This window comes from Bufo gargarizans, chromosome 9 (genome assembly GCF_014858855.1).
Source record: "Bufo gargarizans isolate SCDJY-AF-19 chromosome 9, ASM1485885v1, whole genome shotgun sequence".
NCBI lineage: Eukaryota > Metazoa > Chordata > Amphibia > Anura > Bufonidae > Bufo > Bufo gargarizans.
The window spans coordinates 182,631,651-182,920,008 of record NC_058088.1 but is presented as its reverse complement, the minus strand read 5'-3'; the positions used below and the strand labels follow the sequence as shown (position 1 = coordinate 182,920,008).

General features: G+C 46.0%; 3 protein-coding genes across 5 annotated transcripts in view; 1 reads left to right on the top strand and 2 right to left on the bottom strand.

Moving 5' to 3' along the window:
• Window positions 1-14,153, bottom strand: part of ADAMTS13 (ADAM metallopeptidase with thrombospondin type 1 motif 13) — a 24,364-nt gene extending 10,211 nt beyond the window's left edge. Inside the window, exons 1-23 of the mRNA XM_044306082.1 lie at window positions 13,970-14,153; window positions 13,129-13,192; window positions 12,626-12,891; window positions 12,401-12,539; window positions 12,055-12,203; window positions 11,418-11,501; window positions 11,014-11,138; window positions 10,102-10,248; window positions 9,657-9,791; window positions 9,369-9,519; window positions 8,921-9,025; window positions 7,916-8,067; window positions 7,182-7,245; window positions 6,898-7,024; window positions 5,033-5,178; window positions 4,469-4,589; window positions 4,024-4,104; window positions 3,400-3,581; window positions 3,179-3,314; window positions 2,945-3,074; window positions 2,681-2,860; window positions 363-552; window positions 172-274 (exon numbers count right to left, since the gene is read on the bottom strand). Of these exons, the coding sequence (XP_044162017.1) occupies window positions 172-274; window positions 363-552; window positions 2,681-2,860; window positions 2,945-3,074; window positions 3,179-3,314; window positions 3,400-3,581; window positions 4,024-4,104; window positions 4,469-4,589; window positions 5,033-5,178; window positions 6,898-7,024; window positions 7,182-7,245; window positions 7,916-8,067; window positions 8,921-9,025; window positions 9,369-9,519; window positions 9,657-9,791; window positions 10,102-10,248; window positions 11,014-11,138; window positions 11,418-11,501; window positions 12,055-12,203; window positions 12,401-12,539; window positions 12,626-12,891; window positions 13,129-13,192; window positions 13,970-14,116 (3,124 nt within the window). The 5' untranslated portion in view covers window positions 14,117-14,153. The remainder of the gene's footprint in view (window positions 1-171; window positions 275-362; window positions 553-2,680; window positions 2,861-2,944; window positions 3,075-3,178; window positions 3,315-3,399; window positions 3,582-4,023; window positions 4,105-4,468; window positions 4,590-5,032; window positions 5,179-6,897; window positions 7,025-7,181; window positions 7,246-7,915; window positions 8,068-8,920; window positions 9,026-9,368; window positions 9,520-9,656; window positions 9,792-10,101; window positions 10,249-11,013; window positions 11,139-11,417; window positions 11,502-12,054; window positions 12,204-12,400; window positions 12,540-12,625; window positions 12,892-13,128; window positions 13,193-13,969) is intronic.
• A 50,204-nt stretch (window positions 14,154-64,357) lies between these two features.
• KCNT1 (potassium sodium-activated channel subfamily T member 1) lies at window positions 64,358-256,364 on the top strand. 3 transcript variants are annotated; one of them, XM_044268511.1, is made up of 30 exons: window positions 64,358-64,457; window positions 181,119-181,198; window positions 187,492-187,591; window positions 190,590-190,646; window positions 190,795-190,843; window positions 192,704-192,763; window positions 193,252-193,326; window positions 195,564-195,647; window positions 196,518-196,612; window positions 203,072-203,252; window positions 207,317-207,481; window positions 207,953-208,089; window positions 209,418-209,481; window positions 209,862-209,970; window positions 211,742-211,850; window positions 213,069-213,218; window positions 213,541-213,770; window positions 221,969-222,185; window positions 222,976-223,081; window positions 224,435-224,607; window positions 224,871-224,942; window positions 226,249-226,383; window positions 228,335-228,446; window positions 228,652-228,753; window positions 229,673-229,756; window positions 230,910-231,038; window positions 231,914-231,934; window positions 232,644-232,944; window positions 251,178-251,262; window positions 252,035-256,364. In XM_044268511.1, exons 1-30 carry the CDS (start codon window positions 64,363-64,365, stop codon window positions 252,156-252,158), a joined length of 3,501 nt encoding a protein of 1,166 aa, XP_044124446.1. In that variant the 5' UTR covers window positions 64,358-64,362; the 3' UTR covers window positions 252,159-256,364. The 3 variants fall into 3 exon arrangements, with proteins under 3 accessions (XP_044124446.1, XP_044124445.1, XP_044124444.1); XM_044268510.1 differs by lacking the exon at window positions 64,358-64,457 and adding an exon at window positions 131,642-132,032 and having other exon boundaries at window positions 221,975-222,185; XM_044268509.1 differs by lacking the exon at window positions 64,358-64,457 and adding an exon at window positions 131,642-132,032.
• Window positions 256,365-261,312: 4,948 nt separating this feature from the next.
• Window positions 261,313-279,929, bottom strand: LOC122919906. The gene is made up of 7 exons (XM_044269094.1): window positions 279,853-279,929; window positions 277,961-278,065; window positions 276,840-277,362; window positions 275,388-275,566; window positions 268,448-269,029; window positions 267,329-268,003; window positions 261,313-264,796 (listed from the first exon to the last, which is right to left on the bottom strand). Exons 5-7 carry the CDS (start codon window positions 269,010-269,012, stop codon window positions 261,771-261,773), a joined length of 4,266 nt encoding a protein of 1,421 aa, XP_044125029.1. The 5' UTR covers window positions 269,013-269,029; window positions 275,388-275,566; window positions 276,840-277,362; window positions 277,961-278,065; window positions 279,853-279,929; the 3' UTR covers window positions 261,313-261,770.
• Between the last annotated feature and the right edge of the window lie 8,429 nt (window positions 279,930-288,358).

The window sequence follows — 288,358 nt, the reverse complement described above, 5'->3', positions numbered from 1 at the left end:
CTCAGATGTACTCCCTATAGCTACTGGATAGTCCTGAAGACCTTGTCACCCCAAGCAGATCTTGTCACCTTTGGACAGGTAGTTCCTAGTATTTAAGGCTGATCCTCAAGTATGTGGACATCCAAGGATATCCAAAGGTAGTGTCAAAGCATTCAAGAAATAATTACTGACCTGTACCACAAGTGACAGAGCATTCACTCTGGACAGGACTCCACACGTAGACATCTGTCCTGTTGCATGAGGTGCCGTTGAGATGGATCTCGTTATTTATAATCTATGGCAAGAAAACGACCAACATCCAAAATCTACTCGTCATTAAAAAAGCATTTCCCTCTTGAGCTTCAGCCAAAGGCGATACTCACTCTATCCCAGCCGACAGGACACACGCTGACCACACACTGGACCAGGGCTGTTGGCTGCTCTTGCTCTAAGCAGTTAGAGTCATCAACTATGGCTTCCTGGCCAGACTGTGACTGCACGCAAGAAATGTTACGCTTCGCCAGGCCTGATCCACAGACCGCTGAGCAAGGGCCCGGCTCTGACACTTCCCACCTGCAAGCAGAAAAGGTTTCATATCCCAAAGGAAGAACTGAATTCTGCATATACGGTATCTAGCAGCGGTATAAGAGTGCGAAGGAGCCCTCCTTCCATGTTGGAATTGTTCCTGTGTTTTTTCAGTGAAAAATGTATAATCTGGGTTATTCTTAAGGAACATGGCGGAGGTGGTGACAAACACAGAGCAGTCAGGCGCTGGGATAGTGGGGAGGTAAAGGACAGACGCCATGTTGGTAGAGAGAAGGCGCCCTGGCTCGCCAGCATGGGCACACAAGTTTACGATGAAGTGACCCTCCTGGGACTCTCGTGCTTAAAAGAAGACCCCCCTCATCCTGACAAAAGTCATTTGGGCGTGGTATAGTGTCTGGACCCAACGTCAACCTCAGAGGTTATCTAGGCGGCCAAGGTGAGTCCACTTGCTTGCACACGGAAGCTATAGGGAGATGTTCGTGTGAAATGAGAAGGTCAGCCACCCCATTACTGCTCCAATTGTGTTGCAAGAACTGAGCCTCTGCAAGGCACGGGGGCTATCATAATGAGTGGATTGACTGATATTCCCCATCCCTAAAGTCACCACCTGGTTCTCCACACTCAGTGTGCTCCATCCTCACCATGCCCCTGGGTCTACACCTGTATACATCAAGACGTACTTAAAGCTGTTATCTGATTAATCGATTTTATACCAAAAATCATGAAATTCTGTAAGCAGCTGTTTTAAAGAAATTTGCAATAAAAATGACCTTTTACATTATGTTTCACTCCCATGTGCCCCATTGGTGCTGCTGCTAATTTGTAATATGTGCAGACACAATCAGTCTTCTTCCCCCTCTGGCAACTGACAGTACAGTTCCTTCTTTGTCTTCCTGTAGCTATTCTGGCATCCTACTGCAGAGGCCGACAAGCAGGCAGAAAGCTGTTTTGTGAGGAGAATGACTGAGCATGTGTGTCCAACCATTAGTTGGACCTGCACATTGCTATACACCTTGAACACCAGGTGGTGCCATACTATGCAAATAAATGACATAGCCCTTCACTGGGCAGTTTTTGAACAGTATGTGAGTGGCAAATATTTTAATTTTTGTAATCTATAAGATTAATTTAATATTTAATGGTGGGACAACACTTTTAAATTAAAAGGATAATAGATGGCCTCCTACAACCCCCCATCACCATCTGCAGCCATTTTTTTTTATTAATAGCACTTAGGATAGAATGCAGCAGGAAGGCAAGTTTACCAAAGAGGCAAAATCAGATCCTTCACCATCTAAGCAACTCAACCACCTTGTCTTCACCATATTTGTGTTGCTGTCTACAGATATCATACTATTTGCTCCGACCATTGCAGGAGGAGGGGATTTGGAAGAAGTAATAGAGTACGTATACAGAGTGAGTCAAAAGTCTCAGGACACCCTTTTATTTCAGAAACAAAAGGGAAAATGAAATATCTGAATACCCCAGCAAGTAATGGGTGAGGGGGCCTAGTTTTTAAGGCTATGTCTGGAACATGGCCACCATCTTGAAAGCCACCATATTTAATCAAGGGCAACATTTTTTCAATGGGAAGGCGGGTCATGTAGCATATCAAAAAATTCCAGAATTTTCTCAGAAATCAATTGGTGCAATCAGATTTGCAATATCTCTTGTGGTTATCAACTACCCGGAATGTTCCCTGTTATGAACAGCTCTTTGACGTGTTCAATGTGTTGTCCCTGGTGCTGAACAGGAACTTTGACGTTTTGAACTTTCTGTGTTGTAAACTTTTGAACCACAAGAGATAATGCAAATCTGATTAAACCAATCAATTTCTGAAATAATTCTGGTCTTCTTTGATATGCTACATGACCCCCTTCCCATTGGAAAAATGCGCCCTTGTCCAATATGGTGGCTTTTAAGATGGCGACCATGTTCCGGACATAGCCTAAAAGATAGGCCCCCTCACCCATGGATTATTCAGTTATTAAATTTTCCCTTTTGCTTCTGAAATAAAGGGTCTCCTGAGACTTTTGACTCACCCTGTACTCTGGTTTCTGTAGACAAGGAAATCATGTAATATATAAACTATAGTATCAGGAAGCTGCCGCATAAAACCAGTCCTCTCGCAATCCCTTTTTATTTTAGGGTGTACCTTGCAGGACAGGCCTCTGGGTGACAGGTAGTGAAGGTTTCAAGTCTCGGTGTGTGGGCACAGTAGCGGTCAGATACAATGGTCTCCATATCCTTCTGCTTTTGGACACAGTGCACTGTCCTGAGCATGACTCCACCACCACAGGTCACTGTACATGGAGAAGACGCCTTCACATCCCACCTAGAGATGAAGAAAAAGTCAACGTGACTAATCCCTACCCAACAAAATATTCAAAACTCTCCAAACTACAGTTAAACTACATACCTTGGGGGGCAAGGATCATTTCCACAGGGCTCCTTGGTGGGCCTGATAAAATCTGAATCATTACATAACTTGGCTTCAACCATCTCTTGGAGCATATGGTCAAAGCATTCATGAAACACCATCTGGACACCTGGAGGGAAGAGGACATTCTCCTTACTGTCTCTGATCTGAACTGCGACTGAAAAATGCAGATATTTATAGGATTTCCTTATAAAATTGTCATATTATTCATACCTCCTCCACAAGTGGCTGAGCACGGTCCCTGCACCGATATCCATGCATAAGAATGGTCCTCCTTAGGAACATTGTAACTGTAAGCAATGTCTGGATTGGTGATCTCTCCATATTCTGGACCATATTTTCTGAAAACCTATAACCATAAACCAAACTTATGCCCATCTCAATAGTTATTGTTATTGTGCGTCCATTTGATCTCCGGTCATAACAAATCTCACCTGTAGTTCTATCTCAGATGTGGTTGGGCCATCAATGCTGATTCTTTCCTGATGAGGAAGCTTCTCAGGTGTAAGGAACAGTCTATACTCTATCCGATCATCTTCCAAGACTGAGGGATGGGTGACATTGGAAGAGATACTTTTCTTTCCATTTGCAATGTATTCGCCATTTTTCTTAACAGCTGTGCAAGAATCAAAAAGTGGCTGAAACTTACAATTTCTGCATTTGCAAAATCAGTTTTCAGGTATGTTATGGGTTCACGTGCACACTGAATGGTGGAATCCCTAATCAAAATGATTGCATGCTTCACTACCCCACCTCAAGCTGTGGAGCATGGACTACTGTAGTCTGCCTGATGGACTGTGGTTAGTATAGATATGATGCTGACTGCCTAAAGCTAGGAATATCCTTTGTAGGACCTTGTCAACTTTGGAATAGTTGACAGGACACTAAGTATCACAAGCCCTTCCAACACTAACATGTCCTTACTCTTACTCCATTGCTTGGTTGGCCCACAGATACAGACTGCATAGACCAACTAAAGTTCCAAAATATCTTGACCTGTTTAGTGCATCGAAGACTATAGGCTTGACACTAAGGGTTTGAAGGACTTCTTTGCTTACCCAAATGTGTGAAAAGAGGCTTCCGGTTGGTCACTTCGATCGTCATGGAACCCTCAGGAAGTGTTAGAAAAGTGACATACACTGCAACACAACAAATTGTAAAGTATAACATCCGAAAATTCTATGTATCTTTCTATAAAGATGTGACATTCAGAACATATCCAAAAGTCTTCCAAGGGTTTAGGTCCACAGAGGTAACCCAGAGGGGTCTGATCAGGGTATGCCCAGATCTATTACTGGTGACCTGCAAAGGGTCATTCCTTTGTCCAGTAATTAGTATTCCAGCAACTACAACTAGTGTTCGATATGGCGGTATGAATCAGAAAATGGAAGAGGGTGTCCCCTTCATCTACACAACCATGCAGTAGAACCTATACACACCACCATGAAAGCATTGTCATAAATAAAAGACAATGCGTCTTATTATGAGTTTCTGATCACTCACCACCAGCTGTCCCTTCGGTGAAGGCTCCGCTGACTCGTCTGCAGGTGCTGTTGTCTCCACCACATACCCTGCAGTGGTCCACCACCATCCCAGAATCCATGACTCCGTCACAGCCAAAGACCTGAGCAAGACACCTGCATTACACACAGGGTAATTTCATAAGAATCGCTTCCCACCTACGTACTCCTATAGTAACATTACATGGTGCATATCCTGCAGGCTTACTCAATCGAGCCCTGATTTTGCTTCTAAAGGTCATATTGTGCACGAATACAAATTTTCAATGTCCAGTTTGTAAGCAAGGATTGTACTGAGAGTCTTTTTGCAGGGACCCCACTTATCAATGATTTAGGATTTTAGATATTCCTGACTACCATGTCACAGGGCCATGAAAGTTGCTCCACCATCGTCACCATTGTTGCGCTGAATTAGCCCATGGGTTGATCACAATTTGTCATCTATCTCCAGTCCTATGCAATTTGAGCTACCAATGCATCAATACTGCATGACATGTGCCCAGCATACTTTATCCCGCAATATGTGATTTATTCTTCTGGTTCTCACCTTACATCTTCCCTCTATGCACAGCTTGAAAGCAGCATCTGTCTCAGCGCTTGGCTCACACCGAGTACCATCCGTAAAAGCGTCTCCTCGTTTCACCATGAAGTTCTGCCCCTGAGCACGGCACATGTGTTGGCACAATGTGTCTCCTGAGGAACAGTACAAGCAGAGTTTGATACCAAGGTGTGCTGAGAGCTGTATCCACGATGAACATTCAGTCAAACTGTTTTAGTCCCTGTACACCTAAAGGCTATGTACAGCTTCAGAGGCAATTTTCTTGTTATGATTGCATTTTATTCATTTTGGGCTTAAATTATTTTTCCAATTGGACTTTATTAAAAATATTGAGCCGTTCTGTCACAAAGGGTTAACTGCTGTGTGACTGGTACTTTTTACTTTCACTTTGTGCAGTCATCTAATAACCCTTATCTCTAATTTACTAAGAGGTCATACACACTTATTTAAGCCACATTCTTATCAGTAACATAACTGAGCTATAATGAGTGTCTATGAGGAGTTAAGGAGCCGTCAGGTGAGCTGGCTGACAGAGCAGAGAGAAAATTCAGATCCTGCTACTAGAGCATCTCAGCCCTGTACAGGAAAAAGGGGCTCCATATTTGTAACAAAGACCAAGTAAAAAAACTATTTTAGCTCAAAATGAGTACAATGCAATAATAAAAAAAAAGTATTGACCCCTAAAGGTGTACATAGCCTTTAGCATAGCTTCTTCGGCAGCGAAAATCAGCAGGTTTGTCCAACATTTAAATTGTTTGTATGCAAACCGTTAAAGGCTATGGGCACCTTTGCCCTTTTTCTTTTTGTTCATTTTTTTCTATATGCTAAAGCAACTTTCTAAATAGTTCCCATCACCATTTTGCTTGCTGTGAAGTCTGTGAAAATCCTTCACATAGATGGCTGCCCTGATGAAACTGATGTAAAACTGTCTGTCTCTGCGCTCTCTCTGTTCTCCCCTTCCCTTCTCTCAGTGTTGTAGAAAGCAGCAAAGAGTGGGAGGAGGTTGCACACAACACATCAGAGAGTGAAGAGAAGGAAAAGCATCCAAGGAGGGCAGCTCACACAGGTTGTAGGAAAGCACACAAAAGGCAGTTTTCAGGAGGAGAATCACAGAAGTGTGTAGAGAAAGCAGAGCACTTGTAGCAAACTCTACAGGGGGAGGAAAATGACATATTCCTCAACATCAGTGATTGTCAGTACTTGGGAGATCTTTCATAGGGAAATCAGTCCAAGAGAGAGCTGGTGAAGGCAGCAGCATCCTGGACACACACATCTCACAACTAACATGAATTATTGGGAGGGACATGCTACATGAGAAGTCTGCAACTAACAGCAGGCTGCAAAATGCATATAAGGTAGTCTGAAAATGAATGGAAGAATGAAACTTGCAGTCTAAGACATAGTGGAACTTTTATTTTTATTCAGGATAACCACTAACCACATATTTCCATATCAGAGGTGTCTATAGACTTGGTCATTGGTACCAAAGGTGAGGCGTAAGGTACAGGGCGATGGGCTTTAAACCTGGCTTGTGTGGCTATCCAGCAATAGGGCTATGCTACAATGCACCAGTGTAGCAGGTGGGCTGTGTCCTAGGGGGACTAGAGTTGTAAACATTTGAAGATGTGGTCCATGAGGATTACATAGCAATGTTTTGTTGACCTGGACATCAGTTATTTCCAGTTGTGCACCAATTGTGCTCTGAAAATGTATAAACCATTATAATGTGTGCAGCATTTTACATGATGACATCATCAGTCTTGTGAGATAAGGACTGTTACTGCTGGACATGGTAGAGACCATTACAGGTTCTCATGTGCTCAAATGAAGAGCTTAGAAGACATTTCCCTCACCGTGTGCAAACCCAGCCACCGATGTCCAGCGGTAGTAGGAGGCTTGACCTTGAGAGAGGAAAAGCGGTTTATCATTGGTGGCTGAACATTGCCGTGTCATGAACTCCAGTTGGGTTGTGTCACAGTCCTGAAAAAGAACATGCAATCGTTTGATACAGCAATGGTCTCCAACCGGAGGTCGCCCAGCATGACCTGACAGTATAAGGGCCACAGGCTGCAAACCTCTTCAATACAGTACATGGGGTATAAAATACACTAGATCAATTAGACATTCGGTGACCTACCTGGGTATTACACATTTCAGCCTGAAGACCCGGTCCTTCACAGTTGCGACCACCAAATGCAGGTCTGTGGGAAGGAGAGCAGAATAGGAATGAACCATATAGTACCATATCTCTGCCCAAAATTACATAGTTACTTAAAGGGGTTTTCTAGAAATAGATTTATGACTTTCCTTACTTATCAGATTGTCTCCCAGCACCTCCACCCCACGCTACCCAAGCTCGAGTGACGAATTCCTTTTACCAGGCGCAGCTCTATATTTCTGCTAGTGGCTGCGTCTGGTATTGCAGCTCAGTCCTATTGAAGTGAATGGAACCGAGACACAATACCAGGCACTGCCACTAGCAAAAGTACAGCGCCGTTCTCCTTCAGTAAGCCAGAAGTCGCCTCCTTATGAATATAATATTGATGGCCTATCTTAAGGATAGGCCGTCATTATTGTAGTCCTGGAAAAGACCAGGTCCAAGCAAAGTCCTGCAAATAGTCACCAGATGACATTGGTGGGTGTCTGATGGGAGACCTGCACCAGTTCTCCACATGAATATCCCCCCCAGAATTGATCTACAGAAGATTGGTGATGGAAATCTATCACCACCAGCATTGCATGTGCTATAGAGCAACACATTACCTTCAAGACTAGTATCATCTTCTCATATGTCTATAAAAAAAATGACTCCGCATAGACAAGAGAAAGTATGTTTTCCAAGGTGATCATCCCCTTTAACTAGTATATTACCTTGGGTTGTTGCACCGACGTTTCCTAAAGATTACTCCCCCTCCACAACTGCGTGAACAGGAAGTAAATCCGCTCCAGCTAGACCAGACTCCATGGACCACTGAAACTGGATTCAGTTCCTCAAGAGAAGTACAGCGACCCTTATGACACCACTGAGGAAAGAACATAAAGGAATCACTGGATGCAAGAACCACTCCTTGTACGTACTAGTTCCACACTTCTGTTCACCCTATAGACCAGTGGTCTCCAACCTGGGGTTCTCCAGCTGTTGCAAAAATACAACGCCGGACATACTTACCAATGTTTAGATGGTAAAATCAGGGCTTTGAAGCTTACCTTGGGAAAGCCCCGACCGTGACCCAGGAACACTTACTTATGGGCATTGTTTAAGTTAGCCCCTCACATTTTCATCTTGGGACTGTGCAACATATAGTGAATTCAAAGGATTTGAGAATGAATAAGCTTACGCAGGCTAAGTGAATAAATATATTTACTAAGTTTGTTAAATATAATTTAAAACTGAGAAATCACATACATTTTTTTAAAAAGTAAATGATCATCACTGGCCATGCAATATGGGGTGGGACTTCGGGCGCCACGTCGTAGCACTTGGATGGAACCCCAGGGTGTACAATAGATAGGGAAAATCAATACTTACAGCCTACCTAGAATGAAGTCTTCAATGGAGTGCCTCGAATGTATGTATGTCAGAGTTTAAACCAGTTAGCCCCTCCTCCAGTGTGCTGCACGCATGTCTCCGAGATCACTCAGGAATGTGGTCTTATCAGCACAATGGGGAATGGGTACTACTGTGTAAGGCAAGTCATTACACAGAATGGTAATAATAAATGGGAACAAAATTAAAGGGACAGAACCAATGAGTACTTAAAAAATACCCTTACAATACATATTTGGGACAGCTGGCTACTGTGCCCTGACGGCCGCAGTCTGGTTGGTATAGGGCTTAATGAGTAAAGCTCCGTCGGTCAAATTACTACATTTTACCTTGTTCTCTCCACATTCTGTGCCGTCCAGCAATGGGACAAGAAGACGATTGCAGCTGGTCCGGTCTTGTTGACTGATGTGACAGGAGAGGACGCTGCACATGTCCTACAAGAAACAGTGACACTACTAACGAGAACACCGAACAAGAAATTTCTGCACTCTGAAAACTAATAGGTAAATATAATATAAAGTAAAAATGAACATTGAGCCATATAAAAAAAAAAAGAGGCATATGGAGTGGAGCAACATTTGACTGCAGGATCTGACTACACAGGGTTTGTAGTCTGTAACTACGGAGACTCATAGACCAGCATAGGAGCTGTCTACACAAAACGGTGAGAGAATTTTAATCAAGACTGTTTGCAAAGTTTTTTCATTTCTTAATTTTAGATGCACCGGAACAATGAAAACAACCAATTACAAAAGTAAAAGTAAAATCTCTCCCTACCAGATCATTATGAGAAAAGGTGCAGGCCAGGGCTGAGCTACCGAATGCGATTTTACATTGTTCGTCTGCTCCGTAATACAGACCAGGCTTCCAGCCGGGGATACTGCTTTCTAATGCTGGGAGGTCATCAATACAGTTTGCTTGGTCACTGCTGCAAGGAAATAAAGACAGAGATTTTCAAGAGGGAATGAATCAAACTGAGATGTGGCAGAGCTAGGTGAAACCACTGATAACAAATCAGGATAATAGGAGTTGGGCCAAGAGATGTCAGGGTCGAGTGCTAGGTACCTGAGAAACTGAAGGAACTGCTCTCGACTACAATCCGACCATGTGAGATGGACACTGTTGTAACTTCCCTCAGCCGACATGATTTTCCCGCTGCCACTGCAGCTGTTCCCTGTGCCGTCATGATTTATTCCAAAGCTACGGGGCAAAAGGATAAAAAAATATCAAGAAGACCAAGACAAGCCCAAAAAAATCTGACTACTATATTTATAATCACATTTAGGGCTCATGCACACGGCCGTTCCGTGCATTCGGGACTGCAATTTGAGGTCCCTAATGCACGGGCGGATTTTGCAAGCGGAATGGGTCTGTGGTCCGTCCGCACTGCAAAAAAGTAGAGCATGCACTACTTTTTAGCGATGCGGAGGCACGGACAGAAACCCCACGGACCCCATTCGACTTGTCATTCCCATGTACTGATCTGCCTCCTGCGCGTAACATTTTTTACCTGTGTCCAATTTCGTGCGCTATGGTGATCCCCAAATCAAACCCTGTGTCTTCGGTAATGACACAACTCCAGGAGGGGGAGCAGGCGCCGCCTAACTGGGTGACACCACGTACTTGCTTGTTTCCATCCGGTAACTCAAGGTCAAACCTTCAAAAAGAGAATCTATATTCGTCAAATGAGTGGGGAGCGTTTCTTTCCAAATACAACGTGTTCAAAGGATTGCTAATCTTCTCTGCAATCTACACAGTGAGAGCCATTCACACATCATATGCCTACTTCTGCATCTGGGTCAATTAACTGATTTTAAAGGGGCTGTACAGAATTAGGAAAAACCGCCTCGTATAACAACCCATCTATTTACTTCAATTGAGCTCAATTGCAATTCAAGACACAACCCATGGACAACCACTGGTTGCCCTGATTCTACTGTATTCACTATCCCAATACAGTCATCTTAGCCTTAAAGGGATTATCAATGAGTATAAAAACCTTCCTGCTTTCTTTAATACTCAGCACCTCAGGTTACATGTGCTATTGCTGGTAAGCCTTATTTGCTTAAGTGGAGCCAAGTTGCAATACCAGACACAATCCATGGACTGATGTGGAGCTGTTTATGGTAAAATGTTTTTGTAATCATGGACAACCCTTTTAAGTCCAAGAGTGACTGCAGTGGGATGGTAGTACAGTCGGGAACCAGGGTTGGAACCAGATCCAACAACGACGTAGCTGAACTAGGACACCAGGCTCTTCTTTATCAATCATGGGAAGATTTCTGAAGACCAATACAAGATCTCCGCATGGCTTGGTGGTAGAGTCCGAAGTGCAACCTGATCGAACAGGGACATAGTAGCCCTTGGACTACATGCTCTTCCTTGTACCATCATGAGAAGATTTCCAAAGATATTTTTATACCTGGTGATATAGAGGACCAGATCTGCGTGTTGTGGGTCAGAGTCACTGAGAGGATTCAGGGTTCTGCTCCACTTACAGACACTCATCAGGGAGGACATAAGGTTGGCGCCAATCTGGATGCCAGCCTGATGAAAGAAAAGTTGGAACAAACATGGTGACACATCCTAATGGTTTTACCATTCTATGTATGGGGATTTGTGTCTGAGTAGCTTTCAGCTTGACCCTTGGCAGATTTGGCCAGGTAGGTCCTGCAGAAGACAACTAAGAATGGTACTCAAAAGCCACCTGCACATTATTCTGCAGCCCTTGAAAGACTGAATATTCCACCCAACATGAATAAATGATTGATGGATAAATAATAGCCACAGGAAACAGTTTTCACAATACAGACAAGACTTCATTACCTCCGGCTCAGTCAGAATGATCATTTTCACCAGGTGGACACGAAGTGTGGCTCCAAGTGAGACATCTCTCAGTAATTCTGACCCCTATAAAGCAACATACAAAGCCTAAGTATCTCAAAAACTTGGAAGAAGCACTCTTGAACTATAGAAGACGTAGTGTCTTCAGAAGAAATACCTTCACAAGTTGGCGTGTGGATCCCTAGGGCACAGACGCCATACAGTAACTTGATGCTCCAGGGCCTCAAAGCTAAATCTGTAACAGGGTCCAACCTACAACGTCTCATTTATAATACTGAAGTGTTAATACATGACTTTGGACTCCACAGACACCAGGGACTGCTACATCTGCACACCCAACATCTATGCTTCTTTTGGTCTAGGTAAGTCTAGGGTCATTTTTCTCACTAGCAGCCACTATGAAACATTCAATACATGATGGATTATATTCGTATATTGAGATTTGATAAGTGTAACTTAAGCCTTCTCTGCAGACTGAAGACATCTCAAAGATGATGTGATCGCACAGGTTCCTTGAAAGGCTTCTTTCTCGTGAGTACTAATTCAATCTACTAAGTCAAATGGTGCTTCAACCAAGTCAACAAAATTCTTAAACATCAAATACACATACTGTACGTACAATATTGAGGTTGGTAAGAATATATCTTTCCGTGTCCTCCTGGTGGAACTGGTAGACATCGTGACCTACGACAATGAGAAGCTCCAAATGTTTCACCCCAAGAACATCTCTCTTCTGTAGCTTATGGATATGAGGAACGTTCAGTGACTCTACAGGGGGAAGTAAAGAAGGGACAGAAAGTAAGGTTCTAGGGTCAAAGTAATGTTCTAGGTTCAGTCACATATGGTTTAACGCAGTATTCTCCAACTTGTGGCTCTCTAGTTGAAGCATGCTTGGAGTTTTTGTTCTGCAGCAGCTAGTTGGAGACCATTAGTCTAATTCATCCCCATTAGTCTAAATCTTGTACCTTTGTATTCCACAGCCACCTTCCCAACTCTAGAGACTATATGAGCGTTCCATGGTTCCTGCTCATGACTCAGTAGCAAATGTTTCTTCTTTATAGGCTGGATGAAAAATTGGTCCTTGTCCATGATGAAAAACCCACTCTGAAAGGAGAAGACAACAGGTGACCCTCATGAACTAATCTACATGGATACTTTATAGAGTAAGACATGGTAAGGATTGAACCCACTATTTCTTCTTCACAATACGTCATCACAGATCTCACTCCTTCTGGATGCACCATAGTTCCCACTGACCCACATGAGTTTTGACGCAGATGGTGTAGGGTGGCATTTACGAAACGTTCTGTAGTAAGACGTTTTTCGCCAACCGGAAAGGTGAAGAAGTATCTCTGCCGAGGTGTGTGTAGGGTACAAACACTGACAGAACATTGAGTAGACATCTTAGGAAGTTCTTTACAGGTACATGTCAAGTTTCCAAGATCCACAGAAGAGGCTGGATAAAATAAAATAAAAATAAAACAAAAAATATATAAAACTCTCATTAAAAAAAAAATCTCAATTTTTTTTTACCACAGGTGCAGAAAACTATATTATTTTGACAGGTGCTTTTACAACTGGAGATGACAACATGTTTGCTGCACACTATTTTATTACATTTATACTCAAAGCCAGATGTCTTACAAAATAAAGTAATAAAACAAATTAAATTTAGTCCTTTTTATAACGTTACCTGCAACATGTTCCTGGCCAAAATACAAAATCAGTTCTTCCGGCTGAAGGGTTTTCAAAAACATCTAAAAAGATTGAAGAGAGGACAAAAAGTGCAGCTTAACTTTACGACATTAGGGGTCATTTAGTGGTATGGATGATTTAATTTTATTTGCATCATTTAAAAAAATATATAAAAAAATATTGCTGGACATTTCCAATAAAAATTAGAAGGGGTTGAAAAAAAAGGTCTCCAGACTCCATCACACCAGGGATTTTTGAACCATAAAGAAATCTGAATGGATGGATGCATGAAGGCAATATTTCATGATCTGTCAGCAAATTAAAGGGACAGGTTCGGTAGACAAAAAGGCAAAAAAACATTTAGTGAACTCATGGGACATCCTTCCCTGTATCCCTCTGCTGCTCAGTGAGAAGTTGGTGCATGTCCTGCTGCTGGGACCCCCAGAGATCAGGTGGAAACTGTCAGCAAGTGTTTCCTGCAGCGCCACCACAGGGGAAATGAAGAATTACAAAGTTTGCATTATAATCAATGGGCGGTCCTGGTAATGCACATGTTACACGCTGTATATGCTCTCCAGCCAACAGGGTCTTTACATTTAGGCTTTACGGGAAATTTTTCTTAAGTAAATAATTAAAATATAATTTAATTTAAATATATTTTTGCATTTGATTATTTTTAATGATTTTACCAAGGCTGATAGATCCAATAAAATAGGATTTTCTAACACCTAAAACCGCTCTGATGCAGCTGAACATTCACAGCACAACATGATCTGAAGGCAAGGGTCATATTCCAAAAGCTTTCTGTACTAAGCTGAATGTAAACATAGAACAAGTACCTCTGATGTCCTCCATGGCACACAGAGCCCAGGGGAGGACAGGAGTAGTAGCAGCAATGGGAAAATAGGTTGGACCATAGTTGCCAAGAGAAGATATCTGTTGGATTGAAGATTTTTCAGCCAGCGGACCTGAACCGGACCAAACATAAAGTACACCTTGGTTGTTGATCAATCACAGAGCAGGAGGTCGGGAATTCCGGGGGAGTGAGGGATATGTGTGTGTAGGGGGCTGGGCGTAGCTGAACACTTAGGAGGACGGCTTGCAGGACAATTTGTATTGCAACTTTTGGCAGAGAAGAATATTCACCAAATGTTCACAAGTAAAATAAATTGTTATACAGTAAATATAGACATAACCATCCGTGTAACTTATCCTGAATTACATCCTGTGTTAACTCCAGAGCTGCACTCACTATTCTGCTGGTGCAGTCACTGTGTACATACATTTCTTATCCTGTACTGATCCTGAGTTACATCCTGTATTATACTTCAGAGCTGCTCTCACTATTCTGCTGGTGGAGTCAGTATGTCCATACATTACATTACTTATCCTGAACTGATTCTGAGTTACATCCTGTTTTATACTCCAGAGCTGCACTCGCTATTCTGCTGGTGGAATCATTGTGTACATACATTACTTATCCTGTACTGATCCTGAGTTACCTCCTGTATTATACTCCAGAGCTGCACTCGCTATTCTGCTGGTGCAGTCACTGTGTACATACATTACTTATCCTGTACTGATCCTGAGTTACATCCTGTATTATACTCCAGAGCTGCACTCACTATTCTGCTGGTGCAGTCACTGTGTACATACATTACTTATCCTGTACTGATCCTGAATTTCTTCCTAGGTTAACTCCAGTGCTGCACTCACTATTCTGCTGGTGGAGTCACTGTGTACATACATTACTGATCCTGTACTGATCCTGAGTTACATCCTGTATTATACTCCAGAGCTGCACTCACTATTCTGCTGGTGCAGTCACTGTGTACATACATTACTTATCCTGTACTGATCCGGAGTTACATCCTGTATTATACTCCAGAGCTGTACTCACTATTCTGCTGGTGGAGTCACTGTATACATACATTACTTATCCTGTGCTGATCCTGAGTTACATCCTGTATTATACTCCAGAGCTGCACTCACTATTCTGCTGGTGCAGTCACTGTATACATACATTACTTATCCTGTACTGATCCTGAGTTACATCCTGTATTATACACCAGAGCTGCACTCACTATTCTGCAGGTGCAGTCACTGTGTACATACATTACTTATCCTGTACTGACCCTGAGTTACATCCTGTATTATACTCCAGAGCTGCACTCACTATTCTGCTGGTGCAGTCACTGTGTACATACATTACTTATCCTGTACTGATCCTGAGTTACTTCCTGTATTATACTTCAGTCCTGTTAATATCAATTCTGAGTGGAGTTGCCCTTTAATTAAAGGGTACTGGAGTCATTCGGTTCATAGGGCATTTGCTGTTGGTGCAATCACAGCTTCTGCCGGGCTATGTACTAACAGAATGACGTAATGTTTGTGTAGGTAGATAGAAATGTTCAGTGAAGTGTTTCATTGTCTACAGGGAACAGACACTAGACTGCCATCAACAAGCACAGCTCTGCTACATCTGTATTGTAACCACAGAGGAATCCCTGGTACCATTTACTGCTTACTTCCCAAATACACCATGTAGCGCGAACACATTGATATTTAGCAGGGGCGGAATGTGAAAAGAGTTCCTAGTTTAGGAAACCCATTTTCATTCACCCTATTAGGGCACTGTGGGTTGACAGAGGGGTGGTCCACTTTTTAGGATCCTTATTTTTTGGCCATAGAGGAGAACAGCTACAAAGAGCGCCTCTCTCTGGAGGACCTGTCTCATCCTCCATTATACGGACATCACATTAATTTTAATGGGCAGTGTAATGCTTAATTTCCCCTGCGGTGGCGCTGTGGTGAAACTGAACACTTACTGCCAGGTTTACCCACAGTTGATCGCCATGGATCTCAGCGTGGGGGACACTTTGTGATCAGCTGATTGTCACAGGACCCTTCAAACAAGCAGGGATTGTCTGAAGTGGAGGACCCATTTAAATATAGAGCAGGAGGAGCTGAGCAGATTGATATATAGTTTTTGCCTACGCTAGACTTATGAGTTCAGTGGGCGGTCTCATTAAATCCTCCTGTCAATCACAGAGTGAGACCGCCCACTGGACTCTTGAGCACTGGGGAGCAAGTGACTGTCATGAATAAATGAAGAGTTGTCCCCATAAAACGACATATCAATCTGCTCAGCTCCTCCTGCTCTATAACCTGCAGCCCAAAGACAGGACGCAATGCTCCACAGGACAGGTTCCTTTTAAAGGTGTCGTGCCAGAAAACCAGCGCCTGGATCTGAATACTTTTCCAATTGCATGTAATTTAAAATTTAGTATAGCCACTTAGTTATTCAATAAAATGTATCTGTACAGCGCCACCTGCTGTTTGTTCTTTCCCTTATTTCATGTCCACTTCACTGAGGTGGTCGCACATGCTCAGTTTAAATCTTCAACTGTCACCAGCCATATATTCTGTTAGAAGCTGTAGCAGTTACAGGATTAGAGCTACAGCCAAAAGGACACACCTCCTGAGAAAGGACACACACCCTGAGCTGCAGCAGAAAGGACACACACCCTGAGCTGCGGCAGAAAGGACATACCTCTTGAGAAAGGACACACACCCTAAGCTGCGGCAGAAAGGACATACCTCCTGAGAAAGGACACACACCCTGAGCTGCAGCAGAAAGGACACACCTCCTGAGAAAGGACACACACCCTGAGCTGCAGCAGAAAGGACACACCTCCTGAGTAAGGACACACATATTGAGCTGCAGCAGAAAGGACACACCTCCTGAGTAAGGACACACATCCTGAGCTGCAGCAGAAAGGACACACCTCCTGAGTAAGGACACACATCCTGAGCTGCAGCAGAAAGGACACACATCCTGAGAAAGGACATACACCCTGAGCTGCAGCAGAAAGGACACACACCCTGAGCTGCAGCAGAAAGGGCACACACCCTGAGCTGCAGCAGAAAGGGCACACACCCTGAGCTGCAGCAGAAAGGACACACACCCTGAGCTGCAGCAGAAAGGGCACACATCCTGAGCTGCAGCAGAAAGGACACACATCCTGAGAAAAGACACACATTTTCTCAGGATGTGGGAGGGGAGAGGGCGGGGGGGAGAGGGCCCACTGGCCACCAATGAGTTATCTATAGCGGACGGAGGGGGGGCCCACTGGACACCAATTAGTTAACTACAGGGGAGGGAGGGGGGGCTGGCTACCAAGAAGTTAACTACAGGGGAGGGAGGGGGGGGGGGGGGCGGCCGCACTGGCCACAAATGAGTTAAAAACAGGGGGGGGGGGGGTCTGCCCCCTGCTGCCTGGCAGCACCTGCCAGGCAGCAGGGGGCAGTCATGTACACAGTTTTTCAGTATATTCTAACCTGAAGCGTCCCCATCACCATGGGAACGCCTCTGTGTTAGAATATACTGTCGGATCTGAGTTTTCGCGAAGTGAAAACTCACCTCTGAAAAAGCTTTTATGCAGACGGATCTTCGGATCCGTCTGTATGAAAGCAACCTACGGCCACGGATCACGGACACGGATGCCAATCTTGTGTGCATCCGTGTTCTTTCACGGACCCATTGACTTGAATGGGTACGTGAACCGTTGTCCGTCAAAAAAATAGGACAGGTCATATTTTTTTGACGGACAGGATACACGGATCACGGCCTCGGCTGCAAAACGGTGCATTTTCCGATTTTTCCACGGACCCATTGAAAGTCAATGGGTCCGTGAAGGAAAACGGCACAACGGCCACGGATGCACACAACGGTCGTGTGCATGAGGCCTAAGGCCTCATGCACATGGCCGTTGTTTGGGTCCGCATCCGAGCCGCCGTTTTGGCGGCTCGGGTGCGGACCCATTCATTTCAATGGAGCCGCAAAAGATGCGGACAGCACTCCGTGTGCAGTCCGCATCCGTGGCTCTGTTCCGCGGCAGCACAAAAAAAATATAACATGTCCTGTTCTTGCGGACCAGAATAGGGATTTAGGCCTCATGCACACGACAGTTTTTTTTCACGGCCCGCAAAAACAGGGTCCGTGGGTCCGTGATCCGTGACCGTTTTTTCGTCCGTGGGTCTTCCTTGATTTTTGGAGGATCCACGGACATGAAAAAAAAGTCGTTTTGGTGTCCGCCTGGCCGTGCGGAGCCAAACGGATCCGTCCTGAATTACAATGCAAGTCAATGGGGACGGATCCGTTTGATGTTGACACAATATGGTGCCATTTCAAACGGATCCGTCCCCATTGACTTTCAATGTAAAGTCTGGAGTTCTTTTATACCATCGGATTGGAGTTTTCTCCAATCCGATGGTATATTTTAACTTGAAGCGTCCCCATCACCATGGGAACGCCTCTATGTTAGAATATACTGTCGGATATGAGCTACTTCGTGAACCTCAAATCCGACAGTATATTCTAACACAGAGGCGTTCCCATGGTGATGGGGACGCTTCAGGTTAGAATACACTACAAACTTTGTACAAGACTGCCCCCTGCTGCCTGGCAGCACCCGATCTCTTACTGGGGGATATGATAGCACAATTAACCCCTTTAAGTGCGGCACCTAAAGGGGTTAATTGTACTATCATATTCCCCTGTAAGAGATAAGGGCTGCCAGGCAGCAGGGGGCAGCCCCCCCCCTCCCCAGTTTGAATATCGTTGGTGGCACAGTGTGCCCCCCCCTCCCTCCCTCTATTGTATTAAATCGTTGGTGGCACAGTGTGCCAACCACCATCGGCCCCCCTCCCTCCCTCTATTGTATTAAATCGTTGGTGGCACAGTGTGCCAACCACCATCGCCCCCCCCCCCCCCCCCTCCCTCCCTCTATAGCAGTAACATTGGTGGCAGTGCGCGGTCTCAACAGTAGAAGATTCATACTTACCTGCTTCTTGCTGCTGCGACGTCTGTGACCGGCCGGGAGCTCCTCCTACTGGTAAGTGAAAGGTCTGTGCGGCGCATTGCTAAAGAACTGTCACTTACCAGTAGGAGGAGCTCCCGGCCGGACACAGACATCGCAGCAGCAAGAAGCAGGTAAGTATGAATCTTCTACTGTTGAGACCGCACACTGCCACCAATGTTACTGCTATAGAGGGGGGGGGGGGCGATGGTGGTTGGCACACTGTGCCACCAACGATTTAATACAATAGAGGGAGGGAGGGGGGCCGATGGTGGTTGGCACACTATGCCACCAACGATATTCAAACTGGGGAGGGGGGGGGGGGGGTCTGCCCCCTGCTGCCTGGCAGCCCTGATCTCTTACAGGGGAATATGATAGTACAATTAACCCCTTTAGGTGCCGCACCTGAAGGGGTTAATTGTGCTATCATATCCCCCTGTAAGAGATCGGGTGCTGCCAGGCAGCAGGGGGCAGTCTTGTACCAAGTTTGCAGTGTATTCTAACTAGAAGCGTCCCCATCACCATGGGAACGCTTCTGTGTTAGAATATACTGTCGGAAATGAGTTTTCACGGAGTGAAAACTTAGATCAGAAAAAGCTTTTATGCAGACGGATCTTCGGATCCGTCTGTATGAAAGCAACCTACGGCCACGGATCACGGACACGGATGCCAATCTTGTGTGCATCCGTGTTCTTTCACGGACCCATTGACTTGAATGGGTCCGTGAACCGTTGTCCGTCAAAAAAATAGGACAGGTCATATTTTTTTGACGGACAGGATACACGGATCACGGCCTCGGCTGCAAAACGGTGCATTTTCCGATTTTTCCACGGACCCATTGAAAGTCAATGGGTCCGCGAAAAAAAACGGAAAACGGCACAACGGCCACGGATGCACACAACGGTCGTGTGCATGAGGCCAGAGATTGTCATGTATTTTATGATGTATAATACATGACAAGGGTGTATAAGGGTGTGTGTCCTTTCTGCTGCAGCTCAGGGTGTGTGTCCTTTCTCAGGAGGTGTGTCCTTTCTGCTGCAGCTCAGGGTGTGTGTCCTTTCTGCTGCAGCTCAGGGTGTGTGTCCATTCTCAGGAGGTGTGTCCTTTCTGCTGCAGCTCAGGGTGTGTGTCCTTTCTCAGGAGGTGTGTCCTTTTGGCTGTAGCTCTAATCCTGTAACTGCCACAGCTTCTAACAATATATGGCTGGTGACAGTTGAAGATTTAAACTGAGCATGTGCGACCACCTCAGTGAAGTGGACATGAAATAAGGAAAAGAACAAACAGCAGGTCTGATTTTCATTTTTTTACATCAGTCCTGGGATAAGTAAGGTTTTCGGCCATGTAATATGAGACCAGCTGCATTATGACATCTCTGCAGCCATAGATAAGACACCTGTTCTTTACCCAAACACCACAAAAGAGACAGGACGCAAATCAAACCCCGTAATAACCAGAAATCCACGAGTATAATTGGAGGAGGAATTTGGATTTGGCAGGAGTCCGACAAATTTATTAACGGGATTCTATACCAGCGCGTAGGGGACGTAATTAGAGGCCGCGGCAAGTTTTAGGTTAACACCTCAGTGTATTCGATAAGCGTGTTTTACAGGCGTTTTTATCGGGCGTTTTTGTATTTTGGAAACCAAATTTTGTGTGATTAACCACAGAGGCATCCAATGAAAAACTGCCACAATACGCGCGACAATACGCCCCAAAGAAGCTCCTGTACTTACGCGCTGTAAAACGCTCAGGTGAGAACCATGCCCGTAGGGAAACATTGGTTTTTGCCTGTTGAGCGTTTTACAGCACGCAGGAACCTAAAACGCTCAGGTGTGAACCCAGCCTAAATGTGATGTTTTCTTCAGACGAGGTACACGTTTCGGGCTGACCAGCCATTACATAACGCACCATTTTCACTCAAAAGCAAGGGGGAAAAATGTAATTATAAAGGATCCGTCAGCGAAGACAACACTTTTATTTAAAGGGATTGTGTTGGATTCGAAAAACTTGGCTGTTTTCCATCAGAAACAGCGCCACCTTTTGGACATGGGTGATGTCTGGTACTGCAGCTCAGACCTAAGTTGCAATGCCAGACACCAGCCATGGTGGAGAAGAAGAAAGCAGCCATGATTTCCTAATAGGTTTGAGCTGCACTACCAGACACCACCCATAGAGAAAAGGGGCGCTGTTTGCAGATGACAGGAGCCATGTTTTCCTAATACGACTGAGCCGCAATACCAGACACCACCCACAGACCAAAGTGGCGCTGCTTGCGGATGAGAGCAGCCACATTTTTGTTTCTTCAGCATAGAGATACTTCAGTGATTGGATCTTTAAGTCGCCCTCTGCTGTCCAGTTGCTAAAACTTCGGGGAAAGCTGGGTCATTACAGTTGCAGGAGTTATGAGCAGACTTTTTTAAAGGGGTTTGTCTAATCAAGACTAGAGGGAGAGCAACAGGTTAGTGCACATATTACTTTAGTAAAACAGTGATGTGATGCAGTATGATGGCCACTAGGTGGTGCTATAGCACAAGATTTCATTCTTTGCAGTGTCTACAATCAGCATAAATGACATAGTGGAAGGTAAATCAACTACATGGATTGTCTTAGCTGCGTTATTACCACTAGATACCTGTCCATATTAAATCAATACCAATATATCAACTAACACACTAGAAAGTCCATTACATGGATATGAAAGTCACTACAGATTTACTGTATGACCCCAGTACACAAAATGCATGCAGATTCCCTTATGAGCTGGTGGCACTGGTGCCATGTACCTCCATGCAATGCCAATGGAATGGTGAAGCATAATGTGGCAGCCACATGGGGGAGACTGCCAGCAGATGTTGGGAGATTTCAGCCCTGAAGCCTACAGAATTGTGAATTCAGCTCTGGAGTATAATACGAGCTTTAACTCTGTCATTCATTCCATGGTACTGTACATACATAATTCAAAACAATTGCAATTAGCATGAACAAGACGAGTTACAAACTGATACAAAAGGAGAAAGGACCCTGCCCACAAGGGCTTACCATCTAATTTTGATCTTACTGCAGCAAATCTAGACTTTCTTTTGGGCATTGTGCAGATTGCGGCCCAGCAGACGGGGTCGTGTGTCTCATCTGTGGTGGCAGTGACTCATCCAGTTGTATAATGGTAGTGACTCATTCAGTTGTGCTGTATGTGATGCATATCTGTGAGTGCAGTGACCCAATGGTTCACTGCTAAAGGGTTAATGCTATGGTTCACTGCTGAAGGGCTAATGTACAGTACTTCAGTAAGTGTAAGGGAACGTATGCAGCGATCTGCTGCGCTGAGCCCGCTTCATACATGGCGGGTGCCAGCTGTATAATACAACCAACACACGGCCACAATGACTGATATCGGCGATGACACCGACCCTGGTCATTTAACCCCTCAGATGCCAAGTTAAGTAGCGATCACGGCATCTGTGGGGTTAGACAGAGGGAGGGGACTCCCTCTACCTTCCGATCAGAGCCCCTGCAGCAAAATTGTGGGAGTCCGATCTGTTACCATGACAGCCAGGGATCTTCTGAAGGTTTCCAGTCCTGACATGGTTAACTGCCTGTAAAGACAGGCATGAGGCACAGCTCAGCAGGCAGAGTGTCAGAATCCCATGGACCACAATAGTATTTTATTATGGTCTATGGAACAAGCGATCAGAAGAACGCAGGTTCTATCCCCCTAAGGGGGCGAAAAGTTATTGTTGAAAAATGTAAATAATTTCCTTTCACCATTTTACATATAAAATAAAAAAAATAAACATATCAGTTATTGCTGTCCAAAAATGTCTGAACTATTAAAATATAAAAATATTTTTTCTGTACGGTGAACTTAAAAAAAGCTATGGCTCTTGGAATGTGAGGAGGAAAAAACAAAAATGCAAAAACAAAAAGGGGGCCCGATCTTTACGGGGTTAAAGGGACAGTGCATGGACTGAGTCAGTAAAGGTAATACATGCTTATGCTTTGGACTTTACTGCCCATGGTTAGGGTTAATTGCTTCTGGCACCCGTCATGCTTCTGAGACGGACTGGCCATCCGATCTAGGTCTGCACCCAGCAGTTTGGGCATTGCAGATATATGGAAAAAGGACTTGCCCGCTTGTGGTCAATAGGGAAGATTGTATTGTGTACCCAGATAGAGAATATATACTGCCTGTCTCGTGATATTCCTCAGAACTGTGCCTTCTACTTATGTTTATACTGTGCCACCCATCATCCTCTGTTATTGACCATAGTCAGGCTGACCTGGTTGCTGCCTCCATCATCCGCCAGCCCCTGCATCAATGCTCCTGCCTTACCAACCATGCACCACCAAGGGCACCCCAACCACTGCAGCCTAGTGGAGACCTGCAGTGGGACAAGCCACCGTGAGGACTATGATGCCCCCCTCATCGCTACTTCTGCCGCTCTCACCTCCCCCCTGCGGGCTGCGCTTGCTGCATGATTCATGTAGGGAGGGGTTAGGTCTAGGCAAGCAAATGAGGGGTAATTACAAGGGCAATTCTATCAGATGCCAGGTGCCCCCTCCCCATTCATAGCAAAAAATGATGCTGGGGGTTCTGACAGGACATTGCTACCCTGACCTTGACTTACTAATTCTCTAGTCTGTAATAAGTAGAGTCCTATGCAGGTTTACCCAACCTATTCCAAATGGGGACCCCGCCAATCTTCCTCTCCGTGGATGTTACAGTAATAACCCCCCCATCCTCCCCAAGCTGGCTGCAAAACTACAACTCCCAGCATTCTAATTCAGAATCATTTAGGTCTTTAAGGACTGATTCATGTCGCTCTTTTTCCCAACTCTCTGCTACTTCTGTATCCACATGGTAAAATAATGTGCAATACTCAGACTGACCAGCAGATGGAGCACTAGTATCGACTTTTCTTGAAAATTAAAACCCCCCAGTGTGAACTGGGCAATGAAATTCTAGGGAGAGAGAGAGAAAAAATCCCAGGATTTTAGCAAAAGAAGAAAGAGTGAATGGAGGAGGAATTCTCACCCTCACAGCTTTTCCAGGTGGAAGGATAATCTATTCCTGACTGTCCTTACTATCAACTGCATGAAAGTCACAGGACTAGTGACTGAGGTGGGTGGTACTGGAAACCGGGCACTTACCTTCACTGCCTGGACTGTGCCTTTAAAGGACCACATGGAAATGTCTCTGGTTGGTTTCTACTCCACCTGCAGGACATCAGCCCAGAGCCTGGAGAAGGGGCAGATGTTCTGACACCCACCGGGGGACAAGCGAAAGACCTAATACTAGGGGCTGCATGTTGTGTCCATCGCTACCAGTAGCAAGTCTTTGCTGGGATGCCATTTTCAGACAAGGACAGGAGCCTCCAAGGTGTCTACAAGTCAACATCCCACCAGCATCACCACCATCATCCAGGAGAGTGCGGCAGGACGATGTGCAGCGAGTGTTACACCAACCAGACCTTTCTCTATGATGATGGAAGCACCCACAAATATACCGCCAGGTAAGGCTTGGTAAATCCCCCCACCCCTGACCAGGACCCCATAGACCGTGAAAGGGTTAATGGGGAAACGGCTGGTTATTATGTCCTACGTATCACTGACCTGGCACATAGAGGAGCTACAGCCTCATTTAGTAAAAAATGATGGACCATGGGAGTAGAGGATCATGAGAGTTCATACTTTAGAATTATCTGGGGTGGACTACAAGCCCCATTTGGCATTGAGTTTGGCATGATAGGAGCAGTAGTTCTAGGATGACAAGGTGAGTTGCTGGTTACCTAAGACTGGTGGTCTGTGTATTTGTAGACACTTAAAGGAAGTGTAGAAGTTTATATATAATCTGCAGCAAAGTGGTAGGCAACAGAGAGCAATAGTCTGCATTGCCTAAGAGTCAACTGGATGGATGATCTGCAGAATATTTACAAGGAAGGTGGTAGATAACAGAGAGCAATAATCTGCAAGAGTCCACTGAATGAACGGTCTGCAGAATATGTACAAGGAAGTGGTAGATAACAGAGCAATAGTCTGCATCGCCAAAGAGTCCACTGGATGGATGATCTGCAGAATATATACAAGGAAGGTGGTAGATAACAGAGAGCAATAATCTGCAAGAGTCTACCGAATGAATTGTCTGCAGAATATGTACAAGGAAGGTGGTAGATAACATAGCAATAGTCTGCATGATTCCACCGAATAAATGATGGGCAGAATATATACAAGGAAGGTGGTAGATAACAGAGAGCAATAGTCTGCAACATTCCACCGAATGAATGGTCTGCAGAATATGTACAAGGAAGGTTGCAAATAACAGAGAGCAATAGTCTGCAAGAGTCTACCGAATGAATGGTCTGCAGAATATGCATAAGGAAGTGGTAGATAACATAGAGCAATAGTCTGCAAGAGTCCACTGAATGAATGATGGGCAGAATATGTACAAGGAAGATGGTAGATAACAGAGAGCAATAGTCTGCAGATTTCTTGTGAGGACAGACATGCGATAAGCACCTATCTATGTGGGGGGAGTAATGCTCTGCAGATCCCAATGAGGTCAGAACACTAATAATGAGAACCATATATCTGGAGACAAGGCAGTAATGATAATAATCCCGTCATATGCAGAAGTAGTATGTGTCTGACCCTGTGGAGCAGCAACAGAGCAATGCTCTGCAGGAATGTAACAATCTGTAATAACGTTATGTTTCTGTAAGGGCACAAATGAGGGACAAATATTCTGGAACTTTTCTGGGGCGGTCAGGCAGGCGGCCGGACACCGGAAGGGAATTCTGTCAGTCTCGGTTGGGATTCCAATCTCAGCGTCAATGTCAGTGGCTGAATAGCTTTTATATGACTACAACTCCCAGCATGGCTAAAGTGGCGAAGATGGTGATAAAAAAAAAATGTATGGGACAATAAATGTGATATGACGCTGTATAAATATAGATGCTGGTGAGAATCATCCGACATAAGTCCTTAAGGTAAAATGGCGCCTCTGATGTGATGTAGGCTGCCTCTGGTATTGCAGCTCAGCCCCATTCACTTAAAGGGATTGTCCCAGATTATGACATTGATCACCTCCCCTCAGGTCATCAATATCAGATTGGCAAGGGTCCCTCTCCCAGCACCTGTGTCAATCAGCTGAGCACTGCGGGGGTCCCGGGGGTGCGACCCCACCAATCACATATTAATGATCTATCCTGAAGGGTAGTCATCAATTTCAGAATTACCATCTACTTTATTTCCTTAGAAACAGTGCCACTCACAGGTTGTGTCCAGCACTGCAGCCCAGGGGATGAGTATAGGTATATCCCAGGGATCCGCACTCCAGCTGTTCTGAAACTACAACTCCCAGTATTCTCTTTTCACTTCTATGTGAGTTAAAAGAACAGACAATAAGGGCTCGTGGTCGTATTGTGGCCCGCATACGGCGGGTCCGCAATACATGGGCACCGACCGGGTGCATCCCGCATCACGGATCGCGGACCCATTCACTTCAATGGGTCCGCAATCCTGGAGATGCGGAACTGAGGCACGGATCGGAAACCCCACGGAAGCGCTACGGAGTGCTTCTGTCGTGTTTCTGGCCGTGCCTCCGCACCGCAAAAAAGTAGCGCATGCACTACTTTTTTGCGGTGCGGATCGCAGACCCCATTCAAGTAAATGGGTCCGCGATCAGCATGCGGCTGCTCCAGGATCTGTGCCCATGCACGGAGCCCTTACGTTCGTGGGCATGAGCCCTAAGTGTGCCTGCTGGGAGTTGTAGTTTCACAGCAGCTGGAGTGCTGAAGGTTGCTGATCCTGGGTGTGTCCTTTTTTTCTAATTTCAAACAGCCATCTTCTCTCCATTTGCTAGACAGATGAACCTCTACTATTCCCAGTTATCAGCCATTTCAGCGAGGCTCCAATAGGAAGTATAGAGGAATCCCTGCTAGTGCGTGTGACTGGGAATGCCCACTACCAACCCCAGAAGTGCCCAAGGTACCCCCATCCCTGTGCTGATAGTGCTACATAGTGACCATAGTCAGCTATTGGACCTAAGGGTCCTATTTCATTACAGAGCAGAACGCAGTGATTTAGTGAGTTATTCGCGTTCAGAAGACGTTCAATTACATGAATCAATAATCGCTGAATATTTTCCGCTGTTTGCTCGTTATTGTGATCGTTGCTTCTTCGCCCCGTGAGCATTTACTGTACTGCTAATGACGAGGGGACGTGGCGGCGACTAACGGTAATCTTTCAGTCGTTCAATCTCTGCGCGCTATTACACGCCATGATAGTTTCTTCACTTCTCATGAATATAGGACAAATTCTCACCATGTAATTGGCCTTAAGACTCCAGTAAATTGGGTTAATTAATGCATAGTGAAAAAATGCCACAAAATATTAATAACCGCTGCTAAATAGTGAGAACCAGTTCTAAATATATGATCAATTCTACAAAATAGTGATACCCACCACTAAATATATGATAAAAGCTGCAAAATAGTGCTAAATGCTAGGAAATAGTGCTAACCTCAGCTAAATGTATGATACACTGGCAGGATGACAGCCAAACTGGATGGACAAATGTCTTCTTTCGGCCTTATGTACTATGTTACTATGTAAGTGCCGCCAGACAGTGCCCTGCAGAATAGTGATAAATGTTGTCAAGGGGTGATACATTGTAACACTGCCCTGCTGCCATACATTAGATATCTGCCAGCCCCGGGCTCATCTGGCCGATAACTATTCCCCCCATACGAGCCGAGCGTGCATGTCGGTAGGAAGAGGGGCGCTCATCTCCACCGAGAACTAAATGATCAGACATGTTCTAATCCTTCAGCCCAATCCTTCTCTCCCGGTACCTGCCCTCAGGACACCTCCATACACATTAGATGGTTTGGTGGACCCACAGAAATTGGGGGGCGTTCGGACGACACTGATCTAATGTGCATGAGCAGCAGCTTAACCAAATGTCCCAAATGTAGAGCGTGATCCCCTCCGGAGGGTGCCTATATATATATGTATGTATAGGTAGGAGCTGATTGCTGCCATGTACATATATTGTGTGGGTGGAGATTTTCCCTCAGATTAGAGGCTCCTCTCCGGCTACGAGGAGAAGACTTCTTTCTTGGAGCCGGAGGAGATCCCGTTCCACCTGCAGTATGTCAGAGTCAGCAGATCCGCTGCGGTTCAGAGGGGAACAGCAGAGCCCACGGGACAGCATCAAACAAAATCTTCAGACCACCTACGGGTCCTCCGCGAAACAGAATAAGGCGACTCAGCACGCACGGGGACACGACTCCTCAATCTGCCCTGAAGGAAACGCTCCGTGTACTCAATAACTAGTAATATGTAAGATCCCTCGCAGAATGTGTCGTGCCAAAAGTGGCTGGTCAGCAAAAAAAATATATACCCGCGTCTCCGGGGAGAACGTGCAGGATTTGTCCTCGAGCTCTGGAAATAATGAGACATTAACAGCTGAATGTGGGCAGATGAGAGCGTGAAAGGACAGAGCCAATGCCAACATGTGCGAGTGATCCAAATCACTTCCCAGCCACCTACTATATAGTATCCAAGATGGGAAATTCTAAAAGGGTCTCATTTCTATAGGCTAAAGTCAAGCTCTTCTGTATTTCTCCATAGTTATTACTGTACTTTTACTGCTGGAACCAGGAAACCATCAGCAAGCAGGATTTTATCATAGCTTCATATATATTTCCTAATTGCATCTGTTCTCCTTCCTGACAGGCCTGTTTTAGTAGATACCTATATTCACCCACAGGAGTATCTTTAAAAACCAAAAACAAAAAAACAACAACTCTCTCCTGTCCTTCTGTAGTTCCTCCTGGAAATATATGATTACATTGACACCTGGGTGTTACCAGTTCCTTTGCCAGTAGGGTGTGCTCCCATTGACACGGTTCAATTACTGCTGACAGGAGGAAGGGCACGCCCTATTGTGAATGGTAGCACCGACGTGTCAATTTATTTACACATTTCCTGGAGGAATAACAGAGGAATGACACGGGGAATAGATGTATTTACTAAAGCAGACAGGTCCATGTTAATACACAGGGGAGCCCGGCTTATTAACACCTGAGTATACAAATAGTCTGGCATAACATAAATGACTCATCCTCGGATCTGAAGGGGGCGCCAACGTGTTAGGAGGACAATCAGACCTACAGCCTATCAATGTAGAACAGCTTTAGTGACTCATAATAAGGCCTCTTTCACACGACCATTTTTTTTTTCAGTTTATGGGCCGTTTTTTGCGTTCCGTATACGGAACCATTCATTTCAATGGTTCCGCAAAAAAAAAAACGGAATGTACTCCGAATGCATTCCAGTTTCCGTTTTTCCGTTCTGTTGAAAGATAGAACATGTCCTATTATTGCCCGCAAATCACGTTCTGTGGCTCTATTCAAGTCAATGGGTCCGCCAAAAAAACTGAGCACATACGGAAATACATTCATGTCTTCCGTATCCGTTCCGTTTTTTGCGGAACCATCTATTGAAAATGTTATACCCAGCCCAATTTTTGTCTATGTAATTACTGTATACTGTATATGCCATACGGAAAAACGGAACCGAAACGGAACAAAAGCAGATAAAAAATAAATAAAACAAAACATATAATAAAAAAAAACAAGTAAAGGGAAAACCAGTGCGGGGATTACATGGAATTTTTTTTCCTATGGCAATGGCATAGCTGCCAGGTGAGCGGCCATGGCGGCTGTCTCCACTCAGGAGTTCAGGAGGAGGAAGGGGGGGGGATAGTGGACGGACAAAGGGGAAAGAGTAACAACCAAAATAATCATATAATATCATGGCTTGAACGAACTTGTTGCTGAATGTGGACATGGCAGAGTGGGACCCCGTTCAAGCCTTGCCATGGGGCCCCCGTGGTCATTTGCTATGGGCCCTGCCCTGGAATAAGAGGTGAAACAAGCTCTAAGATTTCCTTCCAAGATTTGGGATCAGAAGCCTCTTTTAGAATTTTGCAAATGCCCGCTAAGGGGTTCTGCAGCATCTTAGGCTCCCTGGGGGTCATTTCTATTACATTTCACAGCCAGCTCGATGCTAATAGCCTGGCACTCCGGCGGTTTCTGTATCCCAGGCCCGTTGTCGGCTTTGGCCGCACACTTGTTTACGATGCTACGCTTCTGCTTTCCCCGCTGAACGACACATCTTCCAATTCACGGTCGTCACAGGAGGCAGCAAATATCCCTGACAGTTGCACATTCTCGTAGCTTGGCAGGTCTCCTTCAGTAAACAGACCCCCCTCATCGGACCCGGGCCCACGCTGGGCCTCATCTTGTCGCGCAGATGGACAGAACCAGTCAGGAGCAGGACATCACAAGTCCAATACCCGCCTTTGATCCTTAGAAAAACAACAGATAATCAGCCCCTGTTCCCGGCCTCCGAAAATATTTGTCTATGACTGGTGGCCCTTTTTTTTTTTTTTGTAACGTAAAAACATTGAAAACAATATACAATAGAGCGATCCAGATATTACTGGAATACGAGCCGGAAAAACATTGACCCCAAAGGAAATTGGGTTTATTATTGTTTTTTCTTTTTTTTTTCTTAAGTGTCCTGGAAGTCACACTTTTCTGGATCTATCAGGATAGGTTTCCTATAGACCGGGCACCAGGTGACCTCTGACCGACCAGGGGCCCAATACCCCAATCAGGGAGTCACCTCTAAATAGGACTCCTCCTATTTTAAGGTGCCATGGCCCCTGATAAGTGCGTCCCATAGGGTCGATCAGCTGTAAGGCCGGCCACACACATTAGATAGCCATTGGCCCAGCTTTCTTTCTTGACCCCATGCTCGCTTTTAGAAAGCCGCTGACAGACTTCTCCAGCAGGGGCTTATCACCCCCAAGGACAAAGGGATTGGGCATGTTGAGATCCAACAGCTCCATCCTTCTCTCCTATGACATCTGAGAGTTGGGAGCAAAGTCTATACGTTGAATGGTTGGACAGTCCCACCAAAATCTTCAGGTTCCACCAACTTTTATCTAGCCAGCTTTAAGGGGTTGTCCCATCTAACATCCCCTAAATATCAGATGGATGTGGGTCCCACCTCTGGGACCCACAAGTGAAGGGAGAGCAAGCCACACATGCACGGCCACCCTCCATTCACTGCTTTAGGAGTTCTGAAAACAGTGACTGGAGAGGGGGCGCCGCGCAGGCGCAGCTTGCTATCCCTTCACTTCGGGAGTTTTGCTCGTCCCTATCTGACATTCATACGGTATCGATATGCCTTCAATGAGGGAGAACGCAGAAAGAGGAAAGTGTATGTGGGCAACTTACAGAAGGATCAAGCATGTTGAATTTCAACTGCCCAGTCCTTCATTTCACGGACCTCTGAGTCAGGACACTCCGCAGACATCCATCTAATATATATGACCATCAAGATGCTATGGCGGATATGAACGACAAGTCGCGGAGCAATGTCACATGACCAGCGCCCCGTGCAGTAGTTTACACGCCCCCTATAATCACCCTAAATACTATCACAGCGTACAAGTAACCAAGCCACACAGTGCGCATATAATGCTGCCCCATCAATAAACTAGAGAGCGGCGTCCTTCTGCGGTTTGGGGGCAGTAAGCGTCGGATCCGGGGTGCAAGCATCACTGGCCTGTAGTGATCAGTGAGGTATCCTGCTCGATGCGTGAACGCCACGAGTTCCGTGTTTTTGTATGTAGCGCAGCATGAAGGTGTTAGCCCCCCTGTGTTTGCCGCTTGTGTACTTGCCTGTGTGGGATTATCTTTTTACAACGTTCCCCTTTGGAATAATTAATAATAGAGACATTTTTTCCATTCAGCTCCTGCCAATATCTGCGCCGGCCGGGATCCAGAGGATTGACTCACATTTACAAACCATTTATGGGATGAGAAATAGATTAACGCTCGTGGCTGAAGTCATATTGGATTCCAATAACGTGCGTCTCGGGGTCTGTGGGCTCTAAGGTGCGCAGAGATAACTACAGCTGGAGAAGGCGTCTGGGCGGGCACCGGGGAAAAGGGGGTAATTCTTTGTTGATCTGGTACTACCCCATATAGGGCGCCATTCAACTCTAGGCGAGGCGATCTTAACTCCCATTATCCGTGTCAAGCGAAATAGTTTTGCCTTGGTATTGAGGGACATAACACTGATAGTGGGACTATCAGTTTAAGGGCTCATGCACACGACCGTATGTATTTTGAGGTCCGCAAAAATGCGGATGACATCCATGTACATTCCGTATTTTGTGGAAGGGAACAGCTGGCCCTTCATAGAAGTTTACTATCCTACTATAATAGGACATGTTCTAGTTTTTTGCAGAATACGGAAACGGAATGCACACGGAGTAACTTCCGTTTTTTTGCGGCCCCATTGAACTGAATGGTTCCGCATACGGTCCGCAATAAAAAAAAACGGAACGGACGCGGAAATAAAATACGTTCGTGTGCATGAGCCCTAAAGGGAATGTCTACATTTGCATCCATTTTTCTTGTCTCAGTGCATCGGAAATGGTCAGAAGAATGTCAGAGTGATTACAGGATCTGACTACACGCAGGGTTTGTTGTCTGTTACCATGGAAACACGTGTCTAGAAGAGCTGTAGACACAAAATAATAAGGCCTCTTGAACACGAACGTTTTTTGCATTCATTTCAATGGATCCGCAATAAAAACGGAAGGTACTCCGTATGCCTTCCGTTTTCGTATTTCCGTTCAAAGATAGAACATGTCCTATTATTGTCCGCATAACGGACAAGGATAGGACTGTTCTATTAGGGGCCGGATGTTCCGTTCACACAGACGTCATCCGTATTTTATGCAGATCTGTTTTTTGCTGACCGCAAAATACTGAAAAAGCCATACAGTCGTGTGCAAGAGGCCTAAGAGTTTGTGAGGGGCCCAAGGTAGATATAATGTCTTTGAGTGCAAGCTACCAAAATGTCTTGATTATAGGAGGCTGGATCTAAGGGGTCGTCTCCAGAATAGGACCCTCGAAGTGAATGGAGGGCAGCCTCCATTCATTTATATGGAAGTTCTGAAAATAGCCAAGAGAGCTCGCTTGGCTATTTTTGGAACTCCCATAGAAATAAATTGAGAACACTCCTGGTACGCACAGCGCGCTCTCGTTCACTTTTAGGAGATAAGGAGTGGGTCTCAGAGGTGGGATCCGCACCTATATGACATTGGTGGCATCTCAGCATCTCCCTAGCGATATGCCACCAATGTCGAAGATGAGACAACCCCTTTACAAGCTGGTCATATACGTTTGCCCCCTCAAACCAAAAAGTTCCACTTGAAAAAACAAACAAAAACAAAACCTGGATTTGAGTGTAGCATCTTCTTCTTTGTGTTTTGGGCTCCACTAGAAATGGAAGCAGACGGAGCAGAAGAATAACGAGGCATTCTGGTGGCGTCATGCTAGCAATCACAGATGCAAAGCATGCATTAGGAATTAAAATGCTTCCAGATGGACTAATCCGCTGCCATTTTATTGCATTTCTAGCTCAATAAAGTTATGATTTCTGTCAAACACATGGCATACCGGTGGAACTGGGGTAAGAGGAGTATATTTGGAGGGGATTCAAGATGAGCGAATATTTAAAGGGGTTGTCCACTTTACACAATATGTTTTTTACAAGGCTTCCTGAACAATTAGCACATCACAGGTCTGCAGAGGGAACAAATCCTATATAGCGCCACCACAGGAGAAATAAGGCATTACACAGTGCCCAATTTGAAATCAGTGGGCTGTCTGTGTAAAGCATGGGTATGCCCGGTCCTCCAGAGCAATGGACACTTTTTGCAGCTGCTCTACTTTACTAATGCAAAATTACCAAATTCATTTCTCCATTTTTATTTCTCTCAGCTCCTTTGCCGATAATTAAAGGGAAACGTTCCATTAACTTATGAGCAGTGCTGGCAGATGATCATCAAACCCCCCAAAAACTCAGAAAAGATTACATACACGCCTGTTTCATGGGCAGAGAATGGCTTCAGATAAATGAGTCAAATTACTATACCGTGTATTTTAACACCACTGTGCTATCATAGAGATAAATTATAAAGTAATGTTTTCCTGTAACCACCACTAGGGGGAGCTTAGAGCATACGGTATACAGATTTAATATTGAATTCAATATAAAAACAGTATGCAGTAAGCTTCTAAGCTCCCCCTAGTGGTGGCTGCAGGAAAACATTATAATCGTATCAGAAACACTGAGTCATGAACACTATAAGGCCCCCTACACACACACGATATTGCTCTGGTGTTTTTTTTATTCACTCATGGGGTTTTTTCTATACCACATGTCGCTTTTATGGCCTTTTTTTCTGTGAGACAAATTTTTCCCTACATTTTTTCCCTACAGAGAAAATGTCAAAATTAGGAATGAGCGAATTGACTTTGGATGTTTAATCCGAAGTCGATTCGCTCGTCCCTAGTCAAAATGAAAACCAAAGAGGAAAGAAAATAACTGCCAAAATCTTCTGCATGCTATATGTTTATAGCAAGAAATCCCAAAACATCTGGAGCTGGTGTTTTACTAGAAGAAAAAAAAAAAAGCCATTAAAAATGTGCAGAAAAACGCCATTAAAAACATACGTGTGAACCCGCCAAGATGGTTTACCGAGAAATTAAACAATATAGAATTTTTGATCTGCTTAAAAGAAAAATGGCGATCACTCTCATTAACCCTTTCAGCCTTACACATGTGAATGTGTTCTTATAATGCCGCTATACCATGTGTCCAGGCCCCCTGGTGGTGAGACAAGGTTGCAGCTTTAACCTCTGCATCTCTTATAGCGATACCTATTCCTCAGTGTAAAGCCTCATGCACACGACAGTTTTTTTTCACGGTCCGCAAAAACGGGGTCCGTGGGTCCGTGATCCGTGACCGTTTTTTCGTCCGTGGGTCTTCCTTGATTTTTGGAGGATCCACGGACATGAAAAAAAAGTCGTTTTGGTGTCCGCCTGGCCGTGCGGAGCCAAACGGATCCGTCCTGAATTACAATGCAAGTCAATGGGGACGGATCCGTTTGATGTTGACACAATATGGTGCCATTTCAAACGGATCCGTCCCCATTGACTTTCAATGTAAAGTCTGGAGTTCTTTTATACCATCGGATTGGAGTTTTCTCCAATCCGATGGTATATTTTAACTTGAAGCGTCCCCATCACCATGGGAACGCCTCTATGTTAGAATATACTGTCGGATATGAGCTACTTCGTGAACCTCAGATCCGACAGTATATTCTAACACAGAGGCGTTCCCATGGTGATGGGGACGCTTCAGGTTAGAATACACTACAAACTTTGTACAAGACTGCCCCCTGCTGCCTGGCAGCACCCGATCTCTTACAGGGGGATATGATAGCACAATTAACCCCTTCAGGTGCGGCACCTAAAGGGGTTAATTGTACTATCATATCCCCCTGTAAGAGATCAGGGCTGCCAGGCAGCAGGGGGCAGACCCCCCCCCTCCCCAGTTTGAATATCGTTGGTGGCACAGTGTGCGCCCACCATCGCCCCCCCCCTCCCTCCCTCTATTGTAATAAATCGTTGGTGGCACAGTGTGCGCCCACCATCGCCCCCCCTCCCTCCCTCTATTGTAATAAATCGTTGGTGGCACAGTGTGCGCCCACCATCGGCCCCCCCTCCCTCTATAGCAGTAACAACATTGGTGGCAGTGTGCGGCCTCCCATTCCCCCCCCCCCCTCATTGGTGGCAGCGGAGTTCCGATCGGAGTCCCAGTTTAATCGCTGGGGCTCCGATCGGTAACCATGGCAACCAGGACGCTACTGCAGTCCTGGTTGCCATGGTTACTTAGCAATAGTACAACAGTAGAAGATTCATACTTACCTGCTGGCTGCTGCGATGTCTGTGTCCGGCCGGGAGCTCCACCTACTGGTAAGTGAAAGGTCTGTGCGGCACATTGCTAAAGAACTGTCACTTACCAGTAGGAGGAGCTCCCGGCCGGTCACAGACATCGCAGCAGCAAGCAGGTAAGTATGAATCTTCTACTGTTGTACTATTGCTAAGTAACCATGGCAACCAGGGCTGCAGTAGCTTCCTGGTTGCCATGGTTACCGATCGGAGCCCCAGCGATTAAACTGGGACTCCGATCGGAACTCCGCTGCCACCAATGATGGGGGGGGGGGGAATGGGAGGCCGCACACTGCCACCAATGTTGTTACTGCTATAGAGGGAGGGGGGGGGGCCGATGGTGGTTGGCACACTGTGCCACCAACGATTTATTACAATAGAGGGAGGGAGGGGGGGCGATGGTGGGCGCACACTGTGCCACCAACGATTTCTAACATTAGAGGGAGGAAGGGGGGGCCCGATGGGGGGCGCACACTGTGCCACCAACGATATTCAAACTGGTGAGGGAGGGGGGGGGGGGTCTGCCCCCTGCTGCCTGGCAGCCCTGATCTCTTACAGGGGAATATGATAGTACAATTAACCCCTTTAGGTGCCGCACCTGAAGGGGTTAATTGTGCTATCTTATCCCCCTGTAAGAGATCAGGGTGCTGCCAGGCAGCAGGGGGCAGTCTTGTACAAAGTTTGCAGTGTATTCTAACTAGAAGCGTCCCCATCACCATGGGAACGCTTCTGTGTTAGAATATACTGTCGGATATGAGTTTTCACGAAGTGAAAACTTAGATCAGAAAAAGCTTTTATGCAAACGGATCTTCGGATCCGTCTGTATGAAAGCAACCTACGGCCACGGATCACGGACACGGATGCCAATCTTGTGTGCATCCGTTTTCTTTCACGGACCCATTGACTTGAATGGGTCCGTGAACCGTTGTCCGTCAAAAAAATAGGACAGGTATTTTTTTGACGGACAGGATACACGGATCACGGCCTCGGCTGCAAAACGGTGCATTTTCCGATTTTTCCACGGACCCAATGGGTCCGCGAAAAAAAACGGTAAAACGGCACAACGGCCACGGATGCACACAACGGTCGTGTGCATGAGGCCTGAGGGTCCATTCACACGTCCGCAAAAGGGTCCGCACCCGTTCCGCAATTTTGCAGAACGGGTGCGGACCCATTCATTCTCTATGGGCCCGGACGTGAAGCGGAGAGCACACTATGTGCTCTCCGCATTTGCAGAGCACACTATGTGCTCTCCGCATTTGCAGAGCGCAGCCCCGAACTTCCGGCTTTCGGCCCCGAACTTCCGGTCCGCAGCTCCGCAAAAGATAGAACATGTCCTATTCTTGTCCACAGCTGCGGACAAGAATAGGCATTTCTATAGGGGGTGCCGGCTAGGTGTGTTGCGGATTCGCAATTTACAGGTCCGCAACACACCACGGACGTGTGAATGGACCCTAAGGCCTCTCTGGCTTTTTAAGTGTTTTGCAGTCCGTTTTTCACAGATCCGTTGTTCCGTTTTTTTTGTTTCCGCTGTTTTTCCGTTCCCTTTTTCCGTATGGCATATACAGTATACAGTAAGCACATAGAAAAAAATTGGCCTGGGCATAACATTTTCAATAGATGGTTCCGCAAAAACGGAACAGATATGGAAGACATACGGATGCATTTCCGTATGTGTTCCGTTTTTTTTTGCGGACCCATTGACTTGAATGGAGCCACTGAACGTGATTTGCGGGCAATAATAGGACATGTTCTATCTTTCAACGGAACGGAAATACGGAAACGGAATGCCTACGGAGTACATTCCGTTTTTTTTTGCGGAACCATTGAAATGAATAATTCCGCCAATGTAATGTGTACAGGCGTGAAAACATAATAATATTCTAATGCAGTGAAAATAAAAAGCTTAAGGTCCTGATCTTGGCTGACAGTTAGAGTGCTGTAAAATTAGAGCCCAAACTGCCTGTGATCATTGATGCCTGAGCCATCGGCGTGCAATTAGGCGCCTTCAGACACGGAGCGTAGCCGCTATCTGCCAGCTACAGAGGGCGATATTTAATTACTCAACCTCGAAAGGATTGCTGATGGGTTTATGCGTGGGGAGATATTACAGCTCGGCTTTACCAGATATTAATAATTTAAACTGCTATTGCTTAACGGTTAGGAAAGGAATGAGACGTTCAATGTAAAGCCGCTGTCAGAACCTGGTAAGGCTAAGATGGGAAGCTGCAAGTTCCTCAAAGGCAGAAATCAGGGTATTGTAGGACGTCCATCCTTCCCATGAATACTGAAGATCACTGAGATGTTCTACCCTTTTATCTGGATCTATGGCATGGCTGGCACAGATGTAGCAGGGCTAAGTTTGTCAGATATGTGGGTTTACATTTTTTCAGATGTAGTGGAGTTATTAGAAACTAAGCCAGATTCTGCTTATTAAAAATTCTGACTGTGGGAAATTAGGTGTCAATCATGTTTGTAGTCACACAGCTTCCTTTCACATATCGCTATGGGGAAAAGAGGACGACTCAAGGGCCTGTATGCAGGGAGGGAAACATCTAACCCTAACTACTGCAATACTGTCTATGGTCAAGTCTATAACTACTATAATACTGCCTCCTATGTACAAGAATATAACTACTGTAATACTGCCTCCTATGTACAAGAATATAACTACTGTAATACTGCTCCTATGTACAAGAATATAACTACTGTAATACTGCCTCCTATGTACAAGAATATAACTACTATAATACTGCCTCCTATGTACAAGAATATAACTACTATAATACTGCTCCTATGTACAAGAATATAACTACTATAATACTGCCTCCTATGTACAAGGATATAACTACAGTGATCCCTCAAGATACAATGGCCTCAGGATACAATATTTTCAACATACAATGGTCTTTTCTGGGCCATCTTAAGTTGAAATCAGACTCAACTTACAATGCATCAGACTCAGATCCAACTAATCAAGGCCACTTCTCTGGTATAATAACTGTATTAGTTGCTGGTTAGCAGCTATTCCTGACTGTAATATGTAGGGAATTGATTTATATGTATTATTTATCTGCTTATTTGTCTTCATTTTCTCTTATCTTGGATGACATTTTGGGGCTTTGGAACCGATTACTCAACATACAATGGTTTTAACATACAATGGTCGTCCTGGAACCAATTAATATTGTAATCTGAGGGACCACTGTATTATAATACTGCCTCCTATGTACAAGGATATATCTACTATAATACTGCCTCCTATGTACAAGAATATAACTACTATAATACTGCTCCTATGTATAAGAATATAACTACTATAATACTGCTCCTATGTACAAGAATATAACTGCTATAATACTGCTCCTATGTACAAGAATATAACTACTATAATACTGCCCCTATGTACAAGAATATAACTACTATAATACTGCTCCTATGTACAAGAATATAACTACTATAATACTGCCCCTATGTACAAGAATATAACTACTATAATACTGCCTCCTATGTACAAGGATATATCTACTATAATACTGCCTCCTATGTACAAGATTATAACTACTATAATACTGTTCCTATGTACAAGAATATAACTACTATAATACTGCTCCTATGTACAAGAATCTAACTACTATAATACTGTTCCTATGTACAAGAATATAACTACTATAATACTGCTCCTATGTATAAGAATATAACTACTATAATACTGCTCCTATGTACAAGAATATAACTGCTATAATACTGCTCCTATGTACAAGAATATAACTACTATAATACTGCTCCTATGTACAAGAATATAACTACTATAATACTGCTCCTATGTACAAGAATATAACTACTATAATACTGCTCCTATGTACAAGAATATAACTACTATAATACTGCCCCTATGTACAAGAATATAACTACTATAATACTGCCTCCTATGTACAAGGATATAACTACTATAATACTGCTCCTATGTACAAGAATATAACTACTATAATACTGCCCCTATGTACAAGAATATAACTACTATAATACTGCCTCCTATGTACAAGGATATATCTACTATAATACTGCCTCCTATGTACAAGATTATAACTACTATAATACTGTTCCTATGTACAAGAATATAACTACTATAATACTGCTCCTATGTACAAGAATACAACTACTATAATACTGTTCCTATGTACAAGAATATAACTACTATAATACTGCTAATATGTACAAGAATATAACTACTATAATACTGCCTCCTATGTACAAGAATATAACTATTATAATACTGCTCCTGTGTACAAGAATATAACTACTATAATACTGCCTCCTATGTACAAGAATATAACTACTATAATACTGCCTTCTATGTACAAGAATATAACTACTATAATACTGCTCCTATGCACAAGAATATAACTACTATAATACTGCTCCTATGTACAAGAATATAACTACTATAATACTGCCTCCTATGTACAAGAATATAACTACTATAATACTGCCTCCTATGTACAAGAATATAACTACTATAATACTTCCTCCTATGTACAAGAATATAACTACTATAATACTTCCTCCTATGTACAAGAATATAACTACTATAATACTGCTCCTATGTACAAGAATATAACTACTATAATACTGCTCCTATGTACAAGAATATAACTACTATAATACTGCTCCTATGTACAAGAATATAACTACTATAATACTGCCTCCTATGTACAAGAATATAACTACTATAATACTGCTCCTATGTACAAGAATATAACTACTATATTACTGCTCCTATGTACAAGAATATAACTACTATAATACTGCCTCCTATGTACAAGAATATAACTACTATGATACTGCTCCTATGTACAAGAATATAACTACTATAATACTGCTCCTATGTACAAGAATATAACTACTATAATACTGCTCCTATGTACAAGAATATAACTACTATAATACTGCTCCTATGTACAAGAATATAACTACTATAATACTGTCTCCTATGTACAAGAATATAACTACTATAATACTGCTCCTATGTACAAGAATATAACTACTATAATACTGCTCCTATGTACAAGAATATAACTGCTATAATACTGCTCCTATGTACAAGAATATAACTACTATAATACTGCCCCTATGTACAAGAATATAACTACTATAATACTGCTCCTATGTACAAGAATATAACTACTATAATACTGCCCCTATGTACAAGAATATAACTACTATAATACTGCCTCCTATGTACAAGGATATATCTACTATAATACTGCCTCCTATGTACAAGATTATAACTACTATAATACTGTTCCTATGTACAAGAATATAACTACTATAATACTGCCCCTATGTACAAGAATATAACTACTATAATACTGCTCCTATGCACAAGAATATAACTACTATAATACTGCTCCTATGTACAAGAATATAACTACTATAATACTGCCTCCTATGTACAAGAATATAACTACTATAATACTGCCTCCTATGTACAAGAATATAACTACTATAATACTTCCTCCTATGTACAAGAATATAACTACTATAATACTTCCTCCTATGTACAAGAATATAACTACTATAATACTGCTCCTATGTACAAGAATATAACTACTATATTACTGCTCCTATGTACAAGAATATAACTACTATGATACTGCTCCTATGTACAAGAATATAACTACTATAATACTGCTCCTATGTACAAGAATATAACTACTATAATACTGCTCCTATGTACAAGAATATAACTACTATAATACTGCTCCTATGTACAAGAATATAACTACTATAATACTGTCTCCTATGTACAAGAATATAACTACTATAATACTGCTCCTATGTACAAGAATATAACTACTATAATACTGCTCCTATGTACAAGAATATAACTACTATAATACTGCTCCTATGTACAAGAATATAACTACTATAATACTGCTCCTATGTACAAGAATATAACTACTATAATACTGTCTCCTATGTACAAGAATATAACTACTATAATACTGTCTCCTATGTACAAGAATATAACTACTATAATACTGCTCCTATGTACAAGAATATAACTACTATAATACTGTCTCCTATGTACAAGAATATAACTACTATAATACTGTCTCCTATGTACAAGAATATAACTACTATAATACTGCTCCTATGTACAAGAATATAACTACTATAATACTGCTCCTATGTACAAGAATATAACTACTATAATACTGTCTCCTATGTACAGGAATATAACTACTATAATACTGCTCCTATGTACAAGAATATAACTACTATAATACTGCTCCTATGTACAAGAATATAACTACTATAATACTGCCCCTATGTACAAGAATATAACTACTATAATACTGCTCCTATGTACAAGAATATAACTACTATAATACTGCTCCTATGTACAGGAATATAACTACTATAATACTGCTCCTATGTACAAGAATATAACTACTATAATACTGCTCCTATGTACAAGAATATAACTACTATAATACTGCTCCTATGTACAGGAATATAACTACTATAATACTGCTCCTATGTACAGGAATATAACTACTATAATACTGCTCCTATGTACAGGAATATAACTGCTATAATACTGCTCCTATGTACAGGAATATAACTACTATAATACTGCTCCTATGTACAAGAATATAGCTACTATAATACTGCTCTGATGTATAAGAGTATAGATGTGAACAGTGGTAGTATTGTCTGACTGCTCTTGTGCATACATCTTCTGCAGCCTAGGATTGTTTCTCCAAGTTTCTTCCCGTGAGAATCTGCTTCGTGCATTCCTTCCGTCTCTGTGACACGAGAGAGCTTATTTTTTATTTGCACCAATCTCCCAGTTATCACTGGGATTATTGAGAGATTACAGCAGCACTGGTCGCTCTCCTACTTATATGAAACAGACATGGACTGAGGTTGGCATATGTCAGGCTGAGTAGTCTTTGGGGCGGTAGTAATGTCGTCATTGTAAGAGTCAGAATAGATGGCACGGTACAGCTCCGGTGGGGGGGGGATGTGCGTGTACAGTACAAGGACCCGGGAAGATGTCTTAGACCCTCCCGCAACCTGCAATGAAAAGTGCAAAGTCTTGTTCCTATGGATCTAGAACTGGAAAAAAATCCAGGTATGTCTCCAAAAATATGTCATCTGCTGCTACAATGTGCTATATATATATATATATCCTATACTGTATATGGCGGTGGTTTTTACTTCTCATAGTCGTACTATGATGTGGTCTTTGCTCCAATCTGCAGAGAAGCGCCAGATTTATCACAGTGACTGATGCCTGATGTCAGATTTGGTGCATCTTTCGGGCTCACGCACACGACCGTATGTATTTTGCAGGCCGCAAAACACGGATCCTCAAGAAAAACGGATGACATCCGACTGACGTACGTGTTACATCCGTATTTTAGTCGGATCCATTGTAACAATCCCTGTCCTTGTCCGCAAAACAGACAAGAAGAGGAGATGTTCTCCTTTTTTTTGTGGAACGGAATTGCGGACATACGGATGCGGAATGCACACAGAGTCCTTTCCTTATTTTTTTTGCAGCCCCATTGAAATTAATGTTTCCGCATACTGGCCACAAAAAAACCCGGAATGGACCTGGACAAAAAATACTTTTGTGTGCATGAGCCCTTAGACTGTTTAGTATAAGGGGATAATAAATTGAGATGCAACTTTTTGGTCTTTTTTTTGGAGACCGTTTTTTTGCAACAAATTTACTAAATTGTTTGCGCCCTTTGTTACATATTTTGCACAAATACTTATGGATTTTCCAGCCTAAAGTCAAACCATATTATAGGGTTTTTCTAAGTGTTAGGCTAGGTTTACACTACAGCATTTGTCGCGCGACAATTTTTATAATGATAGTCTATGGCAGGGATGGCCAACCTGAGGCTCTCCAGCTGTTGCAAAACTACAACTCCCACCATGCTCAGACTGCCTACAGCTATCAGCCTACAGCAGGGCATGCTGGGAGTTGTAGTTTTACAACAGCTGGAGAGCCACAGGTTGGCCATGCCTGGTCTATAGTGTCGCAATACGACATGCTGCGACTGCGATTTGACAGTCGCAGAAAAATCCATCTTCTATCGCATGTAGACCTAGCCTTATACTGATGAGCTATCCTCCTTTGCAATTGAATGTTTTTTCCGAGATTTTAATTCTGATGGCCCATCCTGTGGATAGGTCATCAGTATGTGATCGGTCCCGACACCAGGGCCCCCCGCTGATCAGCTGTAGCGCCGCGGCCAGTGACATCACGTTCACCGATCACGTAGCCTAGGAGCAGCTCAGCCCCATTAAAGTGAATGGGCCTGGGCTGCAATACTAAGTACAGCCCACCCTTAAAAAAGCTACCAAAAATTAGAAAAAAAGATAAAAATGCATGCAGTTTTTTACTACTAAAAATCTATGATGGAAGCCTTAAAGGGCCATTCCAGTTTCAGCAAATAAATGAATAAATAAACTTCTACAATTTTTCAATATACATTTTTGTAGCTATTCCACATCATTTTTCAAGATCTCTGCTTGCTGTCATTCACTAGGAATCTTTACTGAGTCCTGGTCATGTGATGGAAGCACTGGTGCACGGCTCGTTACAGTATATGGGGTATGTCCAGACGGATTATTTTGGACATGGGTTTCATCGCGGATACTGTGGCGAAAACCAGGCCAAATCTGCTCTGAAACCTCCCATTGTTTTCGATGGTAGGCCGCATCGCAGCTCATGCCCTGTCCATTGTAGAGTGGCTGTGCTTGGTATTACATTCACTTGAATGGAACCGCAGGCCTAAGGCCTCATGCACACGACAGTTTTTTTTCACGGTCCGCAAAAACGGGGTCCGTGGGTCCGTGATCCGTGACCGTTTTTTCGTCCGTGGGTCTTCCTTGATTTTTGGAGGATCCACGGACATGAAAAAAAAGTCGTTTTGGTGTCCGCCTGGCCGTGCGGAGCCAAACGGATCCGTCCTGAATTACAATGCAAGTCAATGGGGACGGATCCGTTTGATGTTGACACAATATGGTGCCATTTCAAACGGATCCGTCCCGATTGACTTTCAATGTAAAGTCTGGAGTTCTTTTATACCATCGGATTGGAGTTTTCTCCAATCCGATGGTATATTTTAACTTGAAGCGTCCCCATCACCATGGGAACGCCTCTATGTTAGAATATACTGTCGGATATGAGCTACTTCGTGAACCTCAGATCCGACAGTATATTCTAACACAGAGGCGTTCCCATGGTGATGGGGACGCTTCAGGTTAGAATACACTACAGATTTTGTACAAGACTGCCCCCTGCTGCCTGGCAGCACCCGATCTCTTACAGGGGGATATGATAGCACAATTAACCCCTTCAGGTGCGGCACCTAAAGGGGTTAATTGTACTATCATATTCCCCTGTAAGAGATCAGGGCTGCCAGGCAGCAGGGGGCAGCCCCCCCCCTCCCCAGTTTGAATATCGTTGGTGGCACAGTGTGCACCCACCATCGCCCCCCCTCCCTCCCTCTATTGTAATAAATCGTTGGTGGCACAGTGTGCCAACCACCATCGCCCCCCCCCCCTCCCTCTATAGCAGTAACATTGGTGGCAGTGTGCGGTCTCCCATTCCCCCCCCCCCCCATCATTGGTGGCAGCGGAGTTCCGATCGGAGTCCCAGTTTAATCGCTGGGGCTCCGATCGGTTACCATGGCAACCAGGACGCTACTGCAGCCCTGGTTGCCATGGTTACTTAGCAATAGTACAACAGTAGAAGATTCATACTTACCTGCTTGCTGCTGCGATGTCTGTGTCCGGCCGGGAGCTCCTCCTACTGGCAAGTGAAAGGTCTGTGCGGCGCATTGCTAAAGAACTGTCACTTACCAGTAGGAGGAGCTCCCGGCCGTTCACAGACATCGCAGCAGCAAGCAGGTAAGTATGAATCTTCTACTGTTGTACTATTGCTAAGTAACCATGGCAACCAGGGCTGCAGTAGCTTCCTGGTTGCCATGGTTACCGATCGGAGCCCCAGCGATTAAACTGGGACTCCGATCGGAACTCCGCTGCCACCAATGATGGGGGGGGGGGGGGAATGGGAGACCGCACACTGCCACCAATGTTACTGCTATAGAGGGAGGGGGGGGGGCGATGGTGGTTGGCACACTGTGCCACCAACGATTTAATACAATAGAGGGAGGGAGGGGGGGGCGATGGTGGGGGCACACTGTGCCACCAACGATTTAATACAATAGAGAGAGGGAGGGGGGGCGATGGTGGGGGCACACTGTGCCACCAACGATATTCAAACTGGGGAGGGGGGGGGGTCTGCCCCCTGCTGCCTGGCAGCCCTGATCTCTTACAGGGGAATATGATAGTACAATTAACCCCTTTAGGTGCCGCACCTGAAGGGGTTAATTGTGCTATCATATCCCCCTGTAAGAGATCGGGTGCTGCCAGGCAGCAGGGGGCAGTCTTGTACAAAGTTTGCAGGGTATTCTAACTAGAAGCGTCCCCATCACCATGGGAACGCTTCTGTGTTAGAATATACTGTCGGAAATGAGTTTTCACGAAGTGAAAACTTAGATCAGAAAAAGCTTTTATGCAGACGGATCTTCGGATCCGTCTGTATGAAAGCAACCTACGGCCACGGATCACGGACACGGATGCCAATCTTGTGTGCATCCGTGTTCTTTCACGGACCCATTGACTTGAATGGGTCCGTGAACCGTTGTCCGTCAAAAAAATAGGACAGGTCATATTTTTTTGACGGACAGGATACACGGATCACGGCCTCGGCTGCAAAACGGTGCATTTTCCGATTTTTCCACGGACCCATTGAAAGTCAATGGGTCCGCGAAAAAAAATGGAAAACGGCACAACGGCCACGGATGCACACAACGGTCGTGTGCATGAGGCCTAAAGCGAATGGGTCCGCACCCGAGCCGCAAAAAATGCGGCTCAGATGCGGAACCAAACCACGGTCTTGTGAATGAGCCCTAAGGCTCAGGACGATTTCTCGTGAATGACAGCAAGCAGAGTTCTTGAAATACTCTGTGGTTACAGAGAAATATTGTAGAATTTTTCATTTATTGGGTGAAATTGGAATATCCCTTTAAGGCCTCTTTCACACGACGGTATGGCTTTTTCAGTGTTTGCGGTCCGTTTTTCCGGATCCTTTGTCCTGTTTTTCGTTTCCGTTGTGTTTCCGTATGGCATATACAGTATACAGTAATTACATAGAAAAAATTGGGCTGGGCATAACATTTACAATAGATGGTTCCGCAAAAACGGAACGGATACAGAAGACATACGGAGGCATTTCTGCATGTGTTCCATTTTTTTTGCGGACCCATTGACTTGAATGGAGCCACGGAACGTGATTTGCGGGCAATAATAGGACATGTTCTATCTTTCAACGGAACAAAAAAACAGAAATATGGAAACGGAATGCATACGGAGTACATTCAGTTTTTTTTGCGGAACCATTGAAATGAATGTTACCATATACGGAACGCAAAAAACGGCCCATAAACGGAAAAAAAAATGGTTGTGTGAAAGAGGCCTAAGGCTTCCCTCACACATTTGATTTGTGTGTATTTTTATCTTTTTTTGTAGCTTTTTTAAGGGTTTTCTTAATTGTTACATTTTATACAGTTTTTATTTTTTCAGGTCTAAGACCTCCTGCACACTACCGCATCCGTTTTGCGGTCCGAAAATTGTGGTTCCATTAAATACGAATGCAGTCTATGTGCATCCCGCAGGACTCATTGTAAAGAAGCTTATTCATGTCTGCAAAACGGACAAGAATAGGAGAGGTCCTATAATTTGTGGCCCAGCACGGATGACATCGGTGTGATGTCCGTGTATTTTGTGGACCCATAGAAATGAATGGGCCCGTGTGTGATCCACAAAAAATGCAGCTCAGACACGGACCAAAAATACGGTCGTGTGCATGAGACCTTAGGGCTCATTCAGACAGCCGTATGTACGGGTCCGCATCCGTTCCTCAAGTTTGTGGAACGGGTGTGGACCCATTCATTTCATCCGTAGTCCCGTCGCGTGAGCATGTCCTATTCTTGTCCGCAGTTGCATTGTGCGGAACGCACACGGCTGGTATCCGTGTTTTTGACGATCCACAATTTGCAGACTGCAAAACACATACGGTCGTCTGAATGAGCCCTTAGAGAAAACTGCCTGAAACAACTCCCCAGAGCAGACTGCGTGTTGACAAGAAGGAGAAGAAGCACAAGAGCATGAAAAGGATTTGCTATAGATTTTTAAGTATAAATAATAAAAATAAAAAAATGGAAACTTAACAAAGAAATGCCATGAAAAAAAAGCTAAAAATGCAAAAAAAAAAGACTTCAGCTACCATTTACTAATGGGACGTGTACATTCTTTACGCGGTTTTCGGCCGCATGAACTCGAACACAATGAGCGGGTTTCAGCGCATTTTCAGTGTGTTTTTGGCACTGAATCCGCGCTTAAACCCATGACAGAAAACTGCTGTGTGAACCTACCCCTAGACCCTATTTCTTTGGGAAAATGGTGGTGGGGGCTCTTTAAACTACTAGATAAGGCAACCTGAGCTCGTCCAGTCCTCTTTCCTCGTTAACCTCATTAGCTATGACGCCTTGTAAGCCCTATCGTGCCTTTTAATGTAAAAACATAATTGTTTCCCTAGTAGCCATTTTCTACAGTTACCATGGAAACACCTTTTTTTTACGCTTGGCTCTCAGACTACGTCCATTTTGACTTCCCTGTCCTGTAGGTCTGTCATTTCATTTATCTCCTTACCAGTTCACCATTAGCACAAAAAATGTAGTCATTTGCAGTTATTTCATGTTTTCTTCTCTGTTTACAACCAAAGCTGCTTTCAAAAATGTGCCAGTCACCCTCAGAAACAGACAGCAGTTTAGCGCCACCTTTTTGTCAGACAGCTTAGCCCGAATTGTATAACTGCACACAGGCCAACACGCCTCATTTTGGTGGTAAAAAGCTGCAAGCCGAAACGTGAGCGGGTGAGGTTTATGCAAATCTGCCCCAAAAGTGTCAGTTTTTCGGGGACATTCCATGGGGTGGAGCCTGAAGGTCCTGATTTGGGGGATTTTAAATGTAGACAAACTCATTCCAGCACCAAACTGGTCTCTGGTAACAGTACGCCTGCAAAATTCTGCTTTGGATGTTACCAGAGAAGAAAACATGAAGCTTGAAATAAAATTCAAGATAATAAATCGACACCAAAGATGGATGTCAGCACCAAATTTACCACTGGATGACTAATTTGGACGTGCTATTTATTATTTTTAGGGGTTCAGGGGTACAATTTTCCCAGTGGTCCCTTGACCCCTCTCAGCCCCTCTGACATGAGCATCAGAGCATTTTACACTTTTTCTAGAGATCCGGCGGCGTACTGTGCTCTCCATGGGTAAGATAGGCGGAGGCTTCCGCCTGGCAGTGAGCCTGGTGACGTCACGGCCTCTTATGGGCAGGCTTTAGGACTGCCCTAGTGTGTAAAACAGCTTGGGCAGTACTAAAGCCCACTCATCAGAGACGCTGACGTCACTGGGAACACTGCTAGGCGGAAGCCTCCACCTAGCAGTCTAAAAATGTAAAAAAAAAAGCCCTTGCCCAGAGTAATATAGCGCAGGGCAAGGAAGAGCATTAGAGCATGAAATGCTCTGATGCTCATGTCAGAGGGACTTAGTGGGGGAAGAAGGGGATATGTCCCTTTTAACACCATCTTTCTCCTAGACCACCAGGCAATTTACCATTAGCCCCATCACTATCCCAGCCCACCGGGGATTGCAGAATTATGAGAAATAGAAAGGCTGTGTTCACACTGCATTCGGAATATTTTGACTGTAGTCACAGGCCCTCATTCACCTGACAGAGGCCCCCTGTACTCTGATACCCCTAAATAAAATCCTGTGTGACCAATTGCCTTAGTCATCTAAATTGAGTCTGGTAAATTGAGTCCACCTGTGTGTGATGTATTCTCAGTATAACTAAAGCTTTTCTGTGAAGAGAGAACATTAGTGATCAAACAGCATCATGAAAACCAAGGAACACACCAGACAGGTCAGGGATAAAGTTGTGGAGAAGTGTAAATCAGGGTTAGGTTATAAAAAAAATATCCCAAACTCTGAATATCTCACGGAGCATTGTTCAATCCATCATCCAAAAATGGAAGAATTATGGCACAATTGCAAACCTACCAAGATATGGCCGTCCACCTAAACTGACAGGAGAGCACTAATTAGAGAAGCAGTCAAGAGACCCATGGTCACTCTGGAGGATCTTAGTTTTCCACCATACATGCTGTGTGTAGTGAAAAACTAACACTGCACATCACCCTGAACACACCCGCCCCACAGTGACACAAGGTGGTGGCAGCATCACGCTGTGGGGATGCTTTTCTTTAGCAGGGACAGGGAAGCTGGTCAGAGTGATGGAGCTAAACATGGGGCAATCCTGGAGGAAAACCTGGTAGAGGCTGCAAAAGACTTGAGACTGGGACGGAGGTTCACCTTCCAGCAGGACAATGAACCCTTAACATCCAGCCAGAGCTATAAGGGTATGGTTTAGATCAAAGCATCTTTGCATCTTTTCTGGTCCCATTGAAATAAATGGGTCCGCCAAAATTTTTTGGGGTGGGTGTAACGTAAAAAAAAAGGGGTATGAATACTTTTTCAAGGCACTATATACATTGGGGTAACCTATTCACAACCTATACATTCGACAATACCTCCATCATATAGAACAGACATGGAATATTCCCTAAAAATGGTGTAGGGGAGGCTAGGCTGTGTTTAGTACTTTTATCTTCTAAGCTGGCCCTTCGAGGGGTTAATAATCTAACGTTCCCCCTTGAAGCCATGTAGCAGCGTTTTTCCCATGGGTAAACAACGTCAGTCCGAGTTAATTCCCATCGAGCGATGTTTACATTCCACCTTGGTGGTTTTCGGCGGTCCCGGCGGCAGCTGGTTCGTGTCACATTGATATGGATGGAGTCATTTCCCATTTTCTGCCACCTTATAGATGCTCGGCTCCCTCAGCTAGACCCCTCAGCCGTCCCTTCTACTGTGTATTCATGAGGCTGATCTACAGCGTTTCCCTTTATAAGACGACTACTAGGATGTACTGGCAATTTAAAGGGGATCTCCACCTTTTTGGTTAGAAGAGTTCCCATAAGCTGACCACAGTCATAGTTCAGGGACCCTCAGCAGTCAGCTACAGTCTGCGGTGTCCCCTGGGAGCAGGTGTTCAGGTTTCCTGCAGCGCCTCCGCAGGAGAAATAAGGCATTGCACAGTACCCATTATAATCAACGGTTTGTCCTTGAATGTACGGACGCACCTGGTCCTCCAGAGCAAGAAATGATCTTTGTAGTTGTTCTACGGCCTAATTACATGGGTTGTCTGGGAATTCAGTATTAATGACCTCAGGACAGGTCATCAGTATCACATTGGTCGTGGGTCAGCTGTTGGAAAGGGGCCGCAGAGCTCGGGTGAGCGCTGCAGCCGCTTCCTCAGCCAGTGACATGACGTCCAATGGTCACTTTGCCTTTGTGCAGCACAGAACTGCAATACCAAGCACAGCCACTATACAATGTATGGCGCTGTGCTTGATGAACTCTGAATAGGCTGCAGCGCTGCAGCCCCTTCAAACAGCTCATCATCAGGGGTGCCAGGAGTCAGACCCCCACTGCTCTGATATCGATGACCTAACATGAGCGCATCCTCCACCAGAGCAAAGGGGAAACAAAGAATGGAGTAAGAAGCCGGTCTTTGTAAATGACCCCCATTGGCTGCATCTATATTTCTTGCATCATTGGCAGATATAGGTTCTTCATAAAAAATATAAAAAATTGCTGACTTTTGAAAATGCTATGATTTTTTACATACCTATGGTCACCACCTGGTGGCGCTGCTGCAATTGAAAATCTTATTTCAGAATTTGCCCCGCTTTCATCACGTCCATTTTTGGTATCTAGGAATCTTTTCCTAGAGAAAGCTTAGCAGAATGCAAGGCGGTGAATGAAATTACATAGGGGGCTATTCTGGGGGGCTCATGGCAGCACCTTGTGTGAGCAGAAAGGGTGAGTGGTTGTCCGGAGGGAACAATCTGAGCGGATTGTGGATTCTGTAGGAAGAAGAAGGCAAATAACATGTACATGGTTCTATACCCGCCCCATAGGTTAGTACCGTATTGATCATGCTAACCAGGGATGTGTTATATGGCTGTGGGCCTGCCAGATGGTCTTTAATACGACCCTCTAGTTGTCTGCAGAGGAACTGCAGATTGCACTTAAAAAGAGCATCTGTCAGCAGTTTTGTACCTATGACACTGGCGGACCTGTTACATGTGAAGGCATCTGTGTTGGCCCCATGTTCATATGTGCGCGCATTGCTGAGAAAAACAATGTTTTACTATATGCAAATGAGCCTCTAGGAGCAACGGGGGCGTTACCATTACTCTTTGAGGCTCAGCTCTCTCTGCACTCAGTAAAAACATCATCAGGCTTGCCCTGTCACTCAAAGTGCAGAGGCAGTTGCAGAGAGAGCAGAGCCTCTAGGTGTAACGGTAACGCCCCCGTTGCTCCTAGAGGCTCATTTGCATATATTAAAACATTATCTTTCTGGCGTAACGGTAACGCCCCCATTGCTCCTAGAGGCTCATTTGCATATATTAAAACATAATCTTTCTCAGCACATATGAACATGTGACCAACACGGATGTCTTCAGCTGCCGAGCGCACATGTAACAGGTGAGCCAGTGTCCTAGGTACAAAACTGCTGACAGATGCCCTTTAATCATGTGCGTCACCTGCAATTACGCTGCAAGTCACTTTTGAAAGTCGCGGCAAAAAAAGTGAATTCCCCCCCCCCAGCCATAGAAGTGAGTGGTCGGAGCCTGGACCATGTCAGTGATTAGCTGTCGCAGGTGGAGTAGAACTCTTTCCAAATTACTGGAAGTGCAGCTGTCAGGTGGGACAGTCCTCCCTCCCCCGTGCACAGACCCAGAGCAGACTGCGCAGGCCCGGCTGCACCATGTTCCCCACCATCTGGATGTCACAGCCGCCAGCAGCCAAGACCGGTCATTTGTCACACGGGCCATACTGGTGAGTGCAGGCAGAGTCGCTCTTCTAGGGTATATTCATGTAGCTGATGAGATGTGGTTCAGGCCATATGTTTTATCTGTGTCTGATCCATGGTTTTTGCAACTTTTACATGGATCTGTTCATTTCTACGAGTCCACAAAAAAACGGACCGCGCACAGATGACGTTCCGTTGATTACAGAACATGTCCAATTCTTGGCCGTATTGCAGACCAGAATAGTCATTTCTATGGATGGGAGCGAGTAAAATGCAGCTTGCACACGGAAGGTGTCTGTGTTTTGCGAATCCATGATTTGCAGACCGCAATACGGACACGGACATGTGCATGAGGCCTTTTCATGTCCATGAGTCTTTCAGTGCAGCTGCATTATTTTTTACAGGTGACTGTGTTAAATGTTTCACCTGAAAAAACTGCAACTTGCATTGAATGTGGTTTGGATGCGGTATTATACTGTATACCAGCGTCAATATACCGTTATTATGTTTTCTTAAGGGCTCATGCACACGACCGTATGTATTTTGCGGTCCGCAAAAAAAAACGGATGACATCTGTGTTACATCAGTTTTTTTTTTTTTGCAGATCAATTGTAACAAAATGAACAAGAATAGGACATGTTCTATTTTTTTTGCGGAACGGACTTGTGGACATGCGGAATGCATTTCCGTTTTTTTTTTTCCGGCCCCATTGAAATGAATGGTTCCAGCATTTGACTGAAACATGGTCGCTAACGAGCGTTCGTGATTATCGTCTGAAATATCAGCAGGTGTAATACAGCCTTTAGGTTCAGATAGCGACTCTTCCCTTTGAACCCCTGCACGTAACGCTGAGCCCCTCCTGTGTTTCGCATGTCCCCGCGCCTTTTTGCATCCCTGCCGCTTTATCACGTATTCTGTTTGAAAAGTCTTCACGTCATGAAGAAACTGCCACAAAGGAATGGACAGCATGCAAATCTAACATGAAAAACGTTCAGATCAGATGCAAATATTGTACCGCAGCAACCGGAGACTTCCCGAGCGCCAGTGACTAAAATGCTGCAGTTAATTACAGTGTATGGGGGAGGGGGTGCCCGCAACGGATACGGACACCACACCTTGGCGGAGGTCCCAATGGCTTGGTCTGGCTCGTTTTCTCACTGGTGGTTTAGTTGCCTTTTAATCGTTCTGTCCTTGTATTGGAAACTTAAGAAGGCTGCGCTGCAGTGTAAAGCATGACCAAGAGCAGTATTTCTTTAGCTAACGTAGGGTTGCACTTTATATTTCCTTCGGTTTGATCTATAGAGGCTTAATACAATGAGACGTTCTCCAGATTTCCTAGGAGTGCCCATGTCATCTGCAACTTGAACCCGGCAGCTGGGACTCTCCGCTCTCAATCACTGCAATTACCGCCATTAAGATAATTGACGCATTATGAGCAGAATAATTTCTGGAGGTCTAAGCGTCCATTTACCGTGAGGCAGGGGAAGTGCATGACGGGTCCCACTTAAAGGGGCACAGATATCGATCGTGCACTGGATAGAAAGATACATCTAAGGCCCCATGCACACAACCATACGTATTCTGCATATACCGTCCATGCTGCATCCGCATTTTTGTGGACCTATTGGGGTAGATTGATCAAAACTGCCATAGCAGCCAATCGGACTCCACCTTTCATTTTTCAGAGCTCCTTTGCAATATTAAAGGTAGAATCTGGTTGCTGTGGGCAACGAAGACAAGTTTTGATAAATCTCCCCCATTGACTTCAATGGATCCGTGGACATGCATTTTTGCAGAACAGACGTACAGATGGAAAAAGCCCACGGATCATCTGTTTGCTTTCTGCATCCGTGTGTCCATTCAAAAAGATTATATAATATGTCTACAAAAGGCAGACCACAGAACTGCCGAAGTCAAAGGTCGGCAAATAAAATGCGGACGACACATGGACCACATCCGTATTTTGCGGATCCGTGATTTGCAGACTGCAAAACGGATACGGTCATGTGCATGGAGCCTAAGGCTACTTACACACTTGCGTCAGTGAGATCCGGCAGGCAGTTCCGTCGCCGGAACTGCCTGCCGGATCAGGCAAAACGTACGCCAACTGATGGCATTAGTAAGACTGATCAGTCTTAAAAATGCATTGAAATGCTGGATCCGTCCTTCCAGTGTCATCTGGCAAAACGGATCCGGCATTTACTTTTTTTCACCTTTTTTTTTTTTTTTTTTTTGGTCTGTGCATGCCCAGGCCGGAAGGCCGGATCCGGCACGAATACATTCCTATGGGAAAAAATGCCGGCAAGTCTTCAGTTTTTTTCGCCGGAGATAAAACCGTAGCATGCTGCGGTTTTCTCTTTTGCCTGATCAGTCAAAATGACTGAACTGAAGACGTCCTGATGCAAACTGAACAGATTGCTCTCCATTCAGAATGCATGGGGATATGCCTGATCAGTTCTTTTCCGGTATAGAGCCCCTAGGACGGAACTCAGTGCTGGAAAAGAAAAACGCAAGTGTGAAAGTACCCTAAATCCTCTTTGACGCAAACATTTCAATGGGTCTGTGCACATAAACGTAGTTTTTCACACATCATTTCTGCGTTCGGGAAAAATCACTGAATGTTCTATATTAAGCGTTTTTCATGCAGCTCTGGTTCCATAGAAGTGAATCGGGCTTCAGTGAAAAACGGATTGCAATGCGTTTTTCACCAATAGTTGCTAGGAGACGTAGATTGTTATTCTTCAGGTTTTTTTTTTCCACCTGCGTGAAAAACGCATCAAAAACTGATTGCACTCGCGCGGAAAAAAAAATGAAACCCTGACCACAATCGCAGACACAAATGACTGAACCTGCGTGCTAAACCATCAGTTTTTTCCTGAACAGACCCTGAATCCGTATCGCTTGTGTGAAAGTGGCCTAGGGTCTCATGCACACGAACATGCTGTGGTCCGCAATGCACGGGCACCCACCGCGTCCGCCGCGGCTTTCACTCAGCTCACCAAGCACAGCGCCATCCATTGTATAGTGGCCGTGCTTGGTATCGCAGCTCACCCCTATTCACTTCAATGAGCTGCACCTAGGCCACGTAACCGATGAATGGGACGTCACATGACCTAGGCTGAGCTGTGAGAAGGCCTCGGCACTTCTGCAAAATGGGAGTTGTAGTACAGCCAATGGTATCAAAGCAAAGTTCCAGGCCACAGCGTAAATATTCCCCACTAGCAATTTATAGATAGTATCAATGATGGGGGTGATGGTACTCCTTCCCTCTATCGTTCTGTCTCTCTCTGCAGAATCTAAGGTTCTTGCAAAATTTGGATTCAAATTTGGATACAGGATTAAGATACGACTGGCCAGACAGTGTCATAATGTGGACGGGCGTATTAGCCATGTCCTCTTTTACAGCAGTCTTAAATGAGCACAATACCTTATTAACTGACTCCAGCGCACGGCCTGCCAGACTCTGGACCTCTAATCCCCTCTCTCTTCTCTTTGTGGAGCACTTTGATGTAGCAATTGCTTTTTGTCAGTAAGGATACAGCGACGCTGGGCGCGGTCAGGTTCGCAGAGTAGCGGTAATCCCATAGAAATTAATGGGATTGCCACGTCAGTCTCAAGAAATCCAGCAGTGTTTGACTTCTTTTGGCGGGTGCGGCAATGCCATTCATTTCTATGGGATCACCACTACTCTGCGAGTCTGGCCGCAACGGCTGTCTCGCGACCAGTGTCGCCATGTAGCCGTAAAATTCTCAGAGACGGTGATTCTCTAGGACTCGGGCCTGTTTTTCTGAGGAGTGAGCACTTGTAGCTCCTCTCTCTTCTTCAGCAAGCTAGCACACACACACTCACTAAACAAGGGGCGGACCTAAGTCCATCTCCTAGCCTCCTAAAAGGGCCGAAGTCAGGATTGTTAACCTTGACCTATCCATGCAAAACTATCAAGTGCACAATAACGCTTGTCTAGCGTATTGCATCAAGAGTGAGAGTGCTGCCACGTGTTTTTAAGCCAAAATCGGGAGTGGATCCTAAAAAGGGAGAAAATATTAAGGACAGATACAACTTGGCAAAAAAAATAATAATGCATCAGAAAACCTGAGCGTGTGACCGTACCCGGAGAGGGATCCAAGATGTTAAGTGAAGAGCCATATCCCTTATTATGGAGTTTCTCCTTGACTTCTCTCCAGAGATGAACATGACGCGAGCGCGTCTTAAGCACAAACATTTCCCCTTCTTCCTCTGCCGAGGGATGAGATGTGCTTCTTTAATCCACACACAATGGGAGCACCGTGCAGTAGTTGTGCTAGGATGAAAGATAAGTGGTAGTTGTAGAGCTGGGGGAGGCTCCTGTACAAGGACCCACATTGTCTTCTGGAAGACTTGTGAAGACAGCTTGGTCCTTGGAGATTCTTAAAGCCTATAGACATGGAGAAATGATTTGTGCATACAGTATTTTATATTAGTGGCTACCTTGAGTTAAAGAAAAGGTTGCATTAGGTTTCAGTCTTCATTCCTTCACTAATTTTAAGGGCTGCAACCTGCTCCCGGTTTCAGATTTTTCTCCTATTATTATTTCCCTCACAACAATACATGCCGGCTGTGGGGACAGTGGGGCACATTTAGGCTTAAAATAGTCGCAAATCCCCTTCAAAAGCTTCGTCATAAATGAGACAAATCTAACAGCAGCACATAGGTGTAAAAAGCAGGTCTTAGTAAAGGTGCCCCAGTGTGTCCAGGTTGCTGCTGCCTTTATTTGTCCTCATGTATTAAGTAGAAGGTTACAGTCTCTCAGTGAGGCCACACAGTCTTAGGCCCCCTGCACACTAACGTGTGCTTCCTGTTGCCGTATTGCGGACCGCATTTGCAGATCCGCAATACACGGGTGCCGTTCCGTGGGCATTCCGCATCACAGACACAGACCCATTCACTTGAATGGGTTCGCAAATCCGGAGATGCGGAAGGGAACCCTACGGAAGCACTACGGAGTGCTTACGTGGGGTTTCGCCCCGTACTTACGTTCCGCAAAAAGATAGGATATGTTCTATCTTTTTGCGGAACGGCCGGATTGCGGATCCATTTAAGTGAATGGGTCCGCGATCCGCTGCGGCTGCCCCATGGACTGTGTTCTTGCATTGCGGGCCGCAGCACGACCACGGGGTGCACACGTTCGTGTGCAGGGCGCCTTAGACTGTGTTCACAGTTACGTTTGTTATTCCTGCAGGCTATTGCGGCATAAATGGCGGCCAGATAAAAACTGCTGCATGCAATGGTATTTGTCTGTCTCAAACCTGGCATTTATCCCAAAAACCAGCCGGATCCTATTATAGTCAATGAAGATTCGGCGGTAAGCGGTCGTGTCCGTAAATGGTGAACTCCGGTAGTCTGATATTCTGTCAGTTCAGGCTACTGGAGTCTTAACGCAACTGTGAATGCAGCCTTTGTCAATGGCGCAAGGTAAAAGAAAGCACTTTTACGCTGCGCTCCTGGACGATGCCCCTAATGTACGGCTGGGTGCACATCTTGTCATGGATTGGGCACATCCTCCACTAGTCCATATTCCTAGATTGGACTCTACTTCAGAGCCTGACTGGAGTAGCTTTTTTATTCATCATAGAAATACGTTTACATGTTAATTTGCCGTGTCCAATGGGCCCCAGTGGCGAGGACAGCGTAAATATGTTGCGTACACCTAAATTCGGGTGCACGGACGTTTCCGGCGTTGTGCTCTTTGATAAATAGCCACCATTGTCTCGCATGTTCACTCTCCCTAACCTTCCTGGGCTACAGCACTCTTTTGTCTGAGTCTTTCTCTGCTTCACAGCAATGCCGATAACTGAGCGGCTTAATAGGCCATGGCAACGCTCCTCATTGCTCACGCTGCGCTGGTGTCTCTTCAGGTCACAATATCTCTCTCTCCTCTCATCGGTATCTCTACAAATTGCTGTATCTGTCTGCTCGCAGCGCATGAATACATACTCTGCAAAGGCATCTCTTCAGGTTGTGGTATCTTTCATCACAGTGCATTGTGAGCACACAGTCTACATGCAAAAATTTACACAAGCATTAGGGCTAGGTCTACACGGTGACATGTGTCGCGCAACAATTTTTATAATGATAGTCTATGGTGTCGCACTGCGACGCGACAGTCGCAGAAAAATCCATTTAGAATTTTTTGTGTCCCATTATAAAAATGGTGTGACAAATGTCGTTGTGTAGACCTAGCCTAAAGCTGGCTGGCCCTGAGGTGGCGCACCAATTAACGAGCACCCCTCACCTCCACTTGCTAGCTGACTACCATGCAGTATTCATCTGACTCGCTCTTCCCAGCTGCAGTACCTCCCAGCTTTCTCCCACTGTTCCGCACTGCATTTCCACATGAGGTCTGCAGGGCACTGCTATTTATCATCTCTTGTGCAGCACTTGCGCCTGAGTGTGGACTTGTCGTGTCGGGCACTGCTACATCTGGCCTCAACTCCAGCGTGATGAAGGCTACCTGGCTCTAGTGACAGAAGTCTGCCGGTGCACATTACAGAGATAAATGCCTTGGCACAAACAGAGACGAGACAGACTTCTAGAACGGACGCTGAATTGGGGGCACTGGGGTGACTACATGAGCCGTGTCTTGTCCCTATCAACTGATGGCACGGCGCTCCACCCTGCAGACCCGCAGCTTTAAATCTTCATGTGTCTGTGACATACTGTAGCTGGCGCTTGGCAGGGTGACAAGATAACAGGCGACTCGAGGAAGGAGGGGGGATGAAATCACATTGTCATTTATCTCCAGCAGAACAAAATAAAATGTCTTGAGGAGCTGAAAATCTTGATTGCAGCCTGAGAGTTTGACCCATAGCTATGGGGGGGGTGCAGAGGTAGCTGCCAGGCCCGGGTCCTGATGCATGAGGGAGGGGGCCACATCGGAAGATTATAATTGGCGCAAGGTAGGTGGAGGACAATAAAACTTTAAAAAAAAAATTCAGTTCCATCTCTGGCCTAGCCCTAAAAAATACAAGATTGGGGCAGATTTATGCAAAACCCCTTTAATGTTAATAAATCCGGATATTTGTTTTTGGTCGTACCGACTTTTTCTCAGACACGGCGCCGCTCTTGTCCATGGGCTGTGTCTGGTATTGCAGAATAACTTAGAGGGGAATTCTGGTTGTTAGAAGTTATCCCTTATCCTGTGGATAGAAGATAACTATTAGATTGCTGGGACCCCCACCGATCACGAGAACAGGGGCCCCGTACCGCCTAAAATGAGCAGAGCAGCTGGTCGCCATTGTGTACAGCCGCTCAATTCATTTATATGGGAAATCCGGAGATGGACCGTGCGATGGGCCTCTCGGTTCGTTTCAGGGAGACTTCAGATGAGACGGGGCCCACGTTCTCGTGATTGGTGGGGGTCCCAGCAGTAGGATAGGGAAAAACTTCTAACAACCGGAATACCCTGTTAACCTGTGGCAGATGGGGTTTTCTCCTTTTATATCAGAGATATACAGGGGGTCCTGTAGGCAAGGGAGACCATCATCGGCGCTTCCTACAGTGTCCATATGGGACTGTAATAACGATTCCCAGTCCTTAGTAACCTCCAGCTATTGTGACTCCACTCCCAGTAGTTGTAGTCTGACATCGGCCGGAGCGCCACGGTTAGGTGCCCACTGCTGTGCCTAAAAGCTTGCAAGAGTTTATTGACTTTTAAAGGGCCAGAACTGCAAATTGCCTACAGGCTGGTGCCCTATTACAAGACCCTGCAAGTAACACCTCTTCCCTCAGACGCCATGTATGTCTCTTTAAGAATGGCTACTGCAATGTCCCCTTAGGCATCATTCAGTTGAGAAGATTAGGAGAAGGAAGGGGATACGCCGCTATACAACAAACCTATAGCTTTAAAGCTGCAGAGGTTTTTAATGGCCAATTAGGAGACTTCTCCGATTGAATGGAAAATGTCACCGCTTTGCCATCTCCGAACAGTTTACCGTTAATTGTACCCTGGGGTCTCGTGTTTTGCTGCTTTAGGAATGTCACTGTGACGATTGCGACAATGTCATTGAGTGTGTGGGGGCATTTATCATAAACTTCCGCCATGGCTATGTTCGATTCCCTGCTACAGTGGGCGACTATGCAATATGTAATCTATAAAACGCCCTGTAACGGGCCCTGTAACGGGGGCACACAACCTGCGGCCTGAAGCCCACAGGTGGCCCGCGACGCCATCTGGTCATAGACATGGTGACGTGTTTTCTCATGTCAGAGAAGCAGCACATAATATGGGAGTTGAAACGCGTTAGCCTTAATGGTGCACGTGTGGGGCGATCTCTGAGACCTCCATATATTGGCAGAATTGGGGTCTCCTGTCCACTATGTGGCACTCCAGAAAGGTGTAGATGAGGTTGCCATGCTGACTGTATCCGTTTTTTGGTCCACATTGAGTTAGGGCTCATGCACATGACCCCATGTATTTTGCAGTCTGCAAATTGCAGATCTACAAAATACAGATATCGTCCGTGTTGCATCCGCACTTATTGTGGACCCGCTGACTTGAATGGGTCCATGGTCCGCGTTTTGCAGACATGTTCTATCTTGCAGAATAGACATAAGGATGCAGAAAGCACGCGGATATTCTGTGTCCGTATGTCCATTCCGCAAAGGGTTAGAACAGGTCCACAAAAAGTGTAGATGCAGCACAGACAGTGTATTTATTCGCGTACTGCAAAATTCATATGGTCGTGTTTCGGGGCCTGACTGCGATGGAGGGATCGGTATGCATAGTCTCAGTGCAAATATGGGAAGAGTGGGCCCCCGATTCTCCAAGAGGTGGACGTCTTAGGACCTATACTTTCGACATGCCGTGGTGATGCGTCTTCGCAGTTTATCACGGCCCTTGGAATTAGTTAAATCTGACAGAAAGGATCTGTGCGTCTCTGCCCTGTAATCACCTCGGATGCCCTTATTATCTCCAGATCATGGTACATTACCAGACACGGATGTGATGATCTGTCCTGGAAGTGCTGCGAGGATTTGGATAGTTTATGATTTTCTGGAAGCCTCTTCCATTAACCAGTATCCGAGGAAGAGCCATGCTCCAGCAATGTTTATTCATCACACTCTTCTCTCCAGTAAATTGCTTTCTCAGACTCTCTCAGCAGCGGCGGGTGACAACCCGAATGCCGGGGAATTACATTGTTTGTACAACTTTATTGCTATGACACTGAGCGTTGTCCAATGGATTAGCAGCAATGCATTGTTGAAGTTACATCCTGTATTATACTCCAGAGCTGCACTCACTATTCTGCTGGTGCAGTCACTGTGTACATACATTACTTATCCTGTACTGATCCTGAGTTACATCCTGTATTATACTCCAGAGCTGCACTCACTATTCTGCTGGTGCAGTCACTGTGTACATACATGACATTACTTATCCTGTACTGATCCTGAGTTACATCCTGTACTATACTCCAGAGCTGCACTCACTATTCTGCTGGTGCAGTCACTGTGTACATTACTTATCCTGTACTGATCCTGAGTTACATCCTGTATTATACTCCAGAGCTGCACTCACTATTCTGCTGGTGCAGTCACTGTGTACATTACATTACTTATCCTGTGCTGATCCTGAGTTACATCCTGTATTATACTCCAGAGCTGCACTCACTATTCTGCTGGTGCAGTCACTGTGTACATTACTTATCCTGTACTGATCCTGAGTTACATCCTGTATTATACTCTAGAGCTGCACTCACTGTTCTGCTGGTGGAGTCACTGTGTACATACATTACTTATCCTGTACTGATCCTGAGTTACATCCTGTATTATACTCCAGAGCTGCACTCACTATTCTGCTGGTGCAGTCACAGTGTACATACATTACTTATCCTGTACTGATCCTGAGTTACATCCTGTATTATACTCCAGAGCTGCACTCACTATTCTGCTGGTGCAGTCACAGTGTACATGCATTACTTATCCTGTGCTGATCCTGAGTTACATCCTGTATTATACTCCAGAGCTGCACTCACTAGTGGAGTCACCGTATACGTATATTACAGGCTTCAAAACTGAAATCTCCTAACACTCCCTGCTTGTTCAGTGTCTGCCTAGTGCTCAGTCTTTACATCGGACATTGTGCATTCACCTGTTGTAGGAACTACTTGCCTCTCGGCATTAAAGGACCTCAACAAGTGGTGTGGCAGGCTTACTAACTGTTTCCAACAACATCCAGCAGAATTGTGTATTCAGCTCTGCAGTAGAATTCAGACTGTAATTGGGATCCTTGGTAGCAGGGGTGGACTAGGAAAAAATACGAAAAGTGGCCTCATTTTGTAGTTGGGTCCAAATTGATGGAAGGCAGGGCCAGCAATACCATATTGTGGCACATTATACCGCCCCAACAGAGCCAAACACCACAGTCTGTCACAAAATACCGCCAGCAAGACAAAATACATCCCCACAAATTTCCACTGGCTGGCCCCCTGGACATCGGCCCACCGGGAAATTTCCCTGTAAGGTCTATGGCCAATCCACCCCTGCTTGGTAGTTTCAAACATGATGGCACCATTATCTAAGAATATGTAGACTTCTCCCGCCAACTTTCTGAAATCTTTGCGCATTTTGGCACCGGACCCTGCAGGGAGACATTACACACTCCTTGCCCTCAGATTTCCATCTGCATAACTTGATTACATTTAGGCACCTCCTAAGAGTGCCGTCATTGGCTTGTCTTCTCAGTCTTGTGTGATGTTTGGCTCTGGGAAAGTTGGGTGACAACCAGTTTAGGCTCCATTATTCAGGTTGTCACCCGGCTTCCTGTGGTTCCTGGATCTGCCTCTTTATGACGCCGTGCCTCCCCCTGCTGCTGCTGCTGCTGCTGCTTCAGTTCAGGTGCAGCTGGATCTGCCCACAAGATACTACAGAATAAACATCAGCTTCCACATAGGACAGTGCAGCCTGCTCAAGCATTAGGCTGGGCTCGGTCATCCGATGGGTACTGTAATACCGCGCTGGGTATTTATATGCTGCTCTTTAACCCTTTCTGCCAAGACGGTCTTGCATAGTACAGCCCATGCACAGCCCCCACCCTCTCCAGAGGTTGCAATGCTTCTCCAGCTCACAGCTCAGGCTGTCGTGACATATCTGCGTTGGAGGCTGCAGCAGCACTGTCTGCAAAGGGGGGATTCCCTGGTCGCGTAACATGCCTGGCACCATCTCACCCTAATGTAAGGATCTGCAGCAGGAAGGGTGCCAGATGCCTACTCCCTGATGGCACCGTTCGTGTTTTTTATTTTTGTTCATCTCCAAGAAAACTTCCAGTCACCACCTCCCTCTTTCCTTGTTTGTAGGCTTGCACCTGACAAGAGCGGGGTCATCCTAGACATCAGCAACCTGAAAATGAACGAGCTGGAGACGGAGGTCCCTCCGCTGCCTCCAAGATACAGGTTCCGAGATCTACTGCTTGGCGATCAGACCTTCCAGAACGATGACAGGTAAGGGTAAAATACTGGAGATGGAATGACTGTAGATGCTGCTGGAGCTGTCCAGGGTGTGGACCTCCTAGAAGAGGGGTGAAAGGTAAGGTTGGTCCTGTGTGTGACGATTGGAGCTGTCCATGGTACTGAACGTCGACCGAGCCTTTCAGCCCTAGAAGAGGGGTGAAAGTTAAGGGTGGTCCTGTGTGTGACTGTTTTGGAGCTATACATGGTGCTGGACCTTCTAGAAGAGGGGTGAAAGGTAAGGGTGGTCCTGTGTGTGACTCTATTGGAGCGGTCCATGGTGGTGAACGTCAACCGAGCCTTTCAGCCCTTCTAGAAGAGGGGTGAAAGGTAAGGGTGGTCCTGTGTGTGACTCTTTTGGAGCTATACATGGTGCTGGACCTTCTAGAAGAGGGGTGAAAGGTAAGGGTGGTCCTGTGTGTGACTCTTTTGGAGCTATACATGGTGCTGGACCTTCTAGAAGAGGGGTGAAAGGTAAGGGTGGTCCTGTGTGTGACTCTTTTGGAGCTATACATGGTGCTGGACCTTCTAGAAGAGGGGTGAAAGGTAAGGGTGGTCCTGTGTGTTACTCCATTGGAGCTGTCCATGGTGCTGAACGTCAACCGAGCCTTTCAGTCCTTCTAGAAGAGGGGTGAAAGGTAAGGGTGGTCCTGTGTCACTATTTTGGAGCTGTCCATGGTACTGAACTTCCACCGAGCCTTTCAGTCCTTTGAGAAGAGGGGTGAAAGATAAGGGCGGTCCTGTGTGCCACTATTTTGGAGCTATCCATGGTGCTAAACTTGTGCCGAACCTTTGTCCTCATAGAAGATGGGTGAAAGGTAAGGGTGGTCCAGCGTGTGACTATTGGAGCTATGCATGGTGCTGGACCTCCACCGTGCCCTTCAGCCTGGCACAGAGCATTCTTGAATACATCCTGGTTTAACATTTGTCTCAGGGCACCTCTGGTTTACCGAGCAGAACTTTATTCTGTTACGCATTGTACACAATCCCTCAAGTTGGTCTGGTAACATTGCTAGTGCTCACAATGAGTCTTAGGACTGCCGTCTTGGTTTTAGGTTTGATTGTTAAAGTTGTGTGGTGGCGCTGATGATTAATTCATAGGATGGTTTGAGATGAGGTTTGATTTATTGCTCTATTTTGTTCTTGTTGATTTGTATTGTTTGTGATTTTTGCCATGACTATTTAGTAACTCTTCCAGTCCCGCATTATATATATTCCTTCCAATTGGGCTTGCATGGCCTCGTATACACACCTGTAACATTGTCAGCGCTTATAAGGAGTCATTTGAGTTAAAGTTGTTTGGTGGCGCTAATGATTTATTCATTTTTCACTTAATGAGGTTTCTTCACTGCTTTATCCTGAATGTGACAAAGCGTGGCACTGGTCTGTGTGATTGCACTGTCGGGGTTTTTAGGGTTTATGTCTTCTTGTTGGGTTGTATTGTTTACGTGATTTTAGCCATGACTTGTATGTAACGCTTCGTGCCCTTCTTTCTATACAATTCCGCTATCTGGTCTGACTTTATCTCCTATACACACGTGTAACATTTTCAATGCCCATAATGAGTCATATGATTTCTTTTCTGATTTTACGTGCAAATGTTAAAGTTGTATGTTGGCGCAGATGATTTAATTTAAAGTATGATTTGATATGAGGTCATTCTATTGATCTATCCTGAACACTACCATTCTCCACAGTGCAGTCATATACACCGCTGCCACTCGATGGCGAATTGACTGGCGGTGGCCTGTATGACCGTATCGTGGAGATTCCTAGTGTTGGGTTGTATTAATATGTAAAAACATAGACTAGAAGAATTCCTTGCAGATTGAGTCAGATGGAGCAAGATCATAGTCCACTAACATCTGTAGAGTGCAATAGTTCTCGTTAATGTTGTCAGATGACGCAAATGTTGCCGTCTGCACGTTGCAGAAGTGAAAAGGCCACACTTAATGGTCCAGATTTACTAATGTCTCGCCTAGAATCTGTCTAAAAAGTCAGGTTTTCTTTTTATATTTTTTTTCAACGTGCTTAAAAAGGAGGCAGTGCCTAGCAGAAAGAGAGTGTGGCTTAAGATGCCCACCAAAATTGCACTACAATTCTGGCATAAAATTTATTTTCAAAATAGAATCGTGTGTTCCCCTGCACCAGGGGCTTTGCTAGGGTCTCAAAAGATCCGGGGCCCAAGCCCCAATAAATATGGCCCAGTTCTCTAAGTTGTCCCCCACACACAGCATTTTGCTGTACTTGCTATACAGCAGCACATACCTCTGACATCCAGGGCCTCCAGGTGACGTCTCCCCCGATGTAGATCTTCTCTGTCATCATCTTCTCCATTCGGTCCGTACAACTTCTCTCAGCCGCTTCGTCTCTACAGAGTGTGACACACAGACATCTTAGCTTCCTCACATTTCTATCATCATCTCTGAACCTGGAGTCCCCACAGTGTTATCCTGCTGCTCGCTGTGCCACCCAATACCCCCAGATACTATCCTGAAGAAAAATTTGTGCCCCCATAGTAATACTGGCCCCTACAGTGTCCCCAACCGTGATAATGCTCCCCAAGAGTGCCCCCATTAGTAGAATAGCCCTCCAGTATTAATAATGCCCTCACAGAGCCCCCAGTAGAAATAAGGCCCCCCTATTGTTACCCCAGTGGTAATAAAGCTCTCTACAGACCCCTCAGTAGTAATAAGGCCCCCATAGTGCTCTTAGTAGAAATAATGCAGATCTAGAAGTCCCTCCAATAGAGCCCCCAGTAGTAATAAGAACGCCTATAATGTCCCCTGGATTTGCAGTGCCCCCTGTAGTTATATTCCTCCCTCCACCATACAGTCCCATGTAAATAACATCACACGATCTCTCCTGCTCCCTCCAAAATACAGTCCTATGTAAATGACATCACTCCCTTCAGCCCCTCCAACATACAGTCCCATGTAAATAACACTATTTCCCTCCACCATAGAGTCCATGTAAATAACATCACATCATCTCTCCAGCCCCCTCCAATATACAGTCCCATGTAAATAACATCACATTCTCCCCAGCCGCCTTTAACATACAGTCCCAAGTAAATATCACTCCCTCCCTAGACCCCTCCAACATGCATTCCCATGTAAACATCACCCCCACAACGTTCAGTCCCATGTAAATAACATAATTCCCCCCCACCAGCCACCTTCAACATACAGTCCCACGTAAATAACATCGCCCCCTAAACATTCAGTCCCATGTAAATATTATCACTACCTCCCTCAGACCCCTGTAACATTCAGTCCCATGTAAATAACATCACTCCCTCCCAAGGGCCACCGTCAACAAACAGTCCCACGTAAATAACATCACTGCCTCCCCCAGACCCCTCCGACATGCAGTCCCATGTAAAGAACATGCCCCAGCCCACTCCAACATACAGTCCCATGTAAATAACATCCCCCAGCCCACTCCAACATACAGTCCCATGTAAATAACATCACTCTCTCCTACAGCCACTATCAACATACGCCCTCTCCTACACTGGTCACATGATGGTGACATCATCACAGGTCCTTCTCAACCACTGACTGTTTTACTGGTCACATGATCTGTGATGTCACCACAGGTCCTTCAGCTCTTGCAGTGCATTAGATTCAATTGTATTGCCTTCCTGAGGACAGTAATACAGTTGTATCTAGCAGGCAGGACATTCGGGGCCTGGGACAAAACATCAGGGGCCCAGGCCCCGAATGTTTTAACCTAGCAACGCCCCTACCCTGCATCACATCTATCATCCAGCCTGAGCCCCTGGTATAAATCTGGTGGTGGTCTAAGCTGACGCGATCTACAGGCTTAGTAAATCTGCCCCACTGTGTCAGTCAATGCATTCCTATTAAAAGCACACAACTTCTACCGGCTTTGTCACAAAATTTGCGTCGCTATCAAGATTTTTTTCCACGTGACTAAATTCCCAGTGCATGCCAGATGTATGGTTGAATTATATTGTCTTGCAATATTTGTCATTGTATATTACTGCACCGAATATACGCCGTCCTCTCCCAAGAAACTGGGACCCGCACCTATCCTACATTTGTGGCATAACCTAGCCATATACCACCAATGTTTGAGATGACACAACCCCTTTAAGTAAATAGGGCTGAGCTGCAATACCAGGCATGGCCAGTAGACGAGAGGGGCTCTGTTTCTGGAATAACTTTTTATTTTTTTCTCTCCCATTTTATTCTACCTCTTTAACATACCTCTATATCCTTTCTCACTCGGTTAGTAATGCTTTGGTGGTTAAAGGGTTAATCTCAATGCAGTGAACAGATTCGGCGCTGTTATCGTGTCATTCATATTTATAAGCGGTGACGCAGCCGTTGGCATTTCCCTTTAAGCGCGGAGGCTGAGGTGTAAGTTAATGCATCAGGGTAATAATGGGAGCAGCAATTTTCTTATTTTTCAGATGCAAACCTTTAAAATCAAGGTAATTATTGGAAAGTATAAAACCTGTATAATGTACAGGGCGCGAACAGAAAGGCTTAAAGCCGGCACCGCACCTCACTGTGGATTGTTAGCGTCTTAAAGGGTCTGTACATGTAAAGTACCTTTTTTATATGTACATTTTTTGTACAGAATAATTGCAATACAATTCTTCTCCGTTATCAGCCAAGGGAGGTGTTCACCTAACGGACAGCACTGGACTCAATAAGACATACGCAAAGTGTGAACCGTGAGCTAATTGCTATACCATAGAGCTATTCTTCTCAACTACCCTATGTATATGCATGCTCGGCTTGGCTGAGCATGCATGTGTTCTGAATAGGGTGAGGGGAGTGAGCCACTGGCAGCGGCTTGTATCCCTTCAGAACAAAGGACTGGGCATGTGGAAATCCAATGTCAAGGTGTATATATTAACCCCTTAGTGACAGCATATTGGCCATAGGCTAGGCCGCCACCTGTTTGCCGTGGCCTGGTCCAAGTGCTGCATATGTCTTCCGTGCAGTGATGAGGGATCCTGCTCTAACAACCAGAAGTGCCGATCCGGGCCGTTTAACCCAATTGATGCCGTGGTCAATAGCAGCTGCGGCATCTAAGTGGTTTAGGGGGAGGCATCTCCCTCTTTCGTGCATTGGCACACCCACGAATGAGACCTAATGAAGGCCCAAATGCCTACCTGCAGTGTATGCCTTGTCAGGCTGAAAGTGGCTGTCAGTATAGTACTGACAGTATAATACACTGTACTACATAAACAGTACAGTGTATTATAGAAGCGATCAGAAGATCGCCTGTCAAAGTCCCCTTGTGGGACTAATAAATTGTAAACTAGAGATGTAATAAAGTTTTTCAATGAAAACTGTTGCAAACAAAATCCCCACTGCATATTTGGTATTGTCGCGTCCGTAACGACCCGCACTATATAATTATCTTGAAATTTATTCTGCACGGTGAACACTTATTTACTGCAAAAAAATAAAAAGCAATGAAAAAGTGTTATTTGTTCCAAAATGATGCTAATGAAAACTACAAGTCATTCTGCAAAAATTCACCAATCAGATACTGATGACCTACTATACCTTGTGGACAGGTCCTCAATATCAAACTCCCAGAAAACCCCTTTAAACGAAGGTAGTAAATGGTCTTCGACCTTAGGAGTTGGTGTGATATGTCTTTACTTCTGAGACACTAGGTTATTGCTGCTTACGTGAAGTATAATCTTGGGGACAGAATCAGAATATTTTGCCTGCGGCGTCTGTTATGATGGAGACAATTCCCTGGGCACGCTGCTATAGCGATCAATTAGAGTGTAAATGAATAGTGCAGATCTCCGGTGAGGTGCTGGATTGCTGCCTCTGCAGGCTCTCGATGGCTGGCGTATCTGGGATCTATTTCAAGAGACAATCAATAACGTTCTCATCTCCAAGCAGTCAACACATGTCTATAAGCTGAACCCCCCCCCCCCCCCCGAGATAATACAACTTGATCGGCTCAGTAGTTGACTTGTTAGAGAAAAAGTTGAACTACCCAAGAGCTGTTCTTCCTGTTGGGACCATATCAAGCTATTTGGAGGTAAAGTGTTTTTGGTCTCTTACCGTAAATCAAGTGTAGGGGATGTGGGGACAGGTCATGTGGGCCTTCCTGTGCCCCAACTTTTTCAACTCTTATGACAATCTTACAATCTGATGGACTTTGTAGCGTCTTACAGTGGTTCTTTATATGTTCTATTGGTCATCCACGTCTTCCTTCATCAACCACCATTCTGAGCATCATGGTCTGTCCTAGTGATCTGTCTTGTGTCCTAGCGATACGTCCAAAATGAAATAAAGTCCCTTCAGTATGGTGGGTGGCGGGTTGGGCAGGTGCGTGAGTGAATGGGTAGATTAAGGGGTGAGTGGTTGTATAGGTTGGCTGATGGATAAATGGGATGGGTGAATATGTTGGTAAGTGAATAGGTTGGGTGGGTCAATGGTCGGATGAATGGGTCAGTGGTTGGATGAATGGTTTGGGTGGTTTGATGGGTGACTGAATGGGTTGGGTAGGTAGATGTATGGCTGAATAGGTTTGCGGATGAATAAGTGGTGGAGGGGGGTGGGTGAAAAGGCTGATGGGCAGCTAGGTTAATACACTGTACTGTTTATGTAGTACAGTGTATTATACTGTCAGTGCTATACTGACAGCCACTTTCAGCCTGACAAGGCATACACTACAGGTGGATGGGTGGGATAATAGGAGAGCGATGGGTAAGTGGCTGAATAGGTTGATAAGTGTATCTGTGGGTCAATAGGTTTTGGGGCAGATGGGTCAATAGGTTTTGGGGCAGATGGGTCAATAGGTTTTGGGGCAGATGGGTCAATAGGTTTGGGGGTAGATGGGTCAATAGGTTTGGGGGCAGATGGGTCAATAGGTTTTGGGGCAGATGGGTCAATAGGTTGGTGGACAGATCTGTGGATGAATAAGTTAGTGGGTAGATGGGTGCGTAGATCTGAGTGGGCAGTTGAATAGGTTGGTAGATACATGGGTGAGTTGGTTCAGCTGGGTGAGTGATAAGGGTTGGTGGCTATATGATAACCTCTCCTCCAGGATCTGGATCACTGCGTAGCTCCTTTTGAGCACAACATCATGGAAGAGTTTTGCCAGAAGTCTCCTCGGACGTCGGTGGCTTTTGAATAAACACAATTTCTTGTCTGATCGATCTGGAGGATACGTCTCTGGAGATGCCTCCTAAACTTCCATAGTTCTTACCACAGAAAGTGGGATTACATCACTGCGCATCCGCTGCAGCCGCCATCACAGCTCCAGTTATCTGGATCCATTAGTAATTCTGCTTGTAAGAGGAAGGTACAGTAATTAGTGTTTTTAGATATTCATGTGTCTTCCTTCCCCATTTCTGCCGATTTGAACCTGGATCATTAAAGGGTTCTGGTTATCAAATTCAGTACCGTGGAGCTGCAGGAGTCTTGGCGTTGGGACTGTAATACAGACCCCAAAATGCACCCACATTACAGATATGGGAAGCTTTACTTGCCTTTCAGGGTCTGTGAAAAGCGACAACTCTCTAGGTGTTGCAATGGCCGCTCCGAGCTTTTTTTTACATCATGAGTCTGAGGAAACTGACTGAAAACCCCCCGTGTGAGCTGTCATATTAGCTGTCACCCAGCTTTCCCAGAAACAGATATTCTACAGGTGACTTGTATCAGGGGCGACAGATAAGCGGGTTATGGATCCATTACATTGCCATTAGCTTCACTGCTCCTTGTATCACTTCCTGTGCTTGTAATTGCTGATTATGGCGCTTGTGCAGGTAACGGCGGTCATGTTTTCTCAGGCGCACAGTGGCAGCACAATTTATGGCTACAGAGTAAATACTGGGACGCAGGCAATTATCTCTGCAGACAGATGTTTGATAATCCGTTCTGTTATATTCAGACCATTACCTGCCAACAGAAACCAGGAGGGGAAGTTGTGAAATATCACTTTATTATGGGATGTGTTATTTCAGTCAGCTGATCGGTCACATCGGCCATAGCATTAAAGGTGAAGAGAACAGCCTTGATTATCTGGGTACAATGGCTCCCGGGGGGATATATTGGGCAGCAAGGTGAACCATCCGTTCCTGACATGGATGCTGGAAGCAATGAGCAAGCGGAAGGATCTGTGCGACGTTGAGGAGGAACAAAGTGGGACCGTTTGGTCAGATCAGCTCCAAAACGACAGGTATGGTGGGGTGGTCCTGGTACCTACCAAAAGTGGAAGGTCAACTGGTGATTTGCTTGTGGTTGACGTGGTCCTGGGTGCCAAAGCGGAAGAAGTTGGTTTGGGCAATGTTCTGCTGCAAATCATGTGGATGTGACACCTACCGCCTACCGAAACTGTTGTACAGGCAAGTATCCCTCTTCATGGCGGTGCCCTCTTTTAGCAGGATAATGCCCTGGCCACATTGCAGATACAGTGCAGACAAGGGCGGATGGACCATACACCCTTCAGGAAAATCTAATGGTGGGCTGATGCCCATGTAAGCCGTGTACCGGGTTGGGCTCCCCAGGATACAGCGAAGTCACGAACAAGGAAAACAACTTCACCACCAGCTTTTGCCAAAACAGAATTTTACTTAAACGTGGTAATGAACACAATAAATTTACATACACGGGCTAGTCTGTGGTGCAGCACAACGGCTTACAATCTTACAAAGCTCTACAGTATTCCCCCTCCCATAACTGGTCTTGTAGCACGTGCCTGAGTATTCCTCCTGAGCAAAACGTCAGCCTGGCTTGAGTTTGTGGGAAGTTTATCAGCTTTCCAGTGTGAAATGTCACTTTAAATTATGAGTCCTTGCAATGAACAATAGCAACACTTGTGGCCTGACGCAAACAGAGCCCCTATCTAACTAACTACAGGCCTGGTCTCAGTCTCTAGGCGTCAACACTGTAATGAGGTGCGTGCACGATCTTACCGACCCGGGTCTGCTCTGCATCCGCTGGTGACTCTAAACAGAATAACTGCCTCTCCAACAAGCATGCGGTCCCGCAGTTTATGTAGCGTTGCTCCTTAGCTCTCATCAGCATTCCTGGAAGCAATTCTCGTTCCTCTGGACAGGATCGGCGTCTTGGACACGATCGGCTTCACTTAGCTGCAGCTCTGGTCACTGAGGGATGCTCTCACACCTGGATGCCGTTGGACCCTATGCTGACACAGTTCCTCAGTCTCTGCTCCCTCTAAGATGGCTGCTCCCTCTCTCTTCCTCTTCACGCTGGGTTCAGACCTGAGCGTTCGCGATTGTACGGGCGTTTGCAATCGCGCATACAGAGACAAGCGAACGCCCATTGTCGCGCGTTCCCGCTGAAGTCTATGTACGGGAACGTGCGACAAGACGCCCCAAAGAAGCTCATGTACTTCTTGGGGCGTCGGGCGTTTTACAGCGCGTAGGAACGCGCTGTAAAACACTCAGGTCTGAACCCAGCCTCAGTCTCTGTGTAACTCCATCTCTCATGAATATGGACATGTATGCAGTCTGTAGCTGTGTTTAGGAAACAGCGGCATCTTGTGGTCAAACAGCAGAATGTCAGTCCACATCATTTAATTTAAAGGGCTTCTGTCACCCCACTAAACTCTTCTTTTTTTTGGGGGGGGGGGGGTACTTATAATCCCTATACTGCGGTATATCTATTCATTGTGTTATTAATAATTTTCGTTCTGTAGATAAGGCAAAAAATGTACTTTTATAATATGCTAATTACCTGTCTACCAGCAAGTAGGGCGTCTACTTGCTGGTAGCAGCCGCAAAAAACCGCCCCCTCCTCCTGTTCATTGACAGGGCCAGCCGCGATCTCCTCCTCCTCCTGTCTGCATTTCAAAAATCGCGCGCCTGTCTTGATTCGGCGCAGGCGCTCTGAGAGAAGGAGGCTCGCCTCCTCGGCACTCCCTCAGTGCGCCTGCGCCGATGACGTCACCGAAAGGATGCATCTAGATTTTCTGCGACTGTCGCGTCGCAGCATGTCGCATGTTGCAGTGCGACACCATAGACTTCCATTATAAAAATTGTCGCGCGACATTGGTGCAACAAAATGTTGCGCAACAAATGTCGTCGTGTAGACCTAGCCTTAATCTACACAAGGTGTGTTCAGACAAGGAGAGCTGTTTCCCAATCTCACACCCACTAGGCTGAGTGAGCGTCTCTCACGGCCATCGGCCAGGTACACAACGATCTGATGCTCTCAGCATTAATGAATGTAGGAGCCTCAGGTTCTTATGCACCTGGCCGGCGGCAGCAGGTGCTCTCCTGAATTCAACTGCATCGCCGTCCTCAGGAGAGTGATACACTTGAATACTGCAGTGAGGGTGGCTGTATTTTGTGCTGCACTTTGATATTTGGTTCTGGAGGGGCAGTGTTTTGTGCTGCCCTCTGATATTGCTGGCCATGCCTACTTGTGTTGTCCCTGTTTATTTGTGTTGCCCCCGCCACCTCTTTTTGGACACGCCTACGACACGGGGCCACTTTTAGGTTTCCACCACCACTTTAAGTTTCCAGTCCGCCCCTGAGTCAAGGAATGATCTCAATCTGATCATCATCTGTGAGATGAGCTGGAAAACAAGTCTGAGTCACGGAGGCCGCACCGAGATGCCCCGGGATTTGCTGCATTATGAATACATCTATATGTATGACAGCCACGTTGGGCACATGAGGGCCCCTATGGTGGCCGCATAGGTTTACACCCAAACCATAAAAATGCTCATTCACAGCCTGTACTATGTGAGCGTACAACGTAATACACGGACAGGCCGGCTCCTGCAGGGTGGGAGCCTCTTGGGTTTTCTGCTCTACTTTCTAGAGGGGGTCTTGGACAGAGGACTCTGCCCCCCCATGATGCCCATATACCCTAATCAGAGATTACAGGGTTGTCTTCATAAAATATTCCATTTAAATGCCTGCAGGAGTCTCCCAAGAAGCTCGGCGCAGATGGAGTGAACTGTTGTGCGTCCTTCATATGCAAATTATTGATCTGTCAAAATAAATTTACAAGTAAAAAATGTCATTGTAGTTGTATAGAGGCAGCTGGAAGGAGCCGTCAACAAGGAGATATGTAATACAGAATCATATAGCCGGTTACATTCTCCTTTCTCTGTGCCAGCGGTGATGGTTGGCAGCTGAGCAGGCGGTGGAAGGTGCGGGCGCAGCGCTTGTCCTCCTGTGTGCAGATAAGGGGGAGTCGGTGACTTGTTTGCTGGAGTTTATGAGGTAATTTACTGTAATCAGCGGCTAATGGCAGAAACTAATCAACCACAGCCGCCTCTCCTGGGGTGAGAAACCAGAGATGAGGATTAGTGGCTGATAATGGAGTCCGCACAGCTCCCGAGTAATGACATCAGCGCGGCCCACCACAGTCACCCGCCATTAATATACAACTGCTATGTAATGTCGCATGGATGGATGGGTGCGTGGATGGATGGGTGCGTGGATGGATGGATGCGTGGATGGATGGATGCGTGGATGGATGGATGCGTGGATGGATGGGTGCGTGGATGGATGGATAGATGCGTGGATGGATGGATAGATGCGTGGATGGATGGATAGATGCGTGGATGGATGGATAGATGCGTGGATGGATGGATAGATGCGTGGATGGATGGATAGATGCGTGGATGGATGGATAGATGCGTGGATGGATGGATAGATGCGTGGATGGATGGATGCATAAATGGATGGATGCGTGGATGGATGGATGGATAGATAGATGCGTGGATGGATAGATAGATGCGTGGATGGATGGATGGATAGATGCGTGGATGGATGGATGCATAAATGGATGGATGTGTGGATGGATGTTTTGGATCTGCGGTTGTTTGCATAGACGGCTAGATAGATGTTTGGATAGATGGAAGCATAGATGCAGTGGGTATGTATATTCCTTTCTTTTCACAGTAGTACATGTAGTAGTGGGGCCCCTCAGGGCCCTGGAGCCTCTAATCTCCCCATACAGTTACATCTCTGACCTGAGAAGATGATAGCAGAGCAATAAAAATAACTGAAGAAGAAAATGAAGGTATTAATGTGAATAGATCTTCTCGGCCCCTGGAGCAATCTATTGGAACGTCTTATCTGATCACACGTCATAGGGAGAACAGCAGAGAAAGTGATCAAAGAGCCGATGGGAAGTCATTACATGAGCATTCGCCACCATCACAGCGCTCAGAAATAGAACCTGGTTTGGAAGTGTTGCTGACCTAAGCTTCCGTACCTCTGTTTTACTACTGTACATGCATTATATGGAGAGAAGTATTGGGCCCTACATCTTGATCGTTGAAATCAGGTGTTTCATTCAGTCCCTTTGCCACAGGTGTAGAAACTCCAGCCCTGGCCATGCAGTTGCCATTAACACAGATGTATAAAATCCTGCCCCAGCCATGCAGTCTGCCATTACCACAGGTGTATAAACTCCAGCCTGGCCATGCAGTCATCATTACCAGACATTTGTGAACAGTTCATTGTAAAAGGCTGACTGAATTCCAGCGTGGTTCCGTAATAGGATGTCACCGCTGCCACAAGTCGCTTCCTGAATAGTCTTCCCTTTTTAGATCATCCACCAGCACCTGTGATTGGTATTATTGTAAAGTGGTAGGAACCACAGCAACTTACCAACTCTCTGCTGACTCCATAACTGCAGAGTCCGGATCTCTTCTGCCATTAACATGGTTTTCCATGGCCGAGCAGCTGCATGCCGGCCTTACATTACAGAGCACAATGCCAAGCATCAGATGGGGCGGTGTAAAGCACGCTGCCACTGGACTCCGGAGCGGTGGAAACATGCTGTGTAGTGTGATAAATCCTCTAGCCGGACAAGTTTGGCGAAGTACCTGCCTAGCTGCCTTGTGCCAGCTGTAACGTCTGGTGGAGGAGGCATAATGCTGTGGGACTTTCTCAGGGGTTAGCCTCAGCCCCCTAGTTCCGGTATAGGGAAATCTTACAGGTTATCCAAATCCCAGCGCCCCCTGCCAATCAGCTGTCTGAATTGTGTCTGAACACAATGGAAGTCAATCGGAGAACCCGAGCATTAAACCAGGCACCCCCTGCTCTGAAGAGGGGAGGGTGTCGGGACTCTAGTTTGGCTTAGGAGTCCCTGCTCTGACTCCATATATAGCTATGTCCATATATGGAGTCAGTGCTTGGGGACACCCAGTGTATTTAAATCCTAATTTAGCCTCTATTTCTGAAAAGTTTCTGGTGGGATTTGAACTCGCAACCTTCTACATTACAGCCAAGAATCTTTTCCACTGCACTATAGAGCTGCATGGCCAGTTACTTAAAAAAATTATTAGACTTTTGCTGTATAGGATTACATACTACTAAGTATTCCTATACAGCAGTAGTTAAGATTCTTGGCTGTAATGTAGAAGGTTGTGAGTTTTAATCCCATTATAAACTTTTCTGAAATAGAGGCTAAATTTAATTTTAACATATATATGTTTTTAGCCATAATATATTTACATATATTATTATATAGAATAGATTATAATATATGTAAATATATTATGGCTAAAACATCAGTAGTAGTTTCCCACATATTATGTGTGTATGTATGTGTATATATGTATGTGTGTGTGTGTATGTATATATGTGTGTGTGTGTGTGTGTGTGTGTGTGTATATATATATATATATATATATATATATATGTATATATATGTGTATGTGTGTATATATATATATATATATATATATATATATATATACAGAAAAAAGATTCAGTGGCAGCACCGTCAATGGAAAATGTGGGTGCAGCTGGCCCAATGCGGATAAAAGCCAATCCAAATAGATAAAATAACAAAAAAAGGGCAGCACTCCATCAAGTAAAAAATGAAAAAATTCCTTTAATTACCCATATGGGACAAGCGACGTTTCGGCTCAATGTGTGAGCCTTTCTCAAGCCTTGAGAAAGGCTCACACATTGAGCCGAAACGTCGCTTGTCCCATATGGGTAATTAAAGGAATTTTTTACTTGATGGAGTGCTGCCCTTTTTTTGTTATTATATATATATATATATATATATATATATATATATATATATATATATATATATATATATATATATATATATATATATATATATATATATAATTTCAGAAGTATGATTATATAAAATAAATTTAATTTAGCCTCTATTTCTAAAATGTTTCTGGCGGGATTGGAACTCACAACCTTCTACGTTACAGCCATGAACCTTTAACCGCTACTGCATGGCCAGTTACTAAAATTACGAAAAAAAAAATAATAATATATATATATATATATATATATATATATATATATATAATCTCTTCTGCTGTATAGGAATACTTTCTACTAGTAAGTATTCCTTATATAGCAGAAATCTCTTTTTTTATTTTAATTTTTTTGGTAACTGGCCATGCAGCTCTATAGTGTAGTGGTTAACATTCTTGGCTGTAATGTAGACAGTTGTGATTTCAAATCCCGCCAGAAACTTTTCAGAAATAGAGGCTAAATTAGATTTTATTTGTAGTAGTATTAATTTTAGTAGTAGTAGTAATAAATAATACTACTACTACTAAAATTTATATTACTACAAATAAAATCTAATTTAGCCTCTATTTCTGAAAAGTTTCTGGCGGGATTTGAAATCACAACCGTCTACATTACATTATTTATTGGTATTATTATTTATTTGTCTTATGTATTGGTATTATTATTTATTTGTCTTATGTATTGGTATTATTATTAGCATTTTGTAGCATTGTTATTATTATTTATTGGTATTATTTGTAGTATTGTTTATTGGTAATATTATTTGTATAAGATTTGTTATTTTTTGTAGTATTTATTGGTATTATTATTTGTAGTATTATTTATTTTATTTGCACTCTTGTACTAGTTTGAGTTATTACTATAGTTGTTTCATTTCTATGTGTTTATTTTCTATTCTATTATTATTATTCCCGCTGGTGCTATCATTTCTCCTGTACTTTGGCCTCCTCCTCGTGTCCCCTGGCCGAGCTCCCCTCCTTTATTCATGGTCGTTGCCCAGGGTCAGCCTATAGCTGAGGGATTTGGGAGATTCTGAATAAAGTGTAAATAAGCTGCGTCCCGGACCCCAAGGGAATTTGTCATCTGCCCCTGAAATGTTCCTGCTGTCACTTCTCATTTCTGTACAACCCCAGGATACACACAGCACCAACTCCCACGCACAGTAACACGTGATCTCCTGTAGCTAAAATATAGGCATTTATAACGATCCGAGCAGAAGGAGTTTATGAGATAAGAAAAACATGGCTGCTTTCTTCCCAAACAGCGCCACTCCTTTCTTCAGGCTGTGTCGCATTGCAGGTTGGACCCATTGCTTCTATTGTTGCACCATTGCGATGACAAGATGGCAGCTGACGCCCAGTGATGGGGCAACCAGATTTCCACACCAGTTAAGGAGTCCTTGAGTTGTTGTCACGGCGCAGTGAGGTAAATACACTCCACACTGAACACCGAAGGTAAGGGAAAAGGTATTAGGCCTGGAACCTAGGGAAAGGGAAATGGTCACACCTAGTGAGTCCCTACGCCAAGCCCTGACTGCTATCAGTATGAACAGACCTTGATGGTAGGAATGTTCATACGCAAGAAACCTAAGCCCAATTTCACCCTAACAGGGCCCTGTAGATAGTGTCAGGACACGGATGGCCTATTCCTTCCCAGATGAAGGAATAAGAGACCCCCTTAGGCCTAATATAGCAGGTAGGGGAAAACAACAAAGAAGATAAACTTAACTTCCAGTAGTATGTGGACGAGCAGGAATCTTCTAGTCCCTGTCACAGGCGGGACCGCGACATTCGTCTTCTGTCACGTAGTCAAAAATGTAATCTCACTGTTCATTGACTATATCTGTTTCTGGAAAAGCGGGTTGGTATTTAATATGGCTTCCAGCATGGCTTATATAGACTCCCAAATGTACGGTAGCAATCGGGAACAAGGAGACTGGGAAAGCTGAGTGACAACCATGTAATGACAGCATGACTCGTTGTCTACAAGTTTTCCCAGCAAGCCGGCACCCCCACTGATCAGCTGTTTCAGAACCTGACACTATACAGTGGATGTGTTGGAAGCACAGGGATCCATCCACCATGTAGTGGGCCGTGCCTTACACCCACTGTATGGTTTCCGACACCAAAAGCTGCCCAAAACAGCTGCTCGTGGGGGTGGCAGGTGTCGATCGGACAATGATGACCTGTCCTCACGGTAGATCATCACTATCTAAGTACCGCAAAACCCCTCTAAGGTCTCTTAATACATTTGGCACATATTCTAGCAGTCTGTTCGCCAGAAAAGCAAATGTACATCAGCTATGAGCCAGCGTAGCTTATAGTAAATCTATTGGGCTGCGGTTTGTCTCGCTCCCTCACATTAAGGGAAAAGCATACATTCTGCCGCCACTAGAGGGAGCTTATTACATGCATGAAATACTTATGTACCTAACCCGTGGTTGCAGGTGCCCTCCAAACTCCTGAATTCAACTGTATTGCCCTCCTGAGGCAACTGGAGAAGGACAGAACGTGGCAGCTGGCTCCGGCCACCACAGAGGGGCAGCTTCTGGGCGGGCATTGTGTGCTTCTTGGGCATTATTTTGTGATGCACTGTGGTATCTGGCTCTGCTAGAACAGAATTTTGTGCCACCATATGGTATTCTTGACCCTACTTGTGCTGGCCCTGCCTTCTGTCAATTTGGACTCTCCTACAACATGGGGCCACTTTTTTTCTTTCCAGGGCCACTTTCGTTTACCTCCCAACCCCCTTAAGTTGCAAATTATAGTACAAATATGGCATGCACCTTAATTTGCAAATGTTTACGCCGTAAAAAAAACTATGCAATATGCAAATGGTAGTCATCGTCATGGTCTCCTTGATGTACCAAAGATGGTGTGACGTCAGCAGGAGCCCTCCTAAAATTTTGTGTATGCACCATTGATTCCTGCCCCCCAAAAATCAGGTGTACTAGCTCCACCTTCGATGCGGCGGTAGAGGAGGTGCATGATGGCGCTTCCCGCTGAGCGGACAACCCAGGGAGCAGGAATCGCAGGTGGCCTGACACCAGCATGCACTGATGATACGGTATGTCAGTCATTCCTCAGTGGGCCTGATTCCAGCAAGAAGACCATGAATATTCACATGACGGCCCGCCCAGATGACATTTGCGGGTAAAAAGTAGATTTTTTTTTTACACTATGCGTTTTCACAAAGCATATATGAAGACGTGTCTGTAGCGCTATAAGGGAGGTGTAACGTGGGGCTGGTGCAAAATCCAAGGACAGGCTCCCTTTAACTCTATGGTTATGCAGAGGATTTGGAACTCTGTATCTCTCTGATTACTCTGCACCAACACTGGACCTATTCACATAAAAAATGGTGTTTATGGTGGACATAATGCGCATCCTCAGCCAAGATCCAATGGTTGCAATTTCTGCTAATTATGCCTCTGGGTGGCATTACAATGGCGTCTGTTCCTGGCATCAGCGAGCAGCAGAAAGCCCAGCCTGCGTCACAGTGTAGGGGGGCTTCCAGGTGACATTTGCTGTGTTTTTATAGATAATTATCAGCGTTTCCAGCCAGGGATGATAATCTCCATCATCTGCTCGAACAATCTGCGCTTCTAAGGATTTCCCAGATCCCGTGTAATAAAATGACAAGCCGCCAGGAAGCTCACGAGCTAGGACACTGCGCTGCCAGTGCCAGACTGCCGCTCCGTGTCGTGTGCAAGGCAGCGTGGAGCACAAACCTTAACTCCTTAATGCGTGAGTCGGCGAGGTGTTAAAGGGGTATTCCCATTTCAGACGACGTCAGTCAGTGTCTGCTCCTATCTAAAGAACGGGGCCCCCGAACTGAAGGAGAGCACTCCGCACAAGCGCTGCCACCGTCCATTCACCGCTATGGGACTTCTGCAAACATCTGAGCACGCTTAGTGTTTTGCGGAATTCCAATAGCAATGGATGGAGAGCGCACTGTGCATGCGCTGTGCGCTCTTCTACACTTTGGGAGCCCCGTTCTGGACCCGCACCTATCGGACATTGATGGTCTATCCCTCCAATATGTGAGATGTGCATACCCCTTTAAATACTCTCCTTATTAAACGTTTTTGGAAAAAGCTGGGTGAGCAGCACTGGTGCCTTAAAGCCCTGGGGTCCTGGATTCAACCAAGGGCAACATCTGCATTAGGGCTCATGCACACGACCGTTGGCTGTTTTGCGATCCACAAATTGCGGATCCGCAAAACACGTATACCAGCCGTGTGCATTCTGCATTTTAAAGAATGTCCGGCCCCTAATAGAACAGTCCTATCCTTGTCCGTAATGCGGACCGCAAAAAAAAAAAAAAAAAAACAACGGACACGTATAAACATACATTTGTGTGCATGAGTTTGTGTGTTTTCCCTGTGTTTTGATGTAGAACATGCTGATAGATTAAAGGGGTTTTCTGAGACTTTTTTTTTTTTCTACTTTCAGTATCTGGTGGGGGTTCGACACCTGGGACCCCCACTAATCAGCTGGTTGAGAAGTCACCGGTGTTCCTGTAAGCACTGCGGCCTTCTCTCAGCTCACAAAGTACAGCGCCGTCCATTGTATAGTGGCTGTAATTGGTATCGCGCTCAGCCATGTGACTGATGAACGTGACATCACATGACATAGGAAAAGCTGAGAGAAGGCCACAGCACTACTGGGACAGCCGCTGCCTTTTCAAACAGCTGATCAGTGGGGGTCCCGGTTGTCGGACCCCCACAATCAGATACTGATGACCTATCCAGGGAATAGGTCATCAGTATAAAGGTCTCTGAAAATGGCCACTTTCAGACTAGCGAGTTCCACACATTGGACTTGCAGTGTGAGTATGTGGCAGCTCCCGTCCTGACCTCCCAGCACTGATTGGGTCACATAGCATTATATTGATTAGTGGTCTGGAATGTACTGGATAACACTGACCTAATGCTGTCAGTGTTATACAATACATGCAAGACCTTTTAAGGGTTACATAGCATCATAAATGAATATAATGGTATGTGATCCATCAGTGCTGGGAGGTCAGGACGGGTGCTCTCACTGTCACGTTGTTAGTCTGATGCGTGGAAGTCGCTCATCTGGAAAGGGCCAACCCCTTTAATTCAAAAATTATATTGTGAGCCCAAAAAGGATTGGGGGGTGATAAACCCTCGACCCCATAATTTATAAAAATATAAGGCAGATTTTTTTCATATATGAAAAGCAGGGTGATAATTAGTAAGGCCTCCCTTTACAGTGTCTCTTCCTTCTTGAACACTTATTTTTAATTTTTTTTCTAAATAGGTTCTGAATGGATAAAAAAAAATTTAAATATGCTTTGTGTGCTTGATACAGAGCTCCAAATCCTCTACATAGATTTAAAAAAAAAAAAAAAAAGCTTCCCGCAGCTGCCACTAGGGGGAGCTCAAAAACGTACTGCATACTGTTTGTACTTTAAACTAATATAGGTAGTTAGCTCCCTCTAGTGGTGACTGTGGGAAGCCATAATGTTATCATTTGCTTTTGTCTACACAGGGGATTTGGAGCTTTGTATTAGAAAGTTGGAACTAAGACCGCTATAAAGATACAGTGCCTTGCAAAATAATTCATCCCCCTTGACTTTTTTTGTTTTGGTGCCTCACAACCTGGAATTAACATGGATTTTTTGAGGATTTGCATAATTTAATTTACAGAACATGCCGACAACTTTGAAGATTTTATTTTTTTCTTGTGAAGCAAACAACAAATAGGACAAAATAACAGAAAAAGTCAATGTGCAGAACTATTCACCCCCCTAACGTCAATACTTTGTAGAGGCACCCTTTGCGGCAATCACAGCTCCAAGTCGCTTTGGATAAGTCTCTAGGAGCAGTCGCCACATCTTACCGCTGGGATTTTTGCCCATTCCTCCTTGCAGAACTGCTCCGGCTCCTTCAGGTTGGATGGTTTGCGCTTGTGAACATCAATCTCTAAGTCTGACCACAGATCTTCTATTGGATTGAGATCTGGGCTGTGACTCGGCCATTCCAACACATTTACATGTTTCCCCTTAAACCACCCAAGTGTTGCTTTAGCCGTGTGTTTGGGGTCATTGTCCGGCTGGAAGGTGAACCTCCGTCCTAGCCTCTACAGAGCACCCGAGCACAATGGAAGTCAATGGGAGAACCAGAGCATTAAACCAGGCGCCCCCTGCTCTGAAGAGGGGAGGGTGTCTGGTTCATAGGAAAAGGTCAGAAATTTATGGAAACACCACCGAAATGGTTCGGGAACAGCATGGGGAGGATGTCTGGATGCATCTTGGACTCCCAGGTCGCTGCTGGGAACCATGTTGTCCGAGTAGTACGCCACTTTTACAGACTGACAATAATACGCACCAAACCAAAGATAAAAATCGATTTTAGAGGAAAAATTGTTAGGAAACATTCTTTCCTGTATATTAACTTGTATATAAAGTGCAAGTGCTGCCAAAAATTACACGGAAGCGGCACTCCGATACAACCTGTATATCACATAAAGGAGGGCCTCATTCACATTGTGGTACAATAGTTCAGGTAGTGGGACTCTTACAATCATAAAGCCTATGCACTAAGTGGGCTGCCAAAAATTAAAGGAACCGGCACTGCAATACACCCTTTATTACACATAAAGGAGGGCATCATACACACCCTTGAAAAATTATGATTGATGGCCTGCTGGTGACCCTCTAAAACATTATGGGTGAGGGCCTGCTGCTGATCTGACCATCTAATAGAGGCATCCTCCAACTGTTGTAAAACTACAACTCCCACAATGCCCTGCTGTAGGCTGATAGCTGTAGGCTGTTCGGGCATGCTGGGAGTTGTAGTTTTGCAACAGCTGGAGGGCCGCAGTTTGAGGATGCCTGATCTAAAACATTAGGGGCTGATCTGACCATCTAAAACTAGGGGTGAGGGTCTGCTGCTGAGCTGACCCTCTAAAACATTAGGGGTGAGGGCCTGCTGCTGATCTGACCCTCTAAAACATTAGGGGAGAGGGCCTGCTGCTGATCTGACCCTCTAAAACATTAGGGGCGAGGGCCTGCTGCTGAGCTGACCCTCTAAAACTTTAGGGGAGAGGGCCTGCTGCTGAGCTGACCATCTAAAACATTAGGGGAGAGGGCCTGCTGCTGAGCTGACACTCTAAAACATTAGGGGAGAGGGCCTGCTGCTGAGCTGACCCTCTAAAACATTAGGGGAGAGGGCCTGCTGCTGAGCTGACCATCTAAAACATTAGGGGTGAGGGCCTGCTGCTGAGCTGACCATCTAAAACATTAGGGGAGAGGGCCTGCTGCTGAGCTGACCCTCTAAAACATTAGGGGAGAGGGCCTGCTGCTGAGCTGACCATCTAAAACATTAGGGGTGAGGGCCTGCTGCTGATCTGACCCTCTAAAACATTAGGGGCGAGGGCCTGCTGCTGAGCTGACCCTCTAAAACATTAGGGGAGAGGGCCTGCTGCTGAGCTGACCATCTAAAACATTAGGGGAGAGGGCCTGCTGCTGAGCTGACCCTCTAAAACATTAGGGGAGAGGGCCTGCTGCTGAGCTGACCATCTAAAACATTAGGGGAGAGGGCCTGCTGCTGAGCTGACACTCTAAAACAGCGGTCCCCCCGGGCCCTGGAAGATGGTTTGCCGGGCCGCGGCAATCAGGGCAGTCTTTAACTATGTACTAATGAAGCGCTTCCATGAAAGACCAGGAAGCGGTGAAGGATCTGTACTCGCCACTTCCTGGTCCACGGCTCAGCTATCGGCAGTGCAGGGCTGTACACAGCGTGAGGTCGCTCTGACCTCACACTGTGCGCCGCTATACACAGCCGATAGCCAACAGCAGAATGAAGAGGATCGCGATGGTGACCAGGAGCAGGAGAGATAAGTGTTTTTTTTTATTTTATTTGCACTAGGGGCTGATGGCTGACCTGGGGGACATATGGCTGGCATGAGGGGCAGACATATGGCTGGCATGAGGGGCAGACATATGGCTGACATGAGGGGCAGACTTATGGCTGACATGAGGGGCAGACTTATGGCTGGCATAGGGGGGGCTTATGGCTGACATTGGGGGGCTGATGGCTAAAGGTTTGGGGGTTGATCTGAGCCATTGGGGGTCTGATCTGAGGTCTGATTAACATTGGGGGTCTGATTGCTGGTCTGACCTGAGGTATAATGAAAAATATTTTTTTCTTTATTCTTCTCCTCTAAAACCTAGGTGCATCTTATAGGGCGAAAAATACGGTACAGTGCAGCAGAGTCAGTTTATATAGTTGTTATATATTTTAATATGCACCTTTGTGATTTGTTATGCGCGTGAATCAGTCAGCCCCGACTAGCACCCCCTAAGCCCCCCCTTATGTTCAGCCGCTTTCCTCTGGTGGAGTAGAGAAATCAGGGGCAATCCAGGCCTTGTTCATTTTGATAAGAGTCAACCTGTCAGCATTTTCAGTTGACAGGCGGATGCGCTTATCAGTTATAATGCCCCCAGAAGCACTAAATACCCGCCCTGACAAAATGCTAACGACAAGGCACGCCAGCACCTCCAAGGCGTAGAGCGCCAGTTTGTGCCACGAGTCCAGCTTGGACACCCAATAGTTATAAGGCACAGAGGGATCACTGAGTACGCTGACACGGTCTGCTACGTACTCCTTCACCATCTTCCAAAACTTTTCTCTCCTTGTGACACTAGGCCGCGCATCAGGGTGAGGGTGCTGGCGGGGTGTCATGAAACTGTCCCAGGCCTTGGAGAGTGTTGCCTTGTCTCTGTTGGAACTGCTGTGTGTTCCCCTCGTCTCCCCTCCTCGGTTGCCCAAGGAACTACATGCTCTGCCACCAGCGTTGTCAGCTGGAAATTTTTGGAGCAATTTTTCCGCAAGGACCTTCTGGTATTGCACCATTTTTCTAGTCTTCTCCACCACAGGAATGAGCGATAAGAAGTTCTCTTGGGTCGAGAGAGGTGAACACCAGTAAATCGGTGTTGGCCAAAATGCGTATAACGCGAGGATCACGCGAAAGGCAGCATAACATAAAGTCAGCCATGTGTGCCAGAGTCCCAACAGACAAGACTTCACTGTCCTCATCAGGAGGATGACTCTCAATCTCCTCATCTTCTTCTTCGGCCCATCCACGCTGAACAGATGGAATAAACCTGCTGTGGGTACTACCCTCTGTAGCGGAGGCAACCGTCTCCTGCGCCTCCATCAGGGGAGGGGACTCTAGCACAAGTGGTGTTCGGCATGCTCGCCCAACACTAGTTCTGATCCATCATAACAAAACATTGAACTTAAGGCTCTAATGTAACAAAACGCGAAAAAAAAGTCAAGGGGGCTGAATACTTTTGCAAGGCGCTGTATATTAACAAATAAATCGGCGCTGGACCTAAAAGTGGAACGCGTTATATAGAGAGCCCTTGCATAATGCTTCCCCCAAGTCATTGTCAGCCCTTAAGGGCATATTAGGACAGTTATTAATATTGCAGCCGGATCTTCTGATTTGTGTTTTTATTAACGTGATATTGAAACATTGGTTTAATTGAGGTCAGAGAACTTGTGCCTTCTCTCCTTTCCCTCCTTTCTCTCCCCGCTCATTCATGCAATAATATAAAAGTTATTATATCCGGCTGGAGGGCTGCAGGTTGGGCATCCCTGTTCTAGATAATGATCTGGAACTCCTAAATCCAGATAGGTCATTAGTATCTGATTGGCTGGGGTCCAGGGTTTCGGACCGTCACCAATCAGCAGTTTTAGGGTCCATTCACACATCCGTATGAATGGTCCGCAACGTTGCGGAACGGATACGGACCCATTCATTTTCAGTGGGGCCGGAAAAGGTGCAGACAGCACACTATGTGCTGTCCGCATCCTCATTTCCAGATCCGCAATTCCGTTCCCCAAAAAATAGAACATGTCCTGTTCTTGTCCGCAACTGCGGACAAGAAAAGGCATTTTCTATTTTAGTGCCGGCGATGTGTGGCCCACGAAATGCAGAACACACATTGCCGGTGTCCATGTTTTGTGGATCGCAAAACTCCTACGGACGTAGGCAGCAGTGCTCTCAGTAGCCACCACTAGAGGGAGCTCACTGCATACTACTTATACATTGAACTCCATCATAAACCTGTATGCACCATGCTCCTAAGCTCCCCTTAGCGGTGGCTCCAGCATGTTGGCAGGGCAGAACTTTTGATTGAAAAGCGGCCTGGTGTTTAAAGTGGATCTGCCAGCAGTTTTTATCATGCTAAACTGCTGACAGCATTAAGTTGGAACTGGGAAGAGCAGTACAAAAATACCTTTTGTGGATCTTTTCTCATCAGGAGACTGGAGTAATGAAATTATGACCTTTTTCATTTGCTAAATTGTGCTCTCAAGTGTCCAGGGGGCGGAGCTGCATTGAGCTGCGTAACAACCCCTCTGCTCTGGGTGGTGGCTGCAGGGGTCTCCTGGTTGGATGCTACAGCTGTCGCTCAGAGCAGAGGGGAGGAGCTCTGGGGTCACCCAGTGCAGAGAACAGAGGGCACTTCACAGTGAAGCCCCGCCTCCTGGGCACTTGAGAACACATGTGTGAACCTGTTGATTATGAACCCATTTGGGCAGATTTACTGATAGTAGTATATAATAGCATACTAACAATACAGTCCTTTATTCCCTCCATTCACTTCTATGGGACTGATGGCGTGCTGTCTACCTCAGATCCATAGAAGCGAATGGACCGGCATTGCCCGCTACTCCTCCGTTATTGAGATCGCTGGATGTCCCAGTGGTTGGACCCCCAGCGACCCAACATTTATCACTCATCTTCATGGGATAACCTCTTTTTAAAGGGATTGTACCACTAATAGCACTTATCCCCTATCCATAGGACAGGGAAGATATGTATTTGATCGATTGGGGTCCGAACGCCAGGACCACGAGAATCGTTGTCTGTAAGTGCCGCCAGACTGCCCCATGAGCGGTGTTGCGTCTGTGCATCCTCCGCAGTGCCATAGACGTGAATGGAGCGGAGGATGTACATGGGGCATTTCGGCGGCACTTGCAGACCCCCCTGTTCTCGTGGTCGCTGGGGGTCAGACCCTGTGCGATCAAACCCTAATCCCTTGTCCTGTGGATAGGGAATGGGTTATTAGTGGCACAGCCCCTTTAAGTATGCAAATGCCGTAATAAAATCACCCTCTTGCGCCTCGTCAGGCAGTGGTCATGCGATGTGCGGCTCGTCGAGCGGCCCAGGTGTAATTGCATTTCACGGTTCCAATATCTAGTCGGGTGATAAAAGTGCAGAGACTCGGCAGAAAGCGGATTCCCCTGCAGTCATGTATGTGAGCGCAGCTGCGACCTGCCAGGCAGCAGAAGCTTCTCCTCCACCTCCAGACTGATCCTACATCACATGTCTTCATGCAGAGCGAGAGGCTGGAGGCTGGGAAGGGTTAGAAATAAAGGTCTGCTTACAGCGCCACCCCTGTCCACAGACTGTGTCTGGTATTGCAGCTCACGGCTATGAATTAAATGGTTAATGGGTTATTATTTTCAATAGGGTCAGAGGCGTACGTTCAGTGGAGGCAGGAGCGAGGGCCCAGCGCTGAACTTCTCTTCCCGAATATAAAAAACACTGCAGTTACCACAAGGGGGCGCTCAGTGCAAACACCTACTTACAGTAACTCTACAAATTCCTATGCACTGAGCTCCCCCTAGTGGTGGCAGCCAGCTTTGTAATAGATGGGAAGTCTGAGATTTATGCCAGTCCTCTGTTCAGAATGAGCGCCATATTTATAAGGCACGCGTTCCACTTTACTGCCATGGAAGTTAAGGCCAGATGTGACTTTTTTTTGCATTTTTTTTTATTTTAAATTTCTTCCTATTAATAAAAAAAATATCTAAATTCTTTAGAAATCTCAGGTGTTGCACTTTGCATTCTGCATTGCCAGGGAGTCATTGAACTGATACTTCTCACAGCTGAAGTTTTGCCACAGTCGTGTCTAAGCCAATCAGTCTGATCGCAGAAGGACAGGCTCACAGAAGATTATCTAGACTGGGTCCAATTGTGACAAAGCCACTGCTGTGTGAAGTATTACATCTGGACCTTTTTTCAGCTTATTTTACAATGGTCCCATTCACTGACAGCAAGCAGAGATCTTAAAAATGGTGAGGAAATGCAACAGAAATCATTATGCATTTATTTTATATTTTTTTTATCTGAGGCTGGAGAATCCTGAAATATGTATATGCATTCACGTTTTGGGCACGATGTTCTGTCGCAGGTCGCCGAAATAAGTTCCTCCTTAGTGCCCCTCCCCCTAAAAAATCCTTATGATTTGGATTTCCACGAATCATGATGGAAACCCCCATGTAGACCGCGCCATTGGTGCCATAGAAGTGAATGGAGCAGTGGCCGACATCCGCAGTATCGGAGAGGGGACCCAGGAACCCACCATTCTCTGGATGCGGGACCCATACAATTTAAAGCAAAAATTTAAATCACCCTTGAGGCTCATGCACACAACCATTGGATATTTTTGCGGATCCGCAAAACATGGATACCGGCTGTGTGCATTCCGTATTTTGCTCCTAAAAGAACAGTCCTATCCTTGTCCGTAATGCGGACAATAATAGGACATGGTCTATTATTTTTGCAGAGCGGACATACGGAAACGGAATGCACACGAGTCATTTGCGTTTTTTGCGGCCCCGTTGAAGTGACAGGTTCTGCATAGGGGCGAGAAATTAAAACGTAACGGTAGAAAAATACGTTTGTGTGCATGAGCCCTTACTGCTTTACAGTGCAATGGAATGTCCTGCAGTGCAACTATCCCCCAGCAGAGGGAGACATTGCTCTCAATCCTGATCCAGTCCCGCAGTGCATTATATTAACGCGTTTCAAGTACTTTCTGCTTATCATTTGCTCTAAATTTCCTTGTTTTATTTTCAAGGTGCGACATAGATACAGTGTACGAGGAAGTGCAAACTATCGAATATGCCATATTTTTTATCACGTGACTGTTTCAGCTTGTCTTGTATGAAAAGGGGAAAAAAAATAGAAAACTTTTTGAAATGGTGGAAATGCATCTCGACATAATTTGAATCCGTTCTCTCTCTCTGTGGGCGTTGGGATGTCAGTGTTGGAGTGTCTTCTGCTCCACATGGGCCTGACTGCACATGACCGTAACTAGGGATTGGGGAGGGATAACACAGATTAAGGCCCCTTTCACACGGTGCAATGCCGTGACGTGAACGCTTGGCACCTGCACTGAATCCTGACCCATTCATTTCAATGGATCTGTGCACATGAGCGGTTTTTCATGCATCAGTTCTGCGTTGTGTGAAAATCTCAGCCTGTTCTATATTCTGCGTTTTTCACGCAGCCCTGGTCCCATAGAAGTGAATTGGGCTTCAGTGAAAAACGCATTGCATCCGGAAACAAGTGCGCATGCAATGCGTTTTTCACTGATGGTTGCTAGGAGATGTTGTTTGTAAACCCTCAGTTTTTTATCACGCGCGTGAAAAACACATCAAAACACATCGCACCCGCGCGGAAAAAAATTAACAGCTGAACGTTTATTTATGTTTACTATGCAAAGAATTTTGTGCTAATTTTTTGGTGATAGTTTGGTCTCCTTGTGGGTCGGCAATCTTTTGCGATATTTTTTTTCTGTCCGGTAATATTTGGTAGCCCTGAACGCAATCACAGACAAGACTGGTGCGAGTTTCACTGAACTCATCCGGACCTGATCCGTCAGCATCGTGTGAAAAGGGCCTAACATTTCTCTTGGCCATAACTCCAATAAGACTATAGTTAGAACTTCCTTTCCTCGACTACAGTTGGAAGTGCAGCTCTGGAGCACACAATGCAGCCTAAGGCCCCCTGCACACTGACGTGTGCAGCCCGTTGCCTTATTGCTGACCTCATTTGCGGGTGCCGTTCCGTTGGCATTCCGCATGACGGATGCGGACCCATTCACTTGAATGGGTCCGCAAATCCGGTGATGCGGAATGGTGCGGAACGGAAGCATGGAACGTACTTCCGTTCCGCAAAAAAAAGATAGAACATGTCCTATCTTTTTGCGGAACGGCTGGATCGCGAACCCATTCAAGTGAATGGGTCCGCGATCCGATGCGCCTGACCTACGGCCGGCAATCGTGTGCAGGGGGCCTAAGGGTGAAGGGCTGAGAAGAGGGTCATTAGACTAAACAAAAGGGGGTGGCTTATGGATAACAATTTGGGGTCATCCATGTTTTTGGCTCAGTGTTGACCTGTCATGGTGGCCGACTGCAGAAGTGGTTTGCCGTCTGTATAGGGTCCGGCCGGGGGTGCAGCAGGTATGGAGTTCCCCGGCCACCCCACCCTTTGCCTTTGATGTAAAAATGTAGGACATTAAACCTCTCGGCGGAGAACAGTTGGCCTTATCTAAGTAAAGAAAGTCTCTCAATCTCATGAGAATAATCTCATATTTAATCCCGCCGCCGTCTCGCTGCCTCGTGTGAGCGATCTTGCTGTCGAGGGTCTTGAGATCTTAAAGCCTGTTGTGATGGCATAGCCCATGTTCCCACAGCTACCTCTCTGAGCAGAGTTCCTGGTGCAGATGTAGCAGAGCTAAATTGACATTTAAAGGGCATCTGTCAGCAGATTTGTATCTATGGAACTGGCTGACCTGTTGGCGGCTGAAGGCGTCTGTGTTGGTCCCATGTTCATATGTGCCCGCATTGCTGAGAAAAATGATGTTTTTATATATGCAAAGGAGCCTCTAGGAGCAACGGGGGCGTGACCATTACACCGAGAGGCTCTGCTCTCTCTGCAACTCTGCACTTTAATTTAGGCAATGTAAACGTGATCACGCCTGGTCCTGTCAATCAATGTGCAGAATGCGCGTCAGTTGCAGAGAAAGTGGAGCCTCTAGGTGTAATGGCAACGCCCCCGTTGCTCCTAGAGGCTCATTTGCATATAATAAAACATAGTTTTTCTCAGCAATGCGGGCACATATGAACATAGGACCAACACAGATGCCTTCAGCAGCCGAGTGCACATGGAACAGATCAGACAGTGTCATAGGGACAAAGCTGCTGATCTTTAACAGCTTTGTCTCGCAATCTATCACCTATCCGCACGGCTGCTGGGATCCTCACCGATCAGAAGAATGGGGGTCCCTGAGTCCCCCATGTGAAATGAGCGACAGTCGCACATGTCCGCTGTCTGTATGGGAGCCGCGAAGTCGACTTCTCTTCGGCAGGAACATAGAGTTGAATGGAGCAGCAGAACGTATGTGTGACTAGGACTCGCGCTGTAATGATCAGTGGGGGGTCTCAACAGTCGGACCCCCACTGAGCAGATACTTACCACTTATGCTCTGGTTCCCCTGTCTTAGGCCTCATGCACACGACAGTATTTTTTCACGGTCCGCAAAACGGGGGTTCCGTTGTTCCGCGTCCGTTTTTTCTTCCGTGTGTCTTTCTTCATTTTTGGAAGATCACCAGACCAGAAAAGTGAAAAAAAAATATCTAAGTCAAGTTTGCGGACGCGCATGACAATCTTGTGTGCCTCCGTGTTTTTTCACGGACCCATTGACTTGAATGGATCCGCGAACCGTTGTCCGTCGAAAAAATAGGACAGGTCATATTTTTTTGACAGACAGGAAACACGGATCACGGACGCGGATGACCAACGGTGCATTTTCCCAGTTTTCAACGGACCCATTGAAAGTCAATAGGTCTTATAGGTTATTTCAAAAATCAGGATTTAATTTTTCAGGTGGTCTTGCATTCTGGGATGCGTACTAATGTAGCGATTACGGTGTATGATGGGAGTTGTAATGCTCTGTACCAGGCGGGGCCGGGTGCACCTCTGTAGCTGATTGTCCTATGCATGTATATTGTCAGATTAGCAGCGAGGCACATCTGCGCCCTCGCCCCGCCGGCGTGCATGTGGAGGCACCTTCTCGTTTAGATAAAGTGGGTCATTAAGCATTTACTACGCTCCGCGCATGTAAACAATTACTCAGTCTGCCTGGCGTTCCGGATTCCAGGCCACGGGCCCCTGACAGCTCGTCGCCATATTTGCCTATTCCACTTTCTAATGAAGGCAATGCAAATTACACTGTGGAGATTTAAAAGCCAAAACGGCGAAAAGTAGCAAATTAGACAGAGAAATGGTGGATTTTATATCGCATCTCCGTATGGATCACTCGTTTCTATGGGTGCAACTCAGATTACAGAGTGCAACTTTTATAGTTACAGCAGATTTCCAGGATCGATTTCTAAAAAAAAAGCAACTGCAGTGTAAAGTATAGAGGAGGCTTAACAATATATTTTAAAGGCTTTTTTTTTTATTTGTTAACCTCTAAATGCAAAATAATGCACACGTAAGTCATTTGTGTTCATGGGAAGTCCATGAGCAATTGGGTGATGGCTGTGTAAAGTATCGGCAGCAATGACCGGGATTGGTGATGGCTCCGATCCAGGACGTTTAACCCCTCAGATGCCCAGTGACTGCGGCACCTCAGCACTTAGATATAGGGAGGGGGTTCCCTCTGTTCTCCACTGTGAAATCGTGGGGATCCGATCATAAGGCCTCAGTCTGCCATAGCAACTGAAGACTCCCAGTCCTGCCACAGCAAACTGCCTGTGAAGCCCTGCCTGAGGCAGGGTTTAATAGGAGGTGAGAAAATCTCCCATAGACTGCAATAGAAAACTCTCCTGCAAAAACTCTGCTTTTAAGGGCATACACAGATCTTAAAGGGCCCCATATCAAAACTTAGTATGGCCGCCCTGCCCCACCTAGTTTTTCAGTACTTGTATGTCAATGTATGATTTCTGACGCATTTATATATATTTTTTTAATAATCAAGTGGAAGAAATGATAATTATATACAAACTGTAATTTAAAAAAAAAAACATTTCCTTTGGCCTCTTTATCTGAGTTTTATGTCGTAAAAAGAACGGGCGCTTCACAAAATATGGCGCCGAATCTTAACACGACTCAATGTATTTACACCTCACAGCTGGCATAAATATATTGATTGATCTTCTGCAGCCACCACTAGGGGGAGCTCAGTGCATAGGAAGCTGTAATAATCTGTTTGCATTGAGCTCCTCCTAGTGGCGGCTGACCTTCTTCTAGTAAACTCTGCAGCCGTCACCAGAACATAAGAGTTAGGAATGTCGACGTAAAAAAAATTAGTTTCACAGTAGTAAAGCATAATATAAACACTATATAAATGTGGTATCCCTGTAATCGTACTGACCCACAAAATAAGGTCGTCATCTCATTTTGTGCACACGGTGACCCAGTTAAAAAGGGCCAGCTACCCCCAAATAAATGGCAGAATTGCCTTTCCCCAATTTCACCCTGCAAAGATTTTTCTTTTCAATTAATTTCATGTTTTTTTTTTTAATTTCAATTTCATTTTTCAATATGATATAATAAATGAAAATGATCAACCCTGTTAGACCAAGCATAGTGCCTGTTAGCGTTGATCATATAGAGCCCCTCGCTTGTTAAATTCTGTGACCCCCTTCTAGAGAAGTCTACAGTCTGTTTCATATGCTAATGAGGTGTTCGGTGCACCACGCGGGGGTGGGTCCAGCCCTCAGAGCACAACTCCACCACCACCTTTTCCTGTTGGCCTCCCCACCCTTTTTAGGGAGAATTCACACGACCGTGTTGGTTTTGCGGTCCGCAAATCACAGATCCGTGTGTTCCGTATGTCTTCAGTTATCGTTCCGTAAGTCCGTATAATACGGACGTGGTTCTTCCGTGTGTCATCCGTTTTTCACGATCCGCAAAAAACTGAAATGGGGTTTCCTAGTATGTTTTCAGTCCAGGGGTCCACCAAAAAACGGATGACATATGGATGCATTTCCGTGTGCTATCCGTTTTTTTTACAGACCCAATGACTTTGGCCTCATGCACACGACCGTTGTTTCATTCAGTGTCCGTTGTTCCGTGATTTTCTGTGGACCCATTGACTTTCAATAGGTCCGTTGAAAACTCGGCTAATGCACCGTTTGTCATCCGCGTCCGTGGTTCCAGTCCGTCAAAAAAATATAACCTGTCCTATTTTTTTCACGGAAAACTGTTCGCGGACCCATTCAAGTCAATGGGCCCGTGAAAAAACGCGGAGGCACACAAGATTGTCTTCCGCGTCAGTTTTTTTTCCTGTCATTTGCATGGCAAACTTGACTTGGACTTTTTTTTTACTTTCCTTCATGTCTGGAGATCCTCCAAAAATAAAGGACGACACACGGAAACGGAAACGGAAACGGATCACGGAACAACGGAACCCCATTTTGCGGAACGGAGCACAACAACGGTCATGTGCATGAGGCCTTTCTATGGGGCCACGGACCGCAATTTGCAGCCAAGTATAGGACATGTTCTAAAATAAAAGGAACGGACACACGGAACGGACAGCACACGGATGACAATGAAAGGCATTCCGCAATTTTTGCGGACCCATAGAAATGAAAGGGGTCTGTGCATTGTCTGCAAAAATTGCGGAACCGTTGCGGAAGAAAAACACGGTCGTGTGAATGCTCCCTTAGTGACAGGTGCCTGTCGAGATCTGTAATCATTCACATTAGGGTCCATTCACACGTCCGTATGCATTTTGCGGACCGCACATCGCCGGCACGCTCATAGAAAATGCCTTTTGTTGTCCGCAATTGAGGACAGCAATAGGACATGTTCTATTTTTTTGCAGATACGGACAGCACATTCCGGCCCCATTGAAAATAAATGGGTCCACACCTGTTCTGCAAAATTGCGGAACGGATGCGGACGGGTGAAAGGACCCTTATTCGTAGTCACATTATCCTCAATGCATTGCTCTGCACACACTTTACAAGAGGGGAAAAGGAGTTGCGTGCAGAAAGGGCCCCTTAAAGGAACATTTACGACAAAATGTTGCGCACTAAGAAAGTAAAGCAGATCAAATGCTCGTATTCAGACTATAAGGATTTTCTGCCTGAGAGATTTGTGTTCCTGGAAAGTTTGTCTTTACAAGACTAGACAGTTTTGTATTTTAATTTTTTTTAATAGTCACTAGGTGGCGCTGTTCCATTAAAGTTCTGTGGATGATGCCATACATCCCAGAACTGATAAGCATACATACTGTTAATGGCCATGTTCGCCGCTGCTCTGGGGGGTGCAGATTGTGAGGGGGACTGCAATATGATCCAAAAGCCTTTCTGTAAAACAGACACCTTTTATTTAAAGGGTGTGTACATTTTTGCAACCACTTTTGTATTGGCTTAATTGCATTTAAACTGTGCAGATCGTGTTGATTAACATTCTCCTGATCTACCAGTCATGTTACGTCCTTCCGTCTGCCCCCTCTACATACAGTACCTACCTACAGATAAGTTGGAAGGGAGAGACACCACAGGATCAGTCTACACACAGGCTGCGAGCATGAAGACACACAGGTCTGTATTCACACAACACTTAAATTTTTTTTTATTAAATTGGAAAATGAACCTAGCTTTCAGGACATGTTGGGAGTTATAGTTGTGCAGCAGCCGGAGAGCTAGCACTTCTTCAGAAGCAGTAGATCTGACTGCTGCATATGTGAGTCATGATTGCAGACGCCGGCTGAGCAGCAGAGGTGGGGGGCTGTGTGCGGGGGAGCATGCGCCATCTAGGAAATGGGGAGCAGCGCCTGCACATAGAGCAAACCTGTCCCGTCAGCTGAGGATATGTCTAACATATCAATCTAATGTGGCAGTATGGGTTTAAACACAGTGGTGTCACAGTACTGGGACCATAAAACACAGTGGTGTCGCAGTACTGGGACCATAAAACACAGTGGTGTCGCAGTACTGGGACCATAAAACACAGTGATGTCACAGTACTGGGACCATAAAACACAGTGGTGTCACAGTACTGGGACCATAAAACACAGTAATGTCACAGTACTCGGACCATAAAACACGGTGATGTCACAGTACTTGGACCATAAAACACGGTGATGTCACAGTACTTGGACCATAAAACACGGTGATGTCACAGTACTTGGACCATAAAACACGGTGATGTCACAGTACTGGGACCATAAAACACGGTGATGTCACAGTACTTGGACCATAAAACACAGTGATGTCACAGTACTTGGGCCATAAAACACGGTGATGTCACAGTACTTGGGCCATAAAACACGGTGATGTCACAGTACTTGGACCATAAAACACGGTGATGTCGAAGTACTGGGACCAAAAAACACAGTGATGTCGAAGTACTGGGACCATAAAACACGGTGATGTCACAGTACTGGGACCATAAAACACGGTGATGTCACAGTACTGGGACCATAAAACACGGTGATGTCACAGTACTGGGACCATAAAACACGGTGATGTCACAGTACTGGGACCATAAAACACGGTGATGTCACAGTACTGGGGCCATAAAACACGGTGATGTCACAGTACTGGGGCCATAAAACACAGTGATGTCACAGTACTGGGGCCATAAAACACAGTGATGTCACAGTACTGGGGCCATAAAACACAGTGATGTCACAGTACTGGGGCCATAAAACACAGTGATGTCACAGTACTGGGACCATAAAACACAGTGGTGTCACAGTCCCGGTGCAGCGACCAGGACACGCAGAGGAAAACACGGCTCACGGTGGGCCAATGGGGGCAGTAGTTGTTTGTACTCTCGGTTAGCAGATGCCTCCCTGGGCCGGCGTACAGTGATGAGGAAGACAGCACGATATCCTCCGGGGCACTCTCCGTTACAGGGAACACCAGACAGATAGAAGTTGAGGTGCCCTTGATGGTAATTGGTGTAAGGTGCTTTTGCGGCTGGGCCCCTGGTTCGTGACGCCAGCAGCGTAAGGTGCAAATGTTGAGAGTAGCAGTAGTAAGAATGAGGAGTCGTTTGTTGTAAACCAGTTGAACATTTACTGAAAATCAATAGTCTCTGGATAGTACAGATCATCAATGTAAACCATTTTTGTATAGCATAAGTAATAATAAGTTCAATAGTAATCCTATTATCAGGTAGTAAATAATGGCCACGGGGAGATAAAGGCGCTCATAGGGTGAGTATGTCAACGCCTGAACAAGCATCGATGGAATATTACACGGGGAAAGCACAGCGTATCGTGACATTTTTCCGCTACCCACGATAATGATCTCACTAGGATGTCCATTATACCTATTGAATAGATCTCTGACAGTTGCTCTGTCCAACGGAGAGAAATGTTCTGGATTTTCAAATTACAAACGCTCAAACCATATGGTCTGAATGAGAGCCTCGAGAACAAGTGCATTTGACCGGTGCACCCAATAGATCCCTTTCACTCTATCGAGGCCATTTCACTTGGTCAGTCCTGGTTCTCCATAATTATTTCCGTTTTTAAAGCATTATGAAGCCATGCTTATTTATTTATATTTCATATAATATAGTATCTGCTTTATATCTCCTCTCCATAGCACAGCACACTCATTCATCCCGTCACTCTCAGTCTATAATCAGGCATGCTCAACCTGCGGCCCTCCAGCTGTTGCAAAACTACAACTCCCAGCATGCCCGAACAGCCTACAGCTATCAGTCTACAGCAGGGCATTGTGGGAGTTGTAGTTTTACAACAGCCGGAGGGCCGCAGGTTGAGCATGTCTAGTCTATATTATACCTAAAAGCCCTAGTTCAATCATCCCAGCACACATCCAGCAGTCGTCTTTATTCTTGCATTTATATTTATTTTATTTTTATTTAAAAAAAGTTTTTCGTATTTATATTTATTTTTATTTATTATTTTTTCATAGATTTTTTCATCTTACCTTCACACATTGTTTCCCCCCTCCTGTGAGGGATACATAGTATAACCCTCATCAATCTACTGTATTTTTATATAGGCACTTATTCCAGTTCCCCCTGTCACTGTCTGTTTGTTGTTCATACTCCCCCCTTCTAGCTACCAGCTGTATCGCTCCATTCAGCCAGCGCTGCAGTCAGCATCTCGCTATCTCCGCCCTGCCAGAGACGCCGTCCATTCAGCGAGCGCTGCAGTCAGCATCTCACTATCTCCGCCCTGCCAGAGACGCCGTCCATTCAGCGAGCGCTGCAGTCAGCATCTCACTATCTCCGTCCTCCTAGAGACTCCGTCCATTCAGCGAGCGCTGCAGTCAGCATCTCACTATCTCCGCCCTGCCAGAGATGCCGTCCGTTCAGCGAGCGCTGCAGTCAGCATCTGACTATCTCCGCCCTGCCAGAGACTCCGTCCATTCAGCAAGCGCTGCAGTCAGCATCTCACTATCTCCGCCCTGCCAGAGACGCCGTCCGTTCAGTGAGCGCTGCAGTCAGCATCTCACTATCTCCGCCCTGCCAGAGACTCCGTCCATTCAGCAAGCGCTGCAGTCAGCATCTCACTATCTCCGCCCTGCCAGAGACGCCGTCCATTCAGTGAGCGCTGCAGTCAGCATCTCACTATCTCCGTCCTCCCAGAGACTCCGTCCGTTCAGCGAGCGCTGCAGTCAGCATCTCACTATCTCCGCCCTGCCAGATACTCCGTCCATTCAGCAAGCGCTGCAGTCAGCATCTCACTATCTCCGCCCTGCCAGAGACGCCGTCCGTTCAGCGAGCGCTGCAGTCAGCATCTCACTATCTCCGCCCTCCCAGAGACGCCGTCCGTTCAGCGAGCGCTGCAGTCAGCATCTCGCTATCTCCGCCCTGCCAGAGACACCGTCCATTCAGCAAGCGCTGCAGTCAGCATCTTGCTATCTCCGCCCTGCCAGAGACGCCGTCCATTCAGCAAGCGCTGCAGTCAGCATCTCACTATCTCCGCCCTGCCAGAGACGCCGTCCGTTCAGCGCTCTTAGGGCTCTTTAACACTTGCGTTCTTTTCTTCCGGCATAGAGTTCCGTCGTCGGGGCTCTATGCTGGAAGAATCCTAATCAGGATTATCCCAATGCATTCTGAATGGAGAGAAATCCGTTCAGGATGCATCAGGATGTCTTCAGTTCAGGACCGGAACGTTTTTTGGCCGGAGAAAATACCGCAGCATGCTGCGCTTTTTGCTCCGGCCAAAAATCCTGAACACTTGCCGCAAGGCCGGATCCGGAATTAATGCCCATTGAAAGGCATTAATCTGGCCTTAAGCTAAACGTCGTTTCGGCGCATTGCCGGATCCAACGTTTAGCTTTTTCTGAATGGTTACCATGGCTGCCGGGATGCTAAAGTCCTGGCAGCCATGGTAAAGTGTAGTGGGGAGCAGTATACTTACCGTCCGTGCGGCTCCCGGGGCGCTCCAGAGTGACGTCAGGGCGCCCCACGCCCATGGATGACGTGATCGCATGGCACGTCATCCATGCGCATGGGGCGCTCTGAAGTCATTCTGGAGCGCCCCGGGAGCCGCGCGGACTGTAAGTATACCGCTCCCCCGCTCCCCCGCTCCCCACTACTACTATGGCAACCAGGACTTTAATAGCGCCCTGGCTGCCATAGTAACACTGAACGCATTTTGAAGACGGATCCGTCTTCAAATGCTTTCAGTTCACTTGCGTTTTTCCAGATCCGGCGTGTAATTCCGGCAAATGGAGTACACGACTGATCCGGACAACGCCAGTGTGAAAGAGGCCTCAGTCCCCGGCCATCCCACGCCTTTAAACCTCTGCTGACAGCGCGCGCTCTGAGCGCCTAGCGAAGCAGACGCCCCACGTGCCGGCAGTGAACGGCCGTGCTTCTTGCCCCTTCCTCTGCAGCCTCACAGGTATTCTCTCTGTTTTTTTTTTCTTTTGTTTCCCTCCACACCATGAGCTTTTTATTATTTATTAATCATTTTTGCTCCACATCACCTGTGTTTGGGTCAATTGTCAATCCTCCCAACTACTCCCTCTTTTTAGCTTGTCCAACCAGTCCAGAACATCCCCATTCACCTCTCATTTATATATAGGGATATACGCATACACATTTCTTCAATCTACCAAGTCCCCAATATTTTCAGTACTTATATTGAAACTAGCATTATTATTACTAGCACATCCATTGCTTGTAACTATTTATTTATAATTTTATCCTCAAGCTTTTTTGAATCGAGCATCAATCTATTTAATTTTTTTATTTTTATATTCTGATCTTTAAGCTTTTTGAATTATGCATCAATTTATTTATTCATTTAAGTACTGTCTACCTATATTCGGATTTTACCCCCTAATTTCTCATATTTATTATGCATCACCTTTTTCTCATCTCAATTATATGTTTATCCTCGCTAGGCTCTCTGCATCTTTGTACATAGACTCACTGTCTGGTGCTTGGTTTCTGTAGTTATCTTCTCCAGGCTTGATCAGGGCCCAGAGGAAAGGAAAACGTTACATGGTGACTTTAGCCTGTATCTCTCCTCCATGAACTTGTTTCTCCTCCTCTCACACTCCAACTTCAACTAACTCTGACCTATTAACTTCCTGTCTAGACACTCCCAAGCTATATGTATTATATGGTGCCAGCACCACCTAGGGGCGAATGGGTGCAAATGACATTGCCAGTCTGATAAAAGGAAATACCATACAATGCAAATAAACATGTGTATTATATTTACACACCTATGTGGGACGCTGCACTGGGACCATAAAGACAGTGATGTTACTTTCTTGGGACCATAAGCAGTGTAATGTCATTGTGCTGTGACCGTAGGCGCGGCGGTGGCGCTGTCCTGGGACCGCAGGCACGGCGGTGGCGCTGTCCTGGGAGCACAAACTCAGTGTAGTCACTCTTCTGGGACCACAAGCCCAGTGATGATGTCGTGGTACAGAGATAATAAGCTTATTTCTGAGCACTGCAGAGGGATTAGAAAAATAGTATTCGTAACCCCAGGACAATGCACACAGTGGTGTCACCGTCAGTCCATGGCTCATCCGTGCCTTCACTTGAATGGGGCTGAGCTGCAATACCAGGCACAGTCTATAGACCAGAGGGGTGCTGCTTCTGGAAATAAAAATATTCTTGAATTGCTAGCATCAAACAACCTCTTTAAATGAGGGAACCCCAATAAAGGGGGCTTCCTAGTGGTAGCCCTTATTTATCATGACTTGGATTAGGGTTGCATTCAGACTGGAGCCTCCCATAGATCCGTCTATGCAGACACTGTATATGGGAGCTGCCTGGAGCCCTAGTAAACCACAGGCCGTACACATCATGTGTGAATGGCTTTCAGGAGATATTGATTGTATTAAGTCCTGATCGTGAATTATTAACGGGCCGTGCAGTCAGTTTTCTGCTCAGTAAAATGGAGAGAGATAGAATTTTCCTCCTCTTATGTAGTAATCTGTAGGTTTGTTTTATATTTAAAGGAGCACTCCAAGCAAAGCTGGGCTTGTGGAGGCGGAGTCTGACTCATGGATTCTCTGATGTTTTTTTGAATCTGTGTCAAGCCCCACCTACTCGAGCCCTACTTAAGTGTACCAAAAATACAGGAAATGTGTTTGCAATGGAAGTCCAGATGGGTGTTACCAGTTTGGATAGTGTCCAATCCCCCCTCCCCCCTATCAGTGCTGCCAGTATCAGACTGTACAGGGACAACCCCCAACTGGTAACACCCAGCTGGACCTTCATTGCAAACTGCTAGCAATTCATTCATAAATTCTAGTAGGAATAATAAAGGCATGGCACAAGACGGCGGCATAAGAATAGATTACAAGGGGGATGCAAGTAGTTGTCAGGAGAGGTGACCGCTCCTCTGACCCCCAACTCCATTCAAGTTGAGCTACGATTTCGGATACAGCCCATGACCAAGCAACCCGAATGTCTTAAAGCACTCCTCCTCTCAAAAGTAAAATTGAAAGAGTTAAATTAAAGGGGTTGTCCAGGTCTTATTTTGAATGCCCCTAAAATACAGCAATCGTGATAAAATAAAAACAGAATGCAAACTCAAACTATCGCCCCCCCCCCCCCCCCCCTCCAACCTCAACCCATCCAGCATCGCCGCTCCAATTTTTCCCGGTTTGCTTTGTTTGTTTGACATGACCGTATATGCCATATGTCCATTCACTGAAGTTTAAAGATGGCTGCTTAAAGGGGTTCTCCAGACCTGTATCTAAAAAGTCTTTTGGCTAACCCCATGGATGGAAGACACTTTGAGCATTACTTGCCCTTCCCTCATTCCGCCGATTCCATGCTCCCGGCTGGGGGTCACATGACCGACCGGCTGCCATGATGGCACAGCGGCAGAAGCAAGTTGGTTCATGAAATTTTCAAAGCAAAAGAAGAATACGTACCGCTCAACATGTCTTTTGTCTGCAGGATAGTGGAGAGAGGCTTTTTTTTTTTTGGGGGGGGGGGGGATACAGACCTGGAGAACCCCTTTAAGGAATTGTTAGAACCCCCAAAAGGGAGTTTTTTTTTTTACTGGTATTGCCTGACCCCGTTGCCAGGCTCTGATCCTGTAAGTCTTCTGAACCACAAGCCATTAACAATGTTGCATTTCCTCACCGCACAAGAAGTCATGTGTAATAAAGGGTTACTCCCTGGTATGTGACTCCGGCACATCAGAGCCGCCAGCGGCCACCATGAACCAATCCCTGTACTCATCAGGAATGAAACCGCAGGCTACCGGGGGGCACGGAGTGTTCAGCGCCCCCCGCCGCCTGCACAGATGACCCCTGAGATGGCAGAGAAGAAAAAAAAAATCTGAAACCATTACACGTGGCAGATGAGGTGACCTGGAAAGTCGTCTTTCTGCGGGGGAAATGGCCTCTGGAGGGTCTGGTATTCCAGGCGGAGCAGAGTTCAAGAGCTTTAAATGGTTTACGGGAAATATTACATTTATTTTTTAAGGAAGTAATTGCATAAAAGTATGCATCCTTAAAGGGGGTGATTTGCAAACCCCCACTTCCCCCAAAAACGCAACTTTGCAAATTGTCCTACTGAAAAAAAATCTTCTACCGTTTTGTTTCTACAGCTCCGCTGCAGACCATTGTGTCTCCATGACTGAAGACTAAGCTACAGTCACGTGTTGGGGCCATTTTACATGTGTGGTCACATGCTTTACACGGCCCTAAAAATCATCGTCGTTGTCCCATATTGCCTGGTGTAAATATGGATGGAAGGGCTCACGCACACAAACGTATTTTCTTTCCATGTCCGTTCCATTTTTTTTTTTGTGTGGACCGTATACGGAACCATTCATTTCAATGGGTCTGCAAAAAAAAAAAAAAAAAAATTACTCTGTTTGCATTCAGTTTCCGTATGTCCGTATTTCTGCTCTGCAAAAAAAATAGTCCTATTTATGTCCACATTACGGACAAGGATAGGACTGTTCTATTAGGGGCCAGCTGTTCCTTTCCGCAAAATACAGAATGCACATGGACGTCATCCGCATTTTTTTGCGGATCCATTTTTTGTGGACCTCCAAAATACATACGGTCGCATGCATGAGCCCTAATGCTGACAATATGTAAAATGTATGGGGACCAAATAATTGGTCTGTAGGATCAGACTACATGGGGTTTGTTTGTAGTCTGTAACCTTGGTGACACATTTATTTTTATTTATTTTCTGCACTTCTATAGCGCTGACATATTCCGCAGCGCTTTACAGACATTACCATCACGCTGTCACCAATGAGGCTCACAATCTAAGTTCCCCATCAGTATGTCTCTAGGAAAAAAAACACACAAACACGGGGAGAAGATACAAACTCCATGCAGCTGTCGTCCTTGGTTGGATTCGAACCCAGGACCCCAGCGCTGCAAGGCACCAAAGCTAACCACTGAGCCACCACTTTTTATTTTACATGCAATGGAGAAAAGAAAAAACAAAAATTCTGTCTACAGCATCTGTACAGACCTATGCATCTCCATGGCAACAGACAGCAAACATGCTCTATGTAGTCTGATCCTGTAATTACACTCCTTTCTATCTGTCGCATATGTAACTAATATAATTGAGGGAGCTTCTACGCGTTAAATTCAGGCACTTTTTACAAGCTTTTTTTTAGAGTTTATTTTTTTTATTCACACAGCGTTTTACTTGCATGGGGAAAAAAATGCAAGGAGCGAGGTCATACAGTCAGCTGTAGCATCACTGAATAGTAGTATAGTAATATGCTGCGATGGATAGAAGTATTACCCCGGCCCCGAATGCACCGTCCCCTAAGAAGCAGCCAGACAGTCCTGGAGCAGAACGCAGCACTTCGGGGAGTTACTTTTTATGACCGCCCTGTGTGTCCGGGAGTATCTGCTGCTGCTGGATGATGTCTGAATTTGGGCACCTTCCAGGAAATTGCCAACACTAATGCACATCACACTGCACCCCCCTCATCACATTAGTGAAGAGCTGCTGAATAACCAAGCATTAAATACACCCCGGCCGTATCCGCGGGTCCTGGGGGGGCTCGTAATGGAAGCTGAAAGCGGTGATGTATTTGTGTTCCTATAAATGTGTCATAATCCTATAGAGTAATCCAAGATGAACAGGCACATGTTCTGTTTGTAATATCTATCTATCTCCTATCTATTTATCTCATATCTATCTATCTTCTATCTATCTATCTATCTCATATCTATTTATCTCATATCTATCCTATAGAGTAATCCAAGATGAACAGGTGCATGTGGAAGCAAGTTCTGTGTAATATCTCATATCTATCTAATATCTATCTCCTATCTAAAAAAAAACTAAAAGCAACAGCAGTTGTGGGAAATGGGTGCAATCCCTCATGAACTGTAGGCAACAAGTCCATAGATAATCTCCAAAAAGCGAATGATGAGGCAGCCCTCCAACATGGATAAAGGGCGTCAGACCCGTTTATTTCCCCATAGCAACGTTTCAGCCCAACTCAATGGGGCCTTTGTCAAGCAAACAAATGATGTCCAGTACAAGTTTAAATACCCACAGGGATTAAGAAAAACAGAATTGTAGAATTGATTACCAGTGCTATCAATTGTAAAGTGTAAATTTATACAAATCACAGAAAAAAATGCACCAAACGGATATGCCACTGACTATACTAGCTAGTCATACAAGCAGATATTAAAAGCTGAGACTTTTGCCAATATATTTGTCACCACCAGACATCTGAGAAGCTCTGACAGACGTTCTTCAGAACCTCCTACTTGAGGTTCCTTTTTGTTTTTGCTTTCGTTTTCTCATCTCGTTTCCCTCTCTCAGCTGTCATGTAGTTGCACTGATTGCATCCCTTTAAATCCCTAGCCATACTGCATCACTTTGCGGTTTATACAACTTCCTGGAGTGTGTGCATGCTGGATGCTACTACTGAGTCGTCTACAGATAAGTTTGTTCATTCATTTGTGTTTTCCTGTTTGCTGGATCCCAGGTGACCCTGACTCCCTCCGTATCTAGTGTAGGGAGCCGGTGGTCGTGTCCCCTCACTATTATAGGGTGTTCAGGTGTCATACAGTCGAGGAACGAGGATATGCAATCATCTACCATAGAGATTTTTGCATAGGCTGAGCAGTAAGGGAGAGAGCCAGGTCTGTTACAGGGCTTACCCTCTGGTTCCTTAGTTTTGGATCCAGTCAGTCGGATCTTCATTTTGTGTCTTCTAGTTTTCTGTACACCTTCCGTGACATTAATGTGAGTCCGGCCCCGTCCGGGGGAGGGAGGAGAGAAACGCACACAAATCACCTGACTGGTAAAGTCACATGATCGGTGCGCGCATACATATGGATACAAAATAAAAAAAGGACAAATGTATACTTAAAGCTGGTGTGGCACCAATAGGACACAAAAAGATAAAGCAAGAGCTGGATATAAAAGATAAAATAAATAAAAATAAAGTGTTTTAAGTAGATCCTATAATATAGGTTACTTAAGTATATAACCATAAGGGTTCCATTATATGTGCAGAATAAATCCCCCAAAAGGAGGAACAGATAACTTTGGAAAGCGAGAGGTGCTGACCATCATCTACGGCCAAGCCAATCCCACTAGTAAAGTAAATGGGAGATACTGGGATTGGGCGCGATAATTCGCCACTATCAACGGCCAAATCATCAGCACCAATTATGGTCTCGTGAAGGACACTGGTTCATGTCCATCAACATGAGACAAAGTTCTCATCCCAAACTCCCCAAGTAAACACACCATGACACCATGACATTCGTTATTTTTTAACCTTTGACCGTACATTTGTGGTTTATCTCCTTCAATGCCCATGTGGTCTATTCTGTCGGAGAGACGACCTGGGACTTAAAGACGAGATTAAATCAACATAGATATACTATTCATCATAAAAGAAAGGATTTACCGGTTCCTAAACATTTTGTTGAATTTGGACACAAGGAAAAGGTCACAAAAACTCCTTAGAATAAAGACCTAGGCTGAATATATATATAAGCTGAGCACATATAAAACATAGCTTTTACCAGTAATAATTAAAAGATTTAATCCACAAAGTGCTCAAATAATAAATGGTGAGAAAAAGTATCAAAAATATGACACAAATGGACGTAAAAAACTACAAACAGACTCAAGCCATAAAATATGGAAAGGTCTTACCAGTTAGTTGAGAAAATGCTCAGGTCAATGTCTACTTTACAATCGTCCTAAGTAGCCAAATAGCCTGGGACGGGGTCCGTATGTGGCTGTAATTCTTCCGGGGACATAAAGCTACATAGCCCCTAAGTAAATGCCCTAACCATTGGTTGGGATAGGGGCTATGATGTCCCTACCTAGCAATACGGAGCACCCGCCATGAGAGGGACGACCCCGTCCGGAACCTTTCCCTTATAAGGGCCTAGTCCCTAAACATATCCCTCAATCTCATGTCCCAATATGACATGTTTCGTCCCTCCCTGGGACTCATTGGCGGATGGTTATACAAGTGGAGGGTAAACTATCAAAAAATAGGACAAAATATAAACATGAACCTTACTGTCCCAATATAGATCAATTGGTTCACATGGCGATTCATACACAAGTGAAACTGACCAGTTTGAAGATCAGAGGCGTCTTGGTGAAAAGATCGTTCCTCAACTGACGTGCATAAAAGACGACTGTGGTCGCTGCCTGTGTGGGATGGGGGCAGTGTCACCCAGCCCGCGTCTTCCCGCCGTCTATCAGAGGGGGAGCAGCATTATGCTGTAAACCCCCCATATTTAAAGGCCCCGTCTCCTTCACTCATGCCGTGGCTCCACCCTAACTGTGCGCGCCAACTGGAATGCACGCCAGGCCGGCGCGCCAGGAAGCAAACGCTGCGGAGTGCACGTGATTGGTAGGAGTAGCCACGTGACAATGGAGTACTTCGGGGAGGCGTATAGCGGCCCGCTGCCAAGCAACAGAGTCCCGTACATCTCCGTACTTACTGCGGCCACATTGATATACCAGTGGCACATTTCTACCTTTGGCCAAATTGCCAAAAATCAGATTATAGGCGAATGCCTTAAAACTGAATCTGAGGGGCTGATAAAACATCCAAAGAAAGATTGGTAGGTTGCGCCCCTAAAAATCGAGGTAAATGGGTTAGTAGTTATATATATCCAGGTGGATAATTTAATAAATATATGTATATAGATAATGGGAACACCCATGATGAACATTAGTGGGGGGGATACACAACTGATGAACTCCTCGGGCACTTGATTAAGTTATTGGACCACATAGTGCCCCAATCTGTACCCTGGTATGTGATGAAACACATAACCATGGAGTCAGGGATATTTGGGGGAAAACTTGGTATCGAGCAAAGCTGCTGAAAGCCCCAGGTTAGAGGGACAGCAGATTACACAAAGCAGCTAAAACTGAGCGGCTCATTTAGGCCACCAGGATACTCCGTTTCTAGATAGTATATCCATTTGGCCTCACATTGTAAGAGTTTTTGGTCCCAATTACCTCTTCTTCCTGTTGGTTTAATAAGATCTATGTCCATGAACTCCACATAGTCCATGTCCCCATTATGTTCACATCTGATGTGATAACTGTTTTTCTTTATTGGCGAACTCAGATTCTGAGGAAAAAGACTGGGTAACGTTAATCTGTTCTCTTAATTTGGTATTAAGGTCATCAAGTGTAATGCGCTCTTGTTCCAATAAGATATTCATAAACCGCAGTGAACTACTAGTCGCCTCCTGCTCCCGTTTTGTCATGAGAGACGCATTCCTGCCTCTTACTGCTGGTGTGAGGGTAATGTTGTGTTTCAGATAGTTCTCAAGACTTTGTACTTCCCACCAGGATACTATTTGCTCTTTATAAATCTTAGTCAGCTCTTTGAAAGCTGTTCCAAAAGATGGGGTATACCTCTTCTGAGAAAAGGATTTATCTGAAAACACAACTTTTGCTTCTACCACCAGCTCGGGGGCACCGCGATGGGGAGTTCTTGTGCCCCATCGTATGCTAATCTGCTCCTGGGCTGGTGGGAGACCACGGTAGTGTTTGGTGATGACACCATGCCAGGGAACGAGAACATACAACTGTGGCATGGTCTTCGTGATATGGAGGGGGACCAAGGAGTCGTTTACCTCTTGGGCCAGTAGTATGAACAATAACTTGATGGACCTCCGTTTTACGTCAGAATGCCACCCTACTAGGCTGCCCTTCCTAGACATCTGTATAGGTAAAAATCTGAATGGTTCATTAGAAACGAGTATCTTCAGGAAACCCACTTCCACAAATTCCTTCCTGGGAGAGCAGTCACCCTTACCCACTTAAGAAAGTAATCCCACGTGGCCAATACTTGCGCCTAAGAAGAAATTGTTCAACAGACCTTGAATTCCTGACAGACAGATTTCGGGATCAAGGTTATTCCCTTCATGTCTTAAAACCAGCGTTCCAATTGGCGTGCTCGCAGGACCGCACCTCCCTCCTTAGTACAAAAAAAGAGAGGACACAGGGGGAACCTACTAGACAAGGAAAGGAAAGGGAGATACGTCTGATAAGTACCTATAATGAGGAAGCCCCCAGTGTCAAAAAGATCATCTCTAAGTACTGGCATATTTTGCATATGGACCCAGACATTAGCACAGTGGTCAAGAACCATCCGAGTATCACACATAGGATGGGGAGAAGTATTCGTGATACGTTGGTTAACAGACATTATGTGCCCCCTCCCTTGGCGAGGACCTGGTTAAATAAACCGGTCACTGGTTGCTATAGATGTGGAGGTTGTGTTTCCTGCAAATATGTACGTTGTGGGAAGACCTTCATGAGTAATGTCACTAAAAAACTTATACCGTCAAGAACATGATTACTTGTAAATGAAAGGGGGTTATCTATAAAATAACATGTAAACGTGGCAAGGAATACATTGGTAAGACCGCTAGGGAATGTAGACGCAGAATTGGTGAACATATTGGAGATCTCACCAACGAGGGACAAATCAGGGTCTCATCACATCAGACGTGAACATAATGGGGACATGGACTATGTGGAGTTCATGGACATAGATCTTATTAAACCAACAGGAAGAAGAGGTAATTGGGACCAAAAACTCTTACAATGTGAGGCCAAATGGATATACTATCTAGAAACGGTGTATCCTAGTGGCCTAAATGAGCAGTTTTAGCTGCTTTGTGTAATCTGCTGTCCCTCTAACCTGGGTCTTTCAGCAGCTTTGCTCGATACCAAGTTGTTCCCCAAATATCCCTGACTCCATGGTTATGGGTTTCATCACATACCAGGGTACAGATTGGGGCACTATGTGGTCCAATAACTTATTCAAGTGCCCCAGGAGTTCATCAGTTCATTAGTTGTGTATCCCCCCACTAATGTTCATCATGGGTGTTCCCATTATCTATATACATATATTTATTAAATTATCCACCTGGATATATATAACTACTAATGCATTTACCTCTGTTTTTAGGGACGCAACCTACCAATCTTTGGATGTTTTATCAGCCCCTATTCAGATTCAGTTTTAAGGCATTCGCCTAAAATCCAATTAATGGCAATTTGGCCAAATGTAGAAATGTGCCACTGGTATATCAATGTGGCCGCAGTAAGTACGGAGGTGTACGGGACTCTGTTCCTTGGCAGCGGGCCGCGCTGCGCCTCCCGGAACTACTCCATTGTCACGTGGCTACTCCTCCTGATAACGTGCACTCCGCAGCGCTTGCTTCCTGCCGTGCGTTCCATTTGCGTTCCAGTTGGCGCGCGCAGGTAGGGTGGACATGAGTGAAGGAGCCGGGACTTTTAAATATGGGGGGTTTACAGCATATGGCTGCTCCACCTCTGATAGACGGCGGTGACACTGCCCCCATCCCACACAGGCATCGACCACAGTCGTCTTTTATGCCCGTCAGTTGAGGAACGATCTTTTCACCGATCTTTCGCCTCTGATCTTCACACTTTCACTTGTGTATGAATCGCCATGTGAACCAATTGATATATTTTGGGACAGTAAGGTTCATGTTTATATTTTGTCCTATTTTTTGATAGTTTACCCTCCACTTGTATACCCATCCTCCGATGAGTCCTGGGAAGGGACGAAACATGTCATGTTGGGACATGAGATTGAGGGATATGTTTAGGGACTAGGCCCTTATAAGGGAAAGGTTCAGGACGGGGTCGTCCCTATCGGGGCGGGTGCTCCGTATTGCTAGGTAGGGACATCATATCCCCTATCTCAACCAATGGTTAGGGCATTTACTTTGGGGCTATGTAGCTTTATGTCCCCGGAAGAATTACATATACGGACCCCGTCTCAGGCTATGTGGCTACTTAGGATGATTGTAAAGTAGACATTGACCTGAGCATTTTCTCAACTAACTGGTAAGACCTTTCCATATTTTATGGCTTGAGTCTGTTTGTAGTTTTATACGTCCATTTGTGTCATATTTTTGATACTTTTTCTCACCGTTTATTTGAGCACTTTGTGGATTTAATCTTTTAATTATTACTGGTAAAAGCTACCGTATGTTTTACATGTGCTCAACTTATATATATTCAGCCTAGGTCTTTATTCGAAGGAGTTTTTGTGACGTTTGGGGGCTAGACCTTCCGTTTTATACGCAATTATCATGTAAGAAGATTTACTACACAAGGAAAAGGATCTGAAATTTAGAATCCTTGATCACGTTCCACCTTTGAGAAGAGGTGGGGATAGGGAATTCATTCTCAAACAAAGAGCTTTAATGGATTCGCTGATTACACACCCTTAGACCCAGGGGCCCGAATACGGAGCCCAAGTGGAGCCTCTTCGATGGATGGTGTCGGGTTTTCTACAGTTCATTGTGGTTGAAATCTCTCATCGTGATGATCTGTAGGTTATTATGAATGATGTCGTTACCATTTTGATTCATCTGTATTATGCAGTAAACTTGCACCTTTCTTTTTATCTAGAATGACATCATCTTTGTCACTTTTATCACCACTACAGTTTGATGGTTCCGTCTTGTGATCTAACGTTATGACATCTACATCTTCGCTGGTCTGGCCTTCTTACATCATTAGGATATGTTCCAGCATTTTTGAGTCATATTTGTTATACATTATACATTTTTTTACAATTGGGTTCTATTTTGTGCTAATATTCGATGCCGGTGATGAGCCCATGAGGTTTTACTTCGGGAGTTTGGGACGAGAACTTGGTCTCATGTTGCTGGACATGAACCTGTGTCCTTCTTCAGGAGACCATAATTGGTGCTGATGATTTGGCCATTGATGGTTGCGAATTATCGCGCCCAATCCCAGTATCTCCCATTTACTTTACTAGTGGGATTGGCTTGGCCGTAGATGATGGTCAGAACCTCTCACTTTTCAAAGTTATCTGTTCCTCCTTTTTGGGGATTTATACTGCACATATAATGGAACCCTTTATGGTTATAGACTTAAGAAGTATTAACCTATATTATAGGATCTACTTAAAACACGTGTGTTGGATAGTAAAAAACGTTTTATTTTTTATTTTATATCCAGCTCTTGCTTTATCTTTTTGTGTCCTATTGGTGCCACACCAGCTTTAAGTATACATTTGTCCTAATTTTTATTTTGTGTCCATATGTATGCGCGCCCTGATCATGTGACTTTGCCAGTCAGGTGATCTTGTGTGGGTTTCTCTCCCTCCCCCGGACGCGTTACCTTGGGAGTGCTCACGTGATTTGCGCTTCTGGTTCACGTGACGCGCGTCCCGGCGAGTGTAGTATTGCTACAACACTAACGCCATGACATGCGCAGTAGCGGGTCGGGGACGCTATGACTCACAGTAACTATTACAGCTGTTTTTTATAGATGCACTTTTCACAGGAGGTATAAATTTACGATTAACGCACTTGGCACTTTCTTTTATACATTTTTATTAATGTACACATTAGAGGCAACCATGGATGACACGTGTGATAAAACAATCATGTTATAACACTGCAGAAACATTTTTATGAATTTAGAATCGTGCTTTTGTATAAATTTACACTTTACAATTTATAGCTCCGGTAATCAGTTCTACAATTCAGTTTTTCTTAATCCCTGTGGGTATTTAAACTTGTCCTGGACATCATTTGTTTGCTTGACAAAGGCCCCATTGAGTTGGGCTGAAACGTTGCTAATGGGGAAATAAACGGGTCTGACGCCCTTTATCCACGTATCTGTCCTATAGCGTAATCCAAGATGAACAGGTACATGTGGAGGCAAGTTCTGAGATCTCTCTCTTTCTCTCTTTTTTTTTTTTTGGCTTTCCGTTTCTGAGATCCGTCATGGGTTCTCCAAATTTAATGCATTCTGAATGGAAAAGGATCCGCTCAGAAGGCATCAGTTTGCCTCCGTTCTGTCTCCAATCTGCTCTGGAGGCCGCCTGCAGCGTTTTGCTGTCCGCTTGTTGAAACTTAGCCAAATGGATCCGTCCTGGCACACAATGCAAGTCAATGGGGACGGATCTGTTTTCTCTGGCACAATAGAAAACGGATCCGTCCCCCATTGACTTTCAATAGTGTTCAAGACGGATCTGTCATGGCTGTAGAAGACATCATACCACCGGATCCGTTGATGATGGATGCATGCGGTTGTATTATTGTAATGGAAGCGTTTTCGCGGATTCATCACGGATCAGCAAAAAGCAATAGTGTGAAAGTAACCTTAACAGCCATAACTTTTTTTGTGTCGGGCTGGACCCATTCATTTCAATGGAGCTGCAAAAAATGCAGACAGCACACTGTGCATCAGTATGTCCGCTATGCAGCCCCACAGAAAAAATACTGAATGTTCTATTCTTGTCTGTTTTTCGGACAAGAATAGGACCTTTCTATACAAAGGAAAAAGAAAATGGTGGCATGCACGCGGCCGGTATCTGTGTTTAGCGGATCCACGGATTACAGAGCACACAACACACTTGGTCGTGTGCACGAGGCCTAAGTAAGATTTTAATTGCTATCATCTTTTATGATGTGTTAAATGAAGGGAAAAAAACAACTGCGCTATTTTTTTTCCCACTGTTTACCGATCACCATAAATAATGTGTTCACTATATCGTACGGGTTATTATAATTACAGGAATACCAAATTCGGATTTGTGATATTTAATAGTAAGTATGTTACAAAATGCATTTACTATAAATGTAACGTTTACATCCCGACTTTTGTTTTACTGTAAAAGAAAAGCAGGAAAGTAAAATTGCCTAAAAACGATATTAAACAATATTTGCATTTATTTAATTGCTAGTGTGCCCGCTCCTCTATGTAGGGTGTGCCGGCTCCTCTATGTAGGGTGTGCCGGCTCCTCTATGTAGGGTGTGCCGGCTCCTCTATGTGGGGTGTGCCGGCTCCTCTATGTGGGGTGTGCCGGCTCCTCTATGTAGGGTGTGCCTGCTCCTCTATGTAGGGTGTGCCGGCTCCTCTATGTAGGGTGTGCCGGCTCCTCTATGTAGGGTGTGCCGGCTCCTCTATGTAGGGTGTGCCGGCTCCTCTATGTAGGGTGTGCCGGCTCCTCTATGTAGGGTGTGCCGGCTCCTCTATGTAGGGTGTGCCGGCTCCTCTATGTAGGGTGTGCCGGCTCCTCTATGTACTATTAGCCCTGCTCGTTCATGGTGTATGAAGGTGAAAATATGGCCCACTGTATATATAAATAATTTTGGAAACCGTTTTTTACTGCAGCTTTGCAGTCTAATTTATTTTTTCTTAGAGTCCCCCAGGGATAATTTAATCAAGAGATATTGTGATCCCCAACGATTTGTACTCTATGGTGGAACTTGACTGCAGGTATTCAGTTTCCCTACAGCACCACCTCAGGTGGAAATAATAATTGCACAGTTCCCTAAGAACCCAATATCCATGTACTTCACTGGTGTGTGGGGGCCTCCAGACCAAGACATGCATTCAGTTTGTAGTCCTTCTCATCACTAATAGATGAAGGTCCAGAAAAGGAAACCCCACCCTAAATTCTGTGGAACTATAAAGGCTTTGGGCTTGAAATAGGACACGATGAGAGGCGTATGTGGGACCTATCTGGATTTTAACGCCCATAGGGGAAGTATTTTAGGTTTTATAAGGTAGGTCATTTAGGTTTCATGCCTAGAAGAGAGTCCCTACAATTCTGTATTACCGAGCCATAGGACATTCTCCCTTATAAACAATGCAGTGGAACCTCCTGGTGCCTCCACATGACCTCTGAGGCACACAGGGAGAGGCAGTAAGGGCCCATAAATTTCTATGGACGCTGCATAGTATAATGAATCCATACGATCCATGATATGGCCGTGGTCATGAGCCCCTTATTAGGATAAGCATTGTCTTCTGCCATAGACTTGTCGTGGTTTACACTTCTGTGAAGTTCTGCTTTCGAAGCGCTTCTGTTGAATTGGGAAAGAAATACAAACTTTTCTTGCGCCACACTTCCGTGCTGGAATACTAATCCGTGTGTAATACTGGATAATAGGCTGCGGGTCCCAAGAGCTTCATAATGGCTTTCACAAATGATTAGAGTGAAAAGTTCTTAACAAGTGCAGCGTTCCTGCTGAGAAGGACGTATCTGGAGCTGGAAGAAGGGGCTGGTTGGGGGCGAAGACATTTCATAACCTCACGTTTCCAGTCATCGCTGGCTCCGCAAGGCATTAAAGTGAATTTTCCCCATAGGCTCCTAGAGGAGGGGTTACCAGAACTCCTGCAGGACGAATACCATAAGCTTCTGATGAGCGAGACCCTATGTCGCTGCTTTACTTAAAGGGCAAGTTCATCTTTAGCTGCATCTGTCTACAAGAGCAAGGGTGTGACTACCTGGTCATCCAAGGCTCTTGACTACTCAGATCACCGCCGATTTGTACTTAGATAAGATACGTTGCAACCTTTGGATTGATCGAAGTCTGTCCTATGGGACCACTGCCAACCCAGATATCAAAGGGATCGGTTACAAATGTAGTTTTTGCAGGAAAACATTGTAATTGAGCAGAGCCCTTAAAGGGGTTGTCTAAAATTTTGAAATTGATGGCCTATCCTCATCAATATCTGATCGGTGGGGTCCAACTCCCGATCGCTGCATTACTTAAAGGGGAAGTTCACCGTTGGCCACATCTGTCCACGTGAGCAAAAGTAGTCATCCACGGCTATTGACTACTCAGATCACCGCCGATGGTACTTTACAAAGCAGTACATGGATGGGATACGTCACCACCTTAAGATTGGTCGAAGTCTGTCCTATTGGACCCCTTTGATATTGAGGGCCTGTCTTCTTCAGGATTGGACATCAATATCTGATTGGTGGAGGTCCGACTCCTGGCGCCCTCGCCGATCAGCTGTTTGAAAAGGGTGGTGCGCTCTGGTGAGCACCACGGACTCTTCTTAGGCCAGTGACGTCACGTTCATCAGTCATAAGACCTAGGCACAGCTCGGTGAATGGGCATGAGCTGCAATACCAAGCGCGGCCACTGTACAATGAACGGTGCTGTGCTTGGTGGCCTTCTCAAACAGCTGATCGGTGGGTGGGTGTCGGACCCCCACTGATCTGATATTGATGACCTATTCTAAGGACAGCCTCTTTAACTAGCACTGCAGTCCCTCCATTCTAAGGATTGTGGGGGTCCCAGAAGTCGGACCCCCACAATCTGTAAATTACATTATCTCCATTACACACTATGGTGGTACATTAAGGCAGTGTTTCCCAACCGGCGTGCCTCCAGCTGTTGCAAAACTACAACTCCCACCATGCCCGGACACCCTGTGCGGGCATGCTGGGAGTTGTAGTTTTGCAACAGCTGGAGGCACACTGGTTGAGAAACACTGAATTAAGGCATGAGGACATTATAAAGTGGGATCCCTCTGCTAACGAAGAAAACTTCTGGATTACGTCATTAACGACCTCACTGAGAGAAGAGGTTTTAATGGTTCTCCAGGATTAGAAAAACATGGCCACTTTCTACCAAAGAAAACAGCGCCATAGCTGTCCGCAGGTCGTGTGTGGTATTGCAGCTCAGCCCCATTCAGTACAATGGCGTTAAGCTGCAATACAGGACACAACCTATGAACAGTGGTGGCGCTGTTTCTGTAAGGGCATGTGGATGTTATAGAGGAGAGGTCCCCACTTGGGATCCCCTCCATGAACAAGAGCATAGTCATTTTGAAAGACCTGCTTTTGCATTGCTTTAAAGGGGTTCTGCCATGATTAATGTGAAACATGAAAATCAGACATCATACAGTACAAGACAATCTCTTTCTAACAAAGCTGGAACCAGCCCTGGACCTCACATGGATCCAGAGATCTCCCCATTCATTGCTCCAATTGTTCTGCTAACTTTATTTTAGGCTGGCAGCTCAGGGGGCGTGTCTTTTCTCAGGGGGCGTGTCCTTTCTCAGGGGGCGTGTCCTTTCTGCTGTAGCTCTTTCCCTGTAACTGTCAGAGCTTCTAACAGTAGATACGGCTGGTGACAGTTGAAGGATGGAACTGAGCATGTGCGACCACTTCCCCTAGATCTGGACAGAGAAATAAGGAAATGAACAAACAGCAGGTGGGGCTATACGGATACATTTTATTGAATAACTCAGTGGCTATAGTAAATGTTTAATGACATGCAATTTCAAAAATATTTAGATCCAGGTGCTGATTTGAGAAATGTAGTAAATTTTTCGTGCCGTAACCCCTTTTAGGCTCCATTCACACGTCCGCAAATGGGTCTGCATCCGTTCCGCAATATCGGGAACGGGTGCGGACCCATTCATTCTCAATGGGGCAGAACGGGATGCGGAGAGCACACTGTGTGCTCTCCGCATTTTCGGAGCGCGGCCCGGAACTTCCGGGACGCAGATCCGCAAAAAAATAGAACATATCCTATTCTTGTCCGCAGTTCTATGGGGGGTGCTGGCCGGGTGTAGTGCGGATCCGCAATACACTACGGACGTGTGAATTGACCCTTGACGGGATTTTCCACATTCTGGATATTTATTCCATCAACGTCGGATTGTGGGGGTCTGACTCTTGGCCTTCCCTCTGTTCAGGGTCCATCGCTGCTACTAGATGGCGTTCAGGTGGATGACGCCACGTAAGAAACGAAGAGGCCGCACTATTCGCACGTGCCCCGCAGCTTCTGGCAGGTGCAAGGATGGCTGATAACCTGAATTATTAGCGACATTTCACTGGTGAATTTGATACCGGTGAGTCATGTCTGATTACAAGAGCCTGTATGTGATCGAATCATGTTCACAGCAGCACAGAGTATTTTTACCATGACATTGCGCCAATGCTGGAAGTAATTCACCCTTTTGAGCCTGTAGAGGGTGGCAGGTCAGGGCATGGCGGTTTTATTCCGGTTGTTCCTCTGTGGTCAGATGCTGATTGTTTCGCCCCGATATATGATTAGATCCTGGAACTGGAAGGCATCTGCAGGGACCTCTTCTCAAATGACCTCATCTTCTGCTGCACTTGGCAGAGAGATACCGACCTGCCAGAACTGTCAGTGCAATACGTGCCAGCAATCCAGGGCCGCGGAAGGACATAAACCACTAATGACCACCGCACCTCACTGTATAGTCAGCCGAGCGTATGTGTACTGACCGTACGGTAACTAAACATAAGCCCAGGCCTATGTATATGCAGACATTTCTTAAAGGGGTTGTGCCCTGAAACGCTTTGTACATTTTAATAAAATAACAAAAAGTAAATTCTTTAGAAATCTGGGGCGTTGCACTTTGCGTTCTGTGTTGCCCGGAAGTGACTGATACATGTACACCGGGGGGGGCCTGTACTACGTTTTGTTACGGGGCCCTATGAGATCTGTGGACGCCTCTGACTGACATATCTCATCTGCAAGACCCAGACCCCATCGTGATCCAAACTTGGTTCTGTTAAATCCCAAGGTCACAGTTCTCCGTCCATAAGGGCTCGTGCACACGAGCGTATTTTCTTTCCGCGTCTGTTCTGTTTCTTTTGCGGGCCGTTATGCGGAATCATTCATTTTAATTGGTCCGCAAAAAAACAGGAAGTTTTTACTCTGTGTGCATTCCATTTCCGTATGACCGCATGTCCGTTCCGCAAAAAAACAAAAACATGTCCTATTGTTGTCTGAATTACGGACAAGGATAGGACTGTTCTATTAGGGGCCAGCTCTTCCGCAAAATACAGAATGCACACTGACGTCATCTGTATTTTTTGCGGATCCGTGATTTGCAGACCCGTCATGTGCATGAGGCCTAATACAGATGTTGAATTACAGTCTTCTTCATATATTCCTCTATAAGACTGAGTAATGGAGGAGGCGGAAGGACATGGGAACCATATTTATAACACATTAGGACTAAAACCGTGTGAACAGCCCCATAGAAAGCTCCCGCCCTAGTGTTAATGTGCGTCCTGTGTATTAAATAATGCAGCGCATGTACATTAGGCGCAGGCTGACCGCTATGTATCAAAGGCGTCTGCTGACTGTCAGCCATTAGTCATATACACAGCCACAGCACTAATGTCTTTCAACTTCTAGTCATCCAGAGCTTGGATGTTACTGTACAGTGCCGCCATACCGTGTATAAAGCTAATACTACTATATAGTGCGCATGGTGCTGCCATACTGTGTATAGAATACTACTTTATGCTGCCATACTGTGCCCATGCTTCTGTAAGAATGCCCTCATCAGTAGCAGAATCCTAGCCAGCAGAGTATAGCGGTATAATCTGGGTGGTGTAGGACAGAGTATAGCGGTATAATCTGGGTGGTGTAGGACAGAGTATAGCGGTATAATCTGGGTGGTGTAGGAGAGAGTATAGCGGTATAATCTGGGAGGTGTAGGAGAGAGTATAGCGGTATAATCTGGGTGGTGTAGGACAGAGTATAGAGGTATAATCTGGGTGGTGTAGGAGAGAGTATAGCGGTATAATCTGGGAGGTGTAGGAGAGAGTATAGCGGTATAATCTGTGAGGTGTAGGAGAGAGTATAGCGGTATAATCTGGGAGGTGTAGGAGAGAGTATAGCGGTATAATCTGGGAGGTGTAGGAGAGAGTATAGCGGTATAATCTGGGAGGTGTAGGAGAGAGTATAGCGGTATAATCTGGGAGGTGTAGGAGAGAGTATAGCGGTATAATCTGGGAGGTGTAGGAGAGAGTATAGCGGTATAATCTGGAGGTGTAGGACAGAGTATAGCGGTATAATCTGGGAGGTGTAGGAGAGAGTATAGCGGTATAATCTGGAGGTGTAGGACAGAGTATAGCGGTATAATCTGGGAGGTGTAGGAGAGAGTATAGCGGTATAATCTGGGAGGTGTAGGAGAGAGTATAGCGGTATAATCTGGGAGGTGTAGGAGAGAGTATAGCGGTATAATCTGGGAGGTGTAGGAGAGTAAAGTGATTAATAGGTACATCCCGGGTGCTTAGTGTCGCCGTCATTATGTGTTATTTTTCTAACTGATCCAAATCCTGTAGTGATTTATTTCTATAATATAATATAATATAATATAATATATATATATATATATATATATATATATATATATATATATATATAAAAATATATATATATATATAGATCTCATCTCATCCCGAATCCCCGCATTCCCTTCACACGACTATATTAATTCTAATTTAAAGGGGTTGTCCAGGGAGCAACATGTATGGATCATTCATCGTAATTTGTATAGACCTTCCAGTTTGTAATTATTTACAGTATCTCAGAAAGGTCAGCGCACCCCTCACATTTTTGTAAATATCTTCTTCTGTCTTTTCCTGGGACAGCGCTGAAGATCTGACGCTGTGATACAATGTATAGCGGTCAGTGCACGGCCTGTATAACTGTGTAAATTGGGCTGCCCTCAAAATAACTCAACACACCGCCATTAATGTCTAAACAGCTGGCAACAAAAGTGAGTGAAAATGGCCAAATTGTACCCAAAGTGTCAATATTTTTTGTGTGGCCGCCATTATTTTCGGGCACTGCCTTAACCCTCTTGGGTATAGAGGTCACTAGAGCTTCACCGGTTACCACTGGAATCCTCTTCCATCCTCCATGACGACATCACGGAGCTGCTGGATGTTAGAGACCTTGTGCTCCTCCACCTTCTGTTTGAGGAGGCCCCACAGATGCTCTATAGGGGTTAGGTCTGGAGACATGCTTGGCCAGTCCGGCACCTTAACCCTTCAGTTTCTTTAGAAAGCCAGTGGTCATATTGGAGGTCTTTGGGGTCGTTATCGTGCTGTGGCCCAGTTTCCAGAGGGAGGGGATCATGCTCTGCTTCTAGTATGTCACAGGACATGTTGGCATTCATGGTTCCCTCAATGACCTGTAGCTCCCCACAGCCGGCAGCACTCATGCATCCCCCAAACCATGACACCCCCACCACAATGCTTGACTGTAGGCAGGACACACTTGTCTTTGTGCTCCTCACCTGGTTGCCGCCACACACACTTGACACCATCTGAACCAAATAAGTTTATCTTGGTCTCATCAGACCACAGGACCTGGATCCAGTAATCCACGTCCTTAGGGCTTGTTCACACGAACGTTTTTTGCGTTCCGTATACGGAACCATTCATTTCAATGGTTCCGCAAAAAAAAAATGGAATGTACTCTGTATGCATTCAGTTTCTGTATTTCCGTTGAAAGATAGAACATGTCCTATTATTGCCCTCAAATCACGGTCCGTGGCTCCATTCAAGTCAATGGGTGCGCAAAAAAAACATCAGTTTTTGCGGAACCATCTATTGAACATTTTATGCCCAGCCCAATTTTTTATATGTAATTACTGTATACTGTATATGCCATACCCTGAAATTTGTAGGCTTGGGTAAGTCCAAGAGAGGCGGCATATTAGTGCTAGGTGCCCATCTGCGGAAGCCACCTTGACGCCTGGTAGATGGGCCCGACACACGTTTGATCATAAATGCGCGCAAAGAGCTTCTATTTTTTCTTTTATAGTAGGTATAATACTAGAATGACCCCCATTTCTCAGTTCTATTGTTTGCATGTGAAATGTTGTGCAGCCGTTTTTTTTTCCAACCATGTTTGCTTGATGGATATGCACCTGTGATTAGGATTATGAATGTGCTAGTCTAAATTTTATTATAGTATATGGTGAGCACTGACAGGCTGACCCCCCCCACCCCTGTAACCTCTGCAGCAATGCTGGCAGCACTCGTACAACCTCTGGATATGACGCTGAGCACAGACAGGCTGACCCCCCACTCCTGTAACCTCTGCAGCAATGCTGGCAGCACTCGTACAACCTCTGGATATGACGCTGAGCACTGACAGGCGGACCCCCCCACCCCTGTAACCCCTGCAGCAATGCTGGCAGCACTCGTACAACCTCTGGATATGACGCTGAGCACAGACAGGCTGACCCCCCCCACCCCTGTAACCCCTGCAGCAATGCTGGCAGCACTCATACAACCTCTGGATATGACGCTGAGCACTGACAGGCTGACCCCCCACCCCTGTAACCCCTGCAGCAATGCTGGCAGCACTCGTACAACCTCTGGATATGACGCTGAGCACAGACAGGCTGACCCCCCCCACCCCTGTAACCCCTGCAGCAATGCTGGCAGCACTCATACAACCTCTGGATATGACCCTGAGCACTGACAGGCTGACCCCCACCCCTGTAACCTCTGCAGCAATGCTGGCAGCACTCGTACAACCTCTGGATATGACGCTGAGCACTGACAGGCAGACCCCCACCCCTGTAACCTCTGCAGCAATGCTGGCAGCACTCGTACAACCTCTGGATATGACGCTGAGCACTGACAGGCTGACCCCCCCCCCCCCCCCCCCCCCTGTAACCTCTGCAGCAATGCTGGCAGCACTCGTACAACCTCTGGATATGACGCTGAGCACTGACAGGCTGACCCCCCCCCCCCCTGTAACCTCTGCAGCAATGCTGGCAGCACTCGTACAACCTCTGGATATGACGCTGAGCACTGACAGGCTGACCCCCCCCCCCCCCTGTAACCCCTGCAGCAATGCTGGCAGCACTCGTACAACCTCTGGATATAATGCTGAGCACTGACAGGCTGACCCCCCACCTCTGTAACCTCTGCAGTAATGCTGGCAGCACTCGTACAACCTCTGGATATGACGCTGAGCACTGACAGGCGGACCCCCCCACCCCTGTGACCTCTGCAGTAATGCTGGCAGCACTCATACAGCCTCTGGATATGACGCTGAGCACTGACAGGCTGACCCCCCCACCCCTGTAACCCCTGCAGCAATGCTGGCAGCACTCGTACAACCTCTGGATATGACGCTGAGCACTGACAGGCTGACCCCCCACCCCTGTAACCTCTGCAGTAATGCTGGCAGCACTCGTACAACCTCTGGATATGACGCTGAGTACTGACAGGCTGACCCCCCCCCCCCCCCCCACCCCTGTAACCCCTGCAGCAATGCTGGCAGCACTCGTACAACCTCTGGATATGACGCTGAGCACTGACAGGCTGACCCCCCCACCCCTGTAACCTCTGCAGTAATGCTGGCAGCACTCGTACAACCTCTTCTTTTTTCAGTTCCTCAGAGGGTTTTTACCATGAGGAGCCATGTTGAACTTCCAGTGACCAGTATGAGAGAGCGTGAGAGCGATAACACCAAATATAACACACCTGTCCCCCAATTCACACCTGAGTCCTTGTAACACTAACGAGTCACATGACACCGGGGAGGGAAAATGGCTAATTGGGCCCAATTTGACCATTTTCACTTAGGGGTGCACTCACTTTTGTTGCCGGCGGTATAGACATTAATGGCGGTGTGTTGAGTTATTTTGAGGGCACGCCCAATGTACAGTGTTATGCGAGCCGCACAGCGACTACTGTACATTGTATCACAGCGTCAGATCTTCAGCGCTGTCCCAGGAAAAGACACAAGAAGATATTTACAAAAATATGAGGGGTGCGCTGACTTTTGTGAGATACTGTATTGTACTTTTTTTTTTTTTTTTATGGTCTGTATCGCTAGACTCTGGTTCACACCTTAAATCGTTCTTTCCGCTGATGTCACATCCACTGCTCTTCTCATGTCTTCTAGTTTCGGGGCGTATCATCACCTTACCGATTTGCGTAGGCGGTGCCCGGATCCTTTCCCCCCCAGTCGTGGCACATGACATGCATACTTTACAGAGGGTCCATAGCCAGGACCTAGTTGGAAGGGTACTGCCACCACCACCTGCCTACCCATACAAATTAGTGAGGAGCTCTGACACCCTCTGGACTGGAACGCAAGAGAGCAGCGGACAGGACGTTGGCAGAAGTGCGAGGACGAGGTCATGTGACCAGAGTAGAGAGAGCGCTATAGACCACAATGGTAAATAAGGTCTATTAAAAATTGAAACATCTATACAAACAAAAAACTTATTGTTGCCCCTTTAAATACAAAAAAATACTGGTTACCTCCAGCCACCACTAGGGGGAGCTCACTGTCTAAGGATTTATAAAGCTTTCATTGATGTCATTGGATAGAGGCAAATACTTGCTGCTCTTAACTGCACCTAGAGTCAGTGCAGGTAGACTGAGGGGTGCACCCCACCCTCACTATCAATGGCATTTAGTGTTGGGGGGGGGGGGATGTGGAAGAAAGGAAACGACTAATGTAGCGAATTCATTGACTAGTTTTAAAGGATAAAAAATTAGTACTAAGAAATGTCAATGATGGCGCGCAGTCACCTTGGCAACTCCGGGGCTGACTGTCGGCTGCACTCATCACATTAGATTGCACAGACGAGATATGGCACCGGAGGGAAGATCACCGCGCACGCCTCGTCGCTTAACCCTTCAGCAATGGCCATGGTTGCTAAGCAGATTGTGTGTATATATAGTAAACGCTAATTAAAGGGGAATTCTTCTCTTACATGAGCAGTGCCAGCGTGAGAGGCGGATTCACAAGAGCCTCACATAATTACGTCAGGGCGATCTGATGCATCTGTAAGGCCTCATGCACACAACCGTTGTTGTGGTCCGCATCCACAACATTCACTTCAATGGGGCCTCAAAAGATGTGGGCAGCACTCCGTGTGCTGTCCCCATCCGTTGCTCCGTTCCGTGGCCCCGCAAAAAAAATATAGCCGTTTTGCGGACAAGAATAGGCATTTATACAATAGGCCGCCTATTCCGTTCCGCAAATTGCGAAAGGCACACGGGCGGCTTCTGTTTTTTGCGGATCCCCGGTTTGCGGACCGCAAAAAACGGAACGGTCCCAGATTGTGGACATATGGACACGGCGCCACAGACTGACTGACTGCTGTGCGTCCTATTCACTCCTATAAGAGGGGCTGTCCACTTCGGGTTCACTGATCCAGTGATCGGCTGTAGAACCAAGCAGTAGGTGTTCAGTTTCCCTACAGCGCCACCGCAGGGGAAATGAGGCATTACACAGCCCATGCAATGCACAGACATGCTAGGTCCTCCAAAGTCAGACTTCTACCCTAGCTAAATGATGGGTGTCTCAGAACGCCCACATACAGTCTATTAAAATGACAACGCCCCATTAAAGGGGTCTTACCCTTTAAATGTAAGTGCAAGCTTTGCAACTTTCTAATATACTTAATTTCATGTCTTAATTTCAAGATCTCTGATTGCTGTTGGTGTATTTAGACACCCTCCCTGCAGAAACAGTTGAGAAGTGGTGAATATGATTGTATCAGGACTGTGAGCGTAATATCTCATGAGCAGATGACATGTTGTTACAATCTGGGGTGCACCTCCAATGAGGCCAGGTGAGGCGACTGCCTCAGGCGGCAAAACCTGGAGACAACTGGGGCCAGCGGCAGGGCCATGGAAAATGAGCGCTTCCATCGTGGGCAATGCTCATCTCTCTATCGTCAACTGTATCATAGTATGCCTTTAACAGTAGGGCTGGAGGGGGCGTCCTTTCAGTTTTCGCCTCAGGCAGCAGAACGACTAGGTGCACCGCTGGTTACAATGTATCAGTGTGAAGCAGAGGAACGTGTAGACTGGATACAACTGTAGCAAACCGACAGCTGTGAAACGTATTGCTGCAGGTTTTCAGTCTGCGGATGTAAATGCCTCTGTTCACCGACAGCAAGCGGAGATCTTGAAAATGATAAGGAATCGATGCACAAAGTATTTTAGGAAGTTACAGATCTTTTCTCTGCACAATGAATAAGCTTTATGTACAGAAGATGGAAAATCCCTCTAAGGCATAGAGTCCATTAGGAATATTTTTGCCACTTACTGCTTGACCGCAGGTAGCGATGTCCTGCGCTGATTCTACGAGACCTACTGATGGGGGGGTGGGGGATCCTCTTTTTAAATTGCCATTTTAAGGGGTGGTCTTCAGAACAAAGCTTGCAATACCCTGTCAGTATCAGCTGATGATGGAGGAGTACTGTGTGAACATGCCTTTACACCCACCTTCTCGCCTACTCTACTTTTTCTTCCCCATACTTTATCCTGCAGCACCGCACTCGCACTGTTTTGGTAGATCCATTCTAATTTGCAAGAAACTAAACTAAAAGTTGGGAGAACATTGAATTCGGTGACCGAGGCCTCAGCAATGGGCGTCCTGAACAGATGTCGCTACTCCCTCTGATTTTCTGATCGATGGGTTCATTACAATTCATCAACCCTGATATTCCCTTCTGGAATTGTCTTACTGCTTGGGGTCCGGCCCTATGAGCTGGATTTTCTGCTGTGGATGTTTGATAATGTATTATAAAAGGGGTATTCTGGTTGTTAAAGGGGCATTCCAGTTACATTACAAGGGTTTTCCAAGATTTTAATACTGATGAACTATCCCCAGGATAGGTCATCAGTATCTAATGGGTGGGGGTCGGACTCCCGGCATCCCCGCCAATCAGTTGTTTTGAGAAGGCATCGGGGCCCCTGTGAGCGCCGCGATTTTCTCTCAGCTTACTCAGCACAGCGCCATCCATTGTATAGTGGCCGTGCTTGGTATTGCAGCTTAGCTCCATTCACTTCTAGACTACATGACTGATGAATGTGTCGTCACTCAGCCTAGGTAAAGCAGTGAGAAGGCCGTGGCGCTACTGCGAGTGCTGCTGCCTTCTCAAACAGCTGATGGGTGGGGGCCCCAGGTGTCGGACCCCGACCGATCAGATACTGATGACCGATCCAGAGGGTAGGTCACAAGCATTAACATATCGGAAAACCCCTTTAAAGGGGTATTCCTATCTTGGACAATGGGGGCATATCGCTAGGATATGCCCCCATTGTCTGATAGGTGCGGGTGCCACCACTGGGACCCGCACCTATATCGAGAACAGAGCGGGGAGCGCTGTGGCTGGAGGACCCCATGCTCCCATTCATTTCTATGGGGCCGACGGCAATAGCCGAGCCAGTGCTCGGCTATTTTCGACGGCCCCATAGAAATGAATGGAGGGCGGCTGCGCATGCGCAGTGCACTCTTGTTCACTTGCGGGGCTCCGTTCTCGATATAGGTGCAGGTCCCAGCGGTGGGACCCGCACCTATAAGACAACGGGGGCATATCCTAGCGATATGCCCCGATTGTCTGAGATGAGAAAACCCCTTTAAGTTATCCTCTATCCTGTGGATAGGGGATAACTATTAAATCCTACTGCTGGGACTAGCACCAATCACAAGAAGTGTGCCCTGCAGCCCCCTGAAATGACAGGTTGGGCATGCGTGCCGTCGTTCCATTAATCTCTGTGGGAGTTGCGGAGACCGCCACTATTTCCGGTACTCCCATAGAGATTAATGGAGCGGCAGTGCGCTTGTCGGACCTGCCGCTCTGTTCATTTCTGGGGGCTCCAAGAGTTATGGGGTACCCGTTATCATAATCTGTGGGGGTCCCAGTAGTAGGACAACCACCAATCTAATACATTTTAAAAACCGGAATACCCCTTTAATGATCTATACATATGTAGGGAAGACTCAATTCGAGAAAGAACCCTTAGAGAGTAAAAGTCAAAGAACCTCGCACAGGGTACTAGTGTAACTCTATCTATCACAGGACCCGACTATGAAGCATCTATGGACCTTTCGGACCCCCTTAGGCTCCATCTGCTGCCCCCCTACTGTTACGCCCCTGCAGTCATGACAGATGATCCTATCCAAAAGTTGCTTCAAAGACTATGAGGTCCAGATGAGGGGTTACAAAGGGCCCAGCTGCCCAAATATACCCAACGTGTATAAGGGAAAGTGACGTCGGTGGGCCTTTTAATTGGGTGTGATGATGAGATAAGAGACGTATTTACCGGCGATCCCTCAGGATCTGATGTGTCTGACTAAAGAATGTATATCGGTGGTATATTATAATATACTGGCAGTGATAAAATACCAAAAAGAGGTCTTATACACCCATTACAGAGGTAATCGATCCACTGCATGGCAAGTAGTTGCTGCTGTAGGTTCTTACCTTTTCTAACATAACTTGCGTATCAATTCTTCATGGATTTCAAGATCTCTGCTTGCTGTCACCCAACAGGAACCCTGACTGTGTACTTCCACGGGATTAAAACATGTCCTGGCAACGTGGCGCTCACACAGCCGCAGGGCGCATTACAGTAAAGTTGTGTTTCGAAATGTTCCGTGCACCTGTGTGTTCAATGACAGCAAGCAGAGATCTTATAAAACAGAGAATTGATGAACGCAACATAGTGGCAAATGGTGTTTTCTGCTTTTGATCATAAGCTGATCACAGATCGTCCCACTGCTGGGACCTGTGTTCTCTCTACCGCAGTGCCCCCACAGGGGAAATAAAGCATTACACCTTGCCTAGTCACCGCAGTGGGTTCTCTGTGTAATGCAGGACAGGACAGGTCCTCCAGAGCCAGAGACACTCTTTTGATGACGCTTTGTGTAGCCAAGTGATGAGGATCCTTCACTCTTAACTTGAAAATGGATTTTATAACCTGGACACCCCCTTTAAGGGGCTCTTGTATAGACTGCGCCACTCTCGCCCATGGCCTGTTTCTGGTTCTGCCGCTCAGCCTCCTTCAGTTCATTGGGCATGAGCTGCAATACCAGGCGCCACCTATGGACAGGAATGGCGCTGTTTCTGGAAAAAGGGGTCATTTGCTTGAGTGCAAATGACCCACTAAAAAAAATCATAGGGTTAAGGCCTCACGCACACGACCGTATCTGTTAAGTGGTCCGCAAATCGTGGATCTGCATAATACGGATGCGGTTCACGTGGTCTGCATTTTGTAGACATATTCTATCTTTTTTGCGGAACGGACATACGGATGATCTGAGTGCTTTCTGCATCCGTATGTCCTATAACATGTCCTATATTTGGCCATTAAAATGCGGCCCACTGACCCATTGAAGTCAATGGGTCCGCACAAAATCCGATTGCGATTTTCAGATTGTAAAATACATATGGTCGTGTGCATGATGCCTTAAATTTGGATAACCCCTGTCCATATCCCCTAGGGCACATGGACATCATATGGGCGGAGTGCTTCTATAAAGAGCAAATTTTGCTCTCCTGGTTATTTATTTGATTTGGCGACAGTTAATACAACATTGCATCTGGATATCGCCAGTAGCCGAGCTCGCGTCCACCAGCGTGTCATCTGGCTAGCTGCTTCCTAAAACGGGGCTGTCGACCCCTTTAAATCCAGCTCCTTAATGCATCGGGTCCAGAGCAAGGGGAGAGTCAAAATCTAGTGCAATCCCCCCAATTTATCCTGCGGTTATGTAATCGGCACCCCCCCCCCCCCCAACATCAGCATGCTGAAGGTATGAGCTAGTTGCAGTCTTCTCCCCCCTATTTCTAAAATTTCGGAGTGCCCCTTTAAATTGTAACGAGTTGCCGTAAGGCGGCAGGTGCAAGAATTTGCATGAGGACAGAGACCTGTTTACAGGGGAGGGGTAGGAAGCAGCGGATGTGACTGAGGAGGCTTCTTGTAGTCATAACTAGAATTCGGAGCAGCGTCTTGGAGGATGTGAGAATCTGCAGCAGCCCCTTACAGCATCCCTGCGTGCAGGACGCCTCTGCCCCCGGTGCCACCAAGCGAATGCGTTTCCTCACTCAAACGTCTTGTGCTGAAATCCATTGGGAGAGAAGGAATGTACCATTTCCAGGCGGGGAGCGGGGAAGAAGTATAAAATAAGGTGGTACTTGCCTGCAGTAACAGAACTGCATGCATTATGCTCAGTGTGCATGCGAGTTGAAGGGAGGAAGTGCAGCCCCAGCCGATAAGATGGCAAGAGCCAAGATGAAGAATTCTCCATCGGAGATCAGCACAGGTTCCAAAATCGTCCCACCAATTACCAGGGAAGACCTGAATGGAGTCAGCCCCCTGCTACCGGCTCAAATCATGGGGTCCCTGACGAGCGATGCAGGGCAGAGGTACCTATCCGATCGCGTATTGCAGTGACGCATGGAATGGATGCATGTTGGTATGTGGGCACACGTTTGGGGTTTGCTCTGCATGAAGCGTCTCGGGATTGATGGATGATGGGGAAGGTAGTAGATAAGTGCACCCTACATCATGTGCATGATTGACGCTGCAGTGTTGACATGGCTCAGGTCACGTGGCGGAGCCTGAGGAAGTTTTACACCGTATGTCAGCTCCCCATCCTGGAGCCCCGTACACACTGGGGGCCAATGTCGTAGGAAATTAACCGCATCAACAGAAGTAGTGAATTGGTTGTAGTGGTGCTTAAAGGGTTAATCCACGTCCAGTCGGATGGGCTTCCATTCATTTAACCCCCACGCTCTTAGCTGCTTTTTATTTAGTGTAAACCCAACAAATGCAAAGCGTTTCGTGGTACCTGGCGTTGTGCGCCTCATCCATCATTTGCATGGACAGTCACGGTCATTAACTCCTTCCACTAGAGAACACCTGCAAGATCCCGGGTAATTTGGGGATTGGGTCCCGTTGTGCTTTAAAAATAAGAAATAAAAAAAAATCCGCCAAAATTTGGGCAGCAGGACAAAACTCAAAGTTTTTAACTTTTTTATTTTTTATTATTATTTTTCATTTAATTTTTTATTTTAATTTTGTTTTTCCGGATTTGGATGGAAATAGTGATGATGAAGTCTTCAGTGTTTATACTTCTCTTGACCACCTGCGGGAGGTTTTGGCCCGGAGTGAGGATTTCTTATAAAGCAGCAGGCAGGCGCCGATCCGATGATCACGTTGTACCCGATGCCCCGCTGCTTCCTTTGTAATCTTACCGCCAATCGTGGCGGGACAACAAGATTGCATAATCTGTGTGGTTTCCGGACTTGTTGCATATGCGAGGATTTTTAGATTTATTTTTTTTCGTTATCGTGGATTTAAAAGTTCTCGAGCCATGGCTTGTTTGGCAATGCTGGGGGTTGTAGTGTCTCCACCGCTGGAGAGCCAGTATACCGCATTATGTACTCATGGTATCGGGGACTTGTAGCTTTAGCTCTTGGGTTTGGAAACCCATGTCCAGTCCATCCCTGAGCAATGTAGGACTACAACTCCCATCATAGCATACAGTGGACATCCATATATTTGGATGTACTTGTTGACACGCGTTGATGGAGGCTGCCATCGGAGGCGTCCCTAATTGCTAGACCTCCCCAGTGGGAAGCTCTACAAACAGAACTTGGCACAATGGGAGTTGTAGTGTCACCAGATGAGCGCGACCAGTATATATTATAATGTACTCGGCGTAGCAAGCATTCGATTTTTACCAGGGCCGTGTCCAATACAGTTTTGGGCACAACTCTCACCATTGTAAGCAATGGGCATCCATACATTTGAATGGACTATGCGAGGCTATGAGCTCTGTGGTCAAATTGAATGGGTGTCCCTAAGATCTAATAGTTATAGTCCCAGATCCCAGATGGCCACGCCGCTCTCTACAAAGCAAATGCGGCAAAGAACCTGATAACATAAGACCCTATGGGTAGTCACCAATGTCAGTAGAGGTTCCAGTATTGGCAATCTTAAAGGGATTGTCCGATAGAAAACACGCCACTCTATTAGGGAGTAAGGCCTCATGCACACGGCTGTATCCACAAGCTGCAGATCAGGCAAATACGGATGCAGTTCGTGCACCGTTCGTTTTTTTTCATTTTTTTTGTGAACCCATTAACTGCAGTAGTTCCGTGGTCCATATTTTGCAGAACGGACATCGGGTGCGGAAAGCACATGAATGATCTGTGTGCTGTCCGCATCCATATGTCCATTCTGCAAAAAGATAGAACATGTCCTGTATTTGGCCGCAAAATACAGACCCATTGGAGTCAATGGGTCAGCAAAAAATGCGGACAGTGTCCGTATTTTGTGGATCTGCAGTTTGCAGAGTGTTTTAAAGGGGTTCTCTCACTTCAGTAAGTGGCATTTATCATGTAGAGAAAGTTAATATAAGCCACTTACTTATATATTGTTGTTATCCATATTGCTTCCTTTGCTGGCTGGATTCATTTTTCTAGAACATCATATAGTGCTCTTTTCCATGGTTACGACCACCCTGCAATCCATCAGTGGTGGTCGTGCTTGCACACTATAGGAAAAAGCACTAACCTATGTGCGCCCCCATGGTCCCGGCCACCAGAGAGGCTGACGCTTTTTCCTACAGTGTACAAGCACGACCACCACTGATGGATTGCAGGGTGGTCGTAACCATGGAAATGAGCAGTGTATAATTTGATGGAAAAATGAATCCAGCCAGCAAAGGAGGCAATATGGACAATCACAATACATTAGTAAGTGGCTTGTATTAACTTCCTGTACATGATGAATGCAACTTGCTGAAGTGAGAGAACCCCTTTAAAGGGATTATCCAGTAAATCATATTGATGCTCTATCTTTAGGATAGGTCATCCATATCAGATCGGCAGAATCTGACACCCAGGATCCGCGCCGATCAGCTGTTAGGAGAGGCAGGGTGCTCCGTGACCTCTTCCTAGGCCATGTGACGTCACCGTACGTCGGTCACATGGCCTAGGCACAGCTCAGCCTCATGGAAATGAATGGTGCTGAACTGCAATACAAAGCACAGCCACTATACAATGTACGGCGCTGTGCTTGGTAAGCTGCTGGGAGTCAGCAGCGCTCACCAAAGTTCCAGTGAGCATGGCGGCTCCCTAAAGTAACTGATCGGCGGGGATCCCGGGACTCGGACCACACCGATGTGATAATGATAACCTATTCTGAGGATAGGTTATCATTTCACGGATAACCACTTTAAGTGCACACTGGCCAGAACCCTTAGCTGTTAGCCAGAGGGGCTACAAAGAACATTTCCTCCTCTGAAGGACCCGATACATCTGGGCATTATTTTAATTCTCTGTCTAATTGAAAGTGTTGTAATTCTTCCTGTCTCCTGTGGTGGCACTGCAGAGAAACTGAACACTTTCTGATAGGCAGATTACCCTCGATCACTAAAGGTTCCCAGCTGTTTGGCAAGAGGGTCCTTCTAAGAAAAAGGGTTTGTCCAAAGTAAAGAACCCTTTCAAGGGAAGCTTTTTGTTGGTATTGATGGACTGAGTTACCGCAAATCATCATGTCACCTATAAAGCTGTAATTTGGTAGATGTAAGGTTTTAGAGGTTTGTATAGCATTAAAAAAACATGGTCTATCTAATTTCAAGAAACAGCGCCACTCTTGCCCATGGGCTAAGTCTGGTATTGCAGCTCATCTCCATTCAAATTAATGGAGCTTAGCTGCAATACCAGACCCAGACCCTGGAGTAAAGTGGCGCTGTTTCTGGGGGAAAAAAAGATCTCTTTTCTATTCCTGTACAACCCCTTTGATATCTAGGTGGACAAAAGAGACATAGGAAGCCCATATATCATTCATGAGCTGTTAGCACCTGGAGCAGGCTGTTGCTTTGTACTCCGCCACTGTCTTTATCAAATATTAATGAAGTGTAAATAACACTGTTTGAGCTGTTAATGTGTCTGGCTTTATAGGGAATGATAAGAAAAACTGACTGTTCTATTAGCGCCACACCTATCCGCAGGTTGTATGTGGTATTGCAGCTCAGCCTCAGTCACTGTAGTGGATCTGATACCAGTCACAACTCATGGACGACTGTATTCCACTATGTTTTCTAATCCTGTGCAACCTCTTTAAGGATTTTACTGGCGCTGAGCACAATTTTTACCTAAAAGCCATGACTTTTACAATATCCGAAGTCAATTTCCTGAAGACCAAATTATCAACAATCACCATCCACATAAAATGGAGGAAAAATTCTTAAGGTTCTGGTCTGAGAGCTACATCCCCATGTCCCATTCAGATGGACTTTCTTGTATCGTACTTTTCTGCACTCCAATCCAGCCTGGGGGTACAATTTCTCTTAAAAAATATGCCTACAATTCCCACTGCAGGGTGTAGACCCAAAGACAGAAACGCAATATGTCACACTGGAATGACTAGGGGCCTGAGGTCTTTTTCCCCAGCCAAAGGCTGTGAAGTCCAGGAGCCATAAACGTGTTTTGCCTTCACAGACTACTTCAACGCACCTTCCTTTTTGGCTGTTCAACCTTCTCTCTAGTTTTTTTTTCTACTCTTTCTCATGAGTTCTGTGAAGTCTTCCTGGATCTTAAAGGGAACCTGTCACGGGGATTTTGGGTACAGAGCTGAGGACATGGGTTGCTAGATGGCCGCTAGCACATCCGCAATATCCAGTCCCCATAGCTCTGTGTGCTTTTATTGTGTCGAAAAAACGATTTGATACATATGCAAATTAACCTGAGATGAGTCCTGTCCCTGACTCATCTCACATACAGGACTCATCTCAGGTTAATTTGCATATGTATCAAATCGTTTTTTCGACACAATAAAAGCACACAGAGCTACGGGGACTGGGTATTGCGGATATGCTAGCGGCCATCTAGCAACCCATGTCCTCAGATCTATACACAAAATCCCCGTGACAGGTTCCCTTTAAAGTGATGACTGTGTATGCCACAGGGCTGCAGTTTCTGTAGGCTGCTCACACTGCCAACATCTACCTCAGATCAACTCACTGCACAGGAGAGCCAAGCCCAGGGACCCATTCCTGGAGATCATCTTCAAAGGATGGAAATTAACCCTGTAATTTAGTCTTAAAGGCTTTGTACACCTTCTGGGCCAATTTTTGTTTGATTTGTATTTTATTAATTTTTGGCTAAAAATAATATTTTCATTTGGCCTTTATTAAAAATATTGAGCCATTCTGTCACAAAGGGTTAACTGTTTTTCTAACTGTGTGACTGGTATATTCACTTTGCTGGTCATCTAATAACCCTTATCTCTAAACTACTAAGAGGTCATAAACACTTATTTAAGCCACATTCTTATCAGTAAAGAGAAGAACTGAGCTATAATGAGCGTTTATAATGTCAGAGAGCAGAGATAAGGAGCCCGTCAGCTCCCTAACTGACGGAAAAGACAGAAAATCCACAGGCAGCTAGTAGAGCATCTCAGCTCTGTACACAAAAAAGGATCCCATATTATTAATAGCGACCAATTGAAAAAATGATTTCTAGCTCAAAATAAGTACAATGCAATAATTAAAAAAAAAAATTGCCCCCAAAGGTGTACATAGCTTTTAAGTACATTCATTTAACACATTACAGTATAATACCCAAAGCAACATTAGAAAAAAATGTAACATATAAAAACTCTGGGACCTGCGCCTCTCTCTAGAACAGGGCCGCAAAGTAAAGGAGGGTGCACCACACAAGCGTGGCCTCCCTCCATTCACTCCAAGCACTCACTTGGCTCTTTTCGGAACTCCTATAGAAGTGGATGGAGCGCACCTTGAAGGGTATTCTAGAGATAGGTGCGGGTCCCTATAAACAACAGATGGTCGATTGGTCTTGCCGCAGTGGGCTGGTTAGGCAGCTATGAATCTAACTTTCATGGTCAGCTTAAACAGGTTATGTTATGCCCCTGCATTTTCTCCTTGCACGGATGAAAACATCCGGTGATGGGGGGAGCAGCCAATAGCAGGCCGTGACAGGAAAGAGCCTCCCTAGCATCACGGGTGACTCTAGGGAGGCTTGTTTCCGTCAAGGCCTGCTAATAGCTACCCCTGACGCCAGATGTTTTCATCTGCACAACGGGGAGATGCAGCGGTGGCCGTGCGTGCTGGGGAGCGTGCTAAGTACACGGTGGTGTTACCACTACTGCGCCCTGCTACTATCTCTAATGGGCTAATATAATGTCATCTTATGTATGTCTTTCCAGGTCCTCCACAATGTGCAATCATAATCTTATGTAACGGTTTATTACATGTAATGTGACTGGTTCACCAGCAGGTGGCAGCGTAAATGGCAGAGCTATCCTTAGAGAGAATGGAACTTACCATTCCATTCTCCCCCCTTTGGGCAGAAGTGGGCCAGTCCTTCTTGCTACCAGAAGGAGGTGGGGCCGTTCTGGTTTGTGCTGATTGAGACTCCATGTTGGAGCTGCCAGGATTCTAACCTACTTTTTGGCTGTCCAACTACAAGAGTGAAGTGCAGCATAAAGAGGAAACAAAGACCCCAAGTTAGCTTGTCAGTACAGCAGAGTGAGAGTTTTCCTGCCAGTTTAATGCTAAAGCCTGCTGGAACCAAGACAAAGCCAGAAACTGTTTGGAGAAATGTTTATTCAAGTAAAGCCGCCATTGAACTTCATCTCAAGGTCTGGACTCAAGTTATTTCTTCAAATCCCTCAATTATTCCCCCTATTTATTGCTTCGGAGCCAAAGCCTGGTGTCCAGCCGTATCCAAGTAGGAGCACCGTGACACACACAAAGAGACATTTAGGCCGCGCTACACCACTCAACATTCCTACCAAACCTGGGACGCAATATAGAGGGCCCTGGGGGGAGGCTGCCCGTTGCACAATCTGTGTGAGGGCCCGGGCATTTTCCGGCATTATAGGTCTTGGATTACCCCTATAACTCCACACGTCCCCTGTTTCCCCTATACCTTTCCTTAAAGGGCCAACCACATAACGTATATATTGAATCTGGGTTCTTAAAGCTGCACACACGCCTTTCTAAGAATAATCTTGCTTCTTTTCCCATATTAGACCCCAATCTACTAAAACAAGAGATCTGTAATCTATTACTGTAGTGTATTTCCATGAGACAGGCAGTGGCCGCTCGGTGATCATATATCACCCGTATCTCCAGTACTCACAACCTCTAGTAACAGTGTACTTTTCTTTCTTATTGCAACGGTGTCAGTCTTCACTGAATTTCTTGCATTCTAATCAGAGTCCAGCGATATCTGGATGAATAGAACCTTAAAGTATAGGAGGCTAATAGAACGGTGTGAGGATAGACGCATGGTGTTGGGGGTGACAAGATAAATCTACAGTGTTGCATTGATGGACTTCTATTTAACCTATAATGCGAAATGGTGGGTGCCCTGTGAGGGGTCGTATTCCCCCCTAGAAGCAATTGTCCAATGGCACGACATGTGCCATGGCACCTCCAAATTTGGAGGTACAGTATGGACCCATACCTTAGGGGAGTAGGCAGAACCACTATGTGCATGTGCCCTAATTTGGGGGCTAATGAAGGTTTACAAGTAAGGCCAGTAGCAGAAGACCTCTTTAGGGTTCAGGTCACACATTGCGGATTTTTTTTTTGAAAACTGCTCCTTTTCTTCCATGGTTTTACAGAAAATTGCAGGAAAACTGCTACTTGTGGCCTCACCATATTGGTTTCCCGTCTCGGCACACATGGACCTTGCGGCCTGATCCTTGTCCTGTAATGTAGGCCACAGGAAGGATATGGTTTTGTTACACAATCTTATTGATTGTTACCGTGGCGACCTGAATTCTTAATTGGCTCCAATTGGCTTTTCTTTCTTTTTTTTTTTTTTTTTTTTGGGGAGGAAGTACTGAGAACATTTTATATGGCAGCTCCTTTATATGAATGAGACAGGAACTGTGCTTTTATCAGGAGGGTAATAGAAGGGATGATGTACAGCTAACATGTATACCATTTACCACCAGGTCATTTTTTGGGTTCCAACACTCTTTGCCTATTCATTTTCCAATAGCGGTCGCAGCTCGGTTTTTCTAATAAAATTATGGCATATGCCGCGGCCACTGGCTGAATGATCTTGAAGCTAATACTTGGTTTTACTCACAAAATGATGCAGCCATTAGCCACTGCACGTTGCCAGGGCTTTGGATGCAGATGGACACTGCAATGTCTGCCACTACACTAATAATTTGTATTACACAAGTGGTTAGTGTGTATTGACCAACTGATATCTCAAGATTTATTTCATAGTCACTGCTCCCCATGACTGACCCTTGATGGAGCTGCCTCTCATACCTGACGGTTGCTGGAAGCGCTGCCTCAAACCCTGATGTTAATTGGAGGTGTCCCCCATCCCTAATCAATGCTGGAGGTGCTCTCCCATCCCTGATGATAGTTGAGGCATCCCCCATCCTTAACAATTGTTGGAAGAATCCCCTATCTTTAAAAATTGTTGGAGGCACTCTCTGATCCCTGATGCTTGTTGGAGGCGCTCTCCCATCCCTGATGCTTGTCGGAGGCGCTCTCCCATCCCTGATGCTTGTCGGAGGCGCTCTCTTATCCCTGATGCTTGTTGGAGGCACTCTCCCATCCCTGATGCTTGTTGGAGGGGCTCTCCCATTCCTGATGTTTGTTGGAGGCGCTCTCCTATTCCTGATGTTTGTCGGAGGCGCTCTCCCATTCCTGATGCTTGTCGGAGGCGCTCTCTCATCCCTGATGCTTGTCGGAGGCGCTCTCTCATCCCTGATGCTTGTCGGAGGCGCTCTCTTATCCCTGATGCTTGTTGACGGCACTTTCTCATCCCTGATGCTTGTTGGAGGGGCTCTCCCATTCCTGATGTTTGTTGGAGGCGCTCTCTCATCCCTGATGCTTGTCGGAGGCGCTCTCCCATTCCTGATACTTGTTGGAGGCGCTCTCTCATCCCTGATGCTTGTCGGAGGCGCTCTCCCATTCCTGATGTTTGTTGGAGGCGCTCTCCCATTCCTGATGTTTGTTGGAGGCGCTCTCCCATCCCTGATGCTTGTCGGAGGCGCTCTCTCATCCCTGATGCTTGTCGGAGGCGCTCTCTCATCCCTGATGTTTGTTGGAGGCGCTCTCCCATTCCTGATGTTTGTTGGAGGCGCTCTCCCATTCCTGATGTTTGTTGGAGGCGCTCTCCCATTCCTGATGTTTGTTGGAGGCGCTCTCCCATCCCTGATGCTTGTCGGAGGCGCTCTCTCATCCCTGATGCTTGTCGGAGGCGCTCTCTCATCCCTGATGCTTGTCGGAGGCGCTCTCCCATTCCTGATGTTTGTTGGAGGCGCTCTCCCATTCCTGATGTTTGTTGGAGGCGCTCTCCCATTCCTGATGCTTGTCGGAGGCGCTCTCCCATCCCTGATGCTTGTCGGAGGCGCTCTCTTATCCCTGATGCTTGTTGACGGCACTTTCTCATCCCTGATGCTTGTTGGAGGGGCTCTCCCATTCCTGATGTTTGTTGGAGGGGCTCTCCCATTCCTGATGTTTGTCGGAGGCGCTCTCCTATTCCTGATGTTTGTCGGAGGCGCTCTCCCATTCCTGATACTTGTTGGAGGCGCTCTCCCATCCCTGATGCTTGTCGGAGGCGCTCTCTCATCCCTGATGCTTGTCAGAGGCGCTCTCTTATCCCTGATGCTTGTTGACGGCACTTTCTCATCCCTGATGCTTGTTGGAGGGGCTCTCCCATTCCTGATGTTTGTTGGAGGCGCTCTCTCATCCCTGATGCTTGTCGGAGGCGCTCTCCCATTCCTGATACTTGTTGGAGGCGCTCTCTCATCCCTGATGCTTGTCGGAGGCGCTCTCCCATTCCTGATGTTTGTTGGAGGCGCTCTCCCATTCCTGATGTTTGTTGGAGGCGCTCTCCCATCCCTGATGCTTGTCGGAGGCGCTCTCTCATCCCTGATGCTTGTCGGAGGCGCTCTCTCATCCCTGATGCTTGTCGGAGGCGCTCTCCCATTCCTGATGTTTGTTGGAGGCGCTCTCCCATTCCTGATGTTTGTTGGAGGCGCTCTCCCATTCCTGATGTTTGTTGGAGGCGCTCTCCCATCCCTGATGCTTGTCGGAGGCGCTCTCTCATCCCTGATGCTTGTCGGAGGCGCTCTCTCATCCCTGATGCTTGTCGGAGGCGCTCTCTCATCCCTGATGCTTGTCGGAGGCGCTCTCTCATCCCTGATGCTTGTCGGAGGCGCTCTCCCATTCCTGATGTTTGTTGGAGGCGCTCTCCCATTCCTGATGCTTGTCGGAGGCGCTCTCCCATCCCTGATGCTTGTCGGAGGCGCTCTCTCATCCCTGGCGTTTGGCGGAGGCGCTGCTGAGTGCACATGTAACAGGTCAGTCAGTGTCCTAGATACAAAACTGCTGACAGATGCCCTTTAAAGGGGTAGTACTTGGGGTAAAACATGTAGCGCCACACCATCCAAAGGTTGTATGGGGTATTGCAACTCAGCTTCATTCACTTCAATGGAGCCAAGCTGGAAGAGACAGGTGATGTAAAGCAGATCAGTATGAGTGGAGGAGTGAACAGCTGCGGCAGTAAATTGTTCCAGCAGTTACAGATAAGGAGTGCGAAAGTTCTGTTGTCCCCAGATATATTCTGTAGATGCCTGAAGAAGAGACCTGAGTAGTCTCAAAAGTGTGCAATTTTGTCATCAACTTTTAAGTTAAAAGTTACTAACCACTAAGGAATCGGATTTTGATATCTTTCATTTGCTGACGGACACGGTACAGAGATATTTTAATCTCCGGTAGTCGGTGACTACAACACAAATGTCATAGCTCGGTCAGTTGTCCAGAAGGAAAATGTTCCTCTGCATTTGGGGGTGGTTTAACCACAGGAGGGTCTCCAGCTGATGCCATAAGTCACGAAGCGATAATTCACAACAGACCCCATAGTCCCAGGATCTGAGCAGCTTTATCTCGATAACCCGCAGTCTGTAATAGACGCATAATACAGATTGCGGCTCGACGCAGCGGGTCAGGGGGCTTTGGCCAGGCATCGTGTCTGGTATATCAGATCGTGGACTAAACCCTTTATTGATCAGATATTGATTTTGTCATTATATCTCATGATCCCTGGAATTCACCCCAGAACTGTTGACATGACCACCGCAGCGCAGAGGAAGCCAATTTGTCAGGAGCTTCCATGTCAGAGCGAAACACTAAAAGTAGCATCTATCCATATTAACCCTGTGCAGACCATCTCTGAGGGATTTTATTAATCTAGGACTGAGTATCTCTCAAAAGGTTTCCCCAGAATTTATACCCTATTGAGCGTTTGCCTCACCCACAAAGAAAATAGTGGGTACCCACTGCAACGTTTACGGCTGCAACGCGACACCCATGTTCTGAATCTCTTCAAATTTTACATGAGTCGTTATTTTTTACCATGTAATGGCAGGTGAGTGCACTGCTCCCCCCTCTAAAGTAATAGAGGATGTACGATTTTGGAAAAACATGGCTCCTTTCTTCCTACAACAGCACCACACCTATCTGCAGGTTGTGTTTGGTATTGCAGCTCAGCTCCATTCACTTCGAAAGAGCCAAAGTGCAATACCAGTGTAAGCCTGTGTAACCCAGAACAACCCCTTTAACTAAAGTGTTTCTGTGAGATGACAGCTGTTCCTTCTAATGTTGTAGGGCTCCAACAAATGTCTCCCACTGGGATTGGAGCTGCAACCAAGTGGCTCCCACTGTCAATGGAGCTGCAAACCATTGGCATACATTGGAGCTGGGACTCGGAAACAATGGGTTCAAAAGAGGCTTGGGCTCCAGAGCAATAGCTGCACATGGAGCTTCAAACCAGTGGCTTCTACAGAAGCTGTAGCTCCAAACTAATGACTTTAACTTAGGCTAGGGTCCCCAAACCAATGACTCCCACTGGAGATGCAAACCAATGGCTCCCACTGGAGATGCAAACCAATGGCTCCCACTGGAGATGCAAACCAATGGCTCCCACTGGAGATGCAAACCAATGGCTCCCACTGGAGATGCAAACCAATGGCTCCCACTGGAGGTGCAAACCAATGGCTCCCACTGTAGGTGCAAACCAATGGCTCCCACTGTAGGTGCAAACCAATGGCTCCCACTGTAGCGGCAAACCAATGGCTCCCACTGTAGCTGCAAACCAATGGCTCCCAGTGGAGCGGCAAACCAATGGCTCCCAGTGGAGCGGCAAACCAATGGCTCCCAGTGGAGCGGCAAACCAATGGCTCCCAGTGGAGCGGCAAACCAATGGCTCCCAGTGGAGCGGCAAACCAATGGCTCCCAGTGGAGGGGCAAACCAATGGCTCCCAGTGGAGGTGCAAACCAATGGCTCCCAGTGGAGGTGCAAACCAATGGCTCCCACTGGAGGTGCAAACCAATGGCTCCCACTGGAGGTGCAAACCAATGGCTCCCACTGGAGGTGCAAACCAATGGCTCCCACTGGAGGTGCAAACCAATGGCTCCCACTGGAGGTGCAAACCAATGGCTCCCACTGGAGGTGCAAACCAATGGCTCCCACTGGAGGTGCAAACCAATGGCTCCCACTGGAGGTGCAAACCAATGGCTCCCACTGGAGGTGCAAACCAATGGCTCCCACTGGAGGTGCAAACCAATGGCTCCCACTGGAGGTGCAAACCAATGGCTCCCAAAGGGACTGGGGCTCAAACGATGGCTTGGGTTGGAGCTTCAAACCAATGGCTCCCACAGAGGCTCAGGCTCCAAAGTAATGGCTGCCAATGGGACTTCATACCAATGGCTCCTACACAGGCTTCCACATAGGCTGGGGTCTCCAAACCAATGGGTTCCATAGAGGCTGTGGCTCCCAACCAATGGTTTCTACGGGTTTCGAGGAGCCAAACCAATGACTTCTAATGGGACAAGGCATCAACCCCCTGGGAAATTGCAATACCATTTTGCAATAACTGCAGAGACAAAGGCTACATGACATTAATATCAAAAGTAAGATGAGTGCACATAGTAACATAAAATCTACACCGACATTATCACACATAGCCGCATGCATCTGACATAATAACAACCCAGAGCTGCTGCCCCCTCATACAGCTACCCTGTTTTCCTGACACCCTGTTACATTATATTATCTCTGATTGTTCTTTCCTTGGTTCACAGTTTGTGGGCGGCTTCTAAATTCAGGTTTTAGGCCTTTACTACAAATAGACGACGCATAAGAGGAACTTCTGCATAAATATTTTATGATGCGGAAGGCAAGATATAGAGAAGTTAAAGGAGGACAGCATCCGAGTGTGAGTGCTCCCCTGAGATTAAAAGAATTTACAAAATTCAGGGGGGTGGGGGTCCGCTGTTGAGAATAATTATCACTTGGCCAGAATTGAGCGTCTCTGGCGGACTCATTTTGACCATGCCTTACATGGACAGCTCATTGATTTCAACTGGAACCATGTAATGCTTCTTTTCCCCTGTGGTGGCGCTGCAGGGAAACTAAACACTTGCTGCAGGACTCCTTGTAACTGATCGCTGGTGATCAGGTATATTTTTAATTTTTGCAACATCCAGATTACCTACGCTTCTACTCACTCGAACTTAGATCAACACAGTTGAGTCGAACTGGGGAGGGGTGGTGCCAAGGTGCTAAAATATAGACCGTAAAATGCTCTAAGTTTTTATCTCTGCCTCTAATACGCCAAAAAATCTCCTAATCCAACATGACGTGGGTCTTGCTCATACCATCTACTTTTAGTATTGAGAGTCTAGGCTTCTGCCTCATCAGTATTCAGCCTGTGCAGAGATCGCTGATTAATCTCTCTTGAAACTTTAAGAGGCAGAAATATTTAGAAGGAATTGATTTCCTCCTGGAAAGCACATTACAACATCTGATCTATAAATCGGATCAGTCCTGTGGCTGAAACTTTGCTTATGGATGTGCCCCATGGTTTGGGAGAACCTCCTCCTACACTGCAGATTCCCAGCCGGATCAGATATTTGGCCCCTCCAGACCTTCATATGGGTTAGTAGCTTGAGTCATCTTCTAAGGCGTCCATCAGTTGCTTCGGAGAATTGTGTTTTAAGTGGCATTGACTTGTGGTTTCCAGGTTTCTTACCCACCTGAAGCGTATTCTGGCTTTCTAGGTGCCAAGGATGGCTGTCAATGAATGTTCCACTTTGCAGTTCTCCCCAATGATCATCCTTGATCGGTGGAGGAACTCAGCAGCAGGTGATCAATTTGTCTGCAGCACCACCTCAGGGGAAATGAAGTATTGCATGTTACCCATTTATATTAATGGGCTGTCCGTGAGATGCATAGACGGGTCAGGTCCTCCAGAGAGGGAGAGGCGCTGTTTGTAGTTTCTCTCTGCTCTGGCTAATTGATGGAGAGGAGACCCCCCCCCCCCCCCCCCCCCCTTTCCTTTCTTCACTCAAAATTCTCTAAGGGATTTAACCCCTTAATACTGTATGGCATCTTACAGGGTGTTTTATATCTTCTCACAAAAGCCAACCACATCAGGATAAGAGGCGACGGAGAAGAGTATTCCCCCAGATCTGAGTCACTTCAGCTCTGTATGGCGAAGGTGACATCCTGACGGTAGTGACGGCCATTTATAGTGACTTGCAGTCTACTGTAAAGAGGTGATGAAAAATGTATGCTGCCAAGTGGTGTCCTATTTATTTTGCATCATCTGCACATTGCACAAGCTGGGATTCTCCAGGCGGGGAAGAACGTAGCAGTAACACACTGTGCTATGGTGGCCAATGGGGTGAGGAGCATAAGCCGCTGCCAGACACCTCACCTTAAAGGGAACCTGTCACCGGGATTTTGCATATAGAGCTGAGGACATGTGTTGCTAGATGGCCGCTAGCACATCAGCAATATCCAGTCCCCACAGCTCTGTGTGCTTTTATTGTGTAAAAAGACCGATTTGATACATATGCAAATTAACATAAGAGTCATATCTTACTTGTGTGACCAGAGAAGAGTCATATTTTCAAGCTCTGACTCATCTCAGGTTAATTTGCATATGTATCAAATCGTTTTTTTACACAATAAAAGCACACAGAGCTATGGGGACTGGGTATTGCGGATGTGCTAGCGGCCATCTAGCATCCCATGTCCTTAGCTCTATACTCAAAATCCCGGTGACAGGTTCCCTTTAAGTCAGGGATCTGCATTTCCAGATATTTCTTTCTAAAACTTCCTAAAGGGAATGTCTGGTTTATTAAACACATTTTCATACACCCTATTGGGGAATGATGAGTTAATAGAGGGTGGGGGTCTCCTCTCCAGGACTATCTATCACCTGGATCAGAGTGCGTCTTTCTCTGGAGGACACAACATGTCCGTGCATTATATGGACAGCCCATTGATTTCAATGGGAACTATGTAATGCTTCATTTCCCCTGTGGTGGCGCTGCAGGGAAACTGAGCACTTGCTGATAGGTTCTCCTGTAGATTACAGCTGATCTCTGGAGGTCTAGAGAGTGGGGCACCCTATTGTCGAGGAGTGGATTGTGGAGAACTCTTTTAAATGGGTTGTCCGGGTGGTTAATATTGATGACCTATCCGCAGGACAGGTCATCAATACCACCTGGGACCCCCCGCTGATCAGCTGTTTGAAGAGGTCACGGCGCTTTGGTGAGCGCTTCAGCCTCCTCGAAGCTTCCCAAGCACAGCGCCATCCATTGGATGGTGGCTGTGCTTGGTATTGCAGCTCAGCCCCATTCACTTCAATGGGACTGAGCTGCGTCTAGGTCATGTGACTTCAAACAGGTGATCAGCGGGGTGCCAGGAGTCGGGCCCCCACTGATCAGATATTGATGACCTATCCTGAGCATAGGCCATAATATTAATCCCCTTTAATGTACACTAGTATAATCCCCCGCCATTGTATTTCTGTATACATTTATAACCAGCATCGAACTGAAGTCCCTTGGGCCCACCAGAGGAAATTATTCTGAGGGCCCAACCCCTGTATATAGAGGACCTTAAGGACCCTTATTGTCGGAGCTTGGACCCACCATAAGATCCTCTGATGCTCCAACCCTGTTTATAACTATTCCATCAAGGATCCTCTTAAGTTTTCTGTAACTTTTAAGCAAAACATGAATCAGGTTAAAATTTTGCATTTTAGCATATGTACTATTGCCTTTTACCTGTTTTCACTTGTTTTATTGAAGATGGAAACAATCAGCAAGCTGTAATTGACACATCTTTTTTTTTTTCTTAGCGTTATCTGTTATCTGTAAGCCGTAAGTAGAATAAAATGAAAGCCATGATGTGATTCTTCAGCAGAAGCAGCAGTCCTGCTTGTTGATGGTTTCCAGGAAAACCCAGATGGCGTTTTCAATTGACAAAAACAGACAACATTACTGAGGATGTGTTACAAATACGGCAGCTTTTTTACATTTGGACAGATAAGCCTGTGACCGCCAGTAGATTTACATGGCTGATGGAGCATCGCTTCAGGACGGGCAGAAAAGGAGCCTATTATTGAATTACTTCTGCTTTTATTAAATATGTCGCTCCGTCCCTGTGATTTCCATTGTAAAGTGTTGCCGGAGGCCTTTCTTCTTCCTGCAGATGTCCTTATAGACATAGTGTGAGACCATAGTGCAGCTCTAAACAGAGGTTTGTTTTTTTAAATCCTCTTCCAATATGCCGCCATATAGAGACTTCTGCCATAAGGGCTGGAAGATTGGAAACGTTAGGCGGCCTGTACTCTGCAATCCTCATAGACGGCATATAACATATCAGAAGTGGATTTTAGAGTGGGGTTTCCCTTTTAAGATTTACTATCTAAAAGTGCAGCGAGCCCCCGAGGAGCCGGTCCAGAGGATGGGAGTGGTAATTGCCCTGATGAGATGTTGTTCTGTCACGATGTCCAACCTCAATCTGTCATTCCCTGGGGTGCAGTGCAGTAATAGAAAGGTGATGATGAAGGAAACAGACAGATTATGAATGAAGAACGTCTTTCTTTACTGAGTGCAAAAAACAAATGGCAGCAGTTCATACAAAGTGCAATCTCTCCTCCCAGATGATGGGGTATGGTGGCGGGCAATGAGGCAGAAGATAACTCTGGATTCCCTTCCCTATGGCTGTACTCTGGCTCATGTGGCTGAAGATGTCCCCTGTACGATGCAGGCTTCTAGCTACAGTATGCCTGTCCTGAACTGCGGTGATGGTGTCTTAGCATGTTACCCACCACCTTGCAGCAGAGTCTTGATTGCTTGATCACTCTGCTGACACACATACACTGTAGTTTACAAATCTTCCACAGCCTAGGACCCTGCAGTCTCGGTGGGGCAATGATGTTCTCTTTGATGAGCCGCCTCTGTGGTCCACATGGCCTGGAGGAGCAGGAGATGGATCGCATGCTCCCTCACTTTTCTCTCTAAACTGACTAACTCATTCAGCCCTTTCTTAGGCAGAAAATTGGACCAGCCCATGCCTACCAAGAGGGGAGGACTTTGATGGAAAGTCCCATTCCTGTTGCCAAATACTGCCAACCGTAGCGCATCTGCTGGTGAACAAGTGTATAGCATGACATTACATTACATTGCATTACAAAACATTTACCATAGTAGTACCCCCAGGTCCTGCTTTAAAACTTGACTAGGAACCCCCCGTTTTTTATTTAAATGGGTCCACCACTACATCATGTCATTCATCCAATGTTGCCTTAAATTTTCCAAATGTACCCCCAACTTGGACATTTATGGCTTCTGCCTAGAAGCGGACCCCATCCCCCACCCGCATCTTCAACTGTGTGGAGTCCCCTGACCCACATGGTAAGGTGGAGAATAAATAGAGAGGTGGCCACACTTAGAGAACTCCCATAGAGCCAAACCAAAGGCGAGACCCCATCTATCAGACTTTATTAGGAATACCATTTTAACAGTAACTAAATTAATCCTATTCACTGACAGGATGCAGAGGTCCTGAAAATGTGAAGCACAAAGTATAAACTGCCAAACTATTTCATTATACAAACTGGAAAGCCCCTTTAAAGCAGAGGCCTTCTCTTCCTAATGAACATGGGGTCCTGGGTATTCTATGGAATTTTACTTTTTTTCTCTCTATTTTTTTTTTTTCTGGGGCGTGTGGTATAAGCGGGGGTGGAACATTATATCTTGGTGTTATTTCAAAATTCTGCTCCCCCTTGATCCCTGAAGACAGCTGTCGGATGGACAATCATGTAATTGCCCCCTTGTCCCCACCAATCCTTAGTGTTACTCCCCCACCCCATTTCCTTCCATCTCCAATGGTGCTCAAGGCAGCTGCCTACTCTGCCTACCCCTTGCCCCAGTCCTAGAAATAAGATCTAAGAAAACCCTTTAAGGGGGTCCTTCTACATATTTTTTAGCTATGTACCTGATAAGGAGATAAATGTCTGAGCGTTGAGGGCCCCACTTTGACAGAACTGGGTCCATTGAGTATTAAAGGGCCTCTCTTCAGTAGAACGGGGTCCTGTCTGCTTCATAGACTTTGAATGGAGTGGTGGTCACACATGTGCCCAGCTGCCCCATTCACTTACCTCACATGGAGTGATGAGCAGTGGAGAGCACAAGACTTTCATTCTTGTGATTGTCAGGGGGCCCCCAATGATGAGACATACCCCATGGGCAAGTATTAAACATCCATTGTGTGATAGCCCATTGCCAACCAATAAAATTACTGTTGGCATTTTAAATAAAGCTGGTTGAAGAAGTGCAGCTTAATTTCTTGCTAGTGCAGTGTCCCTGGGAGCCACTGAAAAGGGTTAATATTTGCTTTTTGAGTTAGGCCTCTTTCACACGGGCGTCATATTTTTGGATAAAAGGCGGGTGCGTTGTGGGAAAATGCACGATTTTTCCGCGTGAGTGCAAAACATTGTAATGCGTTTTGCACGCGCGTGAGAAAAATCGGCATGTTTGGTACCCAAACCCGAACTTCATTACAGAAGTTCGGGTTTGGGATCGGGGTTGTGTAGATTGTATTCTTTTCCGTTATAACATGGTTATAAGGGAAAATAATAGCATTCTGAATACAGAATGCATAGTACAATAGCGCTTAAGGGGTTAAAAAAAATAATTTAACTCCCTTTAATCCACTTGCTCGCGCAGCCGGCATCTCTTCTGTGCTCATTGTAGGAAAAGGACCTGTGGTGACGTCACTCCGGTCATCACATGGTCCATCACATGATCTTTTACTATGGTGATGGATCATGGGATGACCGGAGTGACGTCACCACAGGTCCTTTTCCTGCAATCAGCAAAGAAGAAGACAGAAGAGATGCCGGCTGCGCAAGCAAGTGGATTAAGGTGAGTTAAAAAAAAATATATATTTTTTTTAACCCCTTTAGCACTATTGTACTATGCATTCTGTATTCAGAATGCTATTATTTTCCCTTTATAACCATGTTCTAAGGGAAAATAATAAATGATCGGGTCCCTATCCCGATCGTCTCCTAGCAACCGTGCGTGAAAATCGCACCGCATCTGCACTTGCTTGCGGATGCTTGCGATTTTCACGCAGCCCCATTCACTTCTATGGGGCCTGCGTTGCGTGGAAATCTCACAATATAGAACATGCTGAGATTTACACGCAACGCAGAAGTGATGCGTGAAAATCAACGCTCATGTGCACAGCCCCATAGAAATAAATGGGTCCGGATTCAGCGCGGGTGCAATGCGTTCACCTCACACATTGCACCCGCGCTGAATACTCGCCCGTGTTAAAGGGGCCTAACTGTACAGGATTTCCTGTGCTTTGATGTGATTCCAAGAACTGAACATGGTAGAACTTCAGGTCCTTCTAAAAAAAATTAGCATATTGTGATAAAGTTCATTATTTTCTGTAATGTACTGATAAACATTAGACTTTCATATATTTTAGATTCATTACACACAACTGAAGTAGTTCAAGCCTTTTATTGTTTAATATTGATGATTTTGGCATACAGCTCATGAAAACCCCAAATTTCCTATCTAAAAAAATTTGCATATTTCATCCGACCAATAAAAGAAAAGTGTTTTTAATACAAAAAAAGTCAACCTTCAAATAATTATGTTCAGTTCTGCACTCAATACTTGGTCGGGAATCCTTTTGCAGAAATGACTGCTTCAATGCGGCGTGGCATGGAGGCAATCAGCCTGTGGCACTGCTGAGGTGTTATGGAGGCCCAGGAGGCTTCAATGCAGCGTGGCATGGAGGCAATCAGCCTGTGGCACTGCTGAGGTGTTATGGAGGCCCAGGATGCTTCAATGCGGCGTGGCATGGAGGCAATCAGCCTGTGGCACTGCTGAGGTGTTATGGAGGCCCAGGAGGCTTCAATGCGGCGTGGCATGGAGGCAATCAGCCTGTGGCACTGCTGAGGTGTTATGGAGGCCCAGGAGGCTTCAATGCGGCGTGGCATGGAGGCAATCAGCCTGTGGCACTGCGGAGGTGTTATGGAGGCCCAGGATGCTTCAATGCGGCGTGGCATGGAGGCAATCAGCCTGTGGCACTGCTGAGGTGTTATGGAGGCCCAGGAGGCTTCGATAGCGGCCTTAAGCTCATCCAGAGTGTTGGGTCTTGCGTCTCTCAACTTTCTCTTCCCAATATCCCACAGATTCTCTATGGGGTTCAGGTCAGGAGAGTTGGCAGGCCAATTGAGCCCAGTAATACCATGGTCAGTAAACCATTTACCAGTGGTTTTGGCACTGTGAGCCGGTGCCAGGTCGTGCTGAAAAATGAAATCTTCATCTCCATAAAGCTTTTCAGCAGATGGAAGCATGAAGTGCTCCAAAATCTCCTGATAGCTAGCTGCATTGACCCTGCCCTTGATAAAACACAGTGGACCAACACCAGCAGCTGACATGGCACCCCAGACCATCACTGACTGTGGGTACTTGACACTGGACTTCAGGCATTTTGGCATTTCCCTCTCCCCAGTCTTCCTCCAGACTCTGGCACCTTGATTTCCGAATGACATGCAACAGTCCAGTGCTGCTTCTCTGTAGCCCAGGTCAGGCGCTTCTGCCGCTGTTTCTGGGGAATGTGGCACCTGTAGCCCATTTCCTGCACACGCCTGTACACGGTGGCTCTGGATGTTTCTACTCCAGACTCAGTCCACTGCTTCCGCAGGTCCCCCAAGGTCTGGAATCGGTCCTTCTCCACAATCTTCCTCAGGGTCCGGTCACCTCTTCTCGTTGTGCAGCGTTTTCTGCCACACTTTTTCCTTCCCACAGACTTCCCACTGAGGTGCCTTGATACAGCATTCTGGGAACAGCCTATTCGCTCAGACATTTCTTTCTGTGTCTTACCCTCTTGCTTGAGGGTGTCAATGATGGCCTTCTGGACAGCAGTCAGGTCGGCAGTCTTACCCATGATTGCCGTTTTGGAGTAATGAACCAGGCTGGGAGTTTTTAAAAGCCTCAGGAATCTTTTGCAGGTGTTTAGAGTTAATTAGTTGATTCAGATGATTAGGTTAATAGCTCGTTTAGAGAACCTTTTAATGATATGCTAATTTTTTTAGATAGGAATTTGGGGTTTTCATGAGCTGTATGCCAAAATCATCCATATTAAAACAATAAAAGGCTTGAACTACTTCAGTTGGTGTGTAATGAATCTAAAATATATGAAAGTCTAATGTTTATCAGTACATGAACTTTATCACAATATGCTAATTTTTTTAGAAGGACCTGTATTTAGTTTATTGTGCCCTACTCAGAAGGAGGAAGCCTGGACCTGCCCCAGCTGAGGGAAAAGCTGAGAGCGAGTGGCCTGTGCAGTGTGAGGCCTTCTCCAAAGAGCCTCCATCCATGCATGCTTAGGACAAGTCACCATCGTCTGAGAGAGAGAGAAGAACAGGTAGTCACAGACTGTTGGGGACCAGAAGTAGAGTGCATGGACATCACTGCATATGGATTGGGTTGTAGCCTCTGGCGCCCATCATATTTCTGAGAGCCTTGCACGCCTTTGGTTAACATGGGACATTTGCTAGGATCTTAATAGAGACTCTATACACCCCCTCCCCCCATCTCCCAAGAAAAAAGTCACGACTGCCCTATAGTCCATAATTATTACTTAGGTCCAGGTAAATGCACAGAAATGGCAGTAAAGTTGTGCGCGGCGGCAGCTGCTGCCATCTATAGCGCTTCCGCTGACGCACGTTGCCCTTGCTGAGCTCTTATCACCAGACCTCTTATTTTCTTCTATCAGATGTAGAATTATGATATTTCTTGTCCGGTATAATAAGAGTCAGGCAGCAGCCATTATCGGCACACAAAGGCCTCACAGTCACAGTGCGGGGGCAGATACCAGGTGCTTGGTGCCACACAGCGCCATTTTACCCCGCCGCCACCGCCGCTTATCCCTCATGTTTGACAGCAAAGGATTACAACAATCAAGCAGATGCAGAGCTGCAGTGACACGCTGTGCAGAGTGACGCACTATAGTGACACCGGGTCTATACACTGCGAGAGTCAATCTATATGTACATCTACTATAATAACCAACGTATCTATGTATCTATATTTCTCATATCTATCTATTGCAGTGGCCGGGTTTGGGGTGGCCCCAATGCTCCACTGGGTCCCCCGGACACCAGTGAGGTGTCACCAAGTGTTGCAGCTCTCCGGAAGGGATGGTAAGGCGTGGTGCACCCCAATGGGAAATAAGTCCAGAGTCAGGGTCTGCAGTAAACCAGGGTGCTACTTTATTGGAGGAATTCAGATACAAAACAATACAGGCGAGGCATTGGGCTGACTTCTCCAGTCTCCTCCCTGGCAGAAGAAGGGTTTGATGCTGAGGAAAGGCCTGAGCTAGCCTAGTTGTCCCTCTCTCTCAGAAGGCTGACATCCTGGTCAAAGGCCCACGTTCTTTAGCTCAGTAGTCCGGGTGGCTCCTTGGTCACAGGGCTAGCGACTCATGGTCTGTGCCTCAGCGTCCCCATGTCAGCATCTTCTCCTGGTCACTCATGCAGGCTGGCATGAGTCTCCCCCTCCTGCAGCACACTAGGGCAGTGTTTTCCAACCAGTGTGCCTGCAGCTGTTGCAAAACTACAACTCCCAGCATGCCTGCACAGCCAAAGGCTGTCTGGGCATGCTGGGAGTTGTAGTTTTGCAACAGCTGGAGGCACGCTGGTTGGGAAACACTGCACTAGGGGCTCTGACTGCTCTCCTTTTATACAGTTTTTGCTAGACTAGAACCTTCTAGTGGGAGGGCTGGAGTGGAGAAGCTCAGCACAAACAAATACAATGTTTCAGCTCCCGTCTGGTATAGACTTACATTAGAGCTTCAATGATACTCAATGACAATGACACAGCAGGATTTCCTGACAAAAACAAGTTTCCAGACATAACAACAGAGCTAAAACCAGACATTTAAAAGGTCAGGATGTCTGCTTTTTGGTGGTAAACAAGTCTGGGTTTTTCCCTCCAAAACATGGTCTTCTTTAAACCCTATGGCAGCTTTGGAAAATTACCAGCTTCTCAATCAAAGCCCTAAGGCCCCTTTCACACGGGCGAGTATTCCGCGCGGATTGAACGCATTGCACCCGCACTGAATCCCGACCCATTCATTTCTCAGGGGCTGTGAACACGAGCAGTGATTTTCACGCATCACTTATGCGTTGCGTGAAAATCGCAGCATGCTCTATTTTGTGCATTTTTCATGTAACGCAGGCCCCATAGAAATGAATGGGGTTGCGTGAAAATTGCAAGCATCCGCAAGCAAGTGCGGATGCGGTGGGATTTTCACGCACGGTTGCTAGGAAACTATCGGGATGGAGACCCGATCATTATTATTTTCCCTTTATAACTTGGTTATAAGGGAAAATAATAGCATTCTGAATACAGAATGCATAGTACAGTAGCGCTGGAGGGGTTAAAAAAAAATAAAAAATGTACTCACCTTAATACACTTGATCGCGCAGCCAGCATCTCTTCTGTGCTGTGTGGAGGAACAGGACCTGTGGTGACGTCACTCCGGTCATCACATGATCCATCACCATGGTAAAAGATCAGGTGATGGACCATGTGATGACCGGAGTGACGTCACCACAGGTCCTGTTCCTCCACACAGCTAAGATGAAGACAGAAGGAGATGCCGGCTTCGTGATCAAGTGGACTAAGGTGAGTTAAAAAAAAATATATATTTATTTATTTATTTTTTACCCCTCCAGCGCTATTGTACTATGCATTCTGTATTCAGAATGCTATTATTTTCTCTTGTAACCATGTTATAAGGGAAAATAATACAATCTACAGAACACCGATCCCGAACTTCTGTGAAGAAGTTCGGGTTTGGGTACCAAACATGCGCGATTTTTCTCACGCGAGTGCAAAACGCATTACAATGTTTTGCACTTGCGCGGAAAAATCGCGCGTGTTCCCGCAACGCACCCGCACATTTTCCCGCAACGCCCGTGTGAAAGAGGCCTAACAGTCTCTCAGTATTCTTTAACCCTTTCCACAGAGCCATGTAAATGCAGTGATATATATCAAAACATGTAAATACAGTGATAATGAACAGGATATATATCAAAACATATAAAATGCAGGTACACAGTATTAAACTGTATAAGTTTCAAGAGAAGTAAAGTAAGAAGTTTTAACTTTGCATAGGGGATATAGGCAAATGTCAAAGTACTCCCTGCTCTAGGTCACTACTCCTAGCTATCTATCTCATATCTATCTATCTCCAGTTCCTTAGAATCCAATAGCACAATATTGAGCGAATGACACCACACATTTTACTTTTTACGTCTGAGAGCTTCTATGGATAAAATTTATATAGGTTCCAACAAAGCAGTAAAATGTAGTTTTGTAATGCTTATTCTTTATTAAAGTAGCTCAATCCTCTGCATTAGTACTTACTATCTAATTACGGTAGCGGGCCAGCCGGCAGCGTAACGTCACTCGCCCGTCACGCGCCTGCTTCATTAATAAAGTGGGAAGAAGCAAGAGTGCACAGAGAGGCAGTGGCCCACCCTCAATGCACTTAACAGCTGATTTGCATATGGATTTCAAATGCTTTTTCTCCAGAATGACGCGGACGATCTCTAAGTGAAAGCTATCATTCCATTCAGCTGTGCTAGAGCCACGAGGCAGTGTGCCTGGTCTATCTGCAGACACGCTCCCTTTAAAGGCGCCATATTGGATGATCCATCATTGTCTGGCTGCTTCCTATTGACGACGCTCTGATGACGGCTGCATTGCATGCTCTACCGCTCATGCGGACCCCGCTCTGCATGCTGGCCCAGTGAACCATTTATGTCGGCCTGTGCGCAGACCGCCACATACCGGCGATGATGACTTGTCACCCAGCTTTCCCGGAGCTCTGACTGGTGCCCGGGTACGCAGTGATGCTCCTTTGCTCTCATATCATGTCATATGACAGATTTTCTTTTCAGGTATCTGGGAAAGCTGGGTGACCCCATAAGCACGGAGCCCTGCACGCCGTTAACAGGAGGCCGCTGTGCTGACGTCTGTGTGATGGTTTTGCTGTTTTTTTCTCTCCCTGCTCTGTGCTGTAGGAATTATACCGAAGAATTCAGCCTCGACCGGTCCTATTCACAGTGAGTTGTCTGCATGGCATGACTTAAGAATGAGAATTCACCGGAGGGGGGGATGTATTAATACTGGACGTGGCTGCTTTCTGCAACAAACAGCGCCACTCCTGTCCAGAGGCCATATCTGGTATTGCAGCTTGGCTCCATTCCAATGCCGCATTACCAGACGCAGCTCATAGACAAAAGCAGCCATGTTTGGCTAATCTTATACAAGTAGCGCGGCATCACTTTCACCTCTCCCCCACTCTCCTGGCACCCTGATAGCCTTTAGTCTGGAGTTCATTGATAGGCTACAGACCGCCACAAACAGCAGCCTATAGTCTAGAGCAGCGATCGGCAACCTCCGGCACTACTGCTGTTCCTACACGGCAACTCCCAGAATCCTCCTTTCACTTTTATGCAAGTTACAAGAGCAGATGAGTAAGAGTGCATGCTGGGAGTTGTAGTTTCACAACAACAGGAGTGCCGGAGTTTGTTGACTCCTGGTCTAGAGCCTGCACAGTACCACTTCACTTGCAGGATCCTCACAAAATTATCTAAGGGCACAGCACGACCTCCTTTCTATTGCACGTTGGGTTCACAAGAATTCTTAATATGCCCTCAAATTCACTTTGTTTGGACCGTACCTCCCAACTTTTGAAAAGAAGAAAGAGCGACACTATGTGCGGCGTGCTTTGTGCGCATTGGAAATTTTTTATCCGCACTAGGCCACGCCTCTAACTCAGCCCAAAACATGACTATCTACACCTAATCCCACCCAGTCCCCTAAATGCCCCCACATAGTAATTATTCCCCTTTTGTGCCACCACACAGTATTTAAGTCCTCATTGTGCCCCCTTTACAGGTTATGCCCAGATATGTGCCCCCTCACAGTAATATGCCCAGTTATGTGCCCAGATATGTGCCCCCTCACAGTAATATGCCCAGTTATGTGCCCTGATATATGCCCCCTCACAGTAATATGCCCAGTTACACACATAAGATAAGATACCTTTATTGTCACTGTACAATACAATGTTGTACATTGTATTACATTGTATTGTACAGTGACAATAAAGGCATCTTATCTTATGTGCCCTGATATATGCCCCCTCACAGTAATATGCCAGGATTGTGCCCACTCAGAGTAATATGCCCAGCTGTGCCCCTCCTCACAGTAATATGGCCAGGACTGTGCCTCCTTCACAGAAATTAAAAAAATAATAAACTTCACATACTCACCTCGTTCCCCAGCAGCAGCATCAGGATACACATCGGCTGCTCTGGTCTGTGTAGGAGGAGAAGGCGCACAGCTGACTGCCGGCCGGCCCCGCCCCCTGCACAGACCTGCAGGGGGAGGAATGATGAAGCAGGGAGCCAATGGCTCTCTCCTTCATCATTACAGGCAGCTGTCTCTGCTTCCTATGGAAGTGGGGACAGCTGCCAAAAAGCGGGACATATTTCCCCCGTACCGGGACCGCGGGACAGCCACTGAAATCCAGGACTGTACCACCGGGTCCGGGACAGTTGGGAGGTTTGATTTGGACCTCCGCTCAGTACTACGTCTAGTGCTCTGTATGTCATCCTGTACAAATGAGTGCACTGTGCACAGCCCAACGTCTTGTATCACATATGGCCTCTGCCTGTGATCAGGGGGTGCAGTGCTAGCAGTTGCACTCGGCTCCTGTTCTCCAAGGGGGCCCTAAGGTACTTCTGCTACATATGAAGACTCCAGGCCCTGTTATACATGCATATATGCATTGCACCCCTGAAAGTGTTAGAGGGGTATTCTCCTGGTAGTGCACACAGGACACGCCGTAAATGTCTAATCTAGGTGCAGGACCCGCATCTGTCTCCAGAATGAGGGTCTCCTGACCCCTGGTCCTGCCTGGTGCCGTGGCCACTGTGGATGGAGAGGAGGTCGCACATGTGCAGTTATGTCCATTAATTTGCTCACGGAGCCGCATGAGCACAGCCGCGTCTCCAGATCAGTTTAGACCGAGCCATATGCAGAAGCTTTAGGTCCTCAGTAGACAAAGCTTTAACTGGGCGCGTAACCGCAGAGGGTGCAGAAGATTTGGTTCACCCAGGCCTTGAGCCTAAGGAAGACCAAAAGGACCATCTGCCCATAGGATAGGACGAGACCAGTGCTATCAATAATACATAATTGCTGAGGGGCCCAGGTACAGATTTTACATTTGAGCCCACCCCTGACCTAGCCCCTAACACATGGGACCTTTGCTTTACCGCCATATTTGATCATATGACGGGATCAGCAACCTTCGGCACTCCAGCTGTGAAACTACAACTCCCAATATGCACACTTTCTTGGCTGTTATTGTAACTCCCATAAAAATGAAAGGAGGATTCTGGGAGTTGTAGTTTCAGAACAGCTGGATTACTGATCCCTGCTGAATACAATATAGCGAGCGTAGGATGGGAGTGGTAGTGGCTCTGGCTGCAACATTCAGTCACAGTGGCAGTCCTCGCACTAATGTCTCCTAGGGCCAGGGCACTGATAGAAGGGCACACCCTTTCTTCCCTTGGGGCACACTACATTGTGCCAGCTACCTATAGTGATGCCGTTCTTATGTAATATTCAAGTACTATGGGCCCTAGAAGCAGGGACCCGGCTGTAACGAGCGCCCAGCTTCATCCCTCTATAAACAGCCAATGGTTAGGGGCGGCCGTGCCCATGTGTCTGTGCGTCCTGCCGCTCTGGCTACGTTCTCCGTGGGCTGATCCGTAAAGAGCTGATTATAACATGGAGACGCAGCAGGGAACTCAACCAGGCTGTGTACAAAGCTGCTCTGACTCAGTGTGTGGGAGGCCCCAGCCCCGAAGAGGGCCCCCACCCCATATATAATTACACGGGATCCTCCGATATGGGGTTCATTAGCGGAGCAGAGTGCTGGCACCGTACAGGAAATAACTAGAGCTGGTTATATATAGAGGCAGAGGTTTGCTTCATTTACTGCACTGCTGCGAATCACCTGTGCTATTATAACGTCCACTTATAATCCCCCAGAAATCTGCCGAAAAAGTTCTGTTTTAGAAATGGTTTCTCAAAACTTAGTACCCTAGAGGAGGACCATGTGACTGATAGAAGGGCCCCTGGAGGGAGGGCCCAGCCCGAATTGGCTGCATTCCTAATGGGCGGAGAGAACAGGTGCTGCAAACAGGGTGAGGGGCAGCATTTGGTGCCAGAAGGAGGTCCTGTTTTGATATTTGCTTTGGGGCGGCTTTACCTCTGTGTACCCCCTATACATGGGAAGCAGGGGGTTACCTTATGAACCAACTTTATTAAAGGGTTTGTCCCATAAAAACCACTTATTCCCAATCCCTTAACCCTGGGACCTCTACTAATCACAGAAATGGGGGTCCCTCCCTTTGTATGGATCAGGGTCACACCTGTCCACTTTCACTCCATGGAACCCTATGGGATTTTGGAAGAGAAGCCGATAACGGTCCTAGGCTAGCCTTGACAGTCCCATAGACTGAATGGAAAGGAGAGATATGGGGTCTCCTGTTCAAAATAACAGAATGTAGAGTTCTTCAAGATCCAGGAGGGCACATTTAAAGGTCATGGACACCTTTGGGGGCAATTTTTTTTTTTATTGCACTGTACACATTTTGAGCTAAAAATCACTTTTTCAAATGGTCTTTATTTAAAAAAATATAATAAATTGAGCCCCTTCCTCTGTACAGCCTTGAGATTCTCTAGTAGCAGGTGATGGGGTATAAGTAACTCCATTTTGTCTTTTTTAAGCAACGTGTATTACGATTACATCTGGCCAGTACACTGTTCCAAGATCCCCCTTTGTGGAATTTGAGAAACCTCCTGTCCAGTCTAGAAGAGGCCCATGTATCTCATAGTTTAGCAGTCTTACCTTATAGGGTCATCTTCACTCAACGTATACTAGCCCATGTGTTTTTGGTTAATGCTGTTACTATGAGTCATCTAGTATGTTAATGCAGAGCTCATGTGTATTCATACTATAGGTTAAAACAAATGCTAACATATGATTGGATGTAAAGAAAGTTCAACCCCCCTTTATCAACTGTTCCCCCACTGCAAATAAACCAGAGTGAATTGGAACAAAGCACGTGTCTAGTCTTCATTCGGATTCACCCTCCTGGTACCAGAAAAGGCTTAATCAAAGCTGATCACCGAGGTCTGATGTCAGGGACATCATAGGCAAAGAGTCCAAATTGCCTTACAGCAGGATCTGTATTTTCGCCCTGTTCCGTCAGGCAGCTCAGCTGACGGCTCCTTCTCTCCGATCTCCTGATAGCTCAGTTCTTATCTCACTGATAAACACTTATTTAAGCCACATTCTTATGATCTTTTAGGAATTTAGAGATAAGGGTTATTAGAGGTCCAAAGTGAAAGTACGATTAACACAGCTAAACAGTAACCCCTTGTGAATATTTTTAATAAAGACCAGTTAAAAACATTTTTTTTTAACCCAAAATGCGTAAAACTCTTTGTAGGTGTCCATAGCCTTTAAGGGTTCTCTGTTTTGGACAATCTCTTTTTGTTAGATAGGTCTCCTTATGATGAGCAGATTGCAGGACCCCAGTGATCGGCTGTAACCTGAACCTAGCAGCAGGTCTTCAGTTTTCCTGCAGCGCCCCCACAGGAGAAATAAAGCATTACACTGTTCACTTTGAATTTAATGAGCTGTCTGTGTAATGCGTGGACGTAACGAGTCCTCCAGAGCAAGAGTTTCCCTTTGTAGCCGCTCCTTTCTCTGGAAAACTGATAAGTCCTGAACAGGGCGTTCCCCCTTAATAACTCAGAAGCCCCCCAAGAGGTTTTCTAAAGCAGACATCACATTGGGCTGGTAATAGGGCCATTTACTTATGTGGTACCAGTAGGGAGCACTTTAATAGGGACACGTCAGAGCAAGCAATGGGGCTTCATCGTGCGGTCTTGTGTGCAGGTATGAGAAAGAGGACGATGTACCTGCAGTATAAAATACCAGCACTCACAGCGGGGTATTACAGCGGAGGAGCGGTACATTAAGTAGTACATCTCCGTAAGGCACGACGCGGAGGCGCACTGCTCGTTTGCTTACGGACAATGGTTCCTGATTTGTCTCCGCTGCGTCTCCTTAGCGTTAACGCAAATGAGCAGCACATATATAATTTCATATTCTTCTGCACAAAATTAAAGGGCCACTACCCTCAAAGTACAGAGCAGGAGATTACAATCTACAGTACCTTGCAGAGTGAGGCCACACGCAGCCACCGAGGGGCGCTACGATGTGAGGTTTGTTTTGCCACAAAACACAATTCGAATTAAAACCACATCTCATTACCCGTAGGGAAAATTTTGCTTTGTATTATCGGCTGGAGATCGAAACTTGTTTAATTAAAGGGGTGATCCGGTGATTAATGTAAAAATAAAATCATGTAATGTAAATAAAAATCATGCAGTACATGACAATCTCTAACTAACAAAGCTAGAACCAGCCCCGGACCTCACATGGATCCAGAGATCTCCCCATTCATTTCTCTGCTAGATTTATATCAAGCTGACAGCTCAGGGGAGTGTCCTTTCTGCTGCAGTTTAGGGGAGTGTCCTTTCTGCTGCAGCTCAGAAAACGAGTCCTTTCTGCAGCAGCTCTCTCCCGATCACAGCTCAGGTGGCAGGTGAAGAATGAAACTAAATTTGTGCGCCCATCTCAGTGAGTTGGACAAAGAAATGAGAAGAACAAACAGCAGGTGGCGCTATATAGATACATTTTTATTGAATAACTCAGTTGCTATTCTTAATTTTTTATTACATGCAATTACAAAAGTATTCAGATTTAGGTGCTGGTTTTAAAGCTGTAGAATATTTTTCGTGGCCCTTTAAATATCTGATAGAGTACAAGAGCCCTGTTCATCCTGAGCCTCCTGGTTCACTAACAAAATGACAAAGGTACAGTAGTATAAGATGTGAGAAGGTGCAGAGTCTGCAGACGTGCGTTATATAAATGTTCAGTACCTGCATTTACCTGTCTGTATTCCAGAGGTAAGCCCAGATTACCCCCCACCTGTGTGATTCTGCAGGGAGCAGGGAACATGCTTGTTTGAAAGAAGCCTCACATGTCATATATGGTGTGTAGAAAGCTGTGTGAGAGCCCTATGGGCCTTGTTGTGTCCAGGGCTGGCCTTGGGGCGTGCCCTGCCTGAGCATTCTCACAGTTTGCATCAGCCACCCATGCTAAACCAATGAGGCTTATGGCAATCCTAAATTCTACACCTGGATCTGAATATTTTTTTAATATCCTGTACCATAATTAAAAAATTTAGTATAGCCAATGAGCTATTCAAAATGTATCTGTATAGCGCCACCTGCTGTTTCTTTCTTTCCTTATTTCTCTGTCCACTTTGCTGAGGTGGTCGCACATGCTCAGTTCTATCCTATGCTAGAAGCTGTGAGAGTTACAATAAGAGAGCTTCCGCGGAGAGGACACCCGCTGAGCTAAATAAATAGATGGAGACATCACATCCCTCTGCGTTGGTTTTTATTCTAGAAGTAATATTTCGGCTAAAAATCCTTCATCAAGCACTTAGTCGAAACGTTGCATCTGGAATAAAAACGTAGAGGGACAGAGGGAGGTGCTGTCTCCATCTATTTATTTTGTTTGGATTATCCAGATTAATTTTGGAGATATAACCCATTTCCCATGGGGGGGGGGGGGGGGTCGCAATAGGAGTGCCGTTCTTTTCAAAAAAAATTCTACACTCACTGATCTTTGATAAGAAGGGAGCTGTAGCAGAAAGGACACACCCCTGAGCTGTGATGGGGAGAGAGCTGCAGAAAAAAGGATACACCCCTGAGCTGTGATGGGGAAAAAGCTGCAGCTGAAGGGACATGCCCCTGAAAAAGGCAAACACCTCACCCCCAGCTGTGATGGAGAGTAGCAGCAGAAAGGACACACTCCCTGATGAATATGGAGAGGTCTGCACCCACAAGTTGCAGAGCTGGTTCTAGCATTTCTTAGAGACTGTCATGTACTCTCTGGGTTTATTTTTTTTTTCATCAATCATGGAAGAACCCCTCTACCAGCACTTACATCGCAGTATCACTTAGACCTTGTACAGCACTGGTATTAGATTATGGAGCTGCTATTTAGTCATTGTATGTTGGTATTATTTAAGCACTGTAGGGCGGGATTATTTGCATACAGTATGGCGGGATTATTTGAGCACTGTATGGTGGTATTTACGTTGGTGGGATTATTTGTTCACTGTATAAAAATATTATTTGAGCACTGTAAAGTGGGATTATGTGAGCACTGTATGATGGGATTAATTGAGCACTGTATAGGAGGGTTAGTTGAACACTGTATAGAACAGCCATCCTCAAACTGTGGCCCTCCAGCTGTTGTAAAACTACAACTCCCACAATGCCCTGCTGTAGGCTGATGCCTGTAGGCTGTTTGGGCATGCTGGGAGTTGTAGTTTTGCAACAGCTGGAGGTCCGCAGTTTGAGAATGCCTGGTATAGAAGGATTATACGATCTCTGTATAGAAGGATTTTTTGAGCACTGTGTAAGAGGATTAATTGAGCACTGTATGGTGGGATTATTTGAGCACTGCATAATAGGACTATTTCAGCACTGTATAGGAGGATTATTTCAGCACTGTATAGGAGGATTATTTCAGCACTGTATAGGAGGATTATTTCAGCACTGTATAGGAGGATTATTTCAGCACTGTATAGGAGGATTATTTCAGCACTGTATAGGAGGATTATTTCAGCACTGTATAGGAGGATTATTTCAGCACTGTATAGGAGGATTATTTCAGTACTAGCACTGTGTAGGATTATTATTTGAGCACTGTATAGGAGGATTATTTCAGCACTGTGTAGGAGGATTATTTCAGCACTGTGTAGGAGGATTATTTCAGTACTAGCACTGTGTAGGATTATTATTTGAGCACTGTATAGGAGGATTATTTCAGCACTGTATAGGAGGATTATTTCAGCACTGTATAGGAGGATTATTTCAGTACTAGCACTGTGTAGGATTATTATTTAAGCACTGTATAGGAGGATTATTTCAGCACTGTGTAGGAGGATTATTTCAGCACTGTGTAGGAGGATTATTTCAGTACTAGCACTGTGTAGGATTATTATTTGAGCACTGTATAGGAGGATTATTTCAGCACTGTATAGGAGGATTATTTCAGCACTGTATAGGAGGATTATTTCAGCACTGTATAGGAGGATTATTTCAGCACTGTGTAGGATTGTTTCAGCACTGTATAGGATTATTTCAGCACTGTATAGGAGGATTATGTCAGCACTGTATAGGAGGATTATTTCAGCACTGTATAGGATTATTTCAGCACTGTATAGGAGGATTATTTCAGCACTGTATAGGAGGATTATTTCAGCACTGTGTAGGACGATTATGTCAGCACTGTGTAGGATTGTTTCAGCACTGTATAGGAGGATTATGTCAGCACTGTATAGGATTATTTCAGCACTGTATAGGAGGATTATTTCAGCACTGTGTAGGATTGTTTCAGCACTGTATAGGATTATTTCAGCACTGTATAGGAGGATTATGTCAGCACTGTATAGGAGGATTATGTCAGCACTGTATAGGAGGATTATTTCAGCACTGTATAGGAGGATTATTTCAGCACTGTGTAGGACGATTATGTCAGCACTGTGTAGGATTGTTTCAGCACTGTATAGGAGGATTATGTCAGCACTGTATAGGATTATTTCAGCACTGTATAGGAGGATTATTTCAGCACTGTGTAGGATTGTTTCAGCACTGTATAGGATTATTTCAGCACTGTATAGGAGGATTATTTGAGCACTGTATAGGAGGATTATGTCAGCACTGTGTGGTGGCGTTTACATTTACATTGCACGGCTCTGCTACATCTCAGATTGTAGAGGAAATCGTTCTGTGACTCCTATTTCTGCCGATACATGCACGTATGAAAGTACATGAGCATGTGACGTCCCCGAGACATCAGGCCGGGTTACTTAGAATTGCGGTAATTACGGTATTTCCTGGGCTCCTTTGTCATTATAACTCATTACCATCAGGCAGAATTTGTTATAATTGAGGACAGGATTATAAAACTGAATGGAGGGGGCAAGTAAAGGAGGGGAAGAGCGATTTTACATTATACCTTGTGTGCACAATTCTCATGCTGCTTCACGATTCCTGCTTGCTGTCATTGAATAGTAACCTTCATTGTTGACATTTTTAGAGGGTGGAAATCTCCCCTGGCGATGCAAACGTTGTGTTACGATATAGAGGTCTGATACCTGGACAAATTTGCATCCTCTAAAGGTAACCTAGGAAAGTTTCCATTCAATGACTGCAAGCAGAAAATCTTTTCCTCTACATTATAGATGCACCTTAGAGCACCTTCTTTGCTGCCTACCCATCCACAGACCAAGACACGGCGGAATGGAGAATTAAAGGGGCTGCACTAAATAAATATCCAGGGTCGTGGTCAAAAGTAGTAATTTGATTTCTGTCGGCTTTTGGCATCCGTGTCGTGGGCGGCTGAGGAGCGGCGTCCGCTCTCCTATGCGTCCCCCTCGTTATACTGTGTGCTCTCGTTTCTCGGCAGCCGTTATCTGTAATGCAGCCAAGTCTTAATCGCCTTTTAATTTACCGCTTCCAGCATAGGAAATTACTATATACCTGACGGGTCACAGTCCCCGACGCGTTCTTCAGAGACCTCCCCGGGGAAAACGATGACTAATTAATTATATCGGGCAATTTACAAATAAACTTCAAATGGATCAATTTATGCAGGCAGTCAGCAAGCAGCGGAAGAAATCTGCCCATTCCAGAAGGAGTCAGTGGGCAGCCATGGTCACTTTATCAGAGGACAGGCAGGCCATAGACGCAGGTGCACACATGCACTGTCCGGCCAGAAGAGGTTCCCCCATAACATTGCCACCCAGAGTCAGGTCTCCCATCACATTGCTAGCCATAGGTGTTCTCCTTCATAGTACTGGCAGTCAGGTCCCTATAACACTGTCGGCCGTAGTCTCTTCCTCCGTAGCACTGTCGGCCGTAGTCTCTTCCTCCGTAGCACTGTCGGCCGTAGTCTCTTCCTCCGTAGCACTGTCGGCCGTAGTCTCTTCCTCCGTAGCACTGTCGGCCGTAGTCTCTTCCTCCGTAGCACTGTCGGCCGTAGTCTCTTCCTCCGTAGCACTGTCGGCCGTAGTCTCTTCCTCCGTAGCACTGTCGGCCGTAGTCTCTTCCTCCATAACACTGTCGGCCGTAGTCTCATCCTCCATAACACTGTCGGCCGTAGTCTCTTCCTCCATAACACTGTCGGCCGTAGTCTCTTCCTCCATAACACTGTCGGCCGTAGTCTCTTCCTCCATAACACTGTCGGCCGTAGTCTCTTCCTCCATAACACTGTCGGCCGTAGTCTCTTCCTCCATAACACTGTCGGCCGTAGTCTCTTCCTCCATAACACTGTCGGCCGTAGTCTCTTCCTCCATAACACTGTCGGCCGTAGTCTCTTCCTCCATAACACTGTCGGCCGTAGTCTCTTCCTCCATAACACTGTCGGCCGTAGTCTCTTCCTCCATAACACTGTCGGCCGTAGTCTCTTCCTCCATAACACTGTCGGCCGTAGTCTCTTCCTCCATAACACTGTCGGCCGTAGTCTCTTCCTCCATAACACTGTCGGCCGTAGTCTCTTCCTCCATAACACTGTCGGCCGTAGTCTCTTCCTCCATAACACTGTCGGCCGTAGTCTCTTCCTCCATAACACTGTCGGCCGTAGTCTCTTCCTCCATAACACTGTCGGCCGTAGTCTCTTCCTCCATAACACTGTCGGCCGTAGTCTCTTCCTCCATAACACTGTCGGCCGTAGTCTCTTCCTCCATAACACTGTCGGCCGTAGTCTCTTCCTCCATAACACTGTCGGCCGTAGTCTCTTCCTCCATAACACTATCATAGTGAGTCATTTACTAAAGACTAATGTCTTAGTAAAAACACTGCCAGAATAAGATGCGACCAATTTATGCTTCCCGTTCAATACGGCCCCTAATAGAACAGTCCTATGTTGTCCGTAATACGGACAATAATAGGACTTTTTTTGTGCAACGGCCATATGGACACAGAATGCACACAGAGTAATTTCCGTTTTTTTGCGGCCCCATTGAAGTGAATGGTTCCACATATGGACAAAAAATATGTTCGTGTGCATGAGCCCTAAAACGCACACCCCCTTCTGCCAAGTCCTGGCCACCATTTTTAGGAAGTGGTTTGCTATGTCTGTCCATTCTTTGGATACATCAATAACCGTTTTCTGCCGGGAGGATTGCGTGACACGTCAGCCAGCCCTCTGAAGAAAATGGCGCATTTATCTCCCTTCTGATTGATAGGACGCCGCCATGTGTTATCTCACTGGTGACACTATGCATTGATCGGTTTGTATTGTAGTTGCAGGAAACATTTTTCTCTGTCCCCCCGGAGGATCAAAGCCGAATGCCACAAACTTCATCTGCCTTTTTATATGGTGATTATGGTCGCGGTGCACGGGAAGGACCTCGCTGCTCAATCAGCACCATCAGGGGAGCTTCAAGGGCATCTGTCAGCAGTTTTGTACCTAGGACACTGGCCTGTTATATGTGCGCTTGGCAGCTGAAGACATCTGTGTTGGTCCCATATTCATATGTGTCCGCACTGATGAGAAAAATTATGTTTTATTATATGCAAATTACCCTCTAGGAGCAACGGGGGCGTCACCATTACACCTAGAGGCTCTGCTCTCTCTGCAACTGCCGCATCTTCTCCATTTTGATAGACAGGGCCAGGCAGGTGTGATCACATTTACACTGCCTGGTCCTGTCAATCAAAGTGCAGAGGGGGCGGCGGCAGTTGCAGAAAGAGCAGAGCCTCTAGGTGTAATGGTAACGCCCCCGTTGCTCCTAGAGGCTAATTTGCATATAATAAAACATAATTTTTCTCATCAGTGCGGACACATATGAACATGGGACCAACACAGATGCCTTCAGCTGCCAAACGCACATGTAACAGGTCAGCCAGTGTCATAGAAACAAAACTGCTGACAGATGCCCCTTAAAGGGGTAGTAGTTGGGGTAAAACATGACTATTTCTTACATCTGTCCAAAGGTTGTATAGGTTATTGCAACTCAGCCTCATTCGCTTCAATGGAGCTAAGCTGTAGTACCAGCCACTATCCATAGACAGGGGTGGCGCTGTGTCAAAGAATCAGCCATGTTTTTCTAATCCTGCACTAGGTGATTCCTTGTTTAGAAAAATGTATATTATTGAGTTATATAAGCTGGGATTATGATCAGTCCTCTAAATAATGGAGGCTGTGGGACTCACTACAGCGCTCAAAATACTTTGCCGCTTCTTAGGACTAGATGAGAAAGCTGCGCCCCTGCCAAAATACTTCTAATGGATCTTCCATGCTGCCTTTTTACCGGAATAGATAATTGGACAGAATCAATACTTTGCCTTTAAGTGCAGCTCCAAGCAAAAGGCAGCAAGCAGCACCCTCCTATAAATGCAGCGTTATCCCAGAAACTCACCAGTGACCATCACTGCCATCTGTGTCCTTTCTACAGATGCTTTACAGTGGAAGGAGCCTGCAAACAGCATCCCATATCTCAGCTTACAGGACCCTTGTGAGGGCTGCAATATAGAATAGCAGAGACAGAGCTAAATGGGGGGAAAAAAACAAAAAACTGGCTGCCTGCAGCCGCCACTAGGGGGAGCTGACGGCCTTATTATGGAGTTTTCTCATTTCTCTGTCCCGCTCACTGCTCTGTTCTATCCTTTAACTGCCAGTAGCTGCAGCAGCAAGGGCACCCCCCTCCCTGCCTCCCGGAGCAATGAATAGGGGAGATCTCTGGATCCCTGTGAGGTGCAGGACTGGTTATGCATAGGATGACCCCCTTAAGTAGGGAGAGATCTACTTATGTTCATGAGTGTGGGCCATAGCTCTCTGTAATAAGAGACCCTGTCCGGAATTCATTCTGCCTGTAGGTAGCATTAAACTGTCGACGCGTTCCCTTTAACTCTTGGCTGGGGCTTTGGTGCTTTGTATCAGGTAAAAATGTTGCTCCGACCATTGTAAAGATATTAAGAAAGGGATCGTCAAGGGGTGCAAGACCTAAAAACAACACAGGGTTGCAGGGCGTGCATTCGCTGTCAGATGACGAGCTGCAGAATGCCACGTGACTGGCTGCCCGGTATACAGCTGTCGTCGGTGAATGCGAACACAGTCCCAGAGACCATCCTCCAGCTGCAGGATTTATTATTTATTTTTTATTTTTTGGGATTTCTATTGCCGTTTCTGCAAGCGCTCTGCTTGACGATGGGGAATATGTAAGTCTATATGACGGTGTGAAGGGTCTCCCGTAAAATCTCCCACCATTGTCCTCTCCAAAGTGAGGAAGCCAAGGTTGATGCGTTGTTTGCAGGGCCCGTTCACTAGGGTTGTCCATGTGAAGGGGCCACTACTATATTTTTAGTATTTGCTGCATGTCAATCTGCAGGGAAAAGCTCCACTAGATGAGGATGCTGCAGAATGAGTGGAGATATATATATATACTGTATTTTTTTGTGATTTATTATTTTATGTCCTCTTTACAGGGTCAAAGCTCACTTTTTCTCATACATTTTCTCCAAATCCTCTGCATTGACATAAATAATAAAATTCAGTCAGGTTGCAGCCACCACTAGAGGGAGCTTACTGCATACAGATTCATTATTAAGGTCTATGTATAATCAGTATGCAGTAAGCTCCCCCTAGTGGTGGCTGCCGGCAACAAGAGTGGTACAATAAGTCTATGCAGGTGTTTTGGAGTTCTGTCTGCTTTGTATGTAGGACAGGTCAGGAGTCCATTACCTAATTCCCAGAAGAAGAGCCCTCCAACCTCACAACCATAAATATAACTCCACCTTCACCTTATGATTTGGTGTTTGTTTTAAAGGAGTATTCCGGTTATGTTAACTTACCCCTATCCACAGTATAGAGGATAACTATTAGTTCGGTGGTGACCCTACCGCAGGGGGTCCTACCTCTAGGACCCCGACTGGCAGAGTACAGCACTCCTCTATCCCCAGAACTCCCATCGAAGTGAATAGAGCAGCTGTGCGCATGCCCAACCGCACACCCCATTTATTTCAAGGGGCATCACAGGGTCCCTATTCGTGTGATCTAATAGTTATCCCCTAGTCTGTGAATAGGTGATAACTTTCTATAACCGGCATACCCCTTTAAGGTAAAGGGGTTGTTCCATGACAGACAATGGAAGCATATCGCTAGGATATGCCCCCTTTGACTTAAAGGTGCGGGTCCCACCGCTGGGACCCGCACTTATATCGAGAACGGAGCCCCAAAAGTAAAGGAGGGCGCACTGCGCATGCGCAGCTGCCCTCATTTAATTTTCTATGGGGCTCGCCTATTTGCGTCTAGCCTATAGAAGTGAATGGGAGCGGTGGCCGGTCATGCACGGTACGCTTTCATTCACTTCTATGGGGAGACGGCTTAATGGTGGCTGGATTGGAGTCCTCCAGCCACCACCTTGCAGGGCTCTGTTCTCGATATAGGTGCGGGTCTAGTCTAGTGATATGCCCCCATTGTCTATAATGAGACAACCCCTTTAATGGTTTTAGGATTAGAGCCCTATTTTTCTGACACAGAGCTCCAAATCCTCTGCATAGACACAAATCATAAAATTCTTCAGCCACCACTAGAGGGAGCTTTCTTCATACAGATTTATTAGTCAGTTCTATGTATAATCCGTACTCAGTAAGCTCCCCCTAGTGGTGGCTGCAGGCAGCAAGAATTTTATCATATCGCAGGGGATTTGGTTCTCTGTATCAGAAAAATAGAGTTCTGTCTGCTTTTATAGGTAAGACAGGTCAGAAGTCTAATCCCCAGAAGAGCTCTACAACCGTGATCTCCCAACATGACAACACCCTTACAGAAATACCATTGATTTCAATGGCACCCCTCTGGTCAGAATGTATTGAGGCGGCACGGGGTTGGGTAATATGACTATAGATGGCTGCTGGTTTCCGAGGTGATCATAGAAATCCGAGAAGATTTCTATGGATTCTGTAGATTTTCCTTACCCAAGACGAGCTCAGTCTGAGAATTGCTGAGGCCGTTCTTCCCAGAGCTGCCGCTGCATTATTCCCAGAGTCACAAATGACTCCTGACGTGTCCTGTCACCCCGCATCACGTCTGTGTAGTTACTCCCCATACACAATGCTATATTCCTAGAAAACCGCTGCTCTCCGGAGCGCCTTTTACAGGAGTTATAATATGGCTATAATGCTGTGCCACGAGATATCTGGCCCCGTAGCAAAAATCATAATGGGCCCCACTTCCTATTCATCAGCCATACGAGGCACACCACTATAGACCCCATGCTGATGGAGAACCTGTCTTAGGCTACTTTCACACTAGCGTTAATATTTTACGGTACTGAGATCCGTCATAGGGTCTCAATACTTGAAAAAAACGCTTCCGTTTTGTCCCCATTCATTGTCAATAGGGAAAAAACGTAACTGAACAGAACGGAACGCTCTAAAATGCATTCCGTTCTGTTCTCATACCAGAGAACAAACCGCAGCATGCTGAGATGCGGAGCAAGACGAATCCGTCATGACCCACAATGCCAGTCAATGGGATCCGTTTTCTCTGACGCAATCTGACATGTTTAAGTTACTGGTTAATTTCTCAGGGCCTCAATAGCCCCATTAACCCCCCGATGTTCATACTTAACTCAAGTAAAAATACGCAGAGACCAAAGTCGGATTAATCGGCCACAGCAGCCGTTTTTATTAATAAAATAAATGCATAACCTAACAATTTAACCCTGACAAGGGAGGTCCTAGAAGCCCCAAAGCTTAAGATCTATAAAAACCAACATGGCAATTCCATCTTGCCTCCAGCCGTAGAACACCAGCTCGAAGATACCAACTGATGGACGCCTCTCCGAACCAACCAAGTGGCCAACTATGAGCGTCCAGCCCCTCCGTTGAGGACCTCCCGTTCTCCAGTACGATCCCATACCACCAGCTTTGAGGACCTCCCACCGCCAACAACGCGCAACTTGAAACCCTAACTTCCCTCAAGCTTGCACGTTCCACCACAACCGTAAAGCCCTCTCATTCCCACCCTGCAGACCCAGGGACCACAAATCGATACCTACTGCATTGAGGTGCACCGCACCCCGTCAGACCTCCAAAAACCGCCAATACCTGACTCCAGTTCGGAATGCCTGGCCCCCACAGCCCCATTCCTGGCCATGAACTTCCCAATGGCCCTATTCAACGTAATCCTCGCCTTATTAAGGCACTCCACTGACCGAGCCTCCCGCTACTTCCTACGAGGCAATATATCATAGCCGAGAATAAAGCCCACAAACGCGACGCCCCTCTCAAACCCCAGTTGGCGCCCGTGTGGCCGCGGATACGCCCTCAGAGCCCGCCAAACTATGAACGAGTGCCCGAGAATCCAAATCAATGCAGAATCCCCTGAAAAACAACAAACAAAAAATAGGGCCATGTTTAAACAAAAAAACGCCACAGTACCATTACCACCCCCCTAACCTAACATAGGACCTGAAACGGACTGATTCCCACCTACCAATTTTTTTAATTACATAGTCACTCGTCCCTAACCTAGCTGCCTCCGTTGTAGCACCGATCCTGAATGAATGACCTGTAAAATCACCCTTGTCCATTCCAAAACCTCGTAAACCCTTCCTAAAAACCACAACAAACTGGAAGCGTGACAAGAATGACCCATCTTCATGTCTAGGAGGAGAGCCGCAAACAAAACTTGTTCCAACCCTGTATTCTTGTGAACACCTAACCGGATATAACAAGCACCCCGGCACAGCAAACAAACAAATACTGCACCCTTTCCCCTCCCTATCTGTTTTAGATACCCGAATCCGTACAACAACCCTGTCCTGATAAAGGTCCACATCCTCCCCATACAAACCACCCACGCACTGTACACTTTTGCACGCTAACTCACCCAAGCGAAGCGCCCCGAAAAAGGCCAAAGAAAACGCTAACCTAAACAACCGCACCTCACTCCATGACCGACACACTAAACCCACCTGCAAACCAATCTGTAACAAGAAGGCAAATCAAACTGGTCTCCTTCTATCCTCCGCTCGCCTCCCCCTTCTCCAACCTCTCAAAACTTGCCACACCAAAAAGGTTTTCGTAACATCTGTAAAAACCCTGTAACTTAATACCGAAAGCCAATTCCGCCATAAGCTGCGCTACCGATCAACCTTTTTCCCTTGCATGACCCAAAAATAGCAACAACGGCACTTCCCCCTCATCCACACGCACCTCCAATTCTTCACACCACCGTTCCCAATTACGCCATGCCTTACCGTAAGCCGTCCATGTACCCGCACTCAATGATTCCCGCAAAAGGCCCTCTACTGTACCTGCAAGAGCTCCCACAGGGACTCCGGACACCCCAACCCTTCTGTATCTGCTTCTGGGTCCAGCTGCCGAACTCTGGTTCGGTTCCATGTGGTACCTTGGAGTTCGGGAAGTGTTTTTTTACAGTACAAATTAATTTATGAAGTTATTGCGCAAGCAATAATTTTGGCTCATCTGAGCCAATACATTCTAATACTGTACAAAGCTCCTGCTCCGTACAGTATTAGAACAAAGTTTTATGCAACTTCGACTTCGGATGATTCGCTCATCCCTACCCAAAACCAATGCTTTGCCATTAAAATGCCTTCAAAACCCTGCCCAAACTGCTAGATCAGATCACCCTTCAATTCCTACCCTTACCTAATAAAATGATGGGGAGCAACCACACCCGCCGTAGCGGTCGCCAACCTCCGACAAAAACTATGACCCAACGGAATAATCCGACATGGGAAATTCTACTTCCTCAAAAGAGATTGCAAGTCCCGCAAGCAAATTTTAGGTGACTCCACCGCTTTGTCTACCGCTTCCCGCACCTTGTCACCCGGAAGCCTGCATTCCATTTTAACTGTATTTATAACTATTCCCCCAAAAACTAAATTCCATCATAGGACCCACTGTCTTTCCTTTCCCTAATGGCACCCCAAGCGACGCAAAAATTGGCTGCAACGTCGTCAACAACAACAATGAACGTGAATCTGCCGGACCTAAACAGAGAAAATCATCCAAGTAATGGATGGACGAACAGCAAGCCACGTCCGCCACTACCCATTCCAGAAAGGAACTAAACACTTCAAAATATGCGCACGGCAAACGCCGGTCTACAAATCGGCAAACGCCGGTCTACAAAAAAAAACTATCACAAAAACAACCTAACAAATGTAAACTATCTGGGTTAACTGGTAACAGACAAAAAGCCGCCTCGATGTCCGTTTTTGCCAATAAGGTCCCCGGTCCCAATTTTCTAACCCAAGCCACAGCTGCATCAAATGAAGTATAGACAACTGAGCAAAGATCAGGATCTATGCCATCATTGACCGATGCCCCTTTTGGAAAAGATAAATGGTGAATGAGCTGAAACGTATTGGTCTCTTTCTTCGGAACCACCCCCAATGGTGAAACCCGTAAATTACCCAATGGTGGTTCCAAAAAAGAACCATCCATCCGACCCAATGAAACTCCCTTAGCCAATTTTTCGGACACCACCTCCGGGTGCTCTAACGGCGAGCACAATTTTTTTTTTCGGACACCAACTACTGGCAACGGGGTCGACTGAATACTAAAACCCCACGTGAATCCTCTTTTTAGTAACTCGGCCGCTTCTTGATTAGGATATCTATTTAGATACTGCACCATCCTTTCCACCCGCACTGGAGTCAGACCCTTTTACAGCAGTCTCAACCCCCTTTTGTCTGCTACCCTTGAACCATCGATTGGCCCCATGATTTCCCTCACATGACCAGCACTCTTGCTTAAATTTGCATTTTGCCCCGAACTTGCAGCTGCCTTCATTAAAAAGGAAGCACAAACCCTTGACAGATGCCGCTGCAAGACTGACCTGACCCTTCTGGTTCCCCCCCGAAAGGACTGGCCAGGCCTCACTGGTGCCGTTACTCTCAACCATAACCCAATGTCCTTACGGTGCCACCGCCTTCCTTTGTCTAAATTGCTCATCATAACGGAGCCAACCTGAACCCCCATAAACTCTGTAATCCTCCCCCATCGCATCTAAATAGCAGAAAAGAGCCGAACAATATTCGGGCGTCTCTTCCCCAATCACACCCGCTAAAATGGCGAATGCCTGCAGCCAGTTTGAAAAAGTGCGCGGGATCAAACGATACCGGCCCTTTTCCCCCTCCTTTTTTCCCCTTATCCTTTATATTCCTATCTAAATTAAAAGGCTCTAAGGGGAGAAGAGGAAAAATATCAACATACTCCTCTTTCCAAATACTCTCACGTACCTCTTGCTTCAAATGCGCACCTAACGGGCCTTCAGAGCAAACGTACGCCTCCCCTTTTGCCGCATCGTCCACCCTGGGCCTGTCGTCCTCCCCGCCAGCCTGAGTCTGTACCGATACTAAACCCCCAGCCCTAGATGCCGAACACCCTGCCGCCCCACTGACCCCTGTGCCAAAACGCCAAGCATGTAGCGGAGATGCACTCGTCGCCCCTACCCCAGAACCCAAACCCACCAGGCTACATAGCAATTGCCCAAGATCCCCAACTAGTTCCTTTTGATACCCGCCACCCCCTGGAAAGTTAACTAGCAAAATAAATGACCCCAGATTCTGCTCCCGTGCCCGCGCTTCTTGCTGCTGAGGATGGGGGACTGGCCGCCCCACCCTGAACTGGGTCCCACTGAACGGATGGATTCCTCCCACGCCGGGAGGACCTTTAAAGAAGCCTGCCTGCTGTCCCCCCTTTGTGAAGGATCCCCGGAGGGGCTCCTTACCCAGTGCCGATCCCTGGGGGTCTCCTCTGGGCAGAGGCGCATCGGTGGACGTACCAGCCACGGCCGTCTTGCACATGGCTGCGGGCTCGCTGTACCCGCCGCCTCCCCCTGCAGCAGGCCTGCCACCCGCTCCTTTAACCATTCCGGTCCCCGGGCCTCTGCTGCCGCCCGAAGTTGCCGTAACACATCCTCCACTGCCTGCATCCTACTTCTGTATGGTAAGCCTGCAGCTTGTGATCTACACTATGTAAAATGGCGCCCGAGCCCCCTCCTTCTCCCCCATATAAAATATAAACCCCACCCCTGGCTGACCCCCCCCCCCCCAACTGACCATTAACCCCTATCTGGCCAGCCCTTCGCCCAAAACTAAACAGGTCGGCCTCCCCTCAGCCTAAAGCCCCATTCCGGCCTCACTAAATGGAAAACGGATCCGTCCCCCATTGACTTTCAATGGAGTTCATGACGGATCCGTCTTGGGTATGTTAAAGATAATAAAATCGGATCCGTTCATAATGGATGCAAATGGTTGAATTTTCAGTAACTGAAGCGTTTTTGCTGAACTCTGCCGGATCCAGCAAAAATGCTAGAGTGAAAGTAGCCTTAGTTGCTTTTAGGGCTTTTTGCTTTTCGGAGGTCGCAGTCACGGCGAACATCTGAGTCTCTCTGTGACCTGCTTAATTTCTGTGTTTGCCCTGCTACCATCTGATACTTGTCTCACAACCAATATCGCTGTGTAGTCGAACCCTTACTGCTTGCCTGACACGGTCATAGTAACTACCTGCAGCCACCACTAGAGGGTGTTGACTGCATTCAGTCCTATACAGCTCCCATTAATACACATGCAGTTAGTGCCCCCTAGTGGTGGCCGCTTGCAGCCTGAATTATATAATTTGTCAGGTCAGAGAAACACAGAATTCATTTTATTAATTTACATTAAGAAATCAGGGCAGTAGACATAGTTTGGGAGGGGTATGGGGGTCTTTTGAGGCAGAAGATCACTTGCTGAGGACCCATGAGTGTAAGAAGGGCTGGGTTTCTCCTTTCTGTAAGACGTCTCATGGTAAAGGGTGACTGCTCTCTATTTCCTTCACTTATCCCGTATGAATGATGCCTCCACCATATTGTTATAGTTCAGCCTATTTTATTATGTTATCATCTGAAATGGAGCGAAGCATCAGAAGCGTCTATAAAAAGTCATACGGGATAATAAACAGGAAAACAGACATAATAAAAGCAGGTCCCTCTACTGGACGTGGACCCAGCGGGTATGAAATGGTCTCTGTATAATGTATGCAGTGTAAGTGTGTCACGGTCCCTCAGATGACTGATGTCAGGAGATCAAGGAGACTGGCTGAGCGTGGAGGAATCTAACAGCCTCCTTGATTTCTCTTGATTCAGTGTTTATAGGGTTAATGACCACTTCCCTTGTCTCAGCTGTTGCTCAGTGGTCATCACTTCTATCCTTTATAGGCTGACTCCACCCTTCTGACTATGCTGTAGATTGCTTCATTTGGTTTTGGAAAGAGCTGGAGTGTGGTTCTCCCTGAGTTCCTGCTCATCCTTCTACAACAGAAGCTAAGTGTCTCGCTTGTTTGTATTTTGTCTTTTCCCCTTAGTTGTGGTTACTAGGCCTCAGGGAGACACTTGTTCCTTCATTTTGGAAGGAACGGTTTGTCTCAGCCCTGCCAATATCTTTAGGGCTCCTCAGGGTCTCCAGGGCTTCCAGGTTCCTGTGTATGGGCATTTCTACCTTCAAGCGGTTAGGAGTCAGGGCCAGGAGTAGGGCTTTTTAGGTTGTGACCCTTTCCCTTCCCTAGCGTTGAGGCCTAATGGCTTTTCCTTTCCCCCCTGGTTGTCGGTGTGGTGTTTACTCCTTTACCTCATTTGTGACAGTGAGCCTTAAAGGGGCTGTCCAGGCTTTTTTTTTTTTTCCATTTCCGCCCGGTAACTGTGATCAGATCTATACTTGCCTGCTCTCTGCTGCTCCTCTCCTGTTCCGTGGCTCCCAGGCAGGCTTCACTAGACTTCTGGTCGCCGTCTGTCAACTCCTGCACGGACCAGGTCTTATGCGCTGCTGCTGCTAGTGACTGGCCTCAGTGGTGACGTGATGTGTAGATACATGGCTATTGGGCCTAGGATGGAGGATTTGCCTATTTTGTAACCCAAGAGGCCGTGGCCTATGTTTTGTTAGGGAGTAGTGGGTTAAGGTATGGCCTCTTTAATTTCCCAGGGGTGGGATCGTGGGTAAGGATAGGCTATTTAGAGGGAGCACACCCCACCCCGCTTCTACTTTCCTCCTCTCCCTTTTGATGATTTTGGAAATCTATGGTTATATTTTGGCAGTTTTTTGTATGTTTGGTATGTTTTTTTTGTTACTTTGATTTTGACCACTTATGCAAAGTTTTGTTAATTTGGATAATCTATGACCGACCACAAGTCACCCCACAAATACAGTCGATTGGAGGGAGTGACTGATGGGTCTGCAGCCGCATGGATACAATAATGGTTGGTTAATTGGATGGATCGGTGAGTGGATGGTATGGTTGTTTGCAGTGGTGTACTTACCATAGAAGCAGACCACATGACTGCTATCGGCGGGGGCGGACTGGGAACTTAAAGTGGCCCTGAAAAAAATACTAAAAGTGGCCCCGTTTTGTAGTCAGGTCCAAATTGATGGAAGGCCGGGCCAATAATACCATATTGTGGCACATTATACCGCCCCAACAGAGCCAAATACCACAGTCCATCACAAAATACATCCCCAAAAACTTCCACTGACCGACTGTGAGGAGAGCTCATGTGGCCCCCTGTACATCGGCCCACCAGGAAATTTTCCTTTAAGGAAATCCGCCCTGGATGGGGTCCGGTGCTGAACTCCCTCTCCTGCTTCCTGACATTAAAGGGAACCTGTCACCCAAAAATCGCCTATTAAGCTGTTTACAGTACCTTATAGTGCTGTATAGTCGTTTCCTGATGCACTTTTTGTTAGTTTTGCAGCATGTATGCTCAGTCAGAAATCGATGTTATATTCAGCTGCTGCCCCGTGCTTCAAGTCAGGCTTGAAGTCACGGGGGCAGCGGCCTCGGCGTCTTACATGGCCCTCTCCCCGCCCCCTGCCTCTGTGACTGACAGCCGAAATCCGATTCCGGGACCGCGCTCAACGGCCGCATGCGCAGTAAAGGGCGGCAGGAGCGCGGTCCCGGCTGCCGCGCGTACTACGCGCCGTCTTACTTTCGCCGCACTGCGCATGCGCCCGACATCCTGTATCAAACGCGCCCGCGCCCGGCATCTGGGCGCGGGCACGTTTGATACAGGATGTCGGGCGCATGCGCAGTGCGGCGAAAGTAAGACGGCGCGTAGTACGCGCGGCAGCCGGGACCGCGCTCCTGCCGCCCTTTACTGCGCATGCGGCCGTTGAGCGCGGTCCCGGAATCGGATTTCGGCTGTCAGTCACAGAGGCAGGGGGCGGGGAGAGGGCCATGTAAGACGCCGAGGCCGCTGCCCCCGTGACTTCAAGCCTGACTTGAAGCACGGGGCAGCAGCTGAATATAACATCGATTTCTGACTGAGCATACATGCTGCAAAACTAACAAAAAGTGCATCAGGAAACGACTATACAGCACTATAAGGTACTGTAAACAGCTTAATAGGCGATTTTTGGGTGACAGGTTCCCTTTAATCCACAACATATTCCTGGAGTCGCCACTGGGGGGAGCTCAGTGCATAGGGATTTTTCCTGCTGTCATTGAGTTCAATGGTGACTGTATAAATTCCTATGTACTAAGGGGGGGGGGGGTATATACTAATTGTCTGGTATAAATACATTAAGATCCTTTTTTATCCAACATGAAATTAGGGTAAGATTTTTTTTTCTTTTCTTTTTTTTATCAAACCATTCCTCCAAATGGTAAACTTATTGGAAATCTCCTGGAGGAAAGGGATCCTGACTATTTTGCTACGGGGCCCTCTGAGATCTGTCTATGCCCCCTGGTTGTTTGAGTGAATGGAGCGATGGCGGGATTTCTTTCCATATAACCTGCTGGGCACCTTGTGTTCTCATAGCCTCCTCATCTCATGTCTTCTTCTCTCTTACAGAGTACAAGTCGAATTTTATGTCAATGAAAACACCTTCAAGGAAAGACTCAAGCTCTTCTTCATCAAGAACCAAAGATCAAGTGAGTTTTCTTGGTTTCTTATTAGTATTGGGATGTTAGGAGCAGAGAAGCTAGAAATTCCCACCACATCATTTACACCGCGAGCTATAAGAACCTTACATGCTCTGGTTGGGATGTGATTGGAGGACGGGGAAGCTGACAACCTCTCGTAAAGGGCTTTTCTGACCCTCAAGCTAATATTATTTAAAGGTGATGTCCAGGATTTTCCTATTGATGGCTTATCCTCAAGATAGGTCATCAGTATGAGACCAGCAGTGAGCTCTGCGGCTTCCTAGACTGATCAGCTACAGAGCCGGGAGTCGGACAACTGCTGATCTTATATTGATGATCTATCCTGAGGATAGGCCGTCTGTGTGAAAATCCTGAAGAACCCCTTTAATGTAATGTGTAATGTAATCTCATATCTATCTCCTAATCTATTATTTATCCATCTCTATTATGTATCTATAATCTCTATATAATTTTATTTTCAATATTTATTTGTAGTAATTTGAGGGTTTATTCCTGCCGCTATATTTTCACACATAATGTCACGGCCTAGAATGGGTTAAGGAGCTGCACCAGGATTCCCGTTGTGGTTTAGTGCCTGGTGTATGGGATGGACGTATAGTGCTCTACTGCCATCTACTGGTGGCAAAGACTTAATGCAGCAACATCCACATTTGTCCAGTAACTAGTATGATGTACGGGCGTACTTGGCCCTCGCTGTGGAGGTTTACATAAAATGAGAGCCCACACCATAAGCTGCTATAAACATTATAGTATTATACTGGTATATTAATTATAATGGCTGTGTATGAAATAAGAGAAAGAAAGATGGTAATATTTTATTAGCAGTAGTATTTTTATCTATTTTCTGCACTTATATAGCGCTACTATGTTAGCATCACACTGTCCCCAATGGGGCTCACAATCTAAGGTCCCTATCAGTATGTGTTTGGAGTGTGGGAGGAAACCGGAGAACCCGGAGGAAACCCACGCAAACACGGGGAGAACCTACAAACTCCAGGCAGATGTTGTCCTTGGTCGGATTCAAACTATTCGGATTATTATACCATTATTTAGTATTTTATTTCCTGCGATTTTCTTACAATTGAAGTTGTTTCCATGATATTAATAATTTTATTTTCCCTTCATTTGAGCAAAAAAAAAAGTGTAATTTCATTACCATTGATTACATACAGCCAAACTCTGGATGAGAGCATACATGTTTATATGAGCACCTCGATCACTTTGGAAATGCAGTTTATTACTGGATGGTCTATTTGTGGTGTGTGTGTGTGTGTGTATGTGTATATGTGTGTGTGTGTGTGTATATATATATATATATATATATATATATATATATATATATATATATATATTCTAATAATATTATATTTTTTAGAATTTATTATAATATACAGTATATAGCGTGTGGATAGATGGATACATTTTATAGTAATTTTGCCTTCTCTAACATTGGAATGCTTATGAATATATTCAACTAATTCCTAAAGTAGATTAAAAAAATAATAATAATCTAAAAGAAAATTCATTTTAGTTTCACATTTTTGATTTTCATACATGTTTTATGTATTTCCTTGTAAGTCTACATGCACACGAACGTATTTTGTTTCTGTGTCCGTTCCGTGTTTTTTTTTTTTTTTCCATTCATTTTAATGGGTCAGCAAAAAATGCGGACAGCACACAGTGTGCTGTCCGCATCAGTATGTCCGTTCCGTAGCCCTGCAAAAAAAATAGAACATGTCCTATTCTTGTCTGTTGTATGCATTGTTACAATGGATCCGCAAAAAAAACAAAAAAAAAAACGGATGGCATACGGTTGTGTGCATGTAGCCTAAAGCTGTGACTTCTCCATGAAGATTACAGAACAGGTTAATGTCTGCTCCCCTCTATGGAGTAAATCAATCCCACATAACACATTTCCTATGACGGCAATGTCGCTATTCAACCAGCGTCTTTTCTAACCTTCAATTCAAGGTAATAACGTCTCCCAACAGCGAATTACCCGGCGCTCTGAATGGCTCTAATAAGGCACAGACAGCTGCGGAAAGTGCTTTTATTGTCCTCACTCTTGTTTTCTGCGAGGTTGCAAGATTAAAATCTTCACAAGGGGGTGAAAGACAAAAAAACCGCACACGATGACCTACTTACACCTCTCCTGACAACTTTGCCGTCTTCCCTCGGCAAGAGGCAGCCTGCTGGGTCAGAGCGACGCTAGGTGGGCATTGTGGTTCCTAGATGGATGCAGACCTTTGTCTCCTCCTGCCTTGGGATTTGACTTCATTACAGACCATTCCGCTTCTGGGAAAGCTGGGTGCCCACGTGGGTCCTGAATTAATCTGCTTTGTTATGCTGGGATATGTGTAACTGAGTAACCGCTTCCTTCTCGGGCGATTTTTCCATTTTTGCGCTATCCTTTTTCACTCCCAGCCATCCCAGGGCCATAACTTTTTTTTATTTTTCCATTCAGGTAGATGTATAAGACCAAAATGGCACCATTTATTTGGGCATACAAAACTGGGGAAAAAAATCTAAATGTGGTGGAATTGGAAAAAAAAAAAAAACGCAATTCAGCCACGTTTTATCGGTTTTGTTCTTATGGCGTTTCCTGCGCAGTAATAATGACCTGTGCCCTTGATTCTCTGGGTCTTTACAATTACAGCAATACCACATGTATATAGTTCTTTTTGTGTTTTAATACTGGGGAAAAAATTTTTTTTCTTTCTTTCTTTATATTGCCATTTTCTGACCCCCATAACCTTTTTTATAGTTACACCTAAGGAGCTACCTCACGTAGCTTATTTTTTGAGGGATGATCTGTAGTGTTTGATACCATTTTGGGGTGTGCGACTATTCAGCCATTTTAACTTTTCTTTCAGTTGCGCCGTTTGCCATATGGGATTTATATTTTAATAGTACGGGCGTTTTTGGACATAGTGCTGTCCATGATTTTTTTAGATATATATATATATATTTTATTATTTTTATTTTTTTTATTTATTTTTTTTACCCTTTTTAGGTCACCCTCCTAGGTGACTATAGGAAGGAATAATTAAAGGCTGTGTACACCTTTTGGGGGCAACTTTTTTTATTATTGCATTGTAATATTTTGTTAAATTAGTCTTTATAACGAATATGGAGCCCTTTTTTCTGTACAGAGCTGAGATGCTCTAGTAGAGGGAATCCGAATTTTTTCTCTTTTCAGTCATCCAGCTACGGTAATTTGACGGGCTCCTCATCTCTGTTCTCTGACTTTATTATAACTAAATTCTTATCTTATATTAGTGTTTATGGCCTCTGAGTAAATCACAGATGAGGGTTATTAGATGACCGCTACAAAGTGAAAGTACCAATCGCACAGCTAGAAAAACAGTTAACCCTTTGTGACAGAACGGCTCAATATTTTTAATAAAGACCAATTGAAAAAAAGATTTTTAGCCGAAAATGAGTAAAATGCAATCATCATTCTTTTTTTGGGGTGTACATAGATAGCCTTTAAGTTGCTTCTGCTATAGATTTCATTGAATTGGTAAAGCAATTAAGTGCTCTATTGCTATGTTCTTATGGAGATCTGTCACCTGCAACTACTTTGTTCAGTGAGACCAGGGCTTTCGCTGACAACCACGACTCTCCCGATTGCCGCATGGGAGAACCGATCCAGCCACTGGAGCGTGCGGTCCTCGGTTTTCACCTCTCAGATTACGTTGTCAGATTTGACTACAGCATCTGAGGGGTTAAATGTCTGCAATCGGTGCTGGAGTGGCTGCCATGTTTAAAGTCTCTACCATTAATATATATAGTTGTTCGGCAGTAGGGAAAGGGTTAATAAAGCAGATTTACAGTCCAAGGTCTAGAGCAACCAACCCATAGCCAACTCCAGGATGTGTACTGAACAGGTAAAGGGGGCACCACAACTGGCCGGGCAGCTGAGACCTGTGACCATCCCAAATGTTAGCGCTGCCATTAGATTATCTACAGGGAGTGCAGAATTATTAGGCAAATGAGTATTTTGACCACATCATCCTCTTTATGCATGTTGTCTTACTCCAAGCTGTATAGGCTCGAAAGCCTACTACCAATTAAGCATATTAGGTGATGTGCATCTCTGTAATGAGAAGGGGTGTGGTCTAATGACATCAACACCCTATATCAGGTGTGCATAATTATTAGGCAACTTCCTTTCCTTTGGCAAAATGGGTCAAAAGAAGGACTTGACAGGCTCAGAAAAGTCACAAATAGTGAGATATCTTGCAGAGGGATGCAGCACTCTTAAAATTGCAAAGCTTCTGAAGCGTGATCATCGAGCAATCAAGCGTTTCATTCAAAATAGTCAACAGGGTCGCAAGAAGCGTGTGGAAAAACCAAGGCGCAAAATAACTGCCCATGAACTGAGAAAAGTCAAGCGTGCAGCTGCCAAGATGCCACTTGCCACCAGTTTGGCCATATTTCAGAGCTGCAACTTCACTGGAGTGCCCAAAAGCACAAGGTGTGCAATACTCAGAGACATGGCCAAGGTAAGAAAGGCTGAAAGACGACCACCACTGAACAAGACACACAAGCTGAAACGTCAAGACTGGGCCAAGAAATATCTCAAGACTGATTTTTCTAAGGTTTTATGGACTGATGAAATGAGAGTGAGTCTTGATGGGCCAGATGGATGGCCCGTGGCTGGATTGGTAAAGGGCAGAGAGCTCCAGTCCGACTCAGACGCCAGCAAGGTGGAGGTGGAGTACTGGTTTGGGCTGGTATCATCAAAGATGGGCTTGTGGGGCCTTTTTGGGTTGAGGATGGAGTCAAGCTCAACTCCCAGTCCTACTGCCAGTTTCTGGAAGACACCTTCTTCAAGCAGTGGTACAGGAAGAAGTCTGCAAGGTAAGAAAAACATGATTTTCATGCAGGACAATGCTCCATCACACGCGTCCAAGTACTCCACAGCGTGGCTGGCAAGAAAGGGTATAAAAGAAGAAAATCTAATGACATGGCCTCCTTGTTCACCTGATCTGAACCTCATTGAGAACCTGTGGTCCATCATCAAATGTGAGATTTACAAGGAGGTAAAACAGTCCACCTCTCTGAACAGTGTCTGGGAGGCTGTGGTTGCTGCTGCACGCAATGTTGATGGTGAACAGATCAAAACACTGACAGAATCCATGGATGGCGGCTTCTGAGTGTCCTTGCAAAGAAAGGTGGCTATATTGGTCACTGATTTGTTTTTGTTTTGTTTTTGAATGTCTGAAATGTATATTTGTGAATGTTGAGATGTTATATTGGTTTCACTGGTAAAAATAAATAATTGAAATGGGTATATATTTGTTTTTTGTTAAATTGCCTAATAATTATGCACAGTAATAGTCCCTTGCACACACAGATATCCCCCTAAAATAGCTAAAACTAAAAACAAACTAAAAACTACTTCCAAAAATATTCAGCTTTGATATTAATGAGTTTTTTGGGTTCATTGAGAACATGGTTGTTGTTCAATAATAAAATTAATCCTCAAAAATACAACTTGCCTAATAATTCTGCACTCCCTGTATGTGTAAGGCTGTTATTTGATTGCTATATGTTGGTATTGTTTGTGCGCTGTATGGCGGTATTTACATTCCTGCTTCTATGATTTTTGTCCGTGACTGGTGGAGGCACAGTATAGAATTGTTATTTAGGCATCATTACGGAAGTGTTATCTAACCAGTGTACTGTAGGGCACTGCCACTTGGGCACTATACTGTATGGCGTTACTACATAGGCACTTTTTGTAGACTGCACAAGGCACCAGCCAATATAAGGCCGAGCAGCTATGGACGTGGACCCCCAGGTACTGCAGTACCGCTGGCGAGGGTAACCCCCTTTGCAGGTTCGCCCATTAGGAAGGAGGATAGATCCACCCCCAATAGTAATCGCATTAACTTCGCTATGCCAGTATATTACAGTTGTGTTCCTGCCGGCTATCGCTCTCCATGGTGCTGAACTCTTCCAAAAGTCTAAAATTGCAGAATTGTGCAGGATGAAAAAAAAAATACATGGCTGCTTTCTTCTTAAAACAGCGCCACACCTGTCCGAAGGTGGTATACGGTATTGCAGCTCAGCCACATTCACTTCAGTTGGAAGTGAGCTGCCATACCAGCCAGAAAGCGGCCATGTTTTCCTAACCCTGGATGACCCTTTTAAAAAAGGTAAGGTAGAGGGACAAATCCCCTTCTTCTCGGGCAGGTTTACCAGTCCAGAGCGTCTTCAGATGTTCTCCAAGACTCCTCATCAATACAACATGCACTTTCTCTCTTCTGCAGGCCTCAGAATCCGTCTCTTCAATTTCTCCCTGAAGCTCCTCTCATGTCTCCTGTACATAGTGCGAGTTTTGCTGGAAGAGCCAGCTCGTGGAAGCGGATGGTGAGCCTCCCTGTCCTTGTGACCCATTATACTCTATGCACTAATGGGGGGGGCCTGTTAAGAACATGTATAGGGGATGGGGGTGTCAAGAGCTAGGGCAGCAGGCTGATTCTCTACTCCCAGGTGATGGGTAACCTAGCTGCCCCTCTGGAGATCAGTCAAAATGGACTCCAGATGTCTCCACGTGGGCCGATCATTGCCTGAAAATTAAGAATATTCACCAATTTTATTTTGAGCATCTTTGACTGGTAGAAGTTATAAAATTATAGGGGTTGTCCAGGATTAGAAAATCATGGCTGTTTTCTTCCTGTAACGGCGCTACACCTGTTTATAGGTGGTGCCTGGTATTGCAGGTCTGCTTCACCAAACTGACTGTGGTTGAGCTGCATTACCAAACACCACCTTTCAGTCTGGTGTGGCGCTGTTTTAAGAAGAAAGCAGCCATGTTTTTCTAATCCTAGACAATCCTGCTACTTGGGGGCATAAATGAGTGATGCAAGGGCAGACTGACTACTGTGAATTGGGGAAGCTACATTAGCACATGCAGCTTGGAGTTAGGCAAAACACAGAGGGTTGATGATCTGATGTGTTTGGGGGCAACTGACTGGGTAATTCATTGCAAGGGGTGGATGGATAGAGGTAGAATGAGATAAAGCGCTAGAGGGAGAGCGCTTTAGAGAGGGACAGAGCTGGGGGGGAGAGAACTAGAGGAGAGAGCTATAAAGAGGGACAGAGCTGGGGGTGAGCTAGAGGAGGAGAGAGCTATAAAGAGGGACAGAGCTGGGGGTGAGCTAGAGGAGGAGAGAGCTATAAAGAGGGACAGAGCTGGGGGTGAGCTAGAGGAGGAGAGAGCTATAAAGAGGGACAGAGCTGGGGGTGAGCTATTGAGAGGGGCAGAGCTGGGGGGAGCTAGAGGAGGAGACGGCTATAAAGAGGGACAGAGCTGGGGAGGCGCTAGGGGGAGGAAGAGAGAGCTATAAAGAGGGACAGAAGTGAAGGGGAAGAAGTAGAGGAGGAGAGAGCTACAGAGAGGGAAAGAGCTAGAGAGGGAGAATGCTGGAGAGATAGATATACAGAGAGGTAGAGAAACAGAAGCGTAAAGGGAGAGAAAACAAAAGAAAGGGTGCAAGATGAATAGAGAGCAAGTGCTAGATAGAAGAGGAGGAGACTGCTAGAGGGAGGGAGAATCGCAGAGATAGAGCAGGAAAACGCAAGAGAGGAGGGCAGAGCTAGAGGAGGAGACCCCTACAGGGAGAGGAGGGCAGAGCTAGAGGAGGAAAACGCAAGAGGGAGGGGGAAAGGTGGGCAGAGCTAGAGGAGGAGACGACTACAGGGAGAGAAGGGCAGAGCTAGAGGAGGAGACTGATACACGGAGAGGAGCGTAGAGCTAGAGGAAGGCAGAGCTAGAGCGGAGACCGCTACAGGGAGAGGAGGGCAGAGCTGGAGGACGAGACCGATACAGTGAGAGAAGGGCAGAGTTAGAGGAGGAGAATGCTGGAGAGATAGAGACTGCTACAGGGAGAGGAGTGGAGAGCTAGAGGAGGAGACCGCTACAGGGAGAAAAGCACAGAGCTAGAGGAGGAGACCGCTACAGGGAGAGGAGGGCAGAGCTAGAGGAGCAGACTGCTACAGAGAGAAGAGGGCAGAGCTAAAGGAGGAGACTGCTACAGGGAGAGGAGTGGAGAGCTAGAGGAGGAGACCGCTACAGGGAGAAAAGCACAGAGCTAGAGGAGGAGACCGCTACAGGGAGAGGAGGGCAGAGCTAGAGGAGCAGACTGCTACAGAGAGAGGAGGGCAGAGCTAAAGGAGGAGACCGCTACAGGGAGAAGAGGGCAGAGCTAGAGGAGGAGACCACTACAGGGAGAGGAGGGCAGAGCTAGAGGAGCAGACCATGACGAGGAGGAGACCGCTATAGGGAGAGGAGGGCAGAGCTAGAGGAGCAGACTGCTACAGAGAGGGGAGGGCAGAGCTAAAGGAGGAGACTGCTACAGGGAGAGGAGGGCAGAGCTGGAGGACGAGACCGATACAGTGAGAGAAGGGCAGAGTTAGAGGTGGAGAATGCTGGAGAGATAGAGACTGCTACAGGGAGAGGAGTGGAGAGCTAGAGGAGGAGACCGCTACAGGGAGAAAAGTACAGAGCTAGAGGAGGAGACCGCTACAGGGAGAGGAGGGCAGAGCTAGAGGAGCAGACTGCTACAGGGAGAAGAGGGCAGAGCTAGAGGAGGAGACCGCTACAGGGAGAGGAGGGCAGAGCTAGAGGAGCAGACTGCTACAGGGAGAAGAGGGCAGAGCTAGAGGAGGAGACCACTACAGGGAGAGGAGGGCAGAGCTAGAGGAGCAGACTGCTACAGAGAGAGGAGGGCAGAGCTAAAGGAGGAGACCGCTACAGGGAGAAGAGGGCAGAGCTAGAGGAGGAGACCACTACAGGGAGAGGAGGGCAGAGCTAGAGGAGCAGACCATGACGAGGAGGAGACCGCTATAGGGAGAGGAGGGCAGAGCTAGAGGAGCAGACTGCTACAGAGAGGGGAGGGCAGAGCTAAAGGAGGAGACTGCTACAGGGAGAGGAGGGCAGAGCTGGAGGACGAGACCGATACAGTGAGAGAAGGGCAGAGTTAGAGGTGGAGAATGCTGGAGAGATAGAGACTGCTACAGGGAGAGGAGTGGAGAGCTAGAGGAGGAGACTGCTACAGGGAGAAAAGTACAGAGCTAGAGGAGGAGACCGCTACAGGGAGAGGAGGGCAGAGCTAGAGGAGCAGACTGCTACAGGGAGAAGAGGGCAGAGCTAGAGGAGGAGACCACTACAGGGAGAGGAGGGCAGAGCTAGAGGAGCAGACCATGACGAGGAGGAGACCGCTATAGGGAGAGGAGGGCAGAGCTAGAGGAAGGGAATACTGGAAATAAAGAAGTAGGGGGGGGGGGCGGCTAGATGGAGAATGCAGTAAAGACAGATATCTGTGCTGTTGTAAAAAAATAAAATAATATATTTTATCTTTTTCAGCTCGAACTGTGAGAAGCAGAACAATGCAACCAAGTCACATACAACCAGTATTAACTGGTGAGTACTGAGAGCTCCCGTCCTGCTGTAATGGGCGATAGCACCTGTAATGACCAATCAGATTGCAGATGTCATAATCTAGTAAAATTCTATGTGCAAATCCGATTGGTCATCACAAATCACTCAAGTGTGTCCCCCTCTCTTGTAGGGAACCAATTATTTGGGTGGACAGGCAGACGCCGCTCTGGGCTATTCAGGTAAGTGACAGTAATTCTGCTTCATTGCCACATCTGACCAACACATTCTAGTCTGACAATCCTAAAGGGTTTTATGAGGCAAAAAAAAACACTTATAGGTTGTGTCTATAGGTTGTGTCTGCTATTATATCACAGCCAATGTAATGAATTTTACCAGCTACTTAAAAAAAAAAAATACTCAGCTGAGCTGATTCATATATAGTTTTGTTGGAGAAGATTTAGTAAAACTTGTATTTAATTTATTTAAATTCTTGCTCACTCTGGGCTTTGATGTCCAGGAGGCGGTCCTATCAGTGGCTGGCGTCTAGGAGGCGGTCCTGTCAGTGGCTTAAGTCCAGGAGGCGGGCCTATCAGTGACTGAAATACAAGTTTTACTTAATCTTTTCCCATAAAACTATATACCAATCTGCTCGGCTCCTCCTGCTCTATAACATGCTGCCTGCAGCCAATATGTCATGTTCAACGGGGTAGGTTCCCTTTAAGAGCGTGAAGGGGGACGCATGAAGCATTGGAAGCAATCCTAAATATAAAGAAAGGATTTATACTTCTTTTGTCCGGTGGATCCACTTCTGGGTTTGGCTGAAAATCCGGCAGGAGATCTTCCTCATAACCTCTGTGCGGCCGCACCCTTAATAGTTTATTTTTATAAATGAACAAATTGCAAAGTGAATGAACAAGAGAGAAATGTAAATCCAATTAATATTTGATGTGACCGTCATCTGACTTCATCAGTCCTTCTAGGTACACTTGCACAGTTTCTGTAGGAACTCTTGGAGACATCTCGGAGAACTAACCACAGAGCTTCTGTGGCTGTAGACTTGCTCGAATCCTTCTCTTCATGTAATCCCAGACAGACTCAATGGTGTTAAGATCAGGGCTCTGTGGGGGGCCATATCATCACTTCCAGGACTCCTTGTTCTTCAGTGTCCTGAAGATAGTTCTTAAAGCGGTTATACAAGACTAATGCAGACCTCCAAGAGTGGCTGAACTGCGGTGATGATCATACTTACCCCGCCTCTAGGTTCAGTTTCTGTCGCTCTCGGGTCAGCTCTTCCTCTCTCTGAAATCAACATCTGTGGACAGGGGGACACGCGACCGCTGCAGCCGATCACAGGCCGCAGTGGTGACCTGCTCCCCTTGTGTCACGTAACTAATGGTCATGACACAAGGGGAGCAAGTGACCACTGCAGCCTGTGATTGGCTGCAGTAGTCCCGTACGCTGCCCCCATCCCCCCCAATCGACATGTTGATTATACCCCTGCCAAAATATTCACATTTTTAAGGCTTCTTTAATAAGCAATTGCCACATAGTTTTATATTCACACACACAACTATTTATGGTGGAGGATATGGGATGCCAATTCCTTACAGCTGCCCCTTTAAGGACATATGCCATCCATATCCACGTTTCCATTAGAAACGATTTGTGATGCATTGTCCTTAAAGGGGCAGCTGTAAGGAATTGGCATCCCATATCCTCCACCATAAATATTTGTGTGTGTGTGTATATATATGAAATATGCACCAATCCCTTATTAAAGAAGCTCAAAGATGTGAATATTTTGAGCGGAGTTTCACTTTACACTTGAGAGATCCTTCTGTTTATTATCCCAAGGATTTCGGAAGTCGCTGAAGACGCCTCGGCTCTGGATTAGCATTTCATCAGTCTATTGTCAGGGTAACTGGCATCCGTCTGCTTACTGAGCTTTGTACCAAGAGGCGGCTTAAATGTGGACATTTCCACTGCAAACATTTAGTCTCTGCACACCCTCCAGTAATCCCCACATGTAGCAGTGCTGGAGTCACAGGGCGTGATCTGCTCATCAATACCCCATAATCCTGCTTCTCCTCACCTCACAGGTCACCGTGGCCATAATCAGTTTCTTGGAGACGATGCTGCTGATGTATCTCAGCTATAAGGTAAGCTTTGCATGAGTCTATGGTACGAGGATGAGCACAGTGTGGATATTAATGCATTGGGGCCCTAACATGGGATTTGGGTCGCAAAACCATTTTAGTTTCACACCCGCTGGAGTGCTGAATAGGGTTATCCCTCTTGTGTGGCTGAAAGAGTTAATACAGAGCAGCTGAGACACGCTGATTCATTGGTACAGATGTAGCAGAGCTGAGCTTGTCATTTGGCGCTTGTGGTCTTTTTGAGATATGTGGTTTGCATGGTGCAACATTGCACACGTTATTTGTGAGTTGTCACGGCTCTGCTACATCTGTTCCTACTTGTGGATGAAATCATTTCTAGGAACGTTATAGTCTCTCCACAGCCTGGAACAGAAAGCGATTCCGTGGTAAATGCAGTGGAAACAGGATTACCGCCCCTTTAAGTGTTGCACATTACACCGTCATAATGGTGCCATGTTGTACGTTATTATGTGAATGTGTTGAATCCGCAGGGGAACATCTGGGAACAAATCCTCAGGATCTCGTTCATTCTGGAGATGATAAACACGGCTCCTTTCATCATCACGGTGAGTTTCCTTCCTCTGCTCTGAGCGCGCTGCGGCCGGACGATGAGGCGCGGCGCTGTGCGATAGGGGTGCTTTTTAGCCAGTTTTCATAAATCTGCCCCATTGTTTTCCAAATCCTGCTGGTTGCCCTTGGAAACAGACAGCAGTTTATCTCCAGCCCGTTGTCAGACATGTGACCTAACGGCTTAGCTCTAATTGGCTGCTACAATTATTATAATTTTTTCTCTTGCAGCGCTTTCCCGGCAGCGCTAATAACATGGCTGACATACAGGAGAGCAGCCTGCTGTATGAGCTCCCCCCATAACGTTTTCTGTTTTTTGCTACCAGTTCGTTTTCAGTTTTGGGTGTGGATGGGGAAAACAAGGGCCCATTTATGATGCTTCCTAAGGCCCCATGCACACGACAGCAAGTCACGGATCCACAACAGTCCGTGTTGCATCTGCATTTTTTGCGGCTTCTATTGACTTCAATGGGTCTGCATTTTGCAGACAATTTTAGGAGATGTTCTATCTTGGCGGAACAGGCATATAGATGCGGAAAGCACACAGATCATCAAGTAGGGGGTCGGCTGCAATGAGTACCTGTACCCCCCCAGTAATGGAACACTCCGCCTTGAGTCGGGATGCTCGAGAATAATCACTTTGTGTCTTTGAATGCTCCGAGCTGCGGGCTCCATATTACAGGTAATGGAAGTGAAATGAGCCCACCGTGCCTGGGTTATAAACCTAGCATCGCCTTTGTCAGCGGAGTTTTTCCCACGCAGTCTTTTTGTTCTCGAGCCGAGAAAATCCCATCTGGTGAGAAAATCATGATGTGAAGACAAGAAAGCTTTCAGCCCCTGGATTTTCTTAACTAATTGCCTGAGCCGGCGAAACAGAAGGGAATAATTAGGATGGAGGTGGTAGTTTTGCGCGGTTCCCCATTTGCCGCATTTTTTTTTTTTTTTTTTTTATTATTATTATTTTCTTTTTTTTATTTCTGCCATTTAACATCCAGTTGTTGTAGATGACTCCCAGTGACAGCACATCAGAGACCGGTGCACGGCGACATCGCCGTCAGCATCCTGAACTTGCAGGTCCAGGACTGGATGGGTTACGATAAATGTAGGCAGACTGGAAGGACATTACATCCCAGCAGCACAGAGTATTTCAGGGGATCAGCGTGCTTAGCTTGCAGGTCCAGGGCTGGATGAGACAGACAAATGTAGGCAAACGGGAAGGGCATAACCTCCCAGCAGCACAGAGTATTTCAGGGGATCAGCATGCTGGATGGGGAATATAAATATAGGCAGACCGAAAGAGCATTACATCCCAGCAGCACAGAGTATTTCTAGAGAGCAATGTATTGGATGCAAGGAAGGAGGAAGATCCCCCCAGTAGTACAGAGTATTTAAAAAAAATAATTAGAATATGATGATCTCGTAAAAGGCAGGGATTTCTCCACTCAGTGTCGGCAAGGACTGTATGTACAAGCACGGTAGCACAGAGTATTTCAGGAATTAAGCGCGACGACGAAGTTAGGGACATAATATCAGTAAAGTGTACGTGGGAGTCACGCTCTTATCGCTTTTCTCCGCACAGTCTAGAGGTCTCCAGCAGTCGCACACCCCCGTGTACAGCGGCGTATAATTAGGCCCCTTCACCACACGGGGCCTGTAGTGTCTCAGCCTCGGTAAATCGCAGCCGCCCGCGCCGCTTTCTTCACTGGTAATTTGCTGGTCTTACATAGAGGAGGTCTGCGGGATTTCCATCTCTCTGATCACATGGAGCACTCGCTTACCCAGGGAGACAGGTGAAAACAAGAAATCTCTCCTACAAGATGGAAATTACATTCCCACGAAGCCTTTGTGGTCCGGGGCCCGGTGAATGGCACGTCTCACAGGGCTCCTAGGAATCTGTTTTAAATGTGCAATTGCGGAGGCGGAATGGAGAGAGGCTGCAGGACACGTAACGACCAGAGAGGGGGGTGCAGGACTGTCAGCTACCTAATACCAGCGCTACTTCTCCTACATGGTACGGTCCTCCTAAATACAGGAAAAGATGGGCCCTAATGGTTCCTAGTGGGTGTATCTGGACCTGTTTGAGTTCACCCAAATGTAAAGTGTCTGGGGGGTATCTAAATAGGTCCAAAATTCAGCGCTGATATCTATACAGAGCTCTAGATTTGCTGTTGCAGTGCTCCACATCCCCCGGCTTCCATACACAGTTAAATAGGTTCTCTCTTCCATTCCTCTCCAGATATTTTGGTCGCCATTACGAAATCTGTTCATCCCGGTTTTCCTGAACTGCTGGCTGGCAAAATGCGTCTTGGAGAACATGATCGTAAGTGCTGTTAGTGTCAATCTATTTGGTATAGTCAAAGTAGACGTAGCTACAGGGGAGATAATGGTCACAACCAATTCCCCCCCTGAGGAACACATAGATACCCAATGATGCGTAAGAGAATACTAATACTTTAAACCACCCAGTAACTGCATGGAGCTACAAAAGAGATAATTGTCACAACAAAGCCCGCCCCTGAGGAAACATAGAGCCCAGTGATGCATAAGAGAACACAAATACTTTAAACCACCTAGTAACTATGCTAACTGCAGGAGAGAGAATGGTTACAGCCAAGCCCCACCCCTGAGGAACCCATGGACCCCCAATGATACATAATATTTAAAATCACCCTGTATCTATACTAACTGCATGGAGGTGCAATCATGTATCTGCTTACAGTTTGGGAGGGCCTTCTCAAGTGAGCCCTAAAATGTGCTACTATTGAGGATTCAGTTGTTGCACAGAAGTATCTCACTATACCAAACATAGATCCTGTGGACCATGATGTGACCACATATAGAAGGATGAGCAGAGCCCTTAGATTTGAAGCTACTTGTCTGAAAGTATAGCTTTGTGTCAAGGGCAGCACATCAAGGGGGGAAATTTTAGATGTTGAGTGATACCTTAAGCAGGGGCTGGACAGGGATAATATTCACATCCAGTTAATACCAAATCTAAGAGGTGACATAATTATAAACAGTAATAATGTCAGGGGTCACGTGTCTATAGCGGGTGCTGAGGTAGCAGTCGCACCCAGGCCCTATTGCCTGATGGGGCCCAAATTACAGAATATATATGTATTAGGCTATTGCTGTGTGTTCTGCTCCACCAGTTTCATGTAAGCTTATTAACATCCTTGTTGTATTTCAGAATGACCTCCACCGCGCCATCCAGAGGACGCAGTCGGCCATGTTTAATCAGGTGATCATTCTGATCTGCACCCTGCTATGCCTGGTGTTCACAGGGTAAGAACTTCGCTCTCCATTTAGTCTAAATATATTAATAGTGAGTCCTGTGCGGTGACGGCGGCAGTCAGTCCGTAGGTTACTATGTAGAGGGGCAGTACACTACTAAGGGTCCCAGAGCCTGATTTTGGCATTGGGGCCTAGAAGCTTAGTTTAAAGGGAAACTGTCACCCCGATTTGATGTATAGAGCTGAGGACCTGGGTTGCTAGATGGCCACTAGCACATCCGCAATACCCAGTCCCCATAGCTCTGTGTGCTTTTATTGTGGAAAAAAGGCGATTTGATCCATATGCAAATTACCCTGAGATGTGTCCTGTACGTGAGATGAGTCCAGCGTGAAGGAGCCCAGCATCGCCCCGCATCCTCCGAATCGCCTTCTTGCTCCCCGACGTCAGACAGCCAGAGCGCCGTAATCTCGCGATACGCAAGCTAGCGCATGTGCAGTGTCCTCATAATGTTCCGTGCCTGTGCTGGCATCAGCCTCAGGGAAGGAACTGCGCATGCACTAGCTCGCGCATCGCGAGATTACGGCGCTCTGGCTGTCTGACGTCGGGGAGCAAGGAGGAGATTCGGAGGATGCGGGGCGGTGCTGGGCTCCTTCACGCTGGACTCCTCTCACGTACAGGACACATCTCAGGGTAATTTGCATATGGATCAAATCGCTTTTTTTCCACAATAAAAGCACACAGAGCTATGGGGACTGGATATTGCGGATGTGCTAGCGGCCATCTAGCAACCCATATCCTCAGCTCTATACATAAAAATCCCGGTGACAGGTTCCCTTTAAGCAACTGATTCCGTGCAAGTGGCGGAGTGACCCCACAAACGTCTTCATGTCACATTGTAAAACCAGGGGGGAAAGGCCTGACTATAGCGAGATCCAGAGCACGCTGTGAGTCTGCTGCGTCTGTCATGGCCGAAACATCGTATTTGTTGACTAAATCAGATCTGTCGGCTTAATATGCTGCCCTGGTACCCGGCGTATCAGCGGAGCAGGAGTATGCTGCTCTTACATAGGACTGCATATTAATCTGACACATCTGCTTGACTGTTTTTATTTTAATGTCCACCATGTAATACTATATGTAACCCTGGAGCGGACCCCGCTTATCTATCTATCTAATATCATATATATATATATATATATATATATATATATATATATATATATATATATATATACCTCATATCTATCTATCGTGGCAATGTGAATAGTGATGTGTACGGTGAAGTCCTGGAAGGGGTGTGAATCTACCCTAGGTGAGATAAGTAAAGTCCAGGAAGATGGCGCTGGCTTCAGCAAACCTAGTTGCTGAAGCTACGGTATTGTCTTTATTCAGGGATGGATTTTATTGGATTGAGATGGTAGGTTTGGCAGTGGGACCTTCCAATCCACCCCCTCATTCCAGGGCAGGTTTTCCTTTCACCTGAGGTGATCGCAGATGAGGCCGACCTAAAGCTCCTCCCAGGGTGTCAGTCCGAGGAGGGAGAGAGAGAGTGTTTGTGAAGCAGAGTCCTGCTGAGGCTTTGGGTGTGTGGTCTCAGCCAGCAAGGCTGAGGGGCCACAAGGCTAGGGTGTTACCTGAAGTTTGGGGGACACAGTGACGCCTGCAGAAAGAGGGTCACTAGGTCAGAGTCGGGAGGACTACTAGACCACAATCCCCCCAAAAAGCCTGGAGGCTGATGGATGGATGTTGGCTGAGGGAAGCCGCATATGATGTTCATGTGTGAACTGTGCCCTACAAATGAGGTAGGGACGTATGTTGTTTAGGTAGCGCCTAGAGGGGCAGGAGTTTATTTGTGTTTTAAGTCCTGTCAGTGCGGGAACCTAACCCCATCCAGTGATGTATAACTGGACTATCCTGTATGAGAAGAGTCCCAACAAAAATGCACGGTTTGGACATGAAAATCTGTTGTCTATCTCATATCCTGTCCATCTATCTCATATATATCTATCTGTCTCCATCTAATCTCTATTAGCTCTTCACCCATTCTGCATGTATGGTCAGTTGGGTGACAGGGCACCCTTGGCATGGGGGGTACAGAGGTTGCAGTCCGTTACATGTCATCCATAATCCCATAGTCTTCTGGGAGGTGGATTCCGAGGTGAGAGCCGGTGCCGAGTCACGGAGCGCTGCACGTGGTGATGTATTGTGTCTGCTATCTAAGTGCCACTTCTTGCCCACTGTAAGGAGGGGGCGCACGCAGCTCTTCTGCCCTTAATGCTGCTCTGATAAGGGTAAGTGTTATGTGGTGTGCACTTATTAAGTCTTCCAGGTCTCCTGTCATCCTCTGCGCAGAGGCCGGCGCTGGTACATTACAAGAAGGACCTCATTCCCTAAGTAACCTCAGTGCTGCTGCCTGTATTATCCCATTTACACTTTCTGTGCCATCGCTGGTTATAAATATATAACTGTGCAGAGGAGCATTGAAGATGGCCTAAATCATTTCTGGACCTAGTTCTAGGGGTTGCAGAGGAAGCAATGGTACCAACGCTTTTTGGAGGACCACAGTCCTGCCAGCCACATAACGATGGGCTTTAAAAAAGATGCACTCAGTACATAATGGGGGCAGCCCATGCCACTGGTATGGGCCCCATGGAACAGTATTAAATGGCTGCCATCACTGAGCAAAGCACTACAATTCTCATTACATGCAGCAGCCACTAGGTGGCGCTCCCTGTTTATAGATCTATGCAATTAGCTCCCCCTAGTGGTTGCTGTAAGCAGTCAGAACTTTTTAACTCTCATTATACAAAGAGAATTTGGGGATTTTTCAGCATATTTTGTGCCTGGGGTAGATGAGGGGTGCACGGTGACTCCATAGCCCCAAACCAGCAGGAGACGGCCCGGCTTGCACTACTTTTCATATATTGTTTCCTTTCAGAATAAGTGGGTACTATTTATGTAAGGGTGGTATAGAAAAAAATATTAAAAACTTCCCCTCTGTGTGGGTTGATTCCTCTGACGCCGGTTTACCATAATTTTGCTCATTGCTTCTCGTTAATATTTTACTGTATTTCTGCCCCCCCCCCCCCTCAATTAATACCTGCAGCGTAAGGTAATATTGTGTATGACAATGCCGCCCTAGGACTCTGCTATACAGACGTGGACAAAATTGTTGGTACCCTTTGGTCAATGAAAGAAAAAGTCACAATGGTCACAGAAATAACTTTAATCTGACAAAAGTAATAATAAATTAAAATTCTATAAATGTTAACCAATGAAAGTCAGACATTGTTTTTCAACCATGCTTCAACAGAATTATGTAAAAAAATAAACTCATGAAACAGGCATGGACAAAAATGATGGTACCCCTAACTTAATATTTTGTTGCGCAACCTTTTGAGGCAATCACTGCAATCAAACGCTTCCTGTAACTGTCAATGAGACATCTGCACCTCTCAGCAGGTATTTTGGCCCACTCCTCATGAGCAAACTGCTCCAGTTGTGTCCGGTTTGAAGGGTGCCTTTTCCAGACTGCATGTTTCAGCTCCTTCCAAAGATGCTCAATAGGATTGAGGTCAGGGCTCATAGAAGGCCACTTTAGAATAGTCCAATTTTTTCCTCTTAGCCATTCTTGGGTGTTTTTAGCGGTGTGTTTTGGGTCATTGTCCTGTTGCAAGACCCATGACCTGCGACTGAGACCAAGCTTTCTGACACTGGCTAGTACATTTCTCTCTAGAATTCCTTGATAGTCTTGAGATTTCATTGTACCCTGCACAGATTCAAGACACCCTGTGCCAGACGCAGCAAAGCAGCCCCAGAACATAACAGAGCCTCCTCCATGTTTCACAGTAGGGACAGTGTTCTTTTCTTGATATGCTTCATTTTTTCGTCTGTGAACATACAGCTGATGTGCCTTGGCAAAAACTTCGATTTTTGTCTCATCTGTCCACAGGACATTCTCCCAGAAGCTTTGTGGCTTGTCAACATGTAGTTTGGCATATTCCAGTCTTGCTTTTTTATGATTCGTTTTCAACAATGGTGTCCTCCTTGGTCGTCTCCCATGTAGTCCACTTTGGCTCAAACAACGACGGATGGTGCGATCTGACACTGATGTTCCTTGAGCATGAAGTTCACCTTGAATCTCTTTAGAAGTCTTTCTAGGCTCTTTTGTTACCATTCGGATTATCCGTCTCTTAGATTTGTCATCAATTTTCCTCCTGCGGCCACGTCCAGGGAGGTTGGCTACAGTCCCATGGATCTTAAACTTATGAATAATATGTGCAACTGTACTCACAGGAACATCTAGTTGCTTGGAGATGGTCTTATAGCCTTTACCTTTAACATGCTTGTCTATAATTTTCTTTCTGATCTCTTGAGACAGCTCTTTCCTTTGCTTCCTCTGGTCCATGTCGAGTGTGGTACACACCATATCACCAAACAACACAGTGATTACCTGGAGCCATATATATAGGCCCAATGGCTGATTACAAGGTTGTAGACACCTGTGATGCTAATTAGTGGACACACCTTGAATTAACATGTCCCTTTGGTCACATTATGTTCTGTGTTTTCTAGGGGTACCATCATTTTTGTCCATGCCTGTTTCATGAGTTTATTTTTTTACATAATTCTGTTGAAGCATGGTTGAAAAACAATGTCTGACTTTCATTGGTTAACATTTATAGAATTTTAATTTATTATTACTTTTGTCAGATTAAAGTTATTTCTGTGACCATTGTGACTTTTTCTTTCATTGACCAAAGGGTACCAACAATTTTGTCCACGTCTGTATATATATAAAGTGGAAATATAATTTTTCAGCCTCTTGTACGCACTTGACATGACGGCAGCCATTCTCCATCTGCAACAATAGGTTCTAATATGACCGGGTAATGACTGCCAAGTGGCACCGATCAGCTCCCGGGCCCCTGGTTCCAAATCCCTATACAATTAACGGACAATGGCTCCTGACTCACTCACGTTGCAGAGCCGGCTTTGCTTTCTGTTAGTCATCATCTGTATTATTCAGCAGCTTTCAGAAAAGTATGAGTTATGTTTTATTAAGATTATGTCTTGTTGTGCACGAGGGAAGCCATGTGGTGGCGCTGTAGCTTGATAGATACCATCCGGTGACAACCGCACCGTCCAGGTTTAAAGGGCATCTCTCAGCAGTTTTGTGCCCATGACACTCGCTGACTTGTTCCATGTGAGCTTGGCAGCTGAAGGCATCTGTGTTGGTCCCATGTCCATATGTCCCCGCATTGCTGAGAAGAATGATGGTTTAATGTATGCAAATGAGCCTCTAGGAGCAACGGGGGCGTTGCCATTACACCTAGAGGCAACTGCCGCACCCTCTGCACTTTCACAGAACAAGACAGGATCACGGTTTTCATTGCCTGTCAATCAAAGTGCAGAGGGTGAAGTAGTTGCAGAGAGAGCAGAGCCTCTAGGTGTAATGGCAACGCCCCCGTTGCTCCTAGAGGCTCATTTGCATATATTAAAACTAAATATTTCTCAGCAATGCGGGCAAATATGAACATGGGACCAACACCGATGCCTTCAGCTGCCAAGCGCACATGTAACAGGTCAGTCAGTTTCCTAGGTACAAAACTGCTGACAGATGCCTTTTAATTATTTGACCTTATTTGGTTCGCAATTTTATTTTATTTTTAGCAATTCATCACAGTTTTTAAGAGATCTACTTGCTTCCAGTGAATGGATGTGTAACGGTTTACATCTAGAGAGTAAAATAAACTGTGCAGATCTAATACTCCTCACAGCTGAGGGTATGCTGCGATTTGATCCAGTCCTAAACAATCCTATGTGAGTGACTGGACTCAAGACTTAATACATGGCACCTGCACTGATACATTGTAACAAAAGAGAGAAAAGAAAGATTGGATCCGCTGATGTAGATAGTTCTCTGTGAGCTAAATGACACTGTAGTCAATTCCCAGCTGTGATAATAACTAAATCTGCAAGATTTTTCTATACTGACAGCAAGCAGAGATCTTGAAAATACTGAGATACTATATTAAAAAGCTACTGAGCTTTAAAGAGGTCTTCTGGCAAATAAAGCTTATTCATTGTAGTTCTCCAATTTTCTAATCTACTTTCTGCATCCATTTCTCACAGATCTCTGCTTGTAGTCACTGAATGACTGATAAAATCCTGTCCTGGTCTCCTCGTCATATGATGGACGTTACAGTACAGACTTGTAACGAGCCGTGCCCCTGTATGACCAGGACAGATTTTCATCCCCTGGAAGTAAACCATGAAGATTTCTATTCATTAGCTGCAAGCAGAGGTCTTGAAAACCCTGATTGTACAAGAAATATTTTAGAAAACTGGATTATTTTGTATTATTCAATAAATACGCCTTTATATAAAGTTGTAAGGATACTGGGGTTGGGTCTGGTTGGGGGGGTGACTGTGGTGACACCGCCGCGACCCCCCCCCCCCCCGCAGCCTCCCACCCGCCGCTAACCGTCGCCTGGCGCTCTCTTTCAGGATGTGCGGTATTCAGCATCTGGAAAGAGCCGGGGAAAACCTTTCACTCTTCAAATCGTTTTACTTCTGCATCGTCACTTTCTCTACGGTGGGATATGGAGATGTGACTCCTAAAATCTGGCCTTCGCAGCTCCTGGTGGTCATTATGATCTGCGTGGCCCTCGTGGTGTTACCTCTCCAGGTAAGTGGCCAGTCTGGTTTATGCTCTCCTATACACGAGAGGGGATGGCATAAATAGCAGTTACCTAATGTAGCGATATAAATGACTCCACTTATGTTGCTTTGAAGAGGAAAAATTCCATGATATCTGCCTACTAGAAGATAATAGGAATAATGAACTCCTCAAAGCGCTGTACCTTCCTAAAGAGGACCCGTCACCTCCCCTGACGTGTCTGCTTTAGTGACCATTTACATCCCCCAATTCTGGAACACCTATTCTTATGACTGTATGTTGTGCTGTTGCTCTATTATTCCTACTAGAAGTTATGAATGAGTTACTAGCAGTTTACAATTAAGGTCCAGACGGGTGTTACTAGTTGGGGGGGTGTACTGGAACAGTCTGATAGTATCCAGTGGATGCTGCCAGTGTCAGACTGTGCAGGGATACCCCTCCAACCCAGCTGGACCTTCATTTCAACTTGCTATCAATTCATGCAGAACTTGTAGCAGGAATAATAGAGGAATGGTGCAGCATAGTCTCCAGAATTATTACATGGGGAATGCAAGTAGGAGAGGCGACCGCTCCACTTCAGGAAGGTACATCGCTTTGAGGAGTTCAGATTTCCTATCGTTATCTAGCAGGCAGATAGTATGGAATTGCTATTTATGCAGTTCCCTACCATATGTGTGTAGGTTCACTAATGACGTTTGGTTTAGGGATATCCAAATTTATTTTAAAATTTATTATACTCACTTACGGTATATATGGCTCTACTCTATTCCTCAGCGCTTTACAGACATGATCATCCAACTGTCCCCAATGGGGCTCACAATCTAAGGTCCCTATCAGTATGTCTTTGGGTGGTGGGAGGAAACCGGAGAACCCGGAGGAAACCCACGCAAACACAGAGAGAACATACAAACTCCATGCAGATGCCGTCCTCGGTCAGATTCGACCCCAGGACTCCAGCGCTGCAACTGTGTAATGCCTCATTTCACCTGTGGCGGTGCCGTAGGGAAACTGAACACTGGCTGACGGGTTCCCCAGAGATCGCAGCCGATCACTGAGGCAGGACAGCGTAATAAGCTAGAAAACTGTAAAGTAATACATAACAGATGGCGTCGTTTTCTGTCCCATTTGCATCTATATAATTGTCCCTAGAGGGCAGTATTAGAGTAGTCGGTGCAGGACCTGAAAACTGCTTTCCCCTCTGCACCCCCCTGATACATCTGCCCTGTGAACAGGGGCGTAACTTCCATAGCGGCAGACCATGCGACTGCAATGGGGCCCAGGGCAAGAGGGGGCCCAGTTGGGATCATCTCCTCTTCTACTGGGGGTGAAAACTTAGTCAGGACTCTAAAGCAGGGTTTCTCAACTCCGGTCCTCGGGACCTACCTACCGGTCAGGATTTGAGAATATCCCACAGAATGAATACCTGTGGTAAGTCCTGATACTTGGACACTAATTATATCACCTGCTCAATACTAAGGGAATCCTGAAACCATGAGCGGCAGGTGGGGCCCGAGGACCGGAGGCGACAAACCCTGCTCTAAAGGAACAACTTTTAGCAAATGAGGCAGTGGACAAAATGGCCCAAGGGTCATTGAAAGGGGTTTAGGTGGAAACCCTTCTGTGTGGGGGGGTCTTGTTTGGTCATTGCTATGGGCCCTTACTTCTCTATGTACGCCGCTGCCTGTGAATCCAGGTTATGTCAGATTCTACGCTGCTCCTGAAACCGTCACGCCTTTGGTTCATTTCTCCTTGACTGGTTCGGTGACGGGTCCCAAAATCCCCTGCAACTGACACTGAGACAGACGCATATAGGACATGTCACCGCCACCGGGACTGGATGTCTAGGAGCCGGCGAGGCATGGCGGCTATGAGATCTGCTTGGCGCTGTTCCCCTGTCAGCAGGATTAAACCCTTTCTTAAGACCTGCGCGCTTCTACTTTGCATTGGTGAAGGCTCCTTCTGTCCAGATCTCATTGACTCCAGTGACGGGAAAGCACCGAGACATGAGGAACGATGGCAGTATTGTATTAGGGATATCAACACGGGGCCAGACTGAGAGTTATACGGGCCCTGAACATGGAAGGGCCACTTTTATAGGCGTTATGCTAGTTGACCATGGTCCCTTTTTGGATAGCCCCACCGCCTGGATGGTCACCGTGTGTCCTCTCTTCTCAGCTTCTATGCTCATAGGTCTGGCATCCTATTGCCCGCTATATTTGCCAGGCAAAGTATCACTGGACGGCCAACAAGCTGGAAATGTACAGAGCGCCCCCTATGACCTTAGTTATGTAGCGCACCTGCTTGCAGATTAGAGCATCTGGTGGATAAGTTAGTGCTGGCATATCTAGTGGAACTGTGTCATGCATAGGGCACAAGCTGGCAAGAAAGGGTGTGTACACTTTTGCAACCAATTATTCAGTGTCCATAGTATCTACTATATTAAAAAAAAAAGATTGAGCAACTTTAATCAAGTCTTATGTATACAGTTCCTAGGCAGATCTGTTTCCATGGTTACAGACTACAAACAGAGCCTTGTGTAGTCTGATCCTGTTACCCCCCTCCACCCACTGTTTATAGTCTGTAACCATGAAGACACCTAGATCTGCATAAGAGATGAAGACCTATAGCACATGCATCTACAAGGGTTGTAGAAGATTAGAAAACCATGGCTGCTTTCTTCCAGAAACAGCGCCCCCTCTTGTCCATGGGCTATTAGTAGTACTGCAACTCCGCCTTAGTCAAATTAATTAAGTTAAGCTGCAATACCACACAAAGCCTGTTGACAATAGTGGTGCTGTTTCTGAAAGAAGACAGCCATGGTCTTCTGATCTCATACTCGACTCCTTTAAGACTCAGGCAAAAAAAAAAAAATACAAATCTGTCAAGAGCTTCCAGAGTGAGAAATTGTTATCTTGAGAGGCATCTAGGGAGCAGATACTTCAAAATCTAATTGACAAAGAAGAAGAACGGCTGAGGCAGAATAAGAGGTCAGAATGTTTTTAGTGCTCGTCTTATCTAATGAAGGAAAAAGACGAGCTAGAACATGACGAGCGATGAAGGAGGGAGAAGGGGCAGTCGCCGCTCAACACATAAGATCAGAGCTGCAGGTAGTCACCTGTATAAAAAATTAAATGTTAAAGGGCGTGTACCAGCAATGACATTGCTGAGAAAAATGATGTTTTACTATATGCAAATGAGCCTCTAGGAGCAACAGGGGCGTTACCATTACACCTAGAGGCTCAGCCCACTCTGCAACTGCCACACCCCCTGTACTTTGATTGACAGGGCCAGGCATAGTAAACATCATCACCCATAGCTCTGTCAATCAATATGCAGAGAAAGCTAGGCCTCTAGGAGTAACGGCAACGCCCCCGTTGCTCCTAGAGGCTCATTTGCACATATGAACATGGGACCAACACAGATGCCTTCAGCTGCCAAGCGCACATGGAACAGGTCAGCCAGTGTCATAGGGACAAAACTGCTGACAGATGCCCTTTAACACAAGGTCTTCTACTAGAATTGTCGGATAATCAGATATTCTGGATCATCAAGCGGCGCATTAAACTCCATACTCCACTGTATATAACCTTACACTTAATTTTCCTATCTCTCACACTAGTGACAGTTCCAAAGGGGTATACAGGATGCAGCCGGGTCCTGGTGCACATTGACGCTTCTACCACATAGGAGGAGACCCTATGGTTGGGGACAGAGGGGCTTAAAGCTACACCTCGGTCCAAGAATGTTTGTTTTTGAAGTACAGAAAAAAAACTCTCCAGGTTCCCAATATTTCAAAAGCTTGGGACCACTGCGCATAATGCACCCGTAAAAATAGTAATAAATGATAAGAAATCATATAAATCTATGAATATCATCTAATGCTATAAAAACAACTCTAACAAAGAACCAATTCTACAGATGGAAATGGCTCTAAAATGCTGCAAAACAATTAAAAATGATACCGCTGAGATAAAAACGCCTATAAAAATGATACCAGATAAAAGGGCATAAATGGTTTATGATTATTAAATTGCTGATTTCCGTCGGCTCATTAAGGTTTATTTTCTGTGTAGTTTGAGGAGCTGGTGTACTTGTGGATGGAGCGTCAGAAATCTGGAGGAAACTATAGCCGCCATAGAGCCCAGACGGAGAAGCATGTTGTCTTATGTGTCAGCTCCCTCAAGATCGACCTCCTCATGGACTTCCTCAATGAGTTCTACGCGCATCCTCGGCTCCAGGTACCAGAGTTGTTCTTTACCCGACCAGCATTATAAGGTGCGGCAAGGTTTACTTCATATTGGTTTACCATACAAGGGTTGGGTTCCTTGGTTCCATACACCTATATGACATATCATCAGAAGGTCAAATGGGTAATTTGTAAACCAACCCGTAAAAAAATAAAATGGCTCGTGACCAAGTAATTGTCTCCAAAGTCCGCTCCAGATGATGTTCCCTTGTGCCAGACTCTTGGGACCTATCACTGTGTCAGAGCTTGGGATGACCAGAGGTTCCACGGGTGGGCCAGTTTGACCCTGAACATTCCTCCTTTCCAGAGATGTACACTTCCTAAACCTCCATTCTTCTAGAGCCCTCATGGAGATTGTACCAGGGCCACCAGTTCCCCAGTCCTGGTGATATATCTCCTGCTCAGCTGCATAACAGATTATTTTTATAACCTAATCTTTTTGTATCCATTGTTTTTTTCCCAGGATTACTACGTGGTTATCCTTTGCCCAACAGAAATGGATATCCAGGTCCGACGGGTACTGCAGATACCGCTGTGGTCCCAGAGAGTCATCTATCTGCAAGGGTCGGCCCTCAAAGATCAAGACCTCATGAGAGCAAAGTGAGTAAAGGGGTGGACGTAAGATTCTTGAATACAGTTTGGCCCCTGGCCCCTTCTAGTAGAAGACATGAGATGGGATGAGCAGAGTATGGGATGGGCTGGTTTCTCAACAATCCAGTGGGGTTTCTTCTCTGAAAAATATAAAAAGCATTTGCAATTGTAAATTAAAAAACAAATTCAAGGGGAAAAATAATTTCCATCATTGAAAATATTTGCTCCATCCAGGGTTGTCTTCTTCTGGACCTTTGGGATCCACTATTGTGTCACAGCCTAGGCTCACCAGGGGATCCTCTAGTAATCTAGTGGGACAGTCTGACCTTGACCATAAGTAAATTCCCCTTTACGATTCCATGAAGACATTAGCTTAAAGGCTATGGACACCTTTGGGGGGAAAGGTTAGTTTTTATTTATGCATTTTACTTATTTGGGGCTAAAAATATTTTTTTCAATTGACCTTTTATTAAGAAATTTCAGCCACTTCCCCAGTATAATGGTGTAATCTGTATATTTGCAGAGCAGCAAGGTTCTGTGGTTATATTGAATCCTGTCATCTGACTGCTCATGTGAATCCCTTATCTGTGATCTCTTATTATCAGTGTGAAGAATTAAGCTGTAATGACTATTTTTGAGCTGTCAAGAGGGCTACAGACTGAGCAGGCAGCTCTGCTGGATGAGGGGACTCAACTCTGTAGATACACTTTCAATTAACCCCTGTAGTACAAGTACCGCTGTAAATTTTTTATGAAGACCAACAAAAAAAAAATTTTTTGTCTAAAATGAGTAAAATGCAATAATAAAAAAAAAAAATGCCCTCAAAAGGTGTCCAGAGCCTTCAAGGAATTAAGTGGGAGAGTTCCCTCCATTGCTGTCCTTGTATCCTCTGTATTTGTGTCATTACATCGAGGTGTTCGGGGACTTATCTCACGTTACACAGACAATTACTGGGCTCCGTTCTGGGTCCTTAGTGAAGTGAGACTTCTCACTGGCCTCCGTATTATCCTGAAGATACTGACACGTGGTCCTCTCTCCATCTCAATTGTTATTTCAAGAAGCGGTAGATCTTGTCCTAACCTTTCTGTCTCCTGGACGTTTCATTGACTGTACATGTAAGGTCCCCTAGTTCTTGCAGCCGGTAGGGCTCAAGTCATGAACCCTGGAGAGGGATCATGTCAGAGGACGTACATGTGAACCTTCACTTTACAATATGAGGAGGGGGGCATAGGCAGGAGAGACCTGTTTCTCCATTTTGGTAGTACAAAAGAAGTATTTACAAGTAGGTGTCCATGTACATTAGAGATTCATTGTCTCCTTTTTGCCCCCTCTTACAGGATGGACGACGCCGAGGCTTGTTTTATCCTCAGTAGCCGGAACGAGGTGGACCGCACTGCCGCAGTAAGAGCTAACTTCACATTGTTCATAGTCTCAACCACCTCCATTTACCCCCTCCTTCTACCCAATCCCAGCTGGACCATATGTCCTGGTAGCCAGTGGGCAGGTTGGCTTGAGAAGGGGTTGTCCACTTGAGACAATCTATTAGGCCAGATTGGCCTCCACTGCAAACAACAAACGTCTATAATCCACTATTGGATTTCACCCCTTCTATGATGGGAACGATTTTTTTGTGCTCATGTAGTTTCCAAAAATCCAATAAAAAATTTAGCAAAACTTCCTTTACTGATTGATGGAACATAAGGTTATCTTTTCAGCTCTTCATACAGTACATGAACCCTCATCCCTACGCTGCATGAAGCCATTTGCTCTTATGTCTTTAGGACCATCAAACCATCCTGAGAGCCTGGGCTGTGAAAGATTTTGCCCCTAACTGTCCTCTATATGTCCAGATTTTGAAGCCTGAAAATAAGTTCCATGTCAAATTTGCCGGTAAGTGGCCCTTCGACTTTACTCCTACATCCAGGGGTACACCACCAATGAGGCCAGGTGAGGCGATCGGCTCAGGCAGCACCAGGTAGGGGCAAGAGGAGGGCAGCGGAAGGGCCATGGGCAATGAGCGCTTTCATTGTGGCAAAGAGGTTAGATTAAGAAATTGGCATGGGGGGGGCTGTATCAGTTTTTTCCTCAGGCAGCAGAAAGGCTCGTTATAGTTCATATTTTACGTGGATTTGGAGGACCCACATCTTTTAGCCAGAGTGGTTTCTAAAAACTTCTCTCTGTCTCTGGTGGACCCAGCACCTCCATACTTTACATCAGGGGTGGGGAACCTTTTTGCTGCCGAGGGCCATTTGGATATTTGTAAAATCATTCGGGGGCCATACAAAATTCTCATCTTAAAAATTTGATGGCTATATTAGGTCAAACATATAATTGATTTAGGGGTAAGTTACAGAATTTGCGCTTCAATAAAAAAAAAAAAGTCTAGAGCGCTGTATTTTTGGAGCACATATAACAGTCTAATTTTTAAGTTGAGAATGTTATGTATTTAGTTCTCTATTTGGCATTAATGGCAGCCAAGCTCATCCCAGGGAGGTCCAAAGAGGGGTTCATCCAGCTTTCACTCTCCCTGCCACTGTCCCTGCCTCTTTCTTCGCAAACTGTCCCTGCCTTTGTCCCTTTCTCAGCCTCAGATCTGCCCCCTCCCCCCCCCCCCTACATCTATCATCCTCCTATCAGACCTCCCAGCCGACATCAGACTCAGATCAGACACCATTTATCAGACACCTCCTATCCTCAGATCAGACCCTATCAGACCCCCCCATCACACCCTCCCCATCCTTAGATCAGAACCCCAGCCTCAGATCAGATCCCCCCACCCTCCGTTAGCCTCAGATCAGATCCTCCCCACCCTCCATTAGCCTCAGATCAGATCCTCCCCAGGCATAGATCAGACCCCCCAGCCTCAGATCAGATCCCCCCTCCATTAGCCTCAGATCAGATCCTCCCCACCCTCCATTAGCCTCAGATCAGATCCTCCCCACCCTCCATTAGCCTCAGATCAGATCCTCCCCATCCTCCATTAGCCTCAGATCAACCCCTATCAGACCCCCCAGTATCCAATCAGACCTCAGATCAGACGTTTAAAATAAATAATTAAACATACCTCTCCAGCTCTGGATGGCGCTGCCACTCTGCAGATTCACTCGCCCTCCCTGGTCGTCTTCTTGCCGCGCTGTACTGTGACATGACAGCGCACAGCGTCAGATCATGGTGCACACAGTGGGGCCGGAAGAATACCAGGGAAGGTGAGTACAGCCAGTGCAGTGCTGTTCTCACCTTCCCGTGCCTCCCACATATTAATAACCACTTCCATAATGGAAGCAGTCATTAGCATTTGCACTATGTGCTGGGGCAGGGGGCCACATAAAATGATCCCGGGGGCCATATGTCCCCCCCCCCCGCTTTACATGAACAGATCAGTGATTTCAATGGCCACTGTGTAATGTCTCATTTCTCCTGTGGTGGCGCTGCAGAGGAATTTAACACTTTCCAAATGGTGGGCAGCCCATGGTGGTGGGAGTTTATGGACTGGTTGGGGGGGGTAATTTTGGAAAATAGGGTAGGAGGAGTAAATGAGGAGAAGACCACCATTGACAGAATATATTTTTATGTAAGAATATTTCTGGCAGCCTGGTTTAGATTCTGGTTTAGATGTTTCATCTTTTAAAAAAAAATAATATATATATTTTTTTTATTTCAGATCACGTGGTTTGTGAAGAAGAATTCAAGTATGCAATGCTGGCACTTAACTGTGTGTGCCCTGCCACCTCCACCCTCATCACACTTCTCGTTCATACCTCAAGGGGGCAGTAAGTTTCTAATAAAAGCTGTTGTAAAACTACAACTCCCAGCATGCGTACTTACTCTGCTCTTGCCCGAGCTCCCATAGAAATAGAGTATGCTGGGAATTGTAGTTTCACAGCAGCCAGAATGCCAAAGGTCACTGATCCCTGTCCTGCATAATATGACTTAGAACTGAGATAGATGTCTGCAGGGGTGCCACCTATAGGCCAGGTGCTGGTAGTGCGCAGGCAGGGAGGGGATCTTTTTCATACGTAAAAATAGTGCATAGGACTGACGTCTTAAAGTGACGACCCCTAAAAGCCAGGCCCGTGTGTCAGCAGATGTGCAGTCTGATAGCAGACACTGAGTTGCCGCTGTCAGTTTGTATGTGATTTGCTAATGATATTTTTTGCGCTGTAATGATATAATTTTACAATGTCTTCATCCTAGTCTGACCTTGAGCTTAAAGCAAATATTAATATTACATTCCCTGGTTTAAATATTACATATACAGAAATGTGCCCCTTGTAGAGCCCACTGCAGCTGACCTAGAAAGTGAGTCTGCGGATAAAATTGCGGAATATATCAAATCACGACTCCCATAAATCTTTCATCATGCTATGCCCTCTGTAGGAGATGGGAGTATAAGGAAGGTCAGAGCGCTCCCGCTCATTTCTTGGACGGTTTGAGACTGTAGTTAGAAGAATTCTCCGCTAACTGCATAAACCTCCCCAAAGTCAGGACTCTGCCTCTTTCCTAGTGACCGTGGGGGGTCCCAGTAAAATACCCATCTATCCATATGTCCTGCAGCTGATTCACAAAGTAGGACAAAAAAGTTTTAGTCCTTCTGAGCTGGCAAGGACTAATCAGGAGTTGGGACCCTTTAATTATTTTCAGGGAGGTCCACTTTCTCTGTACACAGCTGTGTCTAATATGCTAGTGGAGTACCTACCATAGGGTGACTGTTATGGGACCCAGCTGCTTCCCCTGCTTGACGTGACACTGCCATTGCAGCCGCCATCATCTCCCTTTCAGTTCCAGCTGTAGAAATCCATATGCAGTGAGCTCCCTCTAGTGGTGGCTGCTGCAGCCAGGATTATATCACTTACATATACAGTATTTGTCAGTGCTCTCGGTGAGGAGTGGGGCCTAGCCTGTCCTATGATTTCTTGGTACGATCTGTATCTAGAAAATACCGACTAACCTTGTTTGAAGTTATTAATTTCTGGTATTTTCATATTTAGGGAAGGCCAGCAGTCCCCGGAGCAGTGGCAGAGAATGTATGGCCGATGCTCCGGCAATGAAGTCTATCATATCCGTATGGGAGACAGCAAATTCTTCATGGAGTATGCAGGGAAGAGTTTCACATACGCGGCTTTCCATGCCCACAAGAAGTAAGGATTTTATTTTTCAGAAAAATGAGATTTTCACACCCTCGTCCATGTTACAGCAGAGATCAACATAATCGGGTTCTTCAGAAACGGCGCCAGTGCACAGGCCGTGTGTGGTATTGCAGCTCGTTCACTTGCACGCCCATGCAGCCTCTTTTTCTAATCCCATACAACCCCCTCTAAGGCTCTGGCCTCTAATTAAAGGTTCACTCTACCTATAACATGAGGCTGGAGTGTGCCTTTAAGGCCAGTAAGCAGCACAGTAGTTTTATATCTCTCTGTCTTGCGCAGAGTCTTATCATGATCTCCTCTCTTCATGTACTAGGTATGGGGTGTGCCTGATAGGAGTCAGGAGAGAGGACAACAAAAGTATATCACTGAACCCCGGACCCAGGCACATTATGGCCAAATCTGACACGTGTTTCTACATCAATATCACCAAGGAGGAAAACTCTGCATTTATCTTCAAACAAGAAGAGAAGCAGAAACGGAAAGGGCGAGGGATATGCGGAGAACCATCCAGGCTTCCAGTGCACAGCATCATCGCCAGCATGGGTACGTGTCGGGGAACGTAGGCACTGCCAAGTCACATACAGAAATAATCTACTTAAAATGTTGTGTACATGCGTTACATTACTTATCCTGTACTGATCCTGAGTTACATCCTGTATTATACTCCAGAGCTGCACTCACTATTCTGCTGGTGGAGTCACTGTGTACATACATTACTTATCCTGTACTGATCCTGAGTTACATCCTGTATTATACTCCAGAGCTGCACTCACTATTCTGCTGGTGGAGTCACTGTGTACATACATTACTTATCCTGTACTGATCCTGAGTTACATCCTGTATTATACTCCAGAGCTGCACTCACTATTCTGCTGGTGCAGTTACTGTGTACATACATTACTTATCCTGTACTGATCCTGAGTTACATCCTGTATTATACTCCAGAGCTGCACTCACTATTCTGCTGGTGCAGTCACTGTGTACATACATTACTTATCCTGTACTGATCCTGAGTTACATCCTGTATTATACTCCAGAGCTGCACTCACTATTCTGCTGGTGGAGTCACTGTGTACATACATTACATTACTTATCCTCAGTTACATCCTGTATTCTACTCCAGAGCTGCACTCACTATTCTGCAGGTGGAGTCACTGTGTACATATCATATTACTTATTTTATCTTCTAGTGATCATTAGTTACAGTGTCTGTTATTAACAGCTGCATTCACAATTACGTAGGCCTCAGAGCTATAAATCTTCCAGCTTAATGTCTACACAAAGCTTCCTGCAGAATCATTATTGAAGCCCTGGCAATTTTCAGAATCATGAATGCAGCTCTGGAGTATAATACGTTCCTAAATTAGATGGGAGTTATAGTTTCGGTACAGCTGGAGAGCTGCAGGTTAGAGGCCACAGGTCACTGTTAATCCATCATGCCTGGTTGGATATAATTGGCTTCAACCATTTAACTGCCGGAAGTTCTTAAATTCCCATCTTCTTGTGTTAAATCTTCTGTCTACGTGAAGTCTGTTCCTGAATCGTGTGCCTTCCCCCTCACTGAATTGAGTTCCCTATAGAAACAGAAGATGAGGTGTGAAGAGGTCTGACAATGGAGGATGCACAGTAATTACTCTGAATAGAATGCGAGTGGAAATCCCTGCTCTGCTCCCGGGTCTACGTGGGCAGAGAACGCACATTACATTGTGCTACAAGAACGGATCCTGCAGAATAAAAATAGAGCATCGGGGGCACTGGGAAGGAGAAGTGGGCAGAGTCCTGGTGCTCTTCTTTAGTGTAAAATTGGCAGTGGGCATCATATTTTATAAACCTCCAATTTAATGGGACACGTGCTCCGTGGCGGCTGTGGAGCCTTTGAAAAGACAGACGTGGCCCTGGTTTGTCCCTTCTCCTTAGCTTACTAGATGATGCTTAGGCGGGGTGCTGGTTCCCATTAAAGAGACCATCTGTGTATGGAGAGGCATCTCCCAGGGAAAGAGAACCGTAGGGAGCCAGTTCCAGAAGGTGGCGCTAGCAAGATGGTTCTCTATCCCTGGGAGATGATACATTTCTAATGAGTCTCCATATACAGCTGGTTTCTTTAAGGAGAGCCATCACCCTCAGCCAGCCAGAATCCCACTCTGTAGGGATGAGGGGCAAGCACCCCAAAACAGCTGTCTACAGATGGATATTTGGCTTGGCTATATTTCCTTGTTTTATTCCAAGGCTTATTAAAAAGTCAGCCTTTGACTCATAGGGAGCCACTTCCAGATAATGGCACTTCTCTGGGCATATACTTTTACAACATTTAAATTGCAAATTATTGTAAGTCCCACCCCCGAGGAACACAAAGAATCTCACTGACATACCGTTTAATACACATTAGCAGAAATCTTTTTTTTTTTTTTTGGTCTAATTTATGATATTCCTACTCCTCCAGAGATAATAGGACTGGTGGAATGTGTGTTTAGGGAATGGGCAGATGGCTCAAGGAATGGATGTAGAGGGGAAAGACTACAGACCCTTACGGCAAAACCCAGCACTATAGTAGTGGTCTTCTTTTGATTTGTACTATGAGGCTACTGTCGGGGATATAAAGCATATGCTTTATATAAAAGAAAGGATCAAAGGAAATTTTTTAAAGGGAATTGATGCTAGAGGTGGACATAGAAAAAAAGCCTCAAAAATAGATCATTGTTAATTTAATTATGTTGTGCAAATAGTAAAATAAGGTACAAGCGTCTATGCAAAAATATTAATGATTTATTATACAATAACTTAAGATACAATCAAAACTTAATGAATATAAAAGTCAATAATATGCAATAACACAAAGTGATATGCAGTACCCAAAATTAGCCACTAGATGGCTCTAACACGACTACCAGCTAGGGTTGCCACCCGTCCGGGATTGACCCGGACAGTCCGGGTTTGTAATCCTGTGCCCGGGTACAAGCCTTTTTCAGACCCGGGCACAGGATTATTCAGTCACTCACTGCGGCGGCCGGGTGATCAGCTGAGCGCAGCGCTCCCGAGCCTCCCCCTCCCTCCTCTCTCCTCTAGTCTACACTACTGTGATGCCAGGCAGCGCAGCGGCTCACTAACTGTTCAGTCTCCGGTCTCCTCCCTCCTCCTCGCTCCTCCTCTGCCTCCCAGTCCCTCCTCCCTCCTCCAGTCTACACTACAGTGATGCCAGGCAGCGCTGTGTTCACTCACCGTTCAGCAGCTTCAGTCTCCCTCGCTCCTCCTCTGCCTCCCAGTCCCTCCCTCCTTCTCTCTGATAAGGAAGTCAGGTCCACAGGAAGTGACATCAGAGAGAGAGAGGCAGGGAGGGAGAATTGAAATCATTCTTCTTCTCCAGACTCCAGTCCAGCTCCAGCAGCCTGCCCAAGTAGTGCCCAGCCCAGTGCCCACTGTGCCCTGCCTGCAGTGACCAAGACAGTCCTGACACCTGTCCTAGATAGACACTTCTAAAAAGGTATATAAAACATTTGAAGTGTGTAAATGTAACAGCTATTAAAGGGCTTCTACCACCAGAAATACTGTTATGTAGCTGACTGACTACATAACAGTATGTTTCTAACATTAGTCCCTGCAGCCGTTTTTGCTAAAAATGCACTTTTATTATATGCTAATGAGCCTCTAGGTGCTATGTGGGCGTAAAATCAGCACCTAGAGGCTCCGCCACTCACCCATTATCCCGCCCAGGTCCCCTGTTCTGCCCGCCCAGATCCTCTTGATTGATGTGACGGTTCGCAGCAGCGTTGACAAAATCCTGCTCCTGTGCCGTTCACTATGTCTTCAGCGCAGGCGCAGTGAGTGAGGGCCGCTCTCCTGGTGCCGACTTCCTCACTGTGACATAGTCGGCGCAAGCGCAGTGAGGAATCCGACACCAGGATCACATCATTCACTCACTGCGCCTGCGCCGAAGACAGAAGTGAACGGCGCAGGCGCGGGATTTTGCCATCGATGCAGGGAACAGTGGCATCAATCAAGAGGAGCTGGGCGGGCAGAACACTGGACCTAGGCGGGATAATGGGTGAGTGGACGGAGCCTCTAGGTGCTGATTTTACACCCACATAGCACCTAGAGGCTCATTAGCATATAATAAAAGTGCTTTTTTAGCAAAAACAGCTGCAGGGACTAATGTTAGAAACATACTGTTATGTAGTGCTGACATGGGGGCATCGCTATATCAGACAGCTACATAACGGTATTTCTGGTGGTAGAAGCCCTTTAAACAGGTTTCTGAATCTGTCAATCATCAGAAAATACGTTATGTTATGTAGCTGACTGACATTAGTGATGGGCTGATGTCAGCAGTACATAACAGTATGTTTTATAACTCCCTGCCGGCCGCTGCCGCCGTTCTCTTAAAATAAAGACTTATAATATGCTAATGAGCCTCTTCAGGGGCGTAACGATCGCGGTGTGACAGCGACCATAGGTGGAGGCGGGACATGGGTGTGGATGGAGGCGGGCATGGGCGTGGCTGGAGGCGGGCATGGGCGGGGCCTGGAAGGGGGCCCTCCCTCCCTTCTGTTCGGGTTTGGCTTGAAGAAAAGGTGGCAACCCTACTACCAGCGTTCCATATCACTTCTCGAACATAAAAATGTAATACAAGCGTCTCGACGACAATTATGAGATATACACAATAATAAGGACGGATACGAACCCTTGCTCGGCTCAAACTATGACCAATCTCTAATATCTGGTAGTATTGCTACATAAATTATACATTAGCAAGCCTGATATGACTATGGAATGGAATATTCCAATCAGAGATTCTCTTGATATCAATATTAGATCTTTTATTCAGTAATATGCATCTTTACTGAATAGTGATAATATTGATGTAGTACATCTAACATTACACATTCGCAATAAAGCAGGGATTTTCCTAAATATCAAGCTAATTCAATCAATACTACATATAATAAAATTATACGTTACCCGAGAGTGCAAATGATATGCAGAGTCTAAGGGAAGTCAGCTCTAAAGTCTCATCACTGGGATTTTCTCCTGGGGTGTGCGTCCTTTCTTTGTTTCTATGTGGTTCTGTGTCTTCCTTTGCTCCCTCTTCTCCCTCATGTGTGTATGTAGTTTATGATCACAAACTTATCAGTTAGACACACCTTCCTAACTTGGAGTTTTCCAATCATTTTCAGATAGGCGTGTACATATGATAATGACTGTGATGTCACTGCATCACCCAGAATGCATTTCAGCTGTTGGTGCAATGTTACCTATTCATACCTAGGTGGCACTATTGCATAAGCTACTTGCATCATCACTATTAAGGGTTAACTGTCTAGGTCTGATTTCTCTTACATTCTATACACATAATATATGGAATCCTAAATCAGAGATAACAAATTATTTTTGACACATAAACCCATTAAAACACAGATGTTTGGTTACCATTTGAGGCGTTTCTCAAGCTACTAAATTTACGGTATCGATAAGAGTATAATGGACTTTGTACTCTCACAGACATTTGTCTCCTCTGTTACTCCAACGGTTGATTGATTGTTAGTTAAAATAACACGATCTTACTTACAAAGTTTACACTTAAAATTTTTCTCACCATGCTTTAGGAGTGTATGCATTCCTAGTGAGAAATATATAAGATAATAAAAGCATTGACGTCCTTCAGAATATTCAATAATATAATACAATACATATGAAATACAATACATATGTCCTATTGATTATCTTATACTAAAAACTAATGTTCATTATATGTACACATACATCACTGATTTTCTACTTCATCAACCGTAGGGTAATTAGCACCAGAGAGTCTAGAGCAGGGATACCCAACCTGCGGCCCTCCAGCTGTTAAAAAACTACAACTCTCAGCATTCCCTGATAGCTGAAGGATGTCCAGGCATGATGGAAGTTGTAGTTTTGCAACAGCTGGAAGGCCGCAGGTTGGGCATCCCTGGTCTAGAGAATATCCTTATCTCAGTAATAAATCTGTAAGGAGACAAGATGGACTCTTCTCAGACTGGTACATTTACAGAAATAATTATATGAACGGAGTCCTTTCCATGAACCTCTTTGGCCTACTTTAAAATACATATGAAATGGTGAATAGAACACACTATGGCCTATTATATATCAAATCCACTATAATTAGGATATTTTTATATGAATGCTATACACCTATGAAAAGGCACAACACTACTAATGGCTCATAGATATTGTCTGTCTCCTAATATCTGCCATCCCAGCGGATAAAACTCCAAGGATAAGCAGCGGCCTGCAGCTACTTATCCCCTCAGTGAAATTACATGTAGGGCTCATCAATGAGATGATTAGTAGCTCCTTCTATGAAGCCAGAAGCTGGCTCTTTAAACAGTACTACTCACCTATCATTGTCTCCAGAAGTCATCGGGGAGATGTATTTATTTAGTGTTCATTTTTCGTTCTGGTCACACATGGGAAAATGTGTCCTTCACAGATCTTCCCTGAAAGTCACGTCCTAGGGCGGCAGCCACCATGCGGTACCAGTCGTTGCGCTGGTTTGGGGCCGCTGCCAGCCACTTGGAGCTCATTTGGGACTTCTAGCAGGTGTCCTGTTTCCATCTCGCCTCTCTGTGACTGCAGTATTCACTGCTGACTGCGCAAAAAGGGAATGCAGCGCAAGAGTCAGGTCACCCGAGCCCGGAGACACCATGGAAGGAATGCTAGAGGGGGCTCCAGTGGTTTGGGGACCCTTTATTGATGGTTACCCCCTTTGCATCAGTTTTATTCTATTCCGCATTGCATGCTGGGTGTGGTATTTCTGTTTCATGGTCCACCATGTACAGTACATTGTGTTGTCTTGTTAGTAGTCATCATCCGCAGCGTGCAGACAATGTGACAGCTCTGAGCTCAGCTCTTTGTGGATGATTCAGACGCAGTTCTTCATGCATTCTCCTGCCGAGCGCCCCCCGCCGAGCCCAGCGTTAATGATTACTGGCCGTGCTGTGCTCCCCGGGGGGACACCATGAAGATTAGGCGCCAAAACTGGAGCCTGACAACTAGAAAGATCAGAGCCTGTCCAGTTATAACGCTGACTGTGTGATTTAGTCTCACTTCTAGCCTGTTATGGCGGTGTCATCCCAGACATACTTGTCACATAACCAGATAATGAGCATTTCCCCATACAGTGCCCATCTTCTTCATTAAAGGGGGATTACGGTCAGAAGCATTTTACCCATATCTGCTTGTTGGGTGATCAATGCTATATTTGTACATATACAGGGCAAGCAACAGTGTTCCGATAACAATGACCACCATGATGCCCCCGTATACAGTGCCAGAAACAGTGTTCCCATAACAATGACAGCCATGGTGCCCCTATATACAGTGCCAGCCACAGTGTTCCCATAACAGTGACAGGCATAATGCCCCCATATACAGTGTCAGTCACAATGTTCCTATAACAGTGACAGGCATGGTGCCTCCTATATACGGTGCCAGACACAGTATTTCCATAATAATGACCACCATGATCACCCCATATACAGTGTCAGCAACAGTGTTCCCATAACAATGACAGCCATGGTGCCCCTATATACAGTGCCAGCCACAGTGTTCCCATAACAGTAACAGGCATGGTGTCCCCATATACAGTGTCAGGCACAATGTTCCCATAACAGTGACTGGCACGGTGTCCCCGTATACAGTGCCAGCCACAATGTTCCCATAACAATGACAGCCATGGTGCCCCTATATACAGTGCCAGCCACAGTGTTCCCATAACAGTAACAGGCATGGTGTCCCCGTATACAGTGCAAGCCACAATGTTCCCATAACAATGACAGCCATGGTGCCCCCTATATACAGTGCCAGGCACAATGTTCCCATAACAGTGACTGGCATGGTGCCCCCGTATACAGTGCCAGATACAGTGTTCCCATAACAGTGACTGGCATGGTGTCCCCGTATACAGTGCCAGCCACAATGTTCCCATAACAGTGACTGGCATGGTGCCCCCGTATACAGTGCCAGATACAATGTTCCCATAACAGTGACTGGCATGGTGCCCCCGTATACAGTGCCAGTTACAGTCAGCTTCTAAGAGTAACCAGGTGTAGTGCGCAGGAGAATGGCACGTCCAGCGCTGCAGACCATCAGGACGGCAGGACATGGGGGGCGGACAGCCTTGGTACAGCTCGAGTTTGACTGTTCTTCCGAATTCAGGGAACATGGTAGATAAAATGACACATAAGTTGCCCATATAAACCAGTCAGTTTGCAGCTTTCCAGTGCAGTTAGGGATCTGATGGGTAGTTATGGGTAGCCGCTCTTACATGAGATGCGGGCACATTCAGTCATGTTCCGCTTTATTACAGGGGAGGAATATCTGGCGCTCTTCACGGCAGCACTTGACCCAGGCTTTGGTTTCCCAGCGCGTTCTCCGCATAAATTGGATTTTCTGCAGTTACTATCGGCCGGGAGCTGCTTTTTATTTAGAAAGTAATTTACGACGACGGGTGTTTGAGTCATCTCCCCGGACACAGAGGCTTATTACAGCGAGGTATAATGGAGGCCGAGCAGGGGGATGAGGCGCCACAATGTGCGCCAGTCACGAAACCGTAATCATTATGTCTGCGCCAGAAGCGTTATGGTGGATAAGGAAGAGAGGGGCTCGCGCTTAATTCTGCTGTTTGGGACCCCAGAAAAAGATGGGTTAGGGGCTTTCGCGCTGCATTTTGCTGTCAATTCATTCATGCCACCTTTTTCTTAAAGGTACAGTAGCCATGGATCTCCAAAACACAGAATGCCGGCCGATCAACAGCAGCAAGTTGACTCTTCCATCCGAAAATGGTTCCGGCACCAGAAGGCCCAGTATCGCTCCAGTTCTGGAAATTGCAGACAGTAGTACCGTGCTGCCATGTGACATGCTCAGTGACCAATCGGAGGATGAAATGACTCAGTCTGATGATGAAGGCCTTCCCGTCCTGGAGTACGTAAGAGATCGGGTGGCGTTTCGGGGTGGTCAAACACATTATATGAATTCAGGTTCAAACCCGCCAATGTCGGTGCACTGGCAGGAAAGAAGGGTCGGACAAGTTGGATTTCAGCATGCCCGATCCTTTTGTTCTCACAGGAGATGGGCAGTCCCATCCCAGGGCACATGCATGCTCGGCCGTGCACATAGGGGGTCGGGAGGATTGAGCCGATGGCTGTGTAAAGTGTATGAGCATGCAGCATATTTGCCCTGAAACGAAGACGGGGAAGTCTCCACGTCACATGATTTCACAGAAACCGTATTCCCTCTCGGACCACCGTAACGTAGAAACGAGAAACTTTTCCTTGAGGAGAGCCGCGCAGCAGCCCATCCCCCACCCCCTTTCTCACGCTGAAATTCCCCGTAGTCATGCTGCATGTATATTTCATATAACACATTTGCATAGGAAGAAGTGCTCATGAATAACCTTTATCTTCTAAGGCAAATTCACAGGCACGGACATAACATGTTATTACAGCCAAGGACTGTATGTAATCCTCGTGATGCGATACTGCCCCCGTGTGGAGGACTGGGGTAGTAACTGTGGTAATCTTAGCATACTACACTTTGTGAGGGTGTATCTCTGGCTTCTTTCTGTCACGATTTTCAGTAATCATCGCAAAATCCATTGCTGTCGTTTACGGAATACTGCCGTTTGAAAATCGCTGTAAAAAAGTGTCAGAAACAACTGTATAAATACACTCTAATGATGGCGAAATCTGACTGATGTGCTCCTCTCCCGTAGGTATGTCAAAGGCTACCCCCCAAACTCTCCGTATATTGGAAGCTCGCCAACTCTCTGCCATCTTCTACCTTCCAAAGCTGCTTTCTGTTGCCTCCGCCTGGACAAGGTGACCATCGCTGTGACTTCAGGCATCATTTCTTTTCTTCCCTCCTCTTACAGCTTAATGTCTCATCCCCTTAGATATTCTAAAGACATTACAGTGAATCCCGGTCCCCTGCACCTTCCATGTGTCAATCACAGAGAGCCTGGCTGCAGCTACATGCAGGTTTCATCCCCGGGAAGCTAAGATATGGGGCGCTGTATGCTGGAGCTGCCAGTGGAGGGAACGCCGTGATGATCGGTGCATCCCACACTATTCTTGTCTGCAAAACAGCGAAGAATAGGACATATTCTATATTTTCTGTGGGCCAGGACTTACAGGTGCGGACAGCCAATGGCGTGCTGTTCGCATCTTTTGCAGCCCCATAGAAATGAACGGGTCCGCATCCGATCCGCAAAAAGTGTTCGTGAGGACTTAATTTAACTGTAAGGGTAAATTCACATGTGACAGATTTGTTGCAGAATTTTTTTCGATTGTCCTATTCAAGTGGATGGGGTTTGTGGAAATCCATATTGTTCTTGTCAGAATGAGACCCCCACCATCAGCTGCTTGATTTTGGGCGGCTCGACATATGAAAAGTAGTTGTCCAAAAGTGGACTATCCTTTTAAATCCATAACTCCAAAGTTAAGTAATGCCCCCCCACCCCCACCCCGCCAGGAACAGCAACCTCCGGCACTCCAGGTGTCCCAGAGTGCTCCATTCACTCCTATGGGAGTTAGAAGAACAGCCAAGCATGTTTGCATGCTGGGAGTTGTAGTTTTATAGCATCTGGAGTACTGAAGGTTGCAGATCCCTGGACTATAGCATTGCTCTATGTCTGTGATGGCTAACCTCCAGCTGTGGTAAAACTACAACTCCCGAAGTGCTCCATTCACTCCTAAGGGAGTTAGAAGAACAGCCAAGCATGTTTGCAATGCATGCTGGGAGTTGTAGTTCCACAGCAGCTGGAGTACCGAAGGTTGCAGATCCCTGGACTATAGCATTGCTCTATGTCTGTGATGGCTAACCTCCAGCTGTGGTAAAACTACAACTCCCAAGAAGTAAATTTGCTTGGCTGTTCTCAGAATTCCATAGAAATGAATGGAGCATGCTGGGAGTCGTAGTTTCAGGTTAGCCATCACTGCTCTATGTGATCACCTTCTTGTAGACCTGTGAGATTTCTCTTGCCTTGGAGTCGGCACTCGGAGAAGTTTACTTCGTGTTTCTGAGAAGTTCTGTCGGTGACACGAGAGGATTCTCAACATCCCCTGTGCTTGTCATAGAGCTTCCTGAAGAGCGAGGAATACGCAGCACGATGAGGGATTTGTTTGTCCCCCGGGGGGTCCGCTGACAGATGTCATGCTTCTGTCTCCATGCAGGGCTGCAAGCACAACAGTTTTGAAGATGCAAAAGCCTACGGCTTTAAGAACAAGCTAATCATCGTATCAGCCGAGACGGCGGGGAACGGACTTTATAATTTCATCGTCCCTCTGAGAGCTTACTACAGATCTCGAAAGGAGCTCAACCCCATTGTTCTGCTGCTGGATAACCCGTACGTGGTTTCTATAGGTGTCATTTACCGCCTGGAGGCTGCTCGTGCTCTGACATAGAGAAACGTTCATGTTCTATTTGAAATATTATATCGTTTTCAAATCGATAATTAATGGGGTCGGTAGGTGGGCGTTTTCCAGGTCATAATAAATTAATAAATAATATTTAGCAACTTGTACTTGCAGTACCACAACTGACCACATGGAGTGCTGTTGCGAGGAAGCTCACTCACGAACTCTTATCTCTCTCTTTTCTTTCCAACAGGCCGGACAATCACTTCCTGGAGGCAATTTGCTGTTTTCCGATGGTCTACTTTATGGTCGGCACCATAGATAAGTAGGTTTGTTAATAAAAGCGCTTACATTTGTGTTTTAATACTCCTTGGCGACGTATATGTCATAATAGTACCGTGCAGTGAAGAGGACCTGCACCGTACTGTTACAGCCATACGATTGCTTGGCCACTGCCGCACACACATACATATAATACGCTGCATCATATAAGGGATTCAAAGCAACAAATAATATATACGCTGGTGAGTCAAAAATGATGCGCACTCTGGCGGTAGAACTCTGGCGGTAGAATTAATTTTAATCACTTAATCAGAAAAGACAAATACCTCATGCTTCGACATCATCTCCCCAGTCATTGCTGTGCAGGTCTGAACGCGTTACATCAGTTCATTGGTGACTGCGCTGCGAGAAACAATGGCCGCCCCACTTGTCATTTGCAGGAAAGGAGGGCAGCGTGCGTTTCGTCTTTTGTGGTCTGAGGGTGCGTCTGGTGCCGATCGTTATACAGGACTTTGTGCACAGTACGGAGAAAGTGGTTTGTCACGAAAATGTATGTATGAATGGATAGAGAAGTTAATGGAAGGTCGCGCAAGTGTCAGCCATGAAGAAGGAGCCGGACGCCGGCCATGACCGATGACAACATTGAGCATGAACTGATTTAGTTGAATAGTCAAGTGACATGAAGAGGTGAAGACGGCGGTGGATTTGTGGCTCACAGCTCAGCCTAAAACATTTTTAATGAGGGAATACGAAAGCTTGTCGACAGATTGACAAAGTGGATTTGTCTATAAATTAAAAGGGTTTTCTAAGACTTTACTACTGATGCCTTATCCTCTGGATGGAGTATCAGTATCTGATCGAGGGGGTCCGTCACCCAGGACCCCCACCGATCAGCTGTTTGAGACGGCAGCAGTGCTCACAGTAGCTCACCATGCACAGCGCCGTCCATTGTATAGTGGCTGTGCTTGGTATTGCAGCTCGGCCCCATTCACTGCAATGCCGTGACCGCTGAGCATGGTGTCACATAGCCTAGGCAAAGCTGCGAGAAGGCTGTGGCACTACAGTGAGCACCAGTGCCTTCTCAAACAGCTGATCTGTGGGGGTCCCAGCAGGTGTCAGACCCCCACCGATCAGATACTGGTGACCTATCCAGAGCATAGGTGACCTAGTCTTATGGAGTGCTATGGCGCCAGTGAATAAGTGCCCCCCATGGCCAGGGCTGCCATTCATTATAGGCGCTGTCAAGAAGAGGGGGTGAACAGACATGGCTACTGCTATGATCAAGTTTCTGGTTCTAAAAAGTTGTCAAGCACTGAGGATTTAGTAATACTGTAATATCTCTCCCCCAGTTTGGATAATTTGCTGCAATGTGGGATTATCTATGCTGACAACCTGGTGGTCGTGGACAAGGAAAGCACGATGAGCGCAGAGGAGGACTATATGGCGGATGCAAAGACGATTGTTAATGTGCAGACCATGTTCAGGTAGGTTGTGCCTGTCCTTGGGCATTATAAATTACTAGTTTATGTGGTGCCTCCGCATATCGTGTACACCGCCAGTCACTGCTTGACCTTTCACAAAATTAAAGTACTAAATCATTTCCAGAAAGAAAAAAACCCACGGTTTGCATTAGTGATTGTGAGTGCAGAATGAGACAGATGACGGGTGAGTGGGAGGCAGCGCAGGAAGGGAGCAGCCGCATTCAGGTAGAAACTATTACATTCCACTGATGGGCAGAACTGGGGACCCGAGTCCGCTGTGCCCCGCACCCACTAGGCCTGTCGCTTGGAGGCGATTGAATGGAGCAGTGGTCGAGCATGTGCCCTGATGCACCATTCTGTGTCTATGGCACCGATAAAAATGGCTGAATCCCTGCCTGATCTAGAACTTCTCGTCTATCCATGGACAGGTGATAAGTAGAATAGCCGCATTAGAAAAACAGTGCCACACCTGTCCATAGGTTGAGTGTGGTATTGCAGCTCAGCTCCATTCACTTTAGTGACACGACACAGGGACAGTTGTGGATCTGTCTTTGAAAGAAAGCAGCCATGTTCTTCTGCCCCTGGATAACACAACTAATTGCCTTCTAAAAGAGCAGTACATCTGTCCACGGGTTGTCAGCTCCATGGAAATGAATACAGATGAGTTGCAATACCACACACAACCTGTGGACAGGTGTGGCACTGTTGTTTGGAGGAAATCAGCTGTGTTTTTCCCCCTTTAACCAGTTGCCTACTGCCACATGACTTTATACATGGTGGTGGTAGGCTGTGAAAGAGGTATTCCTGTTGGTAAAAGTTATCCCCTATCTAAAGAATAGGGGGTAACTGTTAGATTGGTGGGGGTCCAGTCTCCAGTCCTCTGATCCCCCTGACAGGCCGTAACAAGGATCCTTTGTGAAGAAAAGTGTTTAAACTTTAAAGCCAACAGGAGCGTGTGAGAGCGACTCCAGCTGGCTGTAAAGTGCACTGCGATCCTGATGTCTGTGAATTAACCTGTTCTTGCCCTGACTGTGACAGGAAGTGATTAATTCACTTAAAAAAAAAAGTTAAATAAAAAAATTAGAGCTTTTAGTTTTATTAATAGTATAACAGACAACATACTTTTTTCCTTATTTTCTTAAAATAATTAGTTTTAGCAACAGTATAGTGGACTTTGTGTATAAAATATACAAATGTACATATTTTTTCCTTTTATAAAAAACCTAAATATATGTATTCCTTTTAGATATATTTAGTTTTATGGTTTAATGTTATATTTAGCTTTTGTTTTGTTTTTTAAGGGGGGGATGTAAAAACTTGCGCCTTTAAAAAAAAAAAATGTTTATAAATGAAAAACGATCAAAGCTTAATGTACAAATTTCCCTAAAATGAATACCTTAGGGGCTCAACATTAAAACAAAAGTCACTTTGAAGGAGTTTCTAATGTTTTGGCAGTGTACAACATCTCTTCTGGCCGTATAGTGCAATAGAACCAGCAATAGAAAAATAGGTCATTTTTTCATAATTTTTCAGTTTTTCCATTAATGTTTAAAACAAATATTGTATCTGTCATCTAATGACCCAAAAGAATGGTGTAAGGTGTTCCATGAAAAATATCAAATGCGTGGTTTGGTGATATTATGTGGGGACTGTACGGTATTAAGTGTTCATGCAGTGGCAGTATTATGCGGACTCTGCAGTAGTGTGTTTCCTGTATGGTACTGAAATGTGTGCACTGAATAATTTATAATCGCGCTACAGCAGTATTATATTGACACGATGGGGTGCTGTTTTGTGTTAAAGTATGGCACCATTCTTCGAGTACAGTATGGTGGTACTACTAAGAACAGCACGCCATTTTTCGATGTGCTTTTACGAATTTTCATCCGGCCATGCCTCTCTCCATATTTTCATTTACAGTACTTTGCATGGAAATCATTGCTTCTTGTTGCAGACTATTCCCGAGCCTCAGCATCACCACCGAGCTGACGCACCCTTCCAACATGCGCTTCATGCAGTTCAGAGCTAAAGACTGTTACTCCCTTGCACTTTCTAAACTAGAAAAAGTAAGTAAAGAAATGAATAATAACTATATGTCTCAGCGGATTGGGCCGAGTCTTTGTCGGATCAGTGGCATCTCCTAGATCGCCCTAGAGACGGCAAATTATATGTCATCAGGGAGATAAATAACATTAGAAACCTGACGTGGGGTTAGTGGCCGTGTTCGGTATTCGTCCTCGCCGTCTGATATCTGATGTCTTGTCTCTGCAGAAAGAACGAGAGAATGGATCAAACCTGGCTTTCATGTTTCGCCTCCCTTTTGCTGCAGGCAGAGTGTTCAGCATCAGTATGTTGGACACCTTGTTGTATCAGGTGAGCAAGTGTCACAGCCTTAAATCTGAGGAGCGAGCTGTCAACGTAGTCGGCGGTCACAATCCTAAAATAAAAAAGCTATAGGGCTTAGGGCTAATGCACACGACCGGATGTGTCTTGTGGTCTGCAAAAAATACAGATTGGATGCGGGCCGAACATCCCGTGGTGTGCGTGAGCCCTGACATACTGAAATGCTCCAGTCAGTGGTATCGCAAGAGCTAAATCAAATAAATCCCAGCAGGCGTATCGATTTTCTTCAATGCTTTATGATTCCATATACATACAGTGTATATATATATATATATATATATATACTGTATATTGAATAATAAAGCATTGAAGAAAATCTATACGCCTGCTGGGATTTGTTTGATTCCGTAGTGGGAGCAATCCCTTCCCTCGGGTGGTGAGCCGTCTTTCCTTTTGATTGTGTTGCAAAACCTGACTCGTATCATTTACCCTTAAAACTAAAGTATTACAATTCTTGCATTATCTGCTGTTCTTTTAAAAAGTACATTCAGTTCCTTACTTTTTATCCCTTTTGTGGAAAAGTGAAGTGATGACCAGCAAGTCTGCCATCTTAGTTCCAGATACGGTGACAATCCAGCTTTCCTGCATAGTTATGCACTGGTATTTCGCTGCTTATGCCTTTAAGGACCCTGTGGAAGCTGAGTAAGCCCCTATGGGACAGAAAATTTGGTATCACTCAGGTTTCCCAGAAATGGACAGAACTACAAGATGCTGAATTTAATTTATAAGGAACCATAAAGAAGGAGAAATGCTTACACAGGATCGGCTCCGCTGTGCTGACTGCAAACACCGCAGTTACCATGACTTGGGCTCACAGTGCGATAGTGATATAGCGGTAGTATCTGACATTTTATATGGATTCATGTATTCTTCTTTTATCCTCTTTCAGTCTTTTGTGAAGGATTACATGATTACCATCACCAGGCTTCTGCTAGGACTGGACACCACCCCAGGATCTGGGTACCTATGTGCGGTAAGTACATCTCTAAAGTGCTCTAGGGATCCCAGGCTTGGGCGGTGTAGGGGTAAGTACTCATGTAATGTAAATGCTCTGTGCAGATTTGTGCGTGGAAAATATGCAGCATAACAGTAGCAGCCATGGAGATTTTAACAGATCTCCTCCACTAACTGCAGAGATTCTCTACGCGGAGACGGAGCAGCATGTTCATTCTTGCCGTACAATGCATGTGGATATCGTTTTGAAGCCGCCAGCTGCACGTACATTCGGGGAAAATGTGCATGCTGCAGATTTTATGCCTTCGATGTATAGGGGTCAAATCAGCAGTGAATTTGCAACTTTAACCCGCATATAAGGGTCCGGCTACACGGCGACATGTTTCATAATGTATTTCCATTGTGTCGCTATAGGACGTGGATGGATTTTTTGCGCATTTTCCTATAGCGTCCACATTGAAATTCATTACATGGAATGTCGTGTGAGCTGGACCATAATACGTATGGATTTTTGCTGTGGATTTGTGGTGACCTCTTCATCAGAGTCTGGACTTGCCCTAAAAGTCCTAAGGTGTTGGCCCATCCCAGATTTTGGTGGCACGTCCCTAGCACCGCGCATGCACAGCCACCTCTTCATTCACCTCTGTGGGACTGACCGAAATAAACGAGCCAGCGCTCGGCTATTTACGGAACTCCCCTAGCGGTGAATGAAGGGTGGCCACGCCAGCGTGGTGCTCTTTTTTTTTTTTTACTTTGTGGTGCCCATTCTGCAGATAGGTGCGGGTCCCTATCTGACATCCTAGCAATATGCCATCAGCTTCTGAGATGTCGCCCCCTTCAATCCAGTCTGCAATTTCTGCTAGTATATCGTTTTCTAAGGGTTAGAAAGAAATGGCCGCCTAACAACAGAGCTGTGGTATCTGGATGTAGTCGGTGATGACACTGACCACTGTCGGCAGGACTTTACCCCATCAGCACTGTAATGCTATACAAGGACTCTAATCCTATAGAAAATGAGATCTATTATATGTGGAGGGAAAGTGGAGGTGCCGGTCAGTCAGGCTGCCACTTGCCAAAAAATGGGCCCGATCCTCACACATGGATTTAAAGGATTGCATTACTGCTACTTACCTAAATCAGATAATTTTTTTAACTTTTTATCCTCATTTCAGATGAAGATCACAGAGGAGGACCTGTGGATCAGGTCATACGGGCGGCTCTTTCAGAAGCTCTGCTCATCCAGCGCAGAGATTCCTATTGGGATCTACAGGACGCAGTCGCACATGTTCTCCACATCTGAGGTAACAGGCCCGCTGTCATCTTCTCACCTTACAGTATATTCACACTGTGCAGTTGTTTTGTAAAACCACAACCAAAAATTAGCAATTTGACTGCAACGTGTGAACGCACCCTTAAAATTCCCCAGCTGTGATATTTTACATCTAGCTGAAACCCATTGAAACTTCTCGAGTGAATGATCAGTGCTATAGGGCCACGCTATGTATATACGCTGACTTACCTCTGCTACATATCTTGTGGCCAGCTTGAATGACTTTTGCTCAGGTCGTGTAGTACGTCTTCCAGCATTAAAACTAAGACATGAATAGTCTATTGTTAATTGCATTGTATTAAGACCTGTTTCACACTTGCGTTGTTGATTCCGGTTTTGAGATCCGGCAGAGGATCTCAAAACCGGAATTAAACGGATCCGTTTTGATTTTGCACATCAGGATGCATCCGTTCCGTTAGGATGCCGTTGCGTGAAATCAAAACGTAACAAACCAGATCCGTCGCTTAATACATTGAAAGTTATTGGGTAACGGATCCGTTTTTTAGGATCCTAAAAAAAAAAAATGGATCCATCACCATTGACTTAAATAGTTTTTAGTAACGGATCCGTTTTTTTCTGTTTCGATGACAGGACACAAAACCCCAGCTTGCAGCGGTTTTGTATCCGGTCACAAAACAGAATGCTACTGGAACAGAAGACATCCTGATGTATCCTGAACGGATCTCTTTCCATTCAGAATGCATCAGGACTAAACTGAACCGTTTTTTCCCGGTTTTGAGACCCTCTGCCGGATCTCGGTACAGGAAAACAACAACTCGAGTGTGAAACGGGCCCAACTGTAGCGTTGTGTGACAATAACGATGTGTCTTGTCTTCTCTTTCACAGCCACATGACATCAGAACGCAGGTAGGTTGTTCCTTCTTATCCCTTAAATTCTCTCCTGTTTACTGTATGTTGGTTAATTTAATTACAAGCCTAACTCATAATCGGCGGGTTGCAAAAGATCATAACTTGATAGGGGCAAGGTCCTACCCACCCTAATTTTGCCCCCCCCACACTAATCCCCGGCCTTGCTGGCTTGTGTAAGGGCTTGTCCTGGACGACGGGTCCATGCAGCGAGCAAAATAGGTTGGCACCTGGCCGAAACGCCCAGGACTAAGTATACCACGCCACCTCTGTGATGATGTAGGAGGAGGATGGGACGTGTGCTAGAGAATGTAACAGGGAATGGCTGCATACATATTTCTGAGGAGACTGCAAATTAGGCCCAGCCATGAGCAAACATCTTCCTGACCATCGGCAGTCAGTCAATAGCATGTGCCCACAGACAGGAGGCAGTGTGTTCACTGCCCTCTGCATCATGAGCTGGTCCTATAGAAGAACCCCCATCACCTGACAGGAGTACATGATATTAAAAAAATGGGTTTTGCCAGTAAAGGCACACGTACAGTATATGATGTTTCATCCAAGATCACCACAAACCCAGCCAAAAAGCCCTCTGACAGTGGAGATCTGGAGGTCACGATGACTTTTACCATAGAAATGCAGATGACGGCTCATTGGACAAATTATCTGTACAAGCATCCTGTGGGATAACCACTGTGTTATTTTTCAGTCCCAAATCTCCATCAACGTTGAAGAGTGTGAAGATACGAAAGACACGAAGGAACATTGGGCACCGAAGCCCAGTCACAGGAACTCCACGTCCAGTGATCAGTCAGAGCACCCGCTGCTGCGCAGGAAGAGTATGCAGTGGGCACGGAGACTGAGCAGGAAAGGCAACAAGCAGGCCGCCAAATCGGCAGAATGGATCAGTCAACAGCGGCTGAACCTGTACAGGAGATCTGAACGCCAGGAATTGTCTGAGCTTGTGAAGAACCGCATGAAACACCTGGGCCTCCCGACTACAGGCTACGGTAAGTGAGTGGTATGTGAAGGACCTCCAAGTTATGGAGACATTTTATTCAGTCGCTTACCGAATATGATTTAATGTGCTATGTGTCCCAGGAGATGCTGGACCATGACTTATGGTTTCCTTAAGGTGAGATGGTCTCTTCAGTAAGTAATTTTGGCTCTGCTGGGATCAGCGTTGTAGAAACTCTAGACATATGCTACTTATATCAGGATAAATGGGATGTGTGGGCCATCGGTGAAGAGCTCTTAGGACATGCTCCGAGAAAGTGTCCCTCACTTCACTGGTCTTCTAGAATACCTGCAAAACAATGTCAGATGGGTTATTAGACAGTCCTAGTACTGCAGCTTTGGTGTAAAGACCATGTCAACTACATAACGATGGAAAATCATTATCTGGACTGGTATGAGATGTTCTGTCACTAACCGCAGCGCCGAAGAGAGGTAGTAATAAATCTGCCTACAGGGAGATGTTAGAAGGTGGTTTTCTAAAATGAAGGGGTATCTGCACCACATGAAGCCCTTAGACCCTTTCTGAGTAAAGCGAGCTCTATAGGGGTTCTGATGCTTCATGCTGAGCCTTGGCCTCAGAAGCCACGGCCTACCACCCTTATTTATGATGTAAGACCCTGACCCGGGGAGGGACCCCCAGGATACAGCGAAGTCACAGACGAGGAAAGCGACAACACACAGCTTTGTGCAAAACAGAAACTTTTACTACAAACAGTAATATAAACACAACAATGTGAAGGTGCACCAAAGATCTTATACCCCGAGCCCACAGTCACTGTCCCTGTCCGATTGGACAGACCTATCGTGATGGCATGCACAGCAGAGCCTGCAAGTCGATGCTGTGCCGCAAAAGAGAACAAACCTAGCCGATGGCGCACATAGCAGAGACTGCAAGTCAATACTGTGCCGCAGAACAATTCTGTAAAGCCTGCTAAACATTCAAGTCTTAACTAACTAACTATTTGCAGGCCTAGACTTTGTCTCTGATGCTTCAGGCGCCTCTAATATATAATGCGATGGGTAAAACGGATTTACTGACCTGCGTTCGTTCTGTGTCAGAGAATGGCTCTTAACTGAGATGGACACCAGTCCCTTATCGCTCACGCGGCCTTGCTTGGTAGTTAGACTTCTGTCCAAACGCTGCAGCAGTCCTCCTAAAACAATCCCTCCTCCAAAGGGCCGGATCTAGGTGAGAGATAACGACTAGTCCCCCTCCACTGCGTCCCCGATCACTCCAGGACACTCAGACACCAGGATGGAACCGGATTCTGTCTCACACATCCAGACCTTCCACTATGTCAGCTCTCACTTCCTGGTTCTTCTTTCAGCAACAGCAGCATGAGTCATCCTCTAGTTTGCATATTTAAATCCAGCAGTAACTTAGCTTTAACAGAGAACCAGCGGCCTCCTGTGGCCAAAATGCAAAATGACAATCCTAAAGTTTAATTATGCACAGCATTATACAGGAAGAGCTGTTCCACAATCTCACATGCCACCCCACTAATGGTTGTCGTGTTCGGCAACCACCCTTATATAAACTCATCCTGTGCATAGCGCTGTGGAGGCACTCCAGCATTGGGCCTCGCTGACCGTCTCAGAGTGAGGGGCTCAGAAGTACTGGGGACATCAGTCATATCTGTAAGGGGAGGAGCTACTACTTGTTCAGCACTCTCTCTGGGTGGCAAACCTGCCATAGCCGGGGCCTCTGTGGGTACCTGGGCAGGGACAACCCACCATTCCTCCTCCTATGAGGGGCTTTCCTCTGAGCGTGAGGAGGCATCTCCTCCACACACACTGGTTCATCAAAATTACAATGTCTCAACATATTACGGTGCAAGTTTCGTGAGGGTCCTCCAGTCCATACTGGGTCTACCTCATAGACTGGAATGGTAGGGTCTACCCTCCTTTTTACCATGTATAGTACCGCCTCCCACTGCCCATTCAACTTCCCAGATGGCCGTTTGACTTTGACCATCACCCAGGGCATACCCATCCCTCTGCACTGGTCTCAGGTTGGGGTGTACCACTTGCCCCAGGCGCTCCCCAACAACCTTGTGGACAGTTCTCAGCCGGCGGCGGTGCTCTTGCACCCATGTGGTGGTACTTCTCATAGTGGCTTCATTGGGTCAGGTAGGTATTCGGGCCACCAAGCCTTTTGACTATCCTCTAGAGTCCACAGCATCAGGAGCAAGGTGCAGTTAAAGCATTCGCAAGCCCTGTTTCCTTGGGGGTGGTACAGGGTAGTACGAGAACTTTTGATCCCATACAGCTGGTACAGTTCATTCATTACCCTGAAAACACGCCCCGGTCCGAATTTATTCTCCGTGGACACCCGAACACCTGAATAGTGTTTGCAGACTGCTTCAGTGGCCTACTCTGCTGTCTGGTCTCTGGTAAGTACAGCCAATGTATACTCTGTGAAGTAATCTGTCATGACTAGACAGTACGAGTGTCCTGAGGTAGAGTATCCAATTTGCACATCATCAGAAGCTCCAGGGGCGCTGAGGTCTGGATGGCCTGGACAGGAGCCCGCTGTTCAGTACTCTTAATCAGCCCGCAGGGTCGACACTTAAGACATGCATCGGTCACCATGTCGGCCAGATCTGGACAGTATACCAGCCGTTGGAGCCACTTGAACGTTTTGTCGCTCCCAAAATGGTCTCCCCTCTCATGGGCTTCCCTGGCGGCATCCGGTCCCACTTACATGGGATGACAATCTGTTGTCAGTACTGCAGCTCCTACTGTAAGTATATGGTCCGACACAGGAGGCCCTGGATAACGGTCAACTTATCCCACTGCCTCAACAACTTTTGGCCCTCTGGGGTCAGATGGGCTCGCTCTTCTGATCGTGGCTAGATCTTAGCCCGAACCCATTCTTTCACTTTCCACATGTCCAGGCAGCCATTATGGCACCCCACTTGAATGTGCCACGTCCTGGAACACGGGTAATCGACCAAGGTCAGGAGTTTGTGTCCTCATCGGCACTCTGAGCCAACAACCCCACAGGAACTTGGGAGAGTGCATCAGCGTTGCTATTCTCCCTACCTGGCCGAAACTTGATGCGGTATTGGTACTTAGAAAGGCGAGCCAACCATCTCTGCTCAAGTGCACCGAGTTTGGCATTCTCCAGATGTGCTAATGGATTGTTGTCTGTCATCACGGTCACCTCTGCACCTGTCAGGTACTCTGCAAACCTTTCGGTCATGGCCCACTCCGGCACCAGTAGTTCCAATTTAAAGGAGCTGTAGTTGTCAGGGTTGCGCTCTGATTCTCTCAGAGACAGGCTGCCATAGGCAATGACTCTCTGACGTCCATCCTGGAATTGGGATAACACAGCCCCCAGACCATGTAGACTTCAGTCAGTGTACAACAGGAATGGGGTATCGAACCCGTGCATAGGCTAGAATCAGGGCACTGGTCAGCACCTCCTTCACTGCTTCAAAGGCCTCTTGTTGTCGGGATCCCCACTCGATGGGGCGATTCTTTGGGCCCCCCGCAGTGCCCCTTAATAATTTGTTTAACGGCCCAACCAAAGAGCAAACTTGGGTATGAACCTCCCGTAGTAGCCTGCCAGTCCCACGAATGCCTGCACCTCTCAGTGTATGCAGCTGGGGCACTTCTGGCCTGCCTCCATCTTGCAGGGGGCCGGCTTTACCCCCTCCTGGGTGACCACATGTCCCAAATACTCGATCTGTTGCCAAAGCAGTTGGCACTTCTTGGGCTTGATCTTGAGCCCATGGTCTCGTAGCCATGCTAGGACCTGTCGCAGCTTCTGGAGGTGATCTTCAAAGGAGGCCCCAAACACTACTTTTTCATCCAGGTATATCAATACTGACTCGAAGTTGAGATCCCCCAGGTAGTGTTCCATCAGCCACTGGAATGTTCCCGGGGCATTGGACAGGTCGAATGGCCATCCGGCTGAACTCGTAGAGTCAAATAGGTAGAATGAAAGCAGTGTTCGCTTTGTCCGTCTTGGCCACTGGTACCTGCCAATATCCACTGGCCAGGTCAAGAGTCCAGAAGAACTTTGCGTGGCTCAGGGCTCACAACGACTCCTCCATCCACGTAAGTGAGTAAGCATTCCGGACGGTCTGAGCATTCAACTTCCGATAATCCACGCAGAACCGGGGACTCCTATCTTTCTTTCTTCCCCACCAAGACTACTGGAGCAGCCCAAGGACTTTGACTCTCTTGGATCACCCAGTTTTCCAACATGCTGGCTACCATATCCTTCACCTCCTGTTACATTTTAGGTGGGATTTGCCGATAACGTTCCATGATCGGTGCCACATCGCCGGTTGGGATTTCGTGTTCAATGGCGGAGGCACACCCGAAGTCCTCATCATGTCGCAAAAATGCCTCTTGAAATTCCCACCAAAAAGTCCTGCAGTCCATCCTCATCCGGGCCATGATCACTCGACCGTTCCACTCCGCTGTCGGGGTCTCCCTTTGATGAACCTCTACAGTATAGGTCCAGGCTGATCTCCTATCAGGCTGTAGCGTGAAACTCTGTAGTCGAGATACATCCCCTTCGGATACATAGACTTTGGCCCGCAAGGTGTTTCCGGGAATGGTCAGCTCACAGTATTCAACATTGAGGCAGCGTACAGGCACACACCCGTCCTTCACAATGCCGAGATCCCGGGCTACCAGTGGGCGAGTCTGTGTTTCCTCTTGATAAGCGGGCTCGACAGGACCTCCAGTCCATTCAGTCGTCGTCCAGCCCCCATCGGCAGCATCACTATTCGTTCTTGTCGCGGTGGGATCTTCACCAGGGTCATCCGTGGCACCTTTACGTCTCTAATGGGCTGACCGGACATGTTACTCTTTTGCAGACTACAGCTCCTCACCATCTGTTGTAAAACCTTCTGGGTCGGCCAGTGTGTGATGGCCCGTTGCCAATACTTTGGCCCTTCTTTGGCATAGAGTTGATGGTCTAGGTCTCTCAGTACATTCATACCTAGGGTCACATCCATTTCTTTCCGGGACGGATGGTCCACCAGCACGAATGGTCAGCTCACAGTATTCAACATTGAGGCAGCGTACAGGCACACACCCATCCTTCACAATGCCGAGATCCCGGGCTACCAGTGGGCGAGTCTGCGTTTCCTCTTAATAAGTGGGCTCGATCAGGACCTCCTGTCCATTCAGTCGTTGTCCAGCCCCCACCGGCAGCATCACTATTCGTTCTTGTCGCCAATACTTTGGCCCTTCTTTGGCATAGAGTTGATGGTCTAGGTCTCTCAGTACATTCATACCTAGGGTCACATTTCTTTCCAGGACGGATGGACCACCAGCACAACCCCCTTCTTGCCGACGTCTTGCCCAAACAGTCGGACCCACATCCAGACTATCCCTTCGGACGTCCATCTCTCTGTTATCATCAGCCGTCAGCCTGACGACACTCCCATCTTCGGGCTCTATCATATGCCGGAAGTGCCTTTCGAAGAACTCTAGGGGCATAAGGGTGCACTCTGACCCTGTATCAACTAGGCAGGGTACATTCTGGCCTTCCAACTCTGCTTCCATAACGGGGCTGCTGGCGTACAGGTCATGTTCCTCACGTATAGGGCTTAGCTTCTAGTGTACTGTTGCAGTACGCCCAGCTACTGCGGCGGTTGGAAGTTTGTCTGCTCGGACTTCATCTATTCCGGGTACTCTCTGGCTATATGGTTGTACTGTCGACAAGCCCAACAGAGGGGCCCTCTTTTGACGTTCCCCCGCACCTGAGTAATCCTCGGTGGAGTGACGTGGGGTGTTGGTGTCATTTCCACAGGCCGACCCTTCCAGCCGTAGTTCTTTCAATTCTCTCTGCAGGGCCTGGACCACATCCTTTAAGGAATCAGAGTCTTCAGATGCAGACTAACGTCCTGTGGCATGGGTGCTACTTACTACTCTCGCTGTCAGAGGCATGTGCTCTTCCTCTCTCTCCATGGCGGCTAGGTAGACCCTGTAGAATGTCATGTCGGCCGCCGTCCGGGTCATCTCTTGCAGCTTGTCCTGTAAGAACTTGTTGGAGAGCCGCACTATGAACTGATCTTAGTAGCCGGTCCACCTCTCGGAAGGCTCCCATGGCCTCTGGGTCCCGCCGCTGTATTTCATTGAGCGTCTCCTGTAGGGCATTGGAGTACTGCATCAGGGTCTCACCCTCTCGCTGTGGTCGGTTGAAGAAGTGGCTCCGCAGCTGCATTACTTTAGCACGCCCCCCCCCCCTGTGCTCCCTCCAGCAGGGAGAATATTTTCTCTAGGGCGTCCCTCTCGGATTCGGGCCTCACCATCACTGTCCGTCTAACGTCACCCTCTAGAGCTCCCAACGCAATCTCTGCCTGCAGCTTGGGGGTCAGGTTACACATTCTAACTGCACTCCGCACCCTTTCAGTTCAGTCCTGCAATGTTTTTATCGTCATACTTTGGCAGATGACGCAGCAGCGCCCCTACAGAGATGTATCCTACTGGGGCAGGCATGGCGATGGGGGCAAGCTGGCCTTGCGCTGGTACACCCTGAGCTGGGTCCTGATCCGGTGCCACTGCCGCCGGGGGAAGGTTTACAGCGAAGTCACAGACGAGGAAAGCGACAACACACAGCTTTGTGCAAAACAGAAACTTTACTAAAACAGTAATATAAACACAACAATGTGAAGGTGCACCAAAGATCTTATACCCCGGGCCCACAGTCACTGTCCCTGTCCGGTTGGACAGACCTATCGTGATGATTTGCACAGCAGAGCCTGCAAGTCGATGCTGTGCCGCAAAAGAGAACAAACTGTGCCGCAGAACAATTCTATAAAGTCTGCTAAACATACAAGTCTTAACTAACTAATGATTTGCAGGCCTAGACTAAGTCTCTGATGCTTCAGGCGCCTCTAATATAATTTGATGGATAAAACGGATTTACTGACCTGCGTCCGTTCTGTGTCAGAGAATGCCTCTTAACCGAGATGGCCACCAGTCCCTTATCGCTCACGCGGCCTTGCTTGGTAGTTAGCCTTCTGTCCAAACGCTGCAGCAGTCCTCCTGAAACAATCCCTCTTCCAAAGGGCCGGATCTAGGTGAGGGATAACGACTAGTCTCCCTCCACTGTGTCCCTGATCACTCCAGGACACTCGGACACCAGGATGTTACCGGATTCTGTCTCACACATCCATACTTTCCACTATGTCAGCTCTCACTTCCTGGTTCTTCTTTCAGCAACAGCAGCATGAGTCATCCTCTACTTTGCATATTTAAATCCAGCAGTAACTTACAGTAGCTGTAACAGAGAACCAGCGGCCTCCTGTGGCCGAAATGCAAAATGACAATCCTTAAGTTTAATTCTGCACAGCATTATACAGGAAGAGCTGTTCCACAATCTCACAATGTGACCGATGTCCAATATGTGGAGTATGCTTTTATAAACTGGGATTAGTGAGGGGCTGCCTTAAACATGTTGTCCTACTGCAGACAGGACGGGTGGGGGAGGCTCTTGCTGCAGCCAGCTGACTTATAACCAGGCACATGTCAGCAAGAAGTGGACATGGCGGAGCTCCTGGGATACATAGAGAAAATTTATTTATAAATTTGAGGAGAATAATGGATGGAGCATTAGGATATTTTTATGTTTTGTGCATTTTCTACATTTAGCGTTCCTTTACACTGAAAATAATTGTTCAACCCAAAAGATAAATGGACAGGAAGGTTCCAGCGCCCCCAACACCTACAGGGTCCTCCATCTAAAACAAACCTGTGTATTGTGATTGAAAGGGGTCGTCCGGCCTGGGAACTGACAATCCCAATGGTGGTAACCTATTGCAGAGTAAAAAAGGAAAAGAAACTTGTCCATGGTCTTCAGCTCTTCAGCTCCTCCCATGGTCTTTAGCTCCTCCCAGTTTTCAGCTCCTCCCATGGTCTTCAGCGCCTCCCAGTCTTAAGCTCCTCCCATGGTCTTCAGCGCCTCCCAGTCTTCAGCTCCTCCCATGGTCTTCAGCGCCTCCCAGTCTTCAGCACCTCCCATGGTCTTCAGCTCCTCCCAGTCCCCCACTGGATCAGAAGTGGCTTGGTCCTGCGACTACTGCACCAATCGCTAGTCTCAGCAGTCCAGTCACTAGTGAGGTGTTGTTTTAGTAAATGGCCGAAGCCACCTCTTATGTGGTGGGAACAACCATGGACAGGTGAGGTGTTTATTTTTTTTTGTTTTTTTACCACTATTGCACCAGTGGAGTTGTCGGCTCCTAGGCTGAACCATCCCTTTAAGCTCGTATGGTGATATTAAATGACACTTAAACTCATCCATCCATCATTGAGCAGACACTGTGTAGAAGAGATTTTCCGTACATTTTATAGGTAGTAACTGCAGCGGCAATGTCATAAATCATCTTCATAGCACTGTCTTCTTGAGCCGAGATCTCCCATGGAACATATATTTCCCATAGGGGTCTTCTGATAAAATGAAGCACTGGTCTGTACTCTGGCACGGACGTGTTCTCCGTGGGTACAGAGGATGTCTTGGAAGGGTTATTTAGCACTGAACAGAGCACAAGCAGAAATATTTGATTTCATAGGGACTGGACGACCATCTAATGCAGGGATCAGCAACCTTCGGCACTCCAGCTGCTGTAACACTACAACTCCTAGCATGCACCCTGTTCTTGTAAGTCCCATAGAAATGAAAGGGGCATTCTGAGAGTGGTAGTTTCAGAACAGCTGGATTGCTGGGGGCTGCTGATGCCTGATCTAATGTGCAATGGTCTCAGATCTTCACCACTGACAAAGGTCAGGGGAAAGAAGAATCAGGCATGTGTTGGAGTCTAGCAGCCTATTCCCCACTGAGAACACATGCTCAGGTGAGCACGCATGTGTACGGGATGGGTCGGGAGGAAAGTCCGTGGGCAGCTTAAAGGGGTATTCCAATTGCAGAACCCCATTGATTTAATAGTTGTCCCCTATCCACACGGATAACCATTAAATCAAAAGGGGTCTGCCCGCTGGGACCTTCACTGATCATGAGAATGGGGTTCCTGTACCCCGTTGATATTGTAGAGGCAGGTTGACCATGTGCACTGCCGCTCCATCCATCTCTATTGGCCGGTAACAGCCAAGCTCTGTAGAATCGTCCATCTTGATCTGTATCTAAATCCACATGTAAAAGATGCAAATTCACGAGGGTGGATTGACACGTAGGGTAATTGTACACCACATCTACTATTCAGTATTGGACCCTTTTTAAGGACCATCTATGTCAGGAGTCTTCACCCTGCGACTCTCCAGCTCCTTTAGACTGTTGGAGCATGATGAGAGTTGCAGTTTTCCTCCAGCTGGCAGGCCGCAGAATGGAGACTGAATACTGACCAAATGTGCAAAGTGTGAACTAAGCTTAAGTGGGTTCTCTCATTCCAGCAAATGGCATTTATCATGTAGAGAAAGTTCATACAAGGCACTTACTAATGTATTGTGATTCTCCATATTGCCTCCTTTCCCATCACATTATACACTGCTTGTTTCCATGGTTATGACCACCCTGCAATCCAGCAGTGGTGGTCGTGCTTGCACACTATAGGAAAAAGCACCAGCCTACGTGCACTCCCATGGTCCCGGCCACCAGAGAGGCTGGCGCTTTTTCCTATAGTGTGCAAGCACGACCACCACTGTTGGACTGCAGGGTGGCCATAACCCCAAGATATGAGCAGTGCGTTTTACAGTACCTTGGTGGGTATTCCGCGTGGTGTCCACCTCCCATGGTTTTCAATGCAATTTAAAGCCACAAAAAACACTTATGAGGGACGGAAGCCGCAACCGGTGTCCGCTAGTGGTTTAGCTCCATTCATTGGGGCTAAACTGCAAACGGGTTCATGGCAGAAAGTGAATAAGCAGTGAACAGGTGTGGAGCCGGATTTGCTCTGCACACTTTTTCATATGCCAGTTATAAACTAAAGAATCGGTAAAAAAACAACAACTCCTATTTGCATCAAAGCTCACGCTAATCAAAGGTAGAGCTCCACTTTAACCCGTATCTTTTGCCTTCTATGGAGGCAGCCATTTTGCCGACTGTACTTTGCATAATATTTTCTAACTGGTGACATCATCAGGTCATGTTAGTGATGTCACTCGTCAGCAATGTCAGATTATGTGCTGATAGCCCACAAAATGGCCGCCCCTGATTTAGCCGCTTGCTGATCTTTCTCTCTCTCTCTCTTTTGTTCATGTCTGTGCCTTTTCTCTTCCGTATGTTTTCTGTAGAGGATGTAGCAAATTTAACTGCCAGTGATGTGATGAATCGGGTAAACCTTGGATATTTGCAAGGTAATTCTCCTCCTTGGGAGTCAAGCTTGACTCAGCGCACAATGTGATGATGAACATGCCAACTGCACGGCCCATGTCCTCTGCATGTACACACTGGGGAGGGGTCGGTACCGACGGGGAAACACAGGGAAAACATAGGACGTAACGTCCAATTAGGACTTAGCGTGGCCATCGCCTAAATCTGCTGATTTCAGTGGGAACGGCCAACAGCCTAATTTGTATAGGGTGTCCCAACTATCACCTGATGGCAGGTGTGTATGGGGGGGGGGGGGGTGGGGTAAGAGGGATCGGGCATGCTGGAGATGGGAGATAAGCCACCTCTAGAGGTATCTGGCAGCAGCCTAAAGCCCTCTCTGCACTGAGACACTGCTCAGGAGGAACAGCTGAGAAGGTTTATGGCCAGCTCTACTGCTGTGGACAACCTCCAAACATCTTACGGTATTATATTCTGCCAGTGACCAATTTAATTACGGTCGTTATTTGGTAGACCAGGCCTCTCTTATGCCTCAGATGGGTGAGGATTCATAAAAACTGATACTAGGAGCTCCACCAAAGACCTAGTGGTCTCTGACCTGTGGTTCTCCGGCTGTTGGGGGACACTAATCCTAGGGGATGATTGGTCCCATTCAGAAAGACATTGGGGTTGTCCCAGGATTGGATAGGGATAAGTAATTGATCTGCGAGGGTCCTGAGCCCCCTGAATGAATGGACCTGTGGTTGAGCAGGACTGCTGGAATTAGCTGCACTCCCATGCAGAATGAATGGAGCAGCAGTGTGCATGCTCAACCACAGGTCCGTTCCTTCAGGGGACTTGGGACCCCCATCCTTGGGAGATATTTTATCCCCTATCCTGAGAGCAACCCCTTTAAGTTTAAAACCATCACAATAATCCAGGTGAAGGAACACTCCAGACAAAACTGTGTTATGGCTAGTATAAGGTCTGGGGGGCGGGGGGACAAGAAAGTTGGCATTTTCCACCATTGATGTGCTCACAAAAGCCCCAAGCGTTGTTTCATGGAAGTGCCCACAGTAACTCTGTATATTGCCAGATTCTACAGTATTAAAAAATATATATAATAATAATCTGTAAAAATAAAACACCCATTATTGGTGTTGGGTGACCCCAAAAAAAGATGATTGATCGCACGTGAGCGACTTACTACTTGGCAATATACGTTGTGGGCTCAAATAGGCTTTGACTGACTGCATGAATTACCTAAAGAGAAAGCTTCTTCCATGGAGCAGAACTGGCTGCAATGCCCACAGGCCTTACCCCAAAGATCTGCAAACCATACTCACCATGACTCTCCACTAACCATCCCATGTCCACAGGTCTTGCCGTGACTGTCCACCACCCATCCCATCTGTGACTCGCACCATACAAACCAGCTTTATCCTTTAACATCTTTAACCCATACAGCACTGGCAACTGATCATCTGCTTATCATTCCATACTAACCAGTAACCAAGCTTGTACCATCCACTGCAATGCAGAACCTCAGCCCAGGGGATGAGGAACCACCTGTGATGTGTGCCGCCCGCCCTCCCCTCCTTTTCCATCCACAGGCTTCACGGAGGCCGCCCTTCTGGTTTCCTTCCACCTGGAAAGTGGGAAATCTGGTTATGATCCTGTGCAATGATGTAACCACACTAAAGATGTTGCAGAGCTGAATTTGTCATGTAACTGTGAAGAAAGGGATACTCAAAGTAAATTACTTGAATTAAGTTCTTCTTGGTTCAGTATACTGTGCTACCTAAAGGGTTTGTCCTATTGAGAAAACGTAACCCCCCTATCTGCATGAGACAGAACAGGTGTCCGACCGATGGGGGCCCCTGTTCCCTGTTTGAATGGAGAAGAATTCTACCCTCTATTCAACTCTATGGGACTGCCCGAGATAGCGGAGCACCAGCACTTGGGACTGCCCGAGATAGCCCAGCACTTGGGACTGCCCGAGATAGCCCAGCCCAGCACTTGGGACTGCCCGAGATAGCCCAGCCCAGCACTTGGGACTGCCCGAGATAGCCCAGCCCAGCACTTGGGACTGCCCGAGATAGCCCAGCCCAGCACCAGCACTTGGGACTGCCCGAGATAGCCCAGCCCAGCACCAGCACTTGGGACTGCCCGAGATAGCCCAGCCCAGCACCAGCACTTGGGACTGCCCGAGATAGCCCAGCACCAGCACTTGGGACTGCCCGAGATAGCCCAGCCCAGCACCAGCACTTGGGACTGCCCGAGATAGCCCAGCCCAGCACCAGCACTTGGGACTGCCCGAGATAGCCCAGCCCAGCACCAGCACTTGGGACTGCCCGAGATAGCCCAGCCCAGCACCAGCACTTGGGACTGCCCGAGATAGCCCAGCCCAGCACCAGCACTTGGGACTGCCCGAGATAGCCCAGCCCAGCACCAGCACTTGGGACTGCCCGAGATAGCCCAGCCCAGCACCAGCACTTGGGACTGCCCGAGATAGCCCAGCCCAGCACCAGCACTTGGGACTGCCCGAGATAGCCCAGCCCAGCACCAGCACTTGGGACTGCCCGAGATAGCCCAGCCCAGCACCAGCACTTGGGACTGCCCGAGATAGCCCAGCCCAGCACCAGCACTTGGGACTGCCCGAGATAGCCCAGCCCAGCACCAGCACTTGGGACTGCCCGAGATAGCCCCCAGCACCAGCACCAGCACTTGGGACTGCCCGAGATAGCCCAGCCCAGCACCAGCACTTGGGACTGCCCGAGATAGCCCAGCCCAGCACCAGCACTTGGGACTGCCCGAGATAGCCCAGCCCAGCACCAGCACTTGGGACTGCCCGAGATAGCCCAGCACCAGCACCAGCACTTGGGACTGCCCGAGATAGCCCAGCCCAGCCCAGCACCAGCACTTGGGACTGCCCGAGATAGCCCAGCCCAGCACCAGCACTTGGGACTGCCCGAGATAGCCCAGCCCAGCACCAGCACCAGCACTTGGGACTGCCCGAGATAGCCCAGCCCAGCACCAGCACTTGGGACTGCCCGAGATAGCCCAGCCCAGCACCAGCACTTGGGACTGCCCGAGATAGCCCAGCCCAGCCCAGCACCAGCACTTGGGACTGCCCGAGATAGCCCAGCCCAGCCCAGCACCAGCACTTGGGACTGCCCGAGATAGCCCAGCCCAGCACCAGCACTTGGGACTGCCCGAGATAGCCCAGCCAGCACCAGCACTTGGGACTGCCCGAGATAGCCCAGCCCAGCACCAGCACTTGGGACTGCCGAGATAGCCCAGCCCAGCACCAGCACCAGCACTTGGGACTGCCCGAGATAGCCCAGCCCAGCACCAGCACTTGGGACTGCCCGAGATAGCCCAGCCCAGCCCAGCACCAGCACTTGGGACTGCCCGAGATAGCCCAGCCCAGCACCAGCACCAGCACTTGGGACTGCCCGAGATAGCCCAGCCCAGCACCAGCACCAGCACTTGGGACTGCCCGAGATAGCCCAGCCCAGCACCAGCACTTGGGACTGCCCGAGATAGCCCAGCACCAGCACCAGCACTTGGGACTGCCCGAGATAGCCCAGCCCAGCCCAGCCAGCCAGCACCAGCACTTGGGACTGCCCGAGATAGCCCAGCCCAGCCCAGCACCAGCACTTGGGACTGCCCGAGATAGCCCAGCCCCAGCCCAGCACCAGCACTTGGGACTGCCCGAGATAGCCCTGCCCCAGCCCAGCACCAGCACTTGGGACTGCCCGAGATAGCCCTGCCCCAGCCCAGCACCAGCACTTGGGACTGCCCGAGATAGCCCTGCCCCAGCCCAGCACCAGCACTTGGGACTGCCCGAGATAGCCCTGCCCCAGCCCAGCACCAGCACTTGGGACTGCCCGAGATAGCCCTGCCCCAGCCCAGCACCAGCACTTGGGACTGCCCGAGATAGCCCTGCCCCAGCCCAGCACCAGCACTTGGGACTGCCCGAGATAGCCCTGCCCCAGCCCAGCACCAGCACTTGGGACTGCCCGAGATAGCCCAGCCCCAGCCCCAGCACCAGCACTTGGGACTGCCCGAGATAGCCCAGCCCCAGCACCAGCACTTGGGACTGCCCGAGATAGCCCAGCCCCAGCCCCAGCACTTGGGACTGCCCGAGAGAGCCAAGTGCTGGTGCTGCGCTATCTCGGGCAACCCCATAGAGCTGAAGGGAGCAGCAGTGTACATATGCAGGACCACCACACCGCTCAAATCTAGGAGCCCCCCCAAATCTGAAACGTATCCCCTATCTTGTGGATAGGACAGAAGTTGTCTTAATAGGACAATCCCTTTAATATCTTACGCCCTCAAAGGGCAATTCCATATCCTCAGGGTATAACATATTGTAAATATCTGATCCACGCCCGTCTCTTCTGATTGCTATGGGGGGGGATCTGTTTGCCCGGCCGGTGACAGTAAGTAATCTCCCTATTCTGTAAGGTTTAGGTAGGGGGATGTTGGGACTTGTAGTAGGCGCCTGATAGTCTTCACGGTCACTGCACCCTTTATTCATTCTCCATTTCTGTGTTCTGCATCATTATCTAGATGGTAAAGGGCTGCCCAGAAATCCGCCATTAATCTTCTCTCCCTACAAGCTGCTGGACACTTAACCCTTTCCTTACAGCCGTCTGAACAGAACGTGATGTTTTCCATGGTGTGCACTTTATGTTGGGTTGATTTTAGGTTGTGGGATTGAACCTGACCTGTCAGCCTGGTTATGTGCTGGACCCTAAAGGTTTTCGCCACGATTTTTCCAAAACCATAGCTTTGCAAAAATCACACCTGACCGTGATGTGTGACTGAGGCGGAGACCACACGGCAGTCTTGGCTGCGGCAGGTGTCGTGACCAAGGATCGCAGTGCGGCCACAGGTCGCAGTAACTTGTAAGTCCTGCTGCGCCCCCATTCATTTCTATGGCTGCACAACATCTGTGAACCGCAGCCATAACCTCAAGTCACAATGTGCTCTACATAATATGCTGCCATTTCATGATCGGTGAGGGTCCCACCCGGCCGTGCAGAGAATGAAGCCACACTCCAGTACTGCACGGGGGGTGGTCCGGCATCCGTGAGCAGAGGAAAACCTGCACTATAGGGCCTCATTCACACAACTGAATTTGCTCTGCATCCGATCCGCATTTGTTGCAGATTGGAAGTGGACCCGTTCATTTCACTGGCGCCGCAAAAAATGTGGACCGCACTCCATGTGCTGTCCGCATCTGTATGTCCGTTCCGCAAAGAAGCTAAAACATGTCCTATTCTTGTCCATTTTGCACACAAGAATAGGCATTGTTCCAATGAGTCTGCAAAAAAAAAACGGATGCAACACGGACATCATCTGTATTGTTTGCGGACCGCAAAATACATAAGGTCGTGTGAATGCACCCTAATACAGCAGTGCTCCCCCCAATCATGAAGCGATGGCATGTAAGCATATCCTGGCAACTTACCATCACTTTATAGGATGGGAATAGCCCTTTGCAGTGAACGTCCACTTTGAGACAATGGGGGAGATTTACTAAGGCTGCTTCTTCCTACGCCAGCTTAATAAACATGGCGCATCTTCTGGCTTTCTGTGCCCGCTAGGAGTAGATTTCAGCTACCATTTACGCCAGTTTTTGCCATAATTATAGTAAGGCCTCATGCACACGACCATTGCTCTGGTCCGCATCCGAGCCGCAGTTTTTGCGGCTCAGGTGCGGACCCATTCACTTCAATGGGGCCGCAAAAGATGCGGATAGCACTCCGTGTGCTGTCCGCATCCATTGCTCCGTTCTGTGGCCCCACAAAAAAAATATAACGTGTCCTATTCTTGTCCGTTTTGCAGACAAGAATAGGCATTTCTTCAATATGCCATTTGCAATTTGCGGACCGCAAAAATCGGACCGGTTGTGTGCATGAGGCCTAAATCTGGTGATGTCCCGCCTGCTAGGCCCTGCCGCTTTTAAAAAGTGATGAGAGGCTCAAATAGTCACAAATTATGGCGGATATATGGCGAGTGCATAATCTGCGTCTTTTGTACACCACTATTGTGGAGCAAAAACATTAGTAACTCTCCCCCAATATCTTAGGTCTCGCGTCCTTAAGCGGGACGAGCATCATGGAAGTACATTTCTACAGTCAGCAGTGACAGGACTGAGGCCACTGGATGCCTCGAGCACTTACCTGCAGACGTGGCTGGTTCCGTTCGGCTTTCCAGCTATGCCTGAGGCCCGTCTTGTCTTCCATATTTAATGTGCCGAAAACAGAAGCCCAAGTAACGCTCTTCACATTACAAACATTAGATGTGCTGTAGTGACCCTCACCCTTTATGGCCAAATGTTAGAGACGTGTTATGCTTGGGCAATGTTAAACTTTAGACCATTGATGTCCAAAGTCCGCTCTCGGTGTAAGGCCTCATGCACACGACCGCTGTTGTCTCATGTCCGTTTTCCGCGATTTTCTGCGGACCCATTGACTTTCAACAGGTCCATGGAAAACTTGGCTAATGCACAGTTTGTCATCCGCGTCCGTGATCCGTGTTTCCAGTCCGTGAAAAAAATATGACCTGTCCTATTTTATTCACAGACAACGGTTCGCGGACCCATTCAAGTCGATGGGTCAGTGAAAAAACACTGAGGCACACAAGATTGTCATCCGCGTTCGTTTTTTTCCTATCATTTGCATGGCAAACTTGACACTTTTTTTTTTTTACTTTCCTTCATGTCGGGTGATGCTCCAAAAATATAGGAGGACACACGGAAACAAAAACGGACACGGATCACGGAACCCCTTTTTGCGGACCGCAAAAAAATACTGTCGTGTGCATGAGGCCTAAGTCAGAGGAGTGTGCTCAGTCTGGGTTCGCACATCTGACACTTTACTGGGTTGTCCCACCATTGTCCCTATAAAATCTAGTTCCACCATTCAGGCCCTAGAAACTTTGCATTACACAGACAGACCATTAGTTTGAATGGGAACAGTGTCATGCTTCATTTCGCCTGTGGTGGCGCTGCAGGGAAATTCAGTGTTTGTTTCTAAGCTCCTGCCATTGCTCAGTTTACAGTCGGGGCACTCGCGACCGGCTGGTGGTAGTAGTTGTCAGCCAGTAGGATGCAAATCAAGAGGTCATTTAGTCTCTGTATTGACCACAATATCAGACTAGATGCCATATAACGAGTGCAGCATCACCTGGGGAAGCATTGGGGATGAACACAATCCCATATTTCCACAGCCCTCGATTAGGAGTGAGGTGGAATACCCTTTAGGACCCATTCTTTTCAACGGGGCCGTAAAAACTGTGCTGTCCGCATCCGTATGTCCGTGCTGCAGTCCTGCAAAAAAGATAGAACATGTCCTACGCTTGTCCATTTTATGGAGAAGGAAAGGCCACTTCGACAGGAGGAAGAAAGAAAATGGCGGCATGCACACGGCCGGTATACGTGATAACCACAAAACAGATACGGTCGTGTGCACGAGGCGTCAGCGGTTTATAACCAGACCCTGCCATATTGTCTGGTGCCAGGCGCATCCTTGGTGTTTTATCAGTAGGATTTGACCATTCCAGCAAATGTTATTCTAAGTATTCGACTTTGTCAGTGTGCTCTCTGTATCCATTCCTCTCTGCTTGCTGTCATCCAATAGAAACCTTTATTGTTTACTTCCATTGGATAGAACTCTGTCCTGGCGATGTGATGGACCCACGGGTGCTCTGCTCGCTGTACTGTAATGAACTGTGCACCCGTATGACCATCGCTGGCTGAGAAGTATGGAATCATGTAGAACAGGCATGCTCAACCTGCGGCCCTCCAGTTGTTGCAAAACTACAACTCCCAGCATGCCCGAACAGCTTACAGTTAGCCTACAGCAGAGAATGGTGGGAGTTGTAGTTCTGCAACAGCTGGACGGCTGCAGGTTGAACTTCTCTGATGTAGAACGTGGAGATGAGGCCACGGATACTTTACCGTCTTCCTTTTACATTCAACAGACGAGATGAACGACCACCAGAACACGCTGTCTTACGTCCTCATTAATCCTCCGCCCGACACGCGACTGGAGCTCAATGACATTGTGTAAGTACTCGCTGAATGGAAAGAGAGATGGATATAAAAAAAGTGCTGCTATATCCAGAACGAAGCCCCCCAAGTGAATGAGAGCTCAGCGGGCATGCATGGTGCGCTCTCCATTCATCGCCAGGAGGGGGGTTCTCAAAATATCCGGCTATTTTCAGAAGTCCCACATCAGTTCACTTTGGGGTCTCTGTTCTGGAGATAGGAGCAGGTCCCAGACACTGATGGCCTATCCTAGCGCTTTACCATCAATGTCCGCGATGGTTCACACAAGCAATGGCCACCGCTATGGGACTGGCGGAAATGGGAACTATACGATAGCAGTGAATGGAGGGTGGCGCGGCGGCTCGCTTCAAGGGCCCCATTCTGGCGAAAGGTGCTGGTCCCACCTCAGAGACCTGCTCCTATCCGACATTGATGACATATTCTAGGGCTTTTGTGGTATGTTTTTATTTTTTTATACAGAGATTAGACAGGTATTTTTAAGGGGGCTTTTGTTTTCTATATCGGAGCCTACAGAAAAATGCCTCAAGAAAAAAATACAGCACACTAGGTAAAAGCCATGGACGCAAAAGTGATGAACCCCAGGAGTAAAAGCAGTTTAGTGCGTTTCCCGTTTTATAAAATGTGTGAGACGACGCATGCTTGAGGGCAATTTCCAATTTAGTTTGATCGCCCCCTGGAGGTATTTTTTATAAATAACATACTGTACTATTAAATCATGTTTTTGTGAATTCTATATATTTTTGAAAATGTACATTTCCCTCCACGCCAGATATCTCATCAGATCGGATCCTTTAGCTCATGTTGCCAATGACAGCCAAAGCCGAAAAAGCAGCAATAGTTACAAGACCGAACAAACAGGAAATCCCGAAACGAGGGATGAGACGCAGCTATGAGGACAAGCCTGACTCATGGACGTGGTGCCTAACCCTGAACAGAACTCTACTGTACATATCAGCAGCCGGGCTCGGCCCATGAGTCACTCGTCAGCTGGACTTTGGACAATGGTCTTCACTGCCAGCGACAGATACTGACCCCCAGAGACATGCGTTATGGATTCACAGGGACTTTTGATTCAAAACAAAAACTTTTTTTGTACCATTTCAGTAAAAGGTCAACCACTGGGTGCATGGCCTGTACGACGGCACCATTGCAGATTAACCCAGTGCCGCAACATACTCTGTATTGATTGCACTAGACAACTCCAAATCACCGTGGGTCGTACGGTATGTTACCCACGTCTCTCATTAAACTCAGTCGCGGTATTATTTTTTTCTCTGCTGAACAAAAACTCTCGTCGTTTTTCCAAATCATATTTAGATTTTTTTCCAGTCTAGAAATGTATCGTCCTGGGTATGAGACTGAGGTGCTAACGGGCAGTAACAGGACATACAGTATGTACAGTATTGCTTTACCCCAGTCTGCTACTATACTACCGTATGGGAGGAGCATGTATGCAAGGACACCTATTATTATAATATCCCAGGGCATGTCAATCTAACTCATTTGAATAAACCCCTCCCCTGCACTTGATGGCCACTCCCACATTAATCCATTTAGCATCTAGTACGAGACCACACACAGTTTACCATGTTCTGCCCACCTTTGCCCCCACGATGGTGCTATGTGCCTTATTCCAGCCAAACATTTGGAGCAACATACCGTGCCAATATTTAGAATTTTTTTTTATTTTTAAATTTTTTTTTATGTTCCCTTTATATAAATAGAATGAAAGATTATTATTTTTTTCAGCCCTTTGCAATTTTAACAAAGCACAGAAAGCAGGAACGCAGGGTGAGTAACAGAGGACTGTACGGTAGAGATGACTACAATGTCTACATGCCACAGTATGGCCTTCCTTTTATCTCTAGGTATTTGTATGGGGAGATCAAGGTGTTTGCTTTTTTTTTTACGTGTACATATCATGGTGTTCAGGTGCTTGGAAAACAAATGAACACCAGTGTATATTGTGATATTCGCTATTTATTATGAAGAACCTACCTTACCAGTATTAATGCCCAGGTATGTGACGAGAGGGGAAAAAGAAATGACAGGATGTGTGCGCTTTGCAACCCAGATTTGTATTATTGTCCCGGTGCACTGAAAAATAAAATGAAATTGGCAAATGGCGATGATTGAAAATGGCCTACCATTTGGTGTCTCCATTTCCTATGTAGAACTAGGTGTTTCCATGGTAACAGACTACAAACCAACCTTGTGTAGTCTGGTCCTGCTGTCAGGTGTTCCTTGTATCCTCCAATATACATTCTGTAGGTTCAGGACCCTCTACATGGGGCGATTCTCGGCCATCTGACCGCTAACAAGCGATTATCTGGTGGTGAAAAAGTGCCGCTAATTATCCGGTCATTATCATTGGGTAATTGCATTATTCATGTGGTCACAAAAACCGTTGTTTGCCGGCAGCAGATCATGGTGTGTAAACAAGGAGTCAATATGGGGACAAGCAATGGCATTAGCGACACTGTGGAGGAGATCGCTGCATGTAAATGCGGCAGTCTCCTCCGCTTCCCTCCCGACAATCACCTACAAAATTCAACTGTGTAGAGGGGCCTTTAAAAGTAGGGAGCGGATGAAAGGTCAGACTACATCAATCTGCATTAGAGCTGTATACACAAAACAATGGAGTTCTAAACAGGACTTGGAAAGTACAACATTTTGGTTGTGATGGTGGACACAGGCGTTAGAATTTCCGGTGGAGAATATTGCTGTACCGCTCTGGAGGCAGCCATCAAGAAAGCGGAGTCAGTGAGGGCTTTTATCATGAGGGGAATTTCCAAAGTCAGGTTTGTTTCAGGCTTTGTTGCCGTTACTTGCGCCACATGTCGCACATTGCTTGATAAATTTGGCGATTCTTTAAACATCAAAGTTTCATCTAGAGATGTACGGTAATTCCAGTGGTTTACACCAACCCAACCTATCCACTATTTTTGCCAATTTTAAAAGTTTGCAAATAATCTTGTGTAAACCTATTGGCCTGGCTGACCGCGCCTACCTTGCCACCCGCTGTCCAAAAGTGGCGAGCGTAGCGTAAAATCAGTTGCAAATCTTTGTGCAAAAAATGGTATGCACAAATTTTTTAACTTTTTCTGCCGGAAGTGCGGTGCACAGAGTTCGGTAAATTCCCTCCAGTATTCCTTGGCAGACTACTCAGTGCCTTAACCTTAGCCTGCTCCTTCCCCACCCCATTCAGGTCTACATTTTCTTTGGAAAAAAAAAAATCCAGTTTCTGGTAGTAAACCATCACAAATAATAATAAATTATCACTTCAGCTGATAAAAACCTGTGGCCTCGACAGACAAGAGACTGAGGTTTAGGGCCCGGTATTATATCACCCACAGGATATCGGCACTAGCTGGGATCGGAAGTAGACTTCAGATATAATTTACATAATTGTGAATGTGTTGACTGCGTGGCCCCAGCCAGTGACTAGAGGAACAAGAATAATGTAAATACGCATTTTTTGTGCCAGAAACCAGGCACATGTCTTTTAAGCTTTTAGGCGTAATTTACAAAGACAAAATTCTAGAGGGCGCTTACTGCATACATGTTCAATGAGAGCCTAAAGCTCCCCCTAGTGGTGGCTACGTATTACCCAGGATAAATACAAACTGGAGCAGCAGCTGCAAATTGCCTAAAATAACAAGAGCAGCAATACTTATCCCCTTCCTCCCCCATGCTGCTTTCCGTGCTGTGCTTCAGTCTTCCCCTGTCTGAAGCAGTGACGTTCCCTGCTGCACGCAATGTCACCTCTGCAGCCAGTCACTGGCCTAAGCAGCGACATCCCTGTATACTGCTGAAGCCAAGAAGACGTGTATATGGAACGTCACCCATGCAGCCAGGATGATGATGTCAGCGGCGGGGAGGGGCAGAGGACAAATGCAGCAAGTATGTATTCTCTGCTCTTTTTAAGGGGTTGACGTATCTGGGACATTGATGGCATATCACTAGGACATGCCATCAATGTCGGATAGGAGCGGGGTCCCAGAGATGGGACCTGCACCTATATTCAGAACAGGGCCCCTAAAGTGAAGGAGAGTGCGCTATTCATCGCTATGGGAGTTCTGAAAGTGGCTTCAGAAGTCGCATAGCGGTGAATGGACAGCGCACTGCGCAAGTGCAGCCACCTCTTCGTTTACTGCTAAGGGACTGGTGGAAATAGCCAAGCCTGCCACTGGCTGTTTTCGGAACTCACATGGTGGTGAACAGAGGGTGGCTGCGCATGCGTAGCTGCTCTCTGTTTACTTTGAGGCCCCCGTTCTGGAGATGGCAGCAGGACCCACAACTACATGACACTGATGTTATATTCAAGCTTCACGCCATCAATGTCCCAGATGGACCAACCCCTTTAACTCTGACAACCCCTTTAATCCTACGGCTGTGTGAAGGGAAGCAGAGGAATTTTATATCAGAACTATTATCAATATTCTGTGACCGTAAAACTGGGTCGTCTTACCCTGTTCCACATCAAATGCCCTCTCCACAGGGAAGACCCTAAAAATGAATTCTACTGAACAAAGATCATGCAATTATTAAAATGTATCCTAATGAACAGAAACCGTTATGCGCCATTTTCAGAACAATGACGGAGGACGTCACCTCTTCTGACATGTCTGTTTTAGGATCTAGTTGTGTTCCCTATGAAATAATTTTGAGCTGTATTTCATTAGAACATGGTGCTGTTCCTCTGTTATTCCTCCTGGGGAAAAAATATATCTCCGTATAACGATTCCCCTTACCACCACTGTAAGACTATATAGGGACACGCTCCCAACTATAACACCCAGCTGCCAATTTATTCACATATTTCCAGGAGGAATAGTACTTTGCATTGACATTGTACATCTCTGGAATGAAAGACACTGCAAAGATGCAGAACTAATGAAGTGGATGCAAAACGTTTACCTTTCAATTATTCTGTTCCACAGCTACATTACGTACGGCTATCGGCAATTAAAGGGGTTGTCTCACATTGGGGGCATATCGCTAGGATATGCCCTCAATGTCTGATGGGTGCCGTCCTAGAGGTGGGCCCCGCACCTATCTTTGAAACAGAGCCCGCAAAGTAAAGGGCGCAGTACGCATGCGCAGCAGCCCTCCACTCATTCCTAAGGGAGTGTCAAAAATAGCCAAGCGCTGGCTATTTCCGTGAGCCCCATACAAGTGAATGGAGGGTGTTCGCGCATGCACAGTGTGCTTTCCTTCACTTAGCGGGCTCCGTTCTAAGGATAGGTGTGGGATCGCACCTATCAGACATTGGGGGCATATCCAATGTCTGGGGGGAGACAACCCATTTCATAACCAGATGCAGTGAACATCAGCTTAATTAAGTTGGTGTCATTTCCACTTTTACAGTACAGTTTATTTGGAGGCCATGTACATTCTGCAATTGGATTTTATAAAAAAAATCTATTTTGTGTGTAAAGCTCCTAGGTCAGGGGTCAGCAACTACCGGCACTCCAGCTGTTATGAAACTACAACTCCTAGCATGCTCAGTTTACTTATATGGGAGTTCTGAGAACGGCCAAGCGAGTGTGCATGCTGGGAGTCCTACTTTCACCACACCTGGAGTGCCGAAGCTTGCTGATCCCTGTCCTAGGCAGATCTGTGTCTCCATGGCAACAGACTACAAACCGTATGTAGTCTGATTCTGCAGTCCGACTCCTTCTTGCATCCTATGGAAGGGGGGGGGGGGTAACCTATGATAACGGGATAATACTTAATGGTCTAAACCCCTCAGAGGCACCAACATATATAAACACCAAATTTAGCAATTGTGCTGGACAGAAATCTGCAAATGTATCATATTTTTATTGGATATTTAATAAAGTTACCTATATTTCTGTCCAGCATGGTTACTCAATTTGGCATTTGTCTGACTGCAGGATCAGACTACAAAGGATCTTGTTTGTAGTCTGTTACCATGGAGACTCACACAAGCTGTAAGCAAAAAGAAAGGACATTGTTAATCATAGGTCCATTACATGACTGTCCAAAAGGCAGTGTTCACACACGGTGGTAATAACGTTGTCTATTTTATTACAGATTTATGGCTTTGAAAGCACAAACAAAAGTTAATTTCATTATACTGATGATGGATAAAGTAGTCTGAACGCAGCATCCACTCACTGCAGGGTTTTAGTTTCCCCCCACTGCATGTCCTTTTCAATTTGTTTACTATGGTTTTGTGCACTTTGATCACATTAACATGAATGGAGAAACCACATTGTATGTAAAGGGCATCTGTCAGCAGTTTTGTACCTATGACACTGGCTGACCTGTTACATGTGCGCTTGGCAGCTGAAGGCGTCTGTGTTGGCCCCATGTTCATATGTGCCCGCATTGCTGAGAAAAATTATGTTTCAATATATGCAAATGAGCCTCTAGGAGCAACAGGGGCGTTACCATTACACCTAGGTCAGGTGATGGTGAACCTTTTAGAGACCGAGTGCCCAAACTGCAACCGAGTAACCTGAATACTACAGTCCTATATCGTGTATCTTCCATGTACTTTATCATTTAGCTATAATAACCTCCCTACATTCAGTGCACCGCCCGTGCCGTTTATGGTGCGCCCTGCGCTGTAGAAAGGCAGGGAAAGTCTAAGGCATATTGGTATACTCTTTCCAGGGGACGGGTGCCCACAGACAGGGCTCTGAGTGCCGCCTCTGGCGCCCATTCCATAGGTTTGCCACCACTGACCTAGAGGCTCTGTTCTCTCTGCAATGGCTGTGCCCTCTGCACTTTGATTGACAGGACCAGGCAGTGTAAACATGATCACGCCTGGTCCTGTCAAAGTACAAAGGGTGCGGCAGTTGCAGAGAGCGCTGAGACTCTAGGTGTAATGGTCACGCCCTCGGTGCTCCTAGAGGCTCATTTGCATATATTAAAACATCATTTTCCTCAGCCATGCGGGCACATATGAACATGGGACCAACACAGATGCCTTCAGCTGCCAAGTGCACATGTAACAGCTCAGCCAGTGTCATAGGGACAAAACTGCTGACAGATGCAGGGTTTTAACAATTATTTTTTTTTTTGCCATAATGTGAAATGTATAAAAACTGCATAATAGAAGTGCAACAAAAATGCATAGAAATGGGTTAATTAAAACCACAACCGGGAATAACTGAGCTTCTGTTTGTTTTTCCTGCAGTTTTCTGTCATGTGTGAACGTCCCCTAACTGTAACTCTCATTTTATTAGAAATTGAAAGCAAGTTTTAATTGTTTGTTAACTTTTTTCTTGTGCACAGATGACTGTAATGCGGTCGTGTTCTAGCGTTTAGGTATAGATGCTATAATGCAGCCATATTATAATTGCGTAATGTGTCATTATTTACCCTGCAGTCAAGCACATGGAAGCAGAAATTACCGTCTTATTATCCAGATCATTACCTGCATGTAAAAAAATAAAATCCTCATTTGGTTGATTATGCAAATGGTGCCGTATGGACCCTAGCAGGGGGCTCTGCACGTCATATGCGGATGTGAATAGAACAATGCAATCCCTCCTATCTACAGATATAGCCTTCAGAAATCTATAGCAAAAAGGATCCTATAAAGATCTCCCATAAATAAAGCATGTATTTTTTTCTTACTTCTGAGTCTAGATTTGCGATGATGTACGGGGTGGGCGATGAGATTTTGTACAGTTTTTTCTTAATATCGGTTCTATGTAAAGAGTATTACAATAATAAAGATGCTGCATGCAGCTGGATCACGCAGTCTCCTGTTTCTATGGGGCAGTTTTATAACGGGACTGTTGTTTTAGACAGGGATGCTTAACCTGCGGCCCTCCAGCTGTTGTAAAACTACAACTCCCACCATGCCCTGCTGTAGGCTGATAGCTGTAAGCTGTTCAGGCATGCTGGGAGATGTAGTTTTGCAATAGCTGGAGGGCCGCAGGTTGAGCATGCCTGGTTTAAGATATCAAAGGAGTCGTGCACCTTATGGGGGGGGGGGGGGGGCCTCTCTGGCAGACCTGCGAAGAGAAGCATGCCCACCTGCTTCCGGGCCTCAGTTTCTCCGCTCGGCTCCCGGGATATAAACCTCTCTTTTGATGCCACTGCAGCCAACCACTGGCCACAGCAGTGACCCCCTGCCCTTACGTTATGTGACCATTTGACATGATGCAAAGGGAGCAGGTCACCACTGTGGAAGCCGATGCCAGGGAGACAAAGCTGGTAAGTATGCTTCTCTTCACAGGTCTGCCAAAGAGGGGGAGTTTGCCAAAACCCGTTCCCAAGGTGCACAACCCCTTTAAAGGAATTATGTCCGAATAAGAACTCATCACCTAATCTTATTATAGGGGATAAGTATCTGACCGTTGGAGGTCTGACCAGGGGTGGACTGGAAACTTTAAAAAAGTGGCCGCATGTTGAAGGGGGGTTCAAAATTGACAGTGTTGTAATAGACTGTAGTGCCGCACAAAATACCATCCCAGCAGAACGAATGCCGCAGTGCAGCACAATTCACCTGCATCACCATACTGAGGACACTATCCACCACACCCGATGCACCTAACCTTAATTAATGCAGCGCATCAGATGGCTATGTACTCGGAGGAGGTCTCAGATTGCCCCTGTGCATCGGCCCACTGGGAAATTTTCCTGTAGGGTCTAAGGCCAGTCCGTCCCTGACTGGGACCACAAATGATCATGAGATGAGGGTCCCTCCATTTAAGGGGTTATCCCATATTTAATGTAAAACATGAAAGACATCATATAGTACATGACAACCTCTTTCTAACAAAGCTAGAACCAGCCCTGTACCTCACATGGATCCAGAGATCTCCACATTCATTGCTCCTATTGTTCTGCTAGATCAGGGATTCCCAACCTGCGGCCCCCCAGGTGTTGCAAAACGACAACTCCCAGCATGCCCGGACTACAGCTGGGCACGATGAGAGTTGTAGTTTTAAAACAGCTGGAGGGCCGCAGGTTGAGCATCCCTGTGCTAGATTTATATGGCAGCTCAGAGGGCGTGTCCTTTCTGTTGCAGCTCACTACATGTAACTGCCATAGATTCTAACAGTAAATATGGCTGGTGGCGGCTGAAACATGGAACTGAGCATGTGTGACCACCTCAGCAATGTTACTGAGGTGGACAGAGAAATAAAACATACATTTTACTGAATAACTCAGTGGCTATACTAAACTTATAAATACATGCAATTACTAAATTATTCAGATTCAGGTGTTCAACTGAAAAATGTAGAATATTTTGTTATGGAACAACATCACGCATGCACAAATACACACCTCATTCAATTTTATTGGACTGTACGGCGCTCTGTCACTTGCAAAGACATGAATGGGGCAGCGGCATGCACGACCATTGCATTAGTCGGGGTCTCAATGGATTAGCTACTTATCACCTATCTTGGAACCTAGTAATGTACTACTGTCAAATATTGAAGGTTTCCGCACTATTTACCAGTTCATTTGCAGATGCCATTGACCCCATTTAATTAGTAATTCCTTAAAAAAATAAAGCATTGTTATTCTTTTTACCTTTATTACATACAAGTTGGTGCTTATTATCAGGAATGTGGATGTAAATCCTTAAAGGCTATGTACATCTTTGGGGGCATTTTACTTATTTTGGGCTAAAAATCATTTTTTTCAATTGGTCTTTATTGAAAATGTTCGTCAGTTTTTGAGATACAGGATTAAAAGAAAAAATCTGTCTGTTTGCAAGCGGTCAGTCTATTTTTAGAGATTAGCGAATTTCCGCTTATGAAATTTGCTTGCGATTCATTTACTGGTAAAAGCAGAATTGCGTTATGACGGAATGCTTAATGGAATGTCTTTAGAGGCATTCCGTCATAATAGAAGTCTATGGGCTGCAAAACGGATCCGTCCCGTTTCCGTAATTCGTTCCGTCATAATAGAAGTCCCTGCATAACGGAAACGGGACGGATCCGTTATGCAGGCCATAGACTGCTATTATGACGGAATGAATAACAGAATGCCTCTAAAGGCATTCAGTTAGGCATTCCGCCATAGAATTGCGTTATGGTCCGTGGTAACGGAATCCATAACGCAATTCTGCTTTTACCAGTAAATGAATCGCAAACGAATTTCAAAATATGAAATTCGCTCATCTCTATTTTCTTTGAATCCTGTCATCTAACAGCTCATGTGTAGCACTTATCTCTGAGCTCATGACCACAAACACTTAAAGGCCATGTACATCTTTTGGGTGCAATTTTTTTTTTTTTTTTATTGCATTGTACTCATTATGAGCTAAAAATCATTTTTTCAATTGGTCTTTATTAAAAAATATGGAGTCCTTTTTCGCTTTACAAAGTAGATGCCTCAAAGGTGTCCATAGCCTTTGAGATGCAAAAAGGTGTTCTGCGATAATTTTATACAAAATTAGGACATTAATCATAGGTAAGAGAATCTAGACAGAGGGCTCGAAAAGCATCAATAAGACTTCTACATACTGCAGTTTACACAAATTTTTATGAAGCGTTTCAACAAGATTACATATCAGTTCTGTTATCAGGTTCACAACTGGCGGAAAGTTCCAGACTCTTCTTTAAGGTATACATGACATGCAAGACAGCCAGTTCTTCATCTGCCTGCAGTTCCTCCTTACTTGGAGGTATGTATAGGTTATCTGGTTTAGACAAGGTTAATTTAGGACCTTCTGCTGCTTCTCTGACAGTCTCTGGGACTTTGGCATCATCTATAAACCCTCCAGATACTTTACAGAATTGTAGATTTGCTAATACACGAATATCATCTATATTTGTGTCATCTATTGGGACTCCGCAAGTGATTTCTGGCCTCGGACTCCTGGCATACAAGTAGGTAAGATATTTAATAGCATCGGTCATCTTCGAGGACTTCTCAGTGTCACCGTTTGTTTGCCTTATGCTACTGGACACCATATTTGCAGGGTCTGTTATTTCTGTGACGTTGTTGAATTGCTGTTCTTCTAAAGGAAAGGCATTCAAGTTGCTGTCATCTTCAAGACATCGAGTCTTTTCAGATACTGGAAACACAGATTGGAAAGGTCTCCTTGAAAGTCTGGTTGAAATGTAATCTTTAAGGTCTTGTCCAATGTCTTGAATGCATGGAGCAGTCTTGAAGGTTTCATTTGCGTCAAGCTTTCGGGCACCGATATTTTTTCTGATCTTAGTGGTCACATCTTTACTTCTTGACAAGTTTGGCCGAAGACTTGGCTGGTCTTCTGAATCAGAATTGTGTGTTTCTTTCATTGTGTCTACTTCTCTGGTTTCCTGATTGTTCTTCAGTTTTTGTTGCCTGCAGGTCAATAAATCTGCAGATTTGCAGTAGTTTCCAACAAGATCATCTAATTGATCAGTTTCTATATGACTGTCTTCTTCATGGTCAACATAGGACATATCTAGATTACTAGTACAGCATTCAGTTTGTGTATCGTCTTGCCTTATGTTATGGATGCCGTGATCATTACCGGTTACACTATTATTCTTTTGGCTTTTCATCATCTTATCTTTACTTCTGGGAGCCTCATGTTGACTTATTTGGACCATTGTAGCAAGAGAAGAAGAGGATACATCCTTCAAAGGCTCTTCCTGTTCATTAGGGACTTCTCTTTGTCCATTCAAGACTAAAGAAAACTGGTGACAAGCAACATCTTCTGATCCATCATGAGCTATCATAGTATCTGAGCTTTCTTTTCTACATTCTTCTGCGTCCTTACCAGTCACTATTTCCTCAACATTGGATGTTTGCTTTAGATTTGTTTGTTCATTCATCACTACTCTCTCCATGTTATAATGTTGGGGTGGTTGCTGAGCATCGGTCGTCTGATTTTCTGAATGCCTTTCCAACAGATCTTCCAATGTGCTACATGTATGAAGCGTGTTCTGACCCATGTCTTTCCCCCCAGCTATGCTACCAAGCTCTTCAGGACATGAGGCCTTCTTGTCACTTTCATCTTTGTGGTCATACTGTTGCAGGACACTTTTATTACCGAGACTGTCTGCTCCACAAGTACTAATGTCACTGTTGACCGCATTGTGTCCATTATCTAACACTGTGCAATGGTCACTGTCATCTTTACATTGAGGAACTGTAGAAGCCTCCAGGATATCATATTTCGACGACAAGCTTATGGTACTTGATCGTTTTAGGAAATCCACAGTGTTCGGCCATGCTGAAATCTCATCACCATCTTGAATTGAGATGGAGTAAGAACCAGAAGGTGTAAGTTGGGTTTCAGTAGGGAGGTTAATATCAGAAAAGCCACCTGAGCTCAGATCCTGCTCCTCAGTGAACAATGGGGACTCATAGCTGCTAGTGTTCATGGTTTCTACTGGTTTACATGGAAAGTCTTGACTGGTTTCAAATGTTGTGGCATCTGGTTGGGTCGTCATGTTGCTTCTTGGATCCCTGGCAACAGATATGGCCTGTAAGTCTGGTTTAGATTTTAGCCTTCTTCTGTTATAGCTTGGGTTTCTATCTCGATTATCAAGCATTACGGAAAGGATGGGACAACTTTTAGCTTTTACTGTCTGGCTACCTCTTTGTTTAATAGTTTTGCATTCTCCTGATGTTTTAGCCTCTTCAGAAATAGCTTGTAAACTTAGATTACAGTGCACAACATCATCTCGGTTGCTTTCACTTATTACAAGACCTTCTGATTGGACATCAGCGGTGGGAAGATCAACTTTATTGGGTATCCGATCCTTGTGAAGGATAGGAACATCTGATAGGCCTGACAATACATCGATGAACTTCTTGTCTCTTACAACACTCTGTTCTTGGACCTTGCTAACCAGCATGTCATCTTGTCCTACTGTATTACCTCCAGCTGAAGCATCGATGATTGGTAGATGAAGGTTGCTAGAAGACAAGCTGTCCCCAATTTCAGTCGTTAAGGGACCCTCTGTTTGGAGGTTAATGGCTGGGAGTTCTAGATTACTAGAGGACACCACTTGTGACATGTTGTCTTCTCGTAACATTCCTCCACATGGAGCACTGATGTCTGGAAGAGCTTCGCTGTTACCATCATAACTTACAAGATCTTGTGCTTGGATAGTTAAGACTTGTAGATCCGGTTTGCAAGGTGAAGGGTCTTGTCCTTTGCTATACCACTCTCCTGCAGAGTTCTCAGAGGCAACATCACTGCAATTTGGCCCAAGATCACCAGATACATCATCTAATCCCTCTCCTCCACTGATGAAATCCTTAGTCAGAACATCTTCATTGGGCAAATTTGTCTTACACGGTGAAGCTTCTGCCAGTCTTTCACTGCTTACCATGGCCCCTGCTGATAAGTCAATGACTGGAAGGTCTGTGTTATATACCGTGACACCTTCTGTGGCGTTCTCTTTACCAGTTTCATCTTGAACTGGTTCCGTGTACTGTAAATTAGCAGAAATGAGGCTGGGATTATTATTTTCATATACATTTAGGTCGGGCAAACTGACAGAAGTCTTCTTGGATGAAATTGCTGGATTTGTCGGGATCTGGCCTTTACAGGGTTTGGAGAGCAAAAGAGGCAATGATTGCCTTCCTGCAAGAAAGATCAAAAATCAAGACAATCAAAATTTACTGTATTAATACAAAGGGTTAGGAAATAAAACATCAAGTATATTAGAAATTTGCTGAACTTTTAATTATAAAAGGATTAGACGTATAGAAAACTCAGGGCTTTACATGCACTCTTTTCTGAGTTTGATAATGCACACAAAAAAAACAACCTGCATTTTTGAGTGTTTTTGGAAAAATTTAGGGTATTCTGATTCTGGAGGGGGAAAAAAACACCATCTCTGACCCCAAAATTCTACAAAAAAAGGGAAAAAAAACATGTATATAGACTACATATGTAACCTCTGATCACAGCAATTTTGAGAGCTAAAAAGTTATAAAATGGGGGGGGGGGGGGCTGAATTCTTAGTTTTAGGTAGAAATCTAGTGTAAGGTCTTATATTCTCAGTTATGTTACAAGCATAAAATGCACACAGTTAGCGCCAAGGATGGGGGATCTGATCCAGGCCTGAGATCAGGACGCCATCCACCTCATGCATGTAGTGGTAATATAGCCAGGGGGGTCAAGTCTTTAGGATTACCATCTAAAATGTAAAGAGCAGTTTTACCCTCCCACCAATACTGACATGACCCGCTCTGTGGGACAATATATGGAAGCCACCTTGACTGCCATTTCCATATATTGGCCCTGTGTACATTACAGGTGGGAAGGTGCATTTTACATTCTTATACGAGACACTCCATTAAATAAAAGCAATGCTTCCAGGTGAGAATAGCCCCATAATATGGCATCCAAGGGACATTTTGGGGGAGATTTATCATCTCCCTCATCCCTGAAGAAACTACGTTTGCAACATTTTAAAAAATTGCTGCATGTCTTGCTTTTTACACACTTTTTTTTAAAGGGGGCGAAGCAATGGTGAGAAGGGGGCATGGCCAGCCGCTCCAACAAATTTATCTTCAGTCCCGCCAGTTTTCTGGAGCAAATGAATTAACCCTATTAAACTGGCTGACATTGGTCGGCAGACCCCAACTCTACTATTCTTAGGCTTATTGATGCGCCCCTTACTGCTCAATTTTAACTTTTATGATATGCAAACTATCCTCTTGGAGCGGCTGGGGGGGCGTTGCTCCTGCTCCTAGAGGCTCCGTTCTCCCACCTCACGTCATTCCCTGCCATCCTTGATTGACAGGGCCAGCGTTAGTCTCCTCCAGCTGGCCCTGTGTGCTGGGTAAATGGCACTGCGCAGGCGCAAGATTTATCCAGCGCACAGGGCCGGCAGGAGAAGACGAACGCTGGCTCTGTCAATCATCGACGGCAGGGTGTGACATGAGGTGGGAGAACGGAGCCTCTAGGAGCAGGTGCAACGCCCCCCGCCCACCCCCACCTAGAGGCTAGTTTGCATATCATAAAAGTTAAAATTGTGCAGTAAGAGGCGCATCAATAAGCATAAGAATAGCGGAGTTAGGGTCAGCTGACATTGGCACATCACTAATGTCAGCCAGTTTAATAGGGTTCATTCTGGTGACAGACACCCTTTAAGCCTGGTCATAAATTAGGTGCACCTTCTGGCAGTGCAGAGGATATCAAGATTGATTAATCTCCCCCTTTGACTCTATACAGAATCTGGCAGAAGAACAGTCATATGGAAGTGTAGTACAGTACGGGCCCGTAATCTTCTGCAGGTGCCATACAACAACCTCACGCTGACACAATACATTCCTCAACATGAGGTTGGCGGAAAGAAATCTTACAACTGGTATGGGATATGCAGGATGCCCCATCAGTCGGCCTCAATTAGCCTCCATCAGGTTTGGTGGGCTGAACAGTCTAGTCCAGTGGTGGCGAACCTACGACACGGGTGCCAGAGGTGGCACTCAGAGCCCTGTCCGTGGGCACCCGCACTCTGGAAAAAGTCTATGGTGTAAGTCTATGCCTTAGACCAGGGCTGGCCAACCTGCGGCTCTTCAGCTGTTGTAAAACTACAATTCCCACCATGCCTTGCTGTAGGCTGATAGCTGTAAGCACTCTAGGCATGCTGATAGTTTTGCAACAGCTGGAGAGCCGCAGGTTGGCCATCCCTGCCTTAGACTCTTCCTGCCATTCATCCGCGCAGGCGCACTACGAACAGCGCATTGAAGGTAGGCACGATATTATAGCTAAATTATAAAGTACATGGAAGACATGCTATATTGGTATTCAGGTTAAATTGCTGTGTTGGCACTTTGTGATAAATAAGTGGGTTTTGGGTTTCAGTTTGGGCGCTCGGTCCTGTAAAAGGTTCGCCATCACTGGTCTAGTCCATCTTTCCATTGTACCCAGTAAAAATGGAAACCTAAAGGGATCTCATTAAAATCAAGGTTATTCATTGCATTTTCACTTTAAACCTCTGAAAAAACAGCACTGTCAAAAACAAAGCCTTAGCAAACAGAAGGTTCCTGAAAAGCAGCATTACCCTCATCAGGCTCTACTATCTCCATGGACGCCTCTCTGCCTCCTCGCGGGATTTCCTCTGTGAGAGTTTGTCAAAAAGACTGAATGTAATTCGGCCATTACCTTCCAGAAGCTCCTCATCAGGGGGCAGCTCTTGCTCTACTTCCTTGGTTTCCCATGGTCCCATTTTCAGCTGTCTCAGGACTTTTGATGCGGTCTGACACGGCTCAAGCTCATTGCAACAATTTTTATGGTATTTCCAAAACCTTTCATGCTCCGAGGACCTGCTCTCTTTAGGTTTCGTGGTCGGATTCTTCCTTGATGGCCCTTGGTGCTGACGTCTACATGGACCTTCTTCAGCTCTAGATTCGGACATATCGTCTTTGGATACCAATAGGTTTCGACCACTGGTGGCATCTTTGTGTGGTGATCCTTCATCGTCACCAGGTCTCCTGTCCACATGATTTGGCTTGGAGAGCTCTTCTCTTTCCTTGTCCTCCTGACTTGTGCGTGAACTTTCCGCTTCTCTTTCACAATCGCCTTCTTCGCTCAAATCTCCCTTTCCTACAAATGCGTCAATATCTTTCTCGGAAATATCAGGAATCTCTGAAGGCTTCATAATGACCTTGTCTTGAAGAACGCAGAAAGCGCTCCAGGTCTTACATTTCTTACCAAAGGAGAAAGGATTTCCATTAAGGCTGGATACCTGTTCGGATGATGGATCACTTCCTTCTGTTTTGGATACGTTTTTGGAATTTTTCATTGAGTTAATATGGGCTTCAAAATAAGTTACAAGCCCTAAAAAATAAAATAAATAAGAAGTTCATAACCCTAAACAGCCAAAGACTTCACTTCAGTCGCTTCACTTTGCTTGACATGGCCAGGCAGTCCTGGTCCTGTCAAAGTGCAGAGGACGCGGCAGTTGCAGAGAGAGCAGAGCCTCTAGGTGTAATGGCGACGCCCCCATTGCTCCTAGAGGCTCATTTGCATATATTAAAACATTATTTCTCTCAACAATGCGGACACATATGAACATGGGACCAACACAGATGCCTTCAGCTGCCGAGCGCACATGGAACATGGTTCTTGTATATTAACAAGCTTCAGCTAGTCGCTCTTCAGCTGTCAACAAGTGGCTGTCGGGGCACGCTGGGAGTTATAGTTTATGCACAACCATTGAAATCAATGAGCTGGTGCTGTAATATAAGCAGAAGAATTATTATGTAAAATCAAATTACTCACCAGTTTCCCCAGTAAGACTATCACCAGGGTTTCCATGTACACTGGTCTCGTTTTCAGAATTACTTTTTCCCAAAAGATAGAACCTTGCGGCCTCCATATGAAGCGTACTGCTGGTCGATGATGGGTTGATATGGTCTTGCCTGTATAAATCGGGGGCCGGATGCACTCTCACTGGAGCCTGACACGCAACTATGCCGCCAATACCAAATGCATTCAATACCGGCGCACTTGCGTCTACAGAGTAAACCAGCGGCTCGGAGTTACTGGATCTTAAGTCTGAAGGGAGAAGCCTGTCCGAGTCCTTTCCCTTGTCATTGGGGCTTCCATTATGGGGGGGCACGGTCCGCACGGTAGATCTGATTTCAGAAGCTTTGACATAGCATGGAGGCAATGACCTGACCAGTCGGTCCTCCAGTATGTGATCGGCCAGGTGTCCTTTAAGGCCATGGTGCGGTTCTGGGCAGTCCTCAGGGCGCTGCTGCACGGGACATTCTGGGTCGGCCACGTTGGTCACTTTGTTCTTGCAGCGGCTCGTCAGGATACAGACGATCAACCACATGCTCATGGAGAAGAAGAGGCCACCTATCAGACACCAGGAAGAATGGAAGAGGTTGACCGTACGGCAAAGCAACAGATCTCAAAGGGGTTCACTGACAGCAAGCAGAAATCTTGAAAACAGTGAGGAACCGACACACAAAGAATATGAGAAAGGGGCAGTACATTTAATTCTCAGTGATTATAGTGAATATCCGCCCCTGAACGCCATATTGATTTTTATAAATAATGGCGTTTTCAAATATATATATTAAATAGTTTATTGGAGAAAAAAAACATTGTACAGGAAAAGATAATCAATTACATGCTAGATGCACAGATATCTATAAATATATATATATTATTATTATTATTTTTTTCCTGCAAAAATTTCCTTTTTTTGCCATCTGATTCACAGAGGTTAATACAAAGTACATAATATAATGTTCTGATCACACAGCAAAGTGAATCTCCATCTTTTATCATCACGTCATTTTTAGGGACCCCCCCTGTGCCAATTAGAGTCCGAGCTCCAGTTTTCTGGTACAGAGCTCCACATCCCCTCCACAGAAAACTGATGATCTATCCTCTCGATAGATCATCAGCATCTTATTGGCGGGGGTCCGACACCTGGGACCCCGGCCGATCAGCTGTTTGAGAAGGCAGCGGCGCTGGCAGTAGCGCCGCGGCCTTCTCGCTGTTTACCGCAGGCCCAGTGACGTCACAACTAGTATCCAATGGCCCGAGCAGGGCTAAGCACTGTTAACTTAAATGGAGCTTAGCCGCGCCCAGGCCAGTTGATACAAGTCGTGACGTCACTGGGCCAGCGGTAAACAGTGAGAAGGCTGCGGCACTACTGCCAGCGCCGCTGCCTTCTCAAACAGCTGATCGGCGGGGGTCCCAGGTGTCAGACCCCCACCGATCAGATGCTGATGATCTATCGAGAGGATAGATCATCAGTTTAAAAAGAACTGCGGAACCCCTTTAATTAACATTAAAGGAGTATTCCCATCTAGGACATTTATGGCAAACCGGTAGGGTATGCCATAAACGTGTGTGGGTCCTACTCCTATCTCAAGAACGCGGCCTCAAAATGAATGGAGAAATGCATAGCCACCCCTCCATTTACGGATATGGGACCCGAAAATAGCCAAGCGTCCCGTTCTTGAGAGAGAAGTGGGTCCCAAAGGTGGGACCCCCAGTTATCGGATATTTATGACATATCCTATGGATACACTATAAATGTCCCAAGATGAGAAAAGCCATCAATGAGGGGTATTTGAGGAAATTAAGCTGTTAGGAGATCATATGGCGAAGATGTCCAGGTGAGATTCGGCCACCCCTAGGGGGACCTCGCTGCGTATAATTATATAATTCCTATATGGAGAGGTAAAACAAGCAGGAAAGCTCTTGAGCTCCCTCTAGTGGCGGCTGCAGGTATTATGAATGTTATTTGGGACTGATATGCTGTTACTTTTTGGACTATGTCCTAAAAACTGGTCCTAGATGGAACCACTTTCCACATGATAGAACCGTGAACAGATGATCTTTATGTGTAGCATGCAGTTTTAGGCAGTTACGAGCCATGCAATTCCCATTTTATACATTTTCTAATCCGTAACTGTTCAGTGAGGGGTTAATAAGCGTGATGGAAGGTAGACTGATTTGCAGACTCTTCTTATGGTTTTGTAAAAATGTGTGCGTATCAGGACATATTCATACAGACAGCAGAGTTATTGCAGAAGTTTCTGCACCTGTTCCATTCATCTCAATGGACCTTGCAAAAATTCCTGCACCCCCTACAAAAATAACCCTCCAGATGAATGAAACGGATGTGGGTTACATCACAGGTTTATAAGATGGGAAAACTCGTACTGATGCAGCATTAACCAGAGAAAAGCACAGGACAAGCATTTGTTAACAAGAGCATTAAAAATGACTGATTTATTGTAATTCACGCTGTTAACAAGACCATTATACGGTAATATATACATAGGGCAGGGCTGTCCAAGCTTACCCGCCACCAAAGTATTTATTTAGAGGGGTCGGCCACTGCTTTTAAACTGATGGCCATTGATATTAGATTAGAGGGGGGATGTCCAACTCTCAAAACCCCACCAATAAGCTGTTTGGAGGGGCCGGGGTGCTTTGGCGAGCGTCTCATTATCCGGCACAGCTTCGTACTTTTAGAAGTGACTGTGCCTGGTATTACAACCCAGCTTCAAATGAATGAGACTAAGCTGCAATACCAGGCACAGTCAATCCTAAAGGGGCGGCGCTGGACCAGGTATACGACGAAGAGGACACGTTGCTCGGTGGTTGAAGGGGGGGGTCTAGAGTCAGACCCCAGAGATCTAGTAATGATGGTCCACCCTAAGGATAAGCCATCAATTTAAAAATCCAGGATTACCCCTTTAAAGTAAATCGGTACAACAAGGGGTGGGAAGCAGGTTATATAGACTGAGCAGCTAATAGGTTTGTGCGTAAGGGATAAAGCAGGTTGTGGCTGTAAATCCCTTCCTCCTGATGTTTAGGAGACCAGTGGATGGTCCTACCGGTGACCGCTGTCCCACATGCTTAGAGATAGCCGTCAGTCACTGATAGGATCACCCACTCAATCAATGTGTCCAGCTTCTTCAGCTCTGCGTTATCTCCACAGATGGAGCAGCATGCTGGACCTCACCTGTGAGATTCTCTAATCACCATCCACATCAATATCTACATCCTGCCATGGTGGACGGTGATCCACACACAGTCTCCATGACTGTGGCACCTGGTTGAATCCAGAAGGAGGCATGTTTGTCATATCATAACACAGGAATAAGGAAAATGAAAAAAACCTCGAGTGAAAGCTGCAAAAGTATTGAATAAGCTTTGGTTGAGCAACAAGACTCTGAAGGACAGGTTGGCCAGGATTAGAAGAGCATGGATGCTTTCTTCCAGTGCCACCCCTGTCCATGGTTTGCATAGGGTATTGCAACTCGGCCTCATTCACCTCGAAGGACCTGAGCTGCCATACCCAACACAACTAGGTGTGGCATTGTCTCTGGAAAAAATAGCCATGTTTTTAAATCCTAGACAATCCCTTTAAAAGGGACCCGTCACCACCATAATGCCCCCCAACATCCCACAGCTGAAGTCGCATTGTCTCCAATGATGTCCTTTGGCCAAGTTCACCAGAAAACACCTTTATTCCCTCGCGCTTAGTATGTAAATGTGTAGCTTGAAGTGAAGGGGGCCGTGGCCTTGACGCATCAAATTACGCTCGCCGTGCTCCCTTCCTGCCTCTTCGCTTTTTTTTTTTTTATCTCTCTTCAGAGGTGATGTGACTGAGAACCCACGCTGGCGCCGTTCTCTATCCTTTTCGGTGCCTGCGCAGTGAGCCCATCTTTAGAGGCTCATTACGCAGGCACCGACTCCCTGGCACGATCGCTCACTTTCGCAGGCAGCTAAAAGAATAGAGGACAGCGCCTGCGTAGGTTTTCGGGCGAATCACATCTGATGTCCATCAAAAGTGAAGAGGCAGGAAATGCAAACTTCAAAATGCACAGTTGCCTAGACCAACCATGGCCAACCTGAGGCTCTCCAGCTGTTGTAAAACTACAACTCCCACCATGCCCTGCTGTAGGCTGATAGCTGTAGGAAGCCTGGGCATGCTGGGAGTTGTAGTTTTGCAACAGCTGGAGAGCCTCAGGTTGGACATCCCTGAAGCTGACCATCTGGTGAAATGACAAAGGAGATCTCTGAAGACATGATTTCAGCTGTGAGGTGCAATTCCCAGTTGAGGGGCAGCATTATGGTGGTGATGGGTGCCTTTTTATACATAAGAACTGAAGATTCTCCCTAAGAATGTGGAGATGTTCTGCTGGACATTCGTTGCTGGTGGGTCTGCTTCCACCTGTCCCTCGTCCACCGTCCATGATTTTCCACCACCTCATGTAACAGGTCTATAAAATTATATTCATTGTTCTCCAGCAGCTGATCGTCATCTGGAGTCCTTCGTAGTTCTGATCTGGCTTCTGATCTTTGACTGTGAAGACCATCCCTGTTTACACCAAAGTCTGGAGTGACGACCTTGCTTCTTGGGCCTCGTCTACTATTGCTCGACCTCTGATAAACATTCCTGGTCGTATTCCGGCGTCGACTCTCCAAGCTCCTGTCCTCCACCACTTTGCCGTCCAACTCTGGGTCCTTCTTGATGTCCATCATTCTCCGCAAAACTTTGCTCTCTCCGACCAATTGATTAATGTCTGGAAGATCACTACGATCCAGTTTTTGAAATGTCTTTTTGGATTTTCCTTGTACTATATGGGAACCACCTGGCTTTGGTGAAATATTGAGAGTCTTTAAGAAGTCTTCATATGAAGCCCCGGTATCCTTCGTATGTTGGACATTTGGCCAGGATAATGTCCTTCTTATGATCCGGGGCTTATTAGGAGCCATCCATGTCTTGACGGGAATGGCTGTGGTGGCTTCTTCTCGGGTGGTGTTCATGCATAAGTAGACCAGAGGTTCATCTGTATTTGTGGTGGATCTGGTTGAGGGGTCATCCTTTTCTACTGGTCTCATAGACACTACTGGCGTGCAGGTAGAAGGATCTTCTATGGTCAATGGGTTTACGTTGACTGAGGAGAACAGCACAGGATGGACACTTAAGACTTTACCCTGCAGGCTGTTATAATACCATATTTCCATATGGCCTTCAGAGGTCTCCTTTGGATTATGACCGCATTGCGACTTTTCGCTTCTCTTGCGACTTTGCGTCACATTCGAAGGGTTGAATTCTGCTTGCAGCAATATGGCAGCTGCCGACTTGGCTCGTCCCAAGGCCACAGGGTTTTGGCTCGGCGCAGTCTTGAAACCCATCATGTTTGCGTTCACTAGGATGACGTCACCAAAGGTCGGAGGAGATCTTCTGGCAAGTCTACTATTGGCATCTCCTTTTGTTCTTTTGTCTGGTTGCACTTGTTTTTTATCTTGTTTTTTCTTCCAAAGAAGGAAAATCAGCAAAATGAACAAAAAAAGTGCTGCAATAAAATAAATGAGAATTTTGTTTCGGGATACAAAGCACAATCAGTCTGTACAGCTCAAGCAATTCAAGGGAATAAAAATGTGCAACACAACACGTGATCACACGCGCATTTTCACAGTACGTTGTCATTTCTGCCCGTGTTCCTCCAAGGTCTACTTTTCCTCAGAAACAATGCCACTCCTGCCCACAGCCTGTGTCTCGTATTGCAGCTTAGGCTACTTTCACACCTTTATTTTTAAATCCGGCAGGGGAACATTCTGCCGGATTTCACCATATCCGGCATAGTGGGATCCTATCGTTCACCGCCAGACCCCATTCACTACAATGGGATCCGAAGGGAATCCAGCCAGTCTCCTGACGGACAAAAACCAGTGCATGCGACCAAGAGCTGAAATCTTACTTACACCTTTAAAGGGAATCACCAAGGAAAAAATAAAAAAATAAAAAGGTTTATTCTGACCAGCTGAAATGACGGGTAAAAGGTCTGAGGCTGCACTACTGAGATGACACTTCTGATTTCTGTCAGATGCAGTACGGCATGGATCCGAATCCTCATCCAATGTATTTCCCATTATTCAGGCCGGGCAGGATGCATATACTGATATGGAAGGTCAGCCGCAGGCCTTTGGACATCCCCTTTGGCTTTTAGCTTATGCACGCCCTATACATTAGATAACGGTCTGCTGAGCGCTTGTTTGGTCGACAGCTATTCTTTTCAACCCCCGTACACATCATTGCCCTGACCAGCATGTCCCCTGAGAACATGAGGATCAGGACATTAAAATCCAACAGCCCCCCCATCCTTCTTTCCTCCAACATCTGCAGTCGGGGAAAGTCGGAACACCCCCATGCACATTAGATAGTCCTGCTGGATTTTGCACTTTCAGCAGACATCCACCTTCGTTGATGGGCAGATCATCAAGATCCAAGTGAAACTATCATGAATGCAAATAATCTCTACAGAAAACACACACAGTCCTGCAAACCATCACTAGCACGCCATTTGTGGACATTTCTTTCACTTTTATACATTGGATGCCAATAGGAATTCCAACGTGAATGTAATAAAACTGCAACATAAAGTATAGCAAAATTACTTTGATCCAGAAATTGATAATCCAGAAATGCTGATAATCTGTCACTGCATTCCTGACAACTCCTGATAAAAGCAAATAGTGTTTTTATTTTAGACTTGAAGGTTAGGGTTAATATTATCCGATAATCCAGGATATCTTCTAATCTGACAACTGTCAATCCCCATAACTTATATTTATACACATATATATTCACTTTTCTCCCACAGGAATGACATGAGGATTTCTACCTTCATACGAATTAACCTCTCAGGATCCACAACAAGGAGACGGTACTCACCTAACACCGCGAAGAGCACAGGCAACACCACTTTATGAAAGGTGGCTTCTGGTGAAGGAGGTAGTGTCCCGAAGAGCAGTTCATCTCAGAGACATTCCACACTGGGGCTCCCATTAGGTCTGGTGGATAGCGGCACGTCACGGAGGATGGGTCGGCCAGTCTGGAGGCATTCACCAGCTCTGCAACAAGACCAGTAGTATTGGAATTATTAATCAGCAGACAGTGGGTCCTCTATGGATGTCTGAGATCTGAGGGTCTCGTCTATAGACTTCCCATCCATTAGAAGAAAAAGGGTCCCTGACCTCTATTTTGGTGGAGAATGAATGGAGAGGTGGCTACGGCCGGCAGGCCACCTCAGCTTGCAAAGCAGAGGTTAGGCTACTTTCACACTAGCGTTGTTTGAATCCGGCGTTCAATTCCGTCAACGGAACTGCCCGCCGGATCCGGAAAAACTTGTGAAAACTGATTACATTTGAATCCTGATCAGGATTTTGATCACAATGAAAAAAATGCATTGGAAAAAAACGGATCCGCCATTTTTGGGACTAACTTTTTTTTCAAATTTTTCGGGTTTAACATGCAAAAGCCGGATCCGTTTTGACGGAACACACGGCGCCGGAAAATGCAAGTCAATGGGAAAAAGGCCAGATCCGGCGTTCAGTCAAAGTGTTCCGGATTTTTGGCCGGAGGTAAAAATACAACATGCTACGGTTTTCTGAAAAGCCTGATCAGTCAAAAAGACTGAACTGAAGACATCCTGATGCATCCTGAACGGATTACTCTCCATTCAGAATGCATTAGGATAAAACTGATCAGTTCTTTTCCTAGGACGGAACTCAGCGCCGGAAAAGAAAAAAGTAAGTGTGAAAGTACCCTTGGAAGACCACCCATTCTTCTGAGATGTGGGGTCTCCAGAGGCAGACACCACCCGCCATATCAGACATTCATCATGGCTGACTATCCATGTATGACAAGTCCTCTCCTGGTGATGCGATCAGAGGAATGCCACCTCTTTCAAGAATGACGTGGTCAAACCAGAAGTTAAAGGTCCACGGTCCGCTCTGCTGTTGTATAATCATCTCCTGACATGTCATACATACATATGAGAAGATGATCTCGGGCCATCATCCTTTTTTCAGGGAGTTCACACCCCTTTGGCACTGCTCAGAGATTTCCATATTTCTTATGGAAATAAGTGATGTCTCGAGACCATAGACTTCATGTATTTATCACATATTAGGATTTCTAAAGAGCATCTTATGTCAGTGACTGAGACTCCCCACTCTGTAATGCGGCTTGTAAAATTAGCTGACAACCAAGATGTTCCCCCGTAGAGGGTCCTCAATGACATATTGGCCTAGTAATGCTCCACTGGGGGACATTTGGTTTACCATTCAGTAGCCTGGAAAAGCTGAGCGACAACCCCTGTATGACAATGTAGTTACTTCTTACCTGTCAGAAAAAGTATGAAATCCTTATGGGCGCAGGAACAATTCCAAGGATTGCCGCCCAGCCTTAAAGTGCCATTGAAAGGACTTAGTGTCTGCCGCTGAAGTGATGAAATCTTATTGTATGACAAGTCCAGGGAAGCCATCTTGGACAAGTTCCAGAAGCTCTCGCTGTGGATAGACGTGATCTGATTCCTGCTGAGGTTGAGACGTTCCAAGTTGGAGAATCCGTCCAGCATCTCCAGACGCAGACGTCCTATCGCGTTGCTGGCCACGGTGAGATTCTTCAAAGTGGCCGGATCGTGAAACCAAGACGGGGACAGGGTCGTCAGGCTGTTATCCTGCAGCTCCATGTTGCTGAGACTCATGAAATTGCTGAAAGGCTCCCGATTCGATGGTGTGGATTTTGCTGCCCTTCAGGGTCAGACTCAGCACGGACTTCAAATTGGCGCTTGAAAATACGGATGAATTGATGCGTCCAACATCCCTTTCCTCGAAAATAAGAATTTCAATACCTTCAATGTAATCTGAAAATTAAGTAGAAGTCACGGGTTACATTTTGGAGAATAAAGTCTGTCCTGTCCTAACACAGACAACCCACTGATAGAAATGGGAACAGCAATACTTAAAAGGGGTTTTCTGGAACTTTTTAAATTGAAGACCTAACCTCTGTATAGGTCATCAATATCTGATCATCGGTGGTCTGACTACCATCAGCTACTGATACAGGACTCCACAGCTCCATCCATGGTGTAGTGGACAGAGTTGGTAACTGCAGCATTCACTTCAATGAGAGCAGCGCTGTAGTTACTAGCTCTGTCCACTACACAGTGGATGGCGCTGTGGAGTTCAGGCTCAGGAGATAATGAAAAAACAGCTGATCAGGGGGAAGTGCCAGGAGTCGGACCCCTGATGACTGGACATTGTTAAACTATGCTAAGGATAGGCCATTAACCTAAAGTGCGTTTGAAGGCACCATAGTAGAAAGCGGATATTCACTAGAGCGGGACTGTGATGCACAAACATAACCGGGATAGATGTCAGTTCTCATCATATTAATACCCAATGATGGACCACAAACCATGGAGCATTACATGTGAACCAGTAGTGACACGCTTCCCATACCAGTCTGAAAAGTCTTGCAGTAGCGGATTTTATCCCCGTAGGCCGTGGTACAAGTGGCTCTTGAGCCCGGCACCAATCCCCAGAATAGAAGCAGAGCAGGAAAGGCTAAAAGTGGAAAAAAAAATAATACAAAATAAATATACACACAAACACCGTATATATAAGTTTCTGCAATCCACAGCCGTGCACGGAAACCCCAGACCAGGGAACAATCCAAAATTGAAGCAAGGAAATTCCAGCAATCAGGCCACGGAGAAAATCCAAAAATCCAATTCCTTTATTATATTCTTTTAAAGTCCATAGGCTGACCGAAATAAGCAACGGTCTGCGTGTTTCAAAAGAACGACTTAAAGGGTTTCTGTCACCTGAAAATGGGTATTACGCTGGCTGACATAAGCGATGTGCTAATGTCAGCTGAACATAACTACATTAGCGCCACCTCACTGCCTGCCGCCGTTATTGAGAAAAACAAACTTTTATAATATGCTAATTAGCCTCTAGGTGCAGCGGGGGCGTTGCCCTTGCTCCTAGAGGCTCCGTTCTCCCACCTCTGCCCACGCCCTGCTACACTAGATTGACAGGGGCAGGCAGCGCTGCTCTCCTCCCGCCGGCCGTGTCTGCAGTGTAATTCTCGCACTGTTCAGTATTCGGCGCAGGCGCAGTGAGGAAGCTGGCAGCCGGCGAGCGCCCTTCACTCACTGCGCCTGCGCCGAATAATTAACGGTGAGAGATTTACACGGCAGACAGGGCCGGAGGTAGGAGACCAACGCTGCCTGCCCCTGTCAATCTAGTGTAGCAGGGCGTGGCCAGAGGTGGGAGAACAGAGCCTCTAGGAGCAAGGGCAACACCCCCACTGCACCTAGAGGCTAATTAGCATATTATAAAAGTTTGTTTTTCTCAATAACGGTGGCAGGCAGTGAGATGGCGCTAATCTAGCTATGTTTAGTGATGTGCTAATGTCAGCCAGCTTAATACCCATTTTTCAGGTGACAGAAACCCTTTAAAGACGTTCTTTTGAAACACGCAGACCGCCGCTTATTTCGGTCAGCCTATGGACTTTAAAAGAATATAATAAAGGAATTGGATTTTTATCAGTGGCCTGTTTGCTGGAATTTCCTTGCTTCTATGTATATATATATATATATATATATATATATATATATATATATATATATATATATACCATATATATCTGCATCATGCAATATGACATATACACAAGCACACATATACCACCTGTACATACAATATAAATGTATATACAATGACATATATACCACCTCCATATACATCATATAGACATTCATATCTTTAACATATACATCATACAGTTTCACATCATATATATCACCACCTGTACATACATATCAAATATATACCACCTGTATATACGTCATATACACGTATATGAACATTCACATCTACAACTGTATATACATCATACAATTTCACATCACATACAAATGAAACTCGAAAAATTAGAATATGGTGCAAAGTTCATTTATTTCAGTAATGCAACTTAAAAGGTGAAGCTAACATATGAGACTCATTACAGGCAGCGAGATATTCCAAGCCTTTATTTGTTATAATCTGGATGATTATGGCTACAGCTTATGAAACCCCAAGGTCACAATCTCGGGTCCCCTTGGCTCAGGGGGTACGGATTAATAAGCTGACTAGACTGTGACACTTTGAGCCGAGAATATTGAACCTTTTCAGAATATTCTAATTTTAAGTTGCATTACTGAAAGAAAAAATTAACTTTTGCACAATATTCAAATTTTTCAGGTTTCACCTGTACATACATAATATCACCTACATACCACTTGTATCTGTATCATGCAATATCACATACATACCACCTATAGACGGACCGTTATAAAAGAACGCACCATTCATGTTGTCAGACCACAGCTACCTGCTGAATGGGAGAGACAAGGGTTGGCGGGAGGTTATGGTGGTGACTAGAGGCAGGTCAGGACCTGAATAACCGACTCTTCGTCTCCCACATAGTTTCCTGGGGTAACGGTTAGTATCAGCGCTACACATGGGCAGTGAAGTATGACGCTGTTTTGCATGTGTTAACCATCTGCTCCACCACTGCCCCCTACCTGCAGGCTCTGGAATTGCTTTAATATTACACGGGCTTCTTAATGCAGAAGGTTTTGAAGTTTACAATTTCTCTCTTTACTGGGAGGTTACAGGAGAGGATTATTATACAGCTTCCATTGAACTCAATAGTCCAGTGTTTCCCAACCAGTGTGCCTCCAGCTGTTGCAAAACTACAACTCCCAGCATGCCCGGGCAGCCTTTGTCTGCATGGGCATGCTGGGAGTTGTAGTTTTGCAACTCCCAGCATGGACAACCAGACGACTAATTAGGACTACAAGCTGCAAGAAATTGTCCCTGAATCACAAGACATATCGGCGCACGTTTACGAATGTGAGTGCACCTAGATTCTGGTGTAAACTGCGCCAAAGCCGACAAGGGCATGTAGCCTAATTCGTAACATTTAGTGCCTAAAATTACTTTGCAATTCTGGCGTAAAATTCTGTCTCAAACTAAGTAAACCAAAAATTGGTATAGGAGTCGGAGAAAAGTGTGTGTGTCCCTGCAGCACATGTATTATCCAGCCTGAGCCCCTGTGATAAATATGGCGCTGGTCTACGCTTACACCACCTACCGGCTTAGTAAATCTGGGTCACTATGTCATAAAGTAGATCTCTCCCGATAACGGATATATGCTATATATGTAAATCCCTAATTCTGTCTATAGAGTCACGTGAAGACCGCCCGTTCATATGACGTATTCAGCTACTTTCACATCTGCGTTTTCCTTTTCAGTTTTGAGATCCGGCAGAGAGTCTCAAAACCGCAGCACAACGCTTACGTTTTGTTCCCATTCATTGTCAATGGGGACAAAAGTGAACAGACCGGAACGGAGTGCGCCAGAATGCATTCCTCTCCGGAGTGTTGCGTTCCCATGCCGGATACAAAATCACTGCAAGCAGCGTTTTCGTGTGTGCGGCATGGGAAAGTGAAGAAGCTGGATCCGGCACCAAAAACCATGTAAGTCAACGATGCCGGATCCGTTTTTTTGTCCGGCTCCCATTGGTTTATAATGGTTTTAGTGCCGGATCTGGTTTCTTCAGTTTCGATATAATACAACCGGATCCGTTCTGAACGGGTGCAGCCGGTTTTATTATTATAACAGAAGCGCCAGATCTCAAAACCGTACAGCAAAAACGCAGATATGAAAGTAGCCTTAGGGCGTACAGTTATCATAGTGGAGGCTCCCTGCTCTGGAAGGACTCAATCCATCTTTGTATTACATGGCTGGCAAGTATTCATCTGGATGACCATCATGTAACGCGAAGGCTAATTTCCCACGGGTGTGTTGGGGCCGGGAAACACGATCCACGTGATGGTCACATTTCCCGGACCGAACGCTGCTCCTCTTACTGGAACTTGCTGTCAGTCCCAGCCTAGACCCACGGCCTGCTATTCTGTATTCATTATGATGCGGGGAGTTTACAATAGATAAGCAGTGTTCGGTCAAGGAATTGCGGCCGTCAAACGGAGTGCGTTTCCCGGATTGAACACGCTCGTGTAAAACTAGCCTAAATTCCCCTGCGGTGGTAGATGCCTGAAAAATCAGCCGTTTCATGAGGGCGCTGGCAGCGTAATAGAGGGTGATCATCATTTAGTAAAGTGTCACCTCTGAGGAGACAACCCCCATAACGAAGCCACATCTAGATAACAGCAGCGTGTGATCAGGATATAAGGTGCTTTCACTGAAGGGGTTAACACCGCACAGACCATTACCTCCTGGGAAGCGGATCCGGGCAGCAGACGTGATGGAGCGTCCCCGGATTTCATGTACAGACATGACAACACAGTTTAAGGATTTGTTAATGTTCTACTACAAGAGTTTGGCTCCTTAAGTAGAGCGCGACAACCAAAATGTCTCCCAGTGCATTCCCCACAGGCTCGCCGGCCCAGCCTCTCCAGTATGGTAGGTGCCTCGCTGCATTGTAGTATTTGACCATGAAGCATTTAAAGCAGAATTGCATCTTGTATAATAGCCTTCTGTGTGGTCACTGAAGAGGTTGTAGCCAAAAAAATGGCTGCTTTCTTCTACATGGCCCTCCATTGGCTGTGTTTAAAGGGGTTGTCTGAGATTTTGATATTGACTGCTTATCCTCAAAATCAGATCAGTGGGGGTCTGACTTCTGGCACCCCCACCAATCAGCTGTTTGAAGAGACCATGGCGGTCTTCCTAGACCAGTGACGTCACTGTACATCGGTCACATGGTCTAGCTCGGTCCCACTTAACGCTGGGTTCACACCTGAGCGTTTTACAGCGCGTTCCTACGCGCTGTAAAACGCACAACAGGCAAGAACCAATGATTCCCTATGGGAATGGTTCTCACCTGGGCGTTTTACAGCGCGTACGATCGCGCTGTAAAACGCCCGACGCTCAAACAAGTGCTTGAGCTTTTTTTTGGGCGTTTGTCGCGCGTTCCCGCACATAGAAATTCGGGAACGCGCGACAATGTGTGAACGCCAATCTCTGTATGCGCGATTGTAAACGCCCGTACAATCGCGCATACAGAGCGCTCGTTTCCGAACGCTCAGGTCTGAACCCAGCGTAAGTGAATGGAGCTGAGCTGCAAAACCAATGACAGCTGCTGTCCAGTAGATGGCGCTGTGCTTGGTAAGCAGTAAGGAGGCAGCGGTGCTTACCGAAGCATCATGGCCTCCTCAAACAGTAGATCGTGGGGGGAGCCAGTAGTCAGAGCCCCGCCAATCTAATATTGATGACCTTTCCTAAGGATTGGTCATTGATATAGCAGACCCTTTAAAAGGCATCTGTCAGCAGTTTTGTACCTATGACACTGACCTGTTACATGTGCACTTGGCAGCTGAAGGCATCTGTGTTGGTCCCATGTTCATATGTGCCCGCATTGCTGAGAAAAATGATGGTTTTAATATATGCAAATGAGCCTCTAGGAGCAACGGGGGCGTTGGCGTTACACCGGGAGGCTCTGCTCTGTATGCAACTGCCGCGTCCTCTGCACTTTGATTGACAGGGCCAGACAGTGAAAATGTTATCCCACCTGGTCCGGTCAAAGTGCAGAGGGGGCGGCAGTTGCAGAGAGAGCTGAGACTCTAGGTGTAATGGTAACGCCCCCGTTGCTCCTAGAGGCTCATTTGCATATAATAAAACCATAATTTTTCTCAGCAATGCGGGCACATATGAACATGGGACCGACACAGATGCCTTGAGCTGCCAAGTGCACATGGAACAGGTCAGCCAGTGTCATAGGTACAAAACTGCTGACAGATGCCCTTTGAGACTTCAATATTCACAAGAATAGATCTGGGCTGCAATACCACACACAGCCTTTGGATAAGAGTGGCACTATTGCTTTTTAGCATCATACAAAAACCAAGATCAGAGGACAATTTACCGCATGCAATAATTGCACACGTGTGTGCCAGAAAGAATGGAATATTGCACGTAATGTATTCTTACAGGATATCATTACATATGTGTGCATGCAATAACACGTGCTCACAATATCATGATTTTGAAAAAAACAACAAAAGACACCAATAATCGCATAAAACTAATTGATTGCGCTCCTCCTACTGACTTATCGCATGCGATTTTGCATTGTGACCCCTCATGTTTTCGTGAAGCCCTGAGCTTAAAGACCACTTCTAACAAAAAATTAGCAATTGCGTAATTATTTAAACCACTTACAACCTTTAGGAGTATAATTCCTTACCTGCCGGGTGTGTAGACAGATATACTGCTCATACACTGCGCTCCGAAAAATGGAAGCTCCACCGATATACAAGTTTTATTTGCACTGTTCCTTTAAATATCTTCAATTCTGACATTCTCCTGAAACAGCCAAAATTCTGAATGTTACCTAATTAGTTGAGATATTCATCTTTATGTTCAGCTGTGCCTTTTTGCGGTTCCTGCTAACACCCTTGTTTACAAATAGAATTCCAAAACTGCGGTGAATACTGACACGTGCACAGGCAGAACAGTAGGTACTGGGAACCGGCCATGAATGGGGTGTCATAGCATCTGTCCGCCATGTAGAGCTGAATTTTTTAGTCATTTTTTATATTGAGCTCAAGGTGGCGACACTGAGCTTCTCCCTCAAATATCTACACACTAATTCATTAGCATCGCAGACTAATGAGGGGGAACGGATTATGCCACCAAGTCACCCCAGCAACACTGGTACCGCACACAAAACACAAGACATACCAGGTAGTCTCAGACGATATACTCAAGAATCAGGATACCAAAAGGGAAAATGCTGCTTGGCGGAGCCCATGTCTCAGGGCAAGTATGGTTTGGCACCAAAACCTAAATTGTATGTAAAAAATAAAATAATTTGTGGAATTAAAAGGCATAGTGAGAGACATACAAGTGACTTGAACATCCACCAGCACTAGAAACAGGGAACCTACCTGTACACACAGTTTAGCCATAGCTGGTGCTGCCATCTGGTGGTCAGGAACAGTATTATGAAAACCATGGCAAAGTATGTAAACATAAAAACAAAATCGCTTTCCGGTAATGACCAAAGTGGGAACTGTATGATCACAGACTCCAGACTTCTGTAGGGCACCGTGTCAGATTTGTTGCAAAAACTTCTGCCACTGTCCCATTCCTCTAAATGTGGCGTGCAGAAATCCAGGCACTTGCTGCAGAAATAACCCCATTCAGATGCAGGGATTTTGCACGGTGGAAATTTCCGGCATAGTCAACATACCCCTTAGACTTAGAACATCCACTGACAGCACCCACAGGGTACAGTGTCAAAATGAATGTTCCTACCCCTTTGTAATTACAAATATAGCATAGCCACTGAGTTATTCAATAAAATGTATCTGTATAGCACCACCGGTTTGTTTTTTATTCATTTCTTTGACCTGCTCAGAGAAGGCCGCACATGCTCAGTTTCATCCTATAACTGCCTCCTGAGCGGTGATAGGGAGAGCTGAGACACGCCCCCTGAGCGGTGATAGGGAGAGCTGAGACACCCCCCCTGAGCTGAAATAGGGAGCTGAAATACGCCCCCTGAGCTGTGATAGGCAGAGCTGAGACACACACCCTGAGCTGTGATAGGCAGAGCTGAGACACGCCCCCTGAGCTGTAATAGAAGGAGCTGAGACACGCCCCTGAGTTGTGATAGGGAGAGTTGAGACACGCCCCCTGAGTTGTGATAGGGAGAGCTGAGACACACACCCTGAGTTGTGATAGGGAGAGCTGAGACACACACCCTGAGCTGTGATAGGCAGAGCTGAGACACGCCCCTTAGGTACAGCAGATAAGACACTCCCCTTCTGTCAGCTTGATATAAATCTAGCAAAGCAATGAATGGGGAGATCTCTGGATTCATGTAAGGTCCAGGGCTGGTTCTAGCTTTGTTAGAAAGAAGTGGTCATGTACCATATGATGTCCGATTTTCTTTTACTTTAGTCATTGGATAACCCCTTTAATATTGTGTAATTAATAATGTTTATTTAAATTTAGAAAAGTTAAAAATGTTCATCATAAATATATTTTAGGTTGTATAAATTCTAAAGGCTCTTATTTATCAACAACAGAGAAAAGCAGGGTGTTCTAGTGGTGATAATCAGTTCTCACCAGTCCTGTCCTTATGCTATATTCAGGGTGTTCTGGTGGTGATAGAGAATCAGTTCTCACCTCTCCTGTGTTCTCCCCTGTCCTTATACTATAATCAGGGTGTTCTAGTGGTGATAATCAGTTCTCACCAGTCCTGTCCTTATACTATATTCAGGGTGTTCTAGTGGCGATAGATAATCAGTTCTCACCTCTCCTGTGTTCTCCCCTGTCCTTATACTATAATCAGGGTGTTCTAGTGGTGATAATCAGTTCTCACCAGTCCTGTCCTTATACTATATTCAGGGTGTTCTAGTGGCGATAGATAATCAGTTCTCACCTCTCCTGTGTTCTCTCCTCTTCTTTATACTAGGTATCTTCATGCTGCTCCAAGGCCCGTAGTTACAATGCCTGAAACAGTGCTACACATGCTCAGTAGTAAGTTCCTCCTTTAAGGACCAGAGGAGGAGGTTAACTACTGGGTATGCTTGCAGTTATCTCAGAACCGCTAGACAAAGCAGGTAGACATCATTAAAGGGCTTGTCCGAGAACACTTTTCACAAGTGCTGGTCCTGCATGCTGGCTCCCATGTGTTCATCCTTCTGGCTCTGGCTTGTTTAATTCGTCCCCGACGTGGGCATAATCATCTCCTCCGCTAATAACTGGCTTCAGCGGTGATGTGTCTACTATAGACATGACACTGCTGAATCCAATCGGGCTGGAGAGGAAGTAAACAAGCTGCAGACTGAAATATGGACACACGGGGACCAGCGCGCAGGCAGGGCCGGTGCAAGGATTTTTGCCAACACAAGCGAAGCTACATTTTGGCCTTATGACATCCTCACAAATGGAGGTAAATTCCACACGAAAATACGCAGGTGTGGATTTTTACAAAGGTTTGGATTTGGTGGCGGACTTTTACACATGGATTTAGGATGCAGACAATTATTACTTACCACAAGGCAGGGATTGACACTTTACAGCCCCATAGGATAACATGGGAGAAGTCTCTATGGGGCGTATTTTCTGTGTGAGGACATTGAATAGATGCAACTGTTTCAAATGCAGAAGTCTCATGACAAGGATACTTCTATTTCAGAGGTTTCACAGATGCAATGTCCATTAATACCCAAAAATGGCTGGGGTTCAGTAAAGCAAACTTCCAAAAATATTACCTACTTACCTGCATTTCAATGATGAACAACCCCCCCCCCCCACCCAAAAAAAAAAAGCATAAGGCCCCATGCTCACGCCTGTATTTTGTGTCTGCATCTGGTTCGCAAAAGTTAGAACACGTCCTATTCTTGCCTGCAAAATGTGGACCACGTGCCCATTGTAGTCAATGGATCGGCAAAAAAAACGGATACAAAATACATGCTGTTGTGTGCACGAGGCCTAGAAGGGATAAGCCAACTACACCCAAAACCAATTTTTACACTTAGGCATGTGTGAAGCATATGCTATAGACCTTTTGGTAAAGACGCACTGTGATCGCTAAATGAGTCGGCAATGGACTGCATGAAAAAGAAAATGCAAAATCAAAAGACATACGGTATATAAATATTAAAAAGGACATCAATCTTAAAACATATTCAAAATATATGATGGATATACAAAATAGTAAAAAAAAGAATATAATAAATTAATAGAAATTTGTATACATAATATGAACATGTCTAAATAGGTCTACAAAAATAGTTGCGTGTAATATATTCCAATATTTTAATATATTTATATATCTTAATGTATTTACATATATTTTTATATTTACGTATTGTATTCTAGAATATACTATATATACACAAAATAATTACATTTATATATAAATTATATTAAAATATAAATATATAAAAAAAAGGAAAGGACATAAAGACTGACAACACATACTCATGAATAAAGAAAAATGAAAGAACGAGATAGAGTATTTCATTTTATTTAATTTCAGTGCTTTCATAAAATAAATATGAGTTAAATAACCATGGTGGAGGGTATGGGGGGGGACGGGACACAGGCAAGGGGTGGGGAGCATGATAAATTCTCTTTATGCACTGTAGACTTATAAAGCTTTCGGTTATATACAGAAACATCGACAACGAATATATACAAAACTGCAGCAGTCTCGAGTAACATGGAAGAAGGGCATTACTAAGAGTGGGGGGACCTGTAGAGTGGAGACATCCGCTGAACCAACCTGCTTTCTGAACAATTAAAAACAGCCATTAAACATCAAAGCCGTGCCTCGCCGCGTGCCGCGGGATCCACAAATCCAGGTTGGGTGCTGGGATTCGTATTTCCGCATCGGGCAGCTATAAGAGCAACGACGAGCTTCTTCATTTTTGTACCAAAGTAATTCAAGTAATACTTCAGACAAGTGCAAACCGAAAAAGAAAAATATACATATAATACTCTCAAAAAAAATATATTTCAATATTTCCGGTGTAATGTTTAATTAAAACCTAACAATGGAGCTCACATCATCATGTTCGGTGAAACGGTACAGAAAGAAATCGTCCAAAGTGCGCAAGATAAATAAAAAGGATGGAGATGGTGTTCTCCGTCCAAGTCCAAGAAAGAATGCTGAAACCAACCGTCCTGATTGTAAGCGTGGGAAAAAAATAAAGGTCTGCAATTTTTGAATTGAAAGCATTAACTCCATCATCCGATTGAAAACAGAATTTTTGTAAAAATTTTTATTCCCAAAAATACTAAGTAGCTCACTCCAAATGATAAATAAAAAATAT

Coding starts and splice junctions, on each gene's coding strand:
- KCNT1 (XM_044268509.1), top strand. CDS start 131,824: ATGCATTATGCTCAGTGTGCATGCGAGTTGAAGGGAGGAAGTGCAGCC. Junction 132,033..181,118: donor ACGAGCGATGCAGGGCAGAG/GTACCTATCCGA, acceptor TCTCTCTTACAG/AGTACAAGTCGAATTTTATG. Junction 193,327..195,563: donor CGGCTCCTTTCATCATCACG/GTGAGTTTCCTT, acceptor ATTCCTCTCCAG/ATATTTTGGTCGCCATTACG.
- LOC122919906 (XM_044269094.1), bottom strand. CDS start 269,012: ATGAGCATGTGGTTGATCGTCTGTATCCTGACGAGCCGCTGCAAGAAC. Junction 268,004..268,447: donor TAGTCTTACTGGGGAAACTG/GTGAGTAATTTG, acceptor TTTATTTTTTAG/GGCTTGTAACTTATTTTGAA. Junction 264,797..267,328: donor TGATGAGGAGCTTCTGGAAG/GTAATGGCCGAA, acceptor TCTTTCTTGCAG/GAAGGCAATCATTGCCTCTT.